This window comes from Alligator mississippiensis, chromosome 9, assembly GCF_030867095.1.
Source record: "Alligator mississippiensis isolate rAllMis1 chromosome 9, rAllMis1, whole genome shotgun sequence".
Taxonomy (NCBI): domain Eukaryota; kingdom Metazoa; phylum Chordata; order Crocodylia; family Alligatoridae; genus Alligator; species Alligator mississippiensis.
Window position 1 is genome coordinate 12,200,970 of NC_081832.1, and position 288,358 is coordinate 12,489,327.

At 42.8% G+C, this 288,358-nt stretch overlaps 1 protein-coding gene across 5 annotated transcripts; it reads left to right on the plus strand.

Annotated features, from left to right (window-relative positions):
- Nucleotides 1-12,659: 12,659 nt before the first annotated feature.
- NFATC2 (nuclear factor of activated T cells 2) lies at nt 12,660-144,038 on the plus strand. Of its 5 annotated transcripts, XM_006266916.4 has the most exons (11): nt 23,893-24,337; nt 32,702-33,725; nt 34,855-35,023; nt 60,819-61,021; nt 64,218-64,390; nt 78,781-78,921; nt 99,344-99,399; nt 100,253-100,379; nt 101,834-102,529; nt 128,580-128,667; nt 137,445-137,526. In XM_006266916.4, exons 1-10 carry the CDS (start codon nt 24,193-24,195, stop codon nt 128,621-128,623), a joined length of 2,778 nt encoding a protein of 925 aa, XP_006266978.1. In that variant the 5' UTR covers nt 23,893-24,192; the 3' UTR covers nt 128,624-128,667; nt 137,445-137,526. The 5 variants fall into 5 exon arrangements, with proteins under 5 accessions (XP_059589124.1, XP_059589125.1, XP_059589126.1 ...); XM_059733141.1 differs by lacking the exons at nt 23,893-24,337; nt 128,580-128,667 and adding an exon at nt 12,660-13,068 and having other exon boundaries at nt 137,445-144,038; XM_059733142.1 differs by lacking the exons at nt 23,893-24,337; nt 128,580-128,667 and adding an exon at nt 12,660-13,068 and having other exon boundaries at nt 32,705-33,725; nt 137,445-144,038.
- The last annotated feature ends 144,320 nt before the right edge of the window (nt 144,039-288,358 follow it).

The following is a 288,358-nucleotide window of genomic DNA, read 5'->3' on the forward strand; positions in this document are numbered from 1 at the left end:
GGGGAAAAGTAGAATTACCCACAATATAAATTAGAGCATGAACAGAGGTGAGCTGATTACACCACAACATTCTGCTCAATCATTTCAGAAATGCTCATATAATTAGACTGTGCTTCCATGAACACACCCTGAAAGAAATTTACTATGCTCATGATTTCATCATGCAATATATCTACTCGAGCATTGCGTGCCTGCTCCAGAAGACCATACTGGAAGAACACTATTCACTCTAATCATCTGTTTTATCAACATTACTATCTCATGCTAGAATTCAAACTCTTACATGCTTGTAGCTTGTTGCCCTGATAACATTTTGTAAAGGGACAAACTTTGGCCAAACGCTACATGTTGTGAATCATTATTTCCTCAGGTTGCCTAGTGAATGTGGCAAACCCATTCTTTATTATTAAGGTCTTTACTACAGCTAGCGCCATGTGCCAGAGTGCGTGAAGCAGATCACCTATCTCAGAATGAATGATGTCATCGCTCTGAAAACAAATGCCATCCAGCGCTGAGTCGATCGTGAAAGCAAAGCACATTTTCCACAGCAAGAGAATGCCTTTGAACCGTTTGTAAATTTGAAGTTAAGTTTTTGAATAAAAGGCACATTTATAAGGGTGGCTGTTCTCTCTGTCAAACAACGCCTCCTTTCTGATGCAGTGGTTTCTAATGAATCGCTGTATTCTGCGTCTGCTGTTGCTATGGTTGCATTCTTTAACTCATTTCTAACAGAGCCATCTTTGGAGTTCTTGGCAGTATGGATGGCTTCGAATGCGAGTCAGCTTCACCTCGGGTAGATCAAGGTGTTGGAGGCTGAAAACTCTTGAGGCCCCACAACCAGGCTGCAACACCTTTGGCTGGATCTTGACTCATCTCAGAAATGGAGCAGGACTGGACTCCTACAGGAGAGACCTCCAGGATGCTGCAGAAAGGGAACCATGTGCAGAGACCATGTCCCCTTCAGTGAAGGACCACCCCACCTTGGTGTGAGGAACACAATATCGCTAGGGAGGGATATTTTGTTCATTACTACATAGGGTCATGAAAGATGAACGAAGTCACCCTCGTTTCCCCATTGAATTTTGAAGCTGGAATTTCTCCTTTCCTGAATTCTAACTGGGAAAGATTCTCTTTTTCTTCAACTGCGCTAGACTATTTTTTTCTTAATATTTCCCAAGATGATTCCTATGGCTCTAGCTCCCTGGGTAGTACAAAGCTGGGAGCCCCAAAACAAAACTGGCCACCACCTCTAACTGCTGTTTGCCCAAGCTCGTTAAGAGCTGATCTGGATAAGCATACCAATTACAAGGCCAATGAATATGCCCACTACTGGAGCTACCCTGGCATTTAGCAACCCAGGTAAATCTTGAAAAAAAGCCTAGTGTCGACAGTCAAACTTGCCTATTGTGCTGTGCTCAGGATGTCAGTTTTCTCAGTGATCGTGTTTGATTTCCATGGGTACTTACACAGATGTTGTCTACATGTGTCCAGGCCTTTGCAAATTAGTTGATTCACACACGAGTTCTGCTCCTTAACTGAATTTTAAAAGTAGCCAGAGTGGATACATCTTGATTTTATTAATTTAGTTTTAAATACTCAATATACCATCTTGTTTTCATTCTGGCAAGAAGCAAATTATTCGGAGACTTGCAATAAAGGGAGGGGGAGGCTGAATAGTTCTTTTCCAAGAATTTGGAAATGAAGAAACTCTGCCACTGCCCCCTCCAAGAATGCCAACTAGAAATTGCCCTTCCCCCCTACCTGTATCCGGTGTCTCCAAGACCAGGGAAGGTATTGATATGAGAAGGTAACCATCTAAAAAAGGGGAGTCACGTATTAAATATTGGGTCTGAGCCTATGTTATTCACATGTCTAACTTTAGTGGTGGAGCAATTTTTACTGTTCCCAATGTGTAGGAACTTGGACCTTCTCCACGCTGCCAGTTGGGAACGAAGGGGAGGGCACGAAGGGGAGGGCACGAAGACTGAGATTATATGTTACCAACCCCTCATCTACTTGCCTACACCAAATACAAACCTCTGCAAGCTTCAGCATCCTGCTATTTATTTATCAGGATGTGTTGCTGCCTTTTAGCTAAGGCCAGATAAATTCCCCACAGTAACAGTTTACATTTCAGATCAAGACGAGTGCCAAAATGTTCCAGCCAACTTACTTAGGCTATAGAGTGTACTTTCAATTGGTGCTGCTGAGTTTTTTCATCCAGGACATCTCAGACATCAAGTTTGGTGCTTTAATTGTGCTGGAAGGTCTGATGTTTCCCTTATGTGGTAGGGGAGGTATATTTGTCCAGGTCCCAAGAAACAAAGTAGTCTTTTACACCAGCAGTCCCCTGTGATCAGGACCGGGGAGAAAACTCCCCTGCATAGATTTTGAGGCACGTGTCTCCAGCTGGTGGAAACTGGCACCCATTTACCTCCATTGACTACCTGGCCTTTATTTGCTCATGTCAAACTTTGAGTCCCACAAGATGCTGCGATTGAAGCGAGAAGCTAATTTGTACAGGTGTAGCATTCACCATAAATATCCTCCCACCGAGAGAAACCTCTTGTATTTCACATCTGAGTGACAGCTCTTGCCTTTAGCAGCCCATGTTCCTTTTTATTGTTGCGTTATTAGGATACCATGCAGTGATGTGATTTATAGCCGTCTTCGCTCGTCTCTCTTACAGGCCAGCTCCTTTTGCCATTCCAGCTTTGGAGAAACATAATGCAACAAAGCCTTCAGTAAAACCAGAGCCTGAAGGAAATATCAGGTGTTAACATCCAATAAAAATCTAACATGCCTGAATAAAATTGAATTGCAATGTACCCCTTATATGGTCCAGACAAGAACTGACCTAATTCAGAGTTTTTATTATGGTGGCAGGTAAGTACTAATTATAGAACCTGGACTTCATCATGAACTGACTTGTCAAGTTAACTTACTGTCTGAAGTGCCTACAATTACATTGTGAAGGATTTCTACATCCTTATACAACCGAGCACGTTTGCTCTCGAAAAAAACCCAGCAACTAAATTTTCAGGTGATGAAAGAAATACTGCAGTAGAAATAATACTTTGGGGAATGCTTTATATGTTTGGGGGTAAATTAATGACTGGTTGCTTTTTTTTAAACTGTGCACAAATACATACTTTTAAACATTTTTCCTTTCAAACACCAACTATTTTAACAGCAGTGTAAATCAGATTTTACAGACCGCATATTTCAAGTATGAAGTTCATTAAATGTGTGAAATTTTAGGTTAGCTCCAGGGTGTGGCCAGTGTCTACAGTAATGAATTGTAAATTGTGCTTAGAATTTAAGGTCAAATGTCCTAGTCTAGGGCTGTGATTTTTAAAGTGATAGCATCATCTTTTTAAATCCCTTTTATCATCATCGTTATGGTTTCATCTACATTTCAGTGGCTTATTCTTATACCTTTTGTCTCCTGTTCACCCTCAGCCCGTTGTGCAGCTGTTTAATCAGCCTGCTGCACTGCAGTTTATGATTAACAAAGAAAATTCAATTGGTGTTCGTGCAACTGATGCCATCTGCTGTGCTAGGACTTATATTGTTTTATGAGCCAAATTCTGCCATTCAGTGAGAGAACTCTGCTCCCCATCACAGGATTAAATCTATTGGACATGAGAAAATCATTTCACAGCTACAGTGGAACATAACCTGCATTTAACATTACCCACTGATGCTACACAACAGTTCTTGGTCCAAGGAAGTACAATTTTTAATTGATATTACAGAAGCAATGCAATGTGCTATGACTGGAGTTATCAGAGCGCCAGTACCCTTGGAGTACTATAGTCTTTTCACTGTTCCAACGTTAAGCCACCCATTTCTAAATAAAGGGATAGTATGTACTGCCACACATCTGCTTTGCCTGGGTTGATTTGATTTCATGAGGTATTTGCCCTTTCCAAACAACAGCTTTGCCAACATTCATCAGCTGAGTTGCTATGTCTTTGTTGCGTTCTAGGTAGTTTTCGGCCCTTCTTGAGGAAACACCAGCAAAGAGCCAGGGGAAAGGTGCATGCAGCCAATGATGAAACCCTCAGTTTCAGCTTCATTTGCACTCCAAGTCAAACGTTGAACCCAGGGGTTGTTCACTTTCCATAATATAAGACTACGGTGAACATCTAAGACAGTGCTCTTAACCTTTTTAGACTCAAGGGACCTCTTGTAAAATGGTCAGCTCTTAGTTTTCACTCTATTTTGTTACTATAGAAAAATAATAGAGCAATTTTTCTGTTACAAAGAACCCAGAAAGACCACAATAGGACAGAATGTTTTTAACACTATGGATTCCTGCTTCCTATCCCTGGGTTTGTTATGTGAACAATGTTTGCACAGCTAACAGTGCTAGCATTATGCAACATGCTGTGGCACCCTTTAAAGGATGTAAGACACCCCAGGATGCAGCAACACCCTGGTTGAGAGTCACTGGTCTGAAAATAATTCATGATAGCCACCAAATCTCCAAGTTATACAATGGGCATACAAAGAATTGTGGTGTAGGTGACAAGCTGAAGGCAGGGCAGGGTGATATCTTACAGTGTCTTTACATGGAGGGAAGAACTTTAACTAAAGCTTGTTCGACGAGCTGTAGTTAAAGCACCTCTGCTGCCATTCTGAAGCACGGGGACACTGAATACCCATGATATGGAGGCTGCTGAGGTGTGCTAATTGGCATGCTCCAGCAGACTCCATTAGCAGAGTCTGCTCCAATGCATACTAATCAGAGCATACATCTGGTATGTGCATAGGTGCCCTTAGAGACTAACTGGTTCGGAAAGGCTTGAGGTATCTTAACACAGCTTGCCGCCTCTAAGCTGACTTGGGTATGTGCGCTGAATGCATGCCTAATGTCATATTAGCAAGTTGGCCAACTACATGTGTAGACATAACCAGCCATCTCCATGTATGATCCCAGTAAGTGCAGTCACAAAAAGGGTCAGATCCTCTGCTACATCCAGGTTTCACTGAATACAGCAGGAGAAGAGGGATTGTTAAGGTACTGGTTATGGTTCCCTGGTCCTCTGCTCGGCCATGGCCATTGACTTAAGCTGACTGCTCTAAATTAAACCAGATGACAATGTTTACTTTGGGACTAATCACTAGCTGGGGATAGCCAGAGTACCTAGTTTCTTCTTTCCTGTTTCTCTCTGTCCCTTGTGCTTGGGCTTCAGGGAAAGAGGTATATGAATCAGCTCTGTTTCTGCCACTCCTCCAAACCCAAGGAATCCCCAGCTGGGACTTGATGAGGCAGACAGGGGCCAAAAATCTGGCCTTATGAATGCAATTGTTCATGCATTTTTCATACACTGTTGTACACCTACTCAAGCTCTGGCCAGTGGCTGCCATTAAAATGATTTAAACACTAAAAAAAACAGTAGTTTACCAAGCAGTAAAGCATGGTTTATTTGGATTTTGCCTCTCCAAATGTGATTAATGTCCATCCTAATTATTCCAACAGGGCAATTCCTCTAGTTGGCTGTCTCAGTTCTGAGCCATGGCTTACAGCAACATTTAAAACCATGGTTTTATAGTCTTTGAGACAAAATACCTTTGGCCAGAACCCAGCATCTTAATTCATAGTCTCATTCATGGCTCTTATTTTATTTAATTAGTTTTGCTTTTAAAAGAGATTTTAGTTCAATTTTATACTGCATACATGTCTGCAAACTGAGCTGGAGCTGCTACAACGATCATTGAAAGCAGTTTGCAACACACTGCCCATCTGAAGGGCTTAAGTGTCCCCTGAAAACAAGGTTTGATGTTTAGATTAAAAAAAACAGAAATCATTCAATGTAAACATCCTCTTTTGAGCAAGTTGACTGAATCGTACGGTACAAAACAAAGTTCAGATTTCAGCTCAACTTCATACAGATCCTATGCTGCAATCTTCAAGTACTTCCTTAGGCAAAACTCTTATGGACTTCAAATATACATACAAGGATGTAATGCAGTATTAATTTCTAACTAATTATACTTTACAAAATTAACTTATCCCAGTGGAATGTTCATATACTCTCTGATCACAATTGTTACTCCATATTCCCCTGCCTTTTGTCCGCATGGTCAGTTATATTCAGTCAAATGCATAGTCCTAGTCTACTGTGTTTTAAATCTGTAAACTAAACATCTTCCACTTGGATCTTTCAGAAATGTTGCCTTCTTTATCATGATTTTCATCAGTAGCACTGCTTCATTCTACTCGGAGCCAACAGCCTCAGCAGCATGCCTATGTTTTTCCTGCTGCTGTGCCTGATACACTTTGGCAAGTCTTGTGAAGGTGACAGTTCCTCTTTATGTATACTGTTCTTCTCCCTTGCAGTATCCGCTTTGGTCTGGTCCATCTCTAATTTCTCAATTTGGTTGAGTAATCTAATTCCGCTAGTGAAACATTGTTCGCTATGCCATCATTTCTAGAGGTTGGCACATCCTAGTTCTAAATGTCTCATATGAATGAGGCTTCAGGAAGAATGTCTTTCAGAAGATCCTATCCCAGCATAAATTTAGCAGGACTCCCATCAGATGCTCAAGGTGGTGATGTTGCTTGAGATTTGTCATTGTAAGATAGAAATTCTGGGGTAATCAATGGCAACAAGCAGCAAGAATGCTTGTCCAAATACTTGCTATGTGTGTGTGCATACTTCATTATAACAGGGGTGTAGGTTGTAGCCATGTTGGTCTAAGGACATAGGCAGACAAGGTTCTTTGGGTGAAGCTGATATCTTTAAGTTTAAATATTTAAGTTGGTCTAATAAAAGATATCAGCTTCACCCAAAGAACCTTGTCTGCCTATTTCATTATAACTATCGGGAATCTTGTTGGCATTTTCAAAACACTTCCTTTCACACATGAAGATTCTTAACCATTATATTAGCATAGCCTGATGTTTGGTACCATTCAAGACCTCGAGTTTCAGGCTGCACAATTTATTTTGGCTTTTGCTTGAAAACATGGTGCCAAATTTCCCAAAAGCTGAAGTACAATTAGTTTTCATCCATTGCTGATCCCATGCTTTCAAATCTGGTAATAGTATGCACAAATTAGCAGAAATTAAGTAGTCAAGATAACTATTGTATGTGCAGGCATGGGTCTGTTGTTAAAAATCCACTCTGCCGTTGTGTTTTTCCCCATATTAAGACCCTTAAAGACTTCTAGGATAATGATGATAAATAACTTGACACACTGTAGTCAAAGGTGGCATGTGTCATAGCTACTGAAACAGCTATCATCTCCAATGCTTCTGCAAGTTTGGTCTGAGTAAAGGCTGCAAGAATAGGCTCTATGGTTCTGATAAGATTTCATGCAAAAGTGTCATGTTTTTTCCAAAAACCATTTAAAAAATCTCCTAACTTTCCTTACTAATCTTATTCTATTTGTGGTTTTGTTTTTTTGAAAACTGTGCTTGGTAAAAAGAAAAAAAACCAGTGTTCATTAATTTTTTTAAAAGTTTTCTGAACTCTTTAACTGAAAGCCATATTTTTATCAGCACCTACTATTCAAACTGAAAACAAATAGCTTCCAGTAACAGAAAATTTCAAACAAATGAGAATTTTCAAATTAGAGGAAAACCATTTTTTCATTTGGAAAAAATGTTCTAAGGGAAAACTTCAACCAGCACTAGCTTGAATCCTTCCATAAGCTCCATGTGGGTGGACTCCCTGAGCCAGGTGGAGCTTATTATAAGATCAGACACTTGGTTACAACTTAACTAAACTACTGAGTATATTTTTCAGGCAAGAACCCTGTCAGAAATAGAAAAAGTTGGTGCCGTACTTTCTTGGTGTCCAAATGCTGTAGGAATGTTACAAAATGGAGAGAGATGAAAATTTGTATTACCTAAGCAGGCCAAATTGCAGAGGTTGGATTGTTTGATCCTAACTGAATTTATTTGGACCTGAAAGAGCTCAAAAGGGGCATAGGTGTAACTTAGCAAGGTTAATGCCTTAGCAACTTTCATTATCTGGCCTACATTGCATGTGAGGGCTGATTCAGTGAGAACTTTATTTACTTTGGAAGGATGATGATCTTTTGTCAAAAATACTCATTGTTGCTATGAGCCTGAAATACTTTTACAAATGGAAAATAGCAGTGTCTCCATGAAGGCTATTATGATAAACCCAGGGCAGCTGCCACAGTGGCCTGAGAACATATCCTCAGGAAGCCTTGATGCCTTGATCTTCTAGGGAGCATGAGAAAAAAATGGCATTTCATTTTTACTGTGAATGTAATGCTACATATCTTTCTGGTTCCTACTGTGGACTGTTTCCTTATCAGCAGTTATGTAAATTTAACCCTGTTTACTCAACACTTTCCTTGTGGGGAGGTGGGAAGAACAGGACGGTATAAAATTCCTTCCCCAGAAAATAACTGCAGGCAACACAATGATGACGCACTTGACTTCTCAGGGAACACCAGGGTGTTGCACAACAGGATATACAGTAGAACCCTCTGTTTACTCCAGACCCTGGAGATATTCCAGTGAAAACCCACATCGTTGGCCTCTGGATCTACCTGAATACAGACCTAATGGTCAAATCTAGCCGTCTGCCATGCCTTCTCATGTCTGTTCCTACAGTCTGTCTTTGTGATGGGTTCTGCAGTCCTTGTGTGAAGTCCAGCTCTACAGGAAGCAGAGTCCCTTGCCTGTCTCCAGGATCAGCAACCTCCTGTCCTGATGGAGACCTCATTAGCCCCTCAGCTAGATATTCAGCTCAGAGGGGTGAGCATCACTTAGAGCCAAAATTGCATCACTGAAACTAAGCATCTCTTCTATTGGGCTCAAGTCTTCACTCAAGGTTTATCACTGTATCACCATATCCATGCTTTTCTGTAACTGTGCATGAAAAGAGCTGCAAGAAGTATAAAATGATACTCTTGATGCAAGAGTCCAATCCTCTGCAGCTCATCATCTCTGAAGTATCTTCATTACATCCCTCTGCCTTGTTCCCATCTTCTTTCCAACCTTACCTGAAAACTTTTGCTGTCATGCTGTGAACTTTTCCTGGACTCTGCCTTTACATTTCTTTCTCCCTCTACTTGTGTGAGCACTCCAACAGGGTTTGAAGGTGCCATCTATTGTGCAAATGCATACGACAGAGTTATGTGATCATGATTTGAGCCTATTCATTGAATTGCAGGGGGCCTTCCCACTGGCCTTTATCCTCTGAGACTGGTTAAAGGTTGTTATTAGGTGCGTGAGTAATCACCAATGTCTTTCAGATCTACAGTCTATTTGGTAAATGTCATTCTATCAAACTCTCAACCCCAATGTTAATTAAGGAGCAAATTTTGCTGGAGATAATGAATCAGAATAATTAATGTGGCCTAGGCATAGACAGATCAGAGATTTTCAAAAATATGGCCCATGAGTCAATGCTTCAGGTCCCTGCAAGGACCCCCTGTGTATCAGCTGTCACCTGAAATCACTTTCTGACACCTTGGCTTGGGTTTGCCACTCACAGGAAAGGAGAGGTGCCATGTTCTGCTGGGGAAACTGGCATGGCAGTGAAGGGAAAGTATTTCGACTTGGAGGTGGCCCTCACCGGAAGAGGGAATGTCCTCATGAAGGAGGAATAAATAGCTCTCTCCCTTCTAAAAATAAAATCCCTTAGTGATACCAAAGTAAGAAAGCAAAGGAAAGAGGGAGGTATTTGGCCTTCCTTTTGAAAAGGAAGCTAAAAATAACTCCCTCTCTATAAAAATATCTCGTTTCTAAGGAAAGTCTCTACCCCCACCTTGAGCTCCGTACAGTTATATAACATGTGAACTATCCCCCTTCCCTCCATGGTCACTCACAAATCTCTGGTAGCAGAAGCCAGATGGAGAAAGGTTCCATCAGGAAAGTTTAACTCAGCTGCGGAGCTGGAGCCAATGGAGGACACAATTCTCTCGCTGAACTCTCCAAAAGCCTTGGAAATCTTACAGTTGTGTCATATGTTGGTTTGGGGAATGCTAGCATTACAGAGGCAGCCGCCAGGCCTGTTTTTTTTTTCTTCTTCTTCTTTTTTTTATTTTTTGCACTGAGTTTAATTTGGGTAGCAGGATTCAGCATTTTTAAGTTGGAAAAACCTGGTGCAAGGAGATATTTTAGGAAAACTCTGTCATGTGAACTAGCCAGAGCGGATCAAACTGAGCTATTAAAAGAAACAAAGTGTATTTTTAACCGGTCCAGACTGGGGAAGCCAACCTGTGTGCCATAACCACTGAGCTGTGACTGCTCCCCCGATTATAGCGCAGCGTGGGATGAGGCGAAGCTTTCCACCGGGGTAGCCCATTCTCCACTCACTCTGGGATACCCTTTGGCAGATCATTCCCTTCTGCCCTCATACACCCCAGCTGTTCCTTCCTCTCATCACATGCACTTGACTGCTCTCCTCTGATCACTGTCACCTCAACACCACCCAGCCCCTTCCATCACCCCCAACCCTGAGCCCCACTTTGATGAGCCTTCACACACACTTTCTCCAACTCCTCAAAGTTTGATGAACATCTCAGAGAAACCCTACCACAAGCAAGGAGGTAATCAATCCTGCAGCACGAGGACCAGGGCTGAGGGATCAGCTGAAGGCAATTACTTGCCGTGTCTTTGGAGACAGAACATGGTTAATTGCTGCATCACAGCAACTAGTGATCACAGAGCAAAAATCAAGGAGCCAGCACACCAATGTCCAATTCAGAGAGGCAACTGTGTTCTAGCCCTGAAATCACTTGCTGGAGGGGGAAGATAAATTGTCCCACAGATTTTCATAAGAGTTGTAAGAAAAGTAGACTATAACCTAAGCTGAACAGATAAATAAACTGTTATATGGGGGCAATTACTGGTTGCTAGAAATATTTCCATGACCCCACGTCCAACTGTCAAAGAAAGAGCAGATGCTAATGTTGTTGGAAGGCCCTGTGTCTGTATAATGCAGTATTTTGACATTGTCTTGCACTGTGGGGGTCAGAGAGGAGAGGGGCCCACAAGGATTGCGGGCACTGAGTATGTCTTCATTGCTGTGCCTTCCCCTTCAATCAGCTTTGAAAAGCAAGATGGATTCAGTGGCTCCTGCTGCAGCCACATTCAAGCTAAAATAACCACTTGCCCTGCACTGATGGTGAAACAAAATGCAAGAATTGACCAGAACAAGAAGTTGAAGGTCTCCATTGGGGGACCAGGAGACTCAACAGGAAATGGTTTTTAAGTCAGGATAAAGGTTGTAATCACCACCAACACCCACAGCCGCAATATCCGCCCATCTGGACCCCACCTGCAGACCAGGGCAGTCCCGAGCCCCTCATTTGGCAAGGATGTCATGCACCTTCATTTAAGGGAGGCAACGTGGACCCCAGCTGCTGGACAGCCCTGCTGACACTCATGCTCCCTGCTATGTGCTTCCAGGGTTCAATGGAAGTACGTTACATAACAGCCTCTTGGAGCTGAGGAAGGGACAGGGTATTTCCGCCTCCTCACGTCCAAAAATGACAGAGCCTAGGAAAGTGAGTTTCCCTGGCCGGCCTGCAGTTGCTAGCCTGCAAGACAACAAACTAGAGAAGCAGAAAGTTTGATTGGGATACCTCCTTTGAGCCGATTTGGGGACTGAGAGAGTGAAAAATGGAAATGTCCCGCCGGTGCCAGCCAGCTAGCTCTCCGTGCAGGAGAAGTCCAAGTCCATCTGCAAAGTGACTCACTCGCTGTTGCTACCCAAGATCCTGTCTGAGCTCGACAACAATTTCAGCTTAAAATGTAAATTTCAAGGCTTGACTGGCTTGTAGGAGAGCAGTGGGGGGAGCCAGCAGGGTCCACTTCATATCGCTGACCTCTTGATCTCTCCTGCAAACATGCCCCTGAGCCCTGGAAGACCCTAGAGAGGCTTCTTAACCCAGCAGTGAAAACCACGTTGTAAAACACCGTGGGGGTCACGACATCCTTGCCTTTATTTTCCTGTTGTCTTTGCCTTTATTTTCCTGTTTATCCCTCGCACGTGTAAACACAGGCGTTGTCTTGGTTTCAGAAGCTTCCTTGGCTATTTCACCCTTGCTGAGCTCCACGTGGATCAATGGAAATCCAGGGGGCTGCTTTTTTTTATTTCTCTCTCTCTCTCCTTCTAAATGGGTCTAAAAATAGAGACAGAGAGAGGCTTGTGAAATGACACTAGACAAATTTATGGACTGCTTTTTTTCTTCTTGCTGCCTAAAGAATCAAGCGAGTGGTAAGAAGGAGCTGTCTCCTCTTGCCAGCAATGAGATGGGTATGAATAGGGCGCTGGCCAAGTTCAGGGCTATAAATAAAAAAGATGGGGGGACTTGAGTTTTGCGAATGATTTATCCAGAGGGAAAAAAAGCAGGAGCAGCTCGCAGCGGCTCCCGCCAGGCAGAGGGGAAACGTGCACACAGGAGCCCTGCTGCCTCGCAGGGTTTTGCAGCGCCTGCAAGTTTTGTTTTAAAAACACACACTGGGATTTTTAACATCATCCATATTTCTTTCTCTCCCGCTCTCTAACTTTCTGCTCAACAATTAAGTGCTTGTGCTGCAGACTGAGAAAAGCCACAGAGCTGCCTTGGCCCGGAGCTGGGAGACGTCATGGATTCCTGAGTGTGAAGTTTGCAGGAAAGCCCTCAGTTTGGGAGATGGAGGCGATCCAGGGGTTTCCATGGCACTGGGATAAACAGGAGGAAACAGTGAGGGAATCCCGTTATTTTACAGCATTCAAAGACTATAAACACTCGGAGCAGGGAAGGAAGTGGCCTTTCCCTCTCTAGTAACCCACATCTCAGCGCAGAGAACTGCCTTCACTTCAGGAACACGCTCAGCCCCGGCCGGAGCCCTCTTTGCCCCTCCAGCCCCACGCCAGGCGGCAGCGGAAGGGGCTCCCTCTCCTCCAGCCCCAGCGCCTGAATATGGTTTAAAGGAGATTTTTTTCTTTTTTTTCCTTCCCCTGCCACTGATTTATTTATTTTTATTTTATTTTATTTTTTGTAATTATTTTTAAATCCTCATGCAGAGAGAAACTGCCTGCAGGCTGGTTCATTACCACCACATCATGAGGTCTATGGATCCAGGTAAGAGGCTTCTGCATTCCGTGCGTGTGCGTGTCTCGAGGCGGGCAGACGTCCACGTCCTGTCTGTCCATCCAGCTCCCTCCGTGCAGCTCCTTGCTAGGGGCCAGGTGACTCGCTGCCCGGCTGTGTCCCGGCTCGGGCTGGGCGAGGGGTGCTTTGCTGGCAGCCAGCTCCAGGCGGAGGGGACTTTCCTCTCCCAGCCCGAGCCCGCGCGAGGACCCTTGCCGCCCCGCCGCGGGCCAGCGGCTGGGGGCCGTCGGGCGGCAGGCAGAGGGGCTCGGGGCTGGGGAAGGGTTAAGGAGGAGGAGCCGGCGCTGCCCGCTGTCACACGCGGGGCTGGTGCGCATCGGTGCAGCGAGCCCGGTCCCGGGGGCTCCTGCCCGGGCTGTGTCCTGCAGCCAGCCCCGGGGAGGGGGGGGGGGTCCCACCTGCCTGCCCGCCCGCCCCCGCCCGCCCGCAGCACTGCTAGCAAGGCGCCCCCACCCCGAGCAGAGGCAGGTGAGCGAGCGGCTGTGTGCAGGCGCTGCCCGGGTGCGGGGGGCTCTTGCACGGCTCGGACGGGGCCGCCCGGGCGCGGCGCGGCGCGGCGCGGCGCTGGGGTGCCGCCGGGCAGCCCGGTCCCTTTCCCGGCTCCGGCGCAGCGCAGCGCAGCGCAGCCCGCCCCGGCTCCGCCCGCTCCCAGCCCCGCAGCGATGCCGGGAAGGCGGCACCAGCCCGCTCGTTGCAGGAGCTCTATCAAAGGCCTTTATGTGCAGGGAGATTGGTAGTGACGATGTGTTTTCTTTTGCCTCAGCAGCTCTGATGGCCCAGAGGACACCTGCCAAAACACACTCATTAACACTCCCGCCCTCAGGGGCTGATCCAGAGCTCATGAAAGTCTATGGAAAGCCTCCTATTGACTTTACTGGTCTTTTGGATCAGGTCCTTGCTGCTCTTTCCCCGCTCCCAGGCTCAAACACACAGGCCTGGCTTTCTCTGGCCATCAGTAGCTCCCCTGTCCTGCCCGTGCTGTTCCTTCACCCCCAGAAGTATTTGCATCCCTATCCCTCTTTCCTCTGGCTCATCCCAAAGCATGAACAGGCTGCAAAGCAACCGGGGGGAGGATGTGGAAGGCTCATTTCACCCCTCTCTACGGCCACCTGCTCTCTGAAATCAGCTCCTGGGCCACCGTACCTAAAAGCAAACGGCGCACCTGGGCTAGGAGCTAGTGAGGTTTCTTGCACCTCTGTCCTGGTTTTCCTGGGCAATTCTCTTCCCTTTGCCCATCAGCTTTGATGCGAGTGGTGGCTGTGGACAACCATCGGCCTGGCTGGGGAATTTGGAATGAAAACTGTGATGATATCTCTTGCTCCTAAAGCCATCTGAAAGATTTCTCAGGGTTGGGAAGTTGTCCCAGGGCAGTCACAGAGGTGAAATCTTTCAGGTGGCTTCAGGACCAAGAGATATCGTCACAGTTTTAATTCCAAATTCCCCAATCAGACCGATGCCCTGGTGGAAAGCGAGAGGTGAAATTAAGAGCTTGGGCTTTGCAGGTGCAGCTTTTGGAACCTGAATATACAAATTGCCAGTGCAGTAAATTACACAACACTTGAGCTTCTCACTTGGAGACCTTACCCCTAGGCCCAGGTCCTGCCCTCCTCCCACAGACAAAGCTCCCATTGAAGCCACTCCCACCCCTGGGAGGTGGGAGGAGAGGCTACTGCTTTGGTTGATTCACTCTAATCCTGCTACCTACAATTTTCCAGAGTAGCCTAAAAACTAAGAGCTATGCTAAGCCATCCCTAGACCTGTTATTCTGTAATATTGCAAAAAGCTCAAGGTACTTCTGGTGTACATTTTTTCCTTTGGGAGGGTTTCTGTATATTAGACATCAAGAGCACAGGATGCAGTAATACCATGAATGGAGAGCTTGTAAAAGGTACGGCAGTCATAGTTCTGGGCAAGGTCTTCTATGTATAGGGAGGCTCAGCAGGAACAGTGATAGTTTGCTTTTTGCCTAGTGACCGTGTCTCAGTCTAGAGCCCTCTCTCCAGGTGAGAGAGTGCTTTGGTGTATCCTTGCCTCCTTGACCCAAGTGTGCTAGCATGGGTGGAAATGCCAACAAGAGCAGTGCTGTCCTCAAGGTGGCTACCAGTCCACTAGGATGAGTCTGAGACCAGATCACCAAGCTTATTTCCTGTTAGTTGCCAAAGAGCCATCAGATGTGAATGACTTCAACCAAGAGACCCATTTCAGGTTCTTGGAGCCACCCAGTGTTGCCTGGTGGCACTATAGATTTGAAAAGGGCTTCACCCTTCTACCTGTGATAATGCCCTAAGGCAGTGGTTTTCAACCTTTTTTCATTTGCAGACCACTAAACAATTTCAAATGGAGGTGCAGATCCCTTTGGAAATTTAAAATGGAGATGCAGACCCTTTTGAATTGTAAGTGTGGGTATTTATTCACATACTTTTAACTGAGCACAGCCATCTTTCATGGATGCCTTAGACACAGTCTGCAGACCCCCTTGGGGGTCTGCAGACCCCAGGTTGAAATCCACTGCCCTAAAGAGAAAGTCTGCTGGATGGCTGAGTGCGAGCTGTGTGCCCTCTAGCAACTACCAATTCATTTTCCAAGTCTTTCCTACAGCAAAGAAATTGCATGCACAGATGTGGATGTGGCACTGTCATAACTAGGGCACTCTTTTATAACATTCAAATAGATATTTTGACTAACTGAAGAAATGTTTCATCATTCCCCCTTTGGATGGGTCAGGGATAATAATATCTTAGAAGTTCTTTTCCACTATTGGCTTAATTTTCTCTCTCTCTTTTTTTTTTAAACTCTGATATGTACATTCCATGGGTTTGCAGAACAGACTTGAGAACTTAATGGGAACATGGAGATTATGAGCAATTTTTCCACTGGCTTTTCTTGCCAAACCACTTTGAGACTGAAATTGGGGGTGATCTCTCTGACTCAAGCTGACCCTAAAATTGAATGCTTGTGTTTGTTTTCTTAAAGAATACAACAGATATAAGATTCCCCTTCCCCCTTTTCTTTTATAAGCTCCCTTTCTCCCTCCCCCCAAAAGTCATTTGTAGTCTGAACCCAATGGGCTCACTTTTAAGAGCTTAGAAAAACTCTGCTTGAAAGTTTAAGGCTTCTATTGAATTTTTAGTGCCTGACATGTACCCCATTAGAAATATCTGTTTTGTTTTGTTTTTTAATCATTGAAAAGTCTTTCTCTGTTTCTAAGCATTATATGTAGGTGCAGTACTTTTTATGTGGTCCTTTTCAATTTTGTATAGGCATATTGCAGGCCTTGTATTATTTTCTATATAACTGAGTATAAACTAAGGTTAACTTAGCCTGCCTGCCATAATCTTGCCATATTCAACACACTTCCAAGAAAATTGTCTAAAATTTGCTGCAGTTACATTTTTCAGGTTAATGATATTTAGGCAGAAATATAGGCAGAAATTGAACATGATGCTGTAGTGAATGATTGGTTTAGAGTAGACCACTACCAGAATTTAAATTTGATAAGCTCTTTGAACATCATTGTAATGGCAATTTATATGACATTAGAAAACTTCTTTTTCCCTTTCTTTTTGGAGTCCTACCCAGTGCATAGGTATTATAATACTTGCATACTTTTAAAATTTGTAAAGCAAAGCAAATCCTGCTAAAGTCAAATGCTGATCCAAGTACATGGAAAATGCCTCCTTCCATTCTCAAGTTCCCTGAAATGGTAATATCCACACAGTGTATTCCTAGTCATGCATTATGTTGAATTAGCTGCAAGGGGAGGTAGCTGTAATTTCTATTAAGGTTGACACGGAGAGATTTTTGCTTAAGCTCTTTAAACACACTTTTAGCTTATGAAAATGGCATTATTAAAAAAATACGAGGTCACTATAAGTCACGGGACCTCAACCTGAATATTGTGAACCTGTGTAGAGTGGTGACAACCATGGCTTTCTTATACTGGTCACTGAGAATGAGTCCCAACTGAATTAGTGAAGGGTCCCTGTATAGAGAAGGTAACTATTAAGATGTTCTGCAATGAGCGGAACCTAATATTTGGGCCAGAGCTAGATCTGAATTGTGTGGATTGGGCCATTTCTAAGGAAAAAAGAAAAATGCATTGGTGATGTCAGAATTGTTTCAGAGGCGCTCAGAGCTCTATGAAGGTGAAACACCTGGTTCTAAGAGGTATTATGATTCTGTGGGATCTATAGTCACCATATTTCTGTATTATAGGTAATATTTATGTATTATAGGTGTGAGCAGTAAGAATAAGCCCCATTTTATTCCTGTTGAGTGTAGCTGGTAAGTTAACAACATGGCCTAAGACAGGGTAAAAGTTTTGGTGTCCCTGATCTAAGCTAATCCCTATATTTCTCTACTGATGTTAGAACGCACCCCTCCCTGCTCTCTCCTCTCAGTGTATGGTAATGATTTACTAGTCTTTGAAATATTGGTGGAACGAGTTTAAAATGATATGGCTTTCTTGGAGCACAAATAGCTCTCATAGAAGTTAAGCCTAAACTGTCACTTATCTCTTAATGTGTTCACAAACGTGTTAGAAAGTAAAGGGTTAAGATAAAAGAGCAAAGTTAGAACATCTTCTTTACTGCTTTCTTGCCAACCTCTCCAGATCTTCATTGCAATGCTCACCCTTTCAGTGGAGAGGAGATTATGCAATCTTTATGCTGGTGCAGACTATTCCCTTTCTCTTTTGACTCATACTGATGATGCTGTCAAATCATATTCTATGTCTTGTTAGCCCACATAGTGCTAATTCAAGAGCATCACACACATTTCAGTTTCATTTTTTTTGTTAGCTACATTTCAGTAAGGGGCACAAGGCTAGAAGGGCATCACAACATCAAACAAACCTCCAGACTGCATTTTCCATTTTAAATTTTTTTCCGTCATTCAAATTTTTCAGGATGACACAGGTCTGGTTTGGCTTTCAGAGGAGGGCAAAGGAAGAAGGCAGGGAGGCTAAAAGAAAATGCCTTCATGTGAAATGTTTATTCTTTACCAACAATAGTTGATCTTTGTTAAAATTGCAATGTTGAGAACTTGTTGGACAACAGCAGGCAGTGCTTTCTGTTTGGGTGAGCCAGTTTGTATATGGTTATTTAGACGGTCCTGTGTTAGCTTGTAATTGTGTACACATGGAGTTGGCAAGCCCTCTTCAACGATAGTATAAACTGTAATGCCCAAAGTTAAAAGGGATCATGACAAAATATTTAACAAAACCAGAAGCGACTTTCTGGAGCGTCTCATGAACAAAATGCTGAAAAAGAAGCCAACAATGCAAAACAAAGGCAAGCACTTTTAAGATTTTTTTAAATCAAGGCCTTTTTCAAATGATGCATCAGAATCTGCTAGTAGCAAAAGTTCATCCAAACAAAATATTAGGGAAGGGATTCAAACCCACATCCCAGAAGAGTGGCCTAACTACCACACCATAGGTTTAACTGATCATGATTTTTAAATGTATAATAAGTTGGCTATAAAAAGAAACATCCTACACCCTGGGGTTCAGGGATCAGAACGTAGGATCTCCACATCCCCTCAAGGTGAAGGCCCAACCTGATGAGTCTATGTCTCTGTTGTAGCCCCTTTTCCCAGCCCCAGGAATCTTGCATTCTGTCTGTATACTAGTGCGTCTGCAAAAGGACAGGTGGACAGGACTGGTGGCTAAGGCATTCTTTCAGGCTGAGGAGATCCCTGAACCCAGACCCCCTCCTAGCTCAGTGAGACCTCTGAATTCCCTTGAGCCAAGAATGGAGGAGGTCTGGGTTCCATGACCTCAATCAGAAATGACTGAAACCTGCATCTCTAATGTGCTATCATCCCCATTAACATAAAGAAATTCAGAGCCCTGATCCTCAAAGGTGCTTAACTACCTTTGAAAAAAAATCTTGCTGTGATTTGCTCAAGGTTACACTAAAATGCTGCAGAATAGCAGGGCATTGGATCTAGAGCTCTCATGTCCCAAAGAAGCCTCACCACCAGGGTAAAGCAGGACTGATTCCATTTTATATTTAACAAAATGGAAATAACCCCAGCGTGCAGGGACTGGAATGCAGGCATCTCCTCGGGAAATGCTCAAACTATGGGGGCTACTAAGTCAAGCTCTAGTATTGTAACCTGGGAGGAGGCTGTGAGGCACCAGCCCCCAGGGCACCAATTCAGCAGGATACCAGACTGGCAGCCCCCAGGGAGTCTGTGCTGCTGCTGCCATTGCAAGAAGCAGCCTGTGTTCGAGGGGCTTGTGCTGAGGCAGCAGCAGCTTGAGCTGTCACCACCACTGTCATTGCGGCTGCCACCGCATCCCCTGCCCATGGAAGTAAGCACTCACTCCATCCCTGCCTCCACCCAGGACACCTCATTTGAAGTCAGGCTTCTTCTTGTCCTCTCTCTCTCTCTCTTTTTTTTTTACATTTCTAAATGCATGGTGGCACAATAGCACAAGTGAGGAGTTTCTCCCGCATGCACCCCCCTCCAACCAAACCTAGCCTGGTGGTTAGACCACTCTACTGTGAGTGGGCACGCCTGTGTCCTGTGAGAACAGAGCTGAAGGTTTGAATCTGCTCCGAACACCTCTCTAGAAAGCAGGAGGCTGAGGTTTAATGACCTCCTCACACACGCTGAGGGCTACGAAGTTAGACTTCTGTAGTGGAGCTTTGTGGGGACAAGCATGGCACCTCTCAGGAGAGAGCCCTAAACACTAGGCTAAAGTTGGACTGATAATGCATTTTACATTAATCAGTCTTGGGCTTCAATAAACAAGAAATAACCCTGGGATGCAGAAATCAGAAACTAGGACTCCTTTACCCCCAACCCTAATGTGGATGCTCAAACAATTAAGACTTCCTGTTGTGTTCATGCTTCCTGATCCTTTGGATCTTGCAATCCTCTGTAGGGGGTGCACAGATCCAAGAGGGGTGGACAGTGCCCTTCACCTGGCATAGCCTACAACCCACTATTTGGGCATGCAAGTTGTTGTTTTGCCTCTCCCCAGAACCTTGATATGGGAACCAGTGGACCTGGGCTTCCACTGAGGAAATCTTTTTGCCTAGGTCTCTGCCTCCTGGGTGAGTGATTTAAGCCCCTTCAGAGTGCAGATGGGAAAACTCAGAGTTGAACCTAGGTGGAGAGTGACTACTCGATTGTGTGGGCTCTTCAGGGGAGACCTCTCTCCCTCTTCTTAGAGTTGTGTGCTTTGCATGGAAAATATTTAGACCAGAGAGAAAGGGGTTTTCCGCTTGTCATTACATTACTGGTGAGACAACTCAACCAGGATGTGGGGGGACCAGGCTGAATTCCTTTTTCTGCTTAAGAGGACTCCAACCCACAGCCCCTACTTTCCAGGAGCCTGCAGTGGTGTTTCAGGAAGGAACCTTCATTGTACTCCTCTTCAAGCGCTTGCATTTTGATTTAAGGAAGGCAGGGTAGATATGCACCTTTACAGACTGTCTACATAAGATATATCTATAGAGAGAGAGAGAGCACAAGCTTTCATGAACCCAAGTTCACTTCATCAGATACTGTGAAATTAGTTAACCTTAGCTGGCTTATAAAGGTGCATTGCTGCCCTGCCTTCTGACCAACTTCAAACATGGCTAGCTACCTCTTTCTGATTTAAAGGGTCATAAGATCCTAGAGAGAAGGAGGCCCACCTTTTCCCAATAGCTTAGCAGTGAGTTAATTCACCCAGAACATAGACTACCCAGCTTGAATTCTCTTTTTCTATCTGAGGGGATTTAAACCATATCTTGTCCCATCTTCTAAGAGATTGCCCTAACTACCAGGCTAAACTGGGATGTGGGCACACTTTGGACCTGAGTGATCTAGGACGCAATGTGTGAGGCACTTTGCTTACTGAGGCAGCACATTTCCATGCAGCCTCCCGTACCAAGATGTGGCCCAACCTGCAATAAAGACCTGGTGACCTTGAGGCAAAAAGCTTTATAAACATTTTCCTAAACCATTTTTTAAACTATCTAATTCCTTAGATATTATGATGATATATATTTTAGGTCCTCAAATACAGCAGCAGAAATTATTTGGAACCACATTGGGTGACAGTAACAGACACAAGATCTTCAGTCTGTCTTTAGATGTTTTCCAAGGTGGCCTCATTTTCTAACCCCACTAACCAAGACCACTAACCACAGAAATGATATAGATCCACAAGGCTTCAGACCCGTTTTTTCAAGGGGCGGGGAGGGGGCTGACTTGAGCACCAGCATATATTCTAGGAAATCAGACCCCAAAACAAAGGAGACAGAGACTGTAGTATTAGAGGCTACATCCCCTGCCATAGAGATTTTTAAATGTAGTTCCAAGCTTGACCAGAAAAAGGGCATTGGATCCTCCTCAAGGTAGCCCAGCACCACCAACAAAGACACTTATAGAAAGAAAGAGGCATCACACTCGACTGAAAGATGAAAACACAGGACCAAATAGCCTTGCCCTGTTTTTCACGCACGCATAAAGCTGTGTGCTGACAAAGTGGAAACCCAGTAAATTGCCTTTCCTGGTTGTTTTGGCAGTATGTGCAAAAGAAAGTTCAAGTAGCTTTGTCCAAGGAAGCTATTGTATTACTATGTATACTTTGCACTAATGAAATATAATATTGCCCTTTTAGTCTCTGTTGGATAAAATACAGTACCAACTGCAGTGAAGTTGGTCATGAAATTGAGGACTATAACTCCAGACTAGTTTTCCCTTCTCTTTTTAATTGCATCAGGTAGTGGATCTCTCTGTTACATGATGCTCCTAACTAGTCATCTGTTTATGTAAATATTGGATTTGTGTGTGTATTCACAGCAATAGGACATGCAAACTCAATGCATAAAATCACCTGCCTTTTTGAAAACTTGCATTGAAATATCCCATGGCATTTTCTGGAGACTAGGAATGTCAACAGATTCCCTAGGCCACATCCCTAGTGGAGAAGTCTGCTACTGCATTCCTTATCTTTGTCATATATTTAAGGCTTTAGGGTTTTATACTAAAGATTTAGAGGGGTGGGGGGAAGGGGAAATTGTTGCCTGAGGAGCAGATGTTCATGTAGACCTTACTGGACAATTATCACATAGTTCCCTGTGATTATGGGGGACTGGACTTGCCCCATATTGTTTCTTCCGGTCTTATTCTTGTTTCATGTCAGGCAGTATTGTAGAGACTTCTGGTTCCCTGAGAAACACCTCCCATGCTCAAACCTAGTAACTGCTGTACCTCGGCAGCAGAGAAAGGTGCTAGATAAAAGTAATACATACAGCTTTCAAGCTGTTATTATTTGTGGTTGATGGAGGCTACCATGTGTGAGCTGATTTCCAAACACAGAAGGTGACATGGCTTCTGCTCCAGGGGTCTAAAGTCTGAAAATAATGACAAATCAAAGTGGAAGGACAGAGCACAAAGGAATGACATGCCACAGGGTGGCAGGCTATATGTTATGATAATAACAGGAAGGAGGACAATCCAGTGGTTAGAGCGTCAAGTTAACATTTGGGAGATCTGGATCCAGTGCCCTGCTATCCTGCAGCGTTTCCATGTAATCTTGAGCAAATCTCAGCAAGATTTTTTTCAAAGGTAGTTAAGCACCTTTGAGGATCAGGGCTCTGAATTTCTTTGTGTTAATGGGGATAATAGCACATCCCAACATATCACAGGGGTGGTGAGAGGATAAATGCTCTAACAATGGTGAGCAGTCAGCTCTTCTGATAATGAGGACCCTCTAAGTAGCTAGGATAGGTAATGTGAAGTTACAATATAAATAGTAGAGGCATAGATAATCCTAAATCACTCCACAGCCCTGTTATTACAGTTATAAGAAGGCACTGCGGCAGAGGTGGGTCTTTAGGAGAGAACTGAAGCAGCAGTGGGTACGGTAGTAACCTCGTGGACTTGCTCTAAAAGCAGGCTGCATGAGTGGAGGCAATGTGGAGATGGTTACTGGGGAAGCAGGCCAGTGGCATCTGGACACTGACATCGCTGACAGTGTGGTTGGCTAGCAGGAAGTGCAGAAAGAGACTTGGGTGATCTGTTTGGGAGATACCTTTCATGGGCAGAGGATGAGGAGAATAGAGGCCTTGTACAGGAAGGACTTCAAATTCCTCTGTTCTGAAAGGTTCGCAGGGAGGGCCTGATCCAGAAACCTTGCACAGGTTGTGCGTCTGAGTTGGAGAGAAAGTCCAGTTGATTGTAGTTAAAAGGAGAGAGCAGATGGTGAGAACTGCAGGAACAGTGACAGGACAGGGGGGCAAAGCATGGCCTGGCTGGGGGCATAGGGGAGCCTCCAGACCACACCAGTAACAGTGCCATCACAGGGGCTCTGGCAGGGGAGTTTTGTTGGACACAGGAAAAGCTTCTGGCAGAAGGAGAGAGGCTGCTCCTTGCACCAGCCAGGCTCCGGGCGTCCTGCTGCTCTCCGGAGATTTCTGCCTACCCCTCAGGACCTGCCCAACCGGCCTCCCCTCGCCCTGCAGACTGCCTCCGAGCACCAGCTCCTCGCATCCCTTGCAGGTGTTTCATTTTCCCTTTTCTATCCCCCAATTTGTTCCTTTCCTTGCCCCCTCTTCATGTCTCCCACCGCAGTTTGAAGCCAGGCAAACACCCCTGTGCGCTTTGCCAGTGCTTTGCTCCCTGCACCGCGCAGCACTGCCCGCTCCCGCACGGCTCCGCCGGGGCTCCCCGTCCGGGCTGCGGGGCATCGCCCCCCGGCTGCCGGCGAGGACTCCCGCTCCTCCTCCCCGGGGCAGGACCCGCCTCCCGGCTGCAGGTGGCTGCTGCGAGCAGGAAGTCGCCCTGTTCCTCTTGCTCCTTTCGCGCTCCGGCCGTCGAGCTCGCGTGCGCGCGGGGCGGGCACCGCCGCCGGCGCCTCTCCATCCCCGCCGGCCCAGCCCGGCCCGGCCCGGACTCGCCTTTCGCAGCGCAGCAGCCGCAGGACCCGGGGGAGATTTCTTGACACCTGTTTTTTTGCGGTTCTTGTTTGTCTGCTGCTTCCCCCGCCGCCCTCGCGCAGCTCTCGGTCTCCGAGCGGGACCGGAGCGTTGCTCGCAGCCTCCCCCGGGCCCGCTCGCCACCTGGGCTGGGACGCGGCCGGGGGCGCAAATGAGTGCCAGGCAGAAGGAGCCGGAGTTTGAGCCCCCGCCGGGGGGCGAGGAGCCCGGGCCCGAGCCCCAGCCCGGTGTCAGCTCCGAGGAAGAGTTCGACTTCTCCACCTTGTTCGAATACGATTATTTGAAGCCCATAGAAGGTTTGTGGCCCGTGTCCCTTCACCAAGCACCCAGCAGCTCGGCTCGGGGCCAAGCCGTCGCCTCTGGACGTGGCGCTGCGATGGGCAGCAGGGTCCCGGGGGGGCTGCGATTGCTCCCTCCACTTGTTCGCTGCCCTTCTCCCTAGGAGGGCGGCAGGGAAACGCTCCATGCAGCTCCTGGGTAGCTGCCAGGACCAGGTTCCCACAGCTGGACTTTGCTTTCTTTGTCCGGCACCTGCTGCTGGGCACCTGCCCCTTGGCTCCCTTTCTGGCGGGGGTACCTGGGACCCTCCGCACTGAGTCGCCCGACGGTTTTCTGGTTCATTGTTTTCACTTCTGGCCGGTGCAGGAGGAGGGGGGTCAGCCTGGGGTTCATAGACATTAGGTTGAAACACTTGTGTGGTGTTGAATGGCTTCAGCGGTCGAGTTTCCCTCTTGGTGGCCCCGATCCTGCAGACCTGGCCGTGTGCTTGGCTTGGGTAGCCACATGGCAGAGTTAGCATGTGCTAACTGAACGGGACCTATCAGTCACGCTGCACCGGCCTGAGCAATCACGCGTGCACCTCTGCTGAAGGGTCTTAGGTCTGGTGTGTTTTGGTTGGAAAAGTTTGAACCCTGGTTCTTTTCTCTTTTTTTTTTTTTTTTTTTTGAACCTGTATTGCTCATTAGCCTTGTGATTGACTGTATCTGGTGTCTTGAGGGACTGAAGGCAAGGTGGGATTCTCCTACAGTTGACAAAACGCTTGGCCTGTGAACATCCCGCTCTTGTGCAAGAGCCTGCACAGAGCTAGCGAGTCCTGCTCTGCTCCTTGCCACTGCCACCCTCGTGGCCTAGGCTGTTTTGCAAGGTGGACAAAAACAAACCCCCCAAACAGCAGTCAGCAGGACTGCCTGACCGAACAAATTACTGCATCAAAGGAATATGTAGGGTTAAACTTGGATGGAGCTCCCCCCCAACCTGTGATCAGCCTTGAGTTTTGAGCGGTTATGTCTTTTTTAGTTCTAAGCTTTACAATTTGGGTCCATTCAGTTGAGACTCTTCTCTTTCTTCCTGCTAGGGTGTATAAACCTGAGTTGCTGGAAAGATTTAGTGACAAGTCTGACTATGTGCCCTTTATTTAAGCTGCCTGTTGACCAGCCTTGGCCTCACACGAGGAATATGCTGGTTCTGTAGTCCATCAGTGAAATGCTATCAATGCAGTGTTTCTGCCTCCTGACGTACTAAATAAGCCTAAAACACAGATGAGGCATGGAAGATGGAGGGAGGAATGACTTAGATCTTGTTTCCAAGATGCTTGGTTTTTGTGGGGGCTGTTAAGAAATTTACTTTTATTCAAGGGATTTGAAGAGAAAGGAGGTACTGCCATGGGTGGCTGGACTGGGACAGCATCCCAAGCAGTGTCTTTAGAGAAGAACGTGGCACAATAGGCATTAGGTCTGGCATTAGCACAGGCACAAGGAAAATAAGCCAAACAGGATGGTTAATATAGCCTGGTGTTTCATAAAGCCATTCACTTCTTAATCTCCATACAAATGAAAACTTACTAGAGAAGATTGGAGAATGCAAAAAGCAATCAGTTTAATGAAAAACACTACAGTTCAGTGAAGTCTTCAGTTCTGTTTTCATTCATTTCTTTACAAGAGAGGCTACTGCTGCAGAGTCTTTAGTGGGAAGTTCCACAGGATATTGTAGTATGTAGGTGGGGACAGCAAGCCCCATCTTCTCAACCGCATTAATGCTGAGCAGCATATGCTTGTAAAGAGATGCAACTTCCTTTTAGAGCCTGCTTTCCCCACATTTGAATGACTGGAAACCATAATTACTATTAATTTTGTTTGTTCCAAAGATGGAAATAATTAGCACAAGAAAGATCACAACAAAATTCTAGCATTGTAATCCAGAGAACATTCCCAGTCTTTGAAAAGACACCATTAAGACTCTGATGTATACTGGATTGCTTACAGTGACCTTTAATGTACAAAAGATTAAAGTGTGTTTACAAGAGAACAGAAAACTGTAAATTTAAAGGGAGAGAAAATGCTTTAATCCATATGCTGGTGGTAAATGAACATGGTGGTTCTTGTGAGACTTTGGCCACATCTGAACTGGAACCAGGAAAGCAAATTCCTTTCAGTGTGGGATTCACAGCAGAACCCAAACCAGAGAGGTGTCTTCGGGCCCTAGGATTTGCATCTAGTTCCTTTATTTAAAGAAATTGTGGATATGAAGCACTGGTTTGACTAGAGGGTTCCTCCCACCATTGAGAACCAACCCTATAATGAGAAAGCTCTGGAAACACACTGAACAGGCTATATCTCTCTCTTCCTCCCTATAAGGAAATAAATGACAATTTCAGATTTCAGGACTGAAGTGTGTAGGAAGTTTGTTTTAGATAAATGAAAAAAAAATACTTTGACTAGATGGTGTCCTTTCTAAGCCCGTGTTTTAAATGTAATATCTATATCACAATTTGTTGCCATGGAAGAGGAAGGAATATCCTTATTGAAAGCAGTTGGCAGTCACCAGTGCTTACATGTGCCTGAGACAACAGGAACATGGACTGCTATAAAAGCAAAAGGTGAAAAAAGGGTAAATAAAAATCCGACAGTCAATATTATTAATATTAAATTTTCAACTCTCAGCCAACTGTTGACATAGGCAGGAGGGTTGTAAAATGGTGCCACTTTCCACTTGCCTTTTACATTTAGCTTTGATGCCCAGGTTTTCACTAGTTATCTTCTGAGGATTTTAAAACTATAAAAATGTCAGCTTTTAATGGGCAGAACGTAAAGGTCTGCTCGTATAGGCTGGGACTTTTGAAAAGTAGATGTCTTGTGCTTTCATGTACCATGAGAAATCTTAAGACTTCTTCTTGTTTTTATTCCCTTATGAGATGCACCCCAGCAGTGCCGTGAGGGTTTCTTAGTGCTGTTCTGATTTTTACCTAATTTCAAACCTGAATGAGAGACCTCCTCTTCTGTGGCTCAAAGGAAATGATGCTGTCTTGAAAATGGATGTACCAAATCTCATCCTATCCAAGACCACCACTCTCTTCTGAGGGATTGCAAGCCCTCATTCTGCAGAGCATAAACTGGCTCCTAAGCAATTGGAATCAGGACAGACCTTCCCCTACAAACATGTTATACTATGTTGTAAGGGCCCTTGCAGCTTATTCTACAAAATCTTTTTTTTTTTCTGGGCAGCACAAACTACTGAACTAGATGGACTAACTTTCATGATGGAGAATGTCTTCTAAATATAGTTGGGGGGTCTGATGTCCCTTGTCTTCCCCCTTGATGTCAGGAGAGTGCTGAAGAAGGCAGTTGGGTGGTTTAAATATTAAATTTACTTCGCCGGTTTTTGTGTGTAGCTTTTCTTAAAGTCTTCTTTGAATTAAATGCTAGTGGTGCTATTTTAAGCAAGCCAGGATCTAGGGAGTTTGTCCAGCTGCCAGGGGCTTCTTTGCGCTTTTGGATATATGAAACATATTCCCATCTTCTTGATTATGGTAGCACAAAAAGAGGATCAGGGCCCTGTTGTGGTGTGGGTGCTGTTCAACCTAGTTACAGAGAAAGCAGTCCTTGTTCAGGAGCTTGCAGCTTTCCTTTTAGGATGCAAAGCAGGTGTGTGAAGCAGATAAAAGCCCTGGAGGTATGGGGTTTGGATATGCAGGAAAAAGTACAAGTTTGGCTTCTTAGTTGGACCTTTGAGGCTTGTACATACAATTTTGCAATCAATCTCATCGCTCAAAAACAGCCTTCAACAGGTTCATTGTCTGCATAGTTATCTCCCTGCAAGATAAAAAAAGGTTTGAGAGATTTAGGTTGTTTTTAGTTTAAAGAAGACAGCTGAAGGGAGATAAAGTCTTCAAATGTGTAAAAGTTTACTGCAAAGGGTAAAGTTAGTTAAACTCTTCTCCATGTCCACCAGGAACAGGATTTGGCTAATGGGCTTAAATTGCTAGACTTGATCTAACCTAAATCTGAGGCGTGCTAAACATTGGACCAGATTACACTGGAGGCTGTGGAATTTGTATCACTGAAGGTTTCCCAGGGCAGGCTAACTACCCCGGACACACATTTATCTACGGAGAGTTAATCCTGCCTTGGGTCAAGAGGATGGATTAGGTGATCTCAAGGTGCCTTCCAGCTCTGCAATCTGTGATTTTAAAAGGAGACACAGTGAGCTTTCATGCCCTTTTGCTGTTTTCATGAAGAGAGTGACTGTAGCAGTATAGGGCTGCTGCTCTAACTCTTTCTTTCCTGCTCAAAATCCTGCCACTTGTCATCCCTGTACAATTTCGGCTTCTTTTTTCTCTTTCATCCAGTAACAGTGATATACCTTTGTCACAGCACAATGTACAGTACCCCATTTGCTGTAGCTCAAACCTGTATTACACAGTACAGATGTAAGCAGGGGAGGGATCAGTCCTAAGGAAAAATCCTCTCCACTAGCTTGCACAGAGCTGCGCTAGCATCTGATATGGGCCCTTCATCCCCTTGTGGGGTGGGGCAGAGTAATGTTGCCACTTCTTGGACCATCTGTTGGAGATACTCTGCAGTCTTGGTAGCCTCTGTGAATGCAAGGGAAAAGCAGATGGCCTGCCCAGTCCATTGAGAAACAACCTCTCCTCTGTCCCGTCCCCACTTCCCCTCCCGTCGGGAGGCAGACGGGATTTGCAAAAACAAACTTCTGTGATACTCAAGCAGGGGAGCTGGGACATTGTCTGGGCTTCTGTCTTCCTGGAGCAGATTACAAAAAACAGACAGGGTCCTAGGGAAACAGGCAACACTGCATTTGCTTTAAAAAAAAAAAGGGGGTGGGGGGGGAGGATTTCCAGTCCAGTTCTAGCTGAAATTTAAAGACAAAATTCCCCTTCGTTTCACTGAGAGCTAAACTGAGTCTGAACCAAGTGCTTTAAATTCTTAGAGGGAGAGCTGCTGCTTCGCACCAACCTTCACCTCTTTCATCAGACAGTAAAGACACAATGCTGCGTTTGTAACATCACAATCATTTCTATGGCAACAGACTGTGATGTCACAAACATGCAGCCTCGGACAGTGATTTCATTACATCTTTGAAGCTAAGCAGGGCTGGGATCTGGACGGGAGACCTCCAAGAATAACTAAAGTACTGAAGGAAGTCATGCTGATGATTCAGTGAATGGCAGCCTTCCCTCTGAGTCACTGGTCAGCCAGTGCACCAGCTTGGTGCTAGGGAGTTCACTGTACTGCCGGAGATGCCATTTCTTACATGAGCCATAATACTGAGACCGAGGCCATTTTTGGTCATTGAGCATCTCCTGGCACTCTTTACAAGAGCTGAGGTTTTCTGACTAGTCCCTCAGCCACATTCCAATGACACTGCCTCCTCTACTGATAATTTGCTATGTAGGTTAAACTAAAGATATTTTCCATATTTTGCTCCAAGAAGTGGTACGCATAGAGTTGTTGGCCTGCTCTGTTCCACCCATGTTAGTGGTGGGTGAGCAATCCTCGTAGATGCACGCTGCCAAGGGATTTGGAACATTTGCTGAGGAGTGTTCTTCATCTAAGTTCATTTTGGTGTCTGTTCTTCTGTATGAATTTTTCTGCTTGATCTTTTAGTGAGTATGAAGGGCAGGGATGAAAGTGCTGGTTAATATACAAAAACTTCAGGGCACAAAGAGAATATGTAAACTAGTGTCCATTAATATTGCTTTCTTTAATACTCAATTAGACATGAATGCTCATGTTTAAAAAGTAAGCTAATCTTAAAAACCTGAGAAAGGAGAGATCTGCTTCTTGTTAGTAGCACTTCAAAAATTACTCAACTATTAAGGTTTATTTCCTTTCCCCCAGACACTCAAAATATACCTGGATTCTTTCAAAAGTACCATTTGACAAGCAGAGCTAGAAATTTGGGACTGACAGTTGTCACCATTCACATCGTGCTAGCATCTGTCCATCAATGGCATTAATGCCTTGGTATTTATGGTATAGGCCATATATGTCTTCAGTGAGGAACTGAACAAAACATGTAGTTACTATAGTGTGCACTGATGTGAGATTGTTCATCTCAGAGAGCCCTTCCAGGATTATTGAGATGTTGTAGAAGTCTTTGTTTCTGGAGTCACAATGTTGGGGCTGATTTTGTATTTCCCCTCTTGCTTGCACCAGTGTAGATTGGGAGTAATTCTTTTGAAATCAATGGAAGGCGTGTTCTGCAAAAATGTAAAGGGAGGGGTATGAGTTCTTGTATGATGTGATGCTGGGAGCAGTCTCTAGGACTGATGCCACACAGCTTGGGTTATCAGCCCGACTGTCTGTTTCTGTGCATGCCAGAGCTCTGATATCTGAGATCAAGAACGTGCATGTTTATCCAGCTCAAGGTTCAGTTAGTTCCCATTTGGTATCTCTATGAAAAGCCATGTGCTGTGAGGAAATAAATTAATTGCTAACAGGAGCCTAAAGAAATCTGCAAGCTGGACTTCATGATTTGTCTGTGGTTCTGTCCCATAGTAATTCTGGGTAGGGGCAGAAAGTTTCCCTTAATTCCTGGGCTTCAAAAAGTGCCTGCCAAATTATTGTTTAAATGCAGCATCCTATAGGCTGTGCAAAATGTTCAGAACAAAAAGCAGAACTAGGAAAAGCGAGTTCCCCTCCTCCCCACACCCCACATACAATGTTTCACAATCTTAAAAATTAGCCCATTTTGCCAACTCAATGCATTTTTTTTTTATTATTTTTTTTTTTTTACTGGGAGAATGCGGCTACTTCCAAATGGGAAAATGATCAGCATTGCTAGTTTAGAGATGGCTTGTGCAGAACTGCCCTGGCATTAACTCTCTCGAGCATCAGGGCAGTTTTTAAAGTAAGAAGGGTGTGAAATGAAATGAAACGCCCCCTGAGATGAAATGGCCACGTTCCTTCCCCACACAGCTTTTGCAGAAGAGAAGCTTTCACTTTTTTTAGCAACTGCCAAGTTTCATATGAAATGCTAGTCTATTGTGGGGAGTGCTGTCCATGACTGAATAGGCAAATGAGGAGGAACAACCATTAAATATTTTAATGAAAAGATATCTGCCTGCAGTACTGACTGCTTTCTGCCCTTGGGGTGAATTAAGAGGGCAAATTAACCTGTAATTAGAAAATAATATCAACTACTGGCTGCCAAGCACATCATCACCACCGCAAATGTGCCATGCCACTCTCATTGGAAGACACATTTGAAAATATTTGTATTTTTTCAGTTGTGTTTAATGAACAAGTATTGCTCAGCTTTTAAGAGTCATTTGTAGTGAATCTATAACAGCACTGGGGTTTATATGTATGAGTGCATGTGTACAAGATATGGGGCCCTGCTTTCACTAGCAGGGATGCTTATCAGGAACAACTTCACAGATGCTGGCGGGGGGAGGCTGATTGATGAGTGCCTGTGGGATTAGAATTGTATCTCTTGCCATTAGAGTTCAGTATTGGCCCAGAACTGAAAAGAAGTAGGGCTGTGCTTTGTAATCCAGCGCTTACCCTCCTTCAGTTGAATAAAATGGCAATTATTTAAGCATCTAGATTTTTCAAAGGAGTAAAAATTGGGTGATTGAACCTTTTTCTCTCTTGTCAACACGTTATAATCCCTAGTTGGCCAAAATACTCCTTGATTTGAATCAAAAAACCTGAATAAGTATTGGTTTGGATCTCTTTACTGCTTTAATTTTTAACTATTAACTGTGCAGTCATTTTCTCATTGCTGATGCTGCCTTCTTTGCATTTTGCTTGCATAGTTGGTTGAGGTGATGTGAAACCAAGCAAACTGCTACACTAAAAATCAGTTTGGTGTGTAAATTGTATTACACTTTGGTTTCATGAAGCACATTTGATCTGGATTTTTGTCATGTAAGAAAATTAAATCTCCACAGGCCTCCATCTGTTGGATTTTATTTCGGCCCATTTGAATCTGATTTTTTGTGAAATGGTGTTCTGTGAATTTTGTGAAAAGGTCTTGGTCCACCACCATCATTGGAACAAATTGGGGTTCTTCTGTTAGCATCAGTAGAGCGGCTAAACATTTACACGGGCATGAAGACTGAACTACCTTCTCAGCCTTATAGGTTGTCATTACAGGTCAGGCTCAGGTAGCAAGTGATTGTCAGGGAAGTGCGGAGAAAGTTATAATGTTGCTACCTGTGCTGTTTTGAGATTTTAAGCTTCCCTTGGTATTTATCCAGTACCTGTTTACAAGCACTAATTTCCATAAAGAAATTTTAAGAATCTAGTATTTGCCTAATACCAGATGACGTCCGTTTGATAAATATGCATTTTTCTAATCCGTGATTGCTCAGCTTCTGTAGTAACATAGTCTTAAAGAGACCCTTCTTTTTCCAGAAGAACCGACTCCACATAAAACCAACAGCCCACCCACTGGAGTTTCATTCGCTTATGATGTCTCGGACTATGGCCTCAAGCCATGCCCCCTGGCTTATCCTAATCTTTCTGCAGATCCCATGGGCAGATATGGACAGCCAGATAGCATAGGGACAGCACCTACATACCCTGCAAACACTGCAGGGGCCTCTGCTCTGAGCCCTAGGATTGAGATCACTCCATCTCATGAACTGATTCATGCAGGGGGTCCCTTCCGCAGCAAAGACACAGATCTTTTGGTAGAGCATCAGTCCAACTCAGCTACCACTACCCCAAGGTTTACCTTGCCTGTCCCTGGCTTTGAGGGCTACAGAGAACCGCTGTGTTTGAGCCCCGCTAGTAGTGGCTCATCTGCAAGTTTCATTTCAGAGACAAATTTCTCTCCTTACACATCACCATGTGTTTCACCAAATAATGGTCCTAGTGATGACCTTTGTCCACAGTTTCAAAACATCCATACTCATTATTCTCCTAGAACCTCTCCAATAATGTCACCACGAACAAGCATCACGGAGGAAACCTGCTTGGGACCACATTCACCATCACCCCGTCCCAACTCAAGGTCTTCATCACCAGGTGCAAAACGGAGACACTCTTTCACTGAGCCCTACAGCACTCAGCCGCTTTCCACATCTCCACGACAGTCAAGGACCCCCTCTCCCCAACCCTCTCCTCGCATCACCTTGAGAGAAGACAGCTCTACGCTCACTTACACCCAGCTGCCCAGCTCGTCGAGTCTCATGGATGCTATGAACAGCCTCACCACAGACCCTTCTTGTGGTATTCCTACAAAAATTTGGAAAACCAGCTCTGATCCCTCATCAGTGCCTTCTCACAAAAACAGCCTTCCATGTCACATCTTTCAGACGGTTGACTATCCTGGGCCTTGCGATCAGGAGGAGAGGAGAAACTCGGCCCCTGAATCCATTTTGTTAGTACCTCCATCTTGGCCAAAGCAACTGGTTCCTGCCATACCCATCTGCAGGTATGTTGGACGTTTCCTGCTTGTGCGTTTTTACCTGTTATTTTCTTTGGCTGTTTTCAAGTCTTAACAGATTTGCAGCATGGCTCTAAGGTGTGCTACGGGGGGTTTAGCTTTCCAGTGAAAGTGCTGCATGGTATTTACACCAGGCATTATCTCTTACACATTTAAGTTCACAGGCTCAGCCTTACACTTTAAAGCCCCACAATGAAATGTGTGATGTGGTTCATTGGTGCTGATCCCTGTGTGAAAGATCAAGCTGCAGGACTGAGCTTAAGTATTTGTAATTATGGGTTCATCCTTTATGGTGCTGAATGACTACAATCCTGGAGCTGGCTTAAGAGGGAGGGGTTTGTTTTTGAGTTTTTTTTACCTTAAACTTTTTTCTCTGGCAAAAAAATCATGGTGTTGCTGAACCTGCATCTTGTGGCAAACTCATCTCTGTTTGCTGAACTGATCACGCCACAAGATCAATTTGTTTTTTAAATCATTTTAAAAGCTGACTTAAAGGTTGCTTTGTTTTTTTTAATTGAAAATTACTTTCCATTTTAAAAAAAGTCTTCAATCTTATTAAAAAAAACAAACCTCTGAGTACTTTAATTAAAAAAGAATCATGTTATTTTAGGTCAAATTAGATGTTCCATTTGACTCCAAACTACTAAAACTTCTTTTTCATCACCATTAAAAAACAATACTAAAACACAGCTTTGAGACATGGGGGGGTTGTCTGTTTATTTTATAACCTTTTAAGGAGAAATATGTGATTTGTTATATAAGTAATCCTAACTTAATTCTTCAGTGGTGATGAAGGTCTAAGCTAAATGTGGAGGATATATGGCTGTAAACCCCTGAAATAATGCACGCTCTTCCACATATTATTTATTAGGGAGCTACTTTGCTTTTTTGCTCAGAGTGTGACTCAGAAGGATTTGCCTACCCTGAATTTTGGTGCTGGTTGTAATCGAATGTGCAAAGCAAAATCCTAATCCATTGAATTTGTCGGCAAAATTTCCAGTGACTTCAGCATGGCCAATAGTTCAACCATGTGCTCTGTGCATACTGAAAGCCTATAGCCCTTTTCTGAGTCCCCTCCATTTCAGAGATTTAAACTGCTGAATTTCTTCCTGTCTAGTGTACCTGTTGCATCCCTCCCGCCTCTGGAGTGGCCGCTCTCCAGTCAGTCTGGCTCTTATGAACTGCGGATTGAAGTTCAGCCAAAGCCCCATCATCGTGCACACTATGAGACCGAGGGGAGTCGAGGAGCAGTCAAAGCACCAACAGGGGGCCATCCCGTGGTCCAGGTAAGAGATCTGAGCATCAGTGAAATGTTGAAGCAGGGGTTAATTAATTTTTTAAAAATCTCAATTGGAGAGAAGCCTACATGAGGGGATGGGTGTGAATACTAAGACCCTTGTAATCATGTGTGAAGTCTCTGAAGGTGAGTGGAGGTGAATTTCAAAAGGTTTGAAGATTCAGTCTGGAGAAATGTGGGAAAGATAAGAGGTTCAGCCAAAGCTTATGCCAAATTTTCTTGATTAGAAATCACATTAAGGTTCCCTTGAGATCAGATTCTGTCCTGAAATGGCCAACAATTCTGTGTTCCTGTTGGATCCATGTGAGCCTCTCTTGTGTGTCATTTTACTTCTTTTGTACCTTTTTTTTTAATATGTAGTTTTGAACCTCAGAAACCAGTTGAGTGTCTGGTGTAGCGTGAATGATCTTTCTGGATCTGGATTATTTTGCCTTTTTACTGACAACCAGCAAAGCTTTCAAATCCCCAGTTCCTCTGGCGTATGTGGACTTTGTAGAGCAAACTTGTGCCAAACATACTTCTGAACATACCTAACCCTTAGAGCCCTTTTATTTCAGACAATGAAATATGAGGCTCATTCAGTTCCCTCTGAAGTCAAAGAAAAGGCTGAAACAACTTCCATTAGCTTTAACAGGAGTTGGATTTAGGGTCATGCATACATTCAGCTGCAGTTCTCCAGGATTAACAGTGAACGGTTCAAAACTCATTTGAATTCATTTCAGGTAGAATTGGGAGATTGTGGGTGCGGTCAAGGGTTTGAAAACTTGAAAATGATTTCTTCTGTTATTTCCCAAAGCAGTTGGGGTTCACCTTCTAATGTCAACTCTTTCCTTTCCCCTGCTTAAATCTTAGTCCCGTCTCACCTCAACATTACACCTTACCTTCATTGTGATTACTCTTGGTTCTCATCTGAGTAAAGCAGAGGAGAATCTGCCCCCATACCTTTTCTTATCTAGTTGGAAGGCCATGAACTAATTTACAAACAGCTCAACAAAGGCAGTCAACTAACTAGGCTATTGTTTTCATTAGAATTTCTCTTTCCCATGAGTAGTTCATTGTCCTGCTTCATTTTTTCCCCTTGACTTTCTTTCTATCTGTTCCTCTTCTTTCAGTCCCTAAGTGGGTAGCCAACCCTAATACTACCTAAGCAGGCAGGTATTGATTCTGGGGACAGATGAACCTCAGGACGCGCATCAGCACATCTCTTGCCTTGTGTGTATATGTACAACTGGCTGAGCATAAACCAAATCATGTCCTTTACGTAATTCCATTTGTCTTCAGTTGTAACAATTTCTTTTTTTATCTTGGATGTATGATGCCAATAGGAAATCTGTATTCATTGGCAATAAACTAGAGTGAGATCAGGGGGGAGGAGGATAACTTAAATATATAGTGCCTAGGTTGGTTTCAAGGAGAAGTTCGGTCTGTACGGCTGCTTGTATGCCATGGGGGTTTACTTCAGCTTAATGCTCCCTCATTTGAAGCGGTGGGTTTTTTAAAACACCGCTTCGATGTAGGGAGAATTAAACGGAAGTAAACCTCCGTGGTGTGCACACAAGGGTTGAGCCTGTTCCTTACCTACCTCTCCAGTGGCAGGGGAGGGGGGGCAAGTTGCCAGTGGGCCGAGTAGTCCCTGAGCTGCAGGGGGGCTGGTGCTTCCCACATGATGGTAGCGCCCCCCAGGCGGCACCCACCCACAGGCACTTGGCATGGGCAGTCTCAGGGGGCACCGCAGCCGTGGAGGGAAACACCAGCCCCCCAACAGCCATGAAGGGAAGCACCGGGACCCCACACAGCTCAGGCAGGCAGGCAGGCTCTGGGGAGGACAAAACAAAAAGATCAGGCTCGCAGTTTGTTTTTTTTAATTTTTCCTACAGTGGAGCCTGCCTGCACGGGCTGCCTGCACAGCCCCTGAGCTCCACAGGGCCCAGTGCTTCCCTCCGCGGCTGTTGCACTTTGTTAGGGAGAAAACTAAGACACCAAAGGGATTTGGTGGGAGGGGTCTGCTACAGACCCCCACACCGAGGGGAAGAACTAGATTTGGGGCTCCTGAGGCAGCTCTCGGAGACCATAAAAAATAGGGAGGCGGTAGTCATGGGGGACCTAAACTACCCAGACATCTGCTGGAAGATGCAGACAGCAAAGTCCCACCATTCACGCAGGTTCCTATCCTGTGTACAGGATCTCCTTCTGACGCAGGAAGTCCATGGTCCCACTAGGGGGAATGCTTTACTGGACCTGGTATTGGCAATGGGGGATGACATGGTAGGAGACCTACAGATCGGTGGTCACCTGGGGGACAGTGATCACCAAATAATAGAATTCACCATAAGACATTGAGTGGGTAAGGTAACTAGTAGGGTGAAAGTGCTAGACTTTAGGAAAGCTGATTTCAATGAACTCAGGCGATTAGTCAAGGACGCACTGCAGAGTAGGAGTTTTGAAGAGATGGGAGCCCTGGAAGGGTGGCTGTGCCTTAAGGAAATGATCCTTCGGACACAGAGGAAGACAATCCCGATGCGGGGAAAAAGGGGGAAAGGGGCCAAGAGGCTTCCTTGGCTGACCAGAGAAATCCAGAGCAGTCTACGGGCTAAAAGGGGGGCATATAAAAAGTGGAAACGGGGAGAGATTACCAAAGAGGAGTATACCTCCTCTGCTCGTGCTTGTAGGGAGGCAGTTAGACAGGCCAAAGCTACCATGGAGCTGAGGATGGCATCCCAAGTTAAGGATAACAAAAAATTGTTTTTTAGCTATATAGGAAGTAAAAGGAAGGCCCAGGGTGGAATAGGACCTCTGCTAAATGGGCAGAAGCAATTGGTGATGGACAGGGGGGACAAGGCTGAACTCCTCCTGAGTTCTTTGCCTCAGTGTTCCTAAGCGAGGGGCAGGACAAGTCCCTCACTGGGATTGTAGAGAGGCAGAAGCAGGACGCCAGACTACCATGTGTAGACCCTGAGATGGTGCAGAGGCACTTGGAGGAATTGGATGCCTTTAAGTCGGCAGGCCCAGATGAGCTCCATCCGAGGGTGCTGAAGGCACTGGCTGACGTCATTGCGCAGCCACTGGCGGGAATATTTGAATACTCATGGCGCATGGGCCAGGTCCCGGAGGACTGGAAAAGGGCCAATGTGGTCCCCATTTTCAAGAAGGGGAGGAAGGAGGACCCAGGCAACTATAGGCCAGTCAGTCTCACCTCCATCCTAGGCAAAGTCTTTGAAAAAATTATCAAGGCTCACATTTGCGAGAGCCCAGCAGGACAAATTATGCTGAGGGGAAACCAGCACGGGTTCATAGCAGGTAGATCATGCCTGACTAATCTAGTCTCTTTTTATGACCAGGTTACAAAACGCCTGGATGCAGGAGTAGGGGTTGATGTCGTATACTTAGATTTCAGGAAGGCCTTCGATACGGTATCCCACCCCATACTGGTGAACAAGTTAAGAGGCTGTGACTTGGATGACTACACAGTCCGGTGGGTGGCGAATTGGCTAGAGGGTCGCACCCAGAGAGTCTTAGTGGATGGGTCGGTATCAACCTGGAAGGGTGTGGGCAGTGGGGTCCCGCAGGGCTCGGTCCTTGGACCGATACTCTTTTTAATGTCTTCATCAGCGACTTGGATGAGGGAGTGAAGTGTACTCTGTCCAAGTCTGCGGATGACACAAAACTGTGGGGAGAAGTGGACACGCCGGGGGGCAGGGAACAACTACAAGCAGACCTGGACAGGTTGGACATATGGGCGGAAAACAACAGAATGCAATTCAACAAGGAGAAATGCAAAGTGCTGCACCTAGGGAGGAAAAATGTCCAGCATACCTACTGCCTAGGAAATGACCTGCTTGGTGGAACAGAAGTGGAAAGGGATCTTGGAGTCCTAGTGGACTCCAAGATGAACATGAGCCGGCAGTGTGACGAAGCCATCAGAAAAGCTAATGGCACTTTATCGTGCATCAGCAGATGCATGACGAACAGAACCAAGGAGGTGATACTTCCCCTCTATCGGGCGCTGGTCAGACCGCAGTTGGAGTACTGCGTGCAATTTTGGGCGCCGCACTTCAGGAGGGATGTGGATAACCTGGAGAGGGTCCAGAGAAGGGCCACTCATATGGTTAAGGGCTTGCAGGCCAAGCCCTATGAGGAGAGACTAGGGCACCTGGACCTCTTCAGCCTCCGCAAGAGAAGGTTGAAAGGTGACCTTGTGGCTGTCTATAAGTTCATCATGGGGGCACAGAAGGGAATTGGTGAGGTTTTATTCACCAAGGCGCCCCTGGGGGTTACAAGAAATAATGGCCACAAGCTAGCAGAGAGCAGATTTAGACTGGACATTAGGAAGAACTTCTTCACAGTTCGAGTGGCCAAGGTCTGGAACGGGCTCCCAAGAGAGGTGGTGCTTCCCCTACCCTGGGGGTCGTCAAGAGGAGGTTAGATGAGTATCTAGCTGGGGTCATCTAGACCCAGCACTCTTTTCTGCCTATGCAGGGGGTCGGACTCGATGATCTATTGAGGTCCCTTCTGACCCTAACATCTATGAATCTATGAACCTTGGAGTGTTTTATTTTGCTATGTCACTAAGTCATTTAACGTGCAGTACACTGCCAACAGTGTAAACAGCAGTGCCATTAAAGTGGTGCAAAAGGGCATTTAAGCCACTTTAAAGGCCAATTTTGTCGCATGTACAAAGGCCCTATAAAGTTATAAATGGACTGAAGACTGGTTCACTGGTGTGTTGTTCCACGGAGAAAAGGTGAATGGTTTTAAAGCAGGAACTCACTTGAAATTTGGGATGATGTTATCATAGAAAACCAATTGTTTTTACCTAGTGTATAAAGACCCAATTCCAATCTCAGTTGCACTGGTGGAAAGGGACATTAGTCTACTGAAATCCATAGATAAATGCAAAATTTGCCCCATCAGTTCACTAGAATTTGGTCTAGCACAAAGGTAGCAGATGAGGTATAACATCCTACTGTAAATAATATCCTTGTACAGTGGACCATCATCATCTGCACAATTCAAAATTTGCATAAAATGATGGCTGAGCATGTTATCAATGATGACTTGCATTTTTTTTAGTTATCTCATTTATTTTCTCTTGGTTTCAATTAATCTTTTTCAGAAGGCAAGGACACATTTGTCTGGGGTTTGAAGGTGGTACTGTACTGATAATAGTACTATGTGGAAATGGTACAAATATAGCAAAGTTGGAGCTAGAGTTTACAGACCTGTACTTAATACTTAGCATCCTGAAGAATCCAGCTGTAAATTTTTTTTTGTTTTGTTTTGTTTTTTTCCCCTTGGCTTGATCCAGCAAAACGTTTATGCCTTTGTTCAACTCAAAGCCTGGAAACAAGCCCACTGTCTTCACTGATCTACTGAGGTGCCCATGCTCAATTATTTTACTGGATTGGAACTTGAAGGCTTTCAAGCCCTTTGCTACACTAATACATTTACTTATTTCAACTGGCTGTAATGACATGCATAAGAGGTACAGGGCAAAAAATAGCAATCATGTGTTTGGTGTAGTTTCAATATTTACAATTTCCAAATGGACATATGACAGGGGCAGGCAATTATTTTGGGCGGAGGGCTGCTTACTGAGTTTTGGCAAGCCATCGAGGGCCGCATAACAGGCAGCCCCGGGCAGATAAATATTAATTTTCTAAATTTTTTAGGGACCCTGCGGGCCGGTTAGAAAGGCCTTTTGGGCTGCATTTTTCCCATGGGCCGCATTTTGCCCACCCCTGACATATGAGATACATGACCAATCATTAGGGCTGTGTGAAATTTTGGTCCCTGATCTGATCGGTGGAGATTCAACCCGATTCAGTGGCCAAAATTCGGAATCCAAATCAAATCAGGAGACCCTTTAATCTCTCCGAATCAAATAGGAACCCTCCGAATCGATTTGGAAAGATTCGGAGATTTGGACACAGATAGCTTTAAATGTTTTTTCTACATATCTCTAGGTAGCGGGTGACTCATGAGTGCTGTGATGCTGGGCCACATGGAGTGTCCCACAGAAGCGTGGGGGGCTCCCCAGCGTGCTCAGCAGCAGACCCAGAAGCGGACCAGAACCACTTCCAGTCCAGGTCCGCCGGGGAGTGCACTAGGTGCCCCCCTGAATCCCCTTGGCTTGGTGACTGGTGCCTTCTGGGTCTGGGGGGGCACCCGGGGTCCCCCGGTGGCCAAACACTGAGCCAGAGGGATGCAGGAGGCCCCCAGCGCACTCCCAAGCGGACCCAGAATTGGACCAGAAGTACTTCTGGTCCACTTCCGGGTTCACCGCTGAGCACATGGAGGGTCCCCCTCACTCCTGTGGGATGCTCCATGTGCTCCAACATCACAGCGATCACAAGCCATACCTGGTACCTCAAGGTATGTAAAAAAAACATTTAAAGCTGTGTCTGTGTCCAAATTCCTGATTCTCCAAATCAGCATCAAATCTTCAGATTTGGCCGAATCGAATCAGGGACAGTGATCCAAATCAATGAATTGAATCACTGTCCCTGATTCAGGCAGAATCCAAATCTGAATTGAATACGGCCTGCTTTGCACACCCCTACCAATCATCATTCACTGGTTCCTCAGTTTTCTTATGAACTGTATCATTTACCTTCCCAAAGTATTCCCATTAACAGGATATTTATCACAGTGAAAGAGTTTCTTATGATACTGGGGGGGTGGGAATGATAAATGTTGAATTTCATTCCTCTAATCAGTATCAATCAAGGAGGGATTTATATTTTCTGGTAGACAGGAACAGATAATTCCTAGTTCTAACATATTTTACAGTCAGGTGTAAGGATCCCAACAACTGTCAATTTAAGAGATTAGTGTTATATTACCCCAAGTAAAAGTGCTTCCAAACAGATGTGCATGTACCCAGGGAAAGTGTGGATGGCTGCTTTATAGGGATCCATTAGAAACATGGAAATGTGTGTTCGATGTCAGTTCCCTTTAATGTAACAATGTTCATATGAGTATGAAGCAATGAGAGAGTTGCACCTGTATGGCTGATTACATCTGAAACTGGCCTACTTTAGCAAAATCCAAATCTTTTGTATAGTAAGTTATTTGGCTCTGATTCCCTCCACCCCCCCACTGAATTTCAACTCTGTTGCTCAGTTCAAATTGAAAAAAAAAATGGAAGAAGAAATTGGAAGAAATAAAACAGGCAAGTGACTCTGGTTGTTGTTACTAGTAGATACCGTGCTGCTGAAAGCGTACAGGAACATTTTAGCAATTGACTTTGAATAGTTTTTAGCGGGCGTGACTACATGTGCAATACAATACATTAATGCAATTCAATGAACTCCCATGTTTATCTCACCACAGTTTATTGCTCCCGGGCATGCATTTACACGTGTCCAGGACTGCAGCACACTGGATCATGCAGCATGCGTTTACACATGAGCCCAGGACTGCAGCCAGGTCAGAGCAGCCCTGACTGGCAGGGGGCTCTAGGTGTCAGCCTGCTAGCCTGGGGCTTCTCCCCCCCCCACCGGCTCAGTGCGCTGCAGAGGGGCTGGCTGGGGCATGAGGGTGCTTCAGCATGGGGCTAGCCAGCAGGCAGCCCCTGCAATGAAACATCCTCATGCCCCAGCCAGCCAGGACAGTGTCTACACATTTGCTGCTGTGGAGTTTTTTACTCTGCAGCGGAATAGTAGGCCCTATTCGATTTGGATTCAGATTTGGCCCGAATCAGGGACAGCGATTTGATTCGTTGATTCGGATCACTGTCCCTGATTCGATTCGGCTGAATCCGAATCTGAAGATTCGATGCTGATTCGAAGAATCAGCTATTCGGACATAGACACGGTTTTAAATGTTTTGCTACGTGCCTTGAGGTACCTGGTGCGACTTGTGAATGCTGCAGTGCTGGGGCACGTGGAGCATCCCACAGGAGTGCAGGGGGGCCCTCCACATACTTGGTGGTGAACCCAGAAGTACTTCCAGTCCACTTCCAGGTCTGCCGAGAGCGTACTGGGAGGCCTCTCCTGTGCTCCCTCAGCTTGGCGATTGGCTGCAGGGGGACCCCAGGTGCCTCCCCAAACCAAGGAGGCACCAGTCACTGAGCTGGGTGGTGTGGGGGGGCCCCCAGCATGCTCCCAAGCAGACCCCAAAGTCAACAGAAGTGCTTCTGGTCCACTTCCGGGTCTGCTGCTGAGCGCACTGGGGAGCCCCCTGTGCTCCTGTGGGACGCTCCATCCACTTCACCATCACAGCATTCACGAGCCACCTGCTACCTAGAGGTATGTAGAAAACACATTTAAAGCTGTGTCTATGTCCGAATCGCCAAATTTCTCCGAACTGATTCAGAGGGTTCCAATTCAATTCAGAGAGATTAAAGGGTCCTGTGATTCGATCTGGATTCAGAGATTCAGCCACCAAATTGGGCCAAATCTCCACCGAATCGAATCAGGGGCTGAAGCTTCACGCAGCCCTAGAAGATTGTACTTGTAATTATAAGTACTGTCCTGCTGTGGAGTAAATTCATTTACTCCAGTTTAATAGAGACGCATGGATAGACATGCAACATTTCTGTACAGCTTATTAGTCTACTGTGCAGTAAACGTCTTGTGTAGACACGCCAGTAATGATTAGTAAAACCCAGCATTTGACAAGACACATCACAGAGTTGGTGCTGTTTGCCTGGTTGTCAGTGGGGCTGCTGTTGTCCATCAGACTTGCAAACTCCCTTGTCCTGATAGATAAAAGAAAAGCCTATCATTGGGTTTCCTTAGAGGGCTTAGCACCTCTAAATCTGGTCCTACACAATAATCTTTACAGCTGTCTGGATTAAGCTTAAATGCAATATGCCAAGCTTCTTCCTCCTATGAGAAGCTGAAGTCAGCAAAGTTACAGCGGGGATGGATTTGTCTCCTGCATATGAAGGTATTAAATTCTTAGCCCTGTGTGAATCTGCATTATCCTCCAAAGTTTGTGTAAGGAGAGACACTTTTGTAAGATGGTATCAGTTGGGCTTTTGCAGCGCTCAAATGGTGTTGGCTTGCCCTTTTATTTATTTATTTTGGAAATCTGTGTTTGCATGCAAGTTGCTTTTTTGGGTACTCTGAAGCTACAAAGCAGCAGATCTCATATCCTCCAGCCTTATCTTGTGGTTTATCACTCTGATGCTGCTTCCTCTTCTTCACGTGTTTAGCCCTGATGTTTGGTGCACTTTGCAGAGGAGCCTCTGGCCAGAGATTGCACCAGTTTTGCACTCCCAGAGTGGCAGAACAATAGTCCGTTTGATAAAGCCAGAGCCTCTGAGAGCACTGAACTGAGACGTTTGTATGTATGGCATTAGGTCTCTGAAAGAGGAAGAAAAAGCCTGTGTGAAGCCAAAGGTTAAAGCTTGTATAAAGTGATATCCTTACCCATTGGCACGCTTGCACGTGCATGAAAGGAGGTGGCAAACACCTTGGTCTGCTTCTTCCAAGCTCCTGTCAGGACTGATTAAGACTGAACAGCTGAGAAACAGGGACAAAATATTGCTGTCTGTAATATCCCCAGCACAGAGACCACTCTCTTCCACCATGCACTACTGTCCACATCCAAAATAAGAGACTGTCCCTGCCAAAATAAGAGACTGCCCCTGCCATAATTTAATTAGACAAGGCAGATGGAAAAGAGGGAGTTAAAGAAACAGAATTATTCCTGCCTTACAGATGGGGAACTGAAGCTAAGGGAAGTTTCAGTGCTTGTCTGGGGTCATTCAGGGATCAAAAATAGTCTGTTTAAGAACTGCTACACCCATGAGAGATGAATACATCGAGCAGTATTGCTACTTCAACATTAAAGTTATCTGAGGAAGCTGACTGTGCAATGTAGAGAGGTCATGAATAGGGAAAGCTGGGTTTTTCCTTTTCTTTCTCCTTTTCTCTTGGTGCCCACAGGAAACTTTTCTAATAAGACCCCGTGTCGCTCATTTTTGAGACAGGAGGGGAAAATAGGGGGAAAGAGATCTTCATTCATTATAGCAAAAACAACAAAGTTTGTGAATGATTTGGTTCAGAGTTTTCCAGGAGGAAAGACCTGTTCATTTCCAAAACTAGAAGCTTGATTAGAATTAAATTCACCATGGGGAAAAACAGCAAAAGCTTATGGATGTTTCAGATCATTTCAGTTCTATTTAAAGGACTTGAGGATTTAAATGAGCCTATAGCTTTGTGTTAAATTCTCTTGAATCAGAATACAGTATTTTTGCAACAAAATGACAAGCCTCAGGAAAAATTATTGTGTTCAACACAATTCTGAGAAGTAACTGCAACTGCTTCTGCTGCTTTAAATTTCTCTACTTGTGAACTTGCAGTGCCCCTTGTCCATATGCAAAATCCCCTGAAAGGAGTTCACATTTTCTCATAACTTTATTCTTTATTCATTCTCATAACTCCTTACATTCTTTATGCTCTCATCTCAGTAAATCTGTCCCCCAGCATATTGATTACTTATCTTTAAGAACTGAGATTTTTTTGGATGACAAGCATAATGTAAGTGGTTGATATCATTTTTTTCTCCCTCTCTTGCTTGTTCCCTCACTTTCACTGTAAAATGAGCTTAATTTTTCTTCCATTCCTAAGCAACAGTGTTGTTTTAGAGTGGGATTTTCAAGTGTTTAAGTTACTGAACCACCTTTTGAAGCTTCTAAATCATGTAAACCTTGCAGCAGTAAATGGAGCTACTTATATATAACTTTAAAATAAGCTGTTTTAAAGGGCCTCAGGTGCTTATAGGAAATGCCCAGGGTTTATAGCAAATTATTGGGAGGAGATGGACAGATGGCCTGCATTTTCCTTTCTGGATCTGCCGCAGTATCTGCACATGTCCATGGCAAACCATTTCACATGATCCCCACCTGTAAAGTGGCTCTAATAATACAAGCCTTGCTTGGGTGCTGTGAGGTTGAGGCCTCATCTGTACTACCTTACCACTCTAACTAAAACAGAGAGGCAGATTGGTACAGCACACTATACAACCATATAGAGGTGCTTTGTTGAGATAAAGCTTTTTCTATAAGGGAAAGCAAGCAGGTAGACTGGTAAAACATATTTTCAAACCAGTATAATCTTAGCTGCGTGAGGGGCTCTACTGCTTTAACTGTATTGGTTTAAAAATAACTATTATAACTCCCAGACAAAGCCCCAAATCCTAAAAAGATAGGCATTAGTGAAGTACAGTATGTTATTTTTCCTGCCAGAGCCTGTAGTATAATGTATGCTTATGTACAGCAACGATTCTATATTAAAAGAGCTGAAGGAAGGAAGTGAAAATGTTTGAGAAGGACTCATTCAATTCACTATAGCTCACCCAACCACCACTTTCTCTGTCCTCATTTTTAACTTTTTAAATTATAGATGTGATTGCTGCTGCTTTTTAATTTTTTTTAATTAAAAGAAGCTACAACCCCCCACTTAGAAGTTTGCTTTGTATTAACAAACTTACTTTTCACTTTCTTTTTATAAGCAAGAATCCTTCCATGGGTGTTCTTTTGTGGTTTCAGAGTCAAAGAGTACATTGTTTTCTAGCTTTGACTTCCCCGTAGGGCCCTGACTTTTGCATGTAAGTAACTTCTAATGTTCAGCTAATTCTTTTAGGGTTATTAGTAAGACCAGAAACTCAGTTACAAGCACAAAACTTGACTGTGGGCTTGATACAATTCAAACTCACTCCGCATGGGACTTGCTTATAGACCTAATTCCACTCAGTTCAAAAGTAGGCAGCCACAAGTAGGTGTCTTGCATGTGACAAGTACAGTTGCATTAGGTTTTTCCCATTAGGATTCTCTCTGCTTTTACCCCCGCTCCCTGTCTTCTATTTTTACATCACTTTTTAATGGCAGGTACCATTCGGTAAGAGCAAGGCTTCTGGCATCAAGTTGTCTACTTAATAGCTCTTTAGCACTCGAGAGTACAAACTCTCTTGAAGCCAGCGAAGCAGACTCGTGCTGTTGGCTCTCCTCACAATGTTCTGATTTTTGCCTGCTTTCCCTTTCTAACAAGCAGTAGCCCTAGTTATGCCCTCAAAGCCTCTTTTGGAATTTTCTTGGAAAAAAATACAGCCAGATGCTCAGAACTACATGTCCAATGGGCCTCTGACCTAATTTACATGGAGAATCACTGAGAGAGTGTTTGCAATTAAAACTGCATACATCTGACCCCTAAGGTCCTGAACTGATCGTTTGTAGGCAGGGTTCAGCCAGTGCTGGGGGTGACAGCAGTCATAGTTATGCAGTTCTAAAAATATGGATTCTATTTTGGGTTCATTTGAAAAATTCCATTAAAAAAAATCTTGAAAGTGTATATTAGTCCATTTGTTTTTACAGTTAGTTTCACAGAGTATTATTTATTGCTAGTGAGTGTCCCACACAGTTTCCCCATCCAGCAGAAGGAAACGAGGGGATGTTGGAGTCAAAGGAGAAATGGAATTAAAGATAAATCAGGGTCAGTGCAGGAAAACCTACTGAAGCCTGAAAATGGCTTTTATCAAGGAACTGAGAATAGGGGATGTTAGTATAAGAATCACAATAAAACAACACTGAAGAAGAGCAGTGACGGCTCATCCAGTAGTATATGCTTTCTTCAGTAGTAGTGGGGGAAGAACCACTGGGAGAAATTATATATGGATGTGATGGATCCATCACCTCTTAAATTCTTTGAGTTGAGTCCAGGTAAATATTTGTAAAGCACACTCTGGCTCAAATAGGAGTTATGGGCTTGATGCAGAAATTGCTGGATGAATTTATTTGACCTTGGTTATGCTGGAGGTCAGGCTAGGTGATCAATGTGACCCCTTCTGCCCTGCGAGTCTAGGAATCTATGGGCAAGTCTACACGTGCAGTTAATTTGCCTGAATAAATTCCAGCACAGTTGGTGCTGGAGCTTATTGCTCCTGGGCACCGTACTTGAATGTGCACCCAGGACTGCAGCACGTTGAGCCAGGTCAGAGCAGCCCCAGCCGGTAGGGGGTCTGGGGGGTCAGCCTGCCGGCCTGGGGCTGCTCTGCCCCGGCTGAACGTGCTGTGGAGGGGCTGGCTGGGGCACAAGGATGCTACAGTGCAGAGCTAGCTAGAAGGTAGCTCCTGCACTGACACACCCTCATGCCCCAGCCGGCTCCATCAGCATCTACATGTGCGTTGCAGTGTAGTAAATAATGCCGCCGTATGATTGTACTTGTATTGACTATCCTATGGCGGTGTTTATTAGCTTATTGCGGCCTAATAAGGCTGCACATGTAGATACTGAGACTTTACTGTGTAGCTAATTGGTCAGCTCTGTAATAAATGTCTCACGTAGACATGCCCTATCTGCCTTGGAGTCTTTCTGCAGATTCTGAGAGCTTTACCAACACTACAGGAAGTATTGCCGCACCCCTGCGAGGAAGGTGAATACTGTTATCCCATCTTACAGGTGAGGAGCCAGAGACTAAAGGTCAGAGGACTAAAGGTATTTAGTTTTTGAAGGCCTAAAGCTGAAGAAGGGTACGTAGTAGGATTTTCACAAGTTCCCACGTATCTAACTCTAGAGATGAGAAGATGAGTCAAAAGTTTCTGTCAAGTCATTTAAGCCAAAAATAAGTATCATCTCTAACTGGGACCTTAATTTTAGTAGGAAGCTGAGGGGAAGGCAGTGGGAAGAGACCCACCTTGTCGAATAACCTCCTTGTTAGGGCATTTGCCTGGTGCATGTAAGAGCCAGGTTCAAGTCTCTGCTCTGAATTAGGAGTTGTCCAGTGGGCATAATAGGGCTTGTCTACATGGGGAAACTAGTGTTTAGTGAGTTAGAAGATGAATTTATAGGGCTCTAGGACACCACACAAACTCTACATGTGCATGCTAACAGAGCCCTTCGGTAACAAAGCTCAGTCCACTTTGAAAGCAGAGTAAACCACCTCGCACTTACCAAGCACTGAATGCCCTATGCAGTCTGTGTAGCATGCTGTAAATTTACACCCTTGGCACAAACTTCCCTGCATAGCCAAGCTCCCAGTCTCTTAATGCAATTAGCGATCATGATAATTGAATTAAGTATAGTACAATTAAGTCAGAGATCTGCCAGATTCAGAGAAAGAGCTTGAACCTGGGTCTCCCATATCCCACCTTGGTGGCCAGATTGCCTTTGGTTCTTCTGCGGTGGAGGATCTCACGTGCCTTTTGGTCGTTAGTTCTGAAAGGATCTTGGTTTTTCATTTGAAAACAATATTGAAATACAGATTCCCCCCGCCCCCTCATAAAGCCTAAATGTGTTGGCTTCCCGCCTGCATGACTCAGATTCAATATGAAAATGAAACTGTTGGGAGTTGGGTATTCAGTGGGATTCGAAAGCTTGACATCCTTAGATACAACCAGATTTTTAAAGGTATTTCAGCAAGTGACTTGCCCAAGTTCAAATAAATACTGCTGGAATAAAAGGTTGAATCACTGGAGTCCTAGGCAAGAGCGCTGACCAGTGCTGGGCTACCGAAAAGGAGCATAGATATACAGTGAGAAGTCCTGTAGAACAGGATATATAAAAATGACTCAAAGTTGCTAAATGGAATGAAATCAGCCATCACCTTTTGTTTTCATATCTTGTTACGATCAAAACCACCAGTAGAAGGTAATGGAGGTGAAGATCCTGTTCAGCTCCTTCTATTATTAATCAACTTACTATAACATTTTACTGCATTTTTTTTCCCCCAAGAAACCTCTTCTTCTTCTTTTTTTTTTTTTTTTTAAATAACTGCTCCTAAAATCCTTTGTCATCCCCGTTACATGAATTAATCTGAATTCTTTCAAAGAATTAATCTGAACTGATGTTCATATAACAAAACTGAGTGGCCCCGAGATAACATTTGCAACCTACATCCCTCCTCACCTCATTTCAGCTCTTGTTTTCACTCATTTGTTGTTCCACATCTGAATTGCTGGGCAGAGGCTCTAGGTACTGTGAAAACATTTTATAAACCAAATCATGCCCATTGGATGTGGGATAGCTGAAGACTCATTGCAGCGTCTGCCTGTGAGGATGACTGAAATGAAGAGTTCAGAGGAAGTTGGTAGTGAGGTGTTAATGCGAAACTGAAAATTGGCTCATCCTTTCTTTCTGTACTCAAGAGGGGCAGTTCCCATGCTCTGCTCTTATTGCTGGGAAGCTAATAACTGATGCACAGTGATATCATGACAAGCCAAATATGTCCCTGAAGTCAATGATATTGCAACAGGGTTCTCAGCCTTTTGAAGGCTCAGATCAAATGTAGGATCTTTTAGGCTAGATCCTATTCCAAGGATTGAGCACCTAAGTGAGATCCTATATCACTTTGTTCAAGTACAAGACAAGCTATTAAACTCTTCTACTTGTACAGTACAGTGTCGTCTAGCTTTGAGTCTAAATCGTAGAAATACAGTGAGGGGAAGGAGGACCCACTGACTTTTTATTTTTTCATTAACAGGTTTTCTAAGATTTGAGCAGAGTAGAATAAGATTGCATTGGGACATCTAAGTCTACGTAGGAGTCTAATAAGTGGAGTAGGATTTAGCCCATTGTGTTTTACTGGAAACCAGTAGGGCTGTGTGAATCATCGGGTGGTGATTCAATTCTGAGGTGATTTGGCCCGATTCTGTGGGCAAATCTCCAAATTCGAATTGAATGAGGGGACCAATTTAAAGGTCCGAATCGATTCAAACCTCTCTGAAGCTTCGGCAAAGATTCGGAGAGCTTTGATGATTCGAGCAGTCCTCAGTGGCTGCAGCAGGGAGCTGCAGCCACTCTGAGCTGGTAAGTGCTAGGGGCAGGGGAGAGGGGGCTGGGGGAGAGAGGAGGGGACCTACCAGCCCCCCCTGACCCCGCCTGCTCCCCCAAACCCCCCACAGCTGCCCCTGCCTGCCCCAGCTCTGTACTTTAAAGAAAAGCCCCAGTACTCACCAGGTGCTGCCGGGCGGGGAGTGATCCCCACTGCCCCACACTGCATGGGGGGCTCTGCATGAGCCCCCTCGGTCCCACCATGGCTGCCCCGCCTGCCAGGATCTGGCCCTTTAAGGAAAAAAAAAGTGGAGAAAAGCCCTGGGACTCACTGCTCCTGGTGCAGCCTCTGGGCTTCGGGGCGCCTGCAGAGCCCCCCATGTGGTGGGGGGCAGTGGGGATTGCCCCTGCTGGCAGGAGCCATGAGTGCTGGGGTTTCTTCAAGTATTTTTTTTCTTTAAGGGCTGGAGCTGGCCCATGGGAGGGCTGGGGGGGGCAGTTCAGGGGCTCATGCAGAGCCCCCCATGCAGTGGGGGGCAGCAGCGATTGCCCCCCATCCGGCAGCACCTGCTGAACCGGGGCTTTTTTTTCCCCAAGTGCTGGGAGCTGGGGTAGGCGGGCAGCCATTGCCAGGCTGGGAGAGGGGTGGGGGCTGGACCCGGCCTGGCTGATTTGGAGATTTGGCTGCTGCTGAATCTCCGAGTCAGATTTGGCCAAACCGAATCAGAACAGTGATTCGAATCACTGAATCGAATCACTGTCCCCCGAATCGGCTGAATCTGAAGCGAATACTAGCCGCTTCGCACAGGCCTAGAGAGCAAGGACTGTTATGTTGGTTGTTTAATTTCTTTTTTCTTTTATCATTCATGTATATGAACAGAAAATATCATTATTTAAAAATTGTTCAGTTGTTTATCCTTCTAATTTTTATTTCTATTCCAAGTATATAAAAAACCGTATCCTGTAACTATAAAACAGTGTCCCTATATCTTACCCACTAACACTGTCTGTAAAGAGACAGACAGCTGCTACTAATGCCTATTCCTATCATTCACTGATTCCATATCATTTGTCATCTTTAAAAGACACCTTTATGCTGGCTGACTCTTCATAGTTATCTGTGTATTTATTTAAGTTCTACAAATGATAACCAGGTACTATAAAGTCTAAGTGGAGAGACTGGTAGTTTTAAATTCACAAACATTTGAAAGAGGTCAGAATTGCATGCCACCTTTTCCCTTCCTCTGGAAAGAAGTATTGATCCTGAGCAGTACATAGCACTCCGTGGCATCTCCTATACTTTCATATAACAAATAGTAATACCATATATACTGTACTGTAATAGGACCTTTCAACAGATGTGTTTAGTGCATCCTGAAAATGTTAATTTTAGGACTCAATATTTTCTCAGTTTTATAGAAGCAGGGAAACTGAGTCACAGTGAGATGAAAAGACTTGGCCTCAGGATTACAAATAAATTTATTATTGCCTAGGAGCCAGCCAAAGAACCCTAGATCTGGCTCTCAATTGCTTTTTCACATTGCCTCCTCTTCAGATCTCCTGCCGAATCAGATACTGTCTGTCGTTAGAAAACAGAAATCCCATTTAAACACTGGGACCTGATTCCCATTTACACTATGAGGCATGAGAGTAAATGAGATTCAGGCCCTTGGAATTTTTACAGAAATGTCCCCAAACTAAGAAACATTCAAAATTGAACATCATAAAAAATTACCATTTAGCAGAATCAGATGTTCAGAAGATCATCTTTTGAGGCCTACTGGGGCTGCTTCAGTAAGTAGTAAAAAGAACAGGGGAAATATTTCTGGTTTGAGTTCTCTTGCAGTGTCTCAGCTACATTGCATTGAACAAAAACATGTGACACGTTTCCCTTTTATAGCTTGATGTCAAGTTTAAGTAAACCAGGCAGGCCGGCTGCTATATGATACAGTGTCTGGAAGAGGCCTCTTGTGTTTATTGACAGCTATTGATATCCCAGTCGCGCTGGGACAGTAGAATGAGGTTTTCAGTTTTCTTTGGAGCATTTCTGAAGAACGCCGTGCGGAAATCCTTGTAATCACTGCAGCATAGGAGAACCAGTGGTGAGCAGGTGATTAAACAGCAAGTGTGACGTTCTTCCACCCAGGTGAAAAATTAAGCTGCTGAAAGAAAATGTTAGAGGCAAGCAGGATGTACTGAAATGAGCACATCTATCTTCATCTGGTCTGCTCTGTCCTGCCTTAGAGTGTGAAGCTACGTGAAAAGTAGTTTTCTGGACAACAAAGACTCTAAGTGGGAAAGGAGCTCGGTGTCAAAAACTTCGAGAGCCTGTCGGTGGTTCTCAACCTTTTAGACTCAGGGCAACTCTCATCAGACTCAAGGCATCCCCCCCATAGCTTTTCTTTTTTTCTTTTCTTTTTTTTTAAAATTAAGAGGCACCACTGCTATTTTATTTTGGTGTTTCCCTTCTTGAAGAGGTGTTGGGCATTAGGGACAGGAGAGTGGCTGGGCAGGAAGAACCGGAGCCTCTTCCCACCTGCTTACCTCCTCCCGCCTGCTTATGTCCTCACACTTCAGCACCCTTCAAAGGATCTCCGTGCAGCCTGGTTGAGAACCAGTGGCTTAGCTCAACAATCCCTCGACGTTTCTGAAGGGATGAGAGGATTTTAGCAGGCATGCAGGCCCTCTTTGAATGGGTGGGAGCTGCAAGCTGCAATCCTTTACCACTCCTTGTAAGCCTAGGAGAGAACTTTTAAGTGTTTTCTTATCTTCTTAAATACAGCAGGAAAAAGGAAGCAGTAGGAGGAAATGATTTCTCACACAGCTTTGTATTTGCTTCTAATTAAATGTTGCCAACAGAGTCCTGTTTTCCCATTTTTTGCTAAAGGCTGATAAATGTCTATCTGAATCACCACTGCATTATTCTAAAAGCTGACCACACACACACATGCATAAACATCCCATTCAGAGGAAAGCTAAAATGACTTCCACAGGGAGATGGCAAGTAATATGCAGCAGTTAATAGACTAAATCTTGCGTTGTTGTGAACGGACTGAAACGAGCAAGACGGCTCATGAGTTTCATGCAAATAACATCTCTAGGACCAGTGAATTCATTCCCTTGTTTTACATTTTCCTCCTGGCAATGGCTTGTGTTGTCTAGACAGGAAAATGTGTGTGATCAACTTTAAAGACGCAGTTTTACACACATCCCTCCCCCCACAGGGGACAAAGACCTGCAAGTCCTGAGCGGCAAAAGCTTTAATAGGATGAATGGGAAACAAATTATTCCCTTCCATTCTCTAATGCGACCTGCATTTGTCTTGCAGGGTTCTAAATCCAGTCATAAGATTGGCAGGTGCATTCATTTTCTTCGAGTAACATCCATCACATTACATGCACATGCATATGGCACCTAGGTGTGAACCTTCCTGCTGTGCAACTGCCAAAAACAGAAGCCTACTGAAAATTTGGCCCTGAAAACCTACAAATTAAAAAGAAAAAAAAAGCCATAATATCTTCATTCATAAGTAGTACTGGCCAAGATGTGATATCACTCAACTTCATCCTTAGAATACTAGATCCATTTAGAATTCTTCCAGTATTGGACTGTCTATAGGACTGGGAGCCAGGAAGTCTGGATTTTTCTCTTTCCACCTCTTGTTACTAAATCACTGTGTGATCATAGGCAAATCTCTTAACCTGTCTGCCATATTTACCTTAAAAAAAAGAGCGAGATTACTTATTTTCCTACTTTAGATTGTCTGAAGAAGCAAGGCTCTAATACAGATAAGTGGTATTATTTAATCCTGTTACACTTTGGGCATGTCTACAAATGCACTTAAATTTGCAGTAGCCTATTTAACTGCACTTTAAAGCATCACATGCTATAATGCTAATGTGCAGTAAAATAGGCTACTGCACATTAAGTATCACTTAAAAGCTGTGTGCACTTGTGACTGCATGTTAAGGGAACCTAATGTTCATTTGTTTAGTATCTCATTGGAAGGCACTTTTATATGTGCTCTGGGGCGGGGGAGTGGGCGCTTTAATTAGAGCAGAGCCGCTCTAATAAAAGCGCTGCCGCGTATCGTGTGTCAGCGCTCCCGCACTTAAAAATGGTGGTGGGGGCGCTTGAACTAAAGTTCATTCAACGAGCTTTAGTTCAAGTGCCCTGCTGCCATTTTTAAGCATGGGGATGCTGATACACAAGATGCAGGAGGCTGATGGAGTGTGGTAATTACCATGCTCCAGCAGAGTCAGTTAATTGAGTGTGCTCCAACACACTCAAATTCCAGCCCATCAGAGCAGCCTCCATGCTCATGTATAGGTGCCTGGAGGTACTAAATTTAATGTGCATTAGGAAAAGCACCTTAATGCACATGTAGGTGTACCCAGTGAATGTTATAAGTGCACCTTACATTTAAAAAATCAAGCCACACTTCCTATCTACATAGAATCCTAGCAAATGAGGGTTGGAAGGGACCTCATGAGGTCATCTAGTCCAACCCCCTGCTCAAAGCAGGAGCATCCCCAATTAGATCATCCCAGGCAAGGATTTCTCTAGCTTGGTCTTAATGTCCAGGGATGGAGATTCCACCAGCTCTCTGGGTAACCTGTTCCAGCGCTTTAGTATCCTCATAGTGAGAAAGTTCTTCCTAATGTCTAACCTAAACTTCCCTTGCTGCAACTTGAGACCATTGTTCTTTGTTCTGTCATCTGCCACCACTGAGCACAGCCCAGCTCCATCCTCTTTGGAACCCCAATTCAGGTTGAAGGCTGCTTTTAAATCCCCTCCCTGTCTTCTCTTCTCTAGACTAAATAAACCCAATTCCCTCAGCCTCTCCTCATAAGTCATGTACCCCAGGCCCCTAACCATTTTTGTTGCCCTCTGCTGGACTTTCTCCAATTTGTCCACATCCTTTCGGTAGTGGGGGGCCCAAAAGTGGACACAGTACTCCAAATGTGGCCTCACCAGTGCTGAATAAGCACACATGAAGGTCTTTCTTCCCTGTATTTTTGATGATTAGTTAAGCATGCAGTTTTCAGATACAGTAACTAAGTGATGTTAAACTGTTTGCTCTTTGCAATCTGAATGATACCTAGCACTTGGGCTCACTCTGGAATAGATTAAAGGTGAGAGTGACTTTTCAACCCCTATGTAGCTGGAGTGTATTCAGGTGTAGGATTTTGGTTCAGCCAATTACTGGGATGGAGGGGGGCAGTTCAGATCTGGATGTATATTTGAATTTCAAATGCCCTCCAAGCGTTTTGGGTATTTGGGTCTGAGGCCTTGGCTTGCAACCATTTTAAAGATATACTGGTGCACATTTTTAGAACCTCATAGGCAACATTTATGCATATTTGCATGCCTAAGTTGTAGTCACCATTACTTCAGTTGTTCATGAAGTCATGCTGACTGCGCAGCCAAATGACAAATTGAACTTTTATAATACTTCTGCACAACAGTAGTGTTTGCACATGCAGATGCATATAGGTTTTTTGCATGTAAAATTATATAAGAGCCATTCTGAACATCTAACACTCGTGTGTGCACATACCATTTAAAACCAATATCGATAAACAGATGTGATGCTGAATGAATGAATGATCCTCGTTTATGGAGAGGTGAGTCAATGATTTTAATCACACCACAAATTTCCATCTTGTTTATAAAACCGAATTGCTGCAGTAAACCAAGCAAGAAAAGTCTCCTTGTTTGCTGAATGATGTTATTTGTTTATCTGCCAAAGTGCCTTGCATTTCTCCAGGTCACAGACCAGCCCATGTCTGGCTATGTTAATATTATAAGAATTATGCAAAAGTAAAGCTCTTTTTTTCTTCCTTTTTTTCACCTTTCAACTGAAAGAAGTAGGATCTTAAGCTCCCAAAATAGAGTATGGAAAGGTACACATCATGTCTGGCTTCTCTTTCCCCTTGTGGCAAATGTGACTCAAAGGAGTTGGTTTTTCTCCAGCCCAATCTGTATACAGTTTGGGGGAGTTTTATTGTGAATAGCTCACCTTTATAATACACAAAAATAGTCCCTGCCAGACCTTTCTATTCATAAATCATTCCCTGTTTTGACAGTCATTCTACAAAAATCCAGATAATTTTTACATTTTGTGTTTCTTTGAAAGAAGAGTGAAAACGAAGCGGGGGCAATTGCTTGGCCTTGGGAAATGAACCGACAGCCTCTTTTAGATGAAACACCAATTTAGCCTGAATGTTGAGTGCAGCATTTTGCCCTATTTTTGGACAGCTGAAGCATAGTGTACAGTTAACCATAAAGGAGACTCTGTGGGCTTCCTCTGAGCTAAATGAGCAACATGGACTTGCTAGTAAGGTTGATGATTTGTGCCTTAGGCAATTGATTGTTCCTAGGGAGGAGAAAATTGTTCCCACTAAACGTTTTGGTGAAATGGTCTGAGGTCATCACATTTTTACACGTTTCTTTCAGTGATTCCCTTCCCATTCTCTGTATTACCATGAAAGCAGAAGAGATCCTATTCCTTCATTGTGCACAAGCACCAACTAGCTGGCTGCACAGTGCAGCTTGATATGCATTTTATAACACTGCTTTGATTTTACAGTGGGATAATCAAATGCCCATAAAGTACCAAATAGTCTTCTAACTTTCTTAATCTAACCAATTAGATTACTGATGCAAACTACATTCTGTGAAGTAGCTGTCCTTTATACGTGTGTGTAAGATGTTACTACCCAACATTATTGGTACATTACCCAATATACATCTACAATGCAAATGTTAAGTCATCATTAAATAAATATTCAGTGGATACCTTTCTGATTATTTTCACTAAGAAACTCCAGCCACAGCTCAGGTTGCAGCTTATTTTGGGAATTTATTCTGTATGTGATTATAACTTGTATTTTAAATGATTTTAAGAGCATTCTACATTAAATACACCGTGCACATAGCTGATTCAACCATTTATGCTATGTCTGTCTTTCATTTCTCTTTCTGTTTAATTGCATTTGCTAGTTAGAGCCCCTTCTTTTGCAGTAGTCATGGATTTGCTCTGTAGAACTTCATTTGCTACAAATCTTATAATATGATTTACTGGTTGTTTTGCTGCTTCCTGGTCTTCTACCTATATTCTAGGATTTATTCTGACCAGATAGAAAGGAGAAACTTGAATGCTGCTTTGTTGTCACTACAGTAACGGTTTCTTTCCTTAGTTTCTACTAGAGATCTTATTTGGGCTGTTTGGCCCTAATGAACCATGGAGTCTGTATGGAAATGTCAGTGTATGATTCTTAATAATAAATATACTAAGAGCGTGTAAGAAGTTCTTTCATCTTCTTCTGTCCTTCTTTACAATATGGTGCTTTTTCATATAATAGATTTTCTTAACAGGACAAAAACCCCTCAGACTTTGAATGTAAAACATTTAAGATGAAGTTCAGTATGACCCTCCAAGGAATTAGTTGGCTGGATATGCGCAGACAGATGGGGAGTGATCCATAAACTCGCGTCTGTTCCATGTAGAGCTGTAGCACAGTCAGTTTAATCTGTCCTTTCCATCCTCTCTCTCTCTCTCTCTCTCCATACATTCCTAAAGCTCTTAAGTACAGCCATCATATTTTTCAGTTTCCTGGCAAAGCACCTTCTTTAATGCCATCCCCCTGACTTGAAGCATTATTCTGTTCCTTCACATCACTCTCCAGACCTACTACTTGTACAAACATCCCTTTGCTGATATCCCTGTTAACCATGCTTCCAAGCCACCTTCCATCTGAACTGTTGTCTTATGTATTGCACTGACATTGTCAGGGCTTGATTCAGTAACTCTCACTTAAGTCCTTACTCCCTGGGACTTTAGTCCCATTGAAGGTAATGACACTTTTCAGCGAGCAAAGGCTTCTTTATTGGACCCTTGGGTTGTAAAGTCTTTGGGGCATAGACACTGTATTTATATGCTCTGCAAATATATGCTATGTGAAGAATAATGGATCAGAGGACCGTGAGTGTTGCTTTACATTTACCATCTTGAAGGAAAATTGCCAGCAATGCATTGATGCTGCATGTGGTCTCTTTCCAGGGGGGAATTAATCCTTCTATGCAAAGATACCTCCTGCTGACTGGTGAAAAGAAGAAAAAAGATTTTGGCCATGAATACTACTAGCTTAATGTTTCTTTTCTCTGATCTTCCAGTACTGTTTGCTTTGTATGGCTTCATCAAGGTTTTGTATGCGGACAGAGTAATTGAAAACAAATTTAGCATGTCTCAGACCATAAAGTTCCCTTTCAGCTAGATCACTGGCTATGCGGTAGATAGATGTCTGTTTTTAATTTTCAGTTATGTGAGAAATTTAGAATGGTTTGCTTCGTAATTTTGAATGTTAATAGAGAAAGAGATATTTCCTGGTCCCTGGCCTAAAGAGAAATTCTAGCTCTATTTTGCTTCTCCCTTAGTAAATACTCTTCAAAAACCTGTTGTCATTTATTATTATATTATTTAATTTGTTTTACCATAGTGCCTAGGAGCCCCACTCCTGAAAAGGGTTCCCTCTGTGCTTGGAGCTGTACAAACACTAAACAAAAAGCGTCATCTTGCCCTTGGAGCTTGCAATCTAAGTATAAGAAAAGGTGCAGTAGATTGAGACAGTTGGGAGAATAAGAGGATGCCATGAGACCATATTATTTAGTCAGCGTGATAGATGATGGTCTGAGCACACCTGCAGCCTATCAGTTGTCAGGATAATTATTTGTGAGCCAGAAAAGAAGGTTTTTGAAGGGGTGTAACATGCTTTGCAGATGGTAATGGGAAGGTCCTCCCAAGTGTGAGGATCAGCATGGAAGAAGGTAGGAAGACGTACAATTGACAATTTAACAAGTGGATGAGTAGAAGTCAGTACCTCTGTAGTGAATGAGAGATGACATCTGGCTAGAGAAAGGCTGCATAGGGCCTTGAACATGAAGATAAATAGCTTCTAGCTGATGTGGTAGAGAAAGGGGAGCCAGTGGAGAAATCAAAATGTGAGTGAAGAAGTCAAGGTGACAGAGTGACGGATAATAATGGTAGGTTTGCAGTAGTATTCTGGATAGATGAGAGCAGGGCAAGACTGTATTTGCCGAGGTTGGAAAAAGGATGTTGTAGTAATCGTTAATTCCTGATGTGTTTACTATTAGTATGACTTAGAAAACTAAGGGCATGCTTCTTCTCTCAAAAACACATGTGCATTGACGAGGTGCTTCCTGTTTGGAAAATAAATCTTCATTTTTTACTATAGTTACAGTAGGAGTCATAAGCCGAGTCACAGCAGAAGCATCATAATGGATGTTAGGTTAGACATAAATTAGATGCAAGTTTACAAGCTGATATGGCAGCTTAAAGGGCCGATATATAAGCCTGATCCAAAGCCTATGTAAATCAATGGGCGTTTTCTATTCATTTCAGTAAACTTTAGAATGGACCAACACACAGACATATCATCAAAGGTTATAAAAGCATCTCCTCTTTCTGGCTGGGGTGCAACCAGAAGAAAGTATATACATATATTTTTTCTATTCTTTTGGTATTTCCGGCCTAATTTAAAGCAGGAAGTAGTGTCCAAGACTACAGGTGCAGGAGTCAGAGTTTGACAAGGTTTTGGAACTGTTTTTTGATTAATGACATTAAACCTTTGAACCTTATTTTGAAGTTCCTGACTGCAAATGAAGTGAACAAGCTTCTGCTTATCCTGGCCTGGTGGATTTATTAATCCATTTGGGGAACAAAAATCATTTAAGACAACAGAAGTCCATATTTGGCACTTTGCCTTTCTGGATGAACTAAAGCATTTAGTCTTTTTAGGAATAAGTTAGAGTGAGGAAGCTTTAGGATTTTAGGGTGGTGAACAAATATTATTAGTACATGTTTGTTAGTTATGTTCCATGTATCGTAAGGACTCCAGATAGCAGTGCTAGGGAGTGTATAGCTTTTTGAAGAGTTGGAATATGACTACTTTTAGTATTATGCATTTGTTCCGTTATCTATTTATTGCTTATATACTGAGGATATTGCAAACACAGTTTGTAATAATAGATTTTATTTCTTGCTAGCTTCATGGTTACATGGAGAATAAGCCCCTGGGTCTCCAGATCTTCATTGGGACAGCGGATGAACGGATACTTAAACCTCATGCTTTCTATCAAGTCCATCGCATTACTGGGAAAACGGTCACCACTACCAGCTATGAGAAAATCATTGGCAACACCAAAGTTCTTGAGATCCCTTTGGAGCCCAAAAACAACATGAAAGCAACGTAAGTATGCTATTGCAGCAATATCCTTTTCTTAGCAGTGTTAAGGCAGGTTGCATGGAAAATCCCCCCCTCTTTTTGGAAAAAATGTATCTATTACCTGCTCTGGGAAGAGTTTTTAGATTTTCAGGTATAAAATGTAATTGATGCCATTTTAAGACTCCTTTTACAACGTCAGGGAGGCATAAATGCATTGGTGTGTATGCGACTTGAGTCCTGAGTCATTGCTATAGAGTAGTGATTCTGAACCAGGATGTCACAGCACCCTGAGGTGTGGAAAGATCCTTTTAAGGGCGCTGTGGTGTGCCGCACAGCATTAGCACCGGCAAGTGTTCAGATTCACACATGAGTCACAATATAAACTCAGAGATATCAAATAGAAATCTATAGTATCAAGGGTGTAGGCAGTGGGGTCCCGCAGGGCTCGGTCCTTGGACCGATACTCTTCAATGTCTTCATTAGCGACTTGGACGAGGGAGTGAAGTGTATTCTGTCCAAATTTGTGGATGACACAAAACTGTGGGGAGAAGTGGACACGCCGGAAGGCAGGGAACAACTACAGGCAGACCTGGACAGGTTGGACATATGGGCGGAAAACAACAGAATGCAATTCAACAAGGAGAAATGCAAAGTGCTGCACCTAGGGAGGAAAAATGTCCAGCATACCTACTGCCTAGGGAATGACCTGCTTGGAGGCACAGAAGCGGAAAGGGATCTTGGAGTCCTAGTGGACTCCAAGATGAACATGAGTCGTCAGTGTAACGAAGTTATCAGAAAAGCTAATGGCACTTTATCGTGCATCAGCAGATGCATGACGAACAAATCCAAGGAGGTGATACTTCCCCTCTATCGGGCGCTGGTCAGACCGCAGTTGGAGTACTGTGTGCAATTTTGGGCGCCGCACTTCAAGAGGGATGTGGATAACCTGGAGAGGGTCCAGAGAAGGGCCACTCGTATGGTTAAGGGCTTGCAGGCCAAGCCCTACGAGGAAAGACTAGGGCACCTGGACCTCTTCAGCCTCCACAAGAGAAGGTTGAGAGGTGACCTTGTGGCTGCCTATAAGTTCATCATGGGGGCACAGAAGGGAATTGGTGAGGTTTTATTCACCAAGGCGCCCCTGGGGGTTACAAGAAATAATGGCCACAAGCTAGCAGAGAGCAGATTTAGACTGGACATTAGGAAGAACTTCTTCACAGTTCGAGTGGCCAAGGTCTGGAACGGGCTCCCAAGAGAGGTGGTGCTCTCCCCTACCCTGGGGGTCTTCAAGAGGAGGTTAGATAGGCATCTAGCTGGGGTCATCTAAACCCAGCACTCTTTCCTGCTTATGCAAGGGGTCGGACTCGATGATCTATTGAGGTCCCTTCCGACCCTAACATCTATGAATCTATGAAAATATTCTGACCTATTGTGGTCTTTCTGAGTTCTTTGCAACAAAAGAATTGCTCTATTATTTTTCTGTAGTCAACCCCCCCCCCCCCCCCAATCCCCCCGAATATAAGCTTAGAGCTGGCATTTTCATAGGTGCACCTTGAGTCTAATAAGGGTTGTCTGAGTCTAAAAAGGTTGAGAACCACTGCACTAGAGAGAAGGGACCATGGAAACCCTACAGGAATTAACCGTGGTATGAAATGGAAAAGATATACATCATCTTGGCAAGTTGGGGAGGGTCATGAACTATGTTGAACAGGTTAGGAGCCACAAACTTTAACATTTCATCTTGACATGTGGTGATAACTTGGCTCAAGCAAGCCAAAATCTCTTTCTTTCAAGGGTAGCTTTTAGAATCCAGAGTCTTGTTAACATTGCTGATACTAACCACCTCTAGCTTCTATAAAGCACCTTTCAATAGTAGATAGCAAACCTCTTTGCAAATGGGTTTGATATCACCATACCCAGATCCAGAAGATGATGCAGGTAGATAAAAATGACTTGCCAAGCTCACTCTGCAGGCCAGTGGCAGAGGTCCCAAATCTCCCACATCCCAGTCCACTGCTCTACCTGCTGGGTCATTAGATGTCTCATATTTGCAACATGCAAATGAAGGAAGAGAAGAATATGCCTGGTTAAATCTTCTCACTAGTTTTCAGTTGTTTCTTCCAGTTTGATCAAGTCAGATGGATTAAAAGTGCACAGATCTTAAATTTCATCTTGAATATCATCCAAACAGCATTTGGGATGTTTTTTATTTACAGGAAAGAAATGTCCACTTTTTAAGCAGATACTGGTAAAGTTAGCAGTGGCCCTTTTTTAAAAAACAAGAAAACTCTGAACCTCATCATAAAGTCCACATGATTCTTTGCATGTTGTTTTCCAAAGCAGATGCTTCATGGCTCCTATCTTTCTCCAAGTAAATAAATACTGGTCCACATCCCCAGCTTGAAGCAACCTGGAATAAAAAAACACATGACTGATACATGACCCAAGAATAATAAACCACTCTGCAAGTACAGCAGCAAAACGGAGGTTTTGTAGGAAACATTTCAGGGGGATGTTAACTCCAGTAGTACTTGCATTTACAACTGGGATTAAAATATCATGTATGGGCTTTTTAATAACGGTGCTTACTGAAGTATTTCCTGAGGGTCTCAAATACTTTGCAAATGTTAACTGGCCAGTCATCACAGCAGCTTTAAAGTGTGATCACTTGGTTACTTAGGGCTGCATTTGTCTTGTTCACACAGTGAGTCATTGTCAAAGCTAGAATTGGAGTCCTGATGCTCAGCCCTAGAGTCAAAAAATTAAAGCAGGAGTATATTTGGTCCCCTAGTTTGGAGTTTAAGTTTTATCCTTGTACACATTTTCAGGAAATGTTCATACCTTTGTGGGCCTAGTTGATAGGCTCCATGTACAATCTGCCTATGTAATGACAGTGACCACGCTTTATACAGTACCTGAGTGTTACAGTTGCGTGCACAACTGACTAATTAGGTGTGTAACGAGTTTTATGGAAATGCAGTAACTGACATTCTCCTTGCAATTCCAGTCACAGATCAGGTGCAGAACTGACTACCCATGTTGCCATTTCAACTGTGACACCTCAATCCAAAATAGAAATTAAGAATTCAGGGCTCCTCTTAATTAGGCCTAATTGCTGATACAGAATGACTTACCCCTCTCGCCTTTCACCCATTTCCAACCCCTATGAGAGCAAGAAACATTAAAACAAGCATGCACAACAAGGCTTCCCTTTCTTTGCCAGCATTGACTGCGCGGGGATTTTGAAGCTGAGGAACGCCGACATCGAATTGCGGAAGGGAGAGACGGACATCGGCAGGAAGAACACCCGGGTGCGGCTCGTCTTCCGCGTGCACATCCCCGAAGCCAGCGGAAGAATTGTGTCCTTGCAAGCGGCGTCTAATCCCATTGAATGCTGTAAGTCTCTCACTTGATTCTCTTATGCTTCTGCCCCACATTTATGTTCCCATCCTCGCAATCCAAATTAAAGTAGAGCAGTGGTTCTCAACCAAGGTGTTGTGGCAGTGACTACCAGAGTACTTCACAAAAATGAATTAAGCCTCACCTTGCCATTTTGAGGTAGGTGCTGTGAGAGGTGTTATGGTTTGGGTGTAACCATTATCCCTCATCTAAGACAGTTGTAGGAAACTGGTAAGCTTCTTCAGGGAACCAGCCAGAATAACGGCCTCTGCGCCAAACATAGGGACATGCCACCGCTTAAAGCAGAGGCACAATTGGGTAGAGGAGTTTTGCTGGCCATTGTTTTGTGGAAGTTTGTGCGTCTGTGAAAGGGAGGCAAAAGGAGCAAAGAAGGTGCCAGAGGGAACCCAGGGCACATCCTGAAAAAGCACTGGAATCATGCCCCGGAGATAAGCCTGGAGAAAGCTTTTGGGACTGAGAACTGGCTGAGAAGGGCTTGAAGTTATGAGCAAAAATAGTCTCTTTCTGCTTGATACCTACTTTGTTCAGGGAAACAGGATTTTTTGTACGTTCTGTATAAACAAGATTGCATTTGGGAAGGACCCGACTCCCACAATTTCTCCTTCTAAAACAACAACCCATAACAGCTAGAATTTGGCTAACTCCTGGGGTCAAAAAGGGGTTACAGTATTATATTCACTTTACCCAGGGGTAAAAGGAGCACTGAGTAGTTCAGTGACTTGCCCCAGGGTCACACAGCAAGTCAGTGGCTGAGCGTGGAACTGAGCATAATTACTCAATCTCCACGTGTCCTTCTTGAAAAGCAAATGCTTATTTCGGAAAAGAGACCAGCCTGAATTTTCTAAAAGTCATCGCGCACTATCAACATGACTGCAGGACTAAATCATGTCACTGGCTATTTGTCTGTACTATTGTTTAGTTTGCACGTCTAATTTGTCTGTGCAATTAGAGTTGTCACAATTGGTACACATATGGTGCTTTGAAAATGTTGGCCTGTTTAACTTGGCTAACTGTTTATTCTGGTGACGTGATAATGTTTTGCAAGTTTGGGATACATGCAAGCACCAGGCAGAAAGAGGTTGATTTGGGTGACTTATTGTTAGGCCTACTGGAATTAAATCCAAGAAATGAAACATTTCAAAATGAAGAGCAGAAAATTAGGTTGTATTGGAGAAGTGTGTTGTGTAAAAAGGGGAGAGGAAGTTGGGATACTGGATGAGGTACTGGAGCATTTGATGGACCTATCCTGTCTTCACTGGCTTTGTGCCACTTTTGAGGCTCCTACCAAATACATAAGCTTCACCCTTCTACACTCATTTTTAGGCTTCGTGTGTACAGTGGGAGCAGGTGGACTGGGCTGCTTTTTCTGTGAGAGCCATGGGAATGGCATGGAGCCAATGTAGGCACATCCTACAGGGGTGGACCCGCCGATATGGAGTAACAAATCTTTTCTGTTTCTAATGTATTTTATTTTTAATGAGCGGTGTTTACAAATTTTAGTGCCAACCGCTAATCACAGCTTAGTTCTGGGAAACCCAGCAGCAGCAACACCGTTTAAATTATGCCTCATATGATAAGCCTAGCTCTTTGTCTCATGGACTCCAGAAATGTCATTTTTTCCCCCTCTAACCATGACTGATAAATTCACATTGCTCAGCCAACCTCGCCAGATCATCATTCCTGCTGTTGCAGGAAAGGGCAGTTGGGGGTCACAGCCACATCCCATCCCTCTTCCATCTCCTGTATCCATATGTTTTCACAGGTCTGCTATTTATTTTTTCCTTTACCCCTTGGGCATCCTTGTCCATGATAAAGCCTCTTGTAAGATCTATCCTATCCAGCAGCAGTTTATATTGTCCCTTAGGGGAAGCATCACTAAGTAGCTGCTGTAAGTCAACTGGTCAGTGGTCACTCGTGCTGCCAAATGTGGCTCCCCAGAGATTGTTGTTGCTACAAACTAGACTTTGCCTTAGCAGAAGCTGCTCTTGGTTAGGAACTCCCCTTGGTGTCAGCAGTTCATTAGCTGCAGTGAAGAGAGAACTGCAAAGTATCCACTTTTCATGGGACAGTCTGATTCTGCCTCATCGCTGTCAGAGTTGGCTTTCTATGCTTTTAGGGGTGGTTTCTGGAGCTCAAAAAATCATCTGGTACAAGTTCATCCCAAGGCAGGTATGCAGGATGAAGGAAAGAGGGGCCGCTGTGCACTGTATGAAATGGTCAAGTCTGTCTCCCAAAGGAGCTTTTATCCAGCTATGTCTGCACGTTCGGCAGCTAGATGTTCTTTTGGCCACTAATTTGGTTCCCGAGTTGATGATGAAGTAAAGACAAGGTTCTTTGGGTAAATGTGATATCTTTTGTTAGACCAACTAAATAGACTGACTATTTAGTTGGTCTAATAAAAGATATCACATTTACCCAACGAACTGTGTCTGCCTGATGAAGTCAAGGCACTTTAAACCACTCCTGTAACTGTAGCAACAGGTTAATATTTGCTCAGGGTGTAAGACCATTCCCTTGTGGGCTTGGCATCTGTGGGCATTTTAGATCAGGCTAGAAAAAGTCCTCCCCTTGCATTGAGGGAAACATCCAACAAAGGTTGTACTACCTCTCTGTAGAGGTCATAGCCAGCAGACCCCACAGTACTGCCTTCAGCTGGTCTTGCCCCTAAATGGCACACCTCATGCAGTTACTTGCAATCATGTGTGCACGAACCTAGGAGTCAAAGACACAACAGGTTAGCTTGACATCCTACTGGTTATCTCTGTATTGCATGTGTAGTTATGAAAGGACCATGCACAAATTAGTCTAGTATTTAAAATTACCCACATCTATACGCACCTTGTTGAATCAGGCCTTCGCTGTACAGTATGTCCCAAATGTTGTGTGCACACAGGGATCTCTTACTCCAGACAGGCACAGCTCTGCACTGGGATGACACAACGCCAATTAATTACTCCAGTGGTCTGTAAGGTACACAGTTGGGAATGTGCCAGCTATCTCAGAGGGTTTCTAGAGGTGACTTGGACAAGTAAATGCAATTATTGTGTTTCTTGACACAATCACTCTGGACCTTGTTGCTATTAAGGGTTACAGCTTGGGACAGTAGTTTTACCCTTCCTGCTCCACTCATTCGTTAGAAAAAATCTGGCCTTTGGTTCTGAAAATCTGAACCCTAATTTCTTTGAAGCCAAAATATAGCGCGCTATCGGGGTATCTCTGGATGCGGAGCTACTGTCAGACGTGGCTAAACTCCTGCATTGACAATGGATTATTCCTCTAATCTTACTTCTCTCCACTTTTGGCTCCTTATAAATGATCCATGAATAGATTTTGATCTTTCTGGATTTGTCTAGTATTGAAGAATTGATCAAATGATTTCTACGAAGCTACTTGGGCCTGTTCACTCCCACTGCCCCTTTCACTGTCTGCTGAGGCTTATTTTTGGCCTTATGCTTGGCAGGCATTTGGATATCAGAGTCACGCTGTATTGTTTCTGCTCCTTGCTTGAAACTTGTGCAAAGGAGGAAAGGGAAGGCTATTGGAGAGCTTTCAAAGCAGCCACTTTGTGCACTTATGGTGCTGACACATTTGCATTTTGCTTTCCTCCAAGATTCTTGCAAACAAAAAGAAAAACCTTCTCAGATGAGCATTCATGGGAAATGAATGTGAGCGTTGTGAACACTGTTCAGGCTGTCACAGTTTTTGTTTTAATGCCTTCTTGTTAATGCTTGTTTGAAGCATCTCAGGGATCTTGCATTATACAATGCATGTGTACTGCCATTAAGCTGTTGTTATAAACTCTTTACATTGTAAAAGGTTGCAGTTGGCCAAAGAGAAGAAAGAGAGATTCTGAAACCTGGTCTTATAAAAGATATTCCAAGGTGGTTTAAAAAAAAAATCTTTCAGTAAAGTACAGACTGTCCATCTGAGGAATTTAGATGGTTTCTATTATTGACGGAGTATTTTGTTCCACTAAATTGGGTCAAATATCTTGTTTCCTTTTAATCAATTTCCCTGGAAGTTTCCTTTATATTTCTCTTCTTCTAGTAGATTTTTCCCATAAAATTAGATGTTTTGAGTTGATGATATGTGACACATTAATCACTATGAAGGAAAGAGCCAGTCATTTTAAAGAATGTTGTCGTCTTGGCATATCATTTATTGCTTTTCCTCAGCCGTGAATCCGACCTGATCAGACTACAGTGGAAGGCTAAAGAGGAGTTAGTTGTTGCGATTTAAAAGCAGTTATGAATGATCTGGTGACAGCTGGAAGATTACCCAGCTTGCCCTTTAAGCAGTATGAGTATGAAGAAGACTGCCAATTTCGTCACTTAAATTTGAAAAAAAGCTTAACATTTTTTGCATTTTGCTTTGATTCTAAGAATGTTTTTCTAACCCAAATTTCAAAGACGGGGTTTTTTTGTAGGGTTTTTGCTCAGAAAATAATAGGATATTTTTTAAAAGGGAAATTTTGAAATTCCATGCCAATGAAGTTCAATGTTTGCCTCTCGCTGGGCATGTCTGCATGTGCATTAATGTGCTGTAATTACTGCTTATGAAGTTTAGTACCTGTAATAACTTAATGCGTGGTAATCAGTGCTACCGCACAATAGCACCGGCACATGTCTTTTAAGTGACACTAATGCGCAGTAAACTAATTCTACTGTGCATTAGGGCATTTGCATGGCTTTCGCTGTGACACGCTAACGCTCAGTAGAATTAGGCTGTTGCGCTTTTAGCGTCTCACGTAGATGCACCCACTGTGAAACCACCATTTTCTGTAAATCTAGGCAATGATTGTTCCAGAGTGACACCAGAATGGCTGACGTCAATTGGATTTGGGTGTGAAAAACACAGGATAATGTAGGTTGGCTGTTTGCAGGCTAGAAGTCCTGTTGTGAAAGTAAAATTCAGTTTGCTCTTTGCCATCACAATGCTGCTGTTAAGGAAACAAACAGCCTATGCATTACACATGCCATGAGCTTCTGCCCAAAGTTTACTCCCAGGAGATCTCTTCCATGAAGGATTAAAGGGAAATGCTGTGCCTACCCACAGAGGCGGTCTGCAGAGAAGTGAACTGAGGCCATGGTTTTCCTGTCATTAATCACGTGCTAGGTTGGTGAGCTGGCTGCGCTCTGTAGAAAGTATCACACTTATCTGACTTCATGGCCATTAATGCTTGTTACCCTGTCTTCCCAAGGGTATCCTTTAAGAAAATAATGTGCAAAGGAGAGGGCTTGAGCAAACCCTCTATTTTTTTGTGCATTATTTCTGTTCAAAAGGGTGCTGTGCAAAGTATTGCCTGAATTGCATTGGCAACAGTTGTATTCAGAACCCTTTGCACTCTCAAATGTGTAGGTGACTAGTGTTTCCCAGGTGGTTCTAACACGCGATTTAACCTGGCTATTGTCTAGCAGTGTGGGACTCCATGTGTACTCAGTTTTGCCAACCACAGGAGTTGGTGGGAGGATGTTAAGCCTCCAAGAATGTGGGCTTTTTGTTTTTCTTTGTGTGTTTGGTTGGTTGGGGTTTTTTGGCTTGTTTTTCAGTCAGTACAGTGCGTGTAAATCACATTTGCAAGCTTTTCTGTGTAACCCTGAGAGGTGGAAGCTTACGTCTTTAATTTTTTTCGATGAAGCGTGATCTTGTATAATTCCTCCACTTCTCAGGTATCCCATCCTTCCTACAGAAATTGTCTCCCAACCCTAGTTTCTTCCCCAGTCTGGGTCTTACAATACAGAGTTGCTTGCAGACATTAAAAAAAAAATTAAAAAATAGAGCTTTACATTAAACTTAGTGTACTCCTGTACCAAGCCCAGTGCATGCCCAGAAGATGCATTGCATTAGTTGGACCCAGCTCACTCAGCATCTGTATAGATCAGGCGCTTTCGTGGAGGGGTTTTTTGGCACTTTTATCTAATAGCTGATTGAATCAGATTCAGATTAAAGTGCCAAAAATCCCCACTGAAGCACCAGATCTGTATAGATGCTGAGAACCTGGGTCTAAGTAACGAACTGCTGCTTCTGGTAAAGCACGATTTTTGGTTTTGTCTCGTTTTCTTTTAACATCTGCAAGCAGCCCCAATCTTTGTATGCCTTTTCCTGCAGCCTTTGCAGTGCTGCTGTGATTGGGATTGGCCTCCTAAGAGATGTCTGTGTGTTGAATAAGTATTGGCTTCAGGAGCTCTGCTACTATCAGCCTTGCCTGAGTCAGGCAGCTTGTGATAAATAAATCTCTCTCTTTTTTTCCTGTGGCTTATTTTGGCTCATCCACACTTCACTCTGTTCTGCCACCCCCAGCCTGCATCTCAGTTGAGACTCCTATTGCTCCTAGTTTTTACTTTGGCTCTGATTTTTATGGGATGAAATCCTCAGTTAGCTAGCCCTGCTTGCTTTCTTCACATTTGGCACCGTTAGATGGAATGAACCAAGGAAACTTGGGAATACGGCCACTTGAATGGAGCATCTAATCAGGGCCTACTTGGAAGGGGGAGATAGAGCTGGTGGTAGGTGCTGGAGAAGGATGGTGTAGTTTAGGGGAACCCTGAAGTGTAGCTGAGTGCAGGGCTGTGAATGCAAGCTCTGGGTCACCTAATTTTTTTTTAAGTGTCTAGGTTTCTTCTCTGAGCTCAACAGGAATGAGTAACATTAAAGAAGCTGCTCCCAGCATTCCTTAGTTGCTTTAGCCTGCCAGGGGACTCTCCTCTGCTTTCCTCCCAGAAGACTGCTTGACCACAGAGAGGCCAGATTTTGTCTCCTGTGCTGAGCTTCTGTTCAAACCAGGTTGCTTCCTTTTATTATCCTCCCTCCAGCTCTGCCACTGTTTGCAGATATAGGGTTTTTCATTTGAGCAAGCACTCTTAACTCCTTTACTACAAACCACCCTGCCCTACCATGGTATCTCTCAGTGGACTGAATTCAAGCTTAACGAGCAGGTCTGAAGCCCCCCAGTGTTGTTTTTGGTACTTGCACACAGTTTGGAATTTAGGTCTAGAGATGCAAGCCCACGATCGTAGTATGGCTGAACTCCATCCAGGCAGCTGTACAATGTTCTAGGACTGCCCAGGTGCATGCAGCAGGATGGGTAAGGCCAGGAAATGTAGTCATAGAAAAACCATGACAAGCAGAAGCCATCTCACCTGTCAGGTCAGTGATTAGGGTACATGTCCGAAGAGTGGCAGACTTGGGCTGTAGCCCCAAATCTACTCAGAGGGGGTTTGAATCTGCTTATCGCCTGCTGCATCTCACCAGGACATGAGCTAGGTTTTACACAGAGTTCTCTCGTGCCCTTCTCTTGAAGCTGATCCAGCGTACCTTGCATTTGATAATTTCAGCCCCATTGGAAGGAGGGGTCCAGGCTAGAGCCCAGGCCCTTCTTGCTTCCAGCTAGGTATTAGGAATGTGTCAGAAGTTTTTTTTCACCATTTAAAGCACATTATTGCCATGACTTAACAGAAGTGCATGGTTTTACAGCACTTTAAATCTAAGTAAAGTGCTTTAAAATAACCGTTGTTAAATGAGATATTAAATTTGAAGTGCTGTATTTTATAGCACTTTAGCAACCTACAGGCCACATCTACATAAGATGCTGACTGCGCAGTCATCTAGTCCTTGTATAAACAAGGACTAAAAGACTGCAAAGTAACCTGCATTACTGCACGGGAGAGCTGACAAATGGCTTTTTGGTGAAGCTGACTGAGCAATAGCCCAAGACTACTGTACAGTAGCACTGTGTCTTGCTTTCTACCATGTGACTACTGCACAGTAGTCTTGGGCTACCGTGCAGTAGCATCTCACATAGATGTAGCCACAGTGATTTAAATAACTTCTGTACTCTGAAAAGTGCAGGGAGGCTCAGAGGACCCCCCCATCAAACACTGCACTTCTGTCATATTTAAGAGCGCTGTAATTTTATTGTGCTATAAAAAGTGCTCTAAATTACAGCACTGTAAAACGTGCGTGAAGCACTTCTGTACGCACCCCAACTCACCGAGCCACATGCCCTCTAGAGTGTACAATTTACTCCTGTCTATGCATCTTCTGCTCTTGGTTGCTCAGTAAACAAGCTTTAAGAGGAATGCTGTAGAGGGGTATATATCACTTTGGGCCTGGGCCAAATCACTTTGCTGGTAAGCAGAAAGTGCACAGGTTTGAATCCCCCTCTGGATAAAAAAGACCTAGACCCTCAGGTGTCCTGCTTCTCTGACCACAGGGCTAAAAGGAGGGACATGGCTTCAGCTTTGCCATCTTACTTCCAGTAGGTTCATGGGCAGAGCAAAAGAGAATCCCCAGACTCCACAGAAGTGCCAAAAACTGTAGTTATTTTGCATAAAACAAAATCAGACTTATCCCACTAACTCTGTCCCTGACCACTGTGCATGTGTGCAAAACTTTATGCACCTTGCTCCCTCTTTTTGCTTTCAGGTAGAGGGGAAAAACCAACACTTCTGATCTGAAAAACTCTCACCTTTTTGTTGGGCAATCAAAATGCAATCTAGAATCAGGTTGGAACTTACTACATACTTCAGGTAATGTGATTCATGATAGCAGGTCAACCTAAACCATCATGACCTTTGCAGGAGTTAGATTACAGCCATATAAATGAGCCCAGTTCAGCACTCTGGGAGATATTCTTTGGACTCTTTATCCAGACATTTTTTATGGATGAACCACCTGGGAATTATCAGCTGAACTAAAACAAGCCCCACAGATTCAGGCACTGAGATACTGTGGTGAGAAGGGAACTACAAAAAACGAGATAGAGCAGAATTAAAGTTCCCTAAATCTATAGCCTAGTGGTGAATTTGCAGTGAACTTGGGCCCAAATGCTAGCATGCTTATCATTGCGAGCAGTTCCAAAGGATGTGAGAACATCTGACTGAAGCAACGAAGCTATATTTATTTATCTATAGCATTTATATAAGTAGAATAGGGAGGATGCATGTTTATGCACACTGAATAGCGTTGCTGTTCCTCTGGTGTCGGTTGGATTGCTGCTATTCCATGGCAAGTCCACAAGCCTGTTTCTCCCCAGCAGGCAGATCAGGTTTAGTGCCTTTCTTTAGCTTACCTCTCTCCTGTCCACCTTGCATCTTTTTGCTCGCCCCCTTTGCATGCATAGCGAGAGAATACCCAGGCTGTTAGTCTCAACGAAGTTTACTCACAGGCAAAACAGGGCAATGGTTGGAAGTCTTCCAAGCCAGTGGAAAGAAGCATGACAGCTCAGCAAGACTAGAGCTGCTTATTCAAAGACCAGTGTTCAAGGAGAAAAGTTGAAGGGAAGAGGTGAAAGACTTTGGGGTGGGTGACAACAGAGGAATCAGTGATGATCTAAATTAATGGCTGATAGGGAGTAATTTGAGGTTCACCTACTTAAAATCCCACCCTGCTTTCCAGGCAGCCAACAACACTGTTTCCTTGGGGCATGATCAATGCAAGGTCAGTTCTCTTAAAAAAGGTTACTGATCCACTCATTAGTTCATGCTTCTTCATACAAGGAACCACCTGCTTTTCTACTGGTAGTTCACAAGGACTAAGCAAGGTGTGACTGGCTCTGGTAGCAAGTGGGGGTGGCAAGAGAGGAGGCAAGGTGCCTGGAGTTTGTACGTGTGCACAGCGGTCAGCCCCAACCCTAATACCTACGTACTACAAGTGCAGCTGTAATCCTCTTAGCACTGCTAGGCACCCCCCACAAAACCTTCACCAGGTACCCCCCCACAGAACATTTGCCAGCTGCTGCAGCTGGCATGTGTGTGAGATGCTATACAGCTGTTATTTAGTTAGTCCTATGAAGCTAAGTCCAGACAGTCAAGAAGCCTGAGGCTGAATCGATTCAGTCTTCTCAGGTTAGTCTAAGCTGAGTAGATTGAACTGATAAGTGAACAGACATTCACTTTTGTTTCTGGAAATGCAGCCACATGCCTGCAATGGCCAAGCCCAGAAGCTGGGGTGGGGGGTGGGCTAGAGCATGCCTTCCTGCTGGGCTGGAGCAAACAGGTTGGGCCAAGGCTAGCCCGCTTACCCTGTAAGGGGGGGTTGCAGGATAGGTGCAAAGCATCCTGGGATGCTGGGAGACTAATTAACTTGAATCTGGAGGGGCTCTGAGACAGAACTGCAATAAACTAATTTAACCTAAATAAGTTATGTCAGTTACTATATCCATCCAGGCTTATCTTAAACCGGTTTCAGCCATTTTGAAAGTGGTTTATGTGTACCTGAGCTTCTGTTCTGTTACAAATTTGAACTGGTTTCTGATCACTAATATTAGTTTATGTGTAATTTCTGTTTCTATCGTAAAAAGGGGGAAAATCTACCCTGCCTTCTATGTGTGCAAGGAGAACAGAAAGGTGCAGGAGAGACCACTGAAGGCAACCCTTCCCCAGTCATACCTATTTAGTAGACCTGTGTGAAGTGGCTAGTATTCACTTTGGATTCAGCATATTCGGGAGACAGTGATTCGGTTTGGTGATTTGAATCGATTCGGCCGAATTGGATTCAGAGATTTGGCCACCACCAAATTGGACGGATCTCCAAATCAAACAGGCCTCATCCCCTGCCCACTCTCCCAGTCCCACACTGCATGGGAGGGCTCTGCCACAAGCCCCCAGAAGCCCTGATGGCTGCTGCAGCCAGTGAGTGCGGGGCTTTTTGTTTGTTTGTTTTTTCAAGAAACAGGAGCTGGGGCTGGGCGGGGCAGCTATTGACAGGGCTGGGAGAGTGGACAGGGGATGGGGGCTCATGGAAGAGCCCCCCCATGCAGCGTGGGGCAGTGGGGGGCAGCAGGGATTGCCCCCCCTCTCCCCCCCAAGCCTGGCAAGAGCCAGCGAGTGCAAGACTTTTTTTTTTTAAGAGCCGAGACACTGGGGCCGGGCCGGGCAGCCATTGATGGGGTTGGGAGAGCGGGCAGGGATCAGGGGGGTGCTCAGGGGGGCTGGGGGAGCATGCAGGGGATGGTGCCTGGTGGGATCCCCCCATGGTCCTCATTCCCCTCCTCCAGCCCTCCCCTCCCCCTGCCCCCTACTTACTGGCACGGAGCCCGGGTCCAGCTCCCTGCGGTGGTGAGTGGGACTGCCCGACTCTCTGAAGCTCTCTGAATCGATTCAGAGAGCTTCAGTCAATTCAGACCTTTTTATTAGTCTCCCAATTCGATTTGGATTTGGAGATTCAGGCCACCGAATCGGGCCAAATCTCCTCCGAACTGAATTAGCACCCGAAGCTTCACACAGCCCTACTATTTAGTCTGTCCATGTGCTCTGCAAGCCGAGGGCCTCTGAAGCCCTTGCTGGGAGCACTTTGCTTCTTTTCCTGTCCCTCCACCCCTCTTGCAAAGCAGAGCTTGGCTTGGAGACGGCAGCTCCCTTCTTTCATGTCCCTGTGTGTATTGTGTTTTTTGGCAATGAGGCTCCATGACATCTTGATTTGCAGACAGTCAAATAAAATAGAAAAATAATGCCCCCTGTTAATAGGTTGTCACACCGCTTCAGGCCAAGTGCAAGTATTTCTTTAACGTTTGCTTTGCTGCCTTATGTCAGTAACTGTTGCTATTGAAAGTAAACACCCCAACTGGTTAAACCAACAGTGTCTTGTTTATTCAAAGCTCATAAACTACAGTAGCTGTAGGTCACTTTATGAAGTGCCAACCCCTGGGGGAAGAGAAGGAATAGTGTGAAAGTATTGCATACGTCCACCCATCATGAGTTGGAGAGGAAGGGGGTGTACTGGAAATTAATATTTCTTGCAAAAGAAACAAATTAATCCTTTTGAGGCAGCTCACCACTGCATTGTGCACCTTCTTAACAGCAAGATTACACATGTTACGGCTTCTGGCAGCATCTCGGGAAGAAAATGATACCGTTATCCAGTCAAATTTGCCAATGGCTGAATGACACATGAGCCAGATGTCATCTAAATAAATCTTGTGTCAGAATGGACTAAGCAATGGAGAATTTTCCCAGCTTTTCGGGCAGGTTTTGCATCCTGTGCTGTGCTCCTTGGTACTATGGCTACTCTGCTAGAAGCCTCTTAACTAGATGTTGATACAACCTGTAGCAACTGTAAATTAGACACAGCCTATTACTTGGGATGCATGCCTCTGTTACCTTCTGGTCCCTTTCAAAGGAGGATCTGTAGTTTTAGGGTACAGTAGATATGTCTACATGTTCATTGATGCACCTTAGATACTGCACATTTAGTTTAGTACTTGCTTAATAAAGTACTAACTAAACTTGCAGTAACTAGAGTTACTGTACAGTAGCATCAGCTCATGGTTATTTTGTGATACCTACTGCGCATTAGCCTAGTAACACCACACAGTAGGCTATTAGCACAGTTTTTAACCACCATGCTACAGCGCAGTGTTATTAAGCTAGTACGCAGTAAGCGTCTCATATAGACGCACCCAGTAAATAGGAATAAACACTGGCTAGGTAGAAGGCTCCCTGCTGACAAACTCATGACAGTCAATGGAAGCTGCAAGTATTGTGCACCCTGGAAAATGACACCCAAAGTGACTGTCCAGGAAACATCAGTCTGAAATCTCTTTGGATTTATTAGGAGGAAATATTGTCCAGGGCAAAGTTTTAAACGTACTCTCCGTTGAATGCTCTATATTAATATTGTTTATAAATCTGTCTTTGTGGTAAATCCACTTATGAACTCATCAAAAACTTGAGTGTTTAGAAAGAAGGATAAATTGTACAGCCATGTGGAAGAAATTAGCAGCTTCTGTGAAAGAGGTCTTTATATATAGTCTTAATCGGCTGCCTCTCAGCTCAGCCGGTAATAGACTTGAGAGGAACAATAAGCTGCAGGATTGCTTTAAAAATAAACCACACTTAAAATGACACAGATGACTGATAAATACTGAGCTGAAGTTTTGGAGACAGGTATGATGTCTGTACCAGAATTGGAGGGGAAGATTTTAAGCTGAGTTCATACCTAGGCTCCTTGTTTTCCCTTGCAGAACTGCACACATATACATACGTTTGCCAGCAAACACCTGCTAAAAGTTTAGTGCTTCTCTTCTCCCATTGACTAGCTTAGCCCTTCGGTTTGTGCATGCAGTGGGTAGTATTTGTACTTCTGCAGGTTTTAGGCCAGATGAAGGGTGCACCATAATTATCCATGTACATACAGGAAATTCTGAATGCAGTTTTGTTTATGTTGCAAGTAAAAGCCAAGACCTGCATGTATAAAATAGCATTTCCTTGCTTTTTGCCCAGCCCTGAATGGTGTTCAGGGAAAGAAAGTCACAAGTACTCATTGCCTCTTGGGATCAAGGTCTTTGTCAGAGAAAAGTTCAAATCTAGCTAAGCCAGCTGTTAAGTAGATGAACAGCATCCTCTTGAGACCCTTCTAGTAGGGCTGGATGAATTTAGAGGCGTCTGAGTATAGGTTATGAACTCGCAGTTCACCAAACCCAAGTTGCTGCCCACCTGGGTTGGTCATAGAAATGTTTCATCCTTTCCAGCTGTCTCTTTCTGGGGAAGAACTCCTGCATCATTGCTTCTTCAGATCCTGCTGCTTGTAAGCAAACTTCCAGAAATGGGCTCATGTAGATGGATACCATGGTTCTTGGAAGCTTTTCTGACCTTATGAGTTGTTCTACATTCCTTTAATACAGGGTGGTGATGTGGATGTGTTGCATAGCACTTTTCCATAAAAGATCTCTTTATAGGTGTTCTTTATTCTGTCTTTATTGCACTGGCCTGCAGGGGCAAAAAACCTGCAACGTCATGAATGCAGTAAAGGCATTTGGTGGCCACTACTGCAGCTTCGCCATTGCAGGGAGAGCTGAGGTTCATGTGTGTGAATAGCACTTTGTGCATACAGGGCTCTATCATGGATTTCTAAATAGCCACTTAAGGGTGCAAGTGCAGGGCCCTGTGCGGACACGGCATTTTTGTCATTTCTAATGCCATAACATTTTGTCTGTTCTGCAGCAAGGGAGTAAGACTTTCTGGGGTTTTTTTAAAGGCATTCAATGTTATTCAGTGGAATCCTCTCTGCAGGTGGAATTTTTAAGGCTCCAGGGCTGTAGTGTGCCTGCACTTGAACATTTGGCCATTTATTTGGAAACAGACATGGGCAAGCTCCAACTCATTCATCCAAGCTGTCCTTTGTCAAGGACAAGGAGTAAGGCCAGCACAGCTGAAACACTGGAGCCAGCTCCTGAATGTTTCCAAATAAAATGCCTTGAGTAAGTTTATTTTTCCTGCTTCAGCCTAAATTTAGCATCTTGGAGAAGCTCCTTTGGCAGCAAGTGGATGGTAACGATGACAAGATTGATCTGTGGATAGTTCTGGGAAGATTTGGAAAGTCCTGGTAAAACAGAGTTGATTTCATTCATGTCTGTATTTTGTCCACAGCCCAAAGGTCTGCTCACGAACTTCCAATGGTTGAAAGACAAGATATCGATAGCTGCCTGGTTTACGGTGGGCAGCAGATGATCCTGACTGGTCAGAACTTCACAACAGAGTCGAAGGTTGTATTCACAGAGAAGACCCCAGGTAAAGTTTCTTTTAACACATAGCCGAATGTATAGAATTGAGCCCAATCCCGAAATTACTTACACACATGAGTAATTCTGCTCAAGTGAGTAGTGCTATAGAATCCATATACTTAAAGCTACTTAACTGAATGGGCTAATTATATAAGTAAAGTTACTTAATGAAGTATATGTCTACCTTACCAGGCCCTTAATTTACACGCTTCAGCGAAATGTATATTAAGGAATTGCTGCTATAGGTGGATCATAGAAGTACAAAGAAACCATGATGCAGCAAAAATAAGAAACCTTTTACAAGAAGTGGTGGATGATTTTTCAGAATAGTATTCCAAGTCTGCAATGTTGTTTTAAATGTCTTTTTTAGCATAGTACTGCATAGAAATCACACGTAAAACAAACCTTTTCTATTGCAAATGATTAATCGGTTGTTTATTTCAAACCTGTCCAGTTTTTTTCCATATAGTGTGCATATTTTATACAAATTATTGATAATTACACAAATGATTTTTTTAATGCAAATGATTTTTACACAAATCCAAAGACAGTTTCAGTTCTTTCACACTTACAGATATTACACATATGTATCATTTCCTCCTTGAAAGAGCAGTTCTAAAAGCAAAAAAAAAAAAATCCTATTTTCCTTATTCTTAATGTGAAAATAGCTGTTCTGGAGATGACAACATTTCAAGATGGTGAAACACCCTGAAATGAAATGGAAAATAGTTTAATGTAAAAATGTACCCAGAAATTACTCCCTGATTTTGTGTCACTCTAATTAGCACCCTGCCAAGCCAATCCTACACTTTTATCAAATCATTCCTTATGATATGAACTAAGAGACTGATTCTATAGGATATTGTCTCTAGGGAGGTCTTGAGCACCCTTAACTCTCAGCAGCTGCTCAGCACATGAAGGATTTGCCCTAATTTTACCACGCCTCCCTAAAAATGTCAGTGAAATTTCCAGGTATATTTTGTACTCCTAAAATGCACATCTGCATGCATAGAATACACACTGCACATACACCCATATGTGCACATGCGCATGTTTGCATATGCATGCTCAGAATGGATTATTTCACAAATGTTGCCATCACAAGTAAAGTGCACCTTGTTTTACTGTGCAGTTCCATGAGTTGGGGATTGTGTGTATAAATGCGTTCTTCTGCAGTTACCAGATTCCTGTGTATGAGTATGATGCATGCAGATGAAAAATAGACTTGCAAGGGAACTTCTAAAATATTCCAGAATCTGTACCCAAGTGAGGAATTAGCAGAGGAACAGGTGGACTCTTAAATGGCTGTAGCAAGAAGAAAATAAATTACCATCCCTCTCCCTGCCCCTCCGATGGCAACACATGTAAATAGTATTTGTTCAAATACAGACAGCTCTTGGACAAATTCCTAGAAGAATGCACAATTGGCTGTTTGTCCTCCTGTTCATCTTACCTTCAGTCTGTCCATTTAGGTGCTCCCTAACTCAAAGACCTTTGACTTTCATTACATGCATAGACAGTCACTAGCACAAGACAGCCCTGTCCCCAGATTTGGAAATTTTTAAGGGTAGAATGAACAGGACCTTCCACACACAGGCCAGGTACAAACTTTTCACTTTTAATGGTATAAGTGATCGGAACCGGGTTTACACCTGTAACAGAACAGAAGTTCAGCACATATAGACTGGTTTAAAAATGGCAGAACCTGGTCTAAGATTTGCCCTCCTCACCAAAGGGCAAATGCGTGTATTGTTCGCTACCAGTCTAAACTGTCACATACAGAAAACCATGTAATTTAGATCGATTCTGCCTTGGGTTTTTTGAATGTCTGTACCTAGTCAAACTCTAAAATGTAAGTGAAGGACTCTTCTTCATTGTTAGAAGAGGTGGGCTTTTCCCCTGAGAGTAAATGTCATTCATGAGCTAAAAAACACAGGCTAAATGGGTGCAGGGCTGGAACCTTGATCTTCCATGTCTCTGGTATGTACCCAAACCACCAGGCTATCAGCCACTGAGGGGGTAATCCCTCTCAACCTTGAATGATGTAGCTGTTGCACTTCATTAAATAACCAACAGGCTAGGAACGGGGGGGGAGAAGTGTGACTACATCTTGCTAGTTGAGGCACTCAACTGGAATATTGTTGGAGGCTAATATTCAAGCCTGTAGTCTAAAACCTAAGTTTTAAATTCAAATTTAAATTGTAAATCCTCTTTTTTTATCTTTTTTCATGAAGAATAGCTGAGTTCCCCTACAGAACAACTAACACGCTTTACCCTCCCTGTGCTTCTAGTTACCACACACTAAAACAAACACTGCTTTTTTAGCAATGCAGGGAAGCTCCTGCAATCGGATCAAAACCTGGAATGCCGTGCAACAGTATTTGAATAGTAGTGCATGGACTTGTATTAGTGGGGAAAGAAAATGAGTAGAGATGGTGTATGGGAAGTGATGCAACATGTGCCTTACAAAACATGATAGAATGCAAAAGGATTGAACAACCTCTCTGACACAGCATCTTATTTTTTTACAAGCTGATAGTACAGAGGGAGTCTTTTGAACAAGCGAGTTGCTATTTTCATAACTGTCCCCAAGCAAATGGTATTGAGATCTAACGTAGCTCTGTTTCCAGCAAATGCCACAATTCTCATTGGGTGAATGTATCAAGAAGTGGAGGAAGGGAACCCTAAGCTAATATGAGACTTCTAAAGCATTGCTTACATTGCTCTAACGTTCCACATGGACACAGGGGCTAAGTACAGACTGTAAAAAAGCCCAAGGCTGAATTGATTCAATCTTTGCAGATTTAGTGTAACCTTGACTCGAGAAGCAAGTGAACAGGCATCACTTTTGATTCCAGAAATGCAGCCACATGCCTGTGGTGGCCCAGGCCAGGTGCTGGGGGGTACTAGAGCATGCTTCCATGCTGGGTTGGAGCAGACAGCTTGGGCCAAGGCTAGCCTACCCAACCTGTGAGGGGAGAGTTTGTGGGGGACATGCAAAGCATCCTGGGATGCTGGGGGACTGTGAGTTTAACTTGAATCTGGAGGGGATCTGGGACAGAAGTTCAATAAACCGATTTAACCTAAATCAGTTAAGTCTGGTATGTAGGGCTACCAACCCTGTTTGAATCTATTCTGGGAGGTTTCTGGAATGCCAACATGCCCATGACATACAACGTGAACGTGCCCGTGTCCTTGAGTATATCAGTTAGATACAGTGCGTAGACTTCACGTCGGGAAGGCAAGGGGGCTGGACTCAATTATTTTTCGAGGTCCCTTCCAGCCCTAATGTCTATGAAATCTATGAAATACGCGTTACTATTACATTTTAAAAACCCACTGAACTACTGTATAAATCAGATCCAAAATGTAATATTTATTTTAATGAATACCCTATCACTTATCTCCCGGGTGACTCTCAGCAGTCTCCTGGAGATTTATATCTAATTCCTGGAGGGCTGGCAACCCTACTGATACTACTTCCATCCAGGTTTATCTTAAACAGGTTTCAGCCGTTTTGAAAGTGATTTATGTGCACTGAACTTCTGCTGTGTTACAGATTTGAACCAGTTTCTGATCACTGATACTGGTTTATGTGTAATTTCTGTTCCTAGCCCAAGAAGTAATGCAAACTAGCCAGCATGTTGTGAACTCTCACCTTAGATTACTGGTGTAATTTATTAGTGTTTCTAAAGGTCTTTGAGTCCGTTGGCCGCAAGCTGGTTTGGAATACTTTGTAAAGAGAGCGTGGCTTGCTTGCGGCAGTTCTAATCTACATGCTGCTTTATAAGAACACCGAGAAGCTGTGCAGAAGCCAGCTGAGCCACTGTCAGGGCAGATGGATTGTGCATCTTTCTGTTGGCTCTCTCATTGTTGCTTCCTCTTGAAGATAAACTAAGCTGTTTTAGCAAGTCTCAAAAAGGATTACGTTTTCATGAAGGAAGGAGGACGCACCAGTAGTCAGGGAAAGCCTGCTTTTCATTTGGGTTTCACTTGGGTGAAGAAAATCCCAGTTTTGCTGCAGCAGTTTAAGTGCCATTGGTAGCAGCCATATAGTTGTAAGCATGGCGTAAATAGGACTGTAGCAGCAATGGGAATTTGAAGCTCTGTTCTGTGTACAGGTTTAGGTGACATACTGCTTCTGTCTGCCGGAGGTGTCTATCCGTTGCTCTCACTACAGTAACTGATGGTGCAGATGGTAAAAAAGAATGTTCTGCAGAGCCTAATGCAGATGCTTTTATTGCAGTATAAGATTTCAGTGTCGTGCCACTTTTGCTTTGAATCTAAGATTTGTTTCAACTGGAATGGTATATCAAGTGTTCCCACATTCTGGGTGGGTTTAGATCTGGAGTCAAGGTCAATCTTGCCATTGAACTGGGTCTGAGGATAACTCAGGAACTGGAGCTAATGGGCTACTCTAGTCTTTAATGGCAAACTTGCCATTCCTCAAGGTGATCTTTTCCATTTCCTCTTTAGATTCTGTAGCTACTTCAGCATTCAGCAAGTGAGAAGTGGAACCATTTGTATCTGTTACTAACATACAGCACGTCACTAGGAACAATGGTGAATGCTATTTATATCTATGTTATGCATATGAACTATTTCTTTTTTGCTATGTAGGAGATGGCACTGTAGGTTGTTGTTTCCCTGAGCAACTCATTAGATGCTAATCTAAAACAAGCTGAGCTGACTTTGTGAAAGTGTCTGATGTTTGCTATATTGCGCTGACCTCGATGTAAATTAATGAACTCACTAACCAGCAAACTATAAAATGACTGTCATTTTAAGACGGGCACAGGAAGTGGTAGCAGAAAGTGAACTTAAGGAGCCAGGAGCTTAAGTATGTATGTTAGCTTGTATGTTAGCAAATGGATAAAGCACTTGTGTTTGAGAAGCAGATGCATAAACAAAGAACAATTTATTAACACTGTTGATAAGGTATACTACTGGGTAAGCATTTTAGTCTTGAGCTCCAGCTGAGTACTGTGCTACGTTCTTGCATTAAGATAAGCAAAGGTTCATATCCTTTACTGATGCAAATCAGTTGAGCACTATGTACTTAATGGAGCCATGCCAATTTACATCTGCTGGAGATCTGGCCCAGTACGTGTTAAATTTTTTTCTTTGTTTCACTCAAATAGATATGATAATTGGATTGGGGGAGGGGGAGAGGAGGAAGTAACTGATTCTTATTCTACAAGTGACAATATTTTTAGACAAATATATTGATTTTATTATGATCTTAGCAGAGGTCAAGTCATAAAGAAATATTTCAAACATCCTGAGGTCCAGGGTTGTTCAGGTTTTGAGTGAAGCCTAGATCCTGTAGTGATTCATTGGGTTCAATAAACACAGGCATATGTAGACGAGAAGAACTAAACAACAATGAACATTATTGTGGAGCAGTAAGCAACCTCTGCAGATCTGTGGCCTCTCTAACTAATCAGCTGCTACTACCTAACTGAGGGAACATCTTCCAGTTCCCAACTCCCTCAGTCTCCTGTTATGGAACATCTGTAAATTATAACTTCTGTAACTACAGATTCAACTAGTACAATTTATGGGGGAAAAAAAATTAGTTTCCTTCTTTGATTAATTTCAGTTAACATGTGGTAATTAGCAAGTTACAACCTTCCATTGCATTTTGTTGATTCCTGTTTGTGTACTAGTTACTGCTGCTTTGCTGCAGTTGTTAGAAAAGCTTCACGTTCTTTGGAAGAAAAAGTGCAATTGAACAGTGTTTTCTTTTGCCAAACTCTTCTGGTGGCCACATGGACATCATGAATCATCTGTAGGACAATGTGGGAGGTGGAAGAACAACCCAAATAGAAAGCGTACATCTTTGGAGTAGATCCATCATAAATCATCAAACTCTGTTATACAGTATAAGGAGAGGAGGTGGCTCTTCTCTGTGGCCTTTGAACCAGTGCAGCTGTTGTGGTCTCTGAAGCATGGATATTAAAAGTCCATTTAAGAAATAATCCTTCCAGACCTGCTGATTCAAATATCAGAAATATAATATTCTTTCTGCTGGACTTCTCCTTCCCTGCATCTATATGTTGCAGTGATGAGGTGTCCATGACAGTGGTATCTAAGAGGTAGTTGTAGGTGGTTCTCTGTACCCAAATGGATGCCCACTGATTTCAGAGGAGCTCTCTGCAGGTGTAGAGCCCTGACTAGGCACAAAACGTTTTCAGCAGGCTCAGGACTGCAGCATTAAATACGTATTAAATTTGTATGGCCAAGGTCTTTGTACCCTGGCTGTGAGGCCTTTAATGTTCTTATTCTGTTTTATTGCTGGAGGAGAAATTAGAGCTCTGAACTCCCAAATCTCTTCTGATTCCACCATCACGCTGTGCTCACTTTTGTTTTTGTACACCTCAGACCTATGATTATACTTGGTGTTATACAGAGTTGATTGCTTTATTCACAAAGGTATTTCAGTAACATTCACCTCATGTATGATGCTGCATAGCTGTGATATAACACATGGCATCATGTATGACAGCTCACCATAATGGTGTAGCATTATGCCTTCTTCAGAGTTTGGCCCAGTGCATTAGCTTTTAAGGAAGCAGTCTGCTCTCTGCTTCAGTCTAGCACCTTCATCACAATCTGTTCTGGGCAAAATGTGAACTCAGTGGCTAAGGACAGACATTCAAAAAGCCTGAGCCTGAATTGATTCAATCTTTGCAGGTTAGTCTAACCTGGCTAGGCTAAATCACTTTGTAACTGCAAAGACATCCCAGATATGCAGGCACATACCTACAGTGGCTCAGACTAGAAGCTGGGGGGTGCTAAAGCAGCCCTCCCTTCCCTTTCAGAGTACTGAGCTAAGGGGGGTGCATGGCAGGCCTGGCAGGATGCTCTGATTAGCCCAGCAGGGAATTGATAACGGTATTTATCACCCCTAACTCAGTGTTTGTCACTCCATTAAGAAAACAACTGAGGGACATTACCAGCTACCTGTTGATTCTGCCTGTTAGTTCTACCCATTGACTCACCACCAACCAACATGAGGTCTGCTAGTTAATATGCAGACACCTCTCATCAAGGCGGAGGGGAGCAGCAAATTCCTGCTTAGCAGGGAGTAGTGAGGGGGTGGAGGGAAGCAGCCTGCAGTCTATGCTGGAGCTCCAGCCAGGGAGCACAGGGGAGGGGCCAGCCCTGCTGTGTAGCAGAGAGCCCTGCCCAGCCCAGAGTACATGCTGGGAGAGTCTGGTTTATCTTAAACCAGCAAGGGGTCTGGGACAGACATTGCATAAAATGGTTTGACCCAAATCAATTAAGTCTGATGATACTATATTCAACCAAATTTATCTCAAACCCGTTTCATCCATTTTCAAACTGGTTTATGTGCACTGAACATCTATTCTGTTACCGGTTTAAACTAGTTTCTGATCACTTAAAGCAGTTTATGTGTAATGTCTGTCCCTAGCCAATGATGTTAAGGTTTGAGATGAATTTTGTGTGTTTCAAATTAAACCAAAGGGTTTGCAGTTCTCCAACATCAACATAAGCAAATGCATTTCCTATCCTGTTTTAAAACTAGCCCCATACTCAGTGACCTAGCACTATCTCTGCAGTGAATGCTAGCAGCAGCATATCTGTTCCTGGCCCTAGATTTTGTGTACAGCTGTTAAAGAAGCTACCCTGGGTGCTTATGTGCATGCACAGCTATCCTTTGTTTGTATGAGCAGGTTCTGTGTTTGCATGTTCAAACCTGCCTAATGGCTCAGGTAGGCCACGTTCACCTGATTTGTACAAGATAATTAGGTCTGCACACATACTTTGGCCTGTCTAGCCTTTTTGAATATCTGTTCATTACTGATCTTCTATTTATAACCAATCGAGCTCCTTCTCGCTTGTTCTTTCCCTGATTTCTATCTTGCCTGTTCATCTCTCATCACACACATACATTATACATTGACTGGGCAAATAATTCCAGTTCTTAGAAATCCATCACTTCAGCTCTGAAAATAACAGGCTTTCCAGAAACTTTTCCATCAAAGGCCGTGCTTCTAAATATTCCTGCTGAGCATCATTCACAGCAGATGAGCATGCAGGCACTTTGTATTGCTTGGCCACTTTCTATTGCTTGGCATTTCTCTTCTACAGAACAATTATTGTTTATAAAGCAAGATAAATTGGACTTGATGATGCTGTCAGTTCAAGTGAAATGCACCATGTGTGACGGCCTGAAGGAGTCCCTGGCAAGAACCTCATATTCAGAAGCACAGAGCAGCCTCAATGAGGAACATCAGAACTGCCACGGTGGGGCAGACCGATGGCATATCTAGCCCACCAGCAGTGGGAAGTAGTGGATATTTTAGAGGAAGAACAGAAGCAGTGCATGTGCAGCATGACCCATACTCCTGCTAGACTGACTCTGGCACCCAGTCCTGAGACTGTGTACCGGGAGAAGAGGGGAAGATCTTCATGTTTTGAAGTGAATTCAAAAACTCTTGGCAGGCCCAGAGTCTGTGATCTTTTAGCTTTATCACAAAGGTGAAGATGATTTCACAAAGGTGAAAATTTTGGAAAGACAGGAGCTAAGCCAAGTGTCAGCTCTAGGGCTCTGCCTTAGATTGAGCCTTACATGGATGGCGGTGGCTAAATCCTGTGGAGTGCCTGCTCTCCCATGCAATTCAAATGGGAGCTGCAAGTGTCACTCTCAGAATTTGGCCTTAAGACATTTTGAAAAATGCCCTTCAGGACTCTGCTGGGGCTGCTGGCTGTTCAGTGAAATGCAGTTCAGTGGCAGCAGTGGCCCTTACTTGCCAACATCCCCAATATGGAAGTTTCACTGTAACAAGCCCCAGTGTAGTGGATAATGGCATTGTGGGCATCATAACAGATATTGGCATTTCCATGCCAGCATTCAAGTGTACCTTCGTTATTACTTATATGGTGGCAGCACCTGGGAATCCCAGTTGGGCATAAAAGGGCCAGACAAGTAAAGCGACAGACAGTTGCTGCCCCAGAGAAGTGTTCCTCTTCCTTTGTTTCATAGTGCCAAATCCAAAGCAGGTGAGCAGACACTTGTTGGTAATCCCTCCAATGTATTAATGCTGCCTTGGTTAACCTCAGAAACAGCCAGTCAAAATGCCAAAAGAACAAGCCATTCCCAGTACCCATCCCCTTGGATTTCATGACACCAGAAGAACACGTGTGGAATATCTAGGGCCCAGCAAATCCCATTCGCTTTCTACTCCCTACCACACACACATTTGCTCTCGGATCACAGTGAACAAACTGAAGGATTTTCCAGGAAGCTCCAAAAAATTCTCACAGTAAATTTTCCAATGCTAATGAGTCAAAATGGGAAATTTAAACTGTAAGAGAATTCAGAGCAAGAGAAGATGATTTAGTGCCAGCATTAGAGTTTAACCACGCAGACATTCCACCTTCTGATATCCCAAGACTCGTTTTGGTGCACGCGTGTGTACATACACACACGTCGCTCTCTTGTTTCAGACGGCTCCTCAAGCTGCAGCCCAACTCAGCATCAGGAAAAAAAGCAAAGAACTTGAGTTTGTCAATAGAAAATGCCAAAAAAAGGAGTGACAGATTCTGGGGAAATCACCAGACTGCACAGATCTGATTAATTACTTCTGTAGATGGGATTATTCAATTTGGTTTTAATCTGCAAGATTTTATCGGGGGCATATGAAAAAAAAATATGATAGGCTGCTCGAATCAACATGTCCTTGGTAGTTGAGAACCAGAACCCATGATGGTTTGTGCTTTTATTTTTCTGCTCTCGTTTTATGGCTGGGGTCCAGCTTTTAATGTGGGATGCTTCTCAGGGGATGTGTATCTTCTCCTACCACCATCCTGCAGACCACCAGGATGGTTTGGGAGAATAAATTATGCAGCTCTGTGTGGGGAGTTCCACCTGGTTTTTACACTAGCTAAAGGTGACTGCCTGGCAAGTTAATCACCTTGCCTTATGGCTCACAATCACTGAAGAGCAAAAGTCTGCAGATGAGAAGAGGAACACGGGGAGCAGCCGGCAATGTTCACTCCAGAAAGATGTCAGATTTCAGCCTCGTTAAACAGACCTGGAGGGTGCAACATCTTTGCTAAAGAAAAATGAACGTGCTTCAATACATCCCACTGCTTGTTCATATTGGTGAACAGTAACATCAGCCACCAGCGTCCTGAATGCTTGTTACAACGTGCTTCATGCCCACTTAAAGCTTGTCCTTTAAGTGTTAGATGGGAGACTTTCTGCTTTCATCTCGCTAAGAGTTGCTAAAAGGCTCACAAACTTTACAGTGTACAAGCTTACTACTAAGGGGAGATGGCTAACTCTATAGATTTGCTCAGACCCTAGTGGGCAATTATCAGCTCTCTGAAAAAAAAACACTGCAAAACAGGAAAAAATCTAAGGATACACACATACAAAAATGTAAAAAAAAATGTGGCTGCAGTAACAGAGTTGCTATAGCTGTGAGAGACTCGCTGAGACGGGGTGGAATCCAGTGTTTTGGAAGGTTTCCGCGTATGACACAAGGTTTTGGAATTTTACAGCTGGTAAATCCTTATTAACACAGGCAGCCACTACTGGCCTGAATTCACTGGCTCACTGTTTACTATGGGGGCGCCTAGTGGAACCTCGCCTGTTCCTGATTATTCATTTTTGAATCTTAATTGTTTAAAGAGACTATATGTTTTTTGAAGAAATAACTGTCTTGGAATAAACAAAAGGCAGCAAGTGAAGCTCCCATCACCTGTTGACAGCAAATTGATCATGTAAAAAACTGGCGTGGGTAGTGGAATTCCCTTATTCTCCCACTTAGTCATCGCATCCTGGTGTGAGTCATTTTATTACATGGAGCTTCCCAGTGGTTTTGTTTTGAGTGGAGCTTTTGTTTAATTATATGTATATAATGTTTGTGACTTTAAAAAAAAATTACATTTATTTCTGTGAAGCAGCATAAGGAATTATTTGGGCCAGCTTTGGGAGGACGAGCCACCCCTGCTGTTTCATAACTCCACTACTGTATTGATATTTCATGTCAACTTGAGTTGAATTCTTTAAACAATAGACTGAGGGACAGCTCCTCTCAACTTGTCTCTGTGTGAAATGTCAGATTAGGGGCTGGGCTGAATGGTGGATGACTAATGCACTGGCCCTTTACCTCCCAGACCTTGACATGTATCTTTGGCCTTGATGACTCAAACTCAGTCCTCAGTGAAATGAAAGCACTGGCCTCAGCTCACCATAAACAGAGCTTAATTAACTGCAGTGGGCAGTCTTATTCCAAAGAGAGAGAGAAAAAGAAAGAAACTACAGAATTCAAGCCTAATGAAAAATTAAATAGCCCTTATTTTGCGAGTTTTAAATTCATTCAAGCTGCAGTTATTCTAACCTTTCCAAACTGGCCTTAAATGAAAGCTGAAGGGAAGTATATCAATTATAGCAGGATTCTGACTACTTTTCCACCGTTGTCAGCTTGGAGCAGAATTTGGCCCAGAAAAATGCAAGAGACTCCGTCTAACTTGGTCTCCTTCCCAGAGGTCCTGATCAATCCATAAAAGAAGCTTGTACCTTTGAAACAGTCGGCTTTGGTTCATTTTGTTCTCAGTGCAGCTTGAAAAATCTTCCATGTCCTTTTCTGTGGGTGCCTGTCACCTACTGATAAATGTTCCCAGAAGATAAATATGTGCCTTTTGGAAGATCTTCCGAGAAGTAGAATGATTGGGGATAATCCACGGTCGAGCCCAGAGGGAACTCTGCAAAGAAGTTTAATGATGAAGGATAGTACGTCACCCAACAGACAGCAATGTACATTTTTGATTAGACTCCTGGGCTGGATAATATAGACTCCGCAGGGTAATACAGTTAGTCTTCAGTTCATGAGAAATGTGAAGAGCATTTCCTGAACTTTTTGGTCCATCAGTCATGCCAGCTCCACTAAGGCTAAAAGCTTACTTTCCTGCTAGCTAGCAATCCCAAAGTAATGAACAGGGGACCGTGAATAATGTGCAAAAGCTGTAACTGGTTCAAGAAAACCTTTAATTGGCTAATTAGGAAAAACAACCACAAGGGGACTGCAGAAGATCATCCAAAGTTTTCCTAATGCAGGCTGACACTTTGATTTTCCCCAAAATTTGAAGCAAGACTTGGTATGATCTTAGTTTGGGCTAGAAAGGGTAGAATTACGTTCTTGTAACAACTCATTTATTCCTACACAGACTGCTGACACAATCAGATCTCTCATCGGGGCTTAGTGCTAAATCTTATAGCCCATAAGCAGCACAAAAATCAGCTATTTCCTGAACCTTTCACTGGGCTGTGGTGTTAAAGATTTGCCAGCTATGAGAGAGACAGTTAAATGAACCAAGGAACCACAATGGTTAAAAAAAACAGCAATAGGCCATCATGGCTGGTATGACCTAGGGGGTCCATATCCAAATACATTTAGCACCTTTAATTGATCTGCTGGCCTTTGTGGCTTTGTAGTTTGAATTGCATACTGCAGAACCCACACGTATAATTTGTGACTCATTGTTTGTGGGCCCTGGTGATGAGCTGACTTGCAGTTACAATCACCTACCACATACTTTGGCAACCATCTTGGTAGTATATTTTCAAGTGGGTATTCTAGTAGCCACGTTTGTCAGCTAAAAGAGTGCATGGCTTCTTCATTTGCACTCTTGTGCTCTTAAGGTTGAGATAGCAAAAGGTAATGATGAAGGGATGAAAAATCCTTAGCACTCTTCAAACTACACTGCCTTATTTCTCTCTTCATTCAAAATAGGGTTCATGGTTCAGAAATGAATTCCTACAGAAACTTAGCCACAGTGTAGAACTGAGTGGCTGCCAAAGGCTCTGAAATGATCAAATATATTTTATTATTTATCCCTCTGCATCTTGTTTCCTTTGGTAGCGGTGCATTGAAAAGTTATGGCAGGCTACCTACTTTACTCCAGGCACCTATCTATAAATAATGATAAGGTACTGTACTATGGGAAGCGTGCTAGCCCTCTGTGGCTGTGGGGACATTCAGCGAAGGGCAGGAATAACTCTAAAACCATGCTGATGTTCTTTTGTAACTTTCCAATTTCAGTATGCTGTTGGGACAGCTTTGAGGGCACCATTATACAACTAGGCTTTGAGGTATGCTGTCGCCAAGACGAAGCTTAGACTTCGCTGTTTGCAGACAGACACCAAACATGTATTTCCACATAGGCAGAACATCTCTAAACCATCTAGACACGGCCCATCCATCACAATATAGACATATACTGGGTGCATCTACATGTGCACTTTACCCTGGAGCTGACTGTCTCTGCAATAAAGTGTTACTGGGTGCATCTACATGTTCATGAATGCACCTTAGATACTGTGCATTTAGTTTGGTACTTCCTTAATAAAGTACTAACTGAATGCACAGTACCTAAAGTTACTGCACAGTAGTGCCGGCGCACGGTTATGTAGTGATGCTTACTGCACATTGACCTAATAACACTGCGCAGTAGGCTATTAGCACATTTTGCCATGACACACTACTGCACAGTGTTATTAGGCCAATGCGCAGTAAACCTCTCATGTAGACGCAGCCGCTGTCTACACGAGCGCTGGTATTAGGGCACAGTAGATTAATTAACTCCACCATAAGACAGTATTGTCAGGGACAGTACTATCTTACAGCAAAGTTATTAACTCTACTGAAATGCTCGTGTAGATGGTGGTCGGGGCTGGCATGAGGGTACAAAAATATGGAGGCTGTTTGCCACCTAACTCTGCATTTTAGCACCCTTGTGCCTCAACCAGCCCTTCCACCACCTGATGCTGGCATCCAGAGCCTGGTGTTGACCCTTCCAAAGGCCCTGCCAGCACAGGGCTGCTCTGCCCTGGCTCTAACTGTTGCAGTCCCGAGCACACGTGAAGACACCGCACCTGGGAGCAGCTGACTCTCGTGTGAACTGTGCTGGAGTTTATTCAGGCACGCTAAATGCACGTGTAGATGTTCTCACTAGGTATTTTCTCCATAGGAAAAAGTCCTACTTGCAGCTAACTATAAAGATTTAAGGATTTCACAATGTCTTGAGTTCTTGCTTTAACCTCTCTCAAATAGTCTCATTTATGCACAGTTCAGGCTCAATATATGTGTTGAACTGACATCTCTGAGGAAGATGTGTCCCTCTATAGAGCTTCCTTACAAATGGGCCTTCATACAGAATTACATTTGTTTGCTATTGTTTCCCTATTTTCAGTTAACTCTCTGAGTACATTCATTTTTCTGCATGGCCTCCTCTCTGGCAGAAGCTCGCTGAAAGGTTAATATATCCAGAAGGGCTATGAGAAAAGCAAATATTGACTGTCTAAAATTAAGGCTTATATGTTCATGACTATAAAAGTAAGGCAGCAAGACAGATGGGAGCACACATCATGATATGTAAGCATAAAGGTCAGTGCTTGATCTGCAAAATGCTAATATTCAATAGGGTTTTGGTGCTTAAAAAAACAGGATTTGTTACTGGTGACAGTTTTGTTAGGAAAACGTTCAACTGGTATGGGCACAAATACATGCAAGTAGAAGCATCCGTCATCTTTAGAATAACTCATATACATACATCCCTTGTTTACTTGGGGTTATTCTCATTCCCACTCATAATCCCCAGGGATTTTGGACTGAGTTTAAACATCATCTGACTTTTATGCTTGGCGTCGTTAGGTTTTAGTGCAATTTCAGTGGTGCAGTCACTAAATCAAATCAAATGTTACTATGGTTGCATATACTTCCCAGGCCTCTTGAGGACTGATTATTATGTCAGTGAAGCCTCTCTCCCCTTTGTTTTATGCATTTGGGACTGATAAAAACTCTTCACATTAATTCTATGCCCAGGCAGCACAAACCTGGAACCACATCATGTTTGACAATGAGGAAAAATAGTGTCATATACTGAAATTAATTCAGATATATGCACATGCTCAATGGATTTTAGGGTTTACAAAGAAACTGTGTAGACCTTGAAGTTTTGAGGGTGAGAACCCCCAGGCCATGGCTACATATATAACAATCAGGCAATACTGTTACAGTGGGAATTTTCTTGGCTAATTTGACATTCAGTTGTATCCTAATTTTGTGACCTCCATAAATGAAGGCACAAAAGGAATCAGAAAGGAAAGAGATGTTGAATTTAATCAGTAGTTAATTTCCAGTTCTCCCAGTAAAGTGTTAGCCTGGAGATTCCTAAAGCTGGAATGACAGGTGCTAGTGCTCTTGAAGAATGCAATGGATAATGTAGCATGGAGGACCAGGAGTTGGATAAAAGGGGGTTTTGCCGGTCCAAACTCAGGTGTGTTAGCAGAACTCAGGACTACATCAGTAGGATATTGAGGTGCATTTGCAGACCTGTGTCTGGCTGTTCAAAAGTGAAACGTGTCACCAGGGTGGTTTGAACAACATCACAAAGCCCCAGGCTGAGCCTATGCCTCATTTCATTGTGCAGGAAATTCTTTCCCCAGACAATTCACAATGAATTTATTTACAAAGCCTTTTGTTTTATTAGATTTAGGTGTTGATCTGCTGCTCTCCTTTAGATTCATAGCAATCGCTTTAGTATTTTAAGGCCTCCTTAATAGCAAGGATAATGGCATCTGCCATCATGATTAGCCACAAAGGGAACCCCTCAGTAAGTGCTACCTTTCCATCGCAAGATGTCCTTGCTTTTGCTGGATTAAAACCAGGGCTGCCAGAAAGCAGTGCTTTTCATTTTAACCAACTATTTAGAGGTTCCAGCAGTCAGTGTGTTAATCAGAGTACAGCTTTAATCTGCAACTACCTACAGCAGCAGCCAAAATAAATGCTCATTATTAAACATTTGAATCCTCTCCATTAATTTACACAATGGTCCTCTGGGATGTTAGAGCTAAACAGCAAATCTAGTGAGAGTCTTACAGACTCTGATTACAGCCTGCTTAGACCGTCCCCACTCCAGCAATCCTTTTCTGCATGTTATGGTTAAAAAAAAAAAAAAAAAGGCCACTGACTCACTTTGGAGGAACACAAATATTCCAAGCCAAGAGGGAATTATTCAGCGATTTCTTCCTGCACCATAATAGCAGAAAAATTACCCTCAAGGGTGTTGAAGATGACCAGCAGGAAGAAAATGTAAACACCTGGGCATGGATTTTCAGACCCTAGGCACATGTGCATGGTTAATTTGCATGCAGCCATTAGTTAATGTGCATTATGGCATGGCTTGCCCACTCCGTTAATGCTGCCGTTCAAAAGGATGTCATGTCACCACCCCCAGTGTTTCCTGGAAACGGCTCCATGACATCCATTTTGGGGTTTAGAGAGGGCATGCTGTGCTTCGCTATTGGCATACCCTCGCCTGGTCCAGTAAAGGTGCTGAAGTGCCCCACGGCACTGTCTGGGTAACCAGCAGGCCTTGGGTATGCCACTGTTGTGATTGTTCAGAGCACTCTGGTGTCGGGCGTGCATTTTTTCAACTACAGTTCCCTAGATTTCAGACAAAGGGCTAGATTGTGTCTTTAGGCACAGCTCCAAGCAGGGGGTAGTGCCTAAACTGTACAACCCTGAGAGCAGCCCCAGGAGGCACAGTGAGTCAGAGACGCGCTGAGTCACAGCTTCACCCCTGCCACCTCCTTGCTGCCTGTGGGGGAGGAGACGATAATGGTTTACGGCTGGGTTGTAACAGTATCAGGCTGCACACGCTGCTCTGGCTCGGCTACTTGGAGCCGACCCTCCAGCCATTGTCCGCTCCCCTCTGCCTTCTCACTGCAGTGAGGGCGAAAGGAGTGAGTTATGCTTGCACATCCTAGCCCACGATCCAGGTAGTTTAAGACTGGGTGTAAATAGGAGCTCCTTCTGCATCTTACTACCCCGTCTGAGCATGCAGTTTGAGTCACAGCCTTGCCCTGTTAAGAATTCAGTACTAGCCATAGTAATAGCACGTAGGTAATTCCAGTTGTGGTAATTCCCTTCTGCCTGTATCAATCTCCTTGCACGTCCAACCGGCCAAGTATTCTGCAGTTTCTGCCTTCTCGTGTGTATTGATGCTGTGCACTGTTAGACTGCAAATTCGTTTCAGCCTAGAGAGAGGATGAGGAGATCCCTATCCATCCTTTGCCTTCACAACACATTGTTCAATAAAGGCTTGGAAGCCACTGGATAAAAGGTACAGACGATAAACACAGCAAGCTAAATTCATCCCTGATGCAACTCCATGGAAGTCAAGGGATTTGCACTGTGACAAATGCAGCTTGTTGTTATTAGTCAAAAGGCAAATCCTCTTCTTACACCTGACTAGGACCCTGTTACACGCAGGACCCCGGTATCTGGCATAGTATAGGGAACCGGCATCACTTGTTACTGCTCCTTGCTGAAAGGGAACGTGCACAGGCCAGGTAGTGTTTGCAGTGCAGCAACCCAAAGTTTCCCATATTTGTCAGCAGTAAGAACGGTAAGCGGGGGTGAATTGGTCTGTCCCGTGGGTTGCAGGGAAGGTGACAAATGAAGTAAAGTGCTGAGGGAAAAAAATCCTTTTATTTTCCTTCATTCTTTGCTTCTGTTTCAGCCAGAAGCAGAAGTACCTAAATAGCACAAGGCAGAGGCTGCAGTTGCAAAATTTCCAGACAGCAGGAAAAATTAGAAGTCTTGTGAGAAGTTCTGGTTTAATGAGCTTGCCACCCTTGTTTTGCAGACCTTAGGCATACAAGCTTAAGAAAAATCCTATAACCAAACCATACCTCTAGATCTCCCCCATCTCCAGCACCCTGAGCTGATGGAAGAGTTTGGCAGCAATTTTCCAAGTCACCTGTGATCTGGATACCCTGTTCATTTTGAAACCAAATTCTCAGAAATGAATTAGAAGAGTTTAATATCCTTTGATGTTTTTAAAGTAAATCATGAGACTAAAGTCTATTGAATACAATATATTGAACGTTTAAGAGCTAGAAGTCAAAAACTGGAAAACACAGGAATCTTCTAAATTGAGTATACCCAATTTGTATTCTGCTATTATGACTGCACGTGCAAAACTCCTGAATGGACTGCATTGACACGGGCAATCATTTGATTTGCTTGTGCATACATTAAATCTGGATGCACAGTTGGATATAAACCCTCTGCAGCCTGTACAGTATAGAATATTACACAATAAAATGACCTTTAAATAGAATTACTACACTGCTGTTGTAGGAAGATTATTTTGTGTGTGTGGTTATTTGAGAGGTGATCCAGAAGCAAAAATGCACTGCAGCTAGTAAAGATATAACGACAGGCAGATTGCTTTAAGTATTTTACGCTTCTTGTGGTCTAGCCCTGAAGGTTACAATATTTATTTCAATTTCTGATCTCAAGCAAAAATAAATTTTAGTCTACCATCTTATATTTCACATACAGGGCGTTTATCAGCATGCTCTAGACGGGTAGAAAGCACACCTCTGAGAGCCATGCTAATTAAAAATGCCAGTAGCGACACGTATATCAGTGTCCATGCACTGAAAAATGGAGCTAGGGCACGTCGAACTAAAGCTTATTAAATGAGCTTTAAAGTACCCCCCTGCCATTTTTCAGTGCAGGGACACTGATACACACAATGCTGGAGTCTACTGGAGTGTGGTAATTACTGTGGTCCAGTAGGCTCGATTAATCGAGTCTGCTTGATGGCCTGTAATTACAGTGCATTGGAGCAGCCTCCGTGCATGTGCATAGGAGCACACAAAACTTATCAGTGGGCAGCAATGGGCAGACTTTTACATTGGTAGATGGGGAGCAGAACTGATATTAATGAACACACGCATGCTGTCTCTGATATTGTTACGACATCAGGTTGAAACAGATGTATACATTGGATTGACAGGAGAGCATACTTATTAACATCTTTAATAGGTGGAGGTATACAAATGTGTAACACAAAGAGCTGGAACACCACAACTATGGGCACTAAACACGCACAGTCTCAAAATCCCATGTTAATTTATAAGGTTACTGCAAAAAAATAATTGGGGCACAACATTTATCTAATTAGGACACTCCCCTAATACTTGTATCCTTCCATGGCTGAGTAATTCTGGGCTACTTGGTTGATTATTCTAGGGGGGGGAAATTCCTCAAACTTGAGTTGCACAAGTATAATTAACAGCAGAAAGAGTGCCTGTGGCTCAGTGGCACAGACTGTTGCATTTGTGATGGATTTGTTAGTAACTAGAGCATAGACAGTATGTTCCCAGTCCTTTACAACTGCATAATGCAGACAGCAAATGCCTATGGGAGCTGCTGGAAGTCTGGAGTGCTAGCATAGAAAAGGTGTGTTTCCAACTGTAGGTCTGTTTTTATTTCTGTGTACAGTTGACAGGTGGATGGCAAGGTTTTATTCTCCACCTACCAGAAACTACCATAAATCAGTGATAGGATAAAAACAGCACAATGAAATAAAATATCTAATAACCACTTGTCTAATTATATTAAGAGTTTGCCTCTATGACTTTAACAACTACTGCTAAAAAAAACCTGTTCAGAGCTGAGATGTACTCACAGTGCCCCTCAAAATGGGTTTCAAATGAGAGCTGTGGGTGCTCAGTACTTGTCAATGTAAAACCCCAATTTTCTCAGTTTGCCCCCTTAAAAACTAGGGTATCCAAATCAGGTGATATTATGTATATATATATAAGCACACTTTTCTTATCAACAGAAGGATTGCATGGTAAAACAATGCTGTCTGGCATCTTCTGTATGGTAAAACAATCCTGTCTATAATATAAGTGTGCTAATGTGTGTGTGTGTGTGTATTTTATATAGGAGGAGTGTGTGTGTGTGTGTGTGTGTGTGTGTGTGTGTGTGTGTGTGTGTGTGTGTGTGTGTATATATATATATATATATATATATAGGAGGATATATACAGGATTGTTTTATTTATATATTATTGACAGGAGGATCGTTTTACACACACACACACACACACACACACACACACACACACACACGTAAAACGATGCTCCTGTCAATAATATAAGGATGTTAACATAGAATATGGAGATCATGTGGTCTTGTGGTTAAAACTAAGAATAAAGATTTAGCAGGGTTGCGCTGCTGAGCCACTGACTCACAGTTGACCCTGGACAAGTCATTTGACCTCTTTATATCCTCGATCAATCCAGCTGGCTGAAATCAGGGTCTTGCTGAAAAGCAGATGTTTTATTGGTGCTGAACATTCCAATTATTCACATATGAAGCATCAGCCTAGGCCTCAGTTTAGCAAAGTGCTGAACTTTAAGCATGTGTAGGTGTGCATTCCTATGCAGCAAAGTGTACAAGCATGAACTTATTATCAGTTAGAAGCCTGCTTTGCTCCATGGGGGCCTTCATGCATCAGTTGTCTTCTTTAAAGTCAGGTTTCTGGTCCTGTTTTCCTGTAAATTAATCCTGTAACGTCACTTTCAGATGGGCAGCAGATCTGGGAGATGGAGGCCACCGTGGATAAAGACAAGAGCCAGCCTGTAAGTATGCTGAACAACGCATGTCCTCCACTCCCAGCTTTTCAGATGTAAGATTGCATTCAATGGCTAGTGGGGAAAGCTTCCAGAAAGGGGAACAGCCTCCCCATTGTTGTGATGGAAAGCTTCAAGTGCTGCCATCAGAACTGTATTGCAAATGGAACCTATTCCCATTTCCATTTTACAGTAACCCTTAGTATATAGAAACACCAGTAGCCATTGTGAAATTGCTCCAGGTTGTACTTTACTCGTTCAGTCCTGAGAGATGCTGAGCATCTTCTGTATGGTACTGAGTACTTCCGGCTTCCTTTCCCTTCAGTGGGAGTCAAGAGTGCTGACCATTTTGCAGGATGACATTCTTTGGGGTGCTTTATTCACATTTTAGGCCTGATCTCACAACATGATAGGACCCTTGCCTCCCATGCAGTGTTCATTGAGTGCCTCTAAGAATTAGCCCTTAAAGTGCAGTGTTCCTTACCTGCTCCAATGGACGTGAATGTGATTGTTGCCACTGACTTCCGTGCATGTGGGATCAGGATGTAAAACTCATGTTTATCCAGTGCATAGCGGTGTAGCATTAACCACTATTGTGTGTGTTCTATGTTTAGTTGAGCCTTCTGTCTTCACGTGCAGGACAACATCAGCAGGTACCAAAGAGGATGTGGCATTTAACAACCAGCTTCCTAACATCAAAAGTGTTTTTCTCCTAGCTCATCCGTACCTCTTTCCTCCCATACCCCTCTTTATTGGTGAACAGGGAAAATCCTTTTCCTTCCTCTATGGCTATGTATTCCCTGGAACAGTTGCCTGTGGACCTCACTTTCTAATATCATCTCCTCACCCTTCATTATTCCAGAGCATGCTTTTTGTAGAGATACCAGAGTACCGTAACAAGCACATCCGTACGCCTGTGAAGGTGAATTTCTATGTCATCAATGGGAAAAGAAAAAGAAGCCAGCCACAACATTTTACATTTCACCCAGGTAATTCTCAGGAGAGGACCAACTGGAAAGAATTTCTTCCAAGAAGATTTTTGCATTTTGTTACTTCATGTTTCATTAACTAAAGATCTGACTTTTACTAATATAATGAATAGTTAATCCTCAATAAGCAGATACTATGTGGTTTAAAGAGTGCATGTGATTTGGAATAGGAATTTCCTATATATGTAAGGGGACTTGCCATCAGATCTATAGACAGTGGATTCAGTAGGAGTTGCCAGTTGCTTTCTGTGACGGCAGCAGCAGAATCTTAGTGCCCTGCGAAAACGATGACAGTAGTTTTCCTCATCTACACCGTATATTAACACCAGAGCTGGGAAAGTAACAAGTAACTGCAGTATCGAGGGAAAGAGAAGACTGAGAGATATTCTTCAGCGTATGGCCAGTTCAGATATGGTAGAAAAGTCTGAAAGTTTCTCTGAAGTTCTTTCTTCTGGGAATTGATGAGCAATTCTTATAATAAATACAGCAGAGTCATGTATGTGCTTCCCAGCGTTCCTTAGATTTGGCTGGGACTGAATGCTGTGAGAAAATCAGTATTTCATTTTGGAAAACAGGAAGCACAAAATGTTACCATCCAAACTGTTTCAAGCATCTCTTCTACTAGTTACTAGTTTCTGAGTGTGGGTGAAGTTCCAGACAGTTCTTATTTGATACAACTCATTTCATTCTTTTTTAACCTGAGTTGTATCGATACTCTATGTTATAGGGAGGATATTGTCAGCCTGCAGAGTCCTTGCTGCTGTGTGATTGAATTTGTATTTTAAATATGCCATTATCTCAAAAAGATTCTCAACATCTAACTTTTTTAAAAGTAAGATTTCATTACTTATTTTTGTATATAGTGCTGTTCTTAGCAGAACGTCCCTCTGCACTAAGATTCAGCCTCCCGAGAGCTGAGCACCTTCTAGCAGATGGGTCTCAAAGAAAGCTCTTTGGTTCAAAAGTAGGATCTTCCTTCAGGGCAGTAATTAGCCACCTGACTAAAGAAACAGGGCTAGAACATCTGGCAAAATTGGTATGTTTTCTTAAATTGCCATTAATCCTTCCTTTCACTAGGGCTGGAAATACTATGAGGAAGATGTGTCATGTAGGTTAATTTTTTCTTTGCTTTTGGTGCTACCTGGAATTGAAAGTTGCAGAACGGAACCAAAAAATCAATCTAAGTGACCAAATTAAAAATAAGCCAAGCTGAATTTCTTAGCCTTGAGAAATGTGTGCCTTAAGTTTTCAGCAAATAGGCTTTATTTTTTCCATCTTAATACTATGCGTTTTGCAGAGAGACTCCCCACTGTCTGTAGTTTAGTTTACTCTGTGTGAATATGACCATTCACCCCCACACACTCTATTAATGCTAAAAGTCTCCTGTTAGTTCAAGGAAAACTTTGTTCTCAGCAGCTTGTTAAGAATAATGTCCTTTGCATGCTTTATTTTAGTGCCATCAATCAAAACAGAGCCCATTGATGACTATGATCCAGCCTTAATCTGCAATACAGTACACAGTGGTCTGGGAACTGTAACACAGCCTTACTATTCACAGCACACAATGGTCACCGAATCCCCTTCCTGTCTTGTGGCCACTATGGCTTCCTGCCAGCAGTTGCGTTCAGGCCTGTCTTCTCCTGATTCTCGATACCACCAGCAAAACCCAGCAGCTGTAATATACCAAAGAAGCAAGAGCCTCAGTCCAAGCCAGTTGGGCTACCAGCAATCCAGTTTGATGGCCACACAGGTTTCTATTTCAGATGCACACAGATCAGTGCTGGTGCATGCTGGTTCCCCAGGCCAAACCTCAGCAGTGCTCCATCACTCTCCAGCCAATCAACAGTCTTCTCCTGTGATTCACTATTCTCCAACCAATCAGCAGTTGAGGTGTGGAAGCCATCAAGAATTCCAGCATATCACATGCTGTGAAAATTTTACGTCCAACGTAGCAAGACCCAGCCAGCCTCAGGTCAGTCAAGCACAAAGGATAAGTCCAAGTTCATATCCAACCGTGATTCAGCAACAGACAGCCACAAGCCAGAGAGCAGCAAAAAATGGACAACCAGTTAGCGATCAGAAAGAAGTATTACCTGCTGGAGTCACCATTAAACAGGAACAGAATCTGGACCAGGCATATCTGGATGATGGTAAGCAGCACTCTTTATTTTGCTTTTACTGCACATACATTTCATATGCAGTTCTCTGTACAAAAATAATGTGGCCTCATTTTGACAGGGTGTGGACCCATTGCTCATAAAGTTTTATATGTTCTTAATGTAAGAGCCTTTGATCAGCTGCATTTTTGGTAGATGGCAACACAGTTTGGCAACTTGAAAAACCCGAGTGCCTCCGTGTTCAATAGCAAACCTCTGTGTTTCTTCACGGCAAGGGGTGAGCTGTCATTCAAGACTTTTGCCATTTTGCCTCCATTTGCCAAACGTTAGTTGAAAATGGAGAAACTGAAACACAATGTACTTTTTAAATCTTTTTTATTATTCATATCAGTGCAAATTCCTCTGTGTAAAACTCTTTTGTACAGTCTGTACCAAAAAAAGCCTATTGAACAGTCTATCAAGAAGTATAATGAATGGGGTAGTGCTGCAGGCAAAACTATTGCAGATGTTCTAGATGAACAGTAGTACATTGATTAGTGAAACAATGTCATTTCTTTGTTGTGAGCCCAGTAGATTTAGTTATTAGGACTGAATAAAAGTTTGAGAAAAGCTTTGTTTGAACACGTCCTGAGTATTCGTAGGTGGACAGAGTTTGTTGGCAAACTGGCTGATTGGTTATTTGGTTAAAGCAGCAGTGCCATTTCTTGGCAGGGGAAAATAACACAAAGCTAAAGCTTGGACCTGACTCCCTGCTCTCCATTAAGGTCAGTGGTAAAATCCACACTGACTTCGCTGGGAGCAGAATGAGACCCTTGATTAGAAAGCTGAATATAAATAGAGTGGGTTGGATCCTGCCATTGTGTATGTAAAATTTGCATCTAATTTTCATATATCGTTACTGCTACTGCACCCAGTCTAAGTAACCGTACATATGAACTGCTAGTTTTGATTATGTGAGCTGCATGCACAATTTTAATAATTGGCATATAAATTAGGCAAAATGTCATTTGTGACTTTGCCTACCTCATTAACTGCTTACAGTTTTTGAAATTGTTCCCTACCAGTTTTCCTTTAAATCTTAGCTTCTGAGTGCCCATAGCTCTATCAGGTACAAATTTCAGTGCTGCTTTGTGTGAGCAGACTAGGATTTGGGTTATTTTTTTAATTTAGTCTGTGTTTGAGATGTTTGAACTGCTTCATTCAGCCACTGTGGTTGCTATAACTCTGTTAGCATCACATTCTGGAAGAATTCTTATAGCCAAGCACTATCTTGCCTGAAGAGGGATGTCCTTATTATTGGATTAGAGCTTGACTGCAGTTTAACTTTAGAGATTTTCCTGTAGATGAAACAAAATAAATAAAAACCAGGATGCTCCTGAGGGACTAGAGCAAGATCACAATTCTTCGGTAATCTTTCTCAGTAATAAAATGGAACGCTGCATCTTAAAGTTATCTTCATATGAACGCATCAGGGGCTCTTCCACATTTCTAAAAACACAGTACAAAAAGAAATGCCTAACATTGCAACACCAATGCATTGAAAACAGAATGCAAAGTTAACATGGACTAGTTTTGATCCAAGAAAGTCAAGAGAAACATTGAATTCAGTGGGCTTTGGATCAGTGCAGGAATTCCTAAGTATAGCGTGACAACGGTATACCATCACAATGGCATATGCTGTCCCTCAAAACATATGTTAGGAAATAGGGAGCATTAGTGACAGGCTTGAAGTGAGTTAGAAACAAAATTCCAGGCTTCTGTTTGAAAGCCTAAATCATCATAGTATTGAGGATTATAGGACAAATGAGAGATCAGCTGAACTCTCTACATTAATTATAAAGTATTACGCACAGTTTGGGCTATGAGAGTCTGTTCACATGAGTATTCCCACTGTATCTCCACTGTATGTTTTCTTTACTAAGAAGTAGCACTTGGAGTAGCTGCAATCTGCTTTAGGACCTTAGCAAAACACATGATTCCAAAATGTTCAGGATTCAAGCTGAAAAACCACTTTGTTTGTGCTTGGGGAAAAGTGACTCAGAACATAACAAAAGCCATATTTTGCTAACTAGAAAGTTTATTTTTGTACTTTATAGTATTAAAAGAAACCAAACCCACAGGCTTATGGAGGTTTTACCCACAAATCCATTTATCTGATTGGTTCTCCTGAGACTATGAAAGATTATGGATCTTGCTGTGATTTTTAGCAGGTAGTTAGACGATCAGTCCCAGAGTTGCGGGCTGGATGGCTGTATTGTGCTAAAGCCAACTGGTTTTACATACTAGCTGCTACAACAGCTGATGTTCTGGTGTCTCTTGCTTTCTTTTCCTTTCGCCTCCCCCCTCACTAGCTTCCTCCTTCTAGTACTTTATGCTCTTCATCGCTCTCCAGATTTCTGCTGACAAGCCAATTTCCTTCTCCCCCAGTGTCCCCTGTTCTGTAACCGGGTCCTTTCCTTCCCTCTCTGTGTTTAGGTCCTTTGCTCATGTGATTAATTCAGAGGCTTGAGATTTAGGGGACTGAGAGTCTATTTTCAGCTCTCCCATGAACTTCCTGTGTGATCTGGGGTACGTTCAGCCCTACGAGTTCCTTCTCTCTTCCATGGGAGGTGACAACTACTGCTTCACAGGGGCTGTGATGTCCCTTAGTGTCTGAATACCCTTAGAAGAGATCAGAGAACAGTTACTCTTCTGATGATTTTCTTTTATTTTCTCAAGCCCACTTGCCGTCTTCCTGCTAAAAGGTTCTCTACATTGTCTCACCATAGCTGTTCTAATCCCCAGTTTGCTGTTTAAAATCAGGTCTTTCTGAGATGAATATATTTGCATCTGCAAGAGCCTACCACTGGCACACAACATGAGAGACCTATTCTACTTCATCCCTCTTTTCCTTCTTTTAAAAGACAATTGCTTCCCACATCACTACCCCCTCAACACCTTGAAACAGTGAGTAATGCCTACACTGTAGTGAAAAGTGAGAAGGCAGGTTATGCTGACATGCTCAAATTAGCTTTGAATTATCTGTTTTGGGTATAACCAGCTGTAGAGTTGGGGTAGCCTGGAGTTGAGTGCAGCCAAGCTGTGTGAGCACTTGCCAACTTCTCAGACTTCTTTTGAAGTCTGCACTGAGCCTTAGACAGACTCAGCGAGAGCAAAGGTGGTAGAAACTTGGCCTAAATACATTATCTAACCTGTAGCTGCTCTCCCAAGTGGTACTGATATCCCAATCTGAGAACAGGGAGGTTCTCCTCAAGGATTAGCCATGTCACATATTTTTAAGTCATGAGACAACTATGTCATCATATTTCAAAAAACTCTCTCACATGGTATATCTGAATGGGTTTTAGTGCATCTAGTGCATGGGGTTGAGGAAAGAGGTAAATAGTTCATTCATCCATAGATAAGTGGAAATGTTTGAGCGCAAAGTCATTTATTTTACAAAGGGCTTTCATTTGGAGCTGACGTTTCACTAGAACTGGAGTCATAATCCATGCATTACAATGAAATTTCCATTCAAAAAGTCTAGGATCTTAATTTCAGCAGGTCTTCCTACACACTGCAATAAGTATTGCCCGGTAAGGCAGTACTTTTTTTTGAGGGGGGGAGTGGGAGTAGAGCTAAATGAAATATATGCGAAGCAAAGAAACCAGGGGGTATCCACAGGTACTAGCAGGACACAGGGTTCCTCTAACTCAGTGGTTCTCAACCTCTTTAGACTCCAGGCACCCCTCAAAAAATGCCGGCTCTTCGTTTTCACTCATTTTATGACCTCAAAAAAATATTAGAGTGGTTCTTCTGTTGCCAAGAACTCAGAGAGACCAGAACAGGGCAGAATGGTGTTAACATTACAGTTTCTTATTTGAAATCTTGCGAATCACACGTGCACACGGTGCTAACATTGTACAGTAATCTGTGGCACCCTTGAAAGGAAATAAAGGCACCTGTCTTGAGAATCACTGCTCTAACTTAGTCCAGTTGGTGCAGCCTTTGTGGACATGTGTACATGAAATGGGGGCCCTAAATTGAAGCGGTGGGTTTTAAAAAACATCACTTCAATTTAGTGCTGATTAAACCCCCATGTCGTGCACACGCCTTACCTGCCTTTCCGGCGGGGAGGGGAGGGCGAGCTGCCGGCAGGCGGAGAAGTCCCCTGGCTGCAAGGAGGCTGGTGCTTTCTTCCATTGCAGAGGCACCCCCCCCCCCCCCCCGCCAGGCGACACCTGCCTGCAGGCACCAGGCTTGGGTGGTCCCGGGGGCACCGCAGCCGTAGAGGGAAGCGCTAGGCCCCCGCACAGCTCAGGCAGGCAGGCAGATTCTGGGGCAGGGGGAGGAAAGACCAGGCTCACCGCTTTTCTTGGGCAGAGCCTGCTTTCCCAGGCTGCTGCCAGGCTGCCTGCAGGGCTTCCTGCAGAGCCGTGGAGCTGCATGGAGCCCGGTGCTTCGCTCCGCGGCGGTAGGGACCCAGCAAACTAAAACTCCTCTTGCTCCTCGAAGGAGTTTTAGTGTACTGGGCCTCAAATCATTTAAGCCGCTTTACGCTGCCGAATTTCCTACAGCGGCTGGAATTAACGTGCAATACACCGCTGAGGCGTGCAAACACCGACACCATTTAAGTGGTGCAAAAGCATTTAGCCCGTTTTAAAGTGTCATGCACGCACGACTCCCATTTCATTTACACACGGCCTTTTTCATTAAGCCTTGATTGTCAGAGTAAGTTGAGTCTTATCTCTGCTTTCTCCAGCCCCTTGTGCTGAGAGCGGAGTAGTAGGTGGTATAAAGCCACCACCTATATGAGCTTTACATCAGCGGGGGATTCCCCTGTGCTGGGGAGGAAGCTGAGCTCTACTGTGAGGGCGGCTTTATGTCCTCTTTACGTTGCCGGACAAACACAAAGGACTCATCTGAGCCAAAAATCTTGTCCTCTACCAGGCTATAGAGAAGGCATCAGCCTTTGTTTGTGCTGCATTTCTGTTATCTTCAGGTTGTACTGAAAAAGGTTGCTTTCTCTTAAGTTTTAGTTTGGGTTTTAGTTCTCTCTCCTACGTGTGAAAGTTCAGTAAAACTGTGAAGGAACATTGTTGTCTAGGGAAGAAAAAAAATGGAATTTTCTCTTTCCATTTCGTTGCACTTTAGAAGGGAGTGAATTTGTATGTTGCAGGGCTGCGGTTTGATTAGAGGAACAATTTGCATCAAAAAAGCCATTTTCTGTTTTTAATTAGAGCTCCTTTTCATAGAAGGTGTGGTCACTTCTGTGCAAGCAGCAGTAAACTAAAGTGTAGAGAATATGCATTCTCCAAACAGTTTTGCTCAAAAACTAAACCAAACTATGCATTCATCAGCCTGGTTCCTCAGTCTGTAACTCTCATTACTCAGCATTTCTTCATTCTTGTGATCTCTACTCCACATTTTCATTATGGTCCATGTATTTAATTATATTATTGCTTATTTATATTGCAGTAGTTCCCAAGCACTCCAAGTATGGACCACAGACTAATCACAGTGGGCATTGTAAAGGTGGTCCCTTCTTCCAAAACACTAGGAAATCTATTGTAAGGAAGTGGAAATAATGCAATATGGGAGAGAGGTGTCCTGTATTCTGCTTTCAGCTCTGCCAGGTTTCAGGCTCCATACCTCAGTTTATTCTGATGCAAAAAAAAAAAATGCATTCTAATAGTTATCCTGCCTCACTAGGGGTGCTGGAAGGTTTAGCTAATTCATGTTAATAAAACACACATGTTAAAAAAGGTGCTGCATGCCTGTTAAGTGCCAGGTGGTGTTATTATCATGGATGATGTACACTAGAGTTTTGAGCTCACTTCTAGAAATCAATCTCTATTCAAAAATAAAATCAAAACAAGCCCCAAAGCAGCCTCTTTGGAAAGCTGTTTCCCCAACAGCATTTCTGAGTGCTGTCCTATCGCATAAAAATGTGCCACCAAAAGAAAAATGTAATAAATAAAAAAATAAAATAAAAGCCAGCCATCCAAAATCATCAGTGGAGGAAGGAAGAAAATGAATCAAGTGATTAAAAACATAGTTCCACTGGCACCTCTTTGTTCTCCAGTTCAGGAATCTTTAATTGGTGCAGTACAATGCCCACAGGCAAGTTTGTTACAAAGCATTTCCTGTTCAAAAGAACATGCAGACTCCATTAAGGGAGCAAGAGCACACTGAGAATTGACAGTGCAGTAGGGGTATAGATGCGTTCCCTGTGTTTGTGGCCTTCGTGGGCAGGGTCTGAGAATTGGTGTACCAAGAAAAAAAGAAAAATCAGTTATGCGCTACTGGAAGATGACATTATCATTTGGAGACTAAACCAGTGGGCTGTTATCAACACTGAAGAGTTAGTTTCCAGATGGCATCAAACAATTTTCAGTGATAATTTTGAAATGCTGTCAAAGGGTTGAAAAAAAGAATGTGTTCATGCAGTTGGGAATTGAAAGCTTCAAAACCACAATAAAGCCCATTTCCAGACTTGCTGTCCACTTACTCCACACTCATCACATTCCATAGACAGTCTGAATCACAGAGAGCAGACGGCTCCTATAAAGAAGACCGTAGACATCCATGTGTTGGAAGACTTTTGCCAAACTAGACCATACATTTACTTTTACTCATTCAATCCACATATAACTTCCACTTTCAAATTAAAGGGATACCATCAAGAGCCCATCATATTTGCACTCTGGTGTCACTTTTCATCCAAATCAGAGAAGCACTAACGAAGCAAGCCTACCCCTCCCCCCGCCATGTAAAGATACAGGCAAGGATAATTTCTCCCATGATGCAGATTGATCAGCTGAGGCACAGAGCTGTCAAGTGTTACATCCATGGCCATACAAGAAGTCATTGGCAAAGGTGAAAGTAGAAACAGTCCTAATCCCAACCCACAGTGCTGCCCACTACACTAGAGGTCAGCAACTTAGAGCCCACAGGAGAGATCAGATTTGGAGCCACTAGATCCCGTCTGTGGAGCTAGGGGGCTTCCATGGTGCTCTGGCAGCGAACACCACGGAGGGGCTTCACTCAGGGCAGTGAAGAAAAGTGAGAGCACCAAAGGCAGGTGCCAGGTCCGAAGTGTCAGCCCACCTCGGACTTGAGCTATCTCAGTATAAGCACTTCTGTACAAATATAATTGTGTCTACACTATCAAGGTGTTACTAGTTTAAACTGATTAAACTGACAAAGCTGTTCAGTATTGACAAGACCTGAATGATGCACAGGATTGGCAAAGATTACCTGAACTTTCCACACAATTCTGCCCTATAGATTTAATCCTCTGCCTCTTAAAAAAAAAAAAAAATTGATCCTAATGGCCACTAACTTACTACAAGGTTTGCAGTCCCCTAGATACCATTTTATGGAAGAATGTCATCTTCCTTATGAACTCATGTACATGCTGCTTGTATGTATGTAATTGTTCCTCCAATTTATTCAGCGCTCTCTGCATTGAAATCCATGCTTTGTATTTTTAGTGTGGGTATCACCCATTCAACAGTTGCTAGCCTGTGTTTTCCTGATAGCTCAGCACTGTTGCTAATTTGTGATGTTATTGGCAGTGCTGTGATATTTGAGATGTTTTTAAAGCCCCAACACCTGCAATCAGGTGAATACAGGAGATACCAGTTTCCATTTACAAAAAATGAAATTTCAGGTGTGATCTGCTTTTTAAGGGACAACATTTTAACATGCAAATCCCAGCATTTCAAAAACCAGGAGGGAAGTAAAAAAAGAACCCAGTTTTTATTTTTCTTAAAATTGAGTGAATTTAAATTGCCAGTCTGGGATCTGACTCATGAATTTTGTATGCTTGGATTGGCAATGCTGTTCTTCACTGTTTCATTCATTATGAATTGTTAATGCTGAAAATGTGCAAAAAGGGGAAAGGGTAAGTTTTTTATTTCTCCCCTTAAATTGCTATGGAGAATACGTCTGAGGATTCCCCTCCTATCACAAAACCCAGTGAAAAGGCAACATGAGTCATTTCCTAAACACAGCATTGAAATCTTGAGAGCAGCTGTAGAAGCTCTGCTGCTTTCAGAAATTTAGACAGCATCTGCAGATTTCTTTAACTATTGTGAAATAAAATGTCTGGCAAGAACAACCAACTTCAAGATAGACAAGATAGACTGTTTATGGCCAAACCAATGGCTAGTTATAAAATTTTCTACTATACAAAACTTTCTTGAGCAAAGATTCTGGACATTATTCACACAAATTAAAATTATTCATTCAACATCAAGTAGTGCCAGTGACCCACAGATCGTCAATAAGACTTTTTCATTGTTGATCTTTTAATTTTGGGGCCCATGGGTTTTTCTCTTATATTAATGAAACCCTGAACATACCAAATTTAACAATAGTTTGCTTTTACCTTATATTCTTACTTTGTTTCATATAAAAATTAACGTTAAGTTTGCCCCTGACCATTCTGTAAAGGAAGGGGCTGGGGGGGGGGGGCGGAAACTGATGATGTATCATTTGAATTTCCCATCCATTCGTAAATTAATCTTCTTGGTTAGGGACAGACATTACACACAAACTGGTTTAAGCGATCAGAAACTGGTTTAAACCTGTAGCAGAACAGATGTTCAGTGTACATAAACCATTTTGAAAATGGCTGAAACATGTTTGAGATAAACCTGGTTGAATGTAGTATCAGACTTAACTGATTTGGCTCAAACTGTTTTATGTAATGTCTGTCCCAGACCTCTTGCTGGTTTGAGTTAAATCAGATTCCCCCAGCATCCCGACATGCTCTCTGGGCTGAGTGGGGCTCTCTGCTCCACAGCACGGCTGTCCCCTCCCCTCTGCTCCCTGGCTGGAGCTCAGCACAGACTTGCAGGCACAGCAGGGTCTGCTGCCCCTCCCCCCACTCGCTACCTAAGCAGAGATCCCTTCCTCCTCTCTGCCACAGCAGGGACCGTAGCCAGCATGTGGTATGCCAGCTAATGCCAAAAGGTGTCTATGTGTATGTGACTTCTGGAGCTAATCAACAGGCCAGCCAGTATGCTGTTTAAGAAATTTGAAGTAATGTGGACAGAGGCTATTGTTTTGCTGATCAGGTGATAAAAACTGTTATCAGCGCCCTGGCTGGCTTGCTTGCCTGTCAGTTTGCTGCCAACAGTATGACGAAGCAGGAAAGGAGATTGAAAAGCTCCATATCATCAACAGATGCATGCACCGCACACCCCACCCCTTGCCTCAGAGTGCCAGCCTGCGGTGGAGGGCTGGCAACACTCCTGCCCCTTGAGCAGCCAGCAGGTAAAAGCCTGGGACTGTGCAGGCAGACATCCCTAATGAAAGAGTCCTGCAGGCCTGGCTCTGCTCCCCTCAGCTCAGCTTCCTTTAGGAGGGAAGGGAGGGTTGCTCTAGCACTCCCCAGCTTCTAGCCTGAGCTACTGCAAGCATGTCCCTGAATGTCCTCAGTCTACAGAGAATGTCTGTCCAGTTCTTAACCAGTTCAGCCTAGACAGATTGAATCAATTCAGGCTCAGGATTTTTTAATGTCTTTCTCTAGCCCTTAAGAGAATAGTGAGAACCATTTTTCTGCCCATAGAAGCTGGTATGGACTAACACTCCCAGAACATTTTATAGAGATGCTTACTCACCAGTTCCAAGACACTTTTATGCTCTAATTTGGATACTGCTTGTTCCTAGAGGGGCTTTAAAACAAGACTGAACAAGCATACAAAAAGAAATGCCATGGGGAACAAGTCTGCATTGGCTGGGTGAAGGCACTGGATGACTTAATAGGTCTTTTCCAGCCCTGACTTCTGTGATTTACATTACAAGCAGCACATCTCAAGCCATCACTGGTGGGTGACAGAAGAGAATTACCGAGCATAACTGCCTTCCCTGCACATTTGCTTCTCAAGAATCAGTAGTAGGCACTTGACTTCCATGCTCACTCTCTCTCATTTTAATGTATTAATTATGGGCTAACAAAAAACAGAGAGGAGGATGTAGAAGATAACCTAAAATTCATGAATAGTGAGGCCAAATGTGAATGAAACACTCCAAATCCCTTATGTCAGTTTTACAAGTGCAGAAATCTAGGCAGGCATCCCACTGAGAATGGCACTAATATATCCTATCTCTAGAAGGGGTCTGAACAAGAACCCTAGACCCAAAGACTTCCAGCTTTGAGGATATTCTAAACCAAACCAAATTCTTCAGCATGGGCTCACCTCTAGTGCATCTTCTTGTCTCTGTGTCACAATAAACCATTGCCCCCTCTGGCATGAAACTTCCAGTGATCAGATAACAATGACTTTGAAGCCCCAGGAGCTGGGCTAGGTTTTAACCAATGGGTGGGTTACATTAGCTGGAAAAGGACCAGATTTCCAGCTGGTGCAGATCACCATAGATCCATTCAAGTCTGTCATAAAGACATCATCATCTACACTGATTCATAGTCTCCTTCTCCCAGTAAAAGTCCCCTGCTCCATCCAGCCACATCTTCTTAAGCCGGCCTTGAAAGCATGGGCCAAATTCTGCCTTCAGCTACTTACAAAAAAACTCCATAGGGTGAAGCCCAGCCCTAAAGAAGCACAAGACTTCTATAACTGACTTCCATCAGGATTTCAACTGTGGACTGCAAAGTGAGTTATAAATTGTAGTTCAGGGCAGGATTTTCCCCTAGAAATAACGTGTTGGGATAGCAGCTTCAAAAAACATGCTAAGGGGCCACCCTGTCCCAGCTGGCATGTATTATTTGCAAGAGTGCAGGCCTGTCTGTGCATGTTGGTGCAAAAACCCAATGGTTTGCATAGGCAATAGCATTTTTCATGTTAAAACTATAGAAGCAAATGAGGAAGTGTTGTGCATTTAAAGTTGTGTCTATAATGGACCTGGGAAGCTGGGTGAAATCCCAGTGGAAAACTCAAGTGGTGTAAATGTTAACTTTACACCTATGACAACCTAAATCCATTTACAACACTTCATTTTTGACTACTTATGCATTAGCATAATCTTTACCAGAGGGTGAGAAAAATTAGGAGGCATGTGAGATTGTAATTATTCTCTATAATAATCTCTGGGGAGTTTAGTCAAAGATTCCCCAAATGTGGCGTGATTTGGTTTGGCTGCTTTTTTTTTTTTTTTTTTAATGATAAAATGACTTCATTATCCATGAATGAATCAAGTCAAATGTAGGACAAACAGTGAGACATGTGAATGACTCTTACAACATTTGCAATGTCTTGATTGGTGCTGGTTTATTTAGGTGGTTTCTAAGCTTCTTTGGGAAGAGAGAGAATGACTAACTGAAGGGGGAGACACTGTAGAAATATGGGAGCCAGTGGCAGAAAAGCTGCGGTATTCAAACCTCCCTGGGTTAAAAATCTGGCCATTATGAGCAATATAAGGTTAGTTATTTTGCAAGAAAACCCCACTTTAGCAGACTCACTAGCCACAGTGTTACAGGCAGTTGGATACCACCCCAGATGTCTCAGACTAATGATAGATTTGTGCCTCTGATGACATTTGGATACTTCTCCTTTGGCGCTGGTTGGAAGAGAAGTCCTACAGGAAGACAGGAAGAAGAGAGTCTGTGTTCATTAAATCTCACACCAAGCTAAACCTTTCAAATCTAGATGGACTAAATTACACCCAAAATGTTGACACACATACTTACTCAGCCCACTACTGCATTTATACTAGGGGTGCTCAACACCCTAGCCCATGGGCCAGATCCAGCCCTCAGCGCTGCGTCATCTGGCCCACAGGGCTCTGTAAGGGTCCTGATTTGTCAGGCGATGGGGGAGCAGTGGCAGCATTAATTGCCAATCCTCTGCTGCCAAATTCCTCAGCCTGAGAACTCTGCAGACCAAAAACATGGCCCTGTGCACCAGATCAGGCCAGCACATGGCCGGAACCAGGCATTCGGAGAACAGAACTGCATCCACAGAACAACCACCCTTACCAATAATGCACCACTCATCTGGCCTGTGAGGCCAGAAGTTTGGGTACTACTGGTTTATACCTTTGTAATTCTACAAATGGCCAGTAGCACGGGTGATTTAGTAGTGCAGGCCCATACATGGAATTTATAATGGCATGAACTGATGCCTGCATTTTGCAAGCATAATTAAAAGAGACCCGTGTTTGGAAAATTTGGCCCCAGCATTTATGTAAGTAGATAATCCTTAAACTTGAACTCGCATCCTTGTGACACTAGAAACATTCTCCAGGCAGTTCTTTGGTAAAGGAACAATTATAAAAATATTATTATGTAAGCTACAGCGTGCAAAAGGTTAGGTCTTGTCTTGAAATAATATCCAGACATTGGCTCTATCCTTTTTAAGCATAAGGGAGAACAGTAAGTGAGGAATGAGCAAACGTGTGTGTATGTGGCCTGAACTTTCACACTCACACAAGCTAAATGGGAAAGAAAGTCTTAGGTGCTATTTTTCTCATGAATTTATTTTTTTCGTTCATTTTCTCTCCTCTTTCCTTGTCATGTATCTGCAGTTTCTGAGGACGGTGATGCCATGTTCTCATTAGAAAGCCTTTCCCATGACCAGCTAAGCATATCAGAGGATCCTTTAACAACTGCCTGTTAGGGGATGTCCATCTTAGCATTTGATGTATTAATGCAGACAAATATGATATTTGCAAAGCAGGAATAGGGCAGATCCTGCCGTGGGGGGGGGCGGCTACATGATAACCTCCAGCCCTACTTTTCTATGATCCTATGAATACAGCCCCATAAGGAAGAATGGTCCTTTAACAGGTTTTAAAGAAAGATTTCTTACAGCATTTGGGTAGGGGATTTTTTAGGGGGCAGGCAATGGAAGATGTTGGGGCTTGGCTGGATCCAGTTCTCTAAGCTTCCCCTGCCCTGTTTGTCATTAAAGAAAACATCATCGCTATTTAAAAACCACGGGTGAGCGTGACTCTGGGCTGAAAGGCCCAAGGAGGGCTCCCCTGTGTGTTGCATTCCATTACGGCTCCTATTCTTGCTGCATTCAGAGAAAGTGCCCTGGCCATGCGAATAATCAGGCCTTTAATTACAGCTAGACCATAATATTTACTAGTATTTCAACAATACTGTGGTGAATAGAACGAGACACTCATTTCCTCTTATGCATGCAACGAGAGATACACGCAGTAGATGCCTGGTTTATTACAGGAAGCTCATGTTGCCGCACACAGACACTCTGCACACAGGCTAGCTCAGTTTAATGGGGAGGATCTGAAGCCAGGGAGCAGGAATGGTTACCCAAAACAAACCTCTCCTCTCAGTGCCTGCCCTGTGCACCGTATGCAGACCGAAACATTTCAAGAGGGTTTTCTTAAAGATGAAGGCTGCTTTCTGCTGAAAGGCCAATGAAGCAGTTATCCGGGGAGTCCCTGTCTGTGGCACCCAGACAAAAATGTTTTGGCAGGCCAGCGAGTGAGGAACTTAATTTGCTTGTCTTCAGAAAACAGTACGCGCCGTAGTGCCTGGATAGATCGAATTTGTTATGATAGCAAAACAAGTTCTATGGAAACCATTGTGAAGCCCTGGAGTGCGACTGCCCAGGAGAGTTGGGGAAAGCCGGTTTTGTTTGTTGTGTTTGGCATCGCTTTGCTCTGGATGAAGATGCTCTAATTTTGTGGGGGGGGACCCAAGAGAGCATTCCTTTTTTTCCATAAAAGCAAGCCTGCCAAGCTGGCATGACTGTCCTCTTCTTTCCAGCTGCTCCTTTCCAAACACACTGTGCCTCCTAAAGATAGTCTTTACAGTGGCCGGGGCTGGTGGAAAACATGAAGCTTGCACGGATTAGCACAGGAATTCATCTGGGCTGACAAACTGGGTTTCCCTCTATAAACAGCAGTAGTGTTTTCATCCTCTGGACTGCAACAGCAAACTTCACATCCCCTTTCTCCTCCTCCTCCCCTGATAGGCTTGCCTTGAGATCAGCTATGGTAAAAGACACACTACAAGGTCCTCCTTTTGGGAGATAGAAAACAGCATGAAATCAATGAGGCATTTTTAACTGTCCCTGTTCTCAGAGGGGTTTGCCACCCCCCGCCCCACTCAGTCCATTAAATAAAATTTGGTGGCAGGTTAGTTTATTTTTATTTCCAGGTAAAAGAAAAATTAAAATAATCCTTTCATCACTGAGTTAGGGATCTTCTGAGCAGCCTGCACCCTAGATTTCTGTAATGACTTAATTTGTCTTTAGTCAGGATGTGCTATGTAGCAGGAAGCAATCATTGCAAGTCCTGTGAAAATATTTTTTGGGGAAGCATTTTACCTTGTTTCTTCCTATGGGTGGCAGAGGTGAGGTACAGGATGCTTGGCCGTTCTTTCCTCTGCCACTCGCTCCCAAAACGTATTCATGGATTGCAGTAACCCATTCTCAAACAGTGCCATTTAAATCCCTACTGATAGCAGGGGCTGAAAGCAAGTTCTTAAAAATGAAAACAGCCCTGTGTATTGCTTTTATAGAATAGGGGTTGGCTTCTGTAACCCTTTGCAGACCTGGCCCTGAACAGACAGTAAGATGTTAGCTAACTAGATGGGGTTTTGGTTGTAGCCGTGTTGGTCTAAGGACATAGGCAGGCAAGGTTCTTTGAGTAGATGTGATAACTTTTATTAGACCCACTGAGAGTCTCCCTTTGCCTGAAGAAGGGTACTTGTGCCCAAAAGCTTACAAGGAATTGTGTCCCAACTACTCTGTTGGTCTAATAAAAGATAGCACATCTAACCAAAGACCTTGCCTGGCTAAGTAGATGTACATCTTAACAATTTTATCCAACCTTCCTTCTATGTTTCCTTTTTCCCTGCATCACAAAGCCTAGATGAGTCCACTATAAAACCCCCTTTTCCCTGTGAACATCTTTATTTTCCACAACTCTGCCTCACATCTGCCATAGTTGATATTTTGATGAAATTTTCCTGGCTTTTGAGGAATATAATCCTTAAGGCTTGCTTCACTACTGTACACATGGCACGCATACATGTACCAATAATGCAATCAAACCACCTGCCGTCACTGTTTGCATTAATATTTCAGTTCAGGAAAAGGTTACTTGTGAATGCAATCATGGTCATTAGCTGTTCAAGAAAGAGACAAAATGCACTGCCAAAATTTGGCCTTGTGAGTTCAGCCATTAGGTGGGGGAATCATATGAGGAACTAAATCTTTAGTTTCTTGTCCTTTAATTTGCTTAGCTACCCAGAGGCAAGGATTTCTTAGGGTGCTGATATATTTAATTGGACCAATTATGTAGTTGGGATAAGATTAGAAAAAATGTCATGCATTCAAAAGCTTGTCTAACCTTACATAGTTGGTCCAGTAAAAGATATCACCCTAAGAAATCCTTTCCTCTCACATAATTTCTGGACCATCATGGCTACAACCTCACTCTTACACTACCCTAATTACCCAAAATATATTTTCCATGGCCTGGGCCCTGGATGTCATTTGTCTCTGCAAGCACTTGTCTCTGTGCTATGCCACAGTGCCTTTCCCTTTCACAAGCATTCTGGTAGTGTTTGCAATGTCCATGCATGCAATGAAGCATTGGCCTTGCCAATAAAAGAAGCTAACATTTGGGGTTGCAATGTACCCTTCACCAAATCATTCAGTTTGTGTATTCCATCTAAGTTTTATGATCAGGGGAGTGAGTGATGATCAGGGGAGTGAGCGAACACATCCTAGCTTGAGTCTCCCTTACCTAATTCTTTATCTTTTCTGAAAATTATACTTGAAAGTAGAGTGTCATCTCCCCAGCTGTTGATGGTCACCTATATCACTTAGAAATGGATGTCTGTCCATCCTCTAGACTCCAGTGTTTGGTTTTGTTCGCAGCCAAGAGTACATTTTATTATCTGGTGCTGTTTATAAAGTCCAAAGCAAAGAGATTTATATCACTTTTCTTGGGAGATAATCCTTTGGCATAGTGGATCCCTGGTATCATGGAGTTCTTTCCTGGTAGCCTCTACTTCTGACTTTGCACAGTTAACAAAGCTGGCCATAGTATTTGATTAAGAAATTATATTTAAAAATGAAAGACAGAGTAGCCTTTCCCCTAACTGCCTACTCAGGAAAGGCAAGGATGCTTTTATTCAGTATAATTTCTGTTTATCTGGTGACATACACGTTGTCTAAGTTTGTTTGCTATGAAAATCAAGCCCCTTTTCTATTTAAATTCTGTGGAGGGAGTCTGAGAGACAAAGGAGCTAGCCAGGATACAGGTTTTCACATGCTATTGCTTTAAGTGGGACCATTGCCTTGCCTAGGAATTTGCAGCTGGAGCATCAGTCATGCTGAACCCTTGAAGGAAAACAAAGCCCAGCAGATTTCCAAAATATCAACAGCTGGATGCAGATGACATTTTAAGACATAAAAAAAAAAAAAATCATGATTTTCTCAAGTTAATCTCTGGCCCCTTTCTGATGCACCCCCGCACAGTGACAAACCAGATTGCAGTGCTGAGGACAGCGGATGGCACTACAAAAACAGCCTGGAGTGCCTCACAATCTACCACTTACAGGTGGAGCAACACATCCAGCAAGAAAAGCTCATACTGGCACTTTGGATAGGAAAATAGTCTTCTTATTTAAAAGGAAATGGACAGAAACTGATAGCTCCAAAACCTGGTGTTGATGCCATGTGGAGCCTTCCATGTGTAGGTCATCAGTTCAGAACTGACTGCCCCTTCGGATGATCGTACACTTAGGGGGGGAAAACGTGATTTCCATCATAGATTCCCAGGAAGCTGTTACCATATTTATGCATATCTAAGACCACTCTGAATTTAAGATGATCCCCCAGTAATTAGATTCTATACATGGGAAATGTATATATTTGTTATAATTTTCCATGTATAGAATCTAATTACTGAAGTGTCATCTTAAATTTGTCCCCGTCTCTGTGCTTCCTCCCCCCGATCCTCACACCAGTGCAATGGGGAAAGCAGTGGCAGGGGGCAGACAGCGGGGAGGTGGCTGGTGGGGCAGGCAGCACCTTACTACACTTGTGAATACGTGGTAGTTAGGAGGCCCTACCTCTACCAGTGGAAATAAAGCCTCTGGTAGCCTCTGGCTTTCTTACTGACAGGCCCAGGAGAGAGCCTGAATGTGGCCACAAGTTGAACTGTTGTCTCACTCTCACAGCCAGGTAAATTGAAATTCCTGCCAGGTTACTGGTGAGGCGGAAGAGCTGCGCAGTGTGAGAAAAGCTTCCATTGCTTCTATCTCCTTTTTACATACTCAAACTCCATTTCAGCAAAGCATTTAAGCGCCTGCTTAAGTTATTCCTTATTCAAGCATGAGCTTAAGGGCCTGCTTATCCTGCAGTCAGTGGGAGTTAAATATGAGATGCATATAAGTGCTGAATGAGGAGAAAGTGTTTCAGGGGCTGGCAGTTTGGCATCTTTCCCAGCAGCAAATGCCCTTCATTTTTATGTTTTTTAAATTTACCTTGCTGTCCTTCTTGAACACTCTGTCAAATACTGGGCATCTACCCTCTTTCTTGCTGCTGGACTTAATTAGTGCATGACAAGGCAGGTGATTCCAGCCCAGAGACTAGTTATTCCTGGGTACAAGTAGGTGCCAGGAACGCATGCAGCACTTTACCATTTCAGCCTGCTGACAGATACCTTGAGTGTGTGGTACAGTCCACAGCTGCGCTACTGTAATCTCATGAATATTCAGGGTGGGGTAGTGAGACTTTACAGCTGTCCCATTTTTAATGTGGATTTCCTCCCCATTGTAGCTGGCTCAGGGTGCTTTCCTTCTGCAGTTACCCCTGGGCAAAGCATGCTGACCATTGTAGCTCAGTCCTAAACATCACAGTCGGTTCAAAACTTCTGTTGTGAGCAACAGCTTACCACAGTGACAACTTTGCCATCGCGTCCCAGTGCTGAGATCTTTCATTGCAATGATGTCATACTGAGAACAGAAAGCAAGGTTGCCTCAAAACCAATTAGTCAGGTCTGTGCACCTGTACTTGAAAGTACCACTCAACCCTTCACACTCCTACCTGTTGTCTCTCATAGCTCAGAAATTTTTGGAGTAGCATTTCCACGGGTTTTTTTTGATATGTGTTTCTTTGAAGCACAACAATGGATATAGTATTAGCCAAGTTATAAAAAATCATTCAGAACTTGAACCAGACAAGTGGTGAACACTCTCATCTGTCCCTAACCCACATTGTGAAAGGTATTTAGGTGCCTATTGCCACTGATTTCACTAGGTCCACTAACTAACCTTAAAAAAGGCCCTCAATGCCTTGCAGAAGGCACTCAATTGTTTGCAGCATCATGCAAGTTACTACAACTACCTGTGCAAACAGAAATATTGCAAATAATCGTATTTGTTGATCTAGTCCCTTGATTATGTGATAGTGTTGCATACTATATGGGCCAATCAGCTAATGCCTAATATTTTTTTGCAAAAAGCTGTCCTTATCTGTGCATTGGACGTATGTTTATAAAAGTCATGAGTACACGCAATCCCAAAGGGTCAGTCTTGTAGATTATACAAAAAGGCATGAACTTCTGTGACTTCAGAGTATCAGTTTATAATGCAAAACCATTATTTATGGTGACTTATTCATTATATCATTGGAAAAGTGTAAAGAGATTCAACATTATTAATATTTTGATGAAGTGAGTGTGTTTGTCCCTCTGGAATTGATCAAAGAGAAATTCAGGCTTGTGGGTCTGGAAAGGAGTCTGGCTGTCCTTCGGGGGCATGGTGCAAGGGTCTTTCCTGCCCAGACTGGGGCGGGGAGCTGGACTGGACCCGATGATCTCACGAGGTCCCTTCCAGCCCTAAACGTCTGTGAATCTGTGAAAAGGTGACCTTGGCATGGTCCCAGGTTTTGCTATGAACATGTTCTGACAGCTCTGTCTTCAGCTAGTTCCCCAAATTTAAGTGTCAAACAGTATTTCCTAGCTGAACCACACTCTGGCTAAGCAGTCTGCCAGTTGGCTTTGCATGCATTCTGTTGTCCAGTGAGATCATACTAGACATAAGCAAGTCTTAGCTTTACTTCAGAGAAGAGGGTGTTTTATCACTGCATGGTTCCAGCCCTGCAGTTGTTTAGCTGGCACTCACTCAGAAGGCATAGCAATGGACAAGCAACAACAAAAAACACCAAGGATACATCCACATGGCACAAGGCAGTGTCGACGAGCTATGCTCTAATAGGTTCAATATGAGTTACAAAATGAAAGCATGTGAGCTGCCATGTATGTTAGTGGACAGAGCTGCATGCTGTCATACAGCAGGCCAGGACTTGGGAACAATTAAAGATGTCCTGCCAGTTACTTGCAGCTTCATAACTTGTGCTCTTGAGGTTCTGTAATGAGAACAGCTTTACTAGACCTGTCTCGCAGGTCTCACACAGCACAGAGACTTTTTAGCTGAAAATCTGGACTACCTCATTAAAATCTGGGATGGATTCTCTGGAATAGTCTTCTTTTTAGTGGTTCCAAAAATCTTGGCATGCAACATTGAGGAGATGTCTTCAGAGCATCAGAGCCCAGTTTTTACATAGTTGGGGGCCAATTGTTTTAAGTTACTGCTACTATTATTAGGTTGGGAATTGCCCAACCTCATAACTTTTAGGCCAGCCTGCCCGCTTGTTAGCAGAAAATGAAATGATCTAACATTGACTGCACACTAAAAAGCTTGGTGCGGTTTCTGGTAATTGGCATCCTTCCCCTCCCGCGCAGAACAAAAGTGTTATCACTGTCATAGATTCATACTGAAAGTTTTGGCTCTTTGGGCAATAGATTTGAGTTTTTCTTATAATCTCAGACTTATTGCTGGTAAGAGGTTTCTGCCCTTATTTAGACAAGATGCAAATACAGTTATGGAGTTGGTTTCCTGTAGTCTTTGTTTTTTCCTTCATAGTAGCAATGTTACTTTATGGGTTTACATTTAGTACATCCTTTGGACATCCTCCTTTCATCCCTGCATTTGGCATACATTATCATTTGTATCCCTGAGGCTTCTACATACTGTGATCATGGACCAGGACCCCATTGTGTTTGGCGCTGCATAGACATAGAAGAAAAAAAAGGCAGACAGTCCCTGACCCAAAGACCTTATAACCCAAAGCAAAAGGCAAGCCAAACGATGGAGACATTGTACATGGTAACATCATGACAGTGTTCCATTATGGAACATATGGAACTGCTTCCTAATGTTAATGGCACTCAAACACTGCAGCTTCTGGAGGTGTTGGGGTTTGAACAGGAGCATTTACATATATGTAAGGGTTGAGATTCCCAAAGGATCCCAAGGGCCTTACGTTTCCAATGCCCACGAGTTGTCAGTAGGAACTGGACACTCAGTCCCACAGACTCCTTTGAAAACTCCAGCCTTGCTGTGCACCTGCACACGCAGAACATATATGTGCCTTATTTGCACATGCTGCTACTGAGGCTGTGTGTGAAAACTGAGAGCTTGCTAGCAGAAGGCTCCCTGCATATCTTTTCTGGATACAAACTGGCAGAAATGTTTATATGTGACTGCACATCTTGTCTGTCACCATGGGACAGCTCCTTGCACTGTACTACCCTAAAGCCAGCATAACACTATTTCAGATGTGCCAGAGAATTTAAATTTGCCAGAGGGCCAATGAGAAACTCCACAGGCCTCCATGGGCTTATTTATGACATACAGGATGAATAGGCTGCAAGCAGTCCTCAGATGCCTGCATCAAAAAAGGGACTCTCTCAGTCATTTCTGCCTCTCATTGTAAAACACCTTATATGCGTGACTCATATTGTTTCCTAACAAATAGGTTAAGTCTAGGACTGCAGTAAAACTGCAGAATGACAGGAGAAAAATCGTGGTTGCATCTATCTGCTTTTCCTGCCTATTGCTGCTATTTTAGAGGCATTGTGGTAACTACTGTGACTTGTCTTAGCATTTAATACAGGAGGTGTGAATTATCATAGGAACAAGTCATAGCTAAACTTCTTGTTTTTAATATATTGCATCTAAAACATCTTTGTTCATACTGAACCAGACAGCTTATCTCAGCAAATATTTAGCAAGTTTGAAGGGCTCTAAACATCCACTCAGACGAGCATGAACGTGAGACAGTACAGCATTACTCCAGTGATAGGTTGCATAAGTTTAAAAATAGGAGTAACATCTGTTATAGAAGTGACAAAGTGGAGACTCCTGCCTTGTACTTACATCCCTTCTTCAGCCTCAGTCTGGTTGATGAAACATTTCCATATTGGTTGAGCCAACCAATCTGGCTTAAGGAATATTCAGTATACAAGCTTTGACTTCACTTGGTCTCATCACATGTTAACTAAAACTAAACACCAACTTAATCTCTTCTTAATAATTTACTAACTCTCAACCGGAGAGAGCCAGCTGCATGACTCAAACACATGTCCTCCCCTTACAATTTCAGCCAAAACTATCTGGCATCAAACTACTGCAGAAAGAAAGACATATCTAAATATATGCAAGCAGAAATAAAGTAAGTTTAAAAAAAGACTTTGTTATGGAAAACTAGTACAGATCAAATCCACAATGTGCTGGAAGTCTACACCATGCCTTAATCCAACTAGTTGTCCATTTTCAAGGTATGCTTCTGGAGGTAACAGTTTAAACTTTCAATTCAATTTCCAGTGCCCTCATTCATACTTGTGTTAAGACTAACCACACAAGCACCTAACCAATAGATAAACAGGATATCTAAGCTCTTCATTCTTTGCATGATGTCTAATTTATGAGGTCAATATAATCAATAACCTTTGCCCCTTATTTTATGAGGTCTGACAGTTTTGCCCTTACTCACTGAGTAGTTCCTTTACTCCACTGGCACATGAAATGGAAAACTGGTGATAATACTAGGTACCATAATAAGTTTCTTTGATCTGTTCAAGCTTAAGTACATGAAAAGTTGTGGACCACTCAGAAGAAGGGTGCTAGGAAAGACATTCAGAGTAACGTTCCTGGCGGGGTCAGCTTCCCCATCACGTACTGGCTGGAAGCCAGTTTCACTCCCCAAACCATAGTCTTCTGGATATCAGCGAGGTAGAGCCTCCAGATGAGTTCCAGAGGCCTCCAGCATTGATCTGTTAATGCCTAACAGTATGCAGGAAAGAAGGGAAAGTACATGAAACCTTTGCCTGGCACACTTTCCTGATTACCAAGTGACGTAAATTCTTCCTCCAGTTCAACGTGTGGGCAGAGTCTGTGCCTATCTTAGAATCTCCTGATGAAAAACCAGTGATAAAATACTGCAATCCATCAAGCAAACAGGAAATCACACTTCTGAAACAAAAATGGCTGTGCCGTTACAAATCAACCTTTTCTTGCCATTCCATGCAAAATGACCTAAGATGAGAAAGACAAGCATGTGTGTTTTCTATAAATACTGCAGCACCTGCAGTATGGTTTGTGGAGAAGTATTCTAGCATCCTCAAAGCATTGATCTCAGTGGACTCAACTTACAAAGGGAAAACCTGTTAAACAACTAAAACCATCATAAATTACCCTTTACAATCTTTAGAACCGTTACATCTGGCTCATCTTCACGTGACACTGATGCATTTCCCCCATCGGAGCCTTCACAGTTATATATAAGACTCCCTCCCCCCCACCTTTGCTGTTTGTACTCTGGAGATCAGTTCTCTTATTGTGGGACCTCAGTAAACTAACTTCGGGAACTAAGCAATCAGTTAACACCCAGTACTCTTCTCAACTGATTAACTGTGTGAACCTCCTCCGGCCACAAAGATGTAATGACTTTTTAACTAATTCCTTACAGATTTAGGTGTGACTCATTACTGATTTACAAGGCTATAACTATTAGTGGAATAGTGGAACAGGCTGAAGTGAAGCATGGCAACGGGGAAAGGGAATCGAAGAACTCTATGAACAGTGGTAGGAATGGAGTTGGGGGCAGATGGGGCTGGGGAGAAGGAGCAACATGGGTTTCAAATTGGCTACACTGTGCAAAAGTTCTCCGTTTTCCTTTCTTCGTAAGCGTTCCATTTTCTTTGGGCCTTTAAGAAGAAAATGCCTGCAGGAAACATGCGTTTCTGCCCGGATGGTTTGCTATTTATGGCAATATTCTGTGCTTCTGAGTAACACATTTTGTCTGAGGGATTAACTTAAGTAAACAGAGGCATGCAGATTTTCAGGCTAAGTTTTCAAAAGCATTCTCTGATCTGGGTTTCTTCAATTTTTGAGTGCTCAGGTGTACATATGTAGCACTGAAGTACCGAGAGCTCATAATTTAGCTGAAGGTTATGGGAGTTGCTTGACATGTTTTAGGTGGACATATGCAGTGTTGTAATAACCTACATCTAACCTACTTGGATACCAAAGGCCCAGACAGAAGTGACAATTTTCACCCAACCTGGCTCCTGAATGTGCTCTACAACTGTGACCAAACACAAGTGCACAGCTGCAGAGCTCATTAAAAGGGCCTCATCCTGTAAAACTCTGAATCATTACTGCTTGAGGGTTCAGATGAAAACAGAGCATATTCATTAATGTCTGTCTGCGTGTGCTGAGGGCAGGGCTGGGCTGACAGCTCAGGTGGCACCTCGAGGTGAGGGGCTCCAATTCACGCACCCCACCCTCCAGCACCGGCTGAAAAACCCCAGACCAAACTGCCTCCATTCCCTTCCCCCACGCCCATCCTGAAGACAGAGCTGGGACTGGGAGGGCGTAGAGGTATGGTTAGGGAAGAGTGTCTGCAGACTCACAGCTGCTCCAACTCAGTCCCCCAGCCCCTGGGACCCAACAGCAAATGTCTGTTGGGTCCAGAGTATCACTGTAATTCATAGCACTTCCTGCAAAGCACTGTGAGTTACAATGGGGAGTTCACTTCCGTTTGCACTTCAAGTGCCTATTTGCATCACTGTGCCTCAGTGACCACTTTGGAAAATGAAGCCTTGGTGACATGGGCCAGGTCATAAAACTTAGGAGGAAAGATAAGCTCCTTTTTAATTATTTTATTTCAAAAGTAGCCTTAGATAATTAAGGCTACTTTTAAAATAAAAGAATAAAGCCTGGTCTCTTTTTTGGATGCAGATGTTCTAGGGTCATGCTTGGATTACCAGGGTAATAACAGTCTGTGGCATAAGCAGATTCCTGATCCATCTTGAATTTTCTCTTGATGCTGGTGTTACGTTGTGCATATAAGATATTTTGGTTTAGAAGAGAGCAGAGACATGCTTGATTTCCCCTCTCCCCCCCAACCTTTTGTTACACTCACACCCAGCTTCCTGTTCAAGATTCTAGGTGAAGTAGTGTAATACTCAATTATTTCTCTCTCTGTCTGTGTCTATCTCTTTTCTTGCTCTGTGAGTTGCATCATTGAACTACAATAACTAGAGGGTATTCATGGGCTAAGTGGAGTTCTGATATTGATTTTGGGCTTCAGTCAGAAGTGTAAAATCTGACTTAATTTAAATTCTCTTTTCCACTAGATCTAGATGATGGCATTAGATTCTTGGAATGATTTTGATGAATGGATGGGGAATGCATTTAAACTGTCAGACAGTGTATGAAATACCATTTATTTGGCTTAATTAAATGTAATTACCATTTGTTTCCCTTAATTAAATTTAATTAACAGGCTGGCTTGCCATGGGAGATATCATATGACAATAAGGAAATACACAAGTGTTAGCAAGGTCCGAAGATGCATCCAAGCCCATTCATTCAAGTAAAGTGTAGAATTTTGTGACAGATTCATACATTAGGGGCACATCTACACATGATGCTATGTCACTGTAGTAATGTGCTACAGCAATGTAGCATCCACAGCTGTCTAGATGTAACCAGAAGCTACTTGGCCATAGTGATGCCCCTATGTAGCGTGCCACTACGGCATAATAGCTGCTAAAAATAACCGTGCGCCATGTGTAAAGCACAGTATGGGTGGTTACTGTGTTGTGCTTTAGTACTTCCAAAAGGAAGTACTAAAGCACAGCACAATAACAACATTGCCATAAGGCAACGTGTAGACACTCCCTAGGGTTATTAAATGAAGCATAAGCAGGAGTCTGGGGATCTCGTAGCATCTAGAATGCATCTTTCAGGCTTTTAGTTACAAAACTAAAAGAAAAAAACAAATTACAACTTGCTGGGACTTGTCTTCCTGTGTCTGATACTTCTAAGACTGCACCTTGGGGATGGAGTTGCTCTGCTGCTTGCTTATGCAAAGGCTAGTTTTCCGGGAGATAGGGCATAAAGTATGTCATGGATAGCAGGTCCAAGTGCATAATACGTGGCTACGCTATGTTAGGGAGCCAAATAAAATATTTCCTTTCTATATATAGTCAGTAGAAGTCCAACAGCAAAGACATTTCTGAATTTTGGTTTTAAAATTATATTAGCCTGCAAGGGGCATTTTTCATTCTTTAAATATTGTCATGATTTTTCAAAGCTCCATACGGTGTTTAGAGAGGAGCCAAGTGCTTTTGTGATGAATCTAAAGGAAATGTGGAGAGTGGTGACAGAAAAAAGTAAAGAAATGGAATTTAAAGTATTGACATTTTACAAGAAAAAAATGTTCCCCCTTTTGCAGTTCAAGCTGAGACTGTAACTTCTAGAATTTATTTTCCGATTTCTTTCCTGTTCTTCAGAAGTAATGCAAAGGCTAATTTACATAGCCACTGGGGCTAGTTCCGTGGGGAAAAGAGACTGACTTCTGATCTGGCATAAATGTATCATGTCTTCCTGGGCCATTAGGATGATAATTACATGGAATTCTGTAAAAGGCAGTGACTAGTCTTTGACCTGATTTGCAAGACACATGAACTCCTGTGCCTCTGAAACCTCAGATCAAATTATCAGCACTTCTGCACAGTTTGTGATAAAAGATTAAGAAGTTAAGAAGTTTGAATATTACTTTTTAGATCATATCAGTGAGGAAAAGTGGAAAAAAGTAAAATAAAGTGCTGGATCTGAGCAAATAAAAAGGTCAGCGGTTAAGTTCTGCCTTATGTACTGTATATGCTGAAATGTCCATTGAATAAACTGAGACACAAAATACAAGAGTAGCCAATAACTGTAACATTTGCCCTTGTAGTAGAGGTCGAATGTTACTTTTTTTTTCTCAAAAATGGTTTTGCAAATCTTTTTCAGAGCTGATAGATACACACCTTAGCTGGATACAAAACATTATATGAAACAGAATGACTGTGATCTTTGATCCAAGCAATCAAAATAAAAGGTAATTAGTATTTTTCTGCCTTTTCTCCAGCTGTGTGTTTTCTTAACCTTTATTTATTTTTTTAATTAAAAAAATTTTTTTGAAAGATCATACCACTTTTTATTTGGCTTAAAGGCTTTTAAATCTTTTTTATTATCATTATTCCTTTTACTTCCATTTTATATATCTATATCTTGTAGATATGTCTGAAATATCTGGGGCTCGGTGGGCAGGGAAGCAGCTTTGGTTGTGCATGCTGTGTTAAAGAATATTGACATGTGCATTTGGTAGTTATCTTAGGTCATTAGAGCCTCGAGTTTGCCTGTTTATTCAAGCATGTTTTCTCAGCAGATGCATTGCTTCATGAGTGCAGAGCAAAATTTACTTTCCCACTCCTTGAGCAGGGCCCTTATTTCCCTGATGCATATATATGTCACATCTTCAGATGCAAAACTCCTTTTCACATCCATGGAACAGCAATGGCTGTGCAGGATTTCTAATTGGCAGAACAGCGCAGATGGGAGAATTTACTCGGTACTACAGATTTAGCGTCTCTAACAAGAATTATAAGTGAGATCCTGCAGCCTTGTAGTCTGGCAGGACTCCCATTAGACCAGAGATTAGTAGTGTGTGCACACTGACTTCACTAAACTTACTCCTGATTTACAAGCACGTGACTCAATGCCAGCTAGAGCTAAGAGGAATCCTTCCCTTGATTTCACTAGATAAAGCTCTAAATGAGGAGAGTCACATCACGTCCAAATTTGGCCTCTTTATGAGCATGGTTTGAGCAAGAGCTGCAAAATTAGACCCATTTGTGTAATTCTCAGTTTTCATTTACTGACTCTAGCATTTAAATTTGTTAATCAAGGAGGACACAACGTAGAGGCTTAATTTATAGTCATTTAGGAATTATGGCTTTGTCATGTGCATAGACTCAAGATTTTGCATCCTCGGCCTGAAAGTGAGCCAGAGTAATACTTTTACTTTTGCCAGTTACCATATTCCTAGTAAAAATGCTATCAGATAGCCTTTAAAAACAGCAATTGGCAGCCACTATTTTTAACTGGCTAGGCTAAACTGTATACACAAGAACTGCAGTTCCCACTGACTTCCCTATTGCTATGGGTTAGGCAATGTGTCTTCCATCGTTAAACCCTTATTTTTCCCTGGGATTTATGTACTCATCCATAGAGAGCTGTTCGTATAGAAGCTGGGCTGATGAGAGTTTTGCAAGTCAGAGGTGTTGCAAATGTCCAGGAGCATTGTTTTGGCTGGTCTTGCAGATAGTTGCTTTTCCAGAAACTTACACACAAGCTTTTAGTACCGATTTAAAAAGAGAATATTTAAACAGGAGAACATTCAGTTCTGGAGACTTTTTCTCACGTGGCAGCAGATCCTCTTGCTGGTGTAATTTGTCTTAGCTCCAGTGATTTCTGTAGAGCTACAACAATTTGAACCAGCTGAGTCTCTGATCCCTCCTGTATAAAACAGACTTGGGCTTTCTTAAAGCACCATACACACCTCAAAAAAGATTTTTTTTTAATCATTACTAATGACCATGAATTGTGTCCCATACAGATTTGGGCTCTGTTAAGGTCAAACAAATAGTGAATTCATCTTCCTCAGCACCCCTGCAAGGCAGGTGAAAATGATCAACCCCACTGGGCAGATCAGTAACTAAGTAAGAAGAGGTTATGCAGCCTGCCCAAGGTCACACAGAAAGACTATGACAGTGCCCGTGATAGACTCCAGATACCAGAGATTTGGGCAAATACGCTAAATACCAGCCCTTCCTATGGGTTATGGGTCCATGATTTCCAGATCTGCACAATGACATTGTGATGGATAGAAATAAATGAGCTTTTATAGGGATGTAGGGAAACATGCCATTCCTCAAAAAAGCCCAGCCCCCAATATGGCTAGTATTCAGTCCATTAATATTAGGTGCTTGGGACCACTGGACCAATCCAGTTAATATGAAAGTTCCCATCCCCTCTCCAGATGGGGGCTTTGCAAGCGATGTGACATTGCAAGAAGTGCCACCTTGCTTCCCACCCAGCCATGCCTAAGTGGCTCCACTGGGTTAGTAATTGTGGTGGGGAGGGAGACGAGATCCTCATTAAACTTGGAACATTTCACGTGCTATCCATTAATACGTCCCGTTGCTCACGCAGCTCTACATTTGGCTTAGTATATTTATGAAGTTCAAGTATATAAGATCTAAAGTAAACCAATAGCACTTTAATGGCTTTTACAGTTTCTTTATACATTACCATAAAAACAAGAAGTAAACAATATGCCAAAACACAATCAAGACCAAATTTTTAAAAGACCATGAAAACGTATAGAAAACTGCCTTTTTAAAAAATGTCCATTACCTGTGATGCATCTTATGCACATGCAAGCCAAAGAATTTGGACCATTAACAATCTACAGGTCTAGCACTCTCAATTGTGCTTGCTGCCGCAGTCAAGCACATCATTCTTGGTGCAAACTGCACTTGCAAAATGGAAGTCATCCTGGAAAATGTGGTTCAGTGTTCATACACGAAACATCCTCGTTTGCATGTGCCAACTAGATATCTAATTGCAAAGTGCCAGTCTCCCTTTGTGGGCTCAGATGTTTCTCCACACATGCAAATATGGATTTTTTTCTGTTGCAGGCCTGATTTTGAAGGCATTTAGATGCCTATCTAACTCCCCATTTATGATTCAGAGTAAGGAAATAGGCTGGTACTTTGTCTTCACTGCAAGTATTATGACTCTAGCTGGACGATACAGGAGAGATTGGACAATCTGGTAAAGATGCTGCTGATACCTAAGCTTTACCAGAGTGTCCATTCTCTTCTGCACCTTTCAGCCATGCAGTCATACATATTTGCACTGCAGACAAGATACCAGCATGTCTTTCTTTTCTTGATGGGATTAACACGTGTAACTAAACACACTGTCTAAATGTAGTGCAAATGAATAAAGTCTATTTTTCAACCCCAAAACTAGGTGCTTAAATACCTTGGAAGAGTTGGGCCTGATTCTGAGTTGCAAAACTTAAAAAATACAGGCATCCCGTACCTCCCACCCTCCCATGGTGTTGTAGCCATTCTGTTATAGTTAACTAATCCAGGGATCTCCAAATCCTAGGGCTCCTATATCTCATACACAGGCATCACAGAAACTGTGGTAGGAATTCTGGCCTAAGCGGGCACTTCCTTGGTTGGCTGATGTCAGACATTATTTAAATGCACATTTACATTATTTAATTTTCATACTGTTTGCATGTGCCCTTGTGAGTTGCTTGGTCCTGTTTTAACAATGATTTTTTATTAAAATGCACAGTGCAAACATTCTCCAAAGCAGGCACATGGCAACTGCCTGAACATGATTATTATATTTTATTAGTTGCAGAATTTGTTTCTTTTCCGCTGAGAATAGCAAGACTGGGATTCACTGCTGGAGAGACAGTGTTACTGTGCTACCAAGAAAAGAGTGATAGATGAGCTTAGAATGTATATTTAAGATCCGGATCCATCCAACCCTTCCTCCAGAATCTGGAAGAGTCCCAATATGTTGTTCCCCGTGTAGCTTGCTGCAGTGATGTAAGGCACTGCTATCAGATCCAGGCTTTCCCAAAGCATGGAGGAAGGTGGGCTAAAGGGCATAACTTCATTTGGCTCAATTTGAGATACCACCAAGCACAGAAGACTGGATCCACGCTTGTCACTGTTCTTTGCTTATTTATGTTGGGGTGCCTAGGAGCCCCATTCACAGACCAGACTCTCATTGGGCTAGGTGCTGTATGAAAAATGGCCTCCCAAATCCTTCTCACATCTCCGCTGTATAGCAAGAAGGAAGCAGCCTCATCAGCCAAGTCAGGTAGTTATAAGATTCAGATCATTACAGCAAAGAGAGTCTGGTCTACGCATCTCAGGAAACTCCCACCCCACCTGCCACAGCAGAAACAGTAAGCCAAGCTCTGCAGTAGTTATAGCCAGAGTGTGAAAGAAGCTGGAGTCAGTGGGGTTATAAGGGTGTCTGCTTCACTCTCTCTCTCTGCCATTTCCATTGTTCTTTAATGTCAACTGACCATCTCTTTTTATTACCTCAGCCCACAAAACCCACTATCAAACTGCAGCAATACTGACTGCATCAAGCAGGAGAAAAAGTAAAGCTGACTAACCCACTATTTCAACTACTTTACCACAGTCTCCAAACCAGTTTTGCATCCATCAGCTACAACCATCCATATTTCCAATAGGCAAGATCCCAGCCAGTCTTCTGTCTCTGTAACATTAGCTCGCAAGCTCCACATTACAGATGTTGTTTTACTTTCAGGTTTCAAAATTAAATAAAAAAAAAATCCCCTGAAGAATTTGCTCCAGTACGTTTAATGAGCTGGCTTTAATTACATTTTCTAAACGGGGTAGGGATTTTACCTTCTCTTTTTCATCTAGAACGGTAGACTAGAGATCAAAATGAGCTCTGGCAATCATGTTTCCATACAAGGTGATCACATTAAATAAAAGGAAATGCATATGCAATATGTTTTTGATACGCTGGCTGAACGAACAAATGTGTTGATAAATAAATCAGCCTGCCTTCTCAGCCCACTTCTTTTTATAAAGGAAATGACCCTGCTAGAGTTGATGCCCACTTCTTTTACCTCACTGCTATTTTTAGCATAGGCTGTGAAAAATTTCCATTGAAGATCTGCTCCTCTCATTTCCTGGGTAGAGAAAACAGGAAGCCCTTTAAGCCGAGTCTAAGTAGGTTTTGCATGAAAGTAAACCGACCTCACCTCCCACTGGCTGCCTGCTGACACTGCAGAAGGTCAGAACAGCAGATGTGCAGCGATAAACTTAGAGAAGCTAACAGCAGAGGGGCAGAGAGGAGGTTAGGGATGAGGAGGTGGTGACAATCCCTTTTCACGGTATAACAGCCGGCACCAACTTCTTGCTGGCACACACCTTTTTTGAACAGGCATCTCCACTAGTCAAATTGAGGTCATGAAGCCATATCCTACTTGGAATTAGAAGGAAAGGCTCAATTCTGAGCCGTGTTGCCAGCGGGATTTCTCTACCCCAGTGGTTTTCAACCTGTGGCCCATGGACCCCCAGACATCTCCAGACTATGTCTAAGGGGATCGCAAAAGATGACCATGATTAATCAAAAGTGTGTTAAAACCCACACTTATAATTCAAAGGGGGCTGCACCTCCATTTGAAATTTCCAAAGGGGTCTGCACCTCCATTCAGCATTTTTTAGGAGTCCACAAATGAAAAAAGGTTGAAAAGCACTGCTCTACACATACAAGCTGAGCCCATCTCTTTACTCAGGGAGCATGTAGGAGCCCAGGATGCATTGAAAACGGCATGGTTCTGCCATCTTAGAGTGCAGTTAAATGTGTGGGGCCCACACAAAGGAGTTCACGTCTGTGCAGCATTAATTTGGAGCTCAATGGCTATGTCTACACGTGCAATTAAGGTGCAGCAATAAACCCTGGCACTTATCACACAAGCATTTATTGCTCCCAAGCACACCATTTGAACATGCTCCCAGGACTGCAGCACGCTGAGCTGCGTCAGAGCAGCCCTGGCCGGCAGGGGTCCCCGGGGCTCAGCCTGCCAGCCCAGGGCTGCTCCTGCCTAGCTCACTGTGCTGCAGAGGGGCTGGCTGGGGCATGAGAGTGCTTCAGGATGGGGCTAGTGGGCAGCATGCATTGAAGCACCCTTGTGCCCCACTCAGCCAGGTCAGTGTCTACACGTCCAGTGCTGCACCGTAAAAAAACTCCGCAGCAGGGTCGAACTTGTATTTACAAGTACGACCCTGCTGCAGAGTTTATTAGTTTACTGTGACCTCATAGAGCCACATGTAAAAGCCAGGACATTTACTGTGAAGCTAATTAGGCAGCTGTGCAGTAAATGTCTCGTATAGATGCACCCAGTAGATCCTAATGGACTGGAGCATTTGGGAAGCAAGATCCAGTAGAGCTACTAGCTATTTTTTCCCCTATGTAGGGTTTGGTGCAACATTTGTGGGACATATTTGCAGCCTTAACTATGCTAAAGAGATACCTTTCTCTTCTCCTTCCCACAGAGAACATCTTTGCCCCCTTCCCCCTCCTCTGAGATGTAGTACGAGCTATAGATTTTGGCTCTGAGCAAGTAGAATATATATCATGGACAGGGTGCCTTGCAAATGGAGTATGGCACAGTCTGTATTTGCTCTTGACTGAGTTGTATTGCATATAAGGGAGAGGAAGTTCAGCCATATACTGGTAACCATTAAAATCTACATTTACTTGCTTTCCCCAAGTACACTGGGGATAAGACAGCCATTTTTTAAGCTATAGAGAAATGCTGTCAGGCAAAGGAAAAGCCTATACGTATTAGTTTACATATATTCATGTATTATATGTTTGAAATTGAACTAGGTGGTGTGGAGTCTTCCCGCTTAAAGAACCATATTAATTACCTTTGAGTAGATTATTTTCTGATTTGAATCTGACCTTTTCAGTTTTCTTTCAGATTTCAGAGGAGAAAGTGTTTTCGGTTCTGTTAGCACAGTGGTCCCCAACTACTAGTTTGTACATAGCACGTTTCCCACAAGACACCTCCCACATTGCTAATACCACAGGACATTTAAAAGCTCACCATATTAACAACCTCCATTTTAGCATGATGTTGCTTGCCGGTTTCGCAGTACTGTTGCCCACAAGCCAGCCAAATCTACTGCTTCTCTTTCATGTGAGCCTGCTCTTGGCCTGACAGTCATCAACACAATCATTGCCCACAAAAGTCAATGAAAGTAGTCCTGTCCTCCCTTATTAGAGGGCAGAAACATACTTTTTCTAAGAAGTCTAAGACCATTAGTAAGTGAGATATTACTTCGTAGAGCATACACTGGGGATATCAGAAACCACCACCTTTCTGGAACTGCAGAAACACAATCCTCTAATTGTTAAATTTCCCTAATAATCCAAAATGTAGATCCTTTCAAAGGACACTACAGGTCTGTGAAACACAGGTGAGCTTGTTCCATTGAAGTCAAAGGTGCTTTGTTCTTTGAAATGGCCTTTGCTCTTAACAAGTTCATTTCTTGTTGAATCTTATCTGTGGTGCACAGAATTTTTATGCTATAAGGTTCTTTCTTTGCTTAATCAAAAAGTCTTCAGTTTATTTCTCTCTCTCTCTTTTTAGCCCTGATTCAGGAAAGCGCCTTCTTTTTAAGACAGGACATGTTAGCAAGTAGTGCATGTGAACGTGCTTTCTCACTCTCTCTGGTTTTCAGTCAGAGGAGACATGGTGTTAGCACAGTTAATAATTTTTAAGTGCAAGTCCAAAGTTAGCATGACAGAAAATATGCTCATGATTGCAACTGTGAGTAGAGGTTGGTTTGTTTGGATTTAAAAGCAGAGCCAAATCAGATGTTCTCCACCGCTTTCAGGATGAGGAGAAAACTTAGATATTGTGTCCTCAACTGGTCCAGCTATCACGTTCTTTTGCTAGCTGCACACACCAATCAGTCATTTTTTTTTTTAATTTGTAGAAGCACTTGAAGCAATTTTACTCAAAACTTGGGCTTCCAGACTGAAGAACAAAGTCTTTCATGTGTTTGAACAGGCCCAGTTATCTTCATTATTCTACACACAGTTTCCAAGAGCAATCACCGTAATTGTGTGAGCAGACAGAGCCCCTGGATAGCTAATCCCAGCAATAATGCACACAAACAATTATTGTAATTGTAGATACAAATGAGATAAGGCCAAAGGAGAGAACTGCCCACTTGGAAGTGCAAGCCCAGAATATTGACCAGACAATGTTTTACATATAAAAGATCTGAAATGGCTTTTGGACTTGCCTGTCTTGTACAAGAGTTAAATGAAGTTAGAGAATGCCTGTTGTGTAGAGTAGCACATGCTGCATGCTGTGTGGGATTTTACATTGAAAGAAAGGAAGGGAGTACCCGACAGCATTTTGTTCATCTTCACTATTAATCGTTAGAACGTAGGTTCAGGAAGTTAGAGTAAAAAAATATACACAGTGGAACAAACATACTCGCAAGAGTGAAAATGCTTGCACACAACTACGCCTCCTAGCACATTTAAGGCAAGCATGTGTCAGGTTCAGCACATGGCAAGATATAGTTCTCAGTACTTAGCGTTTCTCTTCTCTGCCTCTCCTGTCTTCACCCTAATTTGAATGCCAACATGCTCAGATACGTTGGGACTTTTCCTCTTAATGTAAAAGAATATCTATGACATGAAGAGGAAATATGCTATTTATGAGGCATCAGGTGTGTTTGCAGGACGCAAAAATGTCATGACTTTTCCAAAATACCTGAAGCATGTTGGGCACAAAAAAAGGGAAAGCAGAGAGGCATAGCCCATAACCCTTATCCAAAAAAGTGTTACCCCTCCAGTCAGTCAAGGCTGAATTCGGTGACTGTTTTTATGGGAGATAGTCCTAGGGTCACAACCATAACGTTCGTTGCCTAGAATTTAGTAAGTGTTTGTTGGGCTCTGATTGTAAATGTGACACTGAAAGGCCTGGAGGGCGATTACTAGTGCGGGGCAGGAGTGAAGAACAGAAATTAGAGGAAACAAGATCAGTTACTCCCTTTAAGCAGGAACACCTGAAAGTTCAGTTCAAAGTTTTATTTTTAATTATATTAATGTTATCATGACAAAAGCTGTGGGGGGTGTTTTGGACTCTATATAATGTGCATGGATTGCTTTGGATGCTTCACACTTGCAAAATGCTCTAACATCTTTTTCCTCTCTCTCTCTCTTATTTCACAGTTAACGAAATTATCAGGAAGGAGTTTTCTGGACTCCCTGCCAGAAATCAAACGTAGAAGAAGAAATTTGTGAGACAACTTTTACTGAATCCTTCCATAACTGACCTCTTAGATCCTTCCACTGCCCCTACAACCTCCTGCTTCCTTAACTGTTCATCTCAAGGCACCGATTCAATGCAAGGAACAATGTATTGGCATCAAGCTGACAGCCTTGACTAAGCAACTCACCACCTCTCTCTGTAAACATCAAAAAGGACACCCTTCCTTTAATCCAAAGATCATTGTTCTCATATACCGAAGCATGTGTCTAAGGAAACTCTTCGTGCCTGCTGCAGAAAAACACACACACACACACACGCACGCACACATGCACGTGCTTGTGTGTGCATGTGTGTGTTTGTGTGTGTGTGTGGGTTTCCTAATAATAAGGGAGTAGAAAGTTGTCACTCCAGAGCTCTGTAAAGCCATTGCGTTTGTATATTTGTGCTTATTTAGATAATATGGAAAATATGGGAAGAGAGCTCCCATGCATTTTATATAAGAATAACATCACTTGCCTTAAAGTAATAGTACATTTTCTCCCAGATCATAAGCCTGTTAAAAAGGTGGATTAGCTATTCTTAGTCCAAATTTTATTGTTGCAGGGAAACCAAGTCATAGGGAGGCTAAGTTAATTGCCAAAGCTTGCACAAGTCATTGCCTAACCTGAGAACAGAACCAGTTTTTTTCCAACTCTGAGCCCTGTGCTCAGAACACCAAACAGGAGGTGCCCAGTGAATCCAGGGCCTTTCGTTTTTCTTATCCAAACTTTTATGCCTTTGTAGAAGAGGGATACTTGAAAAGAACTAACAAAGAGGTCAGCTTAATATTTCCAAGCAACAGCCCAAGTTAAATTAAGCCTAGAAAATGAAGACGCATCTGGTGGTGTTAGAGAAATCGTTCTGAACAGAATTATGCCCATCCCAAGAATTTGTGGTTGGCCCACGTGAATGTTCACCTAATGCATATACAGCTCCTTAGATTTTTTGATAATGAAATCTGCTGTTTATTTTAAGATAGAGCTTACCTTCAATTCCTAACTGTTCTCATTTAGCAGCCAGAATATTTAACCACACAAGCTTCAGGGAAAATAGTTACATCCAAAAGAAACCACCATTTTTCAAAGCCAGTGGCAATTTCTAGAGGCTTTATTTCATTGCTATACATTGCTTGTGATGCCAACACATAGCTTTAATGTGCTGTACTGATGAATACTTATCACTATAAAGAGACTATCTAACATCACTGACATCAACAATTAGCCACCTAGTAAGCTTTCTGAGTTTTATGCTGTCTTTTTTTAACACATCATTGCTATGTTGGCCTGACAACATGCATGGCATGCACTGATCATAAATATATAGTGAGGGCTAAGCATGATAGATAGTCCATCAAATAATAATCTTTCGTACAGAAATCAATAGCCTTTAGAAGCTCCTAGGAAATATGCAGAGTTGGAGATCTTTCCAAAAGACCCCCCCACTTGGAGTGAAAGACACCATGGTCTCAAAATAAAGACGGCTGAGCACCTCTGTGTCTACATCTCCACAGCATGAATTAGTTTATTATGAACAAATTAGATCAACTAAACTTAATGTGGAATGTTCTCCCGATGGCGCAAGAAAGAAAACAGCATAAGCGCCCTGGAGGAAAAGCTGAATTTGGCTCAAGCATTCTTCATAATTACAGTAAAAATGTATCGGTATTTTTTACAACTCAAGTTTGCCACCTAAGCTATGCAAGGGCTTATGTTTGGAGAGAGAGGGGGAGACTGTACTGTTCAGGATGTCTTGTCCAAAAATTGGCCTCGCTTAGTGCCTTGGATCTTAAATAACCCTGGATGTTAGGAGTATTTGAAATCTGAATTCTGCAAGTGGGCCAACTAAAAACCCAGGCTTTAACCATTCTCAGGGCATTCAAACCCAGGTCTGTATTTGGAGCAGAATTTTGTGGCTTGAGTCTCTCTCTGTTCTTAACCCCAAACTGGCACTTAGACAGCTGGAGTGATTGTGAAGTTTGCTTTTCTTTGCTTCCTTCACAAGGGGGTCTAACATATGCTGCTTGTATATTTTAGACAATGCTAGCATAACAGAGACATTGCTTCCATTAGACAGTAATATTCTGCTTCGTATGATTCAGATCTTTTCAGAAAATTATTCCCTAATATGTCATTTCAGCAACACTAAAAACTAAATATTACACCATACTCTTTCTTCCTGCTGTTCACGTTGCCAGCTACACATGATCCCTAAGTAAATGATACCAAAGAAGTATCTTTTACCCAGTGAGGTTAATAGGCTGCTTTTTTGCCATTGGCTTCCATAGGAACAAACCTGGGGCTTTGAGTCTGATTCATTAAAATGACCTATATATAAAGTAAAAGCATTGCATATTAAACACCACCTCTAGTGGTCTAGTATTGGAACACATTCATTTCCCCCAGAAAATCTATTTGAATTTATTGCTTAAAGAATATTCCCTACCATGAGATATTCAGGAACTCCGGTTCTTTTTAAGGCAGCCTGAAGTTCCAGACAAAACATCCATCTGTTGTCAACTGTGTGGATTCTCGAGGAGACAGCAAGTTCACCTTTCAGGAGCTGTTTTATCTAATTTGGCATTAAATGAACAAGTGTGCAGTCTAAAGGTGTTTCCCCTGTTTTATGCAAAGAACTACTAAAAATCCCCATCAAAAAAAGAAGTTATTTGGCAGCTCATCTCCCCACGTAAATATTTTCCTTTTTCTTGTGGGATATTTAATAAGCAGCACAAAGAACTAGGGAGACTTATTTTCACAATTAAGTGGCGAGATGGCATGTTTGACCACACTGTAATTTATTAGGTGGCAATTTAAAATTAAAAAAAGAAAGAAAGGAAGGAACAAAAAGGGATAGTGTTCTGTTTAGAAATGCCTGCCTGATTTGCACATGCAAATCCACTAGAAACCCTGCTGGGTTGGGCATACAATTACCATACTGGAATGTGCTGTAATAGTAGTACCTTTCCATTGTGTGTGCTTAACAACCCTGGTACAGCCCTCCAATTACTGTTTTGAGCATCTTGCTTTGTTGCCCCCTTCTTAATGGTTATGCTCTTCTGACTGTGAGGCATGGCTGCAGAAACCAGAAAGAAAAGTATAAACAGAGAAACTAAGGGCTTTGATCCTGGGTTGTGACTCATACAGCTGGTGTAGTGCTCCACGGAAGTCAGATTGTGGGATCCACCCTGAACCATGCTCGCTCTTCTGTTTCTGTGGAAGACTTAAAAGTCCATTGATCTTATGTTGTCCTTCAAGAACTGGGCTGTGTAGGGTAGGACAGTAATTTTCATGTGCTGCAAATTATATTAAGCTGGTTGCATTTCTTCCTTATGTTTAAAACATAAAATATGGTAATTCACCTGTATGTGTGTTGGTGTGTGTGCAGATCCATGCACCAACCAGTTACAGACTTGGGTCGTGATCCTGGCTCTGGCTCCATTCAGGTAATGCTGTGTACCTGCATGAGGCCAGCCTCAGGATTGAGCCCCCATAGATGTATATAATATAGACTACATTTTAGTGGTTTTATTTACAGCTACATGAAGCAGGCTATGCTACTGTATCTGCTTGTCATCATTTTACATGCAGCCATTAGATAACATAGTCTTAGCCAACTTCATATTTATTTCTGGAGGAAGGGAGGATCCTAAGACAGAGTTATGCATTTTCATCTCTTTCTTTTAATAAAAAAAACCCCCAAAACAACAGATATGTTAAAATAATATAGTTATGCTGAAGAGCTTCAACGTATACAGTACTAAATTATTTCCTGTTTTTGCTGAGCAGTGTTTTTCCAGTATTAATATTGTTACATAAATAAGAATTGCTCTCTCTCTCTTGCTCTCTCTCTCTTTCTGTAGAAACATTAGGTTCACCTTGGAAGAGTTAATAGCTTTTAGTGAGTAATTTGTTCTCACTTTATCTGGAAGATAGCCATATTTGCACATGAGGAAATTCTGTCTTTCCTCAGTTATCTGAATGTTTCACCGCAGTGCCTTCCTGCCATTGTACCAAAGGCCTTCCAAATATATTGTCTGAAGGGTGAACAGCTCTAATGCGTTTTCCATCAATGTTATACCATGCTAAGTACATGGGGTTCATTGTAACTCAAAGTTCATCTCTATCTTTTTTATTATTATTTCCATTTTTTCCGTTAGAGCTTTGGCTGCAAATTACAGGATGAGCTTCTATAATTGTTGCATTAACTATATGAATGCATAAAATAAAATCATAATTCTTGATATGTAAACAGGCTGAGAGTGTAATGAGAGTGCACAGATACCGGGAAGATTTTTTTTTTTGTTAGATATGAATGTTGGAAGTAAAGTTTGCCAGGGGAGTAATTGCTCATGAAGGTATTTGCAATGAAATATAAAGTCCTGTGTTTGTTTTTCTCCATGAGAATGAGCAAAATGTAAGACCTGAACAATAGCAAAGGAATGAAAGCGTCTATTGTATGTGTTTTTATTGGTAGAAAGAATGTAGAAGAGCCATGGTTTTTTGCACTTGCTTTATTTGTATCCGTGTAAATATGTATCACTTCCATTCTTCTTGTAGGAATACACCGTTTTCTGAATGTAGAATATTTCCAAAGACAGCACTATGTTATTCTCCATTGTATAAAAATGCTGCTGCTTGGTAATATATCTAAAAGAGTTCTCAAAATTAGCTAGCATGTTTTTTAAAATATATTTTGTAATCCATATCTTTAAAAAAGGAAAGTGTCTATGCTTTTTATCTTCCCCAGTATACATCTTTTGAATTAGGGATGATATTTATAAATGGTCAGTTTGCATTTTTCCAAGTGTCTTAACTTTTCTATGCATTTGTCATTGAACTATTTTTTCCCAAAAAACAATATTTTGATAAATATTCCAATGACTCCACACACAGCCTTGAACAACCTGTTTTTCTAATCTGACTTCACACTCCCTCAAATCATTACTTAATAGAGAATAAATATTTCCCCCTTTGGAGTCAAGAAAACATCTCTCTATATATAATTTTTAAATGGGTAAAAGAGCTGCACAAATTTTGCACCACTGTGCTCAACTTTCATTCTCTGTATTGAATGCTTATTTTTTATACTGTTTAGGCCTGTGCAATTGGAAGGGATGCCTAATAACCGCAAGTTCCCAAAACACTCAATTACATATTGTTTTCTAGTCTTTTGCCTTATGTATTTTGTACTGCCTATGATTTTACATTTGTAGTTTAAGGTATCTAGTTTGCTATCAAATGCAAAAGTGTATAGTTCTTAATACACTGGGGACTGTCCATCACTTTGAACGTTTTGTGTGAAATTAAGAGTTTTCCCTCCTATCTATGTTACTTTATAACTCCAGTGGATGACAGCTGATAACAATTTTCTTAACCATCAGTCATTAATTTCCTCTATTATAGTCTATGTACAATTTGTTTATCCATGGTTTAATTGTTTCCAGTGTAGCGTCCAAAGAAACAAACTAGTACCTGACCACTGATGCAATAAAGTTTCAAATGAAGGTGCTGGTAGCTGTAAAGAGACATATATCAAAATGACTGGCAACTGGAGAAATGTTATATTTTGAGTTCTTTCTCTATAAAAACAGAAATGTCAGCTAATTCCAGCATTTACAGTTGTTTAGAATGGCTGAGACAAGAAAACTAATAGGATCTACACAAATGCTAAAAGGCTATGCTTTCCATTCCCGATCAATCCATATATTTGTATTAGCATCATACTAAGACCTAGATTCCAACATTCTTATTTATGCTGGGCATATCTACTTGTGCATATACAGCAGCTTAAATGTAGTGAAAAGTAAGTGGGAATAGGCCAGCGTCTACACGTACAGGCATTAAGGCATATTAACACTGTGTGTGGACTGACTTGGGACTAAAGTTAGTCCCAAGTTAGTCCACACACACGGTGTTGCTGCGCAGTAAGGTGTCTACACATGCATTACTGCACAGTAACTAATCGGGGGTAAATTTAATACCTCCATGAAACAGGTATCAAATTTACACTCAAGTCAATGTAAGTCACCATATTTACTATGCAGTACAGGTGTACATGTGTAGATGCATGCCCATACTGCAGAGTAATTTTGGTTACTGCGCAGTAGATGTGCACATGTAGATGCACTGCTGAACACAGATTTACTACGCAGGTAGTTCAATGTGACTGTGAGTGTAGTCAGGTGCTATTCAGTGAGTAAGGGTAGCAGTGACTGGGACGTAAGTAAATTAAAATGTTTTGATATTTCTTCATTCCCAGCCTCACTGCTAAAGTCTTGGCCTATGTTTCGTTAACACCTGAAATGAGCAAATAACTTTCCAATTATTCTAACGGATTTTTTTCTAATCAAATTGCTTGTTCAAAAGTCTAACTTTAAAAAAAGGGAAATGGGGTTTATATCATTCACATTCCTATGCAAAACATTGTTAACCTCCAATTTAATGATTTTTACTATCTGTAAAATATTTTTATATAGCCTGTACTATGGTAGTTTAGCAATAAATCAAAGGACATTGGCTGCCTGTGTGTTTGTGTATTATTAAAATACCTGGATCACTTTGTCCACTGAATTTGGGCCCAATCATAAGCCTTTACACTTCTGAATCATGACATTTGAACTACTCCAGCAGACATTTTCAGACCTCTGTGTAAGACAGGATTTACCACTATTGGCAAATAGACTCCCCACTGTCTCTTGAATAAAGGTCTCACGTAGCTTCTATAGATCATATTAATTATACAGTGAGAACAAATGATAAGGTCCATCCTTCACTCTCAGACATTTTTTGCTTTCCCAGTAAAAGAACCAGATAATTAACAGGTGTTCTGTAGCATCCGGTACTATACACATTTAATTGCTATCTGGATACACGTGTCTTATGTATAGCTTATAAACAGTGGGGATAAAGTCCATTTAATTTTTCTTCATCTAAATCTTAACTCTGCAGTTTCCTGCAAGAGACACTAAAAGATATGTTTTCATACTGCTGTGCTGGAAATGTGCCCAGAAAGTCCATTATTCTTGAGAAGAGCTGAGTTTATATAGCATACAATTAAAGACATTTACCTTAACAAAATCAATATTATCCTTTGCATTTAAGAACGGAGAATTTGAACCATATTTGATGCATTTGTTGAACATAGAAGCAAATGCTTTGCTTTGCTTATTCACAAAAGCCTCAGAGCAAGAACCATGTGGAAGTCCTTAACTGTACTACACTTTACAAAGACTGAAAAGCCCATAAACCAGGCGAGCTTAGCCAACAAAGAAGCTGTGACTGGGCTGGGTGGGGAGGTGAGGGTTGCATTTTATGATGAGCAAATATATGGTATACAGAATTTTTGCTTTATTCAGCAACAGGAAAATTTAAGTAACTGACTGGGAAATTCCACAGTACAAGCTGAAAACTTGAATACCTGAGCTGACACACCAGCTTTAATTTACACCTTGAGCCCAAAATAAGGTCATACAACAGCACCCCAGATTCTCAGTCTTAACTATGAACTTCCTGGATATTGTTGATTTAACTGGACTCCTTTAAGCCCCTTGAACATATGAAAAAAAAAAGTCTGCTAAGAATCTATTTTACTTTTCATGGAAGGATTTGTGTTTCTAATGAACATCTGGGTTTGGTCCAGTGAATTGAGAGCTCTCATGCTCCATCATGTAACTGCGATTTACAAGATTGTGAAAACAAATGTAATTTACTGGCTTTTAAGAAGCTGCCTTTCAGTCTCAGACCAGATTATTTTAAAAGTTTGTCTTAAATATTTCATTCAGGTGGGCACACTTGATAAAGGCCCTTTTGGATATACTGTAGTTACCATTCCAAGTCCCAATTTCTCAGTCAGGTCCTCAAGGCCCCTGACAAACCTGCCCCAGCTTCCCTCTTCCTATTCCTTATCTACGTCCTTCCACCATGCCAGCTTTGACACACCTATTCGTTCCTGTCTTCATACTGTTGTGAGGATCTCAAGGTACGGAGGAGAAGATGTGCAAAGTGTGGGGAGTTATATTTATTTAGGCACAGGGGAACCTTTTAAGGAATGCAAAACCTTCATGGTTTGGAGGGACTCCTTCTTAACCTAAGGTTAACAGCAAATTCTAGAGGTGTAGGTTGGGGAGACAAATTAACTAAATTAGAAGCCAGGGGGCAGGAAAGGTTGCTGGAGCTGAGCTGCACTCAGAGCCACAGGGGGTAGTAGTTATGACAATACAAAGACAGTTAACTATTCAGTAAAGGTTAAGAAGGAAAGGTTCATCAAGATCACAGAGTGATGGTACATGGTAAAAAAAATAAAGATGATAAACACTAGCTTCTCAGCCAGGAAAACTCCTTTTTTGGGAGCAAGGCTGTTTTGCACCTGCTACAAATGCCCACATTCATAACAAACATATTTAAAAGTGAACTAAGAGAAGTAGAAATGTCTGGCACTGGAAAAGAGTCTTGACATAAAAGTCTCTACTGAAATGTGGTGCAAAAACAAATATCAGTATTTTAGCTATGGAGTAGCAGTGGCTGGTTGTGGGGAGGGAATAACCTTGCATCTGAAAGATTTCACAGAACCTAAAGAAATACAAATGATGGGTGGGTCCCCTAGGGACGTGTCGTTTGTGGCACCACAAACGGCACACAGGGAATGTGAAAACAGGTTCCAAACTGCAAATTTGCGGCATTCACCAGCTCCTGCCATGTGGGGGGAGGATGATACCCGCTGCCCGCTGCTGCCTAGCACTGCATGGGGGGGGCTCTGCCACGAGCCTCCAGAAGCCCCGACAGTCGCTGCAGCATCTGGTGAGTGCAGGGCTACTTTTTTTCTGTTTTAAAGAGCTGGGAACCTGGGGCTGGGAGAGTGGGCAGGGGATGGTGGCTCATGGCAGAGCCCCCCATGCAGTGAAGGGCAGTAGAGGGGGGCAGTGGGGATCACCCCCCTCCCCACCCCTGGCCTGGCAGGAGCCAGTGAGTGCAGGGCTTTATTTATTTATTTTTTTAAGAGCCAGGATGCTGGGGCCTGGCAGGGCAACCATTGACAGGGCTCAGAGAGCAGGCAGGGGTTAGGGGTGCTCAGGAGGCCTTGGGGACCAGGCAGGGGATGGGGCCTGGCAAGGGTCCCCCCACAGTCCCCTTCCCCTGTCCTTCAGCTCCCTCCCCCCACCCCCTTCTTGCCGGCATGGAGTCTGGGTCCAACTCCCTGTGGCGGCAAGTAAGAAACTGCCCAAATCTCCAAAGCTCTTTGAATCTTTTCCAAATCCATTTGGAGAACTTCAAATCAATTCATAACTTTCTATTGGTTTCCCCATTCAATTCAGATTCAGAGATTCAGCTGCTGAATCGGGCCGAATCTCCTCTGAATCAAATCAGTACCTGAAGCTTTGCACAGCCCTAAAATAAATAAATAAATAAATATATATATATATATTATATATATATATACATACACACACACACACACACACACACACACACACACACAGATATACACACGAATGGTTTCAAAGAGCAACAGTGAACAATAATACAGTTACAATCCTTGTAATATAAACAAAAACTTAAAGAACAAAACTAGCTTCAGCAAAAAATGGCTATAAGGTCTAGAGCTAGGATATAAATATAGCTATATGAGTGATATATAGATATCTATATCTATTGATTGATAGATATTCAGTGTCTCTATCACACACACATACACACACTCAAAAGTATCTAATATGCTTAGGCAAAAAAAGTTAAAGCCCAGTACATCAGTGGGACTGGATCACATGTATATAAAGAAATATTCAGAAGGAATGTAAGAATAAGTCTGCATGAGAAAGTCAAACAAATTTAGTTTAACAGGGATAGACTACTAATTTCAGGTTGCAATAGGCTTATAGCAGTTTAGCTGAAGTCAGTTTGGAAGGTCAAAATGAAATAATCCAATAACCCACTCAAGCTGAAATAAAAAAGTCCACACAGAGTTTGCACTGGTTACAGAATCTGAGCATTAGAACAGACCTCAAAGGTCAGCCAATACAACCCCTTGTACGGATGCAGGATGTGCTATTCCCTGGACAGATAGTAATTCAGCCTCTTCTTGAAAGCATCCAGACTTCCCATAATTTCCACAATAAGTTTTAACTAAATGATTTAACTGTTGTAACTTTCTTGTAGAGGCAAGACTTAGCAGTCCCCTCATTACCCCAGAGAAAGCCAGAAAGTCCTTTATTTATTGCTGAGCAAGAGTTGATCCTGGGTGTTACAGATCAATAAGCTTCACTTCAGTAGCAAGAAGAATATGCTGAGATTGTGCTCACTGCAGTAGCTTATAAAACAACTAGAATGGCGTAGGGGTGGAAGAAGGAAGACAGCTTCTTCAAGTCACCTTGTTAGTAATAACTGCATCTGAGGTTGGGGGCAAAAGCCCAGCCCCTCAAAAGGTATTTAGGTGTCTATCTCCCATTTATTTCAGCAGCAGTTAACCATCCGAATTGGGATGAGGAACTGGGCCAAAATTCCTCAGCAACCCCCAGCTGTCTTCTATTATCTTAATATAACACTGCTAAGAGAGATTGCATTGTGGCTGAGTGCAGCGATGAGGGCTCGGTTTCATCTGGTCTCTTCTCTAAGCACCCACCTTCAGTTGTGTCTATTTCAATTATCCCTAAGTCGAGTTTTGTTGCCATCTGATGAAACAAGTCAATCTACCTTCTCCTTATGTGCCTGTCAGAAATGGGAACACTCATTCTGACATCTGACAAACACAAATAGATCTTTTTATCAAGTAAAAACCTGAGCAGTTTTGGTTTTACTTTCTATATTTCTACTGTTAAAGTTGACCAAGCCTGCAAAGGTAGGCATCATTTAGCACTGCAGCTTAGAAGAAACAGAATGGGCGCGTGGATTTAGTCTAACGCGCATTAACGTTACTAAAAAAGCATTCATCCGCACTAATGCACAGTATTGCCGATTCTGGCACATTTAGTACCTGTCATTACAGGTACTAAATTTAATGAGCCATAATTATGGTGCATCAATGAACGTGTAGACGCACCCACTAAGATCATAAAGCCTCTAAGGTAGTTTGCTCAAATTCACTGATGAGCAGGGATCCTGGTTTTATCTGATAAAAAAAAAAAGCCCCAATTTTTGGTTTAAAAAAAAGTAACCCCAAATGCACATTTTCCTGTGATTAAAATGAAACACTACTTACTAATACACACACACACACACACACACACACACACACACACACACATATAGCGGTGTTTCATTTTAATCATGGGAAAGTGTGGATTCTGGGTTACCTTTCTTAACCCAAAAATTGGGGATTTTTTTAAAATCACAGAAAACCAGGATCCCTGCTGATGAGTAGAACATCAGCTACTCCAGCAATCAGGATTATCTGAGAGCACTATGCCTAGTAAACTGGAGATAGAGACTAAGCTGGCTCTCTTTCCACATGGGGTTCTATAGGTATTAACTAACAACTGAAGCTACTTTTTAAATGTAATGCCAAATTCTCCTTTCATAAGCACAAGACACACAAAAAGCATCCACTGCATAATATTTAAGGATGATCCCATCCCTGTTGCCACTAAAGACCTTTCATTGTTCTCGTCTTAAGACCCACCTGTACACCAATGTCACACAACTCCCTTCCTGTCAGCCTCCTGAAGACCTTTCTTGTTGAAGTCTCTTGTAGACTGGTCATATGGGTGTGCTTTTCAGTTTAAGTTACTCCAAAATTATAGAAAAAGACAAAGAAAGTGAGAAAAAATCTCTACAAATTACCAGAAATTGAGATCAGGGCGTTAGAGACAAATGCAAGCTTCACTTCATTCATGAAGGTTCCACTTCATTCTGCAGACGAGACTGTAACTTGGACTATAAATGTCTGCTAGAAGGTAAAAATGATTAAAAAATTCCCTATAAACTCTGCCTTGTCTAGTCAGCTCTTCAGCCTGGGATAGGGCCTGCACACTTGCCTATTTGCCTCTGGGGCAAGTGAGCCAAGCTTTGTCTCCACAGCCCCCATCTAGGCCAGTGAGACTTTCTGAAGGAACATTTTAATTTGCTTTTCCCACACACAAGCAGTAGGTTACTAACAATCCCATTCCCTGCTAAGCCTTGAGGAAAGGGAGGAGAAAATATAACTCAGATGTGCCACAGTGAGTAGCCTAGACCCCACCCCTTGCTCAGGGCAGTAACTGGAGAAACCGTCTACTCCTTAATAACGCTGAAGGCCGTAAGAACCTCTTGGGAGTTTCTCTCCATCTGACCCCTAGCGACTCTCTACAATGTTAGGATGCTTGTACACATGACGGGGGTTTAGCCTTCTATGCCCCCTAAGCTGAAATGGTAGGTTTTAATTGAAACCCACCGTTTCAATTTAGGGCATTTATTTTTCCATCATGTTACAGCGAGGGACCTAATCCTTTTTTTTCCCCTGGAGGAGTCTGCCCACAGCTGGGGGGCGAGCTGCCAGTGGGAACCTGCCCACCTCTCCTGTAGACGGGATGAGCTGACTAATACCTGCAACGCATCACTGCAAATTACACTATATCAAGATGTAGTTTAGTTTGCAACAATGCAAACTCATCCAAAACCCCCAAAACCAGTGCACATGTAATATGTGATGCCATTAAGCCACACAAAGTGCCATTTTCATCACGTGTACAAGTGCCCTTAATTCTCAAAGTGCTAGGCACCCACAACACCCCTTCTGAATCGTGCAGATGACAGGCACTTAGTACTACTGGCGTGGGGGGCTGAGAGGGGGAAATATTGCAGCATGTTATTGCAGAGCAGATACATGAGTGTGAATGAAAGCTGTGATTTTGTAGCAAACCTTAATGATCTCTTATGAATAATCTTGGAAGGAGTCACGTATGAGTTTGTATTAATGCTGACAGATTAGGTCAATGATTATTGACCAGTTTACATAAAATTTTCCAGTACTATTTACCTATATAAACAAAACCTCACACAGCTTGTGCTCAAAAGGGATGACCACAGCAATCAAAATTAATAATAAATATAAATAGTTCATTAAAACCGTATTTTATGCTAGCCTATGAATTGCAAGATAGAAAAGAGTTCACTGACGTAACCCATATCAAAGTGCAACACACACTTGAATTGAAGTACTAGCTTGAAATCCTTTCAGACTCTCAAGAAATGTTGCTCGTGCATCCAATCTCATGACTTAACATTCCAGCACAGAAGGATCAGTATTAAGCATATAAAAGTGATTTAGCTAGAGGAAGCTGCATACAGACAACCCTGTGGTTCTCATAGATTCTGCAGCACCCAGAGTGATTCAATATGCACTATCCTAGCTTGTGTCACTGAAGCTCCAGGCTGGGTTAAACAGTCCATGAAGAAACTGCTGATTACATTACAAGAGTTTAAACCCATCTCTAATCAGTGGGGTCTCACTTTCTCTCTCCGTAAACTTTGATTTTTGTATGTGCAAATCACTTTTGGAGGGAGAACTTGATTATTGTTATTAAAAGCAAATCCTTCCAAACCTACTTATCTGGCTTATTTGCAACTATATTACATGCCATCCTCACTTTCCAGTGCAAGAGAGTCCAGTCAGCGTCCATGTGGGTACATTAATAATAGAACCTGCCGACTGAATTACAGGGGAGCTGAAAAAGATACTGCCCATTTATTTTTAATAACCTGCATGTATTGCTTTATTAGATAAGGTTATAAGAGTATCACATTTGCATAAAGTTTTTCTGGGGCTTCAACATGCACACCAAAAAATACAGTCATAGTGCTTCTTAAGCAATTTAAATATCAATTCCCCTTAGATTTACAGTGTGGCCTCAAATCTGACTTACAGTCTATCAAGTCAAGTCAGTCCCGAAGCCACTGAGACTGCTGGGGCACCTTGGATGCTGTTACAACCCTCCTCTACTCTGCCCTGTGTTTGGCTAGCTTTGTGCACTCTGTCAGTTGAAGCCCCATCCAGTCCTTGATGTTGGTTCCCCAGCTCTTCTTGGGTCTACCTCCTTTTCTCTTTCCTGCTGCAGTGCCCTGCATTACGGTGTAGTTTCTTGTGATGCGTCCCAACCATTGCAGCTTCCTTCATCGCACAACCTCCAACAATGGTTCATAGGTTCCAATTTCTTGACTGATTTGCTGTTTGACAGACTCATTTGTCTGTTGCTCAGTGTAAGAGATATGCAGCAGTCTCCTAAAGCAGTACATTTCAAAAGCCTCGATCCTGCTCTCTAACTTCTTAAGTGTCCATGCCTCACACCCATAAAGCATCACAGAGATGACCACAGAATGCAGCAGATGTAACTTTATCATCAGTGTAATATTGATGCTTGTCCAGATTTTCTTTAGCTTTGTTAGCTGGCTGGTGGCAATGACTCTTCTGGTCTTAACTTCCTTTTTAGGTGTTAAGTCTTCTGTGAGGGTGGCTCCCAGATACTTAAAACTTGTTACTTTTTCTAGGTTTTCATTGCTGATCTTCACATCAACATTGCTGTCAATGATCTTGGAAGCTGTTACAACCTATGGATACAATTAATACCCCCAGTTTTGTGGCTGTATGCTTCTATTCAAGGTAAGGTTAATTCTATAGCGTGCCAAACCATTTTAATACAGAGCGTCAGCTGAGATACATTTTTATGGCTGTGGTATGTAAACTTTTGAAAGTAGGGCAGCATCTTGGAAACTTTCAGCCTCCTGGCCTGTATCAGCACTAGAAAGCATAAACACCTCATACTCTAGAAGATACTGGACTCTCAACCTAGACCGAACACATGACCAATTTACACACTTTTCCAACATCAGCGTTGAGAGAGAAGGTTGGGAAGGGGAGGGAGAAAGGAAAAGGAGAGGGGGTTCTTGTTCTTTGAGTTGAGGTCCCTCATGACTAGTACACTTCACTGCCAGGACTGAAATGTCTTTCTTTCTTTTAATTCAAAGACATCTATAAATCAGGGTTTCTTCTGGCTATGAACAAAGATTTTGCAAGATACTGTTTTGGCTTCATTTCCCTCGAAAAGAGCCATATAACATAAGCACTAAATGGAAGGAATAAATGTAATTGAACCAAGCCCACATTTCTTACATTTTCAAGACTTTTATGTGCGAGTGGGATATGTAATACACTCCCGCACAAAGGCACTGTTCCCTCTAGTCTGTGCTGCTGCCAAAGCAAAGTTTATACAAAAATTGTTCTTTAGGTTGCACACACAGTTTTTTTTTGAGTAAAGAGAATTTTTCCCCCTGTAAAAAAAATATATATATATATATATATATATATATATATATATGTATATACATATGTATATACATATATATATGCACACATATATAGAGTCACTGTAGAATTAGTGCTAAAGAACCCATTCTATACAGAATATCACTGCCATCTGGAGGAAAGCAGCGATCACAGCTGCCTTAGCAATCCTCTGAATGCAGTCACATTGGACAGCTTACCTTGATGTTCTCCCTGCGCTCCTGAAAGAAGGCCCAAGGACAGGATGAAAATGCAGCTGACACTAGCATTTTCATTCATTGATTACTTAAGAAGTGACTGCATTTACTCCAGTTACTTTGAGATAACCTTACTGTGGTGTTAATAGAGAACCAATGGCTCTCCATGCAAGCACAGTATAGTTGGGAGCTTTGAGAATGGTTTGCTGGTTCTCAAAAATATGGAGCTGGAAAGCAGCCTCTGTACTCTGGAGTCATGTAGAACATTTCTAAGCAAAGATACTAATGACTAAATGCAATGCAGACGTGAAATGGTTCCAAAACAAGTCTTTATGACCTTGGGGAAGGGGAGGAGAAAAACAGGCAAGATGCTTGGCTTTCACCTGACTTTGCAGAATTTTCTTGTGTGGATCTTCCGTGTATACAGGGTTTGGGAACCGCACCCCTTGCTTGCTCTATTTAGCCACAAACCTCTTCCTATTAAAAGGAGACTGCAGCAAAAATCTTTTCAGTCAAAGCTCAAGAGGACCCTCTTGTTTCTCACCAACTTTTAAAAGAGAGAAAAAAATCATAGGATCGTAGGAAAAGTAGGGCTGGAAGGGACCTCACAAAGTCATCTAATCCACCCCCTGCTCATGGCAGGATCATCTCAGATAAACCATCCCAACCAAGTGTTGACTTACTCTTCTGTAGAATAGTTCTAAAGATCAAGATGCCACAATTTATCTAGGTAGATCCTTACAAAGCTCGACTATGCTCATACGCTTTATCTCTTAAGGGAAACACCCATCCCATTGGGTGCACAGGTGAGATAGCCTACACCATCTATGGCAAGACTTGGCAAAGATCAAAGCAACTTTCATGCTCATCCAAGATGTGTTTGGAAATCCTGATTTCCCAGGGATGCTTTTGTCAGTCTGTTCTGGCTGTTTGTAAGCACTCCATTTCCTTTGCAGTCACACTCTCATCCTTGCCATAGATTTTGCTAGACCGGTGGTTCTCAATCTTGTTAGACACTCCTCCTTACGCTCAAGGCACCCCTCTGAAAATGCCAGCTTTTAGCTTTTACATTTTCTTTTGAACACAGAAAAAAAAATAGAGCTGTTGTGCTGCAATGGACTCAAAAACCACAACAGGTCAGAATGTTTAATACTATGGATACTATTGGAGATCTTTGGGTTTATCTTCTGAGCCATGTGTGGGCCCAAAGGGTGGGCCTTATACTGAGGCACCCCACAACACCCTTAAAGGGTCTCAAGATACTTCAGCATGCTGGAGCATCCAGGTCAAGAATCACTGTGCTGGACTGACTCCTGCCACAGTTTCAGATTCTGCAGGGTGGGTAACAGTATTAATGGACTCCATTCCAATTAAACTAAACTGGCTCTTTAGTAAATCAACTGTTTATAGGGACGCTCATCTGCAGATGAGTATTCTAGCCATGTGCACACAGACTGACTTCTCAGGCACGTCTCCAAACTCTCTCTCCTGCAGCCTATGTTCTGACTCCAAGTAGCAATGTTCTTATTTTACAGATGAAGAAGCTGAAACGCAGGGTCCAAGCAAACTTCACACAACACCAGTAATATAAGCAGGAGCAGAACTCAAGTGAACAGTCCTCCAGGACTGATGCTGTCCAAGGCAGCTCAAGACAGAACACTGCACTTGAGCAGCAATTCTCTTTCCTTATACCAAACAAGCAGAAAAGAACATTCAATTATTTCAGATTGATTTTTTTTGCTTTGAAAGAGGGAACTGTATTATTTCAGACCATATTTTTTTGCTCTGAAAGAGGGTTAAGGGGGAACTGTATTACACTAGAGAATGGATTTGGCAACAATTAGTATACCACTGAATGAATTATTCTTGCATTCCTTAGCAGTAGATTAAGATAAACATATATATGTTTTCTATAAGAGACCACATCTAAATGAAATCCATTTTGTCTTCATTACTGTCCAATATTAATCACCTTCCCTAAAGCTGTATCAGATAAAGCCAGATTTTGGAGTCCAACATAGGACCCTCTGAAATAAGGAGATTAATTTTGAAAGGTTCTCTAATTTATACTTCACTTGGCTGAGAACAGACACCATCCGAAAGCAGTTAGGAGAGGTAATAGAGAATTGGGCTTGAGAAGAATAATTAAATACTGGTTTAATTTCTGAAAAACAGCATATCCAAAAAATGACAGCGTTCCCAAGGTAAAACTATACGATAAAAGAGATGCATAACTAGCAAAACCCAGTTTCAAATGCCACCAGAATTGCAGTGGTTCAAAATGCTGACCAGGATTTCAGTTTGGATGGGAAGTTTTTAAAATGACCTCTACCTTTATAATGTGCTAAACCAAGGCAGATGTAAGAATTGGTCAAAGTTGGAGCAATTTAGCTAACTCATTTTGCTCATGATGTCATAGTTACAACGTAACAGCTGGTACACACTGGGCACATCTACATGAGACACTTTACTGCACATTAGATTAATCTAATGCACGGTAAAGCATCACCACCTACACATGCACAGCAATTACTGTTCAGTAGATTAATTTAAAGTGCCATTTACTAGTACCCACAGATACAGGTACTAGAAAATGGTGCTTTAAATTCCTGCACATGACTAGACACTGATGGGGGAGCAAATTGCTCCCAGTCACTCCATGCAGCAAGGGGTTACAACAGCTGCCTGGTTAAGCCCCAAGCTCCAGGGGGCAGCGAGGAGCTGTCCCAGTCTCCAGGGGCAGCTCCCAGCCGCATGAAGTTTGGGATCGCAGCCCAAATTGGCAGCACTTTTTTGGCATGATGTTGCATGCCCACGTGGCGGCAGCACTCTGATCTTTCCCCTCGCTTTGCTTTCAGGTGGTGGAGGAGCCCAAGATGGACTCGATGGATCTGTCTGCTGTCATCAAGAAAGGTAAAGAGATGTCTGCCTGCTTGCCTCCCTCAGACCCTGCTCCAGTCTCTTGGGCTGGCTCTTAGTGAGTGCCATCCTCTGTGCATAGGTGGCAGAAGGCAGGGGCTAACCAGGTACTGCCCCCCTGCTGCTGCTTTGAAAGCAATGTGGCATGGTGCCACGTGCTAGATGCACATGGCACCATGCCATGCCATTTTCAAAGCAATGGCAGCAGCAAGACACAGAGGCAGGGAGCAGAGGCTGAGCCCACCTCACAACTGCAGCCTGTCCTTGCCCTGTGCAAAGATCAGGGGGCACGTGCCCTCCCCTTGGTTCCCTGGTGCCATGCCAGCTCTGAACGAACTGCTGGGCTCTGACTGTCCCATGACCCAGCTCAGCTGGGGCCCAATTCACCATGAATGGAGCCCTGGCAGGGCCAGGCTGTGGGACAATCAGAGCCCAGCAGCTTGTCCAGGGGCGTGGGTAGGTGGCTCCCCTAAGCCGCACCTTGGGAGGAGCCGCTGGGTGTGGGAGTCCTGGGGCTCCTGTCTGGCAGTGCAGCCAAGGCTAGCCCTGTTCCAGCCCCTGGCTGTGCAGGGCCAGGGCTGGTGTGGGGCTGGGAGGCAGTGGTTCGTGGGCCCCGCTGGCACCGGGCATGGGGGAAGTGATGGCCGCACAGGCACAACAGGCCCTGGCCCTGATCTGGGCTCTGCTCCTATCCCTGCCTGATCCCATTCCCACTTCCGCCCGACACACTCTTTCCCCTCCCCCCCAGACTTTCCCATGGGGGGGGGGACCATACAAGCATATGCGCATGTGCTCAGCCCCCCGCAATTTTTTTTCCTCCCAATTCCTATGCCTCTGTGCCTTGGAGCTGCTCTGCCTCCCAAGGCACTTAGCCAGAGTGATGGATACATCTCTTCCAAGCCTGGAACCAGCAGTGATGCATAGGGGTTGCATGGGGGGGGGGGACACATACACCCCTTGAGAGCACTGGTGTACCCCGTGACAGCCAGCATTACCCACTTACGTGATGGGTGGCGGGGCAGGCGAGAGCACTGATGCCCCCACAAGAGCGCCGGCCAGGGAGTGGGGGCACCACGAGAAGTGATCCCTGCTGTCCCACTGAGGCCAAACACGCCAACCGGGGGGGGGGGGAGTTCCCCCATGGCTGATCACACCAACCTGGAAGTGGCAGCAGTGCGCCCGGAAGCTGGTGCAATTGGCCACAAGGGAACCCCCCCCCAGTCAGCTGTTGGGGACCCCTCCGCAGTTGGCACGATCTGCTGCAGGGGACCCCCCGCAGTTTGCACGATCTGCTGCAGGGGACCCCCCGCAGTTTGCACGATCTGCTGCGAGGGGACTCCCCCGGTTGGCACCATAAGCTGTGGGGGGACCTCCCCCTGGTCGCTGCCTGGCCACTGGGGGGGGCAAACGGCCCCCCAACTCAGGAGGCACCAGTTGCCCATGTCCGGAACTGCTCAGCTCTTCCCCACCCCCAGCACTGGGCAGGAGCCAGGGTGTGGGCTGTGAGCTCTATGCAGCTGGGAGCTGCCCCCAGAGCCAGGGGCAGCTCCCTCCCACGCCCCTAGAGCTTGGTGCTGACCTTGCACCCCCTGCCAGCCTGAGGCTGGCACCTGGGGTAGCATGAAACTCCCCCCTAGCTGCTGCAGAGGGGCAGAGTAGGGTAGGAACAGCCCTTAACTAGGCTGCTCACGTGGGGCTCAGTTTGCTCCTGACGCAGGTGCACATGTAGGCATGCACCTGAGAGCAGTTTAATGCACAGTAAATTCAGGTGCATTAATTGCATGTGTAGATGTGCCCACTGAGGATAGGGACAGAAGTTACACATAAACTGGTTTAAATTATCAGAAACTGGTTTAAACCTGTAACAGAACAGGAGCTCAGTGTACATAAACCAATTTCAAAATGGCTGAAACTGGTTTAAGATAAACCTGGTTGAATGTAGTATCAGACTGATTTGGATCAAATTGGAAGTTATGAAGTTATGGACTTCTGTCCCAGACCCCTTTCTGGTTCAAGTTAAATCACAGTCCTCCAGCATCCCAGCATGCTTTCTAGCCCTGGGCTGTGCTGTGCTGTCTACTCCAGAGAGCAGGGCTGCCCCTGCCTCTCTGCTCCCCAGCTGGAGCAGTGGGGGATGGATGACAAGTGCGGAGGAGGGGAGGCAAGCCCTGCTGGGGATGCAGCCCAGTCTACAGTGGGGACTGTCCCCGCCCCCAGACAAACCCCAGCTGGGGTCTGGGGCCAGGGAGAGGGGTTACACACCCCTTTCCCCGCTCAAACTTACTTCTGGCTGTGACTGTGGACTACAAATCCTGGAGGCACCTGGAAGCAGGAAGAGGAAGTGATGAGCAACCCTGCAAAGTCCTGCTGCTGTAATTCTGGACTGCAAATTCCAGAGACCTCGGGGCAGCAGGAAGAAGTCAATATACAATGAGAGAGCCATACTCTAGTGCCCCCTGGCTTCTGGCCTAGGCCACTGTAGGCATGTGGCTGCATTTCCTGAATCAAAGGCAAATGTCTACTCACTTCTGTTTCAACTGAATCTGTGCAGCTTAGACTAACCCGTAGTGACTGAATTGATTCAGCCTCAGGCTTCTAGACAGTCTGTACTTAGCCTGAGTGACAGCTCCCCCTCCTCCTTTAAAGAGGTTTAAGGTATGTTTGTCCATACATTAAAACACCAAATCTAAATACACCTTAACTCATCAGTGTTTAAAACCCAGATGTTGAAGCATGGCCCCATGTCTTATTGTAATGCAAGTTCATTCAAAGGAGATGGGCCAGGTCTGGAAACTTTTGATTTAAGGGCTGAACCAGATGACCCGTGAGGTCCCTTCCAACCTTATGGTCCTTTGATTAGTACTATGCTGTGTCTCTTCTCCAGGCTTTTAAAACAAGAAATCAAGAGAATTTTGAGGAGGTATTGAAACAGAGCACAACTTTAGGCTGAGAGCTGATAATTTGGAAATGGTAATTCTCAACAAGTATTCATTTAACTATGTCTCCTATGAACGATCCCTCTGTGGGAGGCATTTGGCAGGTGATTCCATTATAGATGAATTTCCCTTCACCTAAACATCATGAATAATCAGTCTTGGAAGCCAAAGAGTTTGGTGGTCTGGGAATTAAGCTCAGCCCCTTCAACTTGGCCACCATTCCAGCCTGCACCATTTTCAGGGACACAGGTTCCAAGAGCAACAGAAGTAAAAATATCATGCACTGTGATGTGATTTACAGGCACAGACCAAGACCAGGGCTCCAGACGCTAACCACTAGGTTACGCTGCCTTCCTGTAGAAGTCATTAAGGACCAGATTTCCAGGTGGGCACATGCATGTTTTCAAGTGTATTTAACAAAACAGTCCATCCAACTCTGAATTTGAATGGCAATGTGAAATTTTGTCTGATAATTTTTTAATCAAGGTTCACACAAAATGTATGAGTCAGGTCCATTTTTGCACATGCTGATCCACAGCAGAAGGCACAAAGTACTCAACACTAAAATAAAAGGTCCAAACATTTCAAAGGGTTATTTATTTTTTTAACCATGAAATAATAACTCCTATCTCTTACTTGGTGCTTATCAGCCACAGATTTCAAAGTGTGTATCATCATCTCTACATGAGGGTGGATTGAACTAAGACACAGAGGGCGTGTGCATGAGAGACTTAATGTGCCGTAGACTAATAACACTGTGCAATAGCATGCTAGGCAAAAACTATGTTGATATGCTAGTGCACAGTAGTATTAGGCACAGTAAGCATCATAAAAAAACATGTACCGGCGCTACTGCACAGTATTTGTAGTTACTGCACATTTAGTTAGTACTTCATTAAGCACGTACTAAACTAAATATACAGTAACTACTGTGCATTAATGAACATATAGATACGCCCAGAGAAGAGGGATTACTTACCCAACATCCCATCACTGACCACTAGCTGAGCAAAGAAAAGAGCCAGGTTTCCTGAATCCCAATCCACTGCAGTATCAGTGAATCATAGACAAGTAGGGCTGGAAGGGACCTCTGGACGTTATCTAGTCCAGTGGTTCTCAACCTTTTTATACCAGGATCCATTTGTAAACATTGATGGCCAGTCCCGACCCAGTGAATAGTTTAAATAGAAAACAGCCCCTGGCTCTGCTCATGTCCCTCACTCCTGACCCCTGGGCATGTGTGTGGGGCATGGGGGGCCCCAAGCAACCCCTTGCAGGCTGGAACTCTGCCAGCCTGCACGGGAAAACCCACAGTTTCCCATGATTTTCTCCTTTAAAGGAAAATTTGTTTTTAAAGTTTGTTCGTGACCCTTTTGTATATTCTTGTGACCCACTTTTGGTTACGGCCACGGGTTGAGAAACATTGATCTAGTCCAACCCCTGCCTCCCCCCCACAGTCTGAGGCAAGATCATTCCTAACAACACCATCCCGTAACAATCCTTGTTTAACCTGTTACTAAAGCTACACAATTAACCCTGTTATGCAACTACAAGGCATAACACCCTAAACTGCCACAGGTTTACAGGGAGACATAAAGGCTTAACACCCTAAACTGCCATAGGTTGGCACAGGGACAACAGCAGTCAGTACCCTGCTGCTGCAACGGCTGTTAAAATGAACTCCAGAGATCCAGTAGCCTCTCTAAAAATCTGCCTAGTCTGCATCCCTCTCTTCCTGAGCTATGGCATCTGTGTGCCATCATTTGAAGGCTGGGTGTTATTTTTATAACTGAAAGGTAAGCATGCACTGAAGCACAGTCACATATAATAGTCTGGCATATGAACTACAGTTTAAGTTGTCATTGTTGCTGTTGGCACTGGATAGATGTCAAGTACGTTAGTGCTAGTAACACCCTGTTATTCTGCTGTCCCCCGTTTCTGATTTATGGATCCCTCTAGAGCACAAGTGAAAAGTATTCACTTCACTCACCCTATCTGTGGTGGAAAGCAGGATTTCAGGAATGGCTGAGTTTCATTCTGAATGCACAGCCAGTAAATTCCATCTCTCATCTTCTGCTCAGAAGACGTAAGATTTTTACATACAAAGGACAAAGGGGTTTTGTTACGAACAAGGATCCAAGGCTTTTTTTTTTCTTCCCTGTAATAGCACTTGTTTCTAATCAGTATCCATTACAATAAAGGTTGTAATTAGACTCCACTGTGCAACATTTACAACTAGCAAAACCGAACTACTTCTACTGCCCTCCAGTGGTTTCTTGATGACTTTAGTTTTTCCCATCACATTTCTCTTGCTGAAACTTGGAGCCCATTGTTGACAGACTCAGGAATCAAAGTTGTGACTATCTACTTTGGGTTCGATGTCATTTTAATTCCATCTCCAGTGTAGCTTTCCAATGAAACATGGAACTCCACCCTGCTGAAACATCTAAAAAATCAGACAGAACAAAGTAGGAGGAAATGCATGTTGGGGAACAGTGGCAAACCGGGTTGGACTAGATATGTCTTAAAAGGACTAATCTTTTTCCAGAGTTTTATGATCCACTGCATTTTTTTCTAGCTGAGGTTGTTAAATATTTGATTTTATGCCTCCTAACAATATTGGGCGAGTCTCATATATGCTTCTCCCTTTGCAGTACTACACACCAAAAAAAATGTGTGATCCAGAATCTGCCAGACGATTCTATGTGAATGCTTAATTTTAGCACTTTGTCTTAACACAAACCCAGGATTGTAACTGCCTGCAGTTTTATGCCTTCAGAGACACTTGCCGTATACCATATTTACTCAAATCTAAGATGACCCTGAATTTAAGAACTGCCCCCCCCTCCAATAATTAGATTTTATATATGGAAAAATTATAATTTTCCAGGTATAGACTCTCATTATTGGAGGTTTGTCTTAAAGTCATTCCCTTGCCCCTCACTGCTACAACAGGGAAAACAGTGGCTGGGGCGGGGGGGTCAAGTACCCCCTCCTCATCCCTCCCTACCTCCTTCCTCTCCAGCACGTTACCTGCATTTTGGTAGTTTTGCATCAGCTGCACTGTTTGTCCTTGTCCAAATATGTCCCACATAAATGGTGACTGAAAGCTGTTTTTCTCTGGTGGTTCAACCTGCAGGGAATGAATTGGTGACATTAATCCAGGGCTTAATGGAGAATATCTGCACCACAAACACCATCATGAATGGCATCATGAATTACCACCACTGAGAAGTCTTAACACTGGAGGACTACAAGAGCAGAGACAAAACGTGAAGCTCTGCATGCGACAGGATAGCAGTGAGTCTGTACCCAATTCTGCCATTGATGCATGAAAAATATTGGCAAGGTGAAGTGGGGAAAGCTGGCACTGTCTGCGACCACATTCTGCCTGTTTTGCAAAATTAGAGAGCATCTGTCCTGGCAATCAGTCCATGACCTTTCACCAGCACTCAGACTTTTGTTTAAAGCCCAGTTCATTAACACTTCTTCTTTCTTCCAGCTGTTTCGTGCAGTGCTAAATGCCTTGCTCCAAAATGTCAACTTTGACCCTCTATAAGGCCTACAAATCCTTACTGAATATTCAACAAGCCATCTATCTTTAGTCTTTGCACTGTGTGAGACTGCACAAGTCAAGAGAATGAGACCACTGAAAGTATTTAAAAAAAAAATGTCTTCAGATGTTTTTTTCCCTTTGCTTCAGAGAAAGAAGAAAGCAAGACACAGGAACAAGCCATAGCTCTTAAAACATTTTTCTTGGTTGCTCAGAGACATCTGCCTTTAAATCTTACTAATGAGCAAATTCAGTGCATTTCATTTTGTTTATGAAAACAGATTCATTGTGATGGCAAAAAGCATGAGTCAGTACCCTTGCTGAAGGGGTGTGCAGCAGCTGCAGAGGCTTCCCGAACAGAAATGCCTAGGAAACCAAAAGAACTCGCACATTTACCAAAGCCAAGAGATGCAGTTTCTCATCTAACTAAAAACACTGGGACATGCAGGGTGTGGCAATGCTTCCTCACTGCCTAGCAATTGACTGTTGAGCAACCATCACCATGGTAAAGCAGAGAAATTTGTGAATGAGCTCTGCAATGAATTTATTGAGCTGACATCACAGCAGTCCACATGCTAATGGCGTTCCTAATGAAGTCTGCCTGATCGTGGGACTGCAGATCAGGGTCTCGGAGCAACTTCAAACCAGAAATCTTGCTGGCCTCTCTGTAAACTGTGGCAAATAGGACAAGAAATGAGTATATTTGTTTCAAATTTTGTAAATGGGTAATGTTTTTAACTCCCTAGAGCTCCTTTACAATTCTGCCTATGACTGATTTGTTTGGGCAAAATGGGCAATCGCAAGCCCAAAAGAAACAGGAGGGCAGCGTGACCTTAAGTTATCACTGCAGCTTCCCAATCACATCGCCTGAGTAACCCCTGCTAAGCAGAAGCATGAAATGAGGAGAAGCCACAGGGATCCCTTACTTCTTTTAATAAATTTGCCATGTCTAGTAGCTCAAAAAACCTCCCATCCTTGTGGCCTCATCTTTTGAGGGGTAACCCTAACTGGCCACGTGCCTTTTAAGACACTATCTCCTCCCTGACTGGCACAGTGCTCTCCCAGCATGCTGAAGACTGAGCAAAACTTTGACATGAAATCAGGATGTTTAGGTTTTCATTTAGTCTCTGGCACATTATTGATGCTTCATAAGTAACAACAGCCCAGCTTCAGACCAGGGGCCCTTTGTATTTATTCCTCAGCTTTACTGGTGCAAGTTTTCTGCATGCATGTGACTTTGTGCCATGGTGAGGAGTGACTCCAAGTAAGGCTCTGCCTAGACTGGTTTCACTGTGTGCAATTCTATTGTGGAAAGATGGGCTATCACATAGGACTCTTCTCAAGCACATCTGAGGTACACAAAAGGTCAGTATTCTTCCTTAAAAAATGTTGAAATGGAAAAAGGCCAAGTGCAAAAAGAGCAGTCATAAGTTACACCTTTGCAAAGTGGTGCCTGAGTCAGATGGAGGAAAAAATATACATAAAAACCCAATAAATGGAGGCACATTTAACCACTGGAGGGAAGACATCAATACATTTCAACATATGAACTGCAGAACATATATAATACCATGTAAACTCATTTTAAAAAGTCCAGGATTGAATTGGATGTGCTATTACCCTCTTAGAAACACTGTCTGCTTTACCTCTAGCCCCACGTGGAAGAAACCAAGCTGTCAATCTGTGTGATGGTTTATCATAACCACCAGGCATGTGTTAGCACTGATAACTGTTGGCAGCATCAGACAGTCTATCCAGTCTTCCATCAGTTAGTTATTTAATATCCTAAATAAAGAGGGCTGCCAACTTTTATCATTTAGCTTGCTAGATAGAAATATTGTCTAATTGCCTACTCAGCATTCAACTATTGTGCTATTTCATATTTTTAAACATTCAGTCAGGAAGGACAGACCTAAAGATTACAGGTGACTGATAAATGAGTGGCTCTCCACACACAAGAAATAGAGCTCAGCTCTTCACTTGCTAACAGGTGAGCAGTCCAACAGAGGAGGGTGGATTTCAGTACCTGGCATGACTATTATTCAAACATTCCCCTTTTGTCACATAATTAATGGAAGTGTTTGTCCTGGTGATGGACTTATCATCAGTTGATAATCACTCAAACATGTAAATGAGTAGCTTCATTCCTATGAGCAGACTCTAACACAGCAAAGAGTACAACACATCTATTTGCAGAATAATAAAGATAAGCGTGTACAGAAAGGCTGTAGAATGGGAGCAGTCATCTTTGGAAAACAAGGTCGTAGGAAACTTGTCCAAAAGCATCAAATACAGCCAAATACTATGTAAAAACCTTATTACAGTAAAGGTAACATTCATCATAATATTTAAAAAGTACCACTAGAGGGGGTGTAGGTTGTAGCCATGGTGGTCTAAGGACATAGACAGACAAAGTTCTTTGGGTAAATCTGATATCTTTTATTAAACTAAATAGTTGGAAAAATTGTTCTTAGCAAGTTTTCGGGTTTAAAAGCACACACCAACTGCAGATGCTTCCTCAGCCTAATGAAGGGTTTTTAAACTCAAAAGCTTGCTAAGAAAAATTTTTCCAACTATTTAGTTGGTCTAATAAAAGATATCAGATTTACCCAAAGAACCATGTCTATCTCTAGAGGGAGAATAAGTAAAACAAGGATCACTGGTGCAGACTCCCAGCTGTAACTCAGAATGATTTTTGCAAAGCGTTCCAAGTTATAACATTACCCCGACCAAACAGAAGTTCACTGCTAGTTCCAGGAGGAGGGGAATCTAGCTGTGGGCTGGGAGCCTGCAGTCAGATTCCCATAGCAAGAGCCAGGGCTCTGTGCCACTGCTTGCTGTTTTCAGAATGGGAGGGGGAAATGCGATGGAGGGAGCTCATTCTTGGGGCTTCCCAGTTGCTGCTGAAGCGTAGGGTGGGTGAACTGGAGTCGTTAACCCCCCCAGCACCACCACCACAGGGGGTCTCTAATACACCTGTCTCACCCTCCAGGGAGGCTGAAAAACCCCCAAACTGAACTTCTTCCATTTCCTTTCCCCCTCCCATTCTGAAAACAGTGACAGGCTGGGAGCTCCCAGATACAAGTTACAAAAGATGCTACATCTTTATCTGATACCGCATGTAATGTGGGGTCAGATTTTCACCCAATCATCCATTTTTTAAGCTGTTTGCAGCTAAGCACTTGTGGTTGGTCACAGCTATATACTGCTGTCTGTGACCAGATAGGGCAAAAACAGGGTTTTAATTATGGGGGCATTGGGGTGGGGGCTGAACCCCTCCCCCCATAAGAGACAAGAGCTCCCCTGTAAGATTTGAACATTATAACCTGGCAGTCTCTGATTTTATTAGGACATCACAATGGGCAGCTCAATTTTTTTTTGCAGACCTCCCCCCAAGAGTCAAAGTGTAATTCAAACCCTGGGCAAAAATTGTCATTTCTGTCACACACACACCCTGTGAGAAGTAAACTCATATATGTAACTTAAATCTATTTAATACAACCATACTGCTAGACTGACACATTGAAATGTATTCATGGAGTCTAAAGTCCTTGCGGGAATACTGATTCTGACCCTCTTCTAAACAAGTCCCTTTTGATACCTATGACTTGTATAAAGCCAGAGCAAACGTGAGCATAAAGCACAAATATATTATGCAGAGATTGCAAAATGAGTCTAAGATGCTATGATAATGCAAGGTGCAGGGCAGTGAAAATTCACGTCTTAAGCTTGCTCTCTAAGGAAAGCCATATGGACAGACAGCTAAGAGGTAGGAAATTCCAGGGTTGCATTTCTTTGGCTACTGATTCAAAGCCTTGCTCAAATTAATTATTTGCGACTGAATGGCTGTCCAGGGGCTGGTATGAAATGAATAGGAAGAGCTCTCAGCTTAGTTCCTGGCAGGCAGGTATTCATTTCACAGAAGTCACTACTACCACACTTGGCATGTTCAGCAGAGAGACTAATGATTAATTCATCACGGATCTAAAACACCTTCTGTCATCCAGAAAGTGAGCCTTTCTAGACCAGTGCTCAGGCTTTTTAGTGGGTTGGTAGGCAGAATTATTTGCAATATAAGTACAGTACTAATGGTCCACCACACAATAACAGCATTGTTACCACATTATTGTGGTTACTTTATTCTTTTTTTAAATGTAAGCTAGGCTGTCTTTTATCCCTCCTATTCCTTTATTTGCCAGCGATGGAAGTCCAGCATCTTTCAATTGCACCACAGCCCCTTTCTGATTTAAAACTGTTTTTATTTTAAAGTGCTGGATATAAGTGGAAGCTGTCCCTTGGACAAATAAATAACAGGTCAGGCAGTGTTAGAAAAATCCTTTCATAGGCTGTGTTAGATCCCATTAAATGCTTTACATTACTGCATTGCACAGGATAACTGCTACCAAAGAGGAAACATGTGACAGTAGAATGGTTCTTCATTTTGCTACCAGCTACAAAAAAGGTCCTTCCCGAATTTACTATAATTTGTGGTGAAAGAAGGCAAAGGTGGATTGAAAATTGGACAGCTTTGAGTAACACTGAAAATTATAATCTCAAGTGTGCCTCTTCAGTGCACAATCCTGCCATTTCATGAAATTTTTACAGAAAAACTAAATCTGAAGGAATATGATGCTGTCCCAAGCAAAATACTGAAAATGACATGCAAAAATAGTGTATGGAAACTTGTTCACAGTTTTCATGCAGCTCAAGTTATATCAGCTCCTTGGCATCAGAGGATACAGCTAACAAAGTCAGTTGAGAAAGCTGCGTCTCCCTGATGATTTCTGACTGGAAGCTTTTTAGGTGGAGACTGTATTTTTATTGTGTTTTACAGCACCCAGCACCATGGGTTCTTGATCCTTGACTCGGACTTGCAACCAGTACTACAGTACAAACAAATAGTAACAATAATTTTTCCCAGATGATCCATTCTAAATATTCTGTGTCTAACAGTACTCAGAATTTAAGAAAAAGCATACGAAAAACTAGTCCTGTGGTCCTGAACTTGGATCAAACTATCCCTTTGAAAAAAAAAAAGCTAAGCACTGTAGATTAGTTGGCTGTTCACCAACCAAGTCTTGATTGAAAATGAAATACAGATGTGAGCAAAAAAAAAAAGAAAAAACCTGAAGCAATTTCTGCTCTCACAGCAGCCGCTTGCTGTTGGCATGCTCCAGAAAAATATCAGCACAAACTGGTACCGTCTGGAACACTCAGCAGCCTTCGTGGCAATGATGTGACCAGACCGTTCTTGCTGTCCCTGTTAAGATAAACTGTACGTTTCACTAACTGATGCCCAACAGAAAAAGAAAGGAGGGACTTAGACAAGAAAAAATGAAGAAAAAAAAAAAAAAGGACATGGATATGAAAGCTCAGTTGCTACCACTAAAGGGCATGTAGGCAGCTCAGTGCCAGGAGTGAAAGCCTCAGCCGAGGGGACCATCCTCCAATTGTTTCTAGTCAATGAAGCCTGCATGGAATGCACATCCTTCGCAGTGAGATTCTCTGATCCTGGGAGGGTGGGAGCTTCTGTCCTCTGGTGAGCTAATAATCAGTGCAAGGAACAGGCTGGAAAATGGGAAATATTAGGGAGACTCAGCCATTGCTTTTTAGTTCAGATTCCTGCACTGTTGATGGCAACACTGCACATAGGGCCATGGCCTTGTGAAAGAAAGGGGAATAGGAAGGAAAGGTGATTAGAGTTCAGATGTCCTGAGTAGTATTGCAACCTCTAGAAGAGGCCATGCAAAGGAACAAATTCGATGATATGTCAGGTCAGCCTAGTTTCTATCTACAGCACTAGAAACAGATCTTCCAAAAATCAGAGATACTGCTTTCAAAACAAGGAAGTAACTTTGGCCTTATCTGTTCTCTCTGGAGCTGGGTTCCAATTTTAGGAGAGGGTACCTAGCACAATCATGTTATTCTTTGGGGTATAGTCAATATTAAGATAATTAAATATAAAGAAAGTACTTAAAATCATGAACAACAGGTGGCATGGATTCTAATTTCCCAGTTTTTCTTTTGTGTTAGGCCACCCATTAGTTCATGTGCCCACAAAATATTCAGTAGCTGTTGTGGAGGTTACTCATTGCCTGCTCACAGAAAGATGCAAAAGTGGAGCACAGACAGTCATCCATCAGCAGCAGCATAAAATCTTCTTTGAAGGGTCTCACAGCAAAGGACAGTCAGAGTACCTCTCCGTTTTAATTAATACTCTCCAGGGGGTAGAAACTTGGAACTTCTCTATGCTACTGAAGAGCAATGCATTCCCCTTAGATTTAATGGGTGGACCCAGAAGCTATACATTTCATGCTACACTTGACTTCACTCACTTACAAAAATAATCTGCTCATTATAATCACATTAACCTTTTTAGCACAGAAATGCCTGTGGCAGAGGAGTTGCCTTGCACTAAAAAACCTTGCACCAGCAAAATATCAGAGCTGGTCTTTCATTCATCCCTGGCTCTATAACGCAAGTTCAGTAGAAAAGTTCTTTGGTTCTTGTGTAGCAGACACGGAACACCTCCCAACCTCGAGGGCTACCCCTCACCTCCTAGTCCTGGGGACTCGAGGCCAGTTTAGCTCCTGGTGTAGGTTGAGCTTTGAGGTGAGTCAGGTTGCCTGTGACTCCTACAGATTTTGCTATAGTTGGACAAAGGACTACCTTAGGCCTTCTCTTGCCCTCAAAGAATGTCCCCACCTGCTATCTGGAACAAACCTGGGGCATGTCTACACATGCACTTTAATGAGCATTAGCCTATTTTAATGTGCATTAAAGCATCACTAAAAAAAAATGCTATTTAGTTAATATGCATTAAAATAGGCTAATGTGCATCAAGCATCACTTTAAAAACATGGGCACTTTTACATGAGAGCCACTCTAATTAATGGACCGCAGCATCTCATGTATCAGCATCTCCACACTTCAAAATGGGGACAGGCTTTAGTTCAACCACCCCTGCTGCCATTTTGAAGTGCAGGGACGGTGATACATGAGGCACGGAGGCTGGCCGGAGCACGGTAATTACAATGCTCTAGAAGACTCAATTAATTAAATCTGCTCCACTGCGCTGTAATTACAGCACGTTGGAGCTGCCTCACAACATGTCTACAGACACCCCAGGCTCTTTAGTTAATGTGCATTAAGGCAGGCTAACATGCATTTTCCTAGTACCTCACAATGGAAGTACTAGATTTCATGAACATTAACTAAAGCACGATAATGCACATGAAGATGCACCCTTGGAGTATTGCTTGTGGGTGGACACACAGGTAGCAGAGCTCTCTCTGTGCATGGGAAAGGCCTTTTTCAGGCAGAGATTTCAGAGGTGAGGTGGGAGGGGGCTGCAAGTAGCTTTGTTGTGCTGGTAAAGCATTAGGAAACCCTAACCAGCTCTCCTGAGTCTCCAGACTTTCACGCAGGGAAAAAATCTAAACCGGGGGATGAGAAAAGAAACGTGCTGGTGTTGCTTTGTTAATAAAAAGTGACTGTTTTAATGTTGTGCACCAAGAGCAAAATGCTGCAGAGAACAGTTGCTAAACTAACTTCACAACTTCAGAGCCTGCAACTTTCAAGAGACAGAAAAATCCCGTTTGGTACTGGGAGAGCAATGAATACCAAGTTTTATTTCTCAGCTCTTCTGCTGAGACCTGCAGTACAAAGTGCTCATGAGAGAACCACTCGGAGTGCAGCGAGGAGGTATTGTTGCAACCAAGGAGGTAGCAGTTCATTGTGGCAAGCAATCAAAGTGCAGGGAGAGTGTGTCATAATAAAAACAGAAAAAAAACTTGCCAAATTCTTTTTCTCTTGTTAACTGTTGAAATGCTAAGTCATTTTCCAGGCTCACTGCTTTCAAGGGCACACAAACATACACATTCACACACACTTAATACGAATCAACAAGGACCCTTTGGATCTGTAAGGGATCATATAATTTAGTGGCCATCACATCTTTCATCTGAGAATTTGCAAGTCTTTTGCGCCAATTCATGCTTTAACTTCCTCTAAGCTACATTAATTACTTCACTTTGATGATGGCTGGAGGTATCATCTTCAGTTTCCAGCTGGGCAAGCTCAGGAATAAGAATACTAAGCAACTATTCCAGATCATATGGGAAGACAGAAATTGAAACTAGGAATCCCGGTTCCCACAATCCTCTTTCTAACTCCAAGAAATACAGTCCTGCTCAGACATGCGTTCCCTCCCCAGGTTTTGGAGTACCAGAGACTCCATCCAACCCTTAAAATTAGTCATTAGCACTTAATGCTGCATTTCTGAGCCGATCCCTTCCTTTCTAATATTTGCTTTGTTTGGCTGAAAATTGCAGATGACCATTACAGCCAACACTCTGGAGAGAAATTATGATTAACTGATTTAACAGGAACCCTTTCCAGCCTTGCTCTATTCATTGCAGCCTTCTCTCTGAAATGTTCCCTGACTCTTCTTTCTTGATGCCAGATGCTGGATTAAGTGCCAGCCCACCTCTGATGGCCCCTTTCAATTTTTGCAAAATTTAAGCATTCATTACAAAGAAATTAAATTTCTAGGTCTCCCAGTTATGAGAAGAAACTCCCATAAAATGTGAACAGAGAAGTGCCGGTGTCAAAGTCTGCACACGAAGAAAACAAACAAGCGCTCTATGGGTAGTAAGAACTAGGCCTGGGCAAAGCGGCTAGTATTTGCTTTGGATTTGGCCGATTCGGGGGGCAGTGATTTGATTCAGTGATTCGAATCACTGTCCTGAATCGATTTGGCCAAATCTGATTCAGAGATTCGGCTGCTGCCAAATCAGTCAAATCTCTGAATCACCTCCGATTCGGAGGCCCTGTTCCCCACCTGGTCTCAATGGCTGCCCTGCCCTGCCCGCCCCAGCTCCTGGCACTTTTTTTTTTTTTTAAAGCCCTGACTCACTGGGTACTGCTGGGCGATCTCCGCTGCCCCCCCACTGCCCCATGCCACATGGGGGGCTCTGCCATGAGTCCCCCGACCCCCACCTGCTCTCCCAGCCCCCCCTCTCATGGCTTTCCTGCCCACCCCAGCTCCGGCCCTTTAAGAAAAACAAAAACAAAACTTCCAAACTCACTGGCTCTTGCCTGGCAGGGGTCAATACCCGCTACCCCCCCAGTGCTTCACACCACATGGGGGGCTCTGCACAAGCCCCCAGAAGCCCTGATGCCACTGCAGGAGCTGGTGAGTTGGTGGGGGGTTTTCTTAGAGGGCCAGAGCTGGTGCAGGTGGGACAGCCATGAGGGGGGGGCTGGGAGAGTGGGCAGGGGTCAGGGGGGCTCATGGTAGAGCCCCCCATGTGGCGTGGTGGGCAGCAGCCAGTGAGCGGGGGCTTTTTTGTTAAAGGGCTGGGAGTTGGGGTGGGTGGGGGCAGCCATGGGGGGGCAGGAGGAGCAGGTGGGGGTGGTGGGGCTGGGGGAGCAGGCAGGGGATGGGGCCTTGCAGGGGTCACCCCATGCTCCCCTCCCCCCTCGTCCAGGCCCCCCCCCACACACTTATAAGCTTGGAGTCCGGATCCAGCTCCCTGCTGCAGCAGGTGGTGACTGCCCGAATTGCCGAAGCTCTCTGAATCTTTTCCAAATCGATTCAGAGAGCTTCAGATCGATTTGGACCTTTTAATTGGTCCCCTGATTCGATTTGAATTCGAAGATTTGGCCACCGAATCGGGCCAAATCTCCTCCAAATTGAATCAGCACCCAAAGCTTCACGCAGCCCTAGTAAGAACTAGTCCTCATCTCAGTGGATGTTACTTCTGAAGCCTAAAGACTGATAACAGTTTTCATCAATAATTTTAGCAAAGCCTCCCAACCATTCTGGCATGGATCTGCCAGCATTTCTCCTGAGGTCAGAAAGAAATGTTCCAGGTGTATACTTACAGCCACCCTCCAGGACTTCACATTTCTCTGGAGCTCTGTATCAGAATGGCTCCAACTTCCAGTGCACCCGTGACCTGGTCACTTGTTAAGGCCTGATTCTCACCCTTCACCAGATAAATCCTCTTTCTGCAATTATTTGCCAGTTCCTATCTGCTCTTTTTGTGGGCGCAGACGACATATTAACCTTTACAGCACCACCATTTATCTTCATTTATGTGCTAAACTGTACCTCAAGTTAGGAAACAAACTAGATGCTTTTGAAGTCCCAGTTTTAATGGACCTGCAGAGTTCTGTGCCATCACTGAGTCCTATAAATTCTGATGTACCCATGATGTTTATGTGGTTCCTAGAGATGGAGTCAAAGGGAACACTACTAACTTTGTCAATCTACTGGCTCTTCTGCCATCTGCAGTGAACTACAGACTGTGACAAGAAATTCTGTCTACATCAGTGGTTTCCAACCTTTTTAAGAAGGAGAGCACCTTTGGCATTTAAAAGCAACTCAAGATCTACCATCTGCTGCCGCCCCTCTCCAGCAGGTAAGTCTGTGGGAGGGAAGGGAGGGCAGATCGAGGCAGAGGGAGAAAAAAATTATTTGGGAGCACACCTCCCCAGCAGCGAAGTCGTACCCGGCCAGGGGCCCATTCAACTTACCCCTGCTCCTGCCTCTGCAGCACTGTCCCTTGCCATGGGGGCCTCGATCCAATAGCCGCCACTGCTTCCCTCTCCCATGGACTGACCTGCTGGGCTGGGGTGCATGCGCATGGGCACTCATCCTTCTCACCCCCCCCCCCCCGGCCTTGGACCGACTCCAAGAAGCTCCGGGATCTACCGTTGGATTGAGATTCATTGGCATTTCCTTTAAAATGCTTGGGATCTTCAGATCCAGAAACAATTATAATCCATTTATGCATTGGCTGGTTCAACTTCTCTAGGCCAGTAAGTAGAAAGGGTAGACTCATGGCTCCTCCACTTGTTCACAACAATGCTGCTGGTCTCCAGTGAATAATTCAGTGCCTGCTTAGTGCTACTCGCCCAGCATCAAAGTCCAGGCAGCCCACGCAAGGAGGCAAAGAGAATTCTTGTCCCCTTTATGTAGGCACAGAGCCCAAATCACAGCCCAGCCCTAATGAATTTAAAGCCCCAAAATCTCCAGTATCACGTAATGGAATTTACATTTCCAGTAATTGTATCTGCCCCTTGAAGGAGCTGGGAGATTCAAATGTTCATGCTGGCCACAGGCAGTGTTCCTGGGAAGGAGAACCAAGGCCTCAAATGTGAGCTTCTTGCCAAAATTAACAGCAAGCAGAGAGACATCTTAAAAACAGGCAACAGCAAAGCCATTATGTTAGAACCATCAGAATGGCCAGTTCAACTGTTTATCTCCCAGCTCCCATGCTCGAATCCAAACATTTAACCAACTGCAGGCCAGCCTGCAAATTCCCAGCCTGTGACTATACCCAAGAGCTGGACACTTAATACCTCTCTGGTAGGTACAAACCCCCACATATGTGCACTCAAGCTGCTGAACAGACCTCCAACTCTCCCTTTCCTGCACTTTAGCAGATGGAACCAACTGCGTGTACAAAAGTGGGCATATACATCTAGAGTCCAAGGCTGTAAGTTTGGTAGCTAATAATATTCTTACATGTGGTGAATGCACTGTAACACTATCAGACCAAATCCTTTGCAGTCTTATGGCAAAAGGACAAGACTGAAGCTGTGTATACTCCCCCTTGGCTGTGTATGTCTACATCCCATTAAAAGTAATGGGAGTTTTGTGGTGAATATACCCATATAATATTTAATCATGGCTTCTATATTTTATGCACAATGCTTCAGTGATTTTCTTCGGTGTTGTACTGTCAGTTTTTTAAAATATTCATTACTGCTAGTGACACAGCTAATCTGATATATTATTCCCATTTAATTCTGTTAGCAAATTTCCTGGGAGTATCAGACCCTATTAACATAACCATATAATCCAATTACCATTTGAGGCACTATGTGATGCAATTCATGGGCAAACAGGCACATTGTTATTCTGCTGATCGGAGATTCATGGACAAAATTCAAATTATAATATTAGTAGGGAAGAAACACAACCAACTCTGCCACGTTGCATTTCTAGAAATCCAAAATAAATGTCCTTGAATGCTAAGACTGCCACCAACTCCACCATTAATGGAATGGAATCCATCGCAAAACCCCCCTGCCTTTTGAAGTTCAGATCTCATCCATAAGCACACAGTGAGTAGGCTGTCCATTTTGCCCTCTCAAAACTCTGCATTTGCAAAGTGTGTGTTTCCATATGATGTTTTCATTGCATGTACACCAGTGCCTACCTACATGTGCATACGCAGACTTTCCTGTGGAAACTGTGAACATCTAACGCTTGCGAGCATAATCTTGGAGGTCTTTTGAAATGGTATCCCCTTACTGTTTAATGAGGTAGTGCTCCTAATTTTGTAGAAGCACTATGTTGCACTTACTGTTTTACAATGGTAGCAGAGCTAAGCTGAAGCCTAACAATGAAGTGCCAGAATTAGGGGACAATTCTTGTGTCTCACATGTATGTGTAATTTGGTGACACACTGATCCTGTGAATTGCAAAGTCCACTCCAGCCTCTATTTAGAAAAAGGGTTGTGGGTAACAACATTGAAAACTGTGCGTGCTAATGATGATAACTTTCTGATGAGTAAGTAAATTCAATGTTTAAGCCTAGATTTGCACAAGGCTGAGTGCAATATGCCTTTATATGTAAAATTTCCATGAGTATGAGTGCACTCACAACACAAGGGCTTGTAAATGGCAAGTGAGACATTTTACTGACCATTTGCTGTCAGCTGAATCTGCAAGCAGAATAAATGAAAGTACAAGTTATCCATACAAGTTCACATGCACTTTTGCACATAAAATATTGAAAGTACTGAACCATAAGGCTGCTTTTGAAGAAGGCAATAGTAAACCTATGGACTTAAAAAGATGCAAAAAGTTGCAACATCTGTGGCTGGTTGTTTTCAATAGTAACCTAGCACCAGTGGCCAAAGGGATCTGGCTGTTGGGGAGAAGTGCTGCACGGGGAAGTTGTGTCTGGAGGGAGCGAGCAGGAAGAAAAGAAATATAAGGGAACTCATGGGGATCCACAGTATAGGAATATATGGAGTTGGGGCATGACAAGGCATGAAGAGAGACATCTTAAGTCATTGTTCAATTGACTTTCCCCCTCCTGGAAGACAGCCTGGTGGCACCCATTACCTCATGTGTATCTTGTTTATTGTTGGCCTGGATTGCTTTCTTTGGAGTCAGCCCAACTCCTTTATGAATGTAGGAGAAGTCTGGATTCATTCTGAAATTCTCTGTTCGAATGGCAACATGTTAAATCCAGAATGCTCCAGTTAGTTTAATGGAACTTGCCTTTGGTTTAATCAGAAAGGCTCTATAAATTTCAATCCTTGTCTAAGCTGAAAGCAGGCAACTCTTTGAAAGACAGTTTGTTTTCACCTCTCAGAGCTTTTGGGCTCTTCCTTAATAATATATTTCTTTGTAGTCTCATGGCCCCTTGACAAAATTACCTCATAAAAGACATGTATCAAGCAGGCACTGCCCATCTCTCCTACTGCAGCATTCTTTTAAAATATGAAATCTCTACACCCTTAATAATTTGTCAAAGAAGTGGAAGAATGGAAGATTACCTAGGAAAGGATAACAACAAAGAATAAGCAGTATCAATAGTATTAGCGAAAACCTGCACACTTTTTGGAAACCAGACCATAAATTAAGCCCTGTGTTCTTCCTGAAGGCTACCCCAATGCCCCTCTGTGCCAGGCCTGGGGTCCCAGAGCCCTGCACTGGCCCCACATGGGGGGATCTGACCCCACACTGCCCTGTGCACCCAATCTAGCTTGCAGAGCCCAAGGGCCCTGGCACCAAATTATCCAACTGGTTCAAGCATTCTGTGCGGGGAGGATATTTAACTGTGCTACATTTCATAAATTAATTCAAGTTATTTTTGATTCCTCACTTTACTTTTGAGAAGGAAGATAATCATGTGTTTAAGGCAGTAGCTTAGGATATCTAGGTTTAAATTCTAGCTCTGCCACAAATCCCCTGCATGACCTTCAGCAGGCCTTTTCATCCATCTCTGCTTCATTTTCAAGCCTGTACATAGATTAAGGATGGTTCTTCCTTCACTATATGAAGGCCCATTTTCTACTATATGCTTATTTAGCACCTCCTACTTGGTTTCAGCTGGAGCCATCATCATTTTGATGGAAGATTGAGGGTCTTTACTGTTGTATGGGTGTGGTAGTTCAATGCCAACACAATACACTTTCCAGTGATTGTTCAACATTTTTCAAAGGATATATTCCCCCCCTCGCCCATCTAGTTTTGAGACCCCATAAACCAAGCTTCGTCTTGGGGAAGAATCACTGCGGCAGTTACAATACTCTGAAAAGGTGAAATTTTGAATGGAAACTCTGATGCATCTTTACCAGAGTCACAAATACACTGCCGTAATGCTAGGAAATTACTGTTATGAAAGGCAGTGGTTCACATGACAGACAACGCCAGTAAAATACTATAAAATATTCTTAAAATTTTCCAGAACTTCAGCCATGGGTATAATAAGCAAAGAAAACATCAGGGTGAAGGCAAGAGATTTTTTTTCTTTTTATAATAAGAGTGCCACTCATAGGATTGACTCTCCACACATCTCTTCCCTCAAATAACCTTCACTCTTAACCAAGGGCTGATGGATATCAGTTGCCTTACACCAACTTTCCTGAGGAACACTTCCACACATACACACACACAAAAATGAAAAGAAAGATTAAGGTGTAATTAACTTTCTGGGTTTAGATCATCAAGGGTAGTTCAAATGCAGAATGTACAGGATAAAAGTGGCTCATAGTTCCCTGTTGCACTATCCTTATTCTGCTCTTTGTGTGGCTTCTTTCTTCCTAAGAGCTGCTTTGAGGCCAAAAGGGGCAAAAATATGACCCAAGATCATTTCAGCATAAATACAGAAAGACATTACATTTTTCAAACTCTCATTATATCTACTATACAGCTGAAAGTGAATACAGCATGCACACTAGCTTTAAAACTAACCAACATAGCTAACAGTAGTAATGAAAGGGCAGAGGCACGGACTTCAGTGGAACCCAGCAAAACCCAAGGTCCTCAGTGGCCTGTACTGACAGCATGGGGTCACGCCTTCCAAGGTCTCATTACCCAGCATAGCTTGTTTAGAGCAAACACAGGTATGCTTGCAAATCAAATGCCTTATTTGCAGTATGGTCATGTGTACCCCATAAGAGCCTTGAGTGGGTAAAACAGATGGGCTGATTTGGGACTAGTCCCCAAGGATCTCTGCTTTCTTGAGCCATGCTGGCCATACCTTTATTTACTCCAACTTTCAGCCTTTCCCACTTCTCAGGAGGCAGCAGGCCTGTAGCCCTAGAAAGCCATGGAAGGGATGGATGGAGGGAAGGAAGCAGTCATTCATGCTTTTCCACTCACTTTAACACATGAAAGAGAAATGTACAGCCCTGGATAAAATTGACTGAAACTACTGAATTTAGCTGCCAAGGTTCTGTCCCTAAAAAAAATCCCTCTGGTCCATCTCTCCTTCCCACTCCAACAGAACAAATAAATAGTAACAAGCAAAATTGTTACCATACCCTCTGTTCCCAGTGCTGTTCCCAGTTAAAAATCCTCAGGCCCTTCTTCTTTCGAGCAAGGCATTTGTAAGTTATAAATGCTAAGCTCTAAATTGCCTAGGTTCATTTACATTCATATACCGAACTCTAGGTTCCCAGGGTGCTGATTCTCCAGTGGAGGTTCCAGTCGATGCGTGGCAAGGCATAAATGTTTGTTTTTCATTTGTACAAGCATAAGCAATTATTGGAAACCAAACCCTTAGCCAAGGAAACTCAACTGCATACTGACATAGACACTTTTAGACCTTGGCTGACCACAGATCCAGTGGTCGGTAATTTAGAGTGATAGGATACAGTGACATCAGCATGAGTTTGGTCCCAAATATTGTACCAACAGCAGAAAAGATTAATCCTCATGGAATCATGGAAGATTTTTCTATCTCTGATCAGTTTTGCAGGCCTGGCACTTATATTAATATCAACAAGAAAGAAAAACAGATACATTTCAAAACAGCTTCAGTTATAATGGCGGAACAATAAACAGCAGTCTGATGTCCAGATTATGGGACTGGTTAATCCCCAACTGGCAATTTGGATGATCATTGTATACTTTTATTAAATTTATATTGTTCCTATAGATCATGGGTCCAGTTCTGAATTTACTCCACTATAATTACAGTGTTACTCCACTGACCTAGTTACTCCAAATTTAAACCAGAAATAGCAATATCAGAATCAGGCTCAATGGGCCCTGATCCAGTTCCCCTCTCAAATGAATGGCAAAAAACATTGATTCTAATCGCAGACTTCAATGCTATGATAAATGAATTTTGGTAGTACAAATAAGTAAATATGCCCAGCTTTAACAAAGGGGTCAGCCTTCCAGGTGTAAATAGGCAAAGGATTACTAAAGTCAACAGAACTGAGTCCATTTCTGCTAGCTCAAGATCAGGCCATTGGAGTTTTGCATTTTAAAGCAACAGCGTCAGCTCAGCAGGCAAATCTACATGTGCATTAAGGCACTTTTTCTGATGCACATTAAATTTAGTACCTCCAATGTGAGGTACCAAAAAATGCACATTAGGCTGCCTTAATACACAGTAATGAATGGACACCGTTTTTAGGTGATGCTTAATGCCCAGCCTATTTTTGTAGCCTATTTTACTGTGCATTACCATAATCGCATGGGGTTTTTTTATGTATCACTTTAACGCACGGTATAATAGGCAACTGCACATTAAATTGCACATGTAGACATGTCCAGCAAAACCCCCAAAAGACTTTATACAGCCTAATGCCAGTAACATTTCTACAAGCTTTCTCATTTCCTGTAAAATTAGGCTTTGATTTGCATGCAAAGAGCTTGCTGTGGTATTGGCAAGTCAGAGGCTGCAATCGCAAGGGAAAAGTGATCAGAGACTGACCACCAAAGAAGGAGAACACGTCCTTTTCTCTCTTGCTCTTTGGTGAGGTATTTAGCTTGCCTTTGAGGGACACTTCAGCCATGTACAGAAATTACACTTTTCCCAGTATAAGTGATTGGAAAAACATCTATACCCATAACAGAACAGAACAGAAGATTGTCACACACAGACTGGTTTAAAAATGGCAGAACCCGGTCTAAGATATGCACCCCCAACCTGGGTGAATGTGTGTTCTGTTCACTACCCAACTAAACAATGCTGCTTACAGAAAACCACATAACGTAGATCAATTCTGCCTCAGGTTTTTGAATGTTTGTATCAAAGTCGTAATCATTAGCAGCAGTATATAACAACAAGAGCAATATCACTGTATTATCCAAGCTGAAACTAGTGCAAATAGTATACAATAAATGCTTGAATTTGTTAAGGAATGAGAACTTGCCCTTTTGAAGGGATATGAGATACATCTGCATCTGTATCGCCACTGTGGGCTCCATGATCTTTTCAAAGCTCATATGCTAAACAGCTTTGCATCAGCACAAAATGTGGATAGACCTCCAAGAACGCCTCGCTCCTCAGAGGCTCTGAGAAGTGACTTGGTGGTTTGTTTGATAGCTGACATGGTCCCGAATTAATCAAAGCAACAAATCAAAAAGTAATTCAGGCCAAATGATCCTTCATGTGGATTTAATTATAATTATTTATGATTTTATTCAGAAAACATTGGAAACAAATTTTTAAAAAGCCCTACAAAACATGTTTTTACTTGACTATTCCTTTTAAAGAAGCAAATACTTTTTAAAAAGTACACTTTAAAATGCTTGGTGACAGCTTATTACTGTGATATTAATGTCAGCCATAAAGGCAAGGAGACACTGACAGTGATTCTAAGCCACTCAATATACCAACGTATCAGAGCTCCTGATTTTTGGTAGGGCAAAACCATTACATATCCTATGATTTGTTTGCAGGTCATCTTTACAAATTTTCATCAACAAATTTGGTGGTGCATGCAAAGTTTCATACGGCCATATTTTTATCTCCCAGCAGCAATGAATTCAGCAGGGACAGGATTTCACCTGTAATCTTTAGTGCGGTAAAAATAAGCCGTAACACATTGGGCATATTTACTTGTGCCGCTGACTGTGCAGCTGGTACTGTGCAGTCATTTAATACTTGCACAGTCCCGGCAGCACTTGGGTCATTTTTACCCGTGAATAATACTTACCGTGAATAGTCTCATTGAAGTCACAGGAGTTACTTGCTTACATGAGATATATGAACATGTATAAATAAGGTTTGAAGAATCAGGCTGTATATACTTATGGGGATTTCTTTTTCTAGGTCATGCATGCCAATCAAAGCCAGCACAGCACAAAGCACACTTATATGAAGGTCAGCACAGAGATAGGTTAATGCCTATATGAAGGTTGAATCTCTTACATGTGGGATTGTTTGCCCTGCATTATTATACAGTTTGTTCTTTTGATTCAGTGGGAACCATGTCAGCTATCAAACATACCACCAAGTCACTTCTCTGAGAAGCAAGGGGTTCTTGGAGATCTATCCACATTTTGTTCTCATGCGAGGCTGCTCAGCATATGAGCTTTGAGAAAATCATGGAGCCCAAGTGGTACTACAGGTGCAGGTACGTATCATATCCCTTGAAAAGCACCAGTTCTCATTCTGTAACAGTCAATAAAAAGGAATTGATCCTTAAGGAAACACTTTCAAGAGCATACACCCAGTCACTACATCTTAAACCCACAGTTTCATGTGCAAAATAATCTGCAGGCACAAATGAGACATTTTTCAATAGCTTTCTTGTCCTAATTTGCAGTCAAAATGTGGTTTATCCAAGCAGCTAGACATCAAAATCTGTACCCACAAATGATGTGGATGTAAGAACTTGTCGGCACATATTTAGAGGCAGTTTTAAAAATGTTCTCACTCTTGAGTGTAAAATATCAGCAGGGGAGTTTGATATCAAATGCTTGGAAACCAACTTTTTGCCAAAGCAGATTTGCTGACTGCATCTGTGCCATTCAAAAGCCAATGATTCTAAAACAAAATGTTACCACCTCTCAAGTACATGAAGCAGAACTCAGGTCCAGTTTAACAAAATAATATTAATTGATTAATTAAATAAAGGAAAATTTGCATCAGCAACAGTCAAATAATTTGATCTGAGCCACTCTGAACCCCAAACCTGTGACTTTTTAGCAAATTAAAAATCTGGTCCCAAATCCAAATGCAAGTTTTGTGAACATTGTTTCTTCTATAATGGGCCACATTAAAATTCAGGGTCTAGATATCCAAAAATCAAGATCTGCATACAAACTTAAAGTAGAATTATCAGTTTCTAGTCATGTGACCACTTCATGCACAGAAAGTCTATAAAATTGCTTTCTTCAACTTTCCTAGTTATTTCAGAACCAGAGTTCTCTCCAAAAACAAGGTTATGTCATCTGTTTCTATCAGAGTACTTTGTCCACTATAGGAGCCATTGAAATGATTCAATCAGAAGTGTTTTTCCCACCCGCAACTGAAGGGTATTTTATGGGTGACTATTGAGTCACATGGTACTAGAGCATGATTTTTTTTGATGAAAAACGGCAGAACAAGAGCCCAGGGAATCATTCTTTAAAGGAAGCCTTAAAATGTATGAACTCTTTCCTCATAGACAACAAGGAGAATAGTCTTCATTTTTCAGTACCCTGTTAGCTTTCAAACTTGCCTTAATGCCACAATGAGTTATTTTTAATTGTGAATAGATGTTGTCCAATGATATCATTAATAACTCTGTGTCCCACAGGTCTATCCACAATGGCTCTACCAAGCTATAGTATCTGGATGACACAGCATTGACAAGGAGACTCTAGACCTTTTATGTGCACAGTATAACAGTTTTTAACTGGCCAAACAGAGCCCTCGAGCATCCTTTATTCCAGGTGGACTATTTGTAGAAATGGTGAAATGAGTCCGAAATTGCCTTCTCTGATACAGATATATGTGTTTACCAGATGAAAAAATAGCTACATTGTGGTTGTATCAGACTCTCATGAGAAGCCCATAATGTTGGCATGCATAATGCACGCAGACAAGATAAACATAACATAAATGTGGAGATATTTCCAAATAACAACCTGGAGATCTTTTCTGTGTTGTAAAAGAAAATGAACACTCTGGCCACGTCTACCCGAGACCCTGACTGCACAGTTGTTACTGCGTAGTCATTTAGTACTTGCAGTAATGCCTGTGCAGTAACCAGAGTTACTGTGCAGTAGCATCCCCAAATGGCTTTTGGTGACGCTGATTGTGCAGTAGCATCACATCACACTTCTTGCCATGCGAAGCTACTGCGCAGTAGTAACAAGCTACTGCGCAGCCAGCATCTTGTGTAGATGCGGCAGCTGTCACCTTTGTTACTTCTGTTCTGTACATGCTACATTACCAGTGCCAAGGAGAATCATACATAATAAACAAAATGGTAGATACCTTGGATTATAGAAGAGTTGATTTGATGTGATCATTAATCACAACTGTATCTATGCAAGCAAAATACTAAAATAGAGCTCTAAAATCCTCATGCTTTAAGATCTATGTACTTATGCTTGTGTGTGTATTTCACCATTCCTATTCAGCACTGTACAAACTGAAAGTTTTCTTTCCATTTTTCTTTCTGTTTTGCTTATTAGCATCTGAAAAGGAACACTGGCAAAGGCAGGATGCTAAAGTAGATGGACCCATATTCTGATCTGACATGACAACTTGCAAGCTCACAATGAGTTTTAAGAAAGGCATAAAAACAGCCATAAGAACATAAGAATGGCATAAGATTACAGTTTTAAGAATGGCATAAGAACAGACTTCTCCATTCTTCCCATATTCTAGAGAAGCATTCAATTTCTGTGCTATTCTCGGAGCTTTAGATCAGAAGTACTTGCCAGGTATACAAGAAAAATGTCAAGACTTAATACCCTAGTATATTAAAGTTAAAATAGTCTTTCATTGCATTAACTATGCCAAACTACTAAACTAGATATTACTGCTTCAAAAATAATGAATGGTGACAACAAATTGCAATAGTCATAAAGTAAAAGCTTCTTGCCTAGAAAAAAAACCTTTTAGAATATGGAGCAAAACCAGATTTTATTGCTCATAGCTTCAGCTTTCCTGCTTTGGCTTTATTGTACATAATAAAACCAGATTTGTTTTAGTTAAAATCATTAGCTATTTCTTATTGTTATATTAAGGACAACTATAATCACCCCAAGTCCACTTGCTTCTATTATTTCCAGATGATTGCCAAAGACAGAACCTTGAATCCAAATCTTTTCATTGGTTTGGCAGTTCAGCCGTGAAACTTTTGAAACAATCAAAAGTTTTGCCTGAGCAGACAGGAAGACATTTTTGTAATGTAATGGTGCCTTATGATCTAACCTGCTGTTTGGCATTTTTCTTTTTAAAAACAAACCTATTGCAAGCTAAGCACCCAGGAACTAGAGTTTGCCAATGCTCTAAACCAGCTTTGTGAGCAACAACCAGCCGCTTCTATAAAAGCTGACCTTTTTCCAGTTTAGTTTATTCAACTAATTCTGCTCAACGAGTAATTTATTCAGTATTGAAAAAACAATTGGGAATTAAGGAATCAAGAACACATACTGTTTTTTTGAATTGTTATTAAAATTTACAATTTCTAGCCAAATACATCTTGACACAAATTACAAATAAGAAAAACGATTAATCCTCTAGGGAAAAAGAAAAGTATCAGTTACCATTTTAAGCACAATATTATAAACCTGAATAAATATGTTAAACAAGCTTAAAAATACACAGAGATATCCAGTTTGCAACAGAATGAGTAAAATTAAAACCAACCAATAGAAATCGGCCTTTTTTTTTTTTTTTTTTTTAGGAAACTAACTGAAAGGCACAGATGCAAATCAAAACAAAGGTCAACTATATAAATCAACGTTTTCTAGCCCCTTCTTGTCTCCCCATGGACTTGACAGTCAATGTGGTGACTGCTATGTAACAAGTGTGCAGTAGGGTATATTTTGGGGCAACTGAAAGAGGGATGGGAATTGTACATCTTTCTTGATTGCTCTCCTCATGTTAATAATTACCTGCAAGGAATTGGTTGTTATGTCATTCTGTAACTAGAGCTGTGTGGAGTGCAATACAGATAGATGCCAGTTATTTTACTTCGTAGCCACAAGAGGGGAGCCTTCTCCTTCCGTAACCACAGGGAAATTATGCAAATAAATTAAGACATGTGGAAGTGATAGACATTTAGCTGACAAGTCACATACAAGTCTGGAGTTATCATTAAAGAGGATCTAGAAAGGTAAGATTTTAGAAACAAGTCACCATCCGTTAAGCAAATGCTCGTTATTCTTTACTAGCATCATCGATGTCTCTTTTTGCAAAGATTTTTTCATAAAAATGTGTATATTTGTATAATTTTCCTCTACTGTCCGAGGATCACAGTGTAATATCCAAACTAATTGGTATTTGAAGCATTACAGTCACTGAAAGAAATTTACAAATGTTGGCTGAAAAGATAAAATCATTTGTTTTGAAGATGGAGGTTTGATAACAGAAGAGTGCGTTGTGGTAGACTGCTGCTCATTAAGTTTAACTCAAATGTCATGTCTGCTATTAAAACCATTTAAGTGGTTTATTGCGCATGTTACTCTTGTATTATATAAACAACTTAATAATTTGGAAAGTGAGGCTCTCTCTCATTGTTGAAATCATGACAGTATAACAAGTAAATAGTTTTCACTAAGAGAATTTTCACTAATAAGGACCAGAGCCAAGACCTGCTGAAGTCAATGAGGCTCTCTCAGGCTAGGAACAGAAGTTCCACATATACTGGTTTAAGTGACCAGAAACTGGTTTAAACATGTAACAGAACAAAAGCTCAGTGCACATAAACCAGATTCAAAATGGGTGACACTGGTTTAAGATAAGCCTGGTTGAATGAGTATCAGACTTAACTGATTTGAGTCAAACTGGTTTATGAAACTTCTGTTCCAAACCCCTTCCAGATTCAAGTTAAATCACAGTCCCCCAGCATCCCAGCATGCTTTGCAGCTCTGGGCTGGGCTGGGCTGGGCTGGGCTTTCTGCTCCAGCAGAGCAGGGCTGGCCCCACCACTCTGCTCCCTAACTGAAGGAGTGAGGACAGGCTGACAAGGAGGGTAGGGAGGGCAAGCCCAGTCTGGGGAGGGGAGGGCTGCCCCTTCCCAAGCCAATGCTGGCTGGGGTCTGGGGCCAAGAAGGGAGGTTAAACACCCCTTCCCCTGCTCAAACTTACTACTGGCTGCAACTGTGGACTACAAATCCCAGAGGCACCTGGAAGCAGAAAGAGGAAGTGATGAGCAACCCTGCAGAGTCTTGCTGCTGTGATTCTGGACTGCAAATCCAAGCGATCTCAGGGGCAGCAGGAAGAGGAAATGAACACAGAGTCCATGCTGGCTACATGCTAGAGAGCCATGCTCTATGCTCCCTGGCTTATGGCCTGAGCCACTGCAGGGATATGGCTGCATTTCCTGAATTAAAGGTAAATGTCTGCCCAGTTATTTCTCAGTTTAATCTCTTCAGCTTAGACTAACCTGCAAAGACTCAATCAATTCAGCCTCGGGCTTTTTGACGGTCTATACCTAGCCTCAATGAGCTCCTGATCAAGTCCTGCAGGATATTTAGAAGAAGAAAAGTCCATTCTAACTGATGAATAGATATGGCAGGATGCTCTCAGAACAATTCTTTGTTGGTAATTGTTAACATGAGGAAAACAATCATGATTACTGGCAACTTTACAGACAGTCTAGACAAAGATGTCAAAGGGAAAGAGGAGATGAGATTAAATAGTGAATAATGGCTGCACAGAACAACAGTCCTTAGGACAACTGCATAGACTTGAAACAAAGAAGTTTCCATTGACATACAGGTTGGTAAAGGAAAAGGTGGGTAGAACTTCCTCCTTACCACTTTCTGTGACTTGGCCTTGAGGCTGAGATGGGCAATAGCAGACCTGTTAAAGAGGTTTCAGGACTCGAGTAAGGTGTAATACAATTGCACTTAGACACCTAGATGCCCAAGTGCTGCTTAGACATCTAACAGACAAAATAGGAATAGGCTCCTTTCTTAGAGTGGTTTCCATTTCTGCTGTTTTAACTGAGAGAGGTATGGTGTTTTTCATGTGTTTTCCCTAAACTGAAAATAGTTTAATTCAAAGCTTTCTGAAGGATTGATAGGCTGAAGTCTAATTGTCCTCAGATCCCATACCAGCTTTTTCACACAGCCCTGCCACTCTCTTCAACGAACTAGAAGGACTATGTTTTATGACAGGGTAGATCATTCTTAGGTATCTCCTCCTCCCATGGCTCACTATACTTAGCTCCTTTGCAAGGTTCAGTTCTCATTCAGTTTGGTGGGACCATATGCAAGTGCAAACTCTTCACCTATTTGACCTAGGCTACAAATATTTGTTCTTACTCCAAACTAATTTCTAGAGTAAAGAACACATTTTTTAGTCTTCAACAGAATATAGGCTTCACCTACACCAGGCATATGTAACTACCTAAAGTTCAATGGCAATTTAGTAATGGTGGTAATTACAGTAAATTCAGTCAATTTAAGCCCCCACATCTACAACCTCAAAGTCTTCTTGGTATGCAAACAGCTTTGAAGACCTGAGCCCAATGTTTAAAGGAACAAAGCAAGACTGTGACTGGACAATCGTACACATTTGTTCAGAGTGTTACAAAGTACTGTCATGCTTTAAAGTTCTGCAAAAGACAGCAAATTAGGAAACATCAATTTTTATTTGCAAGTCAACAGAACCCTCTTGAAATACAATTCAGCAAGCACTGAGGTGAGAAACAAATTTACACCCTGCTTGAGACTTTCACAGATCAGCAAGGGTGACAATGGGGGTAAATTTCTTATCTGAAAGAATGGAATGGGTACATTTATTACTGAGAGGGAAAATACACTGGGGCCTATTCATGTACTCTCCCTTATAAACATTTTATATTTTCATTGTAAATTCATTTTTACTGTGCAAAGAAAATACCTGGAGCAGCACATGGCCTGCTTATTTACAGAACTGGTAGTGTCTAGGCAATAACACTCTGAACCGTTTACAGCACCATACATATTATTAGAACTTATTAGGTCATTTTAATTACAACTCCACAGCTAGGGAGACCCAGCATTGAGCTATGTCCTTGAATATGGCTCACACTTTAGCCCTACTCCTTAAAATTTGAGACAGAAGCTCCCCTCCAAGGCTAGGGAGAGAAATTTCTCATAAACTGGTATAAGTGATTGGACACCAGTTCAAATTTGTAACACAACAGAAGTTCAGTGCACATAAACCACTTTCAAAACAGCTGAAACCAGTTTAAGGTAAACCTCAATGGATGTGGTATCAGACTTAACTGATTTAGGCTAAATAAGTTTATTGAACTTCTGTCCCAGATCCCCTCCAGATTCAAGTTAATTCACAGTCCCTCAGCATCCCAGGATGCTTGGCAGCTCCCCCACAACCCTCCCAGCCCTTGCAGGGTGGGTGGGCTAGCTTTGGCCCAAGCTGTCTGCTCCAGCCCACCAGGAAGGCATGCTCTAGTGACACCAGTTTCTGGCCTGGGCCAGTGCAGGCATGTGGTTGCATTTCCAGGATCAATAGTGAATGTCTGTTCACTTGCTTACTGGCTCAATCTACGCAGCTTAGTCTAGCCCGAGTAGATTGAATCAATTCAGCCTTGGGCTTTTTGGTTGCCTGTACTTAGCTCAAAGGTCTTGGCCATTTACAGTGAAACTATCTCCCTCCCAGCTAGTTGGAATTTAGCCTTGCATTGAAAAATGCAAGGTGCAGATGGAGGGCAGGGTGGGTGTGACCTGCTGAGAATTTGAATTCTGAATTAAGAACTCATGCTGTAGTGAAACCTGTGACATTGCTATGGTTATATCAAGGCTTAAGTTGGCTCCACTACTCCTTTGCCCTTCATAAGGAAGAAGATACACAGTGTTCTGTTTCAGTTGGTCACAAGCACATATCCGGTTATTTCCCCCCTTCATTATACTAGCCATTCCACTTCTTTGGGTCGTTTTGCTCTGTTTCCCCATGCTGGCTGCTGTAGATTCAGAAAGTAGTTACATTATAATACTTATGAAATTAAAGAATGGTTAGAACCAGAAGGGACTCAAAAGGTCTCTCATCTATCTCTCTGCTTTTGTGGAAGGCTATTAGCTATAAACCACAGAGCAACGATCTAGCACTAATAGACTTCTTCACAATAGCTTGAGTCAAGCTGTGACTTAAAAGTTTCAAGTCATTTTGATGCCACAGCAACCGTCTTATATAAAGCCATTAACTTCTAATATGAATGTCTAGTGCAGGAAAAGCCTAAGAATTTTCTTAAAGGTCCTCAAGGCTATCTGTCATTAATGAAAACTTTTCTTCTTCCCTGAAGTAACTGAGACCTAAAGATTTCACTTACTGATATTTCATGAGAATAAATTAACCAAATCAGTTTGAAGAATTCTCTATACAGACAGCCCTTAGGAAAAGAAACCCCAGAGTCCATTTTGATGGATTTCCAGCTTCTTATTGGGAAATGCAAACATTAACTAACAGAATGCAATTTTATAGTGAGCTCTCTCTAGCAAATTACAGTGAAGCACAGTAATCATTGGTCACTGAACATGAACCGCCTTACATACAGTATAAATCAAATGTCTATCATGGAAGATCCTTTATTATTAGCTGGCTCAGACTGACAGGAGCTCATTATTTTTTTATTGGCATATTTAGTTTTTAGAGTAGAAATAACATAAAAAGAAACCTTACTTAAAATGGACTCACTAAAAGAAAGAATTGATCATTTTCTTACAAAAAAGGCCTTAGAATTTTGAACTGTTTTCTTCTACTTGCTTCTCTGTCTCCCTTATGAAGAATGTCAATTCTGGTCCTCACCTAATCTCTTTAGGGTTTCTATATAGAAACTGTAATTTCTTACTATGTACCTGAAGGTAATTCATTTTGTCAGACATCTTTATTCTTAACTGTTTCTTAGATATCCAAGTTGAGGAGTAATAAGAAAAAACACAAGCAAAACAACAAAAAGCTTTACATAGTCTAAATAAAAGTCACTTCCTCTCTCAGTGAATAATCTTTCACTTGCAAAACATCCCTAATATCATCACCCTATCAGCTCTCCAGTCATCCAAGAAAATCTGGATAGGAAGAACCTGAACATCTCATACAAAAACCAAAAAGAAAAAAAATATCAAAAATTCAAAAAAAACCCCTAGGTCTTGTTTAAACAAACACCAGAAAGTAGCAAAGAAATAAAAACAGAAGATATTCACAGCAGGTTTTTTGACCCTTTGGAGGTCATCGCGATAAAGGGAAAGTCTCAACTATGAACAGTGTGTCTGTTTTGCCCACTGTTTCTGTACACAATTTTCTCTTTTCACTGTCGTGCCTGCCAGTTATTTGGGCTGAGATTTTCAAAACTAGGTCCCTCATGTTAGATTCCCCCACTGAGGTCATCAAGGTCTGATACAGGTTCCAGTAAATTCAGTAGACAGAGTCCCTGCAATTCCAAAGAGCAGTCTGATTTTCAGTGCTGACCACCCACTAATTCTACCTCTGAAAAAAAAATCACATCATTTAGGTGCCAGCTAATGCTTTAGCGCATTGCTAAGTATTGGGGTGGAGGGTGTTCTTTGCATTCAAAATCTCTTTTCCCATGACAATGCTACTATGCACATTCCCTTAATGAGGTACTTAGGTGAAAACCAGTTCAAGTGGTTGCCTAGTGAGATGAGGTTAATCTGCTGTGGCTGTTGGATACCAGTCCTTGTGTGTAATTAGTGATCGTCTCTCAGTGGTATAAATAGTATTACTAATGACACTGATATATTAAATATCACCACTAATGTTATGAGGCTTCATTATGGATACAAATTACGTTTGCTGCAGAATCAGAAAATCATCAACAAAGGAAATTTGTAAGGGACTCTTGCTGGTGCCCCAACCACATACAGACCAAAAAATTAAAGTGGCTTTTTAAAATTCAGTCCACATGCTTGCTTTTTTAAGTCTCTCCTTATTAACCCTTTCTTTTCTGGGCTCATGTCATCCTCAAATCTATTGTAAAAACTCCCACTCATCTCAGTAAGAGCTGAACTAAACTTCAGGGTAGGAAAAGATTTATATCTTAGTACCAAGAAAAAACAAAAGTGCTTCAGATTTGCCTTTGTTACAACTAGTTAACAGAGCCCGAGTTTATCCAATGGGATCTACAACAAGGAACACTGGGAAGAAGGGAAGGGAAGAGTGATCCAGCCATCTCCAAGTGTACTTGGTCACTTGAGATTTAAGTTTCATTTACTCTAGAGGGCATGTCTACAGGAGACACCTGTTGTTACCGCACAGCCATTTAGTACTTGCATAACCATGTACTAAATAACTATGCAGTAACTGCATCGTAGCATCACGGCACAGTTGCCTGGTGATGCTTACTGTGCAATAGGTCAGTAGTTCGTTACTACTGCACAGTACTGTCGTGTCACGGTTCGAGCGCAGTAGGGAACGAGCTACTGTGCAGTAAGCATCTTGTTTAGACACGCCCTCCGTGCACTAAATTACTGATCAAATATAGTTGATTAAGGGAAAAACAGGACAGATTATTGGCACAGGAAGCTATCCCCAGTTCTCTTCTTATCACCTATCCAGACACATACTCACGTTCCTCATATGTGAAAAATGGGTGCTTCTCTCTGCTCTTAAATTTTCTCCTAAGACTTCTGGGAATTAGCTCTTCAAGTTAGGCCAGAAATAAATTCCTCTTGCAATATTTCATTATATTTATCATTGCCTGTTTTTGTCCCCAGACAGAGTCATAGAGTACAGAAGCAGCCATAGAAGGGATTGTCAATAAAGAGGGCACCTGTAAAATCTGTGCTCAGATTTCAGATGAGGGAGCATGCTGCTGCTTGCTTTGTCACACCAATTTGCTTGACCAAGTCGTACCTTATTCTCCTCCCAAAAGTTTGTCCAAAACAGAGTCTGATATTGCAAGGGAACAGTATTTCCTGCAAGACTGGAGACAACCTACATTTCTACAACCTGGCTTCAATAGGAACAAGAGCTTTCTCAGCAGCTTGAAAGATTAACTAAGAAACAAAGAATTTCCCAAGCTATATGAGCATCATTCCATCAAATCACAGCACAATAAAGAAATTAAGAATTGGCAGATGCTGGAGGGGTGAGGTTGTGGGGGTGGGAAACTACACACATTCAAAATGCTATGAACAAATCCAGTTGCGATGCGTAGGGGGTGCACGTGCACCCCGAGAGCTCTGGTGCACCCCCTGACAGCCATGCTCAGCACTTAGGCGATGGGCACGGGAGGCAGGAGGGAGTGCTAGTGCTGCCCCTGTAAGCGCCGGCTGGGGAGCAGGGCCACCAGGTGAAGCGACCACGCTCCCAGGTAGTGCATGAGCACCATCCAGGGAGTGGGGGCCACCAGCAGAAATGACACTTCCAGAAGTGATATTGGTCATGGGGCCCCCTCCCCACACTGGTTTGTGAGATTTGTCAGTCACTGACTAGTCGCTGGGGGGCCACGTGCCCCACCTGACTCAAGAGGCACCAGTCTCCCATGAACAAATCTCATTAATCTATTCATCTGTATGAATGCTAGGCCTATTCATAGTTTCATAGTTGGTAGGGTCGGAAAGGACCTGAGCAGATCATCAAGTCTGGCCCCCTGCCATGGCAGAAAAGAGTACTGGGGTCAAACGACCCTGGCAAGGTGTTCATCTAGCCTCCTTTTAAAGACCCCCAGGGTAGGAGCCAGCACCACTTCTCTTGGAAGTTGGTTCCAGATCCTAGCCGCCCTGACAATGAAGTAGCACCTCCTGATATCTAGCCTGAATCTACCCTCTGCCAGCTTGTGACTGTTATTTCTTGTCACTCCTGGTAGTGCTCAGGGGAGCAGGGACTCTCCCAATGCCTGCTGGTCCCTGCTGACTAGTTTGTTAATGGCCACTAGATCTCCCCTCAACCTTCTCTTGTGGAGGCTGAACAAGTTCAGGTCCCTTAGCCTCTCCTTGTAGGGCCTGCCCTGCTGACCCCTGATCATGCGGGTGGCCCTCCTCTGGATCCTCTCCATGTTGTCCACATCCCTCCTGAAGTGAGGCCTCCAGAACTGGACTCAGTACTCCAACTGCAGCCTGACCAGTGTCGCATAGAGGGGGAGGATCACCTCCTTGGACCTGCTTGAGATGCATCTGTGGTTCCAAGCATTCCAAGCCCCACATTACCCAGAACCTTCTTTTTACCCCCTATGTATTTACAAAAGGACTTTTTGTTGTCCTTGATCCAGGTAGCTAGTCCCAGTTCTATCTCCGCCTTGGCCTTCCTGACCGCCCCCCTACAACTCTGAGCAACAGAGGTATAGTCCTCCCTGGTGATGTTCCCTTCCTTCCATTGGGTGTATGCCTCCTTCAATATTCCTTTAATATTAATCACTAATCTGATGTTATTAGTTTTATTAATGTTATCAGCTCTCTTTGCTACTTTATACTTTACCCAATTCATGCTAAACATTAAAACAAATGGGGAATATGGGTTATGGTTTGGATTCCAGGGAAAATGTACCATATTTAGTCAAATACAAGCTGAGGTTTTTTCCACCTCCATCAGCATGGGGGAGGGAAGCACCTTGTTTTATATTTGTATAAAAGGAAGCAGGCTGAGAAGAAGGGAATCTCCCTTACCAGGTAAATGAAACCATCTAAGCTGAAACCATCATCATGGTGTCTCCCTTGCCATGCATGCTGGTAGGAACCTACCACAAGGATAAGTTAATGCAGCTAATCTGAATAAAATATATGGCAGTACACATTGCATGCAGTCCCCCTTAGTGCCAACTCTTTTACAAGTCATGGTGAGCTACTACCTTGCATACATTTCAACTTCCTCTCCACTCCCACAGCCGAGCTGTGCCTTTCTTTCCCATTTCTAATGATTCCTGTTTCTTTACTAGCCTTAAATGTCTGGCAAATGGCACCAAATTGGGCCCCATACAGTTCAACAAGAATTCTGTCACCCCCTCTCTCAGCCTGTCACATATAATTAGTGTGGCCTTGCCTCCCTCAGATGAAGCCACACCAGTTGTCCTGCACCTCATCTACACATACATGTTGGAGGATCCCAGGACTCATGCATGACAAGTCATGACTGGGGAAGGGGGGGACTAATTAGCATACAGATCTTTTGTGGGGGGTATGTGGAGCACACACACACACACACACACACACACACACACACACGCACTGAGCAGTGCTGGGCTATGGGGTCACCGTGGCTTGAAATGCTGGTGACTCAGCTAGGGCCCAGTCCAATGAACTATATGGTAAAGCTAAGTCTTTTGGCTTTGGACTAATATCATGCATAGTTTGTACGCTATATAACTAGGTGCAAAATACTGGTTAAAAGTGTGTTTATGGACAACCTGTGGTAAAATGTGCAGTAGTTTCAGAAATCAAGTCTGAATTAACTAAGTCTGTGAGTACCTGTAATAATTTGCCTATATGCAAGTTAGTACAAAGATGTTTATTTTAAAGTCATCATTTTCAAATTTGCCCCTCACTTCCATTTGCTTAGAGGAAGCAGGGTCTGACAGTAGGGAGGACCAGAAGGGGCTAGATGGGGAAGAAGTTTGGGGTGGCAGAGGTTAAGGGGGCCACCTGACCCCTCCAGACTTCTTTTCCCACTGTAGCAGTGGGAAGGGGATCAATTCAAGGCAAGCCTCCAATAATTAGATTCTATACCTGGAAAATTATAACAAATTTATAAATGTTCCATATATAGAATCAAATTATTGGGGGTTTTCTTATATTCAGGGTCAGCTTGTATTTGAGTAATGCAGTATTATAGGAAGCAAACTTTTTATGAAACCAGCAACTCTGTATTCTCTGATCTAGAGTTAGATATTAGAAATGATCCAGACTTCAGAAGGAGCTGGTCTCTTCTGAAGGCAGATCAGAGAATGGAAAAAATATGTGCAATAGTGGCTTAGCTTTCTCCAATTAAAAGTGTGCAAGGCTATTATTTAATTTAGAAGCAACTAAGAAAAAAGGCACATCAGAATAGTACATCATCGAATATACTATTTTGTATGCTGCAAAAAATATTAATCTTAGGACATCAAATCAGAAGGGAATTGGCTAGTTCAGGAAGCTGGAAAGTGTATATGGAGTCTTCCACCTGTAGGCTGCTAGCTCAAATTTAGCCCTAACATTGTGCATCCAAAAACTTGCCATCTCTTAGCTTTTCAGTGACTCAGGAGTTCCTGCAGACACATACATCTGAATCATTCAATTCAACATTTACAATCATGTACTTAGTTGCCATTTGCAAGGACATATTTTGCAGAATAGCAGAGGCTACCTGAAAATTGTAAAGTTCAGAGTATTAACAACCCACTGTGCAGTTGGAAATTTGAGGAAAAAATGGCTGATGATAATGCCTTGTACCACAAGCACCTCACAAAGACTAAAAATGGCCAGATGGATTCATAAAAAAGAAGAGAACTATTATCTTGTATCTCACAACTGAGTTGCCCTTCAAGAAAAATCCCACTGCCAATCATAGCTATTCATTAACAACTGTGAGTTAGGGCTGTGCGAAGCGTCGATCCCTGATTCAATTCATTGGAGATTCGGCCTGATTTCGTGGCCGAATCTCCGAACCCAAAATCAGGAGACCTGTTAATCTCTCCGAATTGAATTGGAACCCTCTGAATCGATTCAGAGAGATTCGACGATTCGGCCATAGACACAGCTATAAATGTTTTTTTACGTACCTCAAGGTACCAGGTGGCTCATGAGTTCTGCAATGGTGGGGCGGATGGAGCATCCCACAGATGCGCAGGGGGCTCCCCAGCATGCTCAACAGCAGACCCAGAAGTATTTCCAATCTACTTCCGGGTTTGCCAGCAAGCATGCGGGCCCCCACCGCACTCCTGTGGGACACTTCATCCACCCCACCATCACAGCATTCACGAGCCGTGCCTGCTACCTTGAGGTATGTAGAAAAAGCATTTAAAGCTGTGTCTATGGCCAAATCACTGATTCTCTGAATCAGTATCAAATCTTCAGATTCAGCCGAATCGAATCGGGACAGTGATCCAAATCAACTAATCGAATCACTGTCCCTGATTCGGGCCAACTTTGAATCAGAATCAAATACAACTCGTTTCGCACAACCCTACTGTCAGTACCACAAGAAAAATGAAAGAGGCTTGTTTTTCAAATGTGTAAACCAGCTATTCTTATACCTGTTACTTCCCTTTTTACATGGCTGGATAAACTTAGCATTCATAAAACAAAATGCCCAGCTCTGACATAACTATATACATGTAAAAGACTTCAAGCTGTGGCAAACTGCAGGAACCCATGGTATGAATGGTGGGGGTGGGGTTGTCCTGCAGACAGCCTTGTTAGAACACCTTCTTCCCAACTCCCACCATTTCAGTCTCAGAGCTCTCCCTGGAGAAAAAAAGTGTTACATAGATGTACATTATCATCATCTTTTCCATATGTAGGCTACTGCTACACAGCCCGCAGTCTGCCACACTGAGTCATTTGGAAAACATGATCCACAGAAATTAACTGCTGCCTCATTTCTTGCTGCCTTTTCAGAGTTCACACAGCAGCAACCAATCTGATGATAAAGGAGAAAGGGCTTTTGTCTTGGACCTGACCTGGAGCAAACTAAGAAGCTGTGATATAGCAAAGGCTCTTGCAGCACACTGCAGGTGCTCCAGTCCTACATACAACAAGTTCTATGGTAGATACAGGGCAGTGACTGGATTAAAGGATATCTCCATACAAATAAAGCAGTGATGGCTGATAGCAATGTGGTGATAGGGACAGAAACAAGAAATTAAAACAGTACACATACCCATTAATGCCACCTACATCAGCAATACTTGGACTTGGCCAATTATAGCATCTCATGTTAGTTTGCTAAAAATTACTCTGGCTTTCCAAAACAGGTGAACCAAATCCAGGTGCAACTTCCAGTGCAGATGATGTGCATTTGAATACAGTCCCATAATTTTAATTCATTTTCTGTAATACTTGCACCATCTCATACATATGTATAAAGAACAAATTCAAACATCATTAATATTGCAAATTCAAGAATTCCAGAGCTAGCAAATACCTGACTTAAGACTGCCCATGTAACTTTAACTTAGCCTCTTTGCATACATGATTTCTGACATTCTTGTCCAGGATCAAATGGGAGGCCTGAGAGAGCCAAGAACAAAATCCCACTGGATGTGGGAGAGGGGTCTTCTGCCTGCCCGAAGCAAAGATTCGGGATGTGACGGGAATGATCCAGGCCGTGATTCAGCCCACCGATTACTACCCCATGGTCCTAGTCCATGTGGGTACTAATGATGCGGCCAGGAGAAGCCCCGATCACCTGATGACGGACTACCATGCTCTGGGCAGCGTGCTGAGGGAAAGAGGTGCACAGGTGGTATTCTCTTCTGTCCTACCAATGAGTGGACGTGGGAGACGACACGAGAACTGCATTAGAGACCAACTGGCAGCTTCGGCAATGGTGTCTTGAGGCAGGCTTCGGCTTCCTTGACAATGACCCGCACATCACAACAAGAGACATGCTCAGTTGGGATGGGCTTCACCTGTCCCCCAAAAGTAAGCGTGTGTTCTCTTCTAGGTTGGCAGACCTCCTCCAGCAGGCTTTAAACTGGGCTCATTGGGGGGAGGGGATGATGAGGGCGGGGGAGGCCGTAGACCACCAAACCATGTGGCACCCACAAAGACAGCCCAGCCTGAAGAAGGAGAACATCGGGAACCTGCAATCCATGGGGCGGCCAGCAGTACACCACAGGTAAGCAATAAGCAGGTAAGCAATAAGGGGCCCTTTGGGCATCAGAGCCGGGGGGCAACAAAGGCACCAGTCACAGGGCTCAAGTGCCTATACACTAACACTAGGAGCATGGGGAGCAAGCAGGATGAACTAGCACTCCTGCTTGCAGAGAACACCTACGACTTAGTAGAGCTAACAGAAACCTGGTGGGATCCTTCCCACGACTGGGCGGTACACATTGAGGGTTATAAGCTGTACAGAAATGATAGAGTGGCAAAGAGAGGGGGAGGGGTGGCGCTTTATGTCAGTGAGCGATATACATCGACCCTTATCAAAATGGAATCGGAGGAGGAGAAAGTAGAAGGATTGTAGGTTAGGTTACGTTGAGGTCAAGGAGAAAGGGATTTGGTGGGAGGGGTCTGCTACAGACCCCCACACCAAAGGGAAGAACTAGATTTGGGGCTCCTGAGGCAGCTCTCGGAGACCATAAAAACTAGGGAGGCGGTAGTCATGGGGGACCTAAACTACCCAGACATCTGCTGGGAGATGCAGACAACAAAGTCCCACCGTTCACGCAGGTTCCTATCCTGTGTACAGGACCTCCATCTGATGCAGGAGGTACATGGTCCCACTAGGGGGAATGCCTTACTGGACCTGGTAGTGGCAACGGGGGATGACATGGTAGGAGACCTACAGATCGGTGGTCACCTGGGGGACAGTGATCACCAAATAATAGAATTCACCATAAGACGTCGAGTGGGTAAGGTAACTAGTAGGGTGAAAGTGCTAGACTTTAGGAAAGCTGATTTCAATGAACTCAGGTGTTTAGTCAAGGACGCACTGCAGAGTAAGTGTTTTAAAGATTTAGGAGCCCAGGAAGGGTGGGTGTGCCTTAAGGAAATGATCCTTCGGGCACAGAGGAAGACGATCTCGATGAGGGGAAAAAGGGGGAAAGGGGCCAAGAGGCTTCCTTGGCTGACCAGAGAAATCCAGAGCAGTCTACGGGCTAAAAGGGGGGCATATAAAAAATGGAAACGGGGAGAGATTACCAAAGAGGAGTATACCTCCTCTGCTCACGCTTGTAGGGAGGCAGTTAGACAGGCCAAAGCTACCATGGAGCTGAGGATGGCATCCCAAGTAAAGGATAACAAAAAATTGTTCTTTAGATATATAGGGAGTAAAAGGAAGGCCCAGGGTGAAATAGGACCCCTATTAAATGGGCAGAAGCAATTGGTGATAGACAGGGGGGACAAGGCTGAACTCCTCAACGAGTTCTTTGCCTCAGTGTTCCTAAGCGAGGGGCAAGACAAGGCTCTCACTGGGATTGTAGAGAGACAACAGCAGGACGCCAGACTACCAAGCATAGACTCTGAGATGGTGCAGAGGCACTTGGAGGAATTGGATGCGTTTAAGTCGGCAGGCCCGGATGAGCTCCATCCGAGGGTGCTGAAGGCGATGGCTGACGTCATCGCGCAGCCACTGGCAGGAATATTTGAACACTCATGGCGCATGGGCCAGGTCCTGGAGGACTGGAAAAGGGCCAATGTGGTCCCCATTTTCAAGAAGGGGAGGAAGGAGGACCCAGGCAACTATAGGCCAGTCAGTCTCACCTCCATCCTAGGCAAAGTCTTTGAAAAAATTATCAAGGCTCACATTTGCAAGAGCCCAGCAGGAAAAATCATGCTGAGGGGAAACCAGCACGGGTTCATAGCAGGTAGATCATGCCTGACTAATCTAGTCTCTTTTTATGACCAGGTTACAAAACACCTGGATGCAGGAGTAGGGGTAGACGTCGTTTACTTAGACTTCAGGAAGGCCTTCGATACGGTATCCCACCCCATACTGGTGAACAAGTTAAGAGGCTGTGACTTGGATGATTACACAGTCCGGTGGGTGGCGAATTGGCTGGAGGGTCGTACACAGAGAGTCGTAGTGGATGAGTCGGTATCAACCTGGAAGGGTGTGGGCAGTGGGGTCCCGCAGGGCTCGGTCCTTGGACCGATACTCTTCAATATCTTCATCAGCGACTTGGACGAGGGAGCGAAGTGTACTCTGTCCAAGCTTGCGGATGATACAAAACTGTGGGGAGAAGTGGACACGCCGGGGGGCAGGGAACAACTACAAGCAGACCTGGACAGGTTGGACATATGGGCGGAAAACAACAGAATGCAATTCAACAAGGAGAAATGCAAAGTGCTGCACCTAGGGAGGAAAAATGTCCAGCATACCTACTGCCTAGGAAATTACCTGCTTGGAGGCACGGAAGTGGAAAGGGATCTTGGGGTCCTGGACTGGACATTAGGAAGAACTTCTTCACAGTTCGAGTGGCCAAGGTCTGGAACGGGCTCCCAAGGGAGGTGGTGCTCTCCCCTACCCTGGGGGTCTTCAAGAGGAGGTTAGATAGGCATCTAGCTGGGGTCATCTAAACCCAGCACTCTTTCCTGCCTATGCAGTGGGTCGGACTCGATGACCTATTGAGGTTCCTTCCAACCCTAACATCTATGAATCTATGTACTTCCAGTGTCTTCAACATGAGAGAACGTAATTCCCATTTTATAAAACATTGCACAGAATGGACAGTGAATGAGACAGTGAACAACAAAGGGTCCTGCAGAACAAATACCATACAAACTTGTTATTAAAAGGCACAGGAGTGCCAAATTAGGATTCCATGGTCTTCATTTCTGGCATTCTGACTTTTGCAAGGTTACCTCTTTAAAAGCTGAGTTATTTGATTTTAAAAAATTTAATAGATTTTTTTTTAAAGGCAACCAACAAAAATTCCATCAGGTGGAATCTGGCTGAACAGACAGTACACATGTATGCTTGTACATACACACACCCCCAGCAGTACTAGAGACCAAAAACCTGATCATTCGCTTCTACCTTTATTCCATGACAGAGTTACTGGTGAGCTGTTGCCGTTTATGGCTGCATCTTCCCTAGTTAAGCTACTCCAAAGATAATTTTGATGATAATAAGGCAGGTTGTATATTCATGCAAACAAGCAAGTGGTTTGTTTTTTTTAAGACAAAACTTTAACTCAACCCATACCTTGTGTAAGCATTCCAAACACCTAATAGTCTTCACTATTAAACCTGAGTGAATAAGTTGACTTCAGTAAGGTAGCTCATGAACACCATTTCCCCCATAATGAGGGCAAGGATTCCATGAACAGTACACTTTGCTAATAACTGACAACCACGTATCTATAAAGGACTGTTTACAAATCCAGAGCCCTGATCTTTATTCCCTTTCTTCGGGTATGATGTAGTGGTTAGGTAACACAGGCAAGTCCATAGATTTGACCTAGAGTTTCTGTGAAAGTCTTGGTGGCTAAGAAGATGATACTCACCCAATCCAAGGCAAGTCAAGAATGATGCCTGTTACATGCAGGAAATTAATCAGGTTTTGTAGATACCAGAGTAGACAACTGATACATCAACAGACTAAACATAAAGTAAAATAAATCCTTTAGAGGAAAAAGGGATGGTAGAACATTGTTATCAAAACCAACATTGGACTGAAATTAAAAAAGGAATTGTATATACTCATTGGCTAAGTTAAGCATAAGAGAAGGAAGTTCCTTTCCTTTCCATTCTCTATCCCCTCCTCACTCAAATTTGTCTTCATTTTTGTGGATTCATTTTTATAGGATTTGTTTTTTTGTTCTTTGTGTCAGTATCCAAAAGCCCCAGCTGTAATATTTCTACACGGTTGCTGTCAAGTGAAATTAAACCTGCAAGGATTAGTGTGAGAACACTCCAAAAATACCAGATGGGGTTCACTACCTTGAGTTGTGCTCAGGATTTTAAGTTCAAGCAAAACCAGACCACTAAAAATCAAAGCTTAGTCCAAGCACTTTAATATTAGGATATTGATCAAGTTGCTTTTAACCTTATAATTGAAGACAAATGTTAGCCCTAGTGTGTTCTTTTTCTTATCACCACCACCAGTACTACCAGTACCACGCCCGTATAATAACGTAACCACCACCATCACACAGGTCTCAATAGTAAATTCTTCACCATGGAAGTCAGTCATCATTTTATAAGAAGGGGAAGCTGAGGCACAGACTGGTGAAGTGATTTGCCTTCACTCACTCAGCAAACCAGATGCAGAACCGGGAATAGGGTCCATGTCTTCTGTGTGCTCTACCCTCAAAACCACACCTTTTGGGTATGCGTCTATGCTGAAGTTAGTGATGTAAGAGCTAGCGCTAAACTACCTAATTTGGCTACCAGTAGTATTCCAGTGAATTTGGCTTCCAGTAGTATTCATGGCAGCACGAAGGTCAGCTTAGACTAACCACAGGGGTATTTACCCAGCTTCTCAAGTGTGTTTTGAAGCTTACACTGAGCAACATGCTGCTGCAGTTGGATTGCTACCAGTATCCAAGCCAGCTGTTGTAAGGCTAGCTCCAGGATGCTCAACAGAACAGTTTATTGACTGCAGCGTGAAGATATCCATCTTTGCACACAGGCACATACTAGATTAGTGGCTGAGATTTTAAAATTTCTGTTACAAACATTTTACAAATTTTTGAGCAATGAGAAAGTTAACACATGATCCATTTTAAAAGGGCATTTCAAACTGAAGCCCAAATTGGTAAGGCCTCTGCTTTGCTTGCTTTCAGTCAGAGATTAAAATAGTCTATAGCTAGTAGGAGATACTCAGGTCCTTTAACTGGGTTCTTAAAATTCCCATCTTTGTTGTCAAATCAGCGTTCATAAGTCCTACTTATAGAAGTATAGTATTTTGCCTCCTAATTTGTTTTGCAGTAAAACTTTAGTATCTTTATTTCATTGATTAACCTCAGAAAGTATTCAGTTTTTCTGCACTTTTCTTTCAACAGCTCTATTGATTCACCTAGATGCAATAAATCCTGCTGAAAAGAATATGGCTCATGTTTGAGATCAAATCAGAATATCCAGCCAATTCAATTACCTTTAAAACCCACAGAAGAATTATCGGGCAGGACTGTTTGAGAGGTCAAATTGAGCTTAAAAATGTAATGAGGGTTGCATGGGTTGTAATAGACCTGAATTTGGCCTTTTAATTTTAACATGTATCTACAAACCTTGGCCATCTGGCAATATAATAGCAGCAAAATAACATACATCCCAACACAAGCACATATGGCATTTCATCTTTTAACACCAGGAATTATCTCCTCAAAAAATAATACTTTGTCTTATTATAAAAGGTCTTAAAGAAGTCAAACAACAACAACAACAACAACAATAATAATAATAAATATGTTCTTTTGAAAATGAAAACCAACAAGATTCATTTATAAATTATTTTGTATTCATAACAGCTCTATTTTCCAGGTCCTCATTAGAATGGGTCAAAGCCAAATGGATTGGCCAGTGAGTTCTTCACCCCCACATCCAAATTATTGATAAAGATGTTGAAAAGCATTTTACCAAGCATGGACCCCTGAGGGACACCACTGACCACTTCTTGCCAGGACGACACAGATCCATTCATTAGAACTCTCTGGGTCCTACTCTGCAGCCAACTTCCTGTCCACCTGACTGTTGAGCAGTTAGGCCCGCAATCCTCCAATTTTCCCGTGAGAACGGGATTTGGTGATACCAAATCATGGGATACCAAATCAAAGTCCCAGGGGGTCAAACTACCAAAGCTGAGTATATTACAACAAATAATCTGACTGGATTTATTATTTTTACAGTTTGTTGAAAACTATATTAGCATCTATCACATTGGAAGTGTTGTGCCCCAGCTCAAGTCTGGGATCGTGCCCAGTATGCAAAGGCCAATAAAGATACCAGGGATGAAAGTACAAAGAAGGTTTATTGCTAGCAATAAAAGGTGCAAGCGGAATAATTCATGTAACAAGCACACCAGATCACTATTTCTAAGCATCTTTTATACAGGAGTTTTCTATCCTTTGGAAGCATGCTCATTTAATGATTGGTTATAAGTGAGTGACGCAAGAAGTTCTTTACTGAGCATGTCTCTATACCTGTGTTTTAGCCATGTATCTCATTTACATACATATGTGTTTCATTAGCATACTTCTTCCCCACCTAGGGGTGTGATTTTTAGTATTTTAATGAGCCCTTTAACCCAGTACTCTGTTTCTTCTTTTGTTTTCAAGCCCCCTTTATCTAGGACTGTCTCCTCCTTATCATTGCAGATGGGCATTCTTCACATAGCATTCTCTTCTGCTTCGTCTTCAAGTAGAGGTTTCTAGGTCACTCCTTACAGAAGGAGAGAGTGTTATCTGGAATATACGGTAAATGAAAGGAGACTACTATGGGAAAGTTTGATAATTCATTAAACATACTATTGAATAAGGAAGAAATTCCTGGATTCTCTTCAGAGATTGAATACTGATTTTCTGGGTGACTTCAGGAAAGCCTCTTTGTCACTAACAATAACATCTGTCATATAGCAATAAACACTAGCAACCTCACTCATAGAGAAATATTGGTGCATTTCAATCATTCGTGTTTGTACAGCTTCCTTTGCTGTACAAAGGAAAGCTCAGATGGAAAGCATTACAGAAAAGCAATGCTAGGTTTAAAAAGGACGGTGCCAATAGTCACTGCCTATTGGCCCTGGGGGCATGGGGACAGGGGAAGGATGGCTCCCACCACTGCATGCACTCCCAGGCAAGCATTTCGGGGGGGTATGACTCCTGAATCTATGTGGAGTGAGGGTAGGCTGCCACTGAGGGCTTTGTCCTGGGTGCCAAACTTCGTTGCTACAGCACTGCTTCTCTGAATACTAATTGGATCATGAAATAACTCAGAAACACTCTCCTCTGATTTCACATTGCTTTCACACAACTGTAACAGCATACTTCATTGGCATAATGCCTGATCTACATCAGTATGAGTTTAGATTTGTTCTGTTGTTCAAAGATTAATCTACATACAATACTTTATCCAGGCTATACCAAAAATATAAGCACATGAATTATATGATAATAAAGGTAACAGTAGATTGTCTGCCTGATATTCCAGGAAAAATGGCAATGCATTTCTTTGTTCCTTCATGTATGCACAGCTTTAAGTAAGAAAACAAGTTTTAAGTTAAGGAAACAAAGGAGCTCAAATGACATGTTCATCTACTTACTAGCCAGTTTAAATTTTATTTCCCCACTTTTATGTATACAGTAGGTAAACATGACTTATCTTGCTGTACAGAGTAACTCAATGCAGATTTGGGGTTTAAGGCCCATCTCTAATAAAAAAAAACAACCAGAATGTGATCTTTAAAGAGACTAAATTAAGCCTCTATTTTTTTTTTTAAACAGTAGGGATAAATTAATGAAGACACCATTAGCTATGTTCTTCTTTTTCAAATAACCCATCTGTATTTCCCCTCAATTAAATCCGATCATACTTTCTTGCATAATATGTTCACACAGCTCATTTTGCGTTTTCTGCCAGATAGACCATTTTAAGACCATTTCCTGATGCATCAGTTACTGGAAGCTACCAAGTCACATCAGTTCAAGCTAAACTCTGTAACAGATCATTTAGAATCTGTATACAGGGAGGATGTGCTCCTTTTCCCTGGGTTGAGTATATTTGACTACACTGGGTGCATCTAAACATTCAAATGGAAACTGTACAACGTGAAAAAGAAAGAAACCGAACTCAACAGCGACATATATTTTCTAAGCCTTTGCGAGAAACACAACTTCATTCCCCGAGGACTAAACATCTACAATCCCCTGACTACTACACACAACTCCAAATATGCTGCACAGCTATGCAGAAGAACTTCAGAGAAACTTAGAAATCATCTACTTCATCTACTCTACTCCAAAAGAGACCAACTCAGGAAGGAAATCACCATATACTACAACAACTTAAAAGACAGAAATCCATGCATGTTCCCTGACAATATGCGGTGGATACAAAGAGACTACGAAAAACTTTCTATAGCATTCATCCTACATAAAAAGAAGAAATGGAACAAATTACTCCAAGAACAAGCTCCCCAGCCACAAAACAACCATCAGAGGAACAACACCAACACCTTACGACCTTCCAACCTCAGACTTGATAAAACTGAAAGCAGCAACCAACCCACAAATATTATCAATCTCTCCACACATACGCTTACCAAAACTGAAAAATCTGTCCTTTCTAAAGGCCTAAATTTCTGTCCAGAAAAATACTCTAATAAAATACTTCAATGTGGAGAACTAAAAGAATTCTTCCAACGCCTGCGCCTCAAAGAATATTTCCACGACCAAACTGAGCCCACTCCCAACAACAACTCATCCTCTGACAACATTCAGGAAAGGATCAATGCCAAAAAGCCCCAAAAATCATCAGATTGGACACCTCACAGTGGACGAAACCCTAACCTTGACCGCTACATTGACTGCTTCAGGGAAAAAAGAATCAACAACGAAATAATCAGCAACACGCGCCACCACAACAACCTCTCTCTACCAGAGAAAAAGGCCATAGAATCTCTAAGATCTAACCACCAAATGGTAATAAAACCAGCAGATAAAGGAGGAGCCATAGTCATCCTAAACCGTGAGGATTACATAAAGGAAGCCAACAGACAGCTCTCTGACACCACCTACTACAAAGAACTACAAGAAGATCCTACTCCCCTTTTCACCAAAAAACTCAACAATACCATCAAATCATTTCCACCAAGACTACAAAAAAAAACTACAGACCTTGATCCCCCCGCTACCTAACCCGGGGACTTTTTACATGCTCCCTAAAATCCACAAACAAGGGAACCCTGGCAGACCTATCATATCCAACCATGGGACCCTAACTGAGGAAATACCAGGTTTCATTGAATCAATCCTAAAACCGCTTATCACCCACAGAGCAAGTTTTGTACAAGACACTACAGACTTTCTACGGAAACTTAAAAACACAGACCATCTTCCCAGAAACACACTCCTAGCCACCATGGACATTACCAGCCTATATACCAACATCCCACACCAGGATGGCATCCATGCCTGCCTTACATATCTACAGGAACAAGATTACAACTCAGAATACAGGCCCAAAGATATCACTGAGCTTATACACTTCATCCTCACACACAAAAATTTCACTTTTAATAATCAACACTTCCTCCAGATGATAGGAACAGCTATGGGCACTAAAATGCCCCACAGTATGCCAACCTTTTTATGAGCCACCTGGAAGAAGACTTCCTCAAGAACTGCACCATCAAACCCTTGCTGTACTTAAGATACATCGATGACATCTTCATCATTTGGAGTGAAAACCTACAATCTCTGATTGAGTTCTAACAGAAATTCAACAATCACCATCCCTCCATCTGACTTTCTTTAGAATACTCCAGCACCAACATCTCCTTTTTAGACACGATGATCAATATCCGGAAGGGTAAAATACAGACCACAGTATACAAGAAATCCACAGACCAACATACATATCTGCACAGAACCAGCAATCACCCTAAACACACCAAAAAAGCTGTGATATACAGCCAAGCCCTCAGATACCACCGCATCTGTACTGAAGAGAACACCCGGGATTGCCACCTCACCAAGGCTTTCACCCAACAAGGACACTCCTCCAGAGAGGTAGATCGCACGTTTGAAAGAGCCACCCGGATACCACGTGAAGAACTGCTGCAGTACAGAAGAAAACCCCCCACAAATTGCACATCGCTGGTGATGACATATCACCCCTCCCTTGAACCCGTACAGAAAATCCTCAAAAAATTGCAACCCATACTAGAAAGAGACCCTATTCTTAAAAATATCTTCCCAGAGCCACCCATCCTAGCCTTCAAACAAGCACCGAACCTCGCCAACCTCATCACTAGAAGCAAACTTCCTCAAGCCCAGTGTCTTTCAAACACACTGAAAGGATCCAGACCGCGCCATGACAAGAAATGCAAAACCTGCCAACACATCTCCACCACCCCCACTATTACTACACCCCACAACAGAGCCATCAGCATCCCAGGATCTTACAGCTGCACCTCCAGAAATGTAATATACCTCATCCAATGCACCAAATGCCCTGATGGAAAATACGTAGAAGAGACCAAACAACAACTGCGCACCAGAATGAACGCACACCAGAAATCCATCAAAGACAGAAATACCCAATTACTGATGGGGGCACATTTCTCACAAGAAAACCACTCTCTCTCCAATCTATCAGTCCTGATCCTCAAGGGAAACTTACACAACACTTCCCAGAGACGAACCTATGAGCTCCATTTCATCAACCTGCTGGATACTAGAGATCATGGACTAAACATAGACATTGGATTTTTGATACGTTATAATCTGCCTGGCAACCGACTCCCCAGCCCAGCCCAGCCCCTGGCTTCTTTACTTTTCATTCCATCCAGGAAGAGCGCACGCCAACTGCTGAAACTTCCTTAGCCTGACGAAGGGTTTTTGAACCCGAAAGCTTGCTTAATAACTATTCTCCAGCTATTTGGGTTGGTCTAATAAAAGATATCAAATTCACCCAAGGAACCTTGTCTGTCTAAACATTCAATTAATTCAAAACAATAAGCACTAGAGCAATTTGAGCCAATGTAAGCTGCACCCAGGTGCAACATCTACACATGTGCCCAGGACAGCAGCAATTTGAGCTGGGGCAGAGAAGTTTATGCCAGGTCTATTCCTGCCCTGCTGGAAGGTGGGTCAGCCCCAGGCTCCAGATGGCGGTGGTGGGGCCGGCTGGGGCATGAGGGTGCTGAAAGTGTGGAGCTGTGTGGCTAGGAAGCGGGCAGGAGTCTGGCTGGACTGACTGGCTGCAATTTACACCCACGGTTGGGTGTATTAAACCCACATGCATTTAATCTCACTTAATTTGCCCTGGTGTTAGTTTACTGCAGCCTAATACCATTGCATGCATAAATGGTGACACTTCAATGAGGAGAATGAAACCTTAAGTCCATTACCAATATATTAAGTGCAAACTGCTAGCATTAAAAAAGGCCACGTGTATGAGATTTCTGAATGTAAGAACATGGGCACTATGAGATCACAATTTCATAGCTGCTCCACTGTGACTGCCCACGTGCACATTCTTACCCCACATTAAACAAATTTTAATGCATGCTAGCTTGGGCATTGATGAAAGATGGAAGCCACAATGGGTTACTTCATATTCCTTTCAGGATAAGGAAGTGTGTTAGGTAGTTACTGCAGTGCAGCTGAGGCCCAGTCTGTCCATCTCTATTATTCCACACCCCATTAATTTTTAGCATAAACAACGTGCTATGAACAAAGGGAATCTCTGTACATAGCACTTGTCAATCTCACCAAAGCTTTTGATCTTGTCAGCAGAGATGGTTTGTTCTGAATCCTGAAGAAGACTGGCTGCCATCCTAAGCTCCTGAATATCATCAAGTCCTTCCATGTCAGTATGTGTGGAATGGTACAGTTCAATGGGTCACATTCATATGAATTTGAAATCAAGAGTGATGTCAAACAGGGCTGTGTCCTAGCTCTGACAGTTTTTGGGATTTTCTTGACTGTCCTACTCACATATGTATTCATTGGCTAGAAGGAGTATACCTTTGGACCAGATCCAATGGGAAACTCGTTAACCTTGCTCATCTCAAACCAAAAATGAAAACCTGAGTTTTTGTCCATGAAATGCTGTTTACCAATGATGCAACAATTGTTAGTCATTCAGAAGCAGAACTGCAAAGCCTCATGAATAGCCTTTCTTGTGCTTGTCATGATTTTGATCTGACCATTAACCTAAAGAAGACAGTAATCATGGGTCAACAAGTTGACCACCCTCCCAAAGATAGAATAAATTCTGAAAGCCTGGAAGTGGTTGAAAAATTCACTTACTTGGGGTCAACCATCTCACAAAATCTTGGCTTGGAAGCCAAAATTAATGCTTGCACTGGAAACACAAGCAACACCATGGCTAAACTTCAAAAGGGGGGTTGGAAAAACAGCGATCACTCTGTCAACCAAGATGTCTGTCTATAGCACTTGTTTACTTAGCTCTCTATTGTACAGCAGTGAAACATGGACTTCTTATTCTAAGGAAGAAAGAAAAATGGACAGTTTCCATCTTTGATGTCTCCGCTGTATTCCAGGCATAACACGGTGTGACAAAATCTCCAACTTTGCTGTTCTGGAATGGACCAAGATACCCAGTATGTTCATGCTCCTGAGACAGAGATGACTCCATCAGTTAGAACATGTCAATCATATGAGCAATGGCTGAATCCCCAAGGACATACTGTATGGTGAGCTGGCCACTGGCAAACATCAACTTGGACAGTCCAAGATCCATTGTGTTGATGTCTGCAAGAAAAACCTTTGTGAGCTGTGCATCAGTGGCCAATGCTGGGAATCAATCACTTTGGATTGCTGCAAAAAGAAAGCCACCGTGAAGCTGGGCCTATATTGCTTGGAGATGGAGAGGGTCAACGATGACCTAGAGAAGAGGTATCTGAGGCAGGCAAGGTGCAAACTCAACTGAGTTTGTATGTGCAACTTGCCAGAGGGTCTGCTTGTCATGCACTGGACTCCTCAGACACTCAAGAAGCTGTGGTGGTACCCAGTAACCCAAAGATGCAATCTCCATGGTCTCCCAAGACCGATACTGCCAACGAATGAAACATCCAAAGGGGCCACTGTGCTGGATGTTGCAGAACCACAAAGCAAGAGATTCCTATTTTCCCAAAGAACTTAAAATCCAAATAGACAAGAAAGAGTAGGTGAAAGGAAAAGCAAATAGCCATCCTCATTTTATGGACTGATAACAAAGGCATTGTAATCAAAGGCCTCTCTTCAGTGAGTGCTTACACGCTTGTCTAATTTTAAGGAAATGCCGACAGCGATATCAGTGGGGCTACTGGCATGTTTAAAGGTAGGTACATGATTAAGCACCTTACTTTTTCAGAGCTTTAGTGATTTGGCTCAAGATCAGATATTCAGTTGGTGGCAGAGCTGGGGAGTGATCCCGTGTACAATGTTCGTGCCTTAATTTCATGGCTTCCCTTCTCTTCTATTTTGACTTATGTTATAAGACCTTGCCTTCCTATGTGAAAGGTTCTGAAAGAACAACCAGTAGTGACTTAGTCTCGCAGCACTCTTGGAAAACAGACAAGGGTTATGCATGTATTTTAAATAGTAATGCAGTCTGTTCACAGTCTGTTCATAATACACAACAGTTTTGGTTACCATCTACTTCAGAGTTCAGGATGAGGAGACAGACAGAGACATTAAATGTCTTGCTAATACTTCACACACAGGGTGTAATAACAGCCCTTTTAAAAGTAGCTGTGACTTTTTTTTTTAAACAGTGAAAAAGACCATTACAATTTGCTGTCCTTCCTCCATGTCCTACAAACAAAGTGCCGTTTGGCTCCAAGTTGATCACAATTCCCACCGATCTCCTCAGATGCTCTTGTTCCATAATGTTGGCATTTACAAGCTGTAGAACACATAAGCAACGGGCAACAGAATATGGCTAAGAAAAAGTCTCTCTTTTACAGATCCTTGGTACTAAAGCTAGACCCCAAAAGAGCGTGTAGTTCAGTGATGACATTCATTCCTTTCCATCGGCATTCTCTGCGTTGAGTGCATCTGTGTCACACTCTTTCTCCCACCAAAAAAAATTGCTATTTGCACATGAAGTTTAATGCTTCAAAGCCATAAATGCAGAGCTAAATAACCGAAAAGAAGAAAAGACTTACTTGGGAAGAGAAATGTGAAAGTCAATACTTATAGCTTCAAAAATGAATCCAAAGAAATGTACCCTGAAGTTTGGTATCCCACCCTGCTGAGTGTAATTATGCCTAATTTCTATTTTATGCTCTCATATTGCACTCATCTGAAAATTATGCAAATCACATCCCCCTCAAGCAATCAGACCAGAGAATTTTATGGGTCACAAAATGTACAGCATCTGTGTGCTCTCACTGGCCACAGCAATTCCATGATTTACTGTAATATCCATTAACAATTTCTTTTGCGGCTGAGCAGGAGAAAGGAGTCAGGGATCATAGCTTCTACGTGCTGTTCTGCTCCTGATTAACAGCATTCAAACATTTTTGCTAAAGTTTGACCAGCTGTCTATTTTAAGGGGGTGAAGGGGAAAATCAAATATCTTATTTCTGCAAACCATGGATTTCTGCATAAAAGAAAGGTGCATTTTAATAAGGTTACTTGTCATGACTTGTATGGGACAAAAAACCCTGTATAACCTGAAGGGCATAAAAATCTTGTCACTCTCCCTACTTACGCCTTTGAGGTGAAATCAATTTAGTTTACTGACAAAATTAAGTTTTTTACTCCACTTAGGATGGAGAAATCTATAATAGAAGAAGAAAAATGACCTAATTCTTTTCTGCATAACACTGTAGCAACACCATAGCCTGCGACGTTCGGAGTGCAGGTTCATTGCTGGCAGGGAGGTTACATGAAACAGAACGAATGCATTTTGAATTCCAGGCAGCAAGCTAAGCCAAAAGTCAAAGGCAATACAGGGAAAAAAATGTGTTTTGACTTGTAAATTGAGCAAATGTGATATCAAAGTGATGCCTAGAGAATATGAAGCACAACCCCAGGGTGTCTCATTGTAGCCTGTGTTCTAACTATGGTTAGTTTTTTAAAGGGTGTGTATATATAATTGCAGTTTTTAAAACAGTTAAAGCAATTTTATGTACAATTAGAACTTGGAGAGAGAAAAGAAAGTCTTGAAAGAAAATCATTTGGAATAAAGCAAATCCTCATAGCCTTAGATTTCTGTTCTGTGATTAGAAACCAGAGATGGGAAACAGGTCTCATTTCTAAAAAATCAGGGGCTGTTTTCAAAACTGCCTGATATTGTGGGGTTGCACTTGAAAACGCTTATAAAAGGGCCCAATTTTCAAATATGGATACTAAAAACAACAAGGCTTCTTCAGGATAGATATCCCAAATCATTAATGGTTTTGAAAAGCGTGCCTACACATGCAACACCATAAACTACTTATATTAAGAACCCTAATTTCATATTCTAGCTATGCTGATTTGCACTCACAACTACCTGAACTGTACATATAAATTAAGCTGTGTGGGCAAATTAGGCTCAGAGTTGCTCATCCAACAAATTTAAAAATCTGCTGCAGACAGTCAAGATTACTAGTAGTGATGACATAGGAGAAAAACCCTGAAACTTTCTTCAAAATGATGCTCAGCAAACCGTCTCTCTGGGTTTTGCTCAACAGAATGTAATGAGAAAAAAAAATGGATTGACATCTTGGGTTTATTCACCCTAAAGAACCTCCAATGCTGAACACTAGCAGGAGGGGTTAAACCATAATACATGGGTCCACAAAAGGTTCTCTCAAACCTCCAAGTTGTTTATAGATATTAAGGCTATTTTATCATCTTTTATGACTTCCATTAAAGCAGAGACCAAAGAACCTACCCAGTAATATCTACCTCAAGTCTGTAACTCCTTTCAGCACTGTACATCTTTTATAAAGAAATCTATCCTTAAGCTTAAAATAAAGACTTGAAGTGCTAAAAAAATCTATCATCTCAGTGGTTAATCACCTTCACTGTTAAAAGCCACATCCTGATTTTCCCTTTGCCAACCTCTCACACACCTCATCTCTATAAGCTTATTATCCTGTTGCTAAAATTCAGATGAAAATAGGTACTTTTGTTCAATCTGTGGCAGCAAACACCAAATGTGGTTGATCTTGTCATGAAGACCCCACAATGGAACTCAAGGACTTAAGGACCAAGATTTTTATCCCTTGAAAGAAATCTGTTTAAACTGATACTTTGGCCTGGTGTTAATCTAAGGTAGCAGGCAGGTAGCAGACCAGTTTAGGAGATCCCAGGGTATTTTCCCCTCGATTAGCATTTCAGGTCCTTGACAGTCAGAAGGCATTTAAAAGGAAGGATCTCTTTGTAGGATCTGATTCTTTCCCCTACCTCCTCAGTGTATCCCCAGGTATTAAAACTTCTGCTTGTTGTAAAGTCCACAAGTATGCTTTCTGCTATTTCTGTGTCAGTCTCTGTAGCAGGTAGGAACATTTTAATGCCTTAAATCTCAGTGTAATGGAAAACAGATGAGTCTTTTATGACAGCAATTTTTCACTCACTCTTCCTCCTTAAGCTTTTTAACAGGAATAAGTATGTAGAGTACATAGTTTAAATCAGACACTGCACCACTATTCATTGCATTTGCCATGAGAGGCATGTAAACTCTATTAAGGTATCAACTTCCTTTCAGATTGCTCCAATATAAGCAGAAGTTGTGAAACTGCCTGGCATTTGCTCGTTAGCATCGCATAACCTTTTCTGCTAGTCATGGCTTATTTATATGCTTAATTGTTTGGGGCCATTACATGCTAGATTGCTCTTTGTTCATTGCTCGGGCATGTGACATAAGCAACACTACAGAAGCACATTCTAACACAGCACAGGTACAAAGCATTTGACAGGTAAGCAAATTTTACCCTCTTCTTCCCACCCAGATCCCTAGAATCTATCCTATGATTTTGTACATGACTTGCAGAAAAAGTCAACATCTCTGCAATGTAAGCATCTGCAAATGAAACAAAAAAATTGCAGACATAGACATTCATAGAGTCCAGATCCCATATTTGCACTGAATAGGCCAGGAGGCTTTCCTATATTCAGACAAGCCATCAACATTAACCTCTGATCCAAAAATTTCCTCCCAAAATCTGTATGAATCTATATGTCTCCAAAGATCGGAAGTTCCAGTATTATTACATGTACAACTGAATGGAGCATCAGCAAATTTTGAGACGTTTATGCAACCTCCTCCAAAATAGTTACTGGCAGCATGAGAAAACAGGAACTAAAATTAAAAAAATAAAATAAAATAAAATAAAAATCAGATTGTTCCATACATATTAGGCAGGAACATAAATTCTGCAGAATGAGACCTGATGACCAAGTTTCCCTGTTGATCCCTCCAGGTAGAAATCAAGGCCTTCGTTCTCCACAGTTGGCGTGTCTACATGTTCATTAACATGCTTTTCCTAATGCGCATTAAATTTAGTACCTCTAATGAGAGGTACTAAATAAATGCACATTAGGCTGTCCCAATGTGCAGTAGCAAAAGTGCATGTTTTTAGTGACGATTAATGTACAATAGCCTATTTTTACTGTACATTACTGTATTAGCACAGTTTTTTACACAAAGCTTTAATGTGCAGTAAAATAGGCTACTGCATATAAAAGCATATGTGTAGACAGGCCCAGTAAAATTATGCATGCCCTTTGCTTGATACATGAACAAAAAAACCCCAAGAAAACCCCCAAAATAAAGGTTTATTCATGAAGATCTTTGTATGTACATTAGGTGTACATCAGTCGTACATAAATTTGTACTCACTAAGGCATAGTCCTTGCACTCAGATTTCTAGGTACTACTGACATTCAAAATGTGAGGTTCTCCAATCCAGCTACACATATGCTTTACTGTGGTTGCATGAGCAAATAAGAAAAAGAAATGATTTCTTTGAACCACCTTCTGAAAGTACTTTTCAAAGGTATTCACCAAAGTGTGACGCTGCGATAAAAATCACAGGCGGGTGAAGAGTCCCAACGCCTCTTCTAGGGACAGGCTGGAAGATTTTTGACAACATAGTACCCCCTTTCCCAGCTCCCTGAACAGCTTAGCAGCTGAATTCAAAGTAAAAAGCTCTAAAACATGGTGTCAGTGACCTTCTTCTGGTCAGAAGTTCATGAAACACACAGCTGCCTCCTTGATGAAACAGAAGCAGCTGCAATGCTTTGTTCTCTCTTCTGGATGGACTAAGGTTCACACTCTTGACAGCATGGAGAGCTATTGACTGCTGGGAAGTGCCCCAAGGGAAAGCAACAGACCCTCTTTCCCTTTCATGTCAGACGGCAGTTCACATTTTTCATTAGAAGTGAGACACAGAATTAGAGCTTTCAGTATTTTTGCACCATAAACCTATAAGCCTATTTCATTAGCTTACAAATGGAGCCCTGGATAGTTTGATTCATTTTCAGTAAAAGTGGGAACCAGCTTCTTTTTTGCTTCATCTGTTAAAGTAAATGCCTATTATCATAATTTCCAGATGCCCAACGTGTCTACATTGGTACTAAGCCAGTGCATGCACTTTAGTTGCTTTTGGCAAAGGCGGGCCAGAAGGCCCAGTTTAAAAAAAAAGTGTTGAATTTAAAACAAATCTGAGTCAATGAAAATTGTCTGCTTCTTACTACAGATGCCTGGCATGAGCTGTGATTCTCTAAATTGCTGAGCATCTTCTGCTTCTACTGGATGACTCTGAAGGGGCTCAGTACACCCAGAAGCTGTTCAACTAGAGTGGCCATCATAGAGGCTATTCCGGTTTTCTGGTACTCTGTCCTCTATTGATACGAAACCTGATGCCTTTATGTCCTCTATTTTTCTCTTGAAAAAATCAATAGAGGACAACCAGACTGTCCTCTATGATGGCTGCCCTATTATATCAGCACCTTTCAGAATTGGAACCAAACTGGTCTTAGGCGGTTTTGTGCCAGCCATGTGGGTTTGATCTGAAGAGACGGATGTGTTTAAATCATTTTAGACAATATCCAGATTACAATGCGCAATGCAGAGTCTTATTATATGGGAAGAGGACTGCTTGTGTCAGTTCAGCTCTCCCTTTGAAGATACCCCCAAGGGAGTTCCATTATGAATCCCATCCGCTCTTTGGGGCAGGGATTATATATGTATAGCATGTAACTCTGCACTTCAGTCAGGCCTCCTAGTTTTTAACACAAAGTTACAAAAAGGGTCCAATAGGTTCACATAAGCAACCCAGCTCCAATCCACCCAGAATTTTTAGATCTATAAAGCTGGAGGAGTAATCATGTGAGCTTATATACTCTCATGAGGCAAATGGGATTTTTACATCAGAACAGTATTCTGGCACCTTTGATCCTGAGAGCTCTCTGGGGTCTATCCAGGCCTATGCAGTGACTGGGGTGCAGCTGATGTGCTGCAAGTACCTGACTATTTCTACATTACAATAATTTATTTGTCCATACCTAAGAATACTATAAGGCTTTATAAGGACTTAGATGGCTATTTTAAATAGATGGACATAGACACGTCATGTGGTTCTCTCCACACTCCCTAACTAACCTAATTAAAATAGTGACACTTGAAACTACTACGGCCTTCGTCAGCCCTGCCTAAGTGGGACTAAAACAATCATGCCGTTGTGGACGGGGCGCTCCTGTCCTCCGTGACCTGCCCTCTATAAAATGTTTAATCAGTTACCAAACAATGCATATTTTTCTTTGCTCTGCTTATTACAAGCTAACAAGAACATTTTCTGATGCAATTTAATCCCTTAGCTAATCACCCAGTTTAAATGTAATGCAGATCCTCGTGTTAACTGAATGAAACAGCAACAGGATTTCTTGTTTGTTTCTGGGGAAACAGAAATCCCTAGATAGTGCTATGGTTTATGTTGGCCAACAAACGAACACCAGAAAGTCGAGCAGATGAACTATCAGGCTAGCAAAGTTTTAATTTACCCTGCCTTGTTTATGTATAAATTCTTTACAGTGACAGGCCTCCAAAGGAGATTCATTATTTCATTGCACAATTGGAACAAAAACGGCAAATGGAGCTCAAATTAATTCGGTATAAAACCAGAACAAATTGTGTTGTTTGCAATGCAAATGTGATTTCAAGCTTCATTAGCATTTTCTTTAAAGTCTAGTTCCTCAGTAGTGGGATAGAATGATGCTTCCCCAAATACCTAGAAATGTTTGCCAAGCACCTGGGTCCATTTCTTAGTAACAAAGGGCCAGTGAATAGATTATAAATTGACTCAGTAAGCATTCAGCATGCTGTGCAGTAATGTATGTTCTTCTTTATTCCAATTTATTCCATTCTCACTCTGGCAAATTCTACTTGACCCAAACCCTGGTCTTTATTGGGTCCTTCCTCAAACAGACCTTCCTTTGACGTGAATGGGATTTTGTCTAAATTTACTCAAAAGCCAAAGATTGGATTCTCCTCTCAGTGGTGAGACTCAAACACAGGTCCTGAGTAAAAGCAAGTAAACCATGAAACAAATAGAGTAAAGGCTTCAGGTTTTGAGTCCTTTTTTGGAACACACGGTCAAATGCATTCGCTCCTATCCATACTATGACTACGCCACAAAGACCGAAGCCTGCTCTCTGTTATAATACTCCATTGTTTCTCAACCAGCAGGGTCAAGGAGAGCAGCCAGGAGAGTGACAAGGCATTCAAAATGTTATTACAATGTAAAGCAAAAGAAATGTTTTGCCCCGCATCCTGCAAAATGCATCCTTCAAGGTCAAATAATCCTTTGCCAACCTCTCATACACCTTGTCTTTATAAGCTTATTACTATAATTGACACTTGTTTAGTAAATATAAATATAAATGGGGTAGCAACATTTTTAGATGCAATAACAGTGTTCAACCTGAAACACTTGACAGTCAGAGGTAAAATTATCAGTGTAAGTCCACACTAAACACAGCTAACTCAACGTATATCTATTTATATGCCCTCTAAATGAGCCAAAAGCAGTCTAGCTTCAGCAGACCAGAGTTCCTCAGCAGGGTAAATTAGCCCATGCAGAGCTCCAGACTATTTCTGGCGCTTGCTTTAGCTTGTTGAAAGTTAGCTTTGGTTTCTCTATATTGCACGTGGAGTGTGCTGCGTAGGCATACACCAACTGTGTGACTTCAGAGTTATGCCAGTAACATATTTCTCAGCATTTTTACAGACTATTAAAAAAAAAGTGTCTATACATCTGTATGGACGTATCTTTAGAATCATGTACAACTCCTAATTTATCCTGATGCAACTGATATGCTGGTAATTAGATCAAATAAAGGTGCAATCTCAGCTCAGGTTTGAAGAGGGAACTTAGTTTTAATTGGTGTTAGCATTTCCATTTTTTTCTCAACCAGCAGGGAAACATAGGATTGAATTCAGGCTCCTCACCAAAGTTAAAATCTAACTGTGAAGACAAAGCAGCTTTTATTTTAAGCCAAGTTAACTACCATATTGTTCTGATTATAAGGAAACCATGCATATAAATTGACCCCAAATTTTCAGGTTCAATTTTAGGAAAAACAGCTCTCCCCCCACCCCACCCCCAGTATATTTTGAAAATTCCAGATCAAGACCATAAACTCATCTTGCCTTTACAAAAACTGACATGAGGATCCCTTTTTGCAGCATAAACACACACACACAAAGAACATTATTTAACTCAAATCATTTTTAAAATATTCTCTTTCCACAGAGCATAGATTGGTTGTTTTATGGTCTAAACCTTCAGCACTTCTAGGCTTATAGAAGAGTGATATATTTTCAATATTTTGATGACACATCATCTAGCTACAGCTTACTGTATATCCAGGCCTTCTAGTTGTTGTGAAACTCTGATGCCTGCTAATTTTCTCATCAGTCTAGTGTCTGTTTGATGGTTTGAAAACACGATGCTATATTTTGTTATCTGGCATTAAAAACACAAAACCTTGAGTACAAGCTGCAAACGTAGGTAAAGCAAGCAGTTTAATAGATAAGAATGGCTGCTGTACCAATCGGCAAAGCAATGCTGCATACTAATGATCCTTTTTGTTAGAAATAATGACATGCTGTATCTGAATACTGTAAGAACAAGTGAAAATATATGTGCTTTTTAATTCACAAATAAAAATGATGAGCTGAAGATGGGCCTCGTGGGGATTTGGAAAGCAATGAACTGAGTACATTTACCTACAAAGGATCGATCTAGCTGAGAGAAAAAGATTGGATGGAGACATGATAACTATCAAAGAGTCTTTTCAAAGAGAATGAGCACCAAAATAAGTTCATGTTAATTAAGACAGAGAATAAAATGGATGTAAGATTAAACAGAGAAAGAAAAGTTTCATTATTACTAAACAAAGGTTTCAATGTTACTTGTTTTTAAAATCCTAGGGTACTGAGACAATCCACAATGGAGTTTCTAGAATCACCACAGTTAAAAGGCTTTTCTGCGCAGAAGAACTCCACCAGTATTGGCTAAGGTGTGAATTTAACAGATAGTTATTTGGGCGGTGCAAAACGGCACCGTTTCGTTTCGACTTCCATTTTGACAGGATAGTGTTTCCTTTCGAGTTTTGTTTAGTTTCAAAGTGCTGTTCTGTTTTGTTTTGTCGAAACTGTTTCGCTGTTGCAATGCTGTTATGACTTTTCACTCAAAGGCTATAATGGGGACACGTGAAACTGCCTATAAGTGTCATTTCTTGGCTGATTTGGATGAAAACAGCAGAGATGGTAGCCACTGCTGAGGGCATGAAGCCTGACATGTTTCAAGGAGATAGGCGCAAGGGTTTCTGGAAAAATGCACCTCAAACTGTTCAGAGTAAAACATGTGACTTGTGTGACTGTGTGTGTGTGTGAAGGCACAGTGGAGTGAAAACTGCAGGCATGCTAGCTCCTGCTGAGGCCATGAGGCCTGTCAAGTTTCATTGAGATAGGTACAGGGGTTTCTGGGAAACTGCACCTCAAGCTGCTGACAAGCAAAACTTGTGGGGGGGGGGGTGTGTGTGTGTGTATATAAAGGTGCAACTGTTTTTCCATCTCTCCCCCACAGCACTGGGATTGGAAGGGACCTCAGGGAAGGATCGCAGTCACTGGCCAGCTACATAGTCAATATGAGAGCAGTCCTTCCCCCTCCTCTCCTTAGTTGCTGTTTCCTGGCAAGCGAGCCCAGCTTTGAAACTCAAAATGTTTTGAAACTTTAAAAACCTTTCGACTGCCCTCGTTTCATTTTAAGGCTGTTTCAAAGCCTTTCGTTTAATTTCGATTTTGCTGTTTCAAGTTGGAAATGAGTTGAAATGGAGTCGAAATGAAGCACCCGGCGAAATTTCACACAGCCCTAATAATTATATCAGCATAACACTCCACATGGATTCTCTTATTAGTTCATCTTTAAGATGTCACTCTGTCCTGTCTTCTGTTCTGATAAGGAGCAGGGGTTTTTTTAGTTTAGCTAATGTTTCTTTGGAAGGCATTTAAACTAAAACATATAGGTCATTTCTATTCTGAAACAAGAATATCCTCATAGGAATTACACCAGTATAACTACAGTGGTTTAAATATACAGATATAATTTTACCCATATAAGGTTTCCATGAAGACAAGCCCTCAGGACATGCCATTCCTCTCTCAGGATGGATTATGGATAGTAAAAGTAATCATGTCCAAGCATGGACAAAGAGGCCCACTAGAGGTCCCTCTCAACTCAAAATAATGGGAGTTCGATTTTCTGAACTTGCCTTCAGCTATATGTGCTAAAGTACAGGGGAAGATATGCAATGAATCTGCCCATACAATTGCTGTGATTGCCCAAAGTCAGGTACCTTTACAGTTCAATGGCCAGAATGTCAAAAACACAGCCTAATGTCCAGCTAGTGGGTATAATCAATATAGCTGCATGGACAGTAGTATTTGGAAAACCAGGTCCCAGCATTCAGAAATCTGAATCCATGGTGATATTCTATGTTGTCAATTCAGATCTTAATTCGCATTCACTGAGTGGTTCACTAAAGTTCAGAATGGAACTGATAGGAACTATATGGCATTCATTCACAATCATGAAAGGAGATGTAAACAGAAGTCTAACAGGAGCCAGATATTAGGGGAGAAAGAAGTGAGAATGAAGCTATCTATGCTCATAATCCAAGAATATCTGTATGTAAAGGTATAAAAAGGTTAATACCAACTGTTATTTAGCCAAAAGCCAAAGGTATCTGCAGTGATAAAAGCCCTTGAGTAAAAAAAGCAGCAGCATACAACGCTGGAAAAATTCTTTGGACAGAGAAAAAAAACACTTCTAATGTGGAAAACTACTGTATTATATGAAAAGACAAATATTTTTCCCTAGGATGGTCCATAAATCTTGACCCACAGGACTGGTGCTCAATCTGTGTATAAGCCAACACATCCATTTGAAATTATCTGTTAATTATCTGAGAGGCAGGAATTCTTGTGGGTAATATCTTTTATTGGACTGTCTGCATGGCCAAATTATTACCATTTATTATCTTTATTCCTACAGTATCCATCACTGGAGCATCTTACATCATGGGAAAAAACAAAGGTCTTCTGTAGGGATTTAACTGGTCTTAAAGCTAAAAGCTATCAACAAGCCATTTTTTGGAGGGCTGATCCTTTCTTTACCTTGATTTTTATGGGAAACAGTGGAAAGCCAAGAGAACTACTATAGAGTGATGGAGACAACCTAAGCCCACAGCAAATGCACTGTGATCAGTCACTTGGTGCTCTATCAAGGTTCACTAAGATGTGCTCTGTTCAGCACAGGGGAGCTAATGCAGCTGCTGGAACAGGAAGATGGATTTGATTCTTCCTTGTGCATCATCACCAAGACTGCCAGTTAAATTCTGAATACTGGAGTCTTGTATTGGGGGAACGTAGGAAGCAGAACAAGGGGTGCTGGTTATTTAAAAAAATAAAATAAAATCAGACCCTACTGCATATTTTGGGCTTGATTTCACAGACCTTCCTTATGCAAATGAAATCAGTGGATCTACCCTGCCCAGATAAGGTAAGCAAGACTTTTAATACCATCAGGAAGATCAGAATCTGGATATTATAGAGGGTGTAAATGTGCAACTTCATAAGGTGCCAGACCCTGAAGTCCTCAACCCTTTGGTTGATTTAATGCATCCCAGTGAAGTGAGTGACAGTTTTGCCAGTATACAAATGGAGTAAAAAACTGATAAAGGCTCCCCAGATTCAATCCAATGTCATTTCCAAAGCTTGACATCTTTACAAAGCCAATCCCAGGAAAGCTCCAAAGAAAAGGCTGAGAACGACAATCAGGGTTCTGGTATTACATCAGTAGGGACCTACCGAATTCACAGTGGAAGTAGAGTGCACACAGCAGCTCCTTTAATTTTGCAGGTTTTCCCCGCACGCACCTCGCACCTTGCCTCTTGCTCCCCCCACCCCTTCGCTGCTGATTAGCGGAGGACCCCCCGCTCCCTCCTGATCAGCAGGGAAGCTAAAACTGTGATTTTAAGCCTGGTGCCATTTTTGCCTCCCCGCCAGTCAGCAGCAAACACCAGGGCTGTCCAGGGCCCTCGGCCAATCAGTGGCAGGAGGCAAAAGCAGCACCATATTTAAAACTGCAGTTTTCGCCTCCCCACTGATCAGGAGTGAGCTGCAAGTGGGGCCCCTCCACCAATTAGTGGGGGGGAACCTGCAAGATTAAAGAAGCCACAGTGTACCCCATCTCCAGCATGAATTCAGTTGGTCCTTACACGTTGCTACCCTCTGACACTAGAAATCTGCAAAAGAGCCAAGCTAACCCATTCGCCCAGAAGTTACACATGTACCATGTTCACTATGAGAACAGCTCTCTGACCCCATTTCTGTGTACAGGTTGCAAAGGAATTGAAAAAGACATTTAAGCCATATAATCTGGCCATTAAACTCTACCTACATGTACCACCCTAAAAGGCTGGCTCCAGCTCTCTTCCCCACCTACTCATTCCAAACAGCAGCTCCCTTTCTGATGCTTTAATCATATCTGTGGCAATTTAGCAAATAATGAGTTCTGAAAAAGACAGCAAAGTTCAGAAAAAAATCTTAATTGAAAAGTAGCTAATGAGCTAGTCTTTTCATCAGAGCAGAGCAGGCATGAACCAATAAATCAATGGCTCAGGAGATGCCAGTTTTATTAAGTTAACCTTTTTGTTCTCTTTACCTGCATTGGCTTTCCATTTCACTCACTGAAAAGCATTGCGCAGGATCCCTTAGATTCAGGCCATGGGCCCCTTCCTAAACCCCGTCTAATTCAGTTAATCAGAGCCAAACAGTGTAGTCAATTAAACCAAGTTTCCCAACAATAGATGCATCACTATGGTTTGTTATTCATAAAGTACTCAAAGGGCACCGAGCTAGGCTCAGACTAGGTAAGGAGGAAGTCTGAAGATAGACAGGGAAAGTGGAATTTAGGGATAGTTGAAAAATTTCCAACAGAAAATTGGGATTGAATTCAAATTAGAACTTTTGGCAGAAAATGTCTGCCTTCCTTGAAAATTACACAAACAAACCCAAAGAAAAATATTGGCTAAAAAACTGGGTGGTGGGGCAAGAGTGCTTCTTCTTCTTCTTCTTCCCAGATTTATCAGGGCTGTTCTAACACACACTAAGCAGTCCATGATCTCTCAGGACATTTGTATCAGCTGCGGTGCTCTGGCAATCACCCTTTTTCTCAGATATGATCCTTTCTCCAATGGGTATACTGTCTCCAAGGAAATCTCTGACATGTTTTACATGTAGTCATCTCCATCACATCTTCTCCTAGAGAAGATGCTCTTCAAAAACTGCAAAAGCAGATTCATTGCCATTATGCTCCTTAAGGCTAGTATGAGTCCGTGTTACTCCCTACAATCTACTGGAGCTCCTACCCAGGTACTGGAGCACTGTGCCTTAGAAGCAAAGCCAAAGAAATAATGGGAACTGAGAAAAGCAAGAACCAGAAATATATCAGCTTGCAGCGTTGTCTGGAAAATTGCAATAACTCACGGAAAATGAATGTCATGGGGGGAGAGAATTCTATTAAACTGAGATGACCTGAGCAAACTCAGCATCTATATATGGAGGATGATAAAATAACAGACTGGAAGGAGTAAGTTGTTCAATACCAGAACCATATGCTTGGATCTATTGAGATCAAATGAAACTGCTGGATGGATTTTGTACTCAAGAAATACTGAGGATGTGACACAAGCAATCAATTCAAAGATGTGCTCAGGATCAAGCCTTTAGGAAGGAATTTGGCTAGTGTACCAGTAGTAACTCATGTTACCCTTCCATACAGTACCTTGGGATCAGGGCAGGATACTACTGTTAGATCTCATCTGAAAGGCATGATGTGCACATTTATTTTTATCTATTTATATAGTTCCCATCGCCATAGTGACTTATCTGCCTATTAATATTATCTGATATCTTCCTTGAGAGCTAAAATACAATTTTCTATTATAAACATTTGAGGTTAATGCATCATTTTCATGACCGATTTAAAGCGTACATCACAGCTTGTTGATTTCACTCCTACTAACAATAGTTTGTGCTGATTTTTTTGGCATTGCATTGTGGCTATGAAAGGAAGCTCCTTTCAGATGGGATGTCAGAAATAGGATAGTACTGGAGCTCAAAAAAGAGCAATATTAGTTCTTACATTATGTTCCATTTCATGCCAAGTTCAATTGCTCTAAATATTTAATTCTTTTCTCTTAGTGCTCCAAATAAAAAAAAGGGGGGGGAGGGGAGGGGAGGGGAGGAAGGAGGAGGAATTGAGTCCAAAAAGAGGCAGTGGGCATCATCTACTGCATGTAATCATTGCAATCTGGAACAGAGAAGTCTGTAAAATATATTTCTGATTATGTTTGATTTCTTTTTTATTAAGAATGTGCTTCAGCTGATTCATAGTTCTGCTAAAATCAACTGACATGCAATTACCATCCCAGCACAAGCAGTTTGTGATGTGAGTTCTCAGATTGCCAGAAAGAAATACTGCTGTATTTCTAGAGTGCTAACTTTCCCCAATGGGAAGTATAACTCACTTGCTTTTTCGGTTTGGGAGTTTCATACTAAACCTCCTATAACCAAAAACGTTACTAATATTCATAGTTAGCCACTAGTTCAAGTTAGACATAGTTTGATTTTTCCTCCAGAGAACACTGGATATTGACCATGGTATCCAAATTACAGAATCATTGAGGTGTATATTTTAAGGATTCGGTTTACCTATCCTGAGAAACATTCAGAGAAGAAAGCTAAAAAAGGGGAGGTCACCACATGCCTTTCCTCACAGAGATCTCTGCAACCTTTCAATCAGTGGGTTGCGTTTCCTCCTCTGGCTTCTTGCAGTAGAAAAGGCTGCAGGGTCCACCCACAGACTATCCATGCCAATTCCATGTCCTCATGGCCTTCCCTTAACACTACTGCAGCCCAGTTTTGATAGCAACATTAGTGCACAGGCAGCCGTGGTTCTGTAACACAACCCAGGGGAACTGTGTGACATTTCTGCCAAGAGCTCAACACGACCAGTGTAGGCATTGATGCCTGTCACACTGGCCTCAACCCAGCCCCATTATTTCTGCCTTGGAACTTCACTCTAGTGAACTGGGAAATATTATTTTTATGAATACCGTACACAACTTGGCATGTTTCTTTAGACCTAATTCCATAGATACCCACCAAAGAGTGCTATTAAAGGGAACCAAGTAGGAAAAGCAATATTCCACTCTCTCACAAGGTTAATAGCTGTGAAAAGGCAACTCCTCAGCCCCAGTGTTACCTTTTCTTACAGAATTTTATTGACATAGATATATTAGCTAGGAACATGGGGTGTGAAAAGATTGCAGCTCCTAGCCAAAGTAGTTCTATTGGCAACCCAGCTGCACCCGCACCTCCACACCAGTCTAGGTGCAGCTGAACCAACAGATGAAGGCTGCTTTCAACTTCATTTCTATTGTTCCTTGAGGTGGCAAAGCCAACAGGAAAACCCACCTGCTGCCATATGGCCACTAAAAGGTTCAGCCACCATAGCTATGCCAGCAAAGCTAGGATGGCAGTAGTCTCATAATGTAAATAAGGCTTTAATGGCATAGCTGTTGTCCTACTCTTAAATTCTGGAGATCAAAAGATACTAATCAGTTAATACAGACACCCCACAGAAAGAGAAGAGGGAATCCATCAACTACGGCATGCTGTCAAATCAATACAGACACCCCAAGAAAATAAAGAGTACCTGGCTATGTCCCATCAACCTCATGGCTTGAAGGGAATGCCATACCATCATACCACAGTTTGTGTGAAGGTTTCTTGTTGTTTTGAACCCATTTCAATCAGTGCTGACCACTTTTTGGCAAAATCATACTTCATTCTGAAGAAATTGCTGTCGGTTTATTGTATGCTATTACTTTGCAGAGGCTCACAAAGCCCACCAGGCATGCTACATATTCAGGTTTGTTATCAAAGGAGTCCAGCCTTGTCACTGGTTGGATTATGGGATCCCATCTCAAAGACTAGTGGAGGCACAGGTCAGTCACTTAAAAGGAATGCACTTACGTGATTGAAAGATGGTCTACCCTAGGGACCATGATAGCCTTTCTGTGCGTCTTCTCTGTCTAATCATGATAAATAATTCAACATACAGTGGTTCAACTCTGGGCTTTGGGCACATAATAATGACCAATATTTTAAAAAGGGATTCAAGACAGCTGAAGCATGTGTGTTGACATTTCTTTTGGTTAAGGAGTGAGGAGGCTGGATACAGCATATTTTAGGGTAAGACCTTTAGCTATCATTTTCCAGCTGTGTTCATCAAATGCCAAATCCCTTCAGGTCACACTGCAAGACTCATTTGTGCTACCAAGCTTATTCTTCAGGTATATGAGAAGACATACAGTTGAAGAATAGCTGTGGGGTGGGCAACAAAATGCATTAGGATCTGATAGGATTTGGGGAATAAAAATGCATTGCCCTGTAGCAGCAGTTTGGATCGATAGGAAAAGTCTCTACATGCTCAGCCTGAAAATAAGAAATATTTAGGTGAAAATGTGATCTTTGCAAACCCTCTATAAGAAGGCTTCTCACACCGTATGAGATTGCTTTGGTCCACAGAAGTTGCCGGTGGAGATCAGAAGCCAGGAGCAGTACTCTGCCTCTTTCTGTAGACAGGGCTTACCTGAAAATGTAAATATGCTAAAAGATGATGGGAAAAGACGGGCAATAGGTGATTATTTCTATTGAAAGCATGGGGAAAGCAGCAAAATGTGCAAATAGGGTTAGAAAGAATTGGAGACCAGAGTAAGAACCATAGCCACTCTCCCTGTGTTTCAGCCCTCTTTGGAGTCTGTCAGTGAAGTCATAGTTTCCATTGGCAACATCACAATCATCTCCACAGCAACCAATCATGATGCTGAAGAGCACTGGAGATGTCTATTTTTAAAAAGGTAGGAGGAAAACACACATTTTGTGGAGCATGTAGGGGTATAATAGCTACACAAATATAATGGCTTTAATGGGATGAGCAAAATGAGCATGAAAAATAATCCATGAAGAAGGAACTATATAAAAAAGGCTTTTGAAATGTTTTCTTAAGTACAAATCAACTCCACTCACCACAGAACAAGAAAGCATGCTCTATCCCTAATGAAACATAAGGACAATGTAGATCAGATAGCAACCCTCACTTATTTTTTAGAATCAAGCTTGACTATTGGTTGTTCACCATCATGCAGGACAAAGAGACACAGGTATCTGGAGAGATATTGTGTAAGTCTGCAAATGAAAAGCAATGTTTAGATCGCATGGTATGTGAATGGCAAATGATTCAGAAGATGGAAAAAAGTTCTACACTGTTTGCTGAGATCCAAATATTTTTCTGATGAGAAGTGTGCACTCCCTCCAAACAATTCAACATAAGTATGCCAAAAATTTCCCCTATGAGATGAAAAGCAAAGGCAATCTATTTTTGAGGTTTAATTCAGATGTGGCCAGAATTTTGTGAAAATTACCTCTCTCGGGAGACTTTGGCTCTTATAAAAATCCTCAGTAAAACTGCCAAACTTTGTTAGATTTCTGCCATTCCAAGTAGTGAAAAGTCTCATGAAGTCAGCTGAACCTACAGGATTTTTTGATATCCTGGGCTGAAACCTTTGACTTCTGTACTTGCAAGATTTTATTTCATGAGTTTACAGTCTCGCTGACTCTGCCTTTCACTGAACCCTCTTCTCCAAGTCTAGATTGGATCAGAGCAACTTCTTCTCAGTATTAGGAAAAGGTACCCATAAAGCAAGATATAATTTCTTTTTATCACTGACAAAATACTCTTGGCTTCAAATGTAAGACATAGGTAAAAGGAATGTGATGATCACCATGGTGCTGTGTGATCTGACAATATGATACCTTTCTTTTTAAAATGCTGCTGCACTTTTACACTTCTAAAAGTCCTATCTACTTATTAAGCTAGTATGGCCTGTTACACAACAAAGAGAGACATACAGGAATTGGGCATTTTTGTTCTTTCTTGTTTTGTAGCTGTAAACTAAATAAAGAATGCATAAAGAAAAGTGATCATCATAAAGATCATCGTGCATAAAGTGACTATTAACCTAGAACTGCTTACGTGCCACAAATCACCTACGCGATATGACAGCTTTTCCCCAGGAAAACAGGTCAATCGCTCCAACAGCAACAACAGACTGGAAAAGGAATGGACTGAGAAAGCGAAAGGAGATCTGTAGCACATCTGAATCCTTTATATCCAATTCTAGGCAATGTTTCTACTTCGCACATTTATAAGCTGCAAATTACATCCCGAATTTATGCAAAAAAGAATTTAAAAAGATGAAAAAGCTCTGTTTAAAATTTAGATGGGAAATGTAGCGCTGTAAATATTTTTAATTAGTACAATAAATTATTTTTGTTTTATCCTGCTTGGGCTATACACGTCATATGGTTTAAGATCAGTAGTTTTGCTTTGAAACTGGACCATGATTCACATCAAATTCAGGCTAATGAGAGTTGTAAAATGAAGGTGTAATAAATCCTGTAGAATAAATGGAAATATTTCTCACCTTGGTAGACATAAATTTCCCCAAATCATGGGTTTCTTGCATTCAGTGGCTTGAATAATGTAATTATTTGGTTGTGTCTTCAGATTATCCAAACCTCTTGAGCCTGAAAAATCAAATTTAGAAGTTTGTAAGAATGGGCTTCCTAGCCAAATTTCACATTTTTAATAGAACAGATCACAGTTTTTTGACAAAATATATATGCCAGGCAATATGAATTTATTAAAACTGAGCTTTTTCATGGAAACTTATGAATTTCAGCATGACTTTCACCTGGAAGATTTCTCATATGGAGAGTAAAGTTTCTGATCAAAACCACAGAAGTGGGGAAGAGATGAAAAAGGGGGAAGAGATCCCTTCCTGGAGGCTAGGGCACTTGCCTGGTAATTTTGAAACCTGGGTGCAGATCCTCACTGTCACTGATTTAGAGCAACACTTGAACTTGGATCTCTCACATTTATCCTGCTGGAATTCCCTGAACACAGCATTATTCTGAGATGAGTGGTTCTCTCCAAAGATTCAAAAAGATTTCTACAAAAATATTCTGAAATCTTGTAAATGTTCACAGGTTGGGAATATCATTTTTTAACTTCAGGTCAAAACAAAGTTTTCTAACAACAAATTCCTTCATGATCTTTGACGATCCCTTCCTTGCACATGCTGCTATTCAGATATATAAATGAGAAACAATAAAGAAAAGGAAAAGCTTCTGGCTGGATGCGCATGTCTTGTGCCAACGCATGTCATTCCTTTTGCTCTGGATTAGTGGATGCTCAGCGAGATGTTAAATGCATTAAATTCTCTTGCTCTGGGCGAGATGATTCCTGATAGGAAAAATCTTTGGTAACTTTTAACAAATACCAAAAGGCCCAAGCTGCTCAGCTACAATCCAACCCACTCTGCATGTTTATCAAGCACTGGTGTTTGGTCCCATATTTAATGGGGAAGGGCCTATATGGACAAGGGAATCACATGCTACAGCTTATGATGCATTTATCCAGAAAATCAAAATCAAAATCAGTGAATAGCAACAAATTAAAACAACAGGTTGTAAGCCTAAGTACAGCAAGCACATTTACAGAGAAGCCCCTACCGTGGTTGTCAGACAGGGAGCTGTACCTGCCTGTCTGTTCTATCCCAAGAAAATAATAAAAGCTCTTGTTCTGGCCAAAACCATGACAGCAGATTAATAGTTTGTGTTGCCAAGACAACACTTGTCCGTACAGTTTGACAAGCATCTCTACCACTCGTTAGAAAACAAGCTCTACCTGATTGTCCCTGTCAATTTAACAAATAATAGACCAAAAACCAAATTCATTCTTTTTCTTTTGAAGGCAATGGAATTACATCAGGGATGAAGATGAAAAACTGCTGCTGCAGTTGGGCTTCATCCTAACACATGCACTCTTATTTCAGTCATAGCCAACCCCTCTGAGGCTAGCCCTCTTCCAGGTGAAGTTTGTGTCTTCCAATTTCATGCTTGTAAATCAATTTGCAGCTCTGCAAAACTGAGGCACCTGCACATTTTGGTGCATGATTAGTGCCTATACACAGGTAGAGGAGCAAATATCCACGCATCAGTTCTACAGGTGAACACATGGGCACACAAGGAAACTCCCATTCTAAACTCTGGAATATTTATATCTTGATGACATCAGTGCTACATGTTGATGTTATCTGTATTCAAATGTAGATCAGGCACAATTCATGCCTGTTATTTCCCTATCTTATTAAGTACAACTGTAGTGATGGAGATTATTTTTATTCCTCTAATTTTGCGGCAATTTTAAAGTGTTAAGGTTAAGCAGCTACAAAATTTGCTTTACATCATGTAACAGGATTTGTTTAGTGTGGCTCTACACAAGCAGCTTTATATCATTTACATTTGCCTCTGGCTTAATAAACTGTGTCATTTTGTTTACCTTGTTATGGTTGGATATAAAAACTCAGGCAGCAGCTCCATGAATCATACCTGGAGCACGGAAATGGGTAATCACCATTTTCAGATGCTGCTTAGTCCCGTCCTGCCTCTCAGCCTTGAGCTATATTATTTCACTTTGGGAGGTAGAACGTGTTTTTCACTCGAATGTAGGCAGCTGAATCTGAGCAGCTCTCCACTCAAGGATGCTGTGTAGTGGCTCAACCCTGGCACCCCTACTCCTGGTGAATAACACCTTGCTGTAAGAATAGGCCATTGATTACAATTCACAGCCAGTGTGATTAAGACTAGGGACAGAAATAACACACAAACCAGTAAAAGTGATCAGAAACCAGTTCAAATCTGTGATGCAACAGAAGTTCAGTGTACATAAACTGGTTTCAAAACAGCTGAAACCAGCTTAACACATAGGTGCCAACTCTGTGGGTGCTCCAGGGTTTAAGCACCCACTGAAAAAATTAGCACGTGCTCTGTACCCACAGAGACGCTTGCAGATGTTGAAAAACAAAAAGTGCTTTACCACAAGCAGCAGTGCATTACTTCAACCCAGCTCTGCAGTGGCTGTGTAGATTGGGCACTTCAACCGGGCTTTTTGGCCCTCTTATCTGAAGCTGATTCAATCAGCTATTATATAATAAGCCCCATTAAAGCCCCACTAAAGTGCTCAATCTTTACAGTTGCTGCAGAGCTGGGTTGAAGTAATGTGCTGTCTCTTCTGGGCATGCATACAGCTTGGCCCCACTTTGCACTTGTTTTTTATGTCTCCAAGCACCCACCAGCAAAAAGCAAGTCAACATCTATGATTTAATATAAACCTGGATGGATGTAGCATCAGGCTTAACTGATTTAGGTTAAATCAGTTTATTGAATTTCTGTCACAGATCCCCTCCAGATTCAAGTTAACTCACAGCCCCTTAGCATCCCAGGATGTTTTGCTCCTCCCCTGCAAACTCCTCCTTCACAGGGTGGGCGGGAGGGCTAGCCTTGGCCCAAGCTGTTTGCTCCAGCCCAGCAGGGAGGCATGGTCTAGCACCCTGCAACTTCTGGCCTGGGCCACTGTAGGCATGTGGCTGCATTTCCAGAATCAATAGTGAATGTCTGTTCACTTGCTTATCGGTTCAAACTAGGCAGCTTAGACTAACCTACAAAGATTGAATCAATTCAGCCTTGGGTTTTTTGACTCTGTCTATTTAGCCCAAGAGAAGGGAGAAGAAAGTTTCTATATACTTTTATTTTAGGGTAGGTGTAGTACCGTGACATTTAATGGACCAGATGAGCGTCATTTGACTTAAGGTCTGGAACACTAACTTGTCCTTGGACAGCTGCATCAGGTAAAAGAAACAACTAGCGAGCCAGAAACATTTTGACTAGGAAGTGTGTGACAAACAGTTCTAAGTTTCACTCTCCCCTGATGTTCAAGAGATGAATTCCTGTTGATTGATGTGAACAGTAACAGTCGCCTTGGCTTGACTTCACTGGAGCAGGGATTTCAGTTCTGAACGACAGGGACGTTTGGATCTGCAAACAGTGAGATTGAAAAGCTGAGGCCCAATACATCAGGGCAATGAGCCTGACTGCTTATCTCCTGAAGGCACTGTATGTTCCCAGAAGCTCTCAGAAGTTGACTTTACCAAATGAACCCTTTCACAAGAAAAACACTTCCCTTCAACAGAACCTAGTTAGAAATTCAAGCCTTCTGCAGTCTGAACACCTGCACAAAGCAAGGACTTTAGGAGTACATACTGTATTAGGCATCTGTTGTCTATCTGCATATGCATACAAGTATCTTAAGTATTTACAAGCAAAATCAGGATTTTAAAAAAGAAGACACACACGTACACACACACACACACACACACACACACCTTCCCCTCCCCACAATAAAACTGCTCTAACCATCACTGGAACAGCAACTAACAGCCTACATTATGCTTTGGCTGCTTTCCTTTATTAGGACTGCATAACAGAGTAGAACAGAACATGAGGAAATCAGGATTATTACCCACCTATAAAACAAAATTGCTATGTGAGTCACTTGGAGAGTTGTAAGTGTCCTCATCTTTGTAACCCACTTTGGAAGCCTTGGCTGAAATACCAAGAGAAGTTTTTCAGAAGGGAATAGTTCATAATGCCTGACAATTCATGCAAGTTCAGCCCATGTATGCACATTAGGTTTGGCATGTGCAAACCCCAAATGCATGCACAAAAGTGGACATCTGAAAAATCAGCCCCTGTATATTGAAAATAATTTAACCTCAACCTCGGAATCTTGTATTCTATTTCTTGCCGGCAGTCACCAGCCAGCAAAATGATACTTAACATTGGCGTTAGTATGTTCATCACGCTCCATTAAGGAGAGACTTCCCTGAATATTTACCTGGAGATGAAATAAAATAGAGTTCTGCCATTCCTTTAGTCACTATTGTGTAGCAGCTTCTACCCAGGCAACAAACATTTAGGGGAAAAAAACCCCACTAGCAATATTTTTACTATAAGTGCCCTTTGCACCCATGGCTTTCAAAGGGCTTCACAAACTTCAGTGAATTTAGTTTCACAAGTCCTCTGTAGGGCAGCTATCATCTTGCTATTACAGAGAAGTACACTGAGGCACTGAAGGAGGAGATTTTCTCACAGCTACGGGGCACGTCAGTGGCAGAGTCAGTGGATAAATCAGTGGAAGTAGAACTCAAGGAGCCTTATATACAGCACTTATTTAACCACTAGATAATATTCTGTTGTACGATGTGAATGCAAATCCATGGATACCAAGGGAAGATCAGATTTTACAATGTCATGACTGATAAAACTGAAGAAAATATAACAGGGAGAAAAGGAAAAACTGAAGCGTTTCATAGATATTTTCATGCAGGACTGATTTCTGATGTGTAAAAGTCTATTCGCTTTATGAAGTGGATTACAAGTACAGTACATACCTAATCTCTTCAATCGGTTTTCATTAAAAATCAGGAGGTGTGCAGGGTTTAAAGTTCTCCAAGCTTTTATTAAACTGGGCAATGCTGGAGGAGGAACAACAAATATGTTCATGGGGGATAAAGTTTTGCTGCCATTATAAACATCCACAATCTTCCCTTCAATGTACTTTATGCATTTCCTCAGGCATTATCCAGCTGCTGCTCATTTTGATGTTCCCACTCTTAATTTAAATCTAGACACCGAGTACATGATACAGTGCAACAAAGAATACAAATCTTGTTTGGAAGTTACATTTTATGGACAGATTTGATGCTATCTTTCATGCACACTCCACCTTGAATGTCTTTCATAGTAAATAACAGTTCCAGAGTTTAAATAACAATAATAAAAGCATACAAAGAAAGTAATGAGTAGCTATTAAAGATTTTCATGAGATTTGGTACTAGGAGGAGTGTCCAGGAGGCATTTAGACACTGTTCTTGATGGCAGGAAATGCAAAGAAGAAAGTCTGTGCACAATTCATTTTTAAGAAATAGCAAACACTTCACAAAGCAAATTTCCCAAATTGAACAAAAGAGAAGCCATGGTCAAACCAGCCCTGAAATGAATGGGGAGTCTGCAGAGAGATGTGGCTGTCAGTGTGAGAATGCAAGAGAGCATTAGGTCCAGGCTAAGAAGGAACAGTACATTACATTTGTAGGAAGTGCTGAGGACATGGAACAGCTCTTCAGGAAAGGTTTATGTAAGGGTGCTGTCAAAGGCAACAAATACAAATTAATTTACAAGTGGGACATGAGAGTACATGAAGAAAAGGAAAGCTCAGAGTTAAGAATGGTGTTACGGTGGTAAGTGATGCTGGTGGAAAGGAAAGCCTGAATTGGGAACAGAAAAGCTGAAAGGCCAAGTTATTGGCCCTCATGAATAGGGACAGAAATTACACAGAAACTGGTTTAAGTCATCTGAAACTGGTTTACACTTGTAGCAGAACAGAAGCTCAGTGCACATAAACCAGTTTCAAAATGCCTACCACTGGTTTAAGATAAACCTGGTTGAATGTAGTATCAGACTGAACTGATTTGGGCCAAATCACTTTATGAAACTTCTGTCCCAGCCCTCTTCCTGGTTCAAGTTAAATCACAGTCCCCCAGCATCCCAGCATGCTTTCCAGCCCTGGGCTGGGCTGTCTGCTCCAGCAAAAAAGGGTTGGGGTGAGGAGGGGAAGAAGAGGGGAGACAGGGACTGCTCCTCCCCAGCAAACCTCAGCTGGGGGCTGAGGCCAGCGAGGGGGATTAAGCTTCCCTTGCCCCAAATACAGAGCAGAGCTGTGCTGCCCTGCCCTGCTAAAAACTTACTGCTGGCTGCAACTGTGGACTATAAATCCCAGAGGCACCTGGAAGCAGGAAGAGGAAGTGATGAACAACCCTGCAGAGTCTTGCTGCTGTGACCGTGGGCTACAAATTCCAGAGACCTCGGAGGCAGCAGTAAGAAGAAGCAAACACACAGCGCATGCTGGCAATGTGCCAGAGAGCTGTGCTCTAGCACCCCCTGGCTTCTGGCCTGAGCCACTGCAGCCTTGTAGCTGCATTTTCTGAATCAATAAGTGAATGTCTGTCCAATTGTTTCTCAGTTTAATCTCTGCAGCTTAAACTAACCTGCAAGACTAAATCAATTCAGCCTCGAGCTTTTTGACTGTCTGGACTTAGCCCTTGTGGCTAATTTGCACCACACTGCTACAAACAACTTTTAAGCATCCTCCTCATAATTGCATCAGTACAGAGGGCTTCTTTCACCTCCCCACATAGAGAACACCCCTGCACAAATATGCAGGGCCAGAAAAACCTTTATACAGATAAAGATGATACTATTGCACTTATAAATATTGAGCCCTGGGGTTAATTTAAAACACCTTTTACATTGTGTCTTTAAAAGGTGCTGTTTATGTGCTAATGAGTGCAGCCACCTTTGGCTTGAGGCCTAGAACAGTCAAACTCCTACCTACCAGACAGATGCACAGTATTCCCTTGAAATGCCAACAAGGAGCTAGATGCATCTGATAATTCACAATGATCTTTTCCACAAAGATGCCAGCTTTACTTTCATTATTTAAAGTGTAAGTCCCTCTTTAAAATCTACCTCTGCTGTGAAGCTTAGGAAATCCCTCCCAGCTCACACTGGGTAATGAAAATGATGAGCAGCCACTTCTTTTCTGGTGTACTTCATTTGTTTTATCTTCTCACCTTCCTGACCTCAACTCATTTGTCTGCACTCTCTGCCTGTCGCCTCCCATCTATGTACACTAAGAGCTCTGAGGAGGTAAGGACTATCATCTTTGTTACACATCTATACAGTGCCTAGGCCTAATGGAGCCTTGAACCTGAACAAACAAGTGCAGCCTTTCATATCACAGCAACACTTAATTATTCAGATGACACAGAAGCAATCATATAAACAAATATCTAAATGTTGGTCAATATAGGCATGTTTTTGTGCAAAGTATCTTTCAAAGGCTTCAGCAAAGATTGGAAGCCCATTGTGGTGGGCACATGCTAACTGAGCAGATGCAAGTCCACCACAGAGAACTTACATTGTAAGAAATACGAGATAAAGGAAGGAGGTAAAACACAAAGTGGTAATGTGCTCTCATGACCAGGAATCAGGAGCTTGGGTTCTATATCAGGGGCAGGCAATTATTTTGGGTGGAGGGCCACTTACTGAGTTTTGGCCAGCCATCAAGGGCCACATGCCAGGCAGCCAGGGGCAGACATATTAATTTTCTAATTTTTTTAGGGGCCCCACAGGCTGGATAGAATGGCCTGGTGGGCCACATCCGGCCCGTGGGCCACATTTTGCCTGCCCCTGTTCTATCTTCACCTCTGCATTTTTCTTTGTGTAACCTTGGGAATCTTTTGACAGCTCTACTGGCAAGTGCAGCCTTAATTTTGTTCTCTATTTAAGCTAAACTGAAGCAGGAATCCTCTCTCTGTGTAACTGCATAGCATCCAAGACTCCAGTCTCAGCTGAGGCCTTTAGTTGTGTCCACAACACAAATAAGACACAATTACAGCCACTTTCTGAGAACAGGTGATCAGTGAGCACCTGTTATACATAATACAAACTTTTGAGAGACTCACAGTAGAAAGGTCACACCTCAACTCAGAAAACAAGGTTGTAATCCCTCAGCTGCCACATTGAAGCTGGTTTACAAAACTGTGAGATTATCTTTCCTTTGCAGGCTTCTTTCATTCTGAGACAGCTTTTCTTCCCTGTGAAAATTATGACTTCTTTATGTCAAAGGCTCAACCCTTTCTTACTGATAAAGCTTAAAATAAAAACCAAAAAACTTTGAGCTCAAGAAAAAAATGTGGCAAAAATAAAAGTAATCCCCAGACCATGCAGGAAAGATGAGAATCCTTGATACAGAGCTACTAATCAGTCAGGGATAAAAGCTGACCTTACATTTTATGATAACTAATCAGCTAAATTAATTAACACCATGCAAATTAATGCATTTGCTCACTGGCACTGGATGATTGTTGCAAAAGGAAGTCCAACGTGTCTTCATTTCAGTCCTTCTTGAATATAAAAGGCAGAAGTATATAGGAAATCCAAGAACTATTCTGGTATTAAACCAAGAGTTAGAGCATGGGACACTTCTCTGCCATCTTTGTTCGTGACAAAACAGATGGGCTCCTCCCACCTTGCACTTATGTCTATAAACAACCCAAATACCAACCAACCACACTGGATGCTGTTGGCAACTTCAGTCCTGTTCTATCACCATCTGTGGAATACTCCAACCTATGTAAAGCTTTGTTTTAATTATTATTGCCCTCCAAATGAGACTATATTGTGTTTATTAGTGGAAGGGGAAAGTTTTCCATTCCACAAAGGCTTTAATTTCTTTCCAAATGTTTTGTGGAAGATATATTGTAGCTCTAGTAATACACCTTAGGGATTTAGACATACAAACACACACACACATAGACTCAGCGTACTACAGGATGGACACTAAGGGCACACCCAAAAGAGCACGCACATGCACTTCCCTGGGGACAAATAGCAGCGGCATGTAGTTGTGGTACAACTACCTGTCCCTGGGGAATACGGGTGCGCACGCACTGTGGTGCATGGCAAGCTGTCCCAGGTAGGGTAGGAGAGGCTGAGGCCAGCACCTGGGCTGGCCCCAGAAGCCTTACCTGTGGTGCTGGGGCCCTTCAGTGGCTGCAGCCACAGCAATCCAGCAGCAGAAGGCCTGGCTGGCAGCCAGGGTATGGCTCCGGCCAGCCAGGCTCTGGTTTCAGGTGGCGCACGCTGCCACTACATGCACCACTCCAATTTTTTTAGGCACAGGTTCTTTTGACACCAGGATCTCCTGGTATCAACCCCCCTCATCCCCCCCCCACTTCAAATTAGCAGTGTAGGGAATGCCTGCATGTGTGATGTATGTGGTCTGCAGCACTGCATACAAGTGTGTGGTGCTGTATACTGCACGTGTGTGTTCATCTGGATGGGCCCTAACAGTCTAATAAAATGGATAATAAAATGCTGTATTACAAGTCTATTTCCACATTTGCAATCCAAAGGCATCTCCCAAGTTCCTTAAGCAGAACCTAACCAAGCAAGAGTCTCACTAAAGTCAGCAGAATTTTGCCTCAAGGAAGGAATGTGAAGGCTTTATGCAGTGTTACATTACTTTTTACAAATATATGCAAGTCACAATCAGTTTCTAATAATATCAAGTATAGTAAATCATATATTTTTGGTTAATGAGTTTATCCTGTTTAACTGCAAAACCACTCATATCATACTAAAGTATGCTTCTGAAACACCATTGAAATGGGACCCAGTGAAGCTAAGCCAGGAACATGCTAAAAAAAATGCCTGAGAGAAATGCTTTTGACCAGCCCTACTCAGTCTTGTTCAAAGTGCAATGAATGCAAAGAAGGGCACGCAAATCTGAATGCTGGAGATAACACTTGACCCTGTTTGGTACCATACATATATAACGATACCTTTGCAGGATTCTAAGTGAACATATGTTACTTTACAGCAAGCGTAGTTAAACTTTGAAAATAACTATTCCTTCCAAAAGATGTTAAATAATATACAAATCTACCAGAGCCTCCTATCTGAATCTTCCTGTGGGTTGTCTAGAATCAAATCACATACCTTTCCTACAACACACAGCATGAAATATTATGACACATCCATTCTGTGTTGGCACTGATACATTATATTCATGATCTGAAGTGATAAAATGTCCCTGATGCCTACATTTTATTGGTTCCATAAATCAAATTCCCAATGGTATTATATTTGTGTAACCTACCATGAAAGATCTCTCTCTCATTAGATGTAACTATTTCCATGTATAATGCATTGCGCTCGTACCATAGTATGCAAAAAATGCACTGTCAACAAAAATTCCTTGTTGCTTTGAGTTTTCATCCCATGTCTGAAAAGAACAACCAGATAAATTGGCATTTTCCAAAGCACCGATCATTTGTAGGGATCCAAGGTCACATTCCTTCCCCTTTTAGCTCCTGATGAGGTTAAGCTAGGGATGGTTTCTTTGAAAGTGTTGATATAGATTTCACAACACAAAATCCAGGAATGCTTGAAAGTCTTAGATTTCAAATATGCTTGCCTCATAAATGATGGATTCTTTCAGATCTCAGAGTTTGGCTCAGGCACATCATTACTTAAACCTACTGAATCAGATACTGACATTAGCTCTGTACCACAAAACACACACAAATAACGATGCAGTTTTACTGAGATAACCCTTGGATCACATCCGTCTTTCTACTTACTGTCTGGTACCATACATTTCGTTCACGTGTAGGGAGTAAGCCATATGAGAAAAGGCACATGTGCTACTTTTAAAGCATCATGCCTCTCTTTGGAGCTTAATAAAATGTTTAGCAACAGCAGCGCAAAATGGCTCAGTCTTTAAAGTTTCCCCGAGATAACTATTTGTCAAGAGGATCCACAAGAAGCAACTTTGGCCACCTGTGTCGGCAAACATGGATGGAAATCACATGAGACCAGGTTTCCTGCTCAGATTATTTGGATTTGCTGCTTACAGCCAGACCAGGAACATGCTCCAGCCCACTAAGCCCCTTTTATGACTATTCACAAGCACTACCTAGCTTTAAGTAGGCAAGTACTAGAAGGTAGGTCTCTGAAGACCTTGGTACACTTGGTACAACACAGAGTTGTTATGCATTTTCAAGCACTTACTTTATAGCTGGTTGGCTCTTTTTATAGTTGGATAATCATTTTTATCACACAATAATAACTTAACACACATGGCTAGTCTAAATTTATTGTACAGTTAACCAGTAAACTGTGTAATATATGTGTAGCGGGCACACCAGCTGCAGCGCGGTTTGTGTGCAGCTTGCCGGCTCAAGCAGGACGCCGAGCCATTGGTGGAACTTCTTCCACCAATCAGGAGACGGTGCTCCTCCCCTTCTCCTGATTTACGATCTGGGGGCACAGCTCCCAGGAGGAGGGGTCCTGGCAAGGTTTTCACCGCCCCTTGCTCTGATTGGACCTTTTATGATCCCGGGCAGAGCCCTGGATGGCTATAAAAGAACAGCATGTTCTGCTGGGAGACCAGATGAGCAAGGGATGATTAGAAGAGCACAGCTGAGAAAAGCTGGGGAGAGCTGCCCCAGCGGGCAATAGCCCTAGGCTCCTCAAGATGCTGCTGGAGGAGCCACCTCCAGAACCTGAGCCCTGGGAGCAGGGAGAGCCTGCTTGGGCCCCGTCAAGGGGCACCTGCCCTAAGGCGCTCTTGGACCATCGCCAGTTCCTTTCCTTCTACAGGGACACAGGGCCTGGAAAAGGCAGGCTGAACTCCACCCCTCGCCTCAACAGAAGGCAGGGCCTTGGAGGTGCCCAAGGCCAGACCCTGGCCTAAAAAGAAGGAACCCCCTGCAGCACGTCAGAGCAGCAGCCAGGTCCACACGGGGAGTGGGGGGAAACAAGCCTACCGCCTCCCTGCTCAGAACAACTGTGAGTCCAGGGACTAGGGGCTTTGCAGGGGAAAGCCCAGAGAAAAGGGACCCCTCACCCCACTCTTTTCAGAGAACTGTGTCAGAGTGTGCCCTACAAAATGGGAAGCTGCACCTAATATTTGGTAAACTGGTTGTACTGTGTGATTTATGTTATATTTTAGCTGGTAAATAATTTTAAGGTTGTTATTTTCTACTGGAGTCTAGTTTTCTTGCTGTTTAATGTGTTGGGTATTATATTGGTAATCTGGTACTTACCTGCTGAGGCCCACATGGGACCACCCTTAAGGATCTCGGGGTCCTGGGTAAGGGGGCTGCTCTCAAAGCATACCCCATTGCAACCCCATTTCTGAATACAGATATAAGTATGTGTATGTATAAGAGTGTATAGTGGTTAATTTTCTCTAATATTACCTATTGCTTTGAGATAGATAGATAGATAGATAGATAGATAGATAGATAGATAGATAGATAGATAGATAGATAGATAGAATTCTTTATATGTTAAATAATTTCTGTATTTAGTTAAGAACCTTTTGTGTGGTGTGGCTCTATAGAGAGTATAGGGATCTATACCCAAGTCACAGCATCCCTCTCACAGCACTATTGCCTGCCCACCTATCCCATCCAATTGAGGATGGGGCGAACCCTTGGGTGTATCCCGGTTACATGTGTAATGTATAGTAGAGGCCTCTGACGGGCCACAGCTGAGACCAGCTGGCTCGCCTGTTAGCAGCCACAGACAAAAGGGTTCAATACCACCTTCAGACTCACAAACCTTGACTTGATGTTTAAAATGTAGAATTCTTTCAGTGGGACCTTCCCATTCTGCCAATCTGGTATCTCTGGCTGACGTTCCTCATCATCCACTGTTGCCATTTTAACACTGTCGAATCTGTCAGTCACATCCCTGCCCTGGGCACCACTCAAGGAAAGCCTCTACCCCACACAGGCAGATACTGTCCCAAGTGAACCCATTGGGGTTGCAATGGAGGACTATTGGGAGCTCCTCCACCCCTACACTCCCTCCACAAGACTCCAAGTTGTAAATCTGTCACTTGAGCCCCGGTTCAGGCTAGGACACGGGTGGGCAATTATTTTGGACAGAGGGCCGCTTACTGAGTTTCAGCAAGCCATTGAGGGCCACATGACAAACAGCCCAGGGCAGATTAATATTAATTTTTTTAATTTTTTAGGGGCCCCCGTGGGTCAGATAGAATGGCCTGGCAGGCCGCATTTTGCCCACCCCTGGGCTAGAAGAACTTCAAGGGTTTTGGCCGAGGTCTATACCTTACAGATAGGTTCCTATCTTCCCACTTGGGATCCCTAAAAGTCCATTTTGGATAAACAAACACAAATGTGGGCAGCTATCCCTCACCAGCTTCTGGTGCACGCTCGTTGGTCTCCCATCTGGGGACCCTCACATTCACTCTCGTCCTTCTCTTATAGCAGCCTCTGGGCACTCCAGCCAGTCGGGGTCAGGAGCTTCTGGTGCTGCAGCCTTCTGGTCTCCTGGAGGTGAGCAGAGCCTCATTGATGGGGAAAGTTTACAGTAGAGCTGGGACTCCCAGGCTTGAGTCCTGGGCATAACCCTGGACTTCTCTTGTTCCCTGCTCAGGGCTTCCCTGGCCAGAAACTCCAAGTGCCTCCCCTATGCTCTGTGCCAGCTCAGCCTGGATGATTCATTCCATGTCAGCGTGGGCAGTGCCCCGGTGAAGCCAGCAGTGATGGAGACAGGCTCCAGCCCTCTGGTAAGGGAAGGGTGTGAGTGGGCTTGCTGTCTCCCCTCTCCCTTTCACCCTGTTACAGGGCCATGAGGCAGAAATGCCAGAGCTACACATGCTTTATATAGAATTCTTAATGTGTATTAATACATGTCCCAGCAAACAATTAATCATAAGATTTAGTAACAAACATGTGGCTCCCAAAAGCAGGAAACATTATATTATTCCTATTCATCACTTGAAGAAGTTCAATTGATTTATCTTTAGCTACTTCTTTAGGGCTTTGCAATGTTGTATATCCCTCAGATATCATTTAAATGCCAGATATAGATCACACCGCTTTTTCTGTTTGAGAGAAAAAGTCTCAGCTGATCTTTGCATGCATTGTTCTTCCTCCCTTTCAATTTCTTCCTCTGTGAGGGCTGAGAAATTGAGTGCCTGAAAACAACTGAGGGCCCAATTTGCAAAAGGTCCACTGAATAAATGCTCATGTAAAAATACGTGCACATAAATTTGCACATGCAGCTTCAGTGACTGCATGCAAATGAGCTACCTACAAGGGCAATGAACCAGTTGTCTCTCTCTGCTAAAGGGTTAGGGCATCCATAAAAAATCCATTTGCATGTAATCATAGTAGCTACTTGTGTGAAGTGGCCACATAAATGAACTGACACTTAAAGAAATAGCCATAGCTATAATCTGAATACATATTTTTGTTGCCTATGCTTCTAAAAATTCAGCTCCCTGTTTTTATGCTGCAAAGGAATGGAAATTTCCCAAAAAGAATAACAACTTTTTTCTTGAATTATAGTAGATTTCACCATCTTGAACAGTAATTCTGAACTAAAAGTAATTTTCAGGAATAGGTAGACTAAATGAGCCTTTGGGGGCCTGCAAAGAAACAAAATGGTCTCGTTCAGTATTGCGATTCAGCCATTAATTCATCACCACCATCCAGTAATCTTGGGAATTTTATTAACTACAACAGTAACACCTACTTCTGGCACAGTGCTGTTCATCTGTAGATCTCAAAGCACTTTACAAAGGCAAAAGCAATCATACCATTATCCCCATGGGGGAAGTAAGGAACAAGGGAGCAAATGTGTTGGAAGTGGCACTTCAGAAAAATTAAAAAGAGAAGGAAAGAAGGTTTATTTTATTTGTTTGCTTTGTTTTGTGAGGGTAGCAGTGAGCAATTACGGCAAAGCATTGTACACCTGTGTGTAATTAGACTCACTCTGGCATGTGAGTGTTAAAAACAAATCTGCCACAAAGTTAAAATACATAGATATATTCAAAAGTAAGTAGGAATAGTATTGATTCAAAACTAGATAAAGCACTAAATACTGCACAGACTGTGGTGGAATAAGCAACATGACCTAATATTTTCTTCCACTGTTAATTGTTAGGATTGTGTTATCTTAGGGAATGAGTCTCATCAGTTGCAGCCTATTTGCTCATATTTGTTCAACAGAGAAGTGCTGCTTTATTTGCAATAGAAAACCCATGACTTAGCAACAGCACTGCAGAGGATAAGATATAATGCAATGTTTTACGTTTTCTTTAAAAAAAAAATAAAAGCAAAACAGTTTACAGAAGTCTTTCTGAATGCAACATAAAATGAAAAAGGGAAGAAGGGAGGAGGAAATCACACATCTACCTTTTCTCTTCCCCCACGACCCTCCCAACACACAAGGCTAATCAGCCAAACCCAGCTACTGGAATATCACGTTACTATTCAGATTCCATGTTAGTCTCGCAGCATTTAACAAAACCTTTTCCCAATAAATTACAACATGACAATACTCAGAGCCACATATGTTAACATATGCATTACTCACATGTTCATCTGATATGCAAGGCTGTCAAAATGGCATAATGATGGCCCAAGCCATTAACATACCATGTTGGACACTTGGTGCATGCTCGTATACTGCCAGTTTGTGTAATTCTGCATCCAATGGTTTAAAAAAAAAAAAAAAAAAAAGGAATAAAATATGAGAGCCAGATATGAGAGGGTGAGAGAAAAAGTGAGTGCAGACATTGAGAAAGACCAGGAAACTCTCAAGTAGGCCAAAAGATATTGATCTCTTAAGGTTATTTTTTTTAAAAGCAGCAACTCCCTGGAGTGCTTTTAAGAGTTCTAACACACCACGGCTACATAGACACTGGTAGTAAAAGTCAAAGTTAATCTTAAAGTTAACCCTAAATCCATACATGCCAACCATCTAAACTGCAAACCCTATGGCAGTCCAGTCCAAGTCTGAAAGCTCAGATGAACTTTTGAGTAAAAAGTCAAACCTGCCACTTCTCCTTCCTGGCTCACCTCCTTCTGCACTGCATTTGGAAGGCTCTGCATATCTCAAGTATAGGAAGTCCACCAGCAGCAATCCCACAATTCCCTTTTCTGGTCTTCAAGGTCTTCTGCACCCCCTTCCACTCTTTCATGATTTAGGCTGATTAAGGATGGGTGACCACAAATACCCATACAGATATATCCTTTGTGATTTAAGACTATCGACAATCTACAACACCGAGGTCAACCACAGTAAGGCCAGAGGACCATATCTATACAAAAACAGAGCAGCAGTCAGAAAACTCCAAAATAACTTCCCAGGTCTGTTTCAGCAGTGGGTAGACCAAATTAGTCAATTCAATCACTTCTCTTGAGTAAGAAACACAAATGCCAGGAGTGGACATGGATTTCCAATCAAAGATTTAAAAACAACACCACACACCAATGCAGGGAAGTACCATTACACAATACCAGCTACAACCTGAGCCCATTTGTATTTGACCCTAAAAGATGTGCTGCTGAATAGTGAGGGGGCCAAACAGAACACAGTTTGGTAACTTGGGAACTGGGATTACATATTACAGCACAGTTCAACTTTGTTCTGATTCATCCTTCACCACAACTATTCAAGTTATACATCATAATGTCCACCTTGACCACAGCAGAGATTGAAACAACCATCTGCAGGACTGGAAGCATGATCCTCTTATCACTTGAGCTAAACACCTATGGCCTGTAGCATGCTTTAAATGTTACAAAACAGGTTCAATTAGAATAGACATGAAATATGGTGAAGAGCAGGTTATACAGCTCTTACTGAGATGGAATAAGCACTAATCAGGAGCTCCAGCACCATACACGGTATCAGGAACAAAAAGTAGTATGTTGAGAGAACAGAATGCATTTCAAGAGATCTCTGAATACAGTAACTGCATAAAAGATCTGTAGGCTTCAAATGATGCAAAAAAAATGCTTTTTTGAAGCTTTAAAATTTCTTACAGTGATTGTTCTTAAAAGCAGATTTTGGGTTTCATCTTCAAAATGAATGAAGGAAAAAAAATGTCAATGAGAGAGACACACACACACACATGCCTAATTAGCATTTCAATAAAACCCCAGAAATGTCCCAACCAAAGAAGAAACATGGCAAAAAAAGAAAGAAAACACCCTGAAAATGGGGTGCCTTGGTGGTGTGTTAATAGAATCATCACACCAGGTAGGTGATATCTGGAATAAGAATATTATTTTAGAAAACTAGTTTTCAAAGCAGGAGTCAACAGTCTCTCTCACCTCAGCACCACCAGCCTTGCAATAGAGATGTTTCAGTGGGTAAGCCATTGCAATAAACAAACTTTAATTGAAATAGTTCCCATTGCTTAAGGCATCAAAAAACTAACTTGTTTTGTCTAAAGCACCAGGTGTCAAGGTTTCCTAGTGCACTTAATCCTGATTACTGTGGCTGACACTGACCTACTTGATACCAACACACAAACACCAAGTGTGGTTGCAAGGTAGGCTTGTGTCAGGAGTGATGAGATGTAGACAGTGAATGGGGGGTGGGGGGAAGTAGCAGCATTTGTCTGATGTCACTGTAGCAGTAGCGCACCCATTGCAGCTGCAAAAACTTCTTCGACTGATGGGATTGAGGCCCAAGCCATGGAATTTGGATTGATCTCTCTCAATGCTTCAGCGTAGCACAATAACCTCTTCAGAATTCAGAAGCATCTTGGATATAGAATTCTGGTTCACCCCATTAGAGATCTAGGATATCTGTCAAGTTTGGTGCTTTCTGAAAAAAATATCTGATCTCGGCCCAGCTTTTTACATCAGTTTTATTTCCAATGTAAATAGTTCTATTTTCCCCAAAATTTCAAATTGGTATTCCAAAGAAAAAAAAACATATTAATTTTAAAACACCTAGGGAAAACATCTGGAAGCTGTTACTCACCTCCCTTTCTAAACCATCACAATAAAATATTTTATCCTCAAAATAATCTATGTTAAAAATAACAGGCAAGTTTGCCTGACTTACTGAGCCAGTTTTGAGGAAGCAGGGGAGCAGCTACGTGGTTCCAAAAGGATCACAACCCACAGTCTGACTTCACCCTTCCAGACATCAGAAAGCAGCTTCTTTCCCCATATACCTAATCCTCGGCCATTTGAAAGCAAATGTCTTCTATGATGCCTCACTATATATAATGGCCATACTGCAAGATCCAGTGCTTTCCTCATAACTCATCTCTGGTGTCGGTGGGCTTAGACAACCCAGTACATCCATCTACAGTGACGTCTGGTCTCCAATTATGTATCAGTTAATTAAAAACCACAGGACTGGTCTTACAGCATTGTTATAGATGGAGCACATTTGTAGAATTCCTAACCTTTAATAAAACAAAGATGTGAAGACGGCTCTAATAATTACAAGACTAGACTAGCCACTTTGATGGATAATTTGCAGTGGCTTTTACCGCAGCCTGCTGTCACAATTTGTATTGATGGGCCTTTTGAAGTTTCCTGTTGAACAAGTATTTAAAATGCCACGTAGTAGGGGTACAGCCACTTCCCCTGTACATGAAAGCTGGCAATTACGCAGCTGCAAGCAACATAAAAAGGCTTTTAAAAAAATTACATATATACTTTAATAACACCTCTGCCGTCTTGCTGTTTTGTGTGCCACATGTTATTTGAAAGGCTCTGCTTCTGGAGGGCCAGATCTCAATAATGGTGAGGGGCTGGCGAGTGCTGATGGAAGGGATGGCTCTAAATCCCCTCTCTGCCTAGTTATTACACTCAGGATATTACAAAGCAAGACAAGCACGTCAGGGCTGTTCCCTGTGCAAAGTAACTGCTGCCTCCTGAAATTCTCACTCCTCTCTAAGAAATCTAATTATCAAAAGACAGAGCTGCAGGGGACCTACGAACATGTACATGTTCTTGCAGCACTGAACAACTGCTGTGCAGTTCCTGTTAATTAACATTCATGATTTGCATTTACATTGGGCCTAACTTGATTACACACTTTGTTCCATCATCAGGGGAATGTTTAATTCCTCTGGTCAGACTGCAGGGATGGATGCATTAGACTCCATTGATCACAGCGATATAATTCCAGTATTGTACAGCACTTTATGTCAGGCCAATGATAAATTACTTTAGTAATCCATGCTTCTTTTCTGTAGTACATTAACCACAGGAGGCTAGAAGACTTCCATTCATTTTTCCCCCTTCTTCCTTCCCTCACCCCTCTCTACTCACTGAGTCCCTGTTGGTGGTTGAGAAAAGTATTACTGAGAAACTGGAATGAAAATCTCTAAGTTAATAAAAGGGTCTTGGTTTTTACAGGAAATACAGCATTTCAAACACATTTTTCATAAAAAATACTAAAACAGTAGTTAGCACCTCTATAGATGTTTTGTATCCATATTCCCCAAAGAATTTACAAAAGTGGTAAGCACGCTTATGCACATACTGAAAACACCCACAAAAGAGAAATCATGGTCTGAACCTGCCCCTACTAATATCAAAGACAGTATTGTCATTAACTCTAATGAGCACAAGTTATAACTGAAGTTGTTAAGGTTTAGAGAGGCAATATCGTCTGGGTTCGAAACATGTCAATACTTTGGGGGTGAAAGGATCATGGTTTTGAGTTAGCATAAATACAGGGTTCAAGTACATTATAAATAAAGAGATCGGTTACAAAATTTACTCCTACGGGACCCTATAAGACCATGCTATTAAAAACTTGCCATAGTATGTAGCTCTCCAGTTTCACAATAGAGGTCGGGACAACTCTTTTTTTCTAGGTAAGTACAATTGTTCTCATTTCACTTCTACTCTATGCAATATATTATACGCACTGTTCATATTACAGGGAAAGCATGCAGCTCAATTTAAACATGTATTTCTTTGTAATAGTTTGTCTACTCAAATTAGGATTGCTACGTTTCCTAGAGAAAGCAATCACTTTTTAACTGTTCTTCAATTACTAGTTAATGGTTAAAATAATCTTAGAGCACAATTTCAGATTTCACTAGAGATGTATCCAACCCACCTGTGGATTTGAATTTGGTTGTGCAATTAGGAAATTTCAATTAGAAATTCTGCCATGGTGCCATGTACCCTTTTGAACCAGGCTCTTCTGCTGAACTATTTACTTCATAATTCACTGCAGCAATTTAGCAAGCAAAGAGAACAGGATGTGTCACAGGAGACAGGAGTCCAGACCAAATAGGAGAATGGAGATGTGGGGCACCTGAATAATGGCAGCATATTGAACTGTTGTTTTCTGAGTTTCCAGCTGAAATCTCAGTATTTGACTGTTTGGTTCCTCAATGAAATATAAAAAAAATTCTGCTAAAAAGAACCTCTAATCTCTGATAAGAGTTAAAGGCTTCTCTACACTGTAGCATGGTGCAATATAGACATATGCAAGTTTCCTGAAATGTTATAGTCCAGTGATGGTAACATGGACTTCCAATTTACTATCAGGGTAAAACAGGGCATGCCAAACTCACATTACCATGCCTAGGCTTCTCTGGTACCTGAGCCAGATTATTCAGAACCACTTTGAACACCCTACCGCCACTGTTTCTCAACGGGTGTGACTATATATTGGGGCTATGCAAAACTGCACCAGTCCGTTTCGCCTTGAATTTTGATGTTTGGACAGAACAGCATTTCATATTGAATTTCATTTTGATTCGAAACAGATGTTCCATTTTGCTTCGTTGAAACAGTGAGGCTGTTTTGACTCTGTTTCAATGTTTAGCTAGATCGGGCCGGGGCTAGCGAGTCAGCCCAGCTGGGCTGACTTCCCATCCCTGCGCAAGATCAGACCGGAGACATGGAGTCATCCCAGCTGGGCTGACTTCCCATCCCTGGCGCTAGATCCCATCCCCAGTGCTATGGTCAAAATGTTTCGACTAGCCTCATTTTGTTTCGAGGCTATTTCAAAGCCATTTATTTCATTTTAATTTTGCTGTTTCAACCTCGAAATGAGTCAAAACAGTGTTGAAATGAAACAGCCGGCTAAATTTCTCACAGCCCTACTATACATGTATTTATACCAGCTTAAATTTACTACCCAATAAATTACTGTGCAGTAAGCAGGAATAGACTAGCATCTACAGGTGCCAGTGCTAATGCACATTAACTGTGTGTGTAGACTGACTTGGGACTAAAGTTAGTCCCAATTCAGTCCACAAACACAGTGCCACTGTGCAGTAAGGTATCTATATATGTGTTACTGTGCAGTAACTAATCTGTACGATGCAGGTATCAAATTTACGCTCAAGTTGGCATAAGTTGCCATATTTACTACGCAGTACGGGCATGCATGTGTAGACATGTGCCTGTACTGCACAGTAATTTTGGTTACTACGTAGTAAATGTGCATGTGTACACACACCCAATGAGAACTGACTAACTCACTCTCTTAGCTGTTTCTGAAAAACCTTATCCTAATTTGTTATGAGTTGGTGCAGTTTGTAAAAGAGGCAAGCAGTTTTTCTGAAGCCTTGGAATTTTTTCAGGGCTTGCTCTGCTTACTTGTCAAGTTTTTTGACAAAGACCCCCTTCAGACTGACTTCATTAAAACATAATTAAGCTCCACTATGTAACCTATTTCCCCATTGTTGAGCTCTGAAGAGTCATTGTGCATCCCACAAACCAAGCCTGTCACTGCATTATTGGGCATATTTCAGAACTGGCCAGGCCTATGACTGTTTAGTTGGAAACTGGAAACACAGTAAGACAGATTCATTGTTATGCTTATTAATACCCATGCAGCCAACCACCCAAGCAACCAACTGTTTCTGGTGATAAATGACTCACTTCCCCACCTACCAAATCAGCTGGAACTCTAGCTGGTTAGTTCTGCAGCACTTGTCCCAGCAAGAGCAGTGCACTTTCTTCTACTCAGCTGGAATGTGTTGTTTCAGTTGATTAACTCAGACTAGCTCTAGGAAGAGTTTTTTAAATTACATTTTGAAACAAAGGATATTGTGTTCACATTCGAGCGGCAAAAGAAATCAGTTTACCAGTTATTACTGAAAAGACTGGAATTTCAAACATCATACTCAAGTCATTTATGTAAGTGTGTACGGCCCGAGTACTGCAGCTCTTACTCTCTTGAGAAGCTCCACCAGAACCAATGTAATTTCATGTGATTAAGAAATGCAGTGTCTAAATCCATTCCAAGATGCTAACTCATAACTCCTTCCACTTCTGTCAGCCCAGATTTCATGCAATTTTTATAGACAAATAATGTGCTTCTCTCATCTAACATGTATGAAAAATAAAATCAGCATTTAACAACAAGGTTACTCTTGCAGAATAGATATAGGGCAGGGATGGCCACCCTGAGGCACTGGTGCCACAAGTGGCATGGGCAGCCTGTATGTGGCATGCAGCAGACTGGGGAGGGGACAGGCAGCACAGCTCTGGAAAGGGCAGGGAATAAAAAGCAGCATATCAGATCAGGTAGGGAGCACAAGGGAAAGGGATCACAGTGGCACTCAGGGAGGGTGCCAGGGTAATTTGTGGCACACCTGCCAAAAAGGTTGGCCCCCAATGGTATAAAGAACCTATTACAAATATCTTGTTCTACATCCTTTTGACATATATGAAAGGCTTGCTACTCTGCTATCAGCTCAGCCAGATTGTGATGCGCAGAATGAAAATTGTGCCAGTTAATCTTAAAATGGCACTTTCAAATAGTCAAACTTCTATTTGCTTTCATTCTGATGAGCTGAGAGAGGGTGAGGTTGCTTTGCTGTCAATACAGCTGTTGTCATGGAGAGAACAAGGGTACTTGTGTCCAATGTGCCTTCCTTCCAAAATGAAATATATAAATATTTCCTTTTCATCTGTGCCTCATTGTGAAGAAACCAGAGAATCACAGCAGCAAGTTATAAATGTCAGTTTTAAAACTCCTGCCCAGTAAACAGAGGGAAAATACTCACAACACTGCGCAATCATAGCTGTGCAGTGGTATTTGCTCTCAACTTCTACCCAGATAGCCAAAACAGGCCAAACACAGGGCCATTTTATAAGCGTTCTTGGTCTAACTCTTTATCGACCTGTTTCTCCCCTCAGATGGTGCATTGTATCTCACATACACCTACCTATATCAACGTACAGCTAATTTTGCACAGATGCCAACAGCTAATGCAATGTGCAAGGTAGTAGACATCTCCCTCTCTCCCACCAATTCTGATATGTAGTTCCTGAACTCAAGATGGAAATAGAGATAGTCAGGGGCTATGAGCCACCGTTGCCAATCCCCACATTCTGGATCCTGCAGAAGGTCTGTGTGGTGTAAATCTTAGCTTAAGACCCATAAAGGGATCTCAGAAAGAGACTGAGAAGCAGAGAAGTTGGAGCACAGCAGTGCCCTCTCCCACCCCTAATCACACTCCTTCCCTTCCCAACATCTCTTCAGTGGCTACTGGGAAGGGATTGTCCCTACCTCCTTTATTGCACCACAAAGGAGCCTGAGTAACCTCTTCAGTTGAGGGTAGTATCAGCTCCAACATCCAGTACTTCACTGAGAGCTTCCCTTTCTAGCCCTTTCCAGCCACAGGACTGGCCTCATTAACGATTAAAAATAAATTGGTCAACATGGGCCAATTCCTTTTGTGTTTAATAAGGGCAGGGCTAGATCCCATACAGTACAGCTGGCATAGAGGTACCTTACCACCCCCCACCGCAGACACTGTAGAACAGAAGAATCAACAACACTGAACTTGTAGTTACAAGCGTATCTGGGAGCACAGTTTGTAACTGCAGCCCACAGCATACCCACGTAGGCCGCCCATTTGTTCAGAGTTAAACTGATAAACAAATGTCATGTTTGTTTGTTTTTTAATCATTGCTCTGCTCAAGCAACTCAAAAATCCTGAGAGCATAAGAAACAGGAGCTACTGAGAAAGGAAAAGGGCAACTTTAGGTGGCTGTAATAATTTTTGATAGGCCTTTCTGCAATAAGCACACTAGAGATAAAAGATGGCTGGTGCAGGGCATGGGTATGTCTCTCTCCTGGAAACAAGCAGAAAAAACAGTTTATGAATTGATACATTTCCATCAATTTAGAGTAGGGTGGGAGTTGAGAAAAATCAACAAAAGAATTGTCCTGCAGGAATCATGGGCTGCAGATGAAGGTTTACTTGTTTGCTAGGGTTTTTTTTGGTGTGATGAATGATTTAATGTCTAGAGGGAAGGTGAGACTGCTCAAACCTTGAAGAAACAATGGTATCTAATCAAGGGACCTTTCCTAAAAAGCATAATCAACGGGTGTAGAACAGAACAATATCATGGTGGGTCTCCTTTGGTCTCTGCTAATCACAAGCTTAATCATAGCAATCTTATGTTTACAGAGTGCTCTTTGTCCAAGAGGATGTTAGAACACAAGGCAAACTTCATGGAGATATTTGCAAATTATACAAGAATCACTTTAAGTGAAGTGCAGTCACTGATAGCATGAAGCAGAGAAGCTATTAACAGCATGCAGCTGCTGCGTCTTTGCTCTCTATGTAGCATTAATAATATGATGAAACCTACAGACACAGTTGGGTTCCAAATAATCATGTTAACGATCATCAGTTAAGCTAAGCCTTCCTGACACTGGTAGGTTTAACCGCTACCTTTCGCTTAAGATAGCTGCAGGAGATAGTTAAGTACATATTCTGCCCAAAACAACAGCAAATGCTAGGCTGTCCAGGAATTTGAATTAGCTGGGGGGAAGAGCTTTGCTGAGTATTGTTTTGGGAAGCTAGGACAATGTGTGGGTGGACCAGAGACAGCTCTGGCAGAAACGTGGACAGGCAGACAAGGAAGCTTCAATACAGTTTGAGTGGCCCTGATGCACAGCCCTGAGAGAAGCCAAGAGAGCAATCTTCTGGATTTGGATTTGGAGCTATGAATGAGGAAACTGAATTCTTCCTGTGCTCAGGTAAACAGGACTTTGGATTTTCTTGTAAACAAATAGAATGCATCAGAGATACCCACTTCCGTTTCCAATTTCTTCTCCTACCTGAAATGATCTATAAATGTCCCATCCTTTGGGTAGGTGCTCAGGCTAAGTGGTCAACATTGCTACATGCTTTTAAATGTACAAGACCTAGTACAGGGGTAGGCAACATTTTTGCCAGAATGCTGAAAAAGCTGCAATGTCTACCTTGTACAGTGCCGGAGTGCTGGCATGCCAGAAAAATACAACCGGGGTGGGGAGTACATGGCAGGACACACAGCATATTAATATAGTTAATAACCATAAATGTTGCTTTTTTTTTTTTTTTTTTTTTTACAGTAAATACCAGGTTTATTAAACATTCTAAACCTGGTAACAATAAATAAAACTTCATATACTACCTTTCTTCTTGTGTATACTTTTTTGTTAAGCATGTTGTGATGAGACAGAAAAAAAGAGAAAGAGAGAAAAAAAAGAAAGAAGAGAGAGAGAAAGAGGAAAAAGGAGAAGGGAGAAAAAAAGAAAGAAAAGAGAGAAAGAAAAAAGACTAAAGATAAAAGGGGAGAGAAAAAAGACAAAGAAAAAGGAGAGAGAAAAGGAGAGAAGAGAGAAAAAGAGAGAAAGAAAAAAGAAAAACAGAAAAAAAGAAAAGAAAAAGGGAAAAGAAAAAAAGAGAAAAAGAGGTGACAAAAGAGGAGGGAGAGAGGAGAAAGAGAGGAGAGACAGGTAAGAGAGAAAGAGAAAGGAAAGAAAAAAAGAGAAAAAAGAAAAGAGGTGAGAGATGAGAAGAAAAAGAAAAGAAAGAGGAAAGAGAGAAAGAAAAGGAAGAGAGAAAAAAAGGAAAAAGAGAAAGAGAACGCATCCCTCGTCTCCCACCACTACTAGCTGCAGCTCGGGCCCACTGGTCCAGAGCAGTGTACCGCGGAGGGAGGCAGCGACACCCCGGCAGCAGCCACCAGGGCTGGGGCACTCAGGCCTCCTCAATGGTCCTGGAACAGTGAAAGCCCAGGCTCAGAGCTGGGAGGGAGGGAGGGCCTGGCTGGAGCTCAGGGAAATAAATGCCGTCCCACCCAGGGCCAGGCACTTGGGGCAGGGTCCAGGTGGCACAGGGAGAAGCAGGCATCAGGGGGGAGATGCCATGGGTATGCTGGCCCAGCCAGCCCCTTGGGAAGGCTGCAGCAAGAGGAGAGTGGAGGCTGCCCAGGGGCTCTGCACACTCAAGCTCCAACAGGCAGGCAGGGGTATCCAGCAGCACCCAACGTGGGACTCGGCCAACCCAACCTGTGCAGCTCCATGGGGATGGGCCACAGCCACCCTGCTAGTAAGGCAACGCTACCTGGCCGAGGCAAGACGACGGGCTCAGGGGATCTCCAAGGTCTGGGCTTGGCCTCCCTGTACACCGGCACAGCACAAGTGGGGTGGAGCTGCCCCCAGTCCAGGGACCCAGCTGTGGGAGCCAGCCGGGAGCCTGCAGTGCAGTGGCCACAGCCTCTGAAGGGGAGCTGCTGACGGGCAAGGCCAGGGCCTGGGCAGGCCAGAGCAGCCATGGTGGCTATTTCTGGGGTCCAGGGGACTCGCACAGCCAGGCCCTCATACCAGAGGTGGCTCTGCCCCACTTGCGCTACACCCAGCACACAGGGAGGCTGAACCTGGAGCCGGGAGCCCCCTGAGCCCAGCGTCCTGCCCTAGCCAGGCAGTGTCCCCTCATGGGCAGGGCAGCTGTGCTCCATCCCTGCTGAGCTGTGTGGGATGGGCCCCACCCCGGGTGCCACTGCCCACCAGGGGCCTAACCTGCAAAACCCCAGGGCAGCTCACACTTCCTGCCTGGCCCCCACCTTCCCAAGATGCCGGCTGGGCTGGGCTGGGCTGGGCTGCCTGCAGTACCTCCCCCCACACCTGCTTCTCCCCATGCTGCCTGGACCCTGCCTCAAGTACACAGCCTGCCTCACCTGAGAGGACCCTACCTCGAGCACCCAGTGCTGCCCCCATCCAGGTGGGAGGGGGTGTCCATCTGCCTGCGCCCTGGCCAGGCCCAGGCTCACCCACCCACTTGGAGCCTCCAGCACAGTGCAATGCATGCCTGGGCCCTGGCCCTACCCACCTACAGCTCCCCTCCAGGGGCCCAGCCAGACTGGAGGGTGCAGCCTGGGGACAGGGGCTGGGTGAGCAGAACACAGACAGCATCCCTGCCTGTGCTCTCCTGAATCCACCCCCGGTGCCTGCCTCAACGCTGGGAGCTGTGGCTGCTCTGGAGAGCCCAAAGCAGCAACTAAAAAACATTTTTTTTTTAAACAATTTCCTCTCTCGCCTCCTGGCATGCCAAGGAAAATGTCTCTGCATGTTGCTAATTGGCACACATGCCGGGGGTTGCCTATCCCTGGCCTAGTACATATGTTATACACTGTTGCTCTCTTAAGCTAAGTACAGTCAAAAAGCCCAAGGCTAAATCAATTCAGGTCAGTGTAAGCTTCATAGATTAAAATAAGCAAGTGAACAGACATTCACTTTTGGAAACACAGCCACATGCCTGCAGTGGCCCAGGCCAGGAACTGGGGGGGTGCTAGAGCACACCTCCCTGCTCATTTGGAACAGGCAGCTTGGGCCAAGGCTAGCCCACCCACTCTGTGAGGGGATTGTGCAGGAGTTGTGCAAAGCATCCTGGGATGCTGGAGGACTGCAAGTTAACTTGAATCTGGAGGGGATCTGGGACAGAAGTTCAATAAGCAAATTTAACCTAAATCAGTTAAATCTAATACTACATCAATCCAGGTTTATCTTAAACCAGTTCTGGCCACTTTGAAAGTGGTTTATGTGCACTGAACTTCTGTTCTGTTACAGATTTGAACCAGTTTCCAATTACTTATGCCAGTTTATATGTAACTTCTGTCCCTACCCTTAGAATTTAAGATCACTAATGGGTTCCCCAACTATTTATAGGCATCTTATCTAATTCCTGTAAACTACAAACAATAACACTACCAAAGGTTTAAGGAGAAAATAAGGCATGCCTTATTCCATATCAGGTTACAGAAAGAGGTAGGCCAGATATATTTACTTTCACTGGAATTTTAATGAGATTAACTACAAGCTTCTATGAAAACAGTAAGAAGTTTCCACTTATTTTTATATAATTTTGAGCTAGTTCACAGTTTCTCCATTGTCAAAATAACTATTTTGGAAAGAAAAGAGATTTTGAATGTTCATGCCCACAGTATGCTATGCTCACCATCCCAAAGTTTTTTTTAAACCTTAGCTAAATTGTCCTTAAAAGCAGATTTTGGGTTTCATCTTCAAAGTGAATGAAGGAAAAATGTGTCAAATGAGAGAGACATAGGTATAAGAGACAGACACAAGCAATGAGAGAGACAGGTAGGTTTTTTTTTTTATGATGAAACACAAAAATAACCTCACCCTTTGAAATGGAGGTAGTTATATGTTACTTGCTGTAGCTAGTCCCAAAAATGACATTTGAAAAAGAAAAAGCTGCCAACAACCAGTGATCAGAACTTCAGCATTACCTCTCGCCCAAAAGGATGTCAGCAGCAGCACAGTATGCCAGAACACCCTGCTGTGGCAATGATCCAACACTGAGTCAAAGAGAAAATTATTGACCACATGAAAAGAATGCAGTTTTTCGTGTGAAAAAGGAGGCAGATAATTCATAAAGAGTAGGAAAGAGAGGAAACATAAATATCAAATGATTCAGAATGAGCTTGTATAGCCAGCCAAATGGATTTCTACAGACTTTAAAACATCCACACACAAAAAAAAAATCAATGCCTTTTTTCTTTATTATGATGCCAATAGAACATAAACAAATTGAATAAGGATTTTGAATGTAGCTTGAATCCTAACTTTGATTCATACACAGATGATTAGAAAATACTACTTGCTTTTAGAACATGTCTTCAACACATACATACATTTTAAGTTAAATACTTGGTTTAACTTATGTCTGAAAATAAAGTCTTCTCTTCTTAGTAGTATTAAACAAGTTCTCTGCTTTCCATTCATACATGTCATTTTGGGCCTGGACTCAGAAAAATTCACAGTTAACACACAGACATCTAAAGTCTGAAATCAACAATAGAAAGAAAGGGAAAGAGAGAGAAAAGGTGCAATGTAATGGAAGATAGAGGGCTCAGCACTTTTATCAGAGTTTGATTAATGAAGCTCTGAAATAGCAAAACAGGAAAAGTGGGTCAAAGCCAAAAGCACCAATAGCAAACAGTAAAAGGAATTTCAGCAGAAGACTATTACAGAGTAGTAGTTCAGACAATACCGTTAGTTCACAGCCCCTTTAAAATGCCTATATCAGTGTGTACTTTGTTTTTACACAGTTATGCTTCACCAAATCATCTATTTCAAATTAATAGAAGCTTTTGTATTGTGCTCTGAGTTGCACAAAGCACATCCTGGTTTTAATCTCATCTCTGGGAACAGACAGAAAATATGGAAATCAAATGGTTTCTCAGGGTCTTTTTATCCCACATATCACTGCTGACAATCATAGAAGCAATAATATCCTAGCATTTAAGAGTCTTCAGTATTCTGGGTCTCTCTGGCAGAGAGATAAGAAAAAGTGAAGCAGAAAGGAGAAATGAAAATGCAAATGAAAAGCAAGGTTTTAAAAACTTTAAGGCTGGTGTAAGGCTTAAGACCTGGTTTAACTCAGCAAATCCAAAACAGTCAATTGGTTTTTACAATCTTCCAGGGGACTTAAGTTTATCCTCTGTCTCCCTGTTACTTGGCCCTCCTTCCACTGACCTTCCTCTACCACATTACCCAGGCACTGCTGTAGCAAGAGTCTTCTACACTGTACCTCCACCATCGCAAGTCACTTCCTTTTAGCCATCGCATTCCCAGCTGCCACTGAACATACAGCTGCTGTCTTTTCCTGCTGTTATTTCTCTTTGGCTAGGGAGAAAACTTACACATAAACCAGTATAAATGATTGGAAACCAGTTCAAATCTGTAACACACCAGAAGTGCACATAAGCCACTTTCAAAATGGCCAAAACTGGTTTAAGATAAACCTGGGTGGATGTGCTATCAGACTTAACTCATTTAATTTAAATCAGTTTATTGAACTTCTGTCCCAGATCCCCTCCAGATTCAAGTTAACTTACAGTCCCCCTGCATCCCAGAATGCTTTGCACCTCTCTCACAAACCCCAGCCCCCTCACAGAGGGTGGGGTATAACCTTGGCCCAAATTGTCTGCTCCAGAAGAGCAGGGAGGCATGCTCTAGCATCCCCTGGTTTCTGGCTTGGGCAACTGAAGGCATGTGGCTACATTTCTGGAAGCAAACGTGAATGTCTGTTCAGTTGCTTATTGGTTCAATCTATGCAGTTTAGACTAACCTGTGAAGATTGAATAGATTCAGTCTTGGGCTTTTTGACTGTCTGTTCTTGGCTTAAGTGTTTTGAGAGAAAGTTTGTATATAAAAATATACATGTATTCCAAATACAGACATACTATGGGGGGAGAGGGGGAGTTCTAACCACCTAATTAACCCTCCTGGTTTTTGAAAACATGCAGGCATCTTAAATCAATAACATTGACGTGGACATTTAGCACACAAGCCCATAGTGCTATATGCAATGAAGTGGTTAGCTGAATTGGGACTGGGATAAACATCAAGAAATAAGGACAGCTAGTCGTTGTCACCTTTTACAGGGTTTGCTCCAGAGACATTCTGAGCACCCAAGAGGACATTCTAGGGAAGTGACAGACACTTAGACTTACCGGGATCTGACACCCACAAAATGAACTAATGATTCCAGAGGGGCTGAGTTACAGGTGTCACTAAAGTGCTCCTCAAAGAGCACCGATTTTTCAAGCAACTAAACTAGTCTGATGTATCAGTCCTGCGAACAAGCTATTAAGTGTTACTGTTTCCTCTTCCAGATGGTTCATCCCCATAGCTGCTATGGCTTGGGGTGACAGTTGCTGCCAGTAAAATGAAAGGCTCAACTCCCACTTGCCCATATAGTTCTTTGCACTTGCAGGACTGGGCAAGTCAATGGGCTAAAGAGTGGAGTGTTTTCTGATTTACAGCTGAGTGAGTAAATAGCATGCCTATTCATTATTTATCTACCTTCACATCTTCCTGAATACCTCCAGTGATAATCACCTAATTTCTATCAATTTCTAGATAACCTTCACACAGAAATACACTGTAAGTAGCAGCACAATCCAATATTTATGAAGTGGAAATTTTCTACGAATATATAGAGACTTAGTAATTACAACTGGAGCTATTCTTTCCAATTTCAAAGTGGAGACATATTGAATAGATATAATGTTGCTTTGTGATTTTGAGAAGTTATACAACCAAGTGAAAACACTGTAATTACAAAGGAAAGAACACAACAGATGTTGTTTTATTGTCCCCTGCAGACTGCCCAGCTGGGATTCACGTCACTACATGGAATGAGTTTTACAGAAAAGGTCTCTCCACCAAGAAAGTTTCAGCACTACCCACTTCGTAATATTCACTTCCACAAACCAACAGCAACAGTGCCCAGTTGAGCTACCTTCTGGGATCAGATGAGACAGAGCTCCCTCCCACATCCCAGTCTCAAGCTAGCTAAGACTTTAAAACATGACAGTCAAGACCTTCAGCTGCATTCAAATTTGAATGGATCACAGGGTCAGAGTGTGAAGAACTGTTCATATCAGCCCATCCAAGTGAGAGGCATTTTGGATTAGCTGATGACCTTCACGGGTATGCCTACAGAACTCACTCCAGTGTCCATGCTTGAGGTGACAAATGCTCAATAACTGTTGGATCTCTGATTAGGCCACACTTGAATGCAACATGTTCAATGTTTTGAATCATACCACCCCACATCTCTAGCTACTGCTTTGAAAATATAGCCATTTGGGTTGAATGCTCAGGGCAGGGTCTAGAAAAAGCTGAAGAATCATGCACTCCAATATGTGGAAAATGTCTATAAAATGTAAGACCATGGTCTTCTATCTACATAGTGTTTATTTTTTTTTATAAATAATTGCCAATGCTTTACATCGGAGACTTCTATCCCTATTAATTTCTCTAGTATGGTGTAAACATTGTCCATTATATTCTATAGGTTTCAGATTAGCTTCTAGGGACCACTATTGATTTCACATCCCCATTACATTCTAGGCAGCTTTTCCCTATGAGACTATGTAACAAGTCAATATGATTTTGAATGCCTTTGTAAAATGAAGGGCAATAGTTGAAACAACAGTTCTGACTGCATTAACTGATAACAAGGTCAAAGCATGATGATAAAAAAACTGATGGAACAGGGATTGATAGACAAATGCCAATGAGCCAAAAATGGTGCAGAAGACTCCAGAAGAGTAGCATTTTATAACTGCAGTAATTAAAAAAAGGCACAAGTTTTGAATAAAAACATCACAGAATACTATGGCTTTATATTTGTTTATGATCCCACTTCAGTTTGTCACTCACTCACCTGCTATCATTGCTACTTATCACACTCATTTAGGATCTCACCAGCATTATTTCACATGCCAGTATTTTTTTTTAACAGATTAGACCCCTGCAATTTTAATGTAAGCTTGGAGTTTATACTGCTCTTGACTAAGGTGTTAGATAAAAAGACCATGATAAAAGAATCAAGTAACTATTCCACCCACAAAAATGGAAAGAATCCAGCCTTCTTTTTTTAGAGGTGGATGACAGGAAGGTATCCAAGCTCACTCCTGTGCAGAAACATGGGGGAGCACAGAGTCAGCACTTCTGTCAAAACAGTTAGGGGCGTTTTAATTCCCTTAGAGCAGTCATAACTCAACAGATAACTCAACCTGCAGAACTCCTCTGCAAAGCCAATGGCAGTTCCAGGCACATGGAGAAGTTTTAAACAGAAATTTAAATGTATAATTTCTGGAGAAGGAGCAAAGTGAGACTATCTGAAACCCACTGAATGCCCCAGGGTTGTCTGTTTGAAACCTCAGATCCAAAACCACTGTCCACTCAATCTGAAGATAGAAGGGAATCATAATATTTTCTAATTCTGAAGAGACGCTGGGAAACAGCTGGACTTCAACGATTGTGGTGTAGCTTATTGCTGAAATTTCATAAGAATGGCATTTTGCTTAGGTTAAATTTGAACTCATGGTTCAGCCTCTAACCCTATGGCAAGGTAGCAATGCTTAACATCACCGTATGCTGTGCTAGTGACGTAGCAATCACTTGTGTTTACACAGGATCACCAGCTACATCACCATTTTGGCGCACTCCCCAGGTATAGCACACCGTTTCGGTGATGTAGCAGCAAAATGTAACCATGAACCATGCTTTAGTACTTCCAAAAGGAAGTACTAAATTATAGCACCATAGCAACATTGCCATATAGTGACGTGCAGATGCACCCAGTTTAGCCTAAAGATCCCTTCTCCTCAGAGCTTCTACTCACTGCATCATTCCAGCTGCTGCCTAACCCAACTTAATCTGTGCTAGAGACCAGCATGAATAGCACTCCAACCTCAAACAGTAGAGTGGTCCTTTACTCTCATGTAGCCTGGTAGTTTGTCCCAAAACAGGAGAGGGGGAGGAAGAGGAAAGTGGCCAATTCAAGAAGTCAAAAGTGAGTGCAAGAGTGCAAGTAATTTTTTCTCTTTCCAATGAACTAGAATGCATTTAGAGCAAAGGGAAACGTGGATCCTGGCGTTTCCTCTGACCTGCTCCACTACAGCGACATCCATGATATGTTTCAAAATGTGGTTGCCCTAATCACTTGCATGAGTGGCAATATTAGCAGAAGGGGTGAAAAGAGGTGATGACACTACTGCTGTTAAGGCACCAGCACATTATTTCATGAACAGATTGTTTTTCCCTACATAGTACTTTGCACTCCCATATTGACTCTCCACAGTCTTTCTAAATAAGGGCCACAATCATAGTCTCAGACATGCAGATACCAAAATGAAGCCGATTAGAAATGAGGGCGATGGGTGTAGCAGAAGAACGTGAATAAGACTCACAAGACTGGCAGGTAGAACTATTGCTGTTAGCTTGTCTCTCTCTATATTAGAAGCCAGTAACATTAGGAAACCAACTATAGTCCCGATGAGGCTTCACTCCCTTCTCCTTCCTAGAGCTTTTTATCGCAGGAATAGGCCTTCCTTTCTCAAAGACATTTGTGTAAGAAAAATAGCAGTGTCCAACTGCAGTCCCTCAGTGTCAAAACCTTGGGCGGCTGAGAGTCAGCTCTCTGACTGGATATAAAATGGTAGCTATTAGTAAGAGAAATGAACTGGGAAATATCTATAATAAGCACATGACCAAAAATAAAATATAAAAAGGATATTCCCTCCCAAAGAAAGCGCAGACAGAGAGCATAGTGTCTCACTTCCTTGAAGAGATCTGGAGAAAGCAGTCTGAATTGCAGCAAATTTTTACATGGCTTCATTGTAACAAAAGCAACAATAGGAAACATCCAAAAGGTTCAGTCTGAGGACTTATCTATCCCTTTCCCTTTTCCTGGTGCCCATAGGGATACCAGCCACAATCTTCACAGCACCCAATAAATACTGGAACTGCAATTCTCTTGCCCTTGATGAAGTAGCAAAGCTATTGTGTCTCTCAATCATCTGCTTCCTTTACAGTCCAGTGCTGAGAGGTGCCAAGTGTTTTTGACTTTCACAGACTTGTTCATACCACAACCTGATCTCCCCTGTTGGGCAGGTTAGTCTTTGTCTTCTTCACCAAAGGATTTCCAAGTCTGCTAGGATTTTCTATGCTAAGGGGTATGGTCTTCTGCCTCAAGCTGGCACCGAAGTGAGTGGTGGTTCGGAGCTGCAGAAAAGCAGACTACGCCATTTTAGCAAATGGAGAATGAAGATGCACAGAGTCAGAGTTAAAGCAGTTCTCCCTGTTCCAAGGGAAAGGCATGATACAAGCACAGCTCCAGGGGAAAGAAGGAACAGGAACTAGTAGAACAGAGGGGCCTTGGGGGTAAATGTCATACAAAAAAAGGCAAAGAAAGGTCTCAAGAGCAAGTGCATCTATAATTAACTCTCCACTTCTCTAAGCTGAAGAGGAACAAATCTGTTTTTAGTATAACAGGCATCAAGTGCTCAGAAGGAGCCATGCCCAAAGGCTTGATGTTGCATTGACAAGCTATGTTCAAGTGCTTGGCTCTACCACTCTTATGGGTTCTTGAACTGAAGTGATCAGAGAGGCTCAGAGTCAGCAGGTGCAGCACCTACACTCTCTGTTCAATGAGCACACACGCAAAAGGTACTGGTCATTGTTCCCATAACAACCATAAGAAAGGCCCATAAATAGAACATCTTCAGCCAAGAGGAAATCAAACTGGCAGAGGTTTGGGGTCCAGTTTGTCACAATGTGTCTGTTCCTTTAAAAACAAATTCAGATCCAACTAGCATAGGAGCAATATACCTACAGCCACCTAAGACTCCGTGATTGACCATGATCACTCTTTGTAGTAACACTGCAGCAACTTTGTGGCAACACTGGGAACTTGTCGGAGGAATTCAGATGACTGCTTCAAAAGCAGAGGCCCCAAATATTTGAACTACAGAAGAAATTCTTCAGACTACAGGCTGTAACCTACAGATGAGCTAGCTAATCTAACTCCATCCAATAGAAGGCATGTGTGCACCCAGTGTTTCCTGCTGGATGTTGGGACACAGGATGGCGGAATAGAGGCATCCTATTTATTTGTAAACAAGAGCAAATCATTCAGCTGAAGTATAGTACCTCCAATAAGAAAATGGGAAGAGATTCCCAGGAGTCAAAGCTTCCTATATGATACATCCAGTTCCCAAGGTGGGGGGCAGGTAATGTTGTGTTTGTAAAAAGTGGAGGGAAATAAAGGGAAGATGTGTATTTACTTCCCTTCTAGATACCTCAGTGAATATAGGAATGGTAAATTTTTTCTGGCTTGTTCCATGACAGTCGAAGTGGCTAGGGTCCATGTTCTTTTCAGATAGTCCAGTAGTCTGCCACTGGTTGTCATCTTCTTCCCCTCTCCACTTGTCCCATCTAAATGCAGTCGCTGTTGCAGATCCTGGTTCTCCATCCACTTTGGTCACGCGTACCTTCTTCTTCCAACTCCTTCTCTCTCATGCCCCTTTTCACTGTATCTCTCCATCTCATCTTCAGTTTTCTTCTTCCCCTTCTCCCTGATAGTACCATTCTGGTAACTTCTTTTCCCATATATTCTTCCGGCCTCCTTTGAACATGCCCATACCGTGCCAGTCTTCTCTCTTGTACTGCTTTAGATGCCTCCACTACCTTCACCAATCTTCTGATGCAAGCATTCCTCACTTTATCCATCTTCGTCACTCCACACATCCATCACAGCATTCTCATCTCTGTCACGTTCAGTCTCCTTTAATAAGTTTTCTTCAGGGGCCGTGTCTCTTCTCCATACAATAGCACTGGATGCACATGACTTGTAGACTTTCCCTTTCAGCTTCACTGATCCTCTCCTGTCACATAATATTCCTGTCACTAATTTCCAGTTTGTCTACCCTGCTGTTATTCAGTGGTTCAACTCTTCATCTAACTCTGCATTCTGCTGAACAGTTGACCCCCAGATACTTGAGCTTGTCAACTTTTTTAATGTGTTTCTCATCGATTATCATATTTCCAATGTCAGGTACCTCAGAGAAATCACAGTGCATATATTCCACGCTGGGGCCCCAGTTCAGAAAGGTATGTGAGAACTGACTAAGCATCTGCACAGTCCCACTGACTCTGTACCTTAGCAAATTAGGCATGGGAGAAGGATTTAGGCCTTAGTGGCTACACATTCCCTCACTGAACTGTGGCATGAATCCAAAAAAATGATTACACTGCACTGTGCACACCACAGTCCACTCGTCCCCTCACCCCAACCCCAATCCCCCATCATAACAGTGGGAAATGTGGTTGGGAGATGTGGGTTTGACCCTCCCCTCCACCCCCAACTCAGGCTTAAATGAGAAATGAGTGATTGTTTCCTGGGTGGCCAGTGGCAAAGTCACAAATGGAACATAGATATCTTGAGCCTTAGTTCAGTGCTTTATCTACTAGACCGGGGCAGACAATTATTTTGGGTGGAGGGCCACTTACCCAGTTTAGGCAGGCTGTCAAGGGCTGCATGGGTAGCCCTGCCCCTTGACAGATGCCCCACCCCTTGACAGGTGCCCCACCCCCTGGTCACCATCTTGGGACCAACATCCCAATGTCTTGGGACCAATGTCCCAGGGCCAGCACCGGTGGGAGCCAGAATGGGGCACAGGCCAGCAGGAGTCTGTGGAGCTGAGCTAGGCTGCACCAGCAGGGAGGGGGGAGCTGGCCCGGCTCCATAGTGCTCCTGCCACCCTGCTCTAGGTCCCACCGGCACTGACCCCGGGACATCAGTGCGGGCCCTGTGCTCCTGCTGGCTCCCTGCCCGCTCACACCCAGTGCCCCCCCAGCCCTGCACAGCCCTGACCCCCTGCTCGCCAGCAGCAAAGAAGCTGGTGCTGAGTGTGGGGAAAAGTGGCTCCTTTCCCACCCCATGGCCAGCGTTCCCTGCTGCAGGTGCTCACAGCCTGCGTGGTGCTGTCTGGAGCAGGCCCAGGCAGCCTCCTGCAGGCTGCAGGTGGCTGCAGTGCTGGGCACTGGCCATGAAGCAGGTGAGGGGCCACTTTTCTCCGTGCTCAGCACCAGCTTGTAACCAGCCCCCACTGCCAGGCAGCCTGGCAGTGGGGCCAGGTTACAAGGTGGTGCTGAGCACGGGTGGGGGGAGGACGTGGCCTCTCCCTGCGCCATGCTCAGCGCCCCGCACTGCAGCCGCTCACAGCCTGCCTGGGGCTGCCTGTGCCTGCTCCAGACAGCCCCGCACAGGCTGTGAGCGCCTGCAGCGTGGGGCGCCGGCCATGGGGCAGGCAAGGGGCCACTTTTCTATGTGTAGGGAAGGAGCCCAGGGAAAAGCTAAGCATGGGGGGGAAGCAGCCCCTCCCCCTCCCCACAACCATTGCCCCGCACTGCAGGTGCTCGCAGCCCACGTGGGGCTGTCCGGAGCGGGCACAGGCAGCCCCATGTGGGCTGCAAGCAGCTTCGGTGCGGGGCACCAGGCATGGGCGGGGAGGGGCCGCTTCCCCACTCGTGCTCCTTCTTTGCCCAGGGTCCCCTCCCCCCCCCCACTTACCTGAGCTTCCCGCACTGGGGCAGCCTAATGCTCCCAGCCCAGAAACCCCAGCTGGGGCTTCAGCTGGGAGGCAGAGCCAGGCGGGCCCCATTGTTGTGGGAGCCCACCAGGCTTTCCCTGGGTCCTACTGCCCTTGGTTCCTGTCATTTTTTAGAGGAACCAGGGGCAGAGAAATATTAATTTTCTACATTTTTTTAGGGGCCCGTGGGCTGAACAGAATGGCCTCGTGGGCTTGGTCCGGCCCGCAGGCTGTATTTTTCCCACCCCTGTCCTAGATCATATTGCCTCCCATTAGGGCTGTGCAAAATTTTGGCAGCCACTTCGTTTTGGAGGTGTTTTGGGCCGTTTCAGCACCTGAAACACCAAATCTGAATCGAAACAGAAGGCTCAGAAACATCTTCAAAACAAAACGAGGCCTCCAAAACATCTAAAAAATGTCTCAGAGAGGTTTCAGAAAATTTTGGAGTTTCACAGCTGGACTTGCGGGGAACAGCTGTACGCTGCTGCCCTGCCATGTGACTCGGCTCCACAGGGAGCAGAGATCCACGCTGGAGGTCTCCTTGCTGCTGCTGGCCACCCCCCACTGCCCTGGTGATGCAGGGCTGCATGGGACAGGCAGCGGGGGTGAGGAGACCCAGGCACAGATCTTTGCTTTCTGCGGAGCCAGGTCATGGGGCAGGGCAGTGCTGGTCCCTGCTGTGTAATCTGGCTCCATAGGGAGCAGAGATCCAGGGCTGCACGGGCTGGGCAGCAGTGGGGAGGAGACTCTGGTGTGGATCTCTGCTCTCTGCAGAGCTAGGCTGTGCTGGCAGGGCAGTGCTGGTCCCTGCCACATGAACGGGCTTCGCAAGGAGCTGAGATCTGGGGCAGCACAGGGTGGGTAGTGGCTGCAAGGAGACTCCCAGCATGGATCTCTGCTCCCTGAGGAGCTAGGACAATGCTGGTCCCTGCAACACAACCTGGCTCCACAGGGATTAGAGATCTGCGCAGGTGTCTCCTCACCTGCACGGAGGGCAGCGCCCCTCCTCCTCCCCCAGACAAGCCATCCATTACCTCATCCTGCTCCCTGCTAGGGCCCTGCCCAGCTGGGCTTCAGAACATATTCGGCGTAGATTTGGCTCTGCCAACAGATTCGGCCAAAATTTAACAGGACGGTGATCCGAAATACCAAAATGAATCGCTGTCCTCCGAAACGGCTGAATCCAAAACCGAATCAAAACACAGCCATTTCACACAGCCCTACCTCCCACCCCCTAAGTTGGGGCTTCTGTTACTATAATCATCTTCCTCAGAATCTGTCCCTCAGCAACAGTCACATCTTCAAATAAGGATATTCAGGAAAAGAACATAAAAATGGACACTTTACTATTATTCTTGGACTCCCATGACTACATTTTGATTCCAAGTTAACTTGACATACAATATGGTGCATTTTCCACTGCCATTAACTGAATCAGCTAATTACGTTTACTTAATCAATGATAAAATCCTGCAGCAGAAGTTCTGTGACCAGGTGAATTCTTGCTTTCTCTCTCCAAAACATTCTACTTACTTGGCATCTCTATGTTTTTCATTCTCAATAATCCTTTTATCCTCTGAAATCTATACTGATTTCATTTCAAACTCTGCTCTTAATCTCAACTAATAATGTGCATGCTTGTTAAACCATTTCTTAGTTCAGTTGTTCGGAAAGTTGACAAACAAAGATTTTTTTATCTCAATTTATTTCTTAAATTGTATTATCAACTTTTGTTCCTTTGTCATAAGTCTAAATAAATGTGTTCCATAAGAACAGCCTGTGCTGAACTCCCAGCTACAATTAACTATTTAAAGAAAAATATTGGGGCTAATTTTGGCCCCAAGATATGAAAATACATGAGCAAAACAGATGTATGATTATGGGCCTGATTTGTGTGTGCAATTCCTGTGGGTGTTTGTTAGAATCTAATTTTAAATTTCCATGCACAATTACCCTATTTGCACATACAGTCCTGTTAACTGTGCTTGCCAATTAGCCATATGACTGTGGATACATTTTACTCACCTAATTGCACTAATAATGTGTTTTAAAAAAATCACATTCTCTCTGTCTAATGAGCAAGCACTAGAACACTCCTGGACAACATGAACCAAGGCAATGCTTACCATGCAAGGTAGCAAAAGTCGTACATAGGCCTAACCTTTCAATTACACAAATCCAGCTGAACTCAACAGGGTTGAAAAGATTCAAGTAACAACAGAACTTGCTTTCTAAATCCTCAAACGATCATGATAATGATGTTCATCTGAAAGGATCCTGAAGTGCTTTTACAAACATGCAGTGTGGGATCACAGAAACTATCTCCAGGGTGAAATTTGGTAAGTGTACTCAAACCATCATGAGAAAAGACTTTTTGGGGATTCAAAAGAATATTTTACCCCTTTAAGCAAAATGAGGTATTTGATTAGGATTTTACATTATTGTAACAGTTTATGTGAAAAGTGCAATAAATCATAGACAGACATAGTAGTTAAAGTAGTTAAAGTTTCAGTCCTTAATGCCACCCAAAAAAACACCACCAGAACCATATGGGAGTGTTTGTTCAGTGCTGGCAAGAAGAGTGAACTGGAGTGTCATTCAGGAGTCCTTATAGATCTCAAACAGAAGCACTGACCTGACCCTTCTTACATCTAATAATTAGTACAACTTCATCTATTGAGAAAGGGGTCAAAACTTAGCTGGGTGGCAAGACACTGAGAAAAGAATGGGGCTGAGATAAGTAATAACCTTGTTCAATTTCCTATCACTGTAAATTTGATTTATTTAAATATAACTCTTGTAGAGTGAGATTTAAATGTAAGGACTGACACAGATTAAACTGTATTTGAGCAGCATGAGTGGTAGAATTAAAAGCTACTGCTCTCCAATAGCTGTGTTGGCTGAATCAACTAAAGGACCATCAAACCAGAATAAGCAGTTTAGCTAAGTGGCCCCCTCGCGACAATAGAGCACAAACCCACTCCAGGGCTAAGTACAGACAGTAAAAAAGCCTAAGGCTGAATTGATTCAGTCTTTGCAGGTTAGTCTAAACTGCAGAGATGAAACTGAGAAACAACTGGATACATATTTACTTTTGACACAGGAAATGCAACCACATGCCTGCAGTGGCTCAGGCCAAAAGCTGGGGAGCGCTAAAGCACACCTCTCTAGCATGTAGCCAGCATGGGCTGTGTGTTTGCTTCCTCTTCCTGCTGCCCCTGAGGTCTCTGAGGTTTGCAGTCCAGAATCACAGTAGCAGGACTCTGCAGAGTTGCTCATCACTTCCTCTTCCTGCTTCCAGGTGCCTCTGGGATTTGTAGTCCATAGTCACAGCCAACAGTAAGTTTCAGTAAGTTTAGCAGCAGGGCAGCTCTGTACTTGAGAGAAGGTGGATTTAACCCCCTCCCTGGCCCCAGACGCTTGCTCAGGTTTGCTTGGGGGGGCAGTCCCTGCCTCCCCCACAACCTCTCTGCTGGAGCAGACAGCCCAGCACAGCTGCTGAGATGCTGGGGGGGCTGTGATTTAACTTGAATCAGGAAGGGGTCTGGACAGAAGTTTCATAAACTGGTTTGACCCAAATCAGTTAAATCTGATACTACATTCAACCAGCTTTATCTCAAACCAGTTTCAGCCATTTTGAAACTGGTTTATGTGCACTGAGCTTCTGTTCTGTTACAGGTTTAAACCAGTTTCTGATGACTTAAATCAGTTTATGCCTAACTACTGTCCCTAGTGCTGTAGCTCCAGTCCTGAAACAAAACTTGTGCCTTAAACCTACCTCTGCAATATATCTCCCACATTAGAAATGAACCCTTGTTTGCACTGTGGCAATCTGTTTACTGCCTTCAAATGCCTCTGAGCTCACTTGTAGAGTTTAGATCACACTTAAGTTGACTAGACAGATGAAAGGCAAAGCTGAAAGTAGCTAATATGGGAGCATATGTTATGCACATCAAACCCTAGGGGGAAATCAACATATTTAATAATGAATGTCTAAAACATGGAAAATGTTTGGGGATGGAGGAAACAAAATTAATTGTCCAGGCCTCTTCTCCTAACTGGATATATGACCCCTGAGCAACTATGAACACATGAATCAGAAAAAAAGGTATCAAAGAACAATTTGGATAAATACTAGCAAGCAAACAAATGATAAACTGCAGCCCACAGATAGTCAGCCACAACAATAAAGTCTGAGACCTACTGCTTTATAGCTTTAGGACCCAATGTATCTCCTTCAAAACTCAAAAGGACTTGGTAAAACCATCTAACTGTAATCAGTACAATTATAATTTACTGCAACTGCAACACCATACTTTAAACCAACCACCCCACTTATGGTGGCTTTCACATTACAATTTGAGAAATGATGCCACAGGGGAAATATGCTGACACAAACCACAGTAAGCTCCACCCTTGATACCACAATCCCATATGCATCAAGCATCTGAGTATACCTAGGAGTTAGCAATCTCCCAGTCTGACACTTGGTGGGAATCAGGGGAACCAACAGAAATGTTACCCTTTTTCAGCAATATTAGAGCACAAAGGATTCATAACCTGGAAGACAGTCATTTCAAGATGCAGTCTCTTCAGGTCAGAGCTAAAACAGAACAGTGTCAGGAAGCCTATACTGGGATTGCCTATATTATATCAGTATATAACTGAAGGCTTCAGTCTCCAAGGCTGTCAACCCAGCACATTTAACAAGCTCTGAACTCAAAAGATTGTTATATTCCTTTTAAAAGTTTATCCTGTGAAATGAGAATATCCTCGTAGCACATGGCCTGTTGCACGTGTTTCACAGTTTTTATAGCTCTTTACAGATGTTCTTTGAAGATTTTCCTAAGGTATCTTTCCCCACAAAGGTATTTAGTTCAGTAAATTGCTAAAGAGAATTTTGCAGCTCTGCAAGAATTGATCTGCTGCTTAGAGAAATTAACTGCAATTAAGAAGAGATGCTTATTTCCATCACATGTAGCTACACTAGCATAGTCCACTGTCATTTAATTAGCAGTTACAGCAGACTAGAAGATTTGTGGTTTATTCAGTAGACTGGAATTTTAGGAGCAGTTAGCAGAGGTCTAGAAATTATGTCTTGAAATTGAGAGAGGATGAGGACGGGAACTGGGAATGGAGAGAGAGACAGAATTGGACAAAGATTTCAAGTAAAGCCACAGGAAGCTCTATTCCAGTGATTCTCAAACTTTGTGCACTCAAGCCACCCTTCACTGGACTCGAGGCATCCCTCCATAACTTTTGTAAATGGAGTGGCACCCAATTTCAGAACATAATGTATATAACACTGGTGGCCAGAGTTACTCACTCTGGGAGCCACATCCGATCCTCCACCAAAGTTCAAAAGCTGGAGAGCAGGGGGGTGCTGAGCAACCCAGAGTGGAGCTGACCATCCCCTCCCGGCCCCCCCGCACTGCCGAGCTGCTCCAGTTTTCCCATGGGGAGCACACCCTGGGGTAAGCAGAGGCCTGGCACCTAAGCCAGCAGTCCTGGAAGAGAGGAGGGAGGACAGCGGGCTCAGGGAGTACTGCCCACGGGGAAAGCTGGAGTGGTAGGAGGTGCATGATCCCCCAGCGCTGCCTCCGGGAGAAGTGGGCAGGGTTTGGCCAATTTCCGGACAGCCACAAGTACTGTGCCAGTGAGCTGCATGTGGCTTGAGAGCCACAGTTTGGCCACCATGGGTATATAATTACAGTGCTTACCTCCTTAGAGAAGAGCTGGGCAGTGGGGGTGGTAGGATTGTTCAGACAGGGACAAGCCTAAGCCTGTGATTACCTGCTTATCTCTTCACACCTCACAGCATCCTTCAAAGGATATGGAGGCACTCCAGTGTGCTGGAGCACGGCAATGGAAGAATCACTGCTCTAGTCTCTACTGCCAAACACTGAGTGGTGGCAATTTCTTCTTCATTAAGATTCACCATGACTTGGTAAATCCAAATGCCCTCAACACGCCATTGCTATTATCAGTTCTCCAGACTATTACATGACATTTCTGAGAGTATATTTCTAATGAAACTGTGTAGGAGGTACTTTGAGAAATACAAACAGCAGGAAGTGTACTTAATCAAGTTTAATTCCAAAAAATCAGGAAAGGCTGTGAATTTTTTGGAAAACGTAAATGAAAGTTTGAATGGCCGAATATGCCTGTGGTGGTTGGCAAAATTATTTAGAGGAGGAACAAAATAATGAGTCAAATAAACATTAACTGAATATTAAACCACCCCCAAAGGAAAAAAGTTCCATACAGCTATACAGTACAGTATAGTATAGTATTTATGGTCTGGGTAAATCTTAAGAATATTTTTGAGAAACAAAAAGCCTCATAAGCTACAAAAAATGTACTCATCTCAAATGCAACTGCCTAAATCAGGACAGAAGCTGAAGGAATGTTTTAAGCAACAAATTCAAAAGGACCCAGTATATGCGAGTATTTGCACATGCAAACAGACGGTTTCACTGGCCTCGCTTTTATTTTGTATATTCATGTTACTAGGCGATGGTATACCAAATTCTAAAATCCAAATCGTGGCACTCCTCATACACAATGCTCTAGGACAGGGATGCTCAACCCCTGGCCCGTGGGCCAGATCCAGCCTGCAGAGCCATGCCACCTGGCCTGCAAACTGGCTCCCCACCACTCATCCAGTCCTTGGCATCTCCCTGAGGGGGGCTATGTGGGCCTCAGGGAGATGGTGCGGGACCCCAACAAGGAGGTACAGGTCCTGATCTTGAAGCGTAAGGCTCTGATTCAGCTGACAGTGCAAGGCCAAGAGAGGCAATGTGTCCCTGCAGACCGGCCCTGCGCCATTCATCTAGTCCATGGCACCAAAAGGTTGAGCACCGCTGCCCTAGGATACTAGCCACATTACAGAACTAGGGTTAGACTGAAGTTCTCAAGCAGCCTGCCAAGTCTTTCAGCAAAATAGCCAAACACAGTTTCTGCTGTCAGCTGGACCTTTTGAACCCAGAGAGAGGACACGACTGCCCCTCAGAGCAGTAGACCAAAATGTTCAGAACTGTTTTGATGCATTACCATGCGCAGAATGTAATCCTAGCTATTGAAGGGAACCTCTGTTTAAAGCAAAGCTGACTGTTCCCCCACAAAAATTATTGTACTAGTGTTAGAATCTTTTTCTAAAAGGAGCAAGATCTTTCATTATCTGTCCACGTTTTAAAATGATACTACATGTAAAAAAAAAAAATCCTTTTCTTTTACTATGACATACATAGAAAGATCAGGCAAAACCTTAACAGTAGAAGCTTAACTATAGATGCTGAAATGCAGGCAATCAATCCATTTAACTGTTTGCTGCCATATTTGGTTGTTTTCTATGGCTTGATTGCATAAATGGAGAGTGAGTTTAAGTGCTAAAATGTCTGACAAAATGGCACATGCAGAACAATAAGGAAGCAAACAAAATGATTCATGTGAAATTTTGAAATCTCAAAATATGTCAGCTGCCAGATGCCATGAACTTACAAGTGCTGAAGCACTCAAATAACAGAAGGGCAAGGGTCTGGCAACTGAACATATTACAAGAGAGCAATTGAGGAACATTTCTCTATAAACCATCACAAAGCTAGATCTGGGATCTTGGAAAGAAAAATACACTTAAGACATAAAACAAACACACTGATTTTCTAAGTGATCATCCAAAGCATAAGTAACATTATTAGAGAGCTGCAGAAAGAAAATGTGAGGAATTTATGCACAAGATCATATTCTACCTCACATAGACAAAATTATGGCCAACAGCTGAACTGTATTTTCCCCTTAAATATTTTGCAACATTAAGCAATTTTAGTATGAAGAGCAAAACTACCCACAGTATTTATTTTGATTTATATATATTTAAAAAGGAAGTGTATCCATATCCTCAGAGATAACATGAAAATACCTATAGCAAATATAACTCTCAGCATAACTAAGGAGTAGCAGTACTTTGCTGCACCAGTATACATGTGAGTGATGCATGCACACAGAATACACCAGAGTTAATTTACATGCTGGTCTAATGATTATCCACATAGTTTTAGTTTAAGAATGAGCATTATAAAGAGAGATGTTGACATTTGATCCTTAACTCTTGCTCTGCAAAAATAGTTGTGGGTCCTGACTGCAATAAACCATTAACATGTGCCAGTTACAATCATGATTGAATTTCAGACACCATAAAATGTGCTCCTCAACCAGAACAGCAATGCCAATCAGGGAGCTTCCTAAGGAGAAAGACATTTCAGGGGCCATGGGAAGGTGGGAACATGATTTACTAGCATTCTGGAGTCTGAACGTATCATTCACTGCGATAAATAACTCCATTTGTCTTTAATAAAAAAATAGCTCCTCACTCTGCAGAAACCAGAAACTGATTGAGCTCATCTTTAGAATCCATAACTGCATGCAAGATTTTATAACTCGCTTTTACTCAAGGAACTAGCAGATTATAACCTGTGGTGACTCCTCCTCAGACTCAATTACTTTTTACTTTACTGTATTTCCCTTTAAAGGGTTACCAGGAAATGCAGAACTAGAACCTACAGCTGCCAACTACCTGAACCAAAGATCACACTCTTAAATTGCTGGGATCCTTTGACCCTAGCTGACTTCCTGCCCTTGGGGCAGGGAGCTGGACTTGATGATCTTTCAAGGCCCCTTCCAGTCCTAATGTCTATGAAATCTATGAAAATCACCCCTCCCTTCTGTCTTAAGTGATTAAACCAGTAATTAAGCCAGTATCATATAACCCATGTAAGACAAATGTTCTGACCCATCCTGATCGCACTGGAGAACTGCTTCCCAGGCCTGTGCGAAGCAGCTAGTATTCGCTTCGGATTCCGATTCAGCCAATTCTGGGGACAATGGTTCGATTCGGTGATTTGAATCACTGTCCCAAATCAATTTGGCTGAATCTGATTCGGAGATTTGGCAGCAGCTGAATCTCTGAATCAGCCAGGTCCATCTCGCCCAGCGCAGCAATGGCCGCCCCGCCTGCCCCAGCTCCTGGCTCTTTGAGGTAAAAAAGCCCTGACTCAGCAGGTGCTGCCGGGCAGGGGGGGCAATCCCCACTGCCCAACACTACATGGGGGCTTTACCACAAGCCCCCTCAACCCCGCCCACGCTGTCCTAGCCCCCCCCCATGACTGCCCCACCCACCACGACTCCGGCCCTTTAAGAAAAAAATGAGAAAAACCCTGGACTCACTGGTCCTGCCGTAGGGGGGCCATCCCCGCTACACCACGCCACGTGGGAAGCTCTGCATAAGCCCCCCAAAGCCCTGAGGCCGCTGCAGGAACGGTGAATCCCAGGGCTTTTCTCCATTTTTTTTTTTTCTTAAAGGGCTGGAGTCGCGGTGAGTGGGGCAGCCATGGGGGGGGGTGGCATTGGGGGGCTCATGCAGATCCCCCCATGCAGCGTGGGGCAGTGGGGGGCAGCAGGGATCACCCCCCGCCCGGCAGAGGTCCCTCCATGGCCCCCTCCCCTACTTACCAGCTCCGAGCCCAGCTGCAGCTCCCTGCTGCAGCCACTGGGGACTGTCCAAATCAGCAAAGCTCTCCGAATCTTTTCCGATGATTCGGAGAGCTTTGAATCGATTTGTACCTTTTAACTGGTCCCCTGATTTGATTCGGATTCAGAGATTCAGCCACCGAATCTCCTCTGAATTGAATCACCACCCGAAGCTTCACACAGCCCTATTGCTTCCCTGGGAAGTGCTGAGGAATTAAGAGGAAGGGCAAAGTTTGGACTAACATTGGTTTCTCCATTGGAAATCTGTCTGAAGAGCTGACATTACCACTTATTTGCTCCTGCTGCAATGATACACAAAAGGCCCCAATCAATATTAAGTGCCAAACTTTTGCAAGGTTGTATACAAACATATCGTGATAATCATGAAAGAAAAAGCACGTTGTATGCATATCAGACTACATGAATTTCTATGAATTTAGGAGATGTCACAAAACAGAGTCTCACTGAAGTGAAGTATTACCTGCTACTCAAACAAACAGCTTTTCTGACATACCCCCTTCTACCAGCAGTATTGAACATGCCCAGGCCAGGCTGGGGCGAGTCCCATCAGCTTGAGACTTTACAGTAGTGAATGATGGAAGGCCTGGAAGCACACAAAAGTTGGTCTAAGCAAGTAGCCTGGCAGAAAGCAAGATCCCAGTTCAGCAAAAGCTCAAGCCCCTTTAAGAGAGTGTTATAGGAACAGGGTGACCATTTGAGACAATCTGAAATCTGAGACATTGCCACTCCTTTGCCCCATCCCTGCAGCTGCAGGCAAAGGCAGGTGCAGGGCACCACTAGTATTACTATTCAGGCAGCTAAGGACCTTGACTTGTTGTTGAAGTATATACTCTCTCAGCTGTCTTAAGCATAAGAGTCTAGTATTCAAATTGCAAGCCAACCATATAGGACTATTTGTTTTCTTCTGCATGAAAATACAGTGATAAAAACATGGTGTCCCTAATTCAGAGCAGCCAGTGACACACTGAAGGAAAATACAGAGATGCAGTTTCCAGTCAGATGGCCCTACTGGCTTCAAAATAACAATCTATTCTGTCCTCTCCAGCAGAATAATACATAATGGAGCTAAAACTGTACCAAGAAAAACAGCCTGTTAAGTTTCCTATTCCTCTAGGCACTTTGGTCTATTTTTAGATATTCTGAACCACAAACCTTGGCCAACTGGGGGTGGCAGCCTGCAAACTGGTAATAATTCATCTAAAGTAATGTACGTGTCCCGGAGCCCAGGGGTGGCCGCGATGCCCCGGCAGCTCCGTGAACATGCAAGCTCTGTCCCGAAGGCAGCCTCTGTTCTCACCTGCCACATCTTGTTGGTACAGTAAATTGGGAAGCTGCCCCTGGCCCTTTGTTTGGTCCCAGTCCACTGAATCTCACTTAGGCTCACGGGTCTTTGAGCCCTTTGCCGGGCCTCTCTTCGCTACTGCGCTGCACAGGGCACCTCAGGCTCTATGGGCCAATTGTGTGGCTCCAACCTCCCATTTATCATGCCCTATTCCTCGCAGGTGTTACACAGATGTTATACCGTCCATTGGGGCCTCAGTCTACTCAGTGTCCTCCCCTTTACTATAGCTAGGCTTACTAGCCTGGACCCACTGTGTTGGACCTGGCTTTGAGACACTAACTCTCAATCTCCACTTGTCACCAGGCCCCTGGCCCCTGTCTGCTGCACCCCTCTGGCACTAATGAGGCCTCCACCTCCCCTTACAGCTTCATCCTGAACCACTGGTACCAACAATAACACAAACATAAGCCCCTGGACTATAACATAACAACAACCATGTAGGTAGCACTCTGACAAAAAACACTGTTTGCCCTTTAAGAGGCAAACTTCCACCCTTAGGATAGCATACCCCTTAGCCCTGGGTACCATTTGAGTTCCTGGAGTCTTACTGCAGTTGGAGGTAGTGAGATAGGCAGCAAAATGTCACAGGGTAGCTCTCTTGTGCAGGAGCTCCTTCTCCTGGCAGTTGCCAGAGAAAAGTGAACCCTGCCAACCCAGCCCTGCGTTTACATGTTCCCTTTGCTCTGCCTCCTTCTGGTAAGCTAATCACCTGCAGGTGCCAGCTGGTTACCTTATTATCCTGTTACTCAACCTGCAGCTGTGGAGCTCTGCCTAGCCTGCAGAGCTCCTTTCCTAGGCTACTCCTAGGAAGAAGCTGGCACACCTTACTCCTTGAAGAAGCAGGCACACCTTAGTGGCCTGCAACAGTACCCAGTGAAATCCAGCAGCCAGACTGCACCATTATCAGCACTGAGACACCAGTAGATGGCTTATCTCAGGAGACAGGGTCACTCTTCCCTCCTCCAGCATTCAGCAAGATATTTTTGGTCTGTTGTACACAAGGCAGGCAAAGCACAGGCTAGAATAGGACAAATTCCCATGCTCCCCAGGCCCCTGGTGAGATACTTTATTCCTGATGACCTGGTAAAGCTAGATGAAGTGGTGAGAAGATGGCTCCATTTTTGGGTCCACCATCAGGATTTACTGGGATGATAGCCAGCAGTGGTGGTTGGCAATGGTTGTTTTGATATATTAACTCTGGCTCACTGGGAAGGGGACATAAACCATCTCCCTTCAAACATACAACAGTTGAGCAATGTGTCAGGAAATGTTGGGGGCCAGAACCTTGATCTGGAAACAGCTTTGCTTTTCACACAGCCGCCTTTAACCTGGCACTAGTCAATAGAGGATACCTTCAGCTTAAGACCGCCACACCAACTCTAATATGACATCCCTTTCACCTCCTGACATAGGGTGCTCAGCCAGTGCCTCTGACAGACAGATGAAGCCCTCCTTTTCACTTGTGTATCTTTGAATCCAATATTATACCAATGCTCAGATGCAACATAAGATTTGTGCTGCTGCCTCTTGAACGGACCCGAGTCGCTTGTGAACCAGTGGTTTTGAAACGAGAGGTTCTTGGACATGCTCCCAGGGCAGGTTCCTCACTAACTCTTAAGCAAATGTACCCTCTACCATTCTGTCCATCAGTTCTACTCTAAGTATTTTTAAGAAAATAGGAGTGAATTAAATGTAGGCTGCTGCCTCTAGCTTTATTCATCGCATTGATCACTCAGGAGATGAGTGGGCGTAATTATTCTGAAATTGTTCATTCTAAAATGTGTGTGTGGAAGGGGGCTAAGTGTAATGCAAAGTGAAGAATATCAGATAGAAGTGGGAAAAGACTGAATCATGAATATGAAAAGAAAGGGAACAAGATTTATGTCACCATTAAAACCGTTTCAGCTATCAACTCAAACAGAGAGATTGCTGGAAAGACCAACAGCCTACTGAAGGACCGTTCCTAGTACTGACCCAGGATCACCGCCTCTTACATTGCAAAGGACCTTGTGGAATGAGAAATCTCAGTGAGGATTCTCAGAGACTTCTCCACTGTTTCTTTTAATATCCAGCAAGGTGCTGGATGGAGGCCTTGTACCTCCGCACTGGTTCTGTTCCTGGGAGTGTGGCTCCAGTACAGACATGCTGCCACGACCTGATCCCCCTCAGGTCCAGGGCTCTACTGACAAAAAAATACTGCCACTATTTTCTATTCAAAGAGGTTGTAACCTGTATTCCCTCCAAGAGGGGTCATCTCCAATGCCTGGAGCAAATAGAGTGAGCAAGGCCAGGACTAACCATGCCTATATATTCTGGACGATTCAGCTGCACCAAGTACATTTCAGTGTAGTTGATGAACTTCTTCAGGGACTGAGTCAAGGGAAACAAAATATGACATACATCCTCGTAAGCCTTCCAAACAGGACTTAACCCAATTTGTTAGCAATGTTGGCTTTATGTACATTAGTGGCCTCTATAAGTCGAGTGAGATCCCCCAAAACTCTTTTTTCCCCATTTTCTTTAATATGCAAACTGTATGCAATACATTCAGAATCTAAAAGGTGGAAATGGGACTCCATAAATATTATCCATCCAACCACATGGAAATCAGGAAAGCAATAACTGAAAAACTATCTGCAAGATAAAATCAAGGTATTATGAGGTAGGGTTAGGTTTTATCAAGAGCTGTAGACTTTTGAATACAATGTCTCCCTCATACATACAAAAACCAAGATATTTTATGCCATTCATATTATTTTGTCGTTTTAAAATCCAAAGCATGTTTAAACAGCTAGGGAAGATTCAAAAATCAAGATATTCTGGTGTGACATTTTGGTGATTTTTCACTGGCAGGGAATGCAAAGGCAAACAAAGGCCACAGCCCAAAGGGGAGGGGAGTTCAGGATGAGTGGTTGCTCCCCAAAGGAGCAATCCGGGATGCACAAGCAAAGTCTATTCCATCTCAGAGGAAAGGCAGCAAAAGGGCACAGCAGCCCCCTTGGCTCAGCAGGGAACTAATGGACCTCCTGCGTCTAAAAAGAAAGACCTACAAAGGATGGAGGACGGGATCCATCTCCAAGGAGGAATATTCTGCACTGGTCTGGACCTGCAGGGAGCCAACCAGGAAAGCCAAGGCTGTGACGGAACTTCAACTAGCTACAAGTATCAAGGACAATAAAAAGTCCTTTTTTAGATATGTGGAGAGCCAGAGGAAAAGCAAGGGCAACATTGGACCCCTGCTAAACCAGATGGGACAACTGACGCCCAGGAAAAGGCCAACTTGCTAAGTGGGTACTTTGCGTCGGTCTTTCACCAGTCCCACAGGACGCCCCTGCCCATTACGGGGCAGGGAGGCCCGGGTGAGGGAGATTCCATACCCTCCATCAATGCTGACCTCGTGAAGGAACACCTGGAGAGACTGGACACCTTCAAGTCAGCCAGCCCTGACAGTTTACACCCAAGGGTACTCAAGGAGCTGGCAAGCATCATAGCCCAGCCCCTGGCATGGATCTTTGAGAACTCCTGGCAGTCTGGTGAAGTGCCTGAAGATTGGAAGAAGGCCAATGTGGTGTCTATCTTCAAGAAAGGGAGGAAAGTGGATCCGGCAAACTACAGGCTCATCAGCCTGACCTCTATCCCAGGGAAGGTCTTAAAAAAGATTATCAAAGAGGCCATTCTTAACAGACTGGGTGATGGCAACATCCTGAGGGACAGCCAGCACGGGTTTGTTGTAGGTAGGTCTTGCTTGACCAATCTTATTTCTTTTTACAACCAGGTGACCCATCACCTGGACAAGGGAGAGGAGATTGATATTATATATCTTAACTTTAAAAAAGCCTTCAATCTGATAGCCCATGATCAAAACTGACTACTTGCGGCCTTGGCCTCACCACGATCTGCTGGCTGGGGAATTGGCTCCGTTGTAGGACCCAGAGGGTGGTGGTTGATGGAAGTCAATCATCGTGGTGTGCGGTGGCCAGTAGGGCCCCTCAAGGCTCTGTCCTTAGGTCTACACTATTCAACATCTTCATTAATGATGTGGACATTGGTATCAGAAGCGGACTGGCCAAGTTCGCCGACGACACCAAACTCTGGGGTAAAACATCCACACCTGAGAACAGAAGGGTGATCCAGGCAGACCTTGACAGGCTCAGGAAATGGGTGGACAAGAACCTGATGGTGTTTAACACGGAAAAATGCAAGGTTCTCCACCTTCGGAGGAAAAACCTGCAGCATCCTTATAGGCTCAGCAGTTCTACGCTGCTAGCACTATGGGCGAAAGGGACTTGGGGGTCAGGATTGACCACAAGATAAACATGAGCCTCCAATGTGATGCTGCGGCTAGTAAAGCAAGCAAAATGCTGGCTTGCATCCATAGATGCTTCTCAAGCAAATCCCAGGATGTCACTCTCCTGTTGTACTTGGCCGTAGTGAGGCCGCAGCTGGAGTACTGCATCCAGTTTTGGGCTCCACAATTAAAAAAGCATGTGGAGAAGCTTGAGAGAGTGCAGAGGAGAGCCATGCGCATGATCTAAGGTCAGGAAAACAAACCTTATGATGAAAGGCTGAGAACTATCGGACTCTTCAGCCTGGAAAAACGTAGGCTCAGGGGTGATCTGGTGGCCATCTAGAAGTTTATCAGGGGTATTCACCAGGATCTGGGGGAACGTATGTTCACCAGAGTGCCCCAAGGGATGACAAGGTTGAATGGTCACAAATTCCTCCATGACCGTTTCAGGCTGGACATAAGGAAGAACTTCTTTACCATCCAAGCCCCCAAGGTTTGGAATAGACTATCGCCGGAGGTGGTTCAAGCACTTGCTTTGAACGCCTTCAAGAGACATTTGGATGTTTATCTTGCTGGGATCCTATGATCCCTGCTGACTTCCTGCCCCTGGGGCAGGGGGCTGGACTCGATGATCTTCTGAGGTCCCTTCCAGCCCAAATGTCTATGAAATCTATGAAACACTTTGCGGGCTTAAAAATATGCCTTCCAATCATGTTCAACCTTATGTTTTGGTGTCGCAGTTCATACAGTTTCTGTTACATCACCTCATATTAATGAAAGATTTTTTGCTTGCTATCATTTAAAAGAATAAGGAAATACATTTTGAATAAATTTTACAAAAGCAAAGTATTAAGAAGTGTGTTTGAAAAAAAAGCCATGTGGTGTGCAAAATGCAGTCCCTTTTGACCATCCCAGTTGCTTATTCTGGCTCAAAGGAATATAGAGACATTGGATAATATTGAATCAAATACAGAATAGGGAGATACTGGAGATACCCATTCACCCACACAGCAGGGGAGGTGGCATCTTTTCAGGAAAATTAACATTTAAATGAGTACTCATTTTTCGTGTTGTTACTCAACTATTTTTTGCTTTACTAGAAGACCGCAAATAGCAGTTTCTCCTGTGAAGTTCCTTTCAATGTGACATATCTTTTGCCAACTAGGTAAATCTTTCCATAAAAAGATGACTAACATCAGAAGCATGAGACTTATCAAGCCATTTCTACTGCATTTATAGCAGTGGTTATCTAAAGATAACCAGGTGTGGGATCTGGTAAGCAGAGGATTTATTTATTTACTACATCATTTTATAAGGGGGAAATTCTGAGATATGTAAGTACCTTGGATAATGATTCAGACGCAGACAGTTACATATACAAAAAGAAAGACTGCAAACAGACAGTCGCATATGCCATCAAGCAAGAGAACTCCAAGTGGAAGCTATGTGCAAGTCAGACCCCCAGCATATGACAACCATCATCTTAACCAACGTACCTGGGCATGAACCAAGGACCTCACAAGGTAAAAGCATGAGAAGCTGCAGCATGAGGTACAGCCCGGGCTCTCAAATTTTGGCTGTAAAGTTCTCATCTTCCATGGAACCGGCACACAGGAAAAGCTTTAGTGCATACTCAGCTCTTACGAAAAATTGACAGATTATGAAAAATTACCTTGCATTCTTGCCGTTAAATACCAACAGCTAGGTGGTTCCCATCCTATGCACCAAAAAAACCTTTTTCTTAGCAGGAGGACAAGGTTAATAAACATGAGCCACTAAAGAAAAAAGAAAAGGAAAAAGAGAAGATCTTATCATAGCTCCTGTACTACCTCTGTTATTCTACAGTCCAACAGGTCTGAGAGGTGGGAAATCCTACTTTTTTTTTTCTTGGGATGGAAACAGTAGGAAGGTCATGATTGATGATATTCAGCCTCAAAATCTCTTTTGCTTAGTGTCATCCAATAACTAAAACACCCTTCACAACTCCTGTCTTTTTCAGTTCAAACGCTTCAGTTACTCATAGAAACAACTTGAAGAAAGTTTCTGAAATATGATCAACCTGTATATTAAGGGCCTAATTTTACAAAACCATGAATCACATTAAGTTTGATTAAAGTCAACAATAACCATTCAGCCTTGAGACACTAGTAGTAGTATAGAAATTGTCTTTCCTCAACTTCCAACCTTGTGACCTACCCACTGGACAACATTCACTCTCTCCCCCTCTCTCTCTCAGCAGTTGATGAAATCCTGTGACTAAAGGCTTTGCTGATATTTCTTGAGCCCTGGCCAGTCTCCCTAATACCACCTGGTTATTCTACAATTTTATTCTCTATCGTACTGAGAAGTTTGCTGCACTTTTTATAACCATAGTTGAGCAGAAACCACTTTCTAGACCTCTGAATGCATCACAAACAAGCATTCAGATCCCAAGATGATGACAGCATTAACTGGAAGCACTTGCAAGCGAAACTGTACATTCTCTCTCTCACATTTAGGTTCCCTACTGTATCCATCTTTTTTTTTCCTAATGGAAAATGTCTCTTAGCCCTTTTTGCCCTCTAGATTCAGAACACGAAAACAGTCCCCACGGGACACTTGGCTATTGTGAAAAGGACTGACTGCATTTTCTCATGGGGAAGACACATTTTAGAGTTCTGCTTGGCTGCTTAAATTACTAAATTAATGTAAAAATAATGACTGGAAACCCAGGACTTCCAGCTGCTGATTACCAGTAAAGAGCCCTTCACCTTACTGTAAAACAAAAAAGGAAAGGGGGATGGAGGAAAGGAGAAATCACGAAACCATATTACAGTGGAAGAAAACCAGGTGACCTTCCCATGGACAGCTGCAAATGGCATTAGCTTCCCATCTGGATCACTTAAAATGCATTTGACTAACCAGAAAAGACATGGTGCCTCAATCACAAGTTTGCTCATACAGCATGCATTGCACAGCTACTTCAGAGATTCTTCATTGCCCAGTGATAGAGTTTAAATCAAAGCTCATCTGAAAGTGCCCCAGCACTGCACTGCCACTTTCCTGGCTGCGGTCCAGCCACTTCATTCCGTGGAAAAGACAGCAGCTCCAAAATAATTGTTTGGCAAGATCTAAAAACAAATCACTGCCTAAAAGACCATTTTCTCTGACCTCTCAGACCTAGATTAAAAGGCGAACCAAGAAATGTATTTCACAGGTCTTCCTATCAAAACAGGAAGCTGACTGGGAGAAGGCTTGCCTTCTTCAGCTTTGCTCTCCTGAGAAAAAGCTTGATTCAGGTGAAAGGCAAATAGAGCACAAATGCCTCTCAGTTCTCTAAATGTGCACTTTAGAGTTAGCTCTTCTCACTTCTATCATAATGTATTTTCTACAGGGCAGCAAAGTCCTTGCAATGGCCGAAGGACTTAAATCAGTAGAAGGTCATTTTATTTGATGGCTCTGACACAACGGACCTCAATTCCCCAATGCCTTCAGAAGCTGAGTGTAAAGTGATTGTAAAAATCTGCCAGGTCAAAACACCATTTCATAACAGAAGGGAACAACTCCCCAGGGTACAAGACAGTAGAGGTTTAAGCCCATTAGAGACTAGAGACCTATTCTAAAATTGGAGTTTTCCCAATGGAAAATGTCATTTTTTTCCCAGCAGAAATGCTGCCAGCATGCCTCATGCTCCCATTCTCCCCTGTGGACTGAGCTCCTCTGCTTCAACTATATACCCAGGACCCAGGACAACCTTCCTTCTAGGAGACAGGAGGTGTTGTATGATGGGAATCCTTGATCAAGATGCATCCTGGGATATGTGGTCCACCTGGGAGAGAACAAACACAGCTCCCATGAGGCATTGCTGCAATGTATCCAAATTAAAATAGTTGGAGTGGGGGTTGGTTTTCGGTTTGGGGGTGAAGGAGGGTTGTTTTGTTTTGATTTGGGGTATTTTTTGCGAAACCCAAGTATTCCAGCTGGAATGACCGACAAAATGCTCTCCAGAAAGCAGACACACTTTACAAAATATTGTTTAACTGGAAAAAAAACAATTTTCCAACAAAAAAACAACAGATTTTGACCAATTCTAATTCTGTATTATTATACAATGTGACTTAATGTATCATAGTAACAGAAATGTTAATAGCTTCTGCAGCAGTGTCTCTCACCTTTATATCATCCTTTCCTTCCCCTTTGACCTGTCTCTAAAGGATAAATTTATGACTGTTCAACAGTGTATCATAAAGCCTATGCTACTAAGAACTAATTCAGAACCTTGTGTAATTCATGTTATAGGAGCCTGTAGTTAGGAAAATAAGATGTAAGCTCTACTTCCTTCATCCCTTTGGCAGCCCTGTTGTATAGCATAGTCTTTTTTCCTTTACATGAGAATAACTTCAGTGATTGCAGTGTACAAGTGTGCTTAGTTTATTAAAAAAAATAGAAATTTGCAAGGATGAAGCCCTGTTCAGTTCCAGGAATAGTCTCTTCTCCCTCCACTTCTGAAGTTAGGTTTGATTCATAGCAACTGGTCAAGTAAAAAAAAAAAAGAGCTTTTTTCAAATCATTTTAGTGATGGTTTTCATACCTGTCAACATTTCATAAAGCCAAAAGCACTGACTCCATGAATGATGTGAAAGTCCCAGAATCATGACAGCACAGGAATAAGTTTGAAGTGACTGGAAGCCCATGGACCAAACTGTCTTTTTCACTGAATTAAGTAGCTGGACCGCAGACAGAAGAGAAAGTGGCACTGCAATGCTGGGGGTATACTTGGTAGCCGTGTTGGTCTGATTAAAAAAGACATACAAAAAACTAGAACTCTTGGTTTCAAAATGATACCTTTTATTAGAACAACTGGAAAATAGCAAGAAAATTGTCCTCTTCTGCAGGCTTTTGGGATCAAAGTCCCTTCGTCAGGCTCTGGGAAAAGTGTAGGCGGTACAAGATGGTAAAAAGTCCCCATGGGTAGGAAATAAACTTCAGTTTTGCACAGAGGGAGCTGAAGATGGAAGTCTGTCCCTCTGGGTCCATGACAGTGTCTTTGTGAGCTGTGTTGAGTAGCTCTTTGATGCATTGATCAGGTCGAATTCCTTCCCTGGAGGTGTCAGATGGCAGGCAGGGAGGCAAAAAAACTTCCTTGTTGTTCTGCAATTAAGTTTAAAATCCAAAATCAGCTAAAATTCGGCATCTTCCATGCTTCAGGGTTGTACTTGGTAGCCGTGTTGGCCTGAGACAAAAAGACATACAAAAAACTAGAACTCTTGGTTCCAAAATGATACCTTTTATTAGACCAACTGAAAAATGGCAAGAAAATTGTCCTTTGAGCCCACGAGAGTGTCTTTGTGAGTTGTGTTGAGTAGCTCTTCGATGGAAGATGCCGAATTTCAGCCGATTTTGGATTTTAAACTTCATGAAGTTTAAAAATGAAGTTTATTTCCTACCTTTGGGGACTTTTTACCATCTTGTACCATCTACACTTTTCCCAGAGCCTGACAAAGGGACTTTGACCCCTAAAGCTTGCAGAAAAGGACAATTTTCTTGCCATTTTCCAGTTGGTCTAATAAAAGGTATCATTTTGGAACCAAGAGTTCTAGTTTTTTGTACTGCAATGCTGGGGCACTTTCAGATGAGAGGAGATAATGAACCCTTTGTATCTACTTTTATGGATTTTAGTGACTCTTTTAAAACAACTTTGTCATTAAAAGCCTGATTAATATTTGGGACAATTTTAACACGCATATTGCCAAGAAGTCTAGCTTTTATGCATTAGATTCTTACACCAAATATTTGATGTCTGAGTAAAGCAGGGGAGTTTCACAGTGTCAACAGCCTTAGGAAAGGTTTGAGGGCAACTGTAGGTCTTTATGAGAAAGTTGATTTTTGATGACGTTTTTCTCTGACTTTGGACTATCTTACAGACCTGATGCTGCTTTTAGAAGGTTTTAAACTGGGAATTGCAGTTTAACTGCTAAATACAGACAGATTCCAGCCCTCATTAGATTTAGCTAGACTGAGCATGAAGGATTCCAGATAATCTAAATTCCTAGCTCACCCAAATGAAACCTCTTGGGTATGTTCCTCACTTCAATGTCTGTGCCCATGCACACATAAGCAAGGGGCCACATCACTGGAAGTGGAAATAACAGAGATACCAAAACATGGCTTCATTTCATGTCCAGTAGAAAACTGCCTTTAAAAAAACCCATTGATAGA

Bases quoted from the DNA above. Each gene is read 5' to 3' on its own strand.
- NFATC2 (XM_006266914.4), top strand. From the start codon at position 24,193: ATGAGTGCCAGGCAGAAGGAGCCGGAGTTTGAGCCCCCGCCGGGGGGC. The intron at 33,726-34,854 runs GTATGTTGGACG...CTTCCTGTCTAG, and splicing joins CCTGCCATACCCATCTGCAG to TGTACCTGTTGCATCCCTCC. The intron at 99,400-100,252 runs GTAAGTATGCTG...TCATTATTCCAG, and splicing joins ATAAAGACAAGAGCCAGCCT to AGCATGCTTTTTGTAGAGAT.